This window comes from Geotrypetes seraphini, chromosome 4 (assembly GCF_902459505.1).
Source record: "Geotrypetes seraphini chromosome 4, aGeoSer1.1, whole genome shotgun sequence".
Taxonomy (NCBI): Eukaryota; Metazoa; Chordata; class Amphibia; order Gymnophiona; family Dermophiidae; genus Geotrypetes; species Geotrypetes seraphini.
In genome coordinates, this window is record NC_047087.1 from 175963526 (window position 1) to 176251883 (window position 288358).

At 44.9% G+C, this 288358-nt stretch overlaps 2 protein-coding genes and 1 long non-coding RNA gene across 19 annotated transcripts in view; 2 read left to right on the forward strand and 1 right to left on the reverse strand.

Annotated features, from left to right (window-relative positions):
- The first annotated feature begins 12050 nt into the window (after positions 1 to 12050).
- Positions 12051 to 166298, forward strand: SLC38A7 (solute carrier family 38 member 7). Of its 5 annotated transcripts, none has more exons than XM_033943313.1 (12): positions 12056 to 12374; positions 13180 to 13226; positions 45881 to 46409; positions 70426 to 70624; positions 80399 to 80543; positions 93233 to 93331; positions 96593 to 96650; positions 96815 to 96929; positions 99972 to 100119; positions 100272 to 100471; positions 137215 to 137269; positions 165240 to 166298. In XM_033943313.1, exons 3-12 carry the CDS (start codon positions 46155 to 46157, stop codon positions 165340 to 165342), a joined length of 1377 nt encoding a protein of 458 aa, XP_033799204.1. In that variant the 5' UTR covers positions 12056 to 12374; positions 13180 to 13226; positions 45881 to 46154; the 3' UTR covers positions 165343 to 166298. The 5 variants fall into 5 exon arrangements, with proteins under 5 accessions (XP_033799206.1, XP_033799204.1, XP_033799202.1 ...); XM_033943314.1 differs by lacking the exon at positions 12056 to 12374 and adding an exon at positions 12472 to 12925; XM_033943311.1 differs by lacking the exon at positions 13180 to 13226.
- A 23004-nt stretch (positions 166299 to 189302) lies between these two features.
- LOC117358839 lies at positions 189303 to 227082 on the reverse strand. The gene is made up of 3 exons (XR_004539104.1): positions 226650 to 227082; positions 193546 to 193799; positions 189303 to 189359 (listed from the first exon to the last, which is right to left on the reverse strand). It is a non-coding gene; the product is annotated as an uncharacterized LOC117358839 (long non-coding RNA).
- A 57-nt stretch (positions 227083 to 227139) lies between these two features.
- Positions 227140 to 288358, forward strand: part of CNOT1 (CCR4-NOT transcription complex subunit 1) — a 1050915-nt gene continuing 989696 nt past the window's right edge. For 11 of the 13 annotated variants that reach the window (XM_033940586.1, XM_033940591.1, XM_033940590.1 and 8 more), the window contains exons 1-2: positions 227141 to 227295; positions 267940 to 268000. The gene's annotated coding sequence lies outside the window, so the exon portion shown is untranslated. Of the gene's footprint in view, positions 227296 to 227820; positions 227841 to 267939; positions 268001 to 288358 lie in introns of those variants that run through there. The other 2 variants (XM_033940598.1, XM_033940587.1) reach the window with 2 other exon arrangements.

Genomic DNA, 288358 nt, shown 5'->3' on the forward strand with positions numbered 1-288358 from the left:
GAATTCCAGGGCTGATATACAGAATTAGAGATGGGCAAGCAAGACAGTTGTTGCCTGACTGGCCTATAAATGTATTAGATTAAATAAAATTGCCCTGGGCCTTCAACCAGAGGAGGTCCCATGGCTCACCAAAATCCATATGCTGTGAGTGGCAGCAGTCTTCATGCCATAGACACTTCAGTGCAGGCCCATAAACCAGCACACACATGTAGGCCACCTTCCATGGTGGATCACCTCTGGGCCTGTGAGCACATGTTAGCTCATAGGCCTGTGCTGATTCTTTCTGATAGGTCAGTATCTGAAGATAGCCACCGCTGCAGCTAGCCAAAAGCGAGCCTGATATCATTACAGGTTTAGGGTGGTGGGTAGGAGGGAAAATTTGGGCCAAAACAGGAGGGAGAACAAGCAGAAAAAAAATTGAGGATGTGGGGAAAGAGGGCAGGAGGGAAACCATACAGGAAGCAGATATCAAGGAAAAACAGATTATTCATGCAGGTAACTTAGGATCACCTTTGGGGGTAGACTATGATAGGAGGGAGAGTACCTGTGCTCTGGGGATCTTTCGCTTATCCCAGGACAAGCAGGCAGCATATTCTCACGTATGGGCGACGTCCCCGACGGAGCCCCGGTATGGACCACTTTAAAAGTGCATTGCTGCTTTAAGACTTTAGAAAGTTCACGATAGCCTGAACCGCACATGCGCAAGTGCCTTCCCGCTCGACGTAGGGTGCATGGTCCCTCAGTTTTCTAGTTTCTGCGGAGCTAGTAAGACGTGCTTCAGCTTCTGTTGAAGTTTATTTTTCTTTGTTTGCCTTGCCGCTCTCACGGTTTGTGATTTTTTTGTCATAATTTGTTTCTTTCGGTTTTCATGTTTTGTTTTTTGATTTTTTAAATAGAAAGGTATTTTATTTTTATTTTCCCGTCGCGGGCTCTGGCCCTCTTGGGCCTTATGGTCTCTTTTCGCCATAAAGTTCGATTTGTCAACGGCTGTCTTCCCATCTATATCCCGCCCATCAACAAGTTTCAAAAAGTGCAGTCGCTGTGCTCGGGTCATTTTGTTAACCGACCCTCACCATTGGTGCTTGCAGTGTCTGGGACCCGAACACCGTGCTGAGACTTGCTCCCGCTTCTCATCCCTCAGAAGCGCACCCTCAAAAACAGGTTACTTCAGCAATGCTCCTTGTCTGGGGGATAAACTTTTTGGAGCTTCCACTGATACCACTACTACTGTTTGGCGCTGCAGTGGACACAGAGCCCAGTTCATCTCCGACACTGTCTGCGCTGCCCAAGATGACACCGTGAGTGGATCCCCCAATGTTGACTCCGGTGTTGCAACTCAGTGGGTAAGCCGGCTAAGAAGCCTTCCCCCACCTCTGGGCCTCAGGTCAAAACAGCATTGATCCAAGTCCTGCCAACCTTGAGGAAACCCAAAAAATGCTCTGCTCAGATTTCGGTGAGTGCCTCGACATCGGCCTCCTCATCGCCGGAGCGTAGAGCCGCACCAAAGGTACTGGCCAGGAATACCGGTGCATGCTTTGAAGCAACAGATTCAGGAGTTGCTTAGGGAAGAGTTACGGGACCAGCTACAAATGCTGCTACCGACTCAAGTTTTTCCCATGTTGACATCGATTCCACTGGTACCAGTCTGGTTTGAGCTTTCGACACCGGTTGAGCTGGCCGTGGAGTCTCCATTAGTGCCTCCACTTCTGGTACAAGAACTGACACCAGTCACCGACACCGGTCTTTTTCAATTCAGACATCACCTGACTCGACGCCGCTGAGATCTGGAAAGGTATTGCAGAAGTTGAAACACCTTGAACCCTCGGTACCAGTTACTCGACACCAAGTCCGGACACAGATGTTTTGGAAGATTCAGATCGGGAACCTGTTCTATCTGACCACGACGGTTCCTCTGAGAAGGATTCTCTCCACCAACCTTCTCAAGAACTCCCTGTTTTAACTGAGAAATAAATTTTTGAGAGAAATGTCCAAGACCATGTCTATCCCTCTTCAGGCTCACTCAAAATGGTCTAAGGAGTTTCTGGATGCTTTAGATTATGATCAGCCACCTAAAGAACTCATTAAGCTCCCTATTCATGACATTCTATGGGAGACTTTACAAAAATTTGGAAACGCCAGTGGCTCCACATAAGTTGGACTGTTTGTATAGGGTAGTCCCTATTCCAGGTTTTGATAAAGTTCAACTTCCTCATGAGTCTCTCCTAGTTGAATCTACCCTAAAGAAATCCTCGGGGACTAGTGTGTATGCATCTGTCCCTCTTTTCTAAAATGTTATGTTAGCCAACCGGTCTGGTAACTACTCATTTCATTTCTCTCTATATATGAAACATCTGGTCAAGCAAGTTGCTACGTTCCAAAAATATCTCCAAGAACGTAAGCTTCCTGCTTGTCAACTTTTCATGGCTGACCTGCTGAGGCTCCGTAAGTATATGGTTCGTTCCATTTATGACACTTTTGAACTCACTTCCCGGGCAGCAGCAATGTCTGTTGCCATGAGATGTCTAGCCTAGCTTCGAGTCTCTGAATTGGACATTTAATCATCAGGACAGGTTCGCCAATGCTCCTTGTCTGGGGGATGAACTTTTTGGAGCTTCCACTGATACCACTACCCTGAAATTGTCCATGCATGAAACCCAGTGGGACATGCTGGTGAAACCTAAAAAGAAAACTCCTCCTTCTCGTCCTTTCAGACCACAATCTTCTATCAGCGAAGGTTTGCTGCTAAATCCACAGCTCCAGTTCCACCTCAACCAAGGAGACAGAGACAGCAACAACCCCATCAACAGCAACAAAAACAACAGGCAGCTCCTCAGAAGACTCTGCTGACGTGTTCCTTCAGAACATAGCCAATGTCACCATTCTTCAGACTTTGCCTCAGGCCATTGGAGGCCATCTTCAATTTTATGTAGCTCACTGGGAGCTCATAACATCGGATCACTGGGTCCTCAAAATTATTTGTCAGGGTTACACTCTCAATTTTCACACCCTGCCACCAGACCACCTTCTAAGAGAGTCTGCTTTGGACCCTGCACAGTCCTCCCTTCTTCTTCAGGAGGTTCAATCCCTTCTCCGGCTGAATGCCACCGAGGAAGGTCCCCTCTGACAGCAGAACCAGGGATTCTACTCCCGTTACTTCTTGGTTCCCAAGAAGACCGGAGGACTGAGACCCATCCTGGATCTCAGAGCTCTCAACAAATTTCTAGTCAAGGAGAAATTCAGAATGTTATCTCTTGCCCTGCTTTATCCTCTCCTCAATCAGAACGACTGGCTATGTTCTCTGGATCTCAAGGAAACCTACACACATATTCCAATTTATCCGGCTTCCAGAAAGTACCTACAATTTCAAATCAATCAATGTCATTATCAGTACAAGGTCCTTCCCTTCGGCCTGGCATCTTCTCCCAGAGACTTCACAAAGTGCCTGATTGTAGTGGCTGCATCTCTCCGTTCACATGGCATTCAAGTCTTTCCTTATCTGGAAGACTGCTTGATCAAGGCTGTATCGTCTCAAGAAGTGATCTAAACAACATCTCAGACCATTTATTTTCTTTAGGTTCTAGGATTTGAAGTCAACTTCCCCAAATCACATCTCATTCCGACTCAGCGTCTGCAATTTATTGGGGCCATCTTGGACACCACCCTCATGACAGCCTTTCTTCCTCCAGGTTGCCTTCAAGCCCTTATACGTCTGTGTCAGCAACTGCTTCCTCTCCAATCCATCTCTGTCAGACACACGATGGTTCTTCTAGGTCACATGGCCTCCAATATCCATGTGACACCACTGGCGAGAATACATCTTCGCACTCCTCAGTGGACCCTTGCTTCTCAATGGTCTCAAATGACAGATCGTCTCTCACAACATATATCTGTGACACAGATGCATCCCCTTATGCCTGGGAGGGCTCATATGGACGATCTTCAGACTCAGGGTCTTTGGACAGCCAGGGAACGGAAATTTCACATTAATCTCCTGGAGCTCAGAGCGATGTTTTATGCCCTCAAGGCCTTTCATCATCATTGTGTCAGGAGGCCCAGAAAATCTGGACTTGGGCAAACAGCTCGAAATCTGATCCTGAAGGCTGTCTACATTCAAGGGGAGAATAATTCCCTAGCAGACAACCTCAGCAGAAATCTTCAGCCTCACGAATGGACCCTCAACCCTGTAACTTTCCAGTCCATCTTTGCTCAATGGGGTATACCTCAAGTGGACTTGTTTGTGGCTCCTCACAACCACCAGTTGCCCCAGTTTTGCTCCAGGCTTTACTCTCCTCTCTGTCTGGAAGCAGATGCCTTCTGGATTGGACGGGCCTGTTTCTATATGCATTCCTTCCAATTCCTCTCATGTTGAGAACTCTGTTCAAACTCAAGAGAGAAGCAGCCACCATGGTTCTCATTGCCCAGCAAACAATTCCTGACATTCCTGAGCCACAGAATTTAGCCTGGACATAGTCTTAGCCACCTTTAAGGGACCTTCAGGCGCATACTAATGCTCTTTCACTAGGACCTTAATGTCAGGATGCCAGGGGAAGTAGGTAGGCTGGGATTTTACACCACTCATAATAGAACACTGTTCAATAGATGGATGGGATTCTAGGTGGATGGGATAGAGGTGGATGGGATTCTAGGTTTAGTTCCCTCAAGGATTTTGGAATAATTTCCAGCAACACTGTGGATTTGAACAGACGGGTCCTCTCCCTAATCAAATGCAATCACTGCCTCCTTACTGTCCCTAGCTGGATCACCAAGTCTCCCATCAAGGAACCATTACTGTGTTAGTAAAGGCCCAGACCCAGACTCCCCATCCTCATCTCTTTCAGACTAGTCCTCTGCATCTTGAACAGTGTCCTGTTCCAGAGAGAGTATGCTCAGTGAGAGAAAATCCCTATGGAGCAGCCTCTGGGGAGTTGCCAGACAGCGCAGGAGAATCTTAGCAGCTTAGATAAGCTTTTCATATAAGACTCAAAAATTGTGCAAAAAACCCCCTGATGACTCAGCCCTTAGACCCACTTAGGGGACTTTACCTTCCTCCTCTTGGGCTCCAAGGTGACTACACCCCTGTGCTTCACACCAAGTTGCTGACCTGGGGCTCTGAGAGGGATTTCTTCCCCGTATCCATGTCCTTGACAGGGGGGAGGGGGGGGGGCGGCTAAGCCTAATGCTTCTGTCCTTACATGTTCAGCGATACGTGGCAGACAGACACTCCACCACTCATCCAGTGCAAATCTGGCATGATATGGGGGTAAAAAAGTCTGAGTCAATACTATCTATTTTAAACTGAATCAATGGATTTCCTGTTTTTTATTTCAGTCTTCCATCTGTCTCAAAATCCAACATGGCTGCCATGGAAGCATTTTGGTGCCAAAAAATGGCTTAAAACGGTCAAACCAAAACCCAAATTTCACTGAAAAGGGGTTTTTTTTTTGCAGGAGGGGGACCCTCTATTGGCAGCCTTAGAAATTCTTAAAAATTGAGCTTCAGCAACCCTCCCCTCCCAATTTTCCCATAGACTGAAACAGTAAGGGCTAGATTCACTAAGCAAACCAATCGGTTTGCGACCCCCCCCCTTATTACCCAATTTCCCTTCGACCCGATTCACTAACCTGTGTACCAATCTGATTCCGATCTGTGCATGCAAATGAGGAGAAATGGTATGCAAAGTAGGAAGGGATGCGATTCACTAAACTTTTTTCTTGAACACCGACTGGGCTAGCTGATCAACAAGAAGCGACTTCTGGGGACCAGTTGCTCACGTCCTTTACGACTGTCCTGCAAGCCCTGCAGCTCTGAAATAAACCTGCTCTTTACCTCCCTGACTCTCTCTCTGGCTCCCCAGTTCTCCTGCTCTCCGCTGCGACCTGCTCTCTGCCTCCCCAACTCTCTCTGGCTCTCCTGCTCTCTGCCTTCCCTGCAGTGCGAGCCTGTGGTTTTATACCGCTTTAAACCCACGGGTTAAAACCATGGGCAGGGAATGGTGGCAGAGAGCAGGTGAGTCGGGGCCAGTAAAACAAAGTTTAAAAAAAAAACAAAAGACAACAAACACATGCACAGACCATTTAATTTGCCTGTAGATGGTCTGCGCATGCATCTGGATCGCTACCTAGCAATCTGTGTCGGTGGATGGGGGCGTGCATCCGATCGCCCCTATTAGACTATTCTGGCTTCCAGAATCGATCGGCCCTGCCCCGATCAGACACAGATCAGTCACGATCGGGCAGGTTAGTGAATCGGGCCTTAAGTACTTACTATGCCATGCTGTGCTGTTAAAGGTACTGCAGCCTGCTTCAACTCAGAAGGGGAGCTGGTTCTTGTTAATGCTGCTTCAACAGAATGTCCAGTTTCAAAAAATAAATTATAATTCTAAAACATTTGGGTTGCCAGCTGAAGTGATACCAGGCTAGAGCTCTACCACCACTGAAACCCACACACAGAGAGGGGAAGCAACATGCTGCCAGGCACACAGAAAGCCCCCCAAAAGGAACACTGCATGTGCCAAATCCAGCCTGCACTCAAGCCCCCTGAAAATGAGAGGGCAAGCTAGCTCTGAGGGGAATTGTCCCCGAGCTCCTTAAATATTAAGCAGGCTAGCTAGACCGCTACCACTGAGGAATTGACCTGCCAATCTCAGACCCCAAATCTGACACTTCCCCAACAGAGTTGTCCCTGGGGTACTGAAAATCTCCAAATTTTGATTTTAAAAACCTGGAAAATAACAATTTTAAACTGAGCAGATTAGACATACATTTTACTGCAAGCATGTAGAAGGAAAAAAACTGAAGGGGGCAGCACATGCCACTGGGGAAGGAGGAGGAATTGAGCACTGCGATTAATACTTTCTGCACAGTGCCTGGGTTTGGATTCACTACCTACTTGGCTAGAATGACACACCTATTGCACTAGAACCTGTATTATAGGAAGCAAAACTCACAGTACCCTGTGAAATGCTCACTCTGCCTCTAACAAACTGCCCTACATTCATGATCTCTTTATCTCCCAGTCTCTCCATCTGTTTGCTCTGAGACATGGATTTGCCCTGAGGACTCCACTGTAGCTCCCTCTCCTATGGTGTCTACCAGTTCTCCCACACACCATACCCTACTGGTCAAGGCAGAGGTTTTTGGCTTCTCTCTCCTTCTTGCAGATTTTATCCTCCCACTTCAATCACACAGCCTTTCTTCATTCAGAGCCTATTCACTCTTCTACCTCTCTAGATAGTAGTCATTTATCATCATCTCCCCCCCCCCCACAAGTCCCCTTCCTCACCAAATTTGACTCCTGGCTTTCCAGCTTCCTTGATTCATCTTCTCCTTCCCTCCCTCCTTCTTAGGATTTTAACATTCATGCTAACGATCCCTCTGACATTATGCCTCGAAGGAGCAGATTCTCAAAACTAAAATTTGGCTTTAATGTGCTCGCTAAATTGGTTCCAGCTGATTTAGCATGCATATATTTTAGGGGTGGATTATCGAAATGGTTTCTTGAATTCTTTTCTGAGTTTTCTAGCAGTCTCAGATACTCCCCATGAAAATGTAGTACAACCGTCGTTAATATTAAAATGATCGCTCTGAGCGATTCTCTAAAATTGCTGCATGAAAACGAAACTGGCTACATTTGCAGCCAAAATTTAATGATAGGTCTGAGCTATCATTACCTTATTTTCTGATCAGTGCATGAGTGGTGGTTGGCATCATTCACTGACAGGAAAGTAAGGTTTGACAGCTCTGATCCTCTACCCCCCCCCCCCCTGGAAATTAAAATAATAATAAACAAACAAATTGAAGACTGGCAGAAGAGATGCCCACTCTCTTGCCATCTCACACACTCATCCGGCACTACTATGACCCCACATGAAAAAAAAAAATTAAAACAACCAAAACTGAAATTTGGCAGGAGATGCCCACTCTCTCCTGCCACATTGCCAACACTAATAACCCCCCCTCCAAACACACAGGGAGAGATGCCAACTTCCTCCTGCCACAAAACACATACCCCAACACCCCCTTGGCAGTGGGAGCTGCCCGCTCTCTCCCGCTGCCAAGCAACACAGACACACACACACACACCAGCACTGGGATGCTCACTCTCTCCCACTACCAAGCAAAGCACCCCTGAGCAGAGTTTTGGTTCTACCCTGCTTATGGATGCACTGAAATAATAATTGTACAAATATTTCTGATAAAATATTGTTTATTAAAATTTTACAGATGTCTTGTTTCAAAAGGCGTTTATTTGTACAATGGAGGAACATTACAAGTCAGATAGTGTAAATGCAACTTCTCTGACTTAACGCCCTCAAAATTCCATTCTGCTGGGTTCACTTATATATACCTAATATATGACAACATTTTACTGCCTGCATACAATTGGTCAAGAATACTTGATACCATATAAGGTGCTTGCATGCATGTTGGGGGAGTGTCTTTCCCCCTCACACAAGAATTCCTAAAAGTTACATTTTAATACTAGCTTATCTAATAAAGAGGTACAGAAGGAACCAAGAAAAAGTATTACAATATGTACAGAGGAAAAATTATCCATACACACAGCTCTAAATCATTTCTCCTTAAAAGTCAAACTGCTGCTCCCATGTTACTGTCACTTAAGAGCATGCACTGAAAATCCTGTGTCTCAGTGAGAGAGAAGGGGAGTGGCCAATCCACTCCCACAAACCCTTCATTTTCCTATATGAATCCTCTAGTACCTTTTTTAGGTAATTATATTTCAATCTAATACCTTTTAATATAAAAGTTCCTACATTAATAGTTAACTAAAATTTAATTCATCATATATGCATTTTATATATCCAAGTTGTGGTTCTTTACTCTGAAAAAAACAGGAGTGGGAACCCCCCTCCCCTGGAATGTAATCTCTGTAGCAAGAAGAAAAGTCCATCTCTATAGCAACCAGGTCAAAAAACAAACCTTATCTGGCACAGATCTCTGGAGACCAGACTGGGCACACATTGAAACAATGGAATTAAGCTAGAAACATAGAAGATGACGGCAGAAAAGGGCTACAGCCCATCAAGTCTGCCCACTCTGCTTACCCACCACCTGTCTATGCCCTAATGACCCAATTTCCTTATCTTGACCCTTGTAGGGATCCCACATTGGTATCCCATTTATTCTTAAAGTCTGTCTGCCTCGATCACCTGCACTGGAAGCTTGTTCCAATGATCAACCACTCTCTTTGTGAAGAAATACTTTCTAGTGTCGCCATGAAATTTTCCGCCCCTGAGTTTGAGCGGGTGCCCTCTTGTGGCCGAGGGTCCCTTGAGAAAGAAAATATCATCTTCCACTTCGACACGTCCCGTGAGGTACTTAAATGTTTCGATCATGTCTCCCCTCTCCCTACGTTCCTCGAGAGTGTAGAGCTGCAATTTGTTCAGTCTCTCTTTGTACGAGAGACCCTTGAGCCCCAAGATCATCCTGGTGGCCGTCCGCTGAACCGATTCAATTCTTCGCACATCTTTACTGTAATGTGGCCTCCAGAATTGCACACAGTACTCCAGATGAGGTCTCGCCAAGGCCCTGTACAACGGCATTATGACTTCAGGCTTTCGGCTGACGAAACTTCTATTGATACAACTCAATATCTGCCTTGCCTTAGATGAAGCCTTCTCCACTTGATTGGCAGTTTTCAAGTCTGCACTGATGATTACTCCTAAATCTTGTTCTGCTGAAGTCCTAGTTAAAGTTTCTCCGTTCAAGAAGTACGTCCTGCATGGATTTCCGCTTCTGAGGTGCATGACCTTACATTTCTTAGCATTGAAGCCTAGCTGCCAGGTTGAGGACCAACTTTCCAATGTAAGCAGGTCCTGCGCCATATAATTCTGTAAAATGCATTCACTTACTATATTACATAGTTTGGCGTCATCGGCGAATAGTGTTATTTTACCTTGAAGCCCTTGAGTCAGATCCCTTATCTTCTCTGTCCTTCAACAAAGCTATCAATTAATTCTAGTGACCTGAGACAAGGCCTACTTCTGTTTCCAGTGACCTCAGCACAAAACACATATTTAGATCAATATATTATCTCATATTTGTCTTATCTGGTTTATGTTCTGGCTTATCCAATTGTAATTTTATATAGCCACTCATAAAGCCTTCTCTTGGTTTAAGTCCCTGTCTTTATCAATATATATTCCCTCACTAGTAAAATCCAAAGTGATGAGAAGACAGTGTAGTGGCTATTTTATATTTCATGCTTGCCTATTCCACCACCTGTCCATTTTTAATAGGCTGCCATGCCCAGGTTCATTTGAGCCAAAGGGCCACATCACCTCCTGCCAGCAGGAGAGATGCCAACTCTCTCCTACCAGCATGCAACCCCCCTCCCTATGCCTCCGATGATCCCCACCCTCTCCCCCTTACCTTACTTAGATGCCTCTTCAAAAGGAACTTCTCCTGAGTGCATTCTGGGATGTACCAGGGAGGGGCCTGAGGCTCTAAGACACCTAAGGCCCCTCCCATAGGAAGGGGATCTGGGCCAATCAGAGCATTAGGCCCCACCTAACTTAAGTTGAAAACACTGTTTAAAAAAATAAAAGCTCATTTTAAAAGGCAAGATGTAGGTACCTTAAACAATGGCACCTACATCACATGTACGGAGGTGCTTTATAATGCTTAACACCCCTGTAGCTGTGGATAACACCAGAAATAGAGTTAGGTGTTGTAAAGCACCTCCATCAGCACAATTCATGTAAAAGGTAGATTTTGTAAAAGTTACCATTGTGTGATTGACACCTGATCGATGGCTGTTTTGTAAGGTGGACGCTGACGATGGCACTGTTTATAGAATCCTGGCCTCTGTGCCAATCTTGATATGATTATAGGGATCACTCTACTAAATGAACTTGCAGTCATCAGGTACCATGTGATACCGGTTAGCATGAATGACCACATTGTTAATCCCTGGATGAATAGAACTGATTAACTGGACAGTGGACATTTTTCATGCATGTAACCTGCTTTTCTGTGTCAGTTTCATGCATTAATGGACTTCTTACTATATTATTAAATGTCAAAATTTGTACTAGGTTTTACTCCACCACATATGTGAAAGAGAGGTTGCCAAGCGTTATACACACACACACATATATATATATATATATATATTTATTTATTTTTTTTTTTTTTTGGGGGGGGTGGCTCTACAATGTGGGCTGCCTGAAACATGCTTAAAATGCTATGCACGTTCTGCACCAATCTTGATATGATTACAGGGATCATTCAACCAGATAACTTTGTACTTGTCATCAGGTGTTAAGTGATCCCAGTCAGCACGGATGATCACATTGCAAATCCTTGGATGGACAGAACTGATTAACTGGACAAGTAATATTCAGTACAGTGACGACATTTTTCATGCATGTAACCTACTTTTCTGTGGCGGTTCTTGTATTAATGGACTTCTCATTATACCCCCTTTTACAAAACCGTGCAAGGTTTTTAGTGTATGCCAGTGCGCTAAATGCTCTGTGCTGTTCCGACGCTCATAGAAATTCTGACAATCAGAGCAGTGCAGAGCATTAAGTGCACCAGCTGGTGCTAAAAACCTCTTGCAAATCTACAGATGGACAAAGCATTTTCATAACTAACAATAACATAGGCAACCAAAAATATAAATCCCCCCCACCCCATTATACTTTAGAGTAGACCAAACTAAAAGTTGACTTCACCAAAGCTTAGATATTTATGAGTCTTAAAAAATGAGTCTGTTATATAAATAACATTTCCATCCCTAAGAATGAGGAATACAGTAAAATTCTACAATGAACAATCTGCATTTAACCTCATTCGACACCTTCTTCCTGACTGCTTATGGAAGGGGTCAAAAGAACAGATAATTGAGATAGGGGGGTAGAAAGCAGAGCCGCTAGCAACGGATGAGTCAGTTTGCTCTTTATACCTTGTTCCCTTGCTTCTGGGCGGCTGCTTACAGGCTTCACATTGTTAAAAGGAACAATCAGAAAGAAGGCGGCTACACTAAAGTGAGCCTGGAATGCCCTGACAAACGCTATGGGAGCCTTAGAATGAGGCCTAGAATGCAACGAGAGAAGCTATTGGAGCCTCAGAATGAGGCTTGAAATACATAGACAGTCGTAATAGCACTCGTTGAGTAGTGAATCCTCAAATCCTCCTCACCCAAAAAAACTGCTGACATTGCACTAATGTAAAATCCAGGATGGAGCATGCGTACTAGCTGTGCCGGAAAACCAGCAGCAGCTGCGGTTGCTTCACCTCACGCAGGCTGTGATTTTTTTTTCCACCCCGTTTTGAAGTGTATGCGCCTACATTCTTGTATGTGGAAGCAAGAAAGGAGCGTCGAGTCATCTTCGCGGCAACAAATCAAAGGTGAAAATAGCTCACTGCCGTAAAGCTGTTGTGTTCTCACGGTCTAATAATTTCAGCGCAAGAGTGCATGTATTTGTGAAGAGTCTAATCTGCTCATTAGTTTTTTAGGGCACTGGAGAGCAGCAGAAAAGTTGGGCCAGTGTTTGGATGGTTCACCCCTTTCTGACGCCTATGCTTAAACCATGGAAACGTTGAACGAAGCTTTAGAGTAGCTGATCCTAAACACTGCTCCAGCACTCAGGGAGTTGGTACCTATGCTACTCATTGTAATGACAGGATTGTAGGCTTCTGGCTTGCCGGTCGCAGCTTTCAGGTTAAAAAGTCACCTGACGCGTCATGTGTTCAACAATTTACTAAAACGCTACATACACTTTACTTTTGAATGAACACACACACACACACACGATTTATGGAAGTTGTTGCTTAATGCGGGTTTTTTTAAACTTTCGTTCTTTTTTTATTACTCGCTTCCATAGAAAACAGCAAAAATGATTTTTGCGTGACCTTTTTGGTTTTAGGTTTAGAATAAGTTCTAGCTTCTGAGTTAACAGGTAAGAACCGTAGACTTTTCTTTCAAAATACCAACGCTGATTTAGTGACTAAAAGCTGTTATTTAACCCTCCCTCTTCAACTTCGAGGGCTACCAAGGAGTGTTTTCTGATGGTTGCAAGTTGGCTCTTTCTTTTCCCCCTAGACTCATGAGATCTAAAGTGGTTCCTGAGATCATTTGAATGGACCTGCCTTCTCTGTACTGTCTGGTATTGAATCTGTCCCTTTCTATTTATTGTATCTCTTTGTTTTCCAGTGCAATAAGGATGGTATCTTGAACCATAGGGTCATTTATGCATGCTGGTGAGTAGAAAATTTCAATCATCGTTTTTCACTCCTCCTTCCTGGGCTGTGCTGAAGCATTCACTTATTACTTCTATAAGTGAGCATGAAAGTCTTTCTGATCTGCTCAGTTTGCTTAATTTTATTTTTTGTTTTTTTCATGGACTTTTGCGGTGCTAGAGTTCTTTCTGAGAAGGGTCTTCTTGCTTGGAGAGGAGCAGACACTTCTGTTGTAGTCTTTTGTATGATCTAGGTCAGGGGTGGGCAACAATAGTTCTCGAGGGCCGGAATCCAGTTGAATTTTCAGGATTTCCCCAGTGAATGTGCATGAGATCTATTTGCATGCACTGCTTTCAATGCATATTCATTGGGGAAATCCTGAAAACCTGACTGGATTCCGGCCCTCGAGGACCGGAGTTGCCCACCTCTGATCTAGGTCCTAGGTTCTGGCCTCAAAAACAGAGGGAAGTAAAATAATAGAGTGCATGAGAGCTGTTAGCATACAATGAAAGCAATGCATGCAAATAGAGCTCATGCATATTCATTGGGGAAATCCTGAAAACCCGACTGGATTGCGACCCTCGAGGAGGGTCTTTGACACCCCTGATATACAGCAAAGATGGTCTGCGCATACATCGGGATCACTTAGTAATGACCCGTGCGGTCGGTGGGGGGCGTTCCTCCGATCGCCCCCATTTGAATATTGTCCCGTCGTGAATTGGTCGGCCTGTCTTGGATCGAACACGGTTAGTGAATCGGGCACATGGTGTCTAGGACCTAGATTCTCAAAAGGTTGTGTTAAAAACTGACAGGCCACTGTCACAGCCATTATAGTAGCGATTAAAAAAAAAAAATAGCGAGTTGTACTCCAAAAAATGCTCATGCAAATGAGGTTGGCAGAGAGTAGTGAAGATTTGCTAAATTTGCATGTACCCATCACTGGTGATAGCAATGGGCACATGCGCAGAATAAATGCAAAACAAACCCCAAAAAACACCCAACAACAAATCGAGCTGCCGAAGCTGAGCAACCCTCCACCCAACAGCAGGAGAGATGCCCACTCTCTCTCACCGCTAAGCAACACCTCTCCCAACATCCCTTCGGCAGCGGAAGAGATGCCTGCTCTCTCCCGCTGCCAAGCAACATACCCCCAAACCCCTTTGGCAATGAGAGAGATGCCCACTCTCATGCCATCACGTAACCACCCCATTGCCTCCAATGACTCCCGCCCTTTTCCCTTTACCTTACTTAGATGGCTTGCCAGAGGTTATGCCTACTCTTTCCAGCCAGCAGGCCAACCTCTTCAAAATGGTGGGCCTTCCCCTACCTGATGCATCCTGGAATGCATCGACGAGGAGCCTAAGACTCTGACTGGCCCGGATGCCTAAGACCCCATCCATAGGAGGGGCCTTAAGCAACCTGGGCCAATCAGAGCCTTAGACTCCTTCCTGGTGCATTCGGGGAGGGACTTGAGGCTCTGATTGACCCCAGGTTGTTTAAGAGCCCTCCTATGGAATGTACCGGGAAGGGGCCTAAGGCTCCTTCTATGGGAGGGACCTTAACCTGGGCCAATCCCCTGTGCATCCCCTTTTCAAGTTTTATTATAAATTTGATTTATCGCTTATTCAAAATTCTAAGCGATGTACACATCAATAAAATTGCAAAATTTTAGGGAGTAACAAAACAAATGAAAAACTAAACCTTGCAGAACATATTAAAGACTAACCTTACAAACATATTAAAACAAAAGGAAAGAATGGGAAAAGAAATACAAATTGTTGATAGTAGATAATAGGCATCCCTCCAGCCAGCCATTTAAGTAAAGTAAGGGGGAGAAGGCAGGGGGCATCAGTTGCATGGAGGGGGCATCTCTCCTGCTGCTGAGGGAGTGTTGGGGGGGTGTGTGTGTTGCTTGGTGGCGGGAGAGAATGGACATCTCTCCAGCTGCCAAGGGAGTGTTAGGAGGTGTGTTGCTTGGCAGCAGAGAATAGATATCTCTCCCACTGCCGGGGGGAGGGGGAGGGCTATAATACACGTGCTTAAGAAGCGTGCTTTTACCACTCCCACCAAAAAAAACCCAACCCTATAATTTATGAGAATAATGGAACTTTTTTTTATTTTTTTACGCTAGCCAGGGCCGCCATCAGGGCAGTACTACCAGTCCTGCATTCAGGGGCCTGGAGCTGACAGGGGGCCCGGGCTCCCCCAGGGTCCTAGGCAGTGTTCTAAGGAAGGGGCGCCAGTAGCTCGCCAAGGCAAAGCGAGTCGATCACCCAGGACTCACTTTGCCTTGGTGATCTAATCTATCGGGCCGATCAGTCTTCCTCTCCCCGACGTCAATTCTGTAGTCAGAGAGGAAGTTCGGGCCAGCCAATCGCTGACGGCAGAATTGACATCGGGGAGAGGAAGACTGATCGGCCCGAAGCAGAGAGAGCATGCGTCGGCTTTGGGGCCTGTTATCCATTGGTGGGTCCTGTTCCCCGATGGCAGCGGCAGTGGCAGTGGCTTGGGGAACGGCAGGGAGAAAGAAAGAAAGGAGGCAGGCAGGGAAACAGAAGAAGAGAAACAGAAAAAAAGAAAGGGGGCATGAAGAGAGGAAGAAAAAGTTGGGGGAGGGAATGAGGAGAGGAAGCATACAGGCTGAAAGAAGGGAAGAAAGATTGGATGCACAGTCAGAAGAAGAAAGTGCAACCAGAGACTCATGAAATCACCAAAGATAGGAAAAATGATTTTATTTTAAATTTAGCAAAGTGGAGGCAGTATTACCACAGTTTTCAAAGGAATTTGCCCAAATAACTTAATAGTTAACTGGGTAAATTCCCAGAGATGAAAACTTCCCTTCACTTACTATGCACAGTTCTGAATTCATATCTGCTGTCTATATTTTACAATATGGTCCCCTTTTACTAAACCGCAATAGTGGTTTTTAGCGCAGGGAGCCTATGAGCGTCAAGAGCAGCGCTGGGCATTCAGCGCAGCTCCCTGCGCTAAAAACTGCTATTGTGGTTTAATAAAAAGGATGGGGGGTATATTTGTCTATTTTTGTATGGTTGTTACTGAGGTGACAATGCATAGAGTCATCTGCCTTGACCTCTGAAAAAAACCCAGAATAGGAATGATAATTAACATTTTCTCAGCGTATAGTGTGCTTTGTGTTTTTTAATTTTATTGTTGGTAGATCATTTTGACTTGGTCATTTTAAAGTAGCTCACAAGCTCAAAACGTTTGGGCACCTCTGAGCTAGAGCGTTGAAACTGTGTATTTCTATTTTATCCTCCCTTTTACAAAACTGTGGAGTGTTTTTTAGCGCCAGCCGTGGTGGTAGCAGCTCTGATGCTCAGAATTCTATGAGCGTCAGGGCTGTTACCACTGTGGCTAAAATCCACACTACAGTTTTGTAAAAGAGTGAGGGGTTAGTTTGTGATGACATATTCCATACTAGTCGAAGGTGTTTTCTGTGTTCTGCGTGTTCGAAAGACATGGTTTTCTGTTAGGATTGACGGTGTAGGATTGATCTGTGCTGGTCTGGCTTGTTTAGTTTTACAATGGGTGTATTGATGTACTGCTCACTGCAATATGTAAGATGCTGCCTTTTCCTAGGTACTCATGTGTGACTGTGGTTTGTTACTAAAAATCATGTTTTTCTTACAGATGGGGGGGGTGCCAAAAAATGATGGGCCCCGGGTGTTACATATGCTACGTACGCCACTATATGTAAAGATACCAGAAAGCTGGCATAGCAAAAACTTTAAGTAAATTGTTATTCTTCTAAGTTTTGAGTATTTAACCCTCCCACAATCTCACGGGCACTCGTTTCAAGTTTATTGAGATTTTGATTTAAACGCAATCTAATATAATAAAATGCTAGGCCGCGCATGCGCACTCAAAAGTCGTGTGCCCTGATCCGTCACGGAAAAACGAGTGCGCGTGCGCGCCCCTGGCTCTCACTGTGCACTATGCTCAAGCTGCCGCCACGGCTCCTCTCTCGAACTGCAGCAGGATCGAGAGAGGAGCTGCGGCGGGGGCTTTCAGGACAGAATATGATTACCATGTTTCTTTAGGCAGCCCCGGTTGTTTACTTGGATTCAATGTCAGCATTAGGGTTCGCCGGCCGCAAGCCGTGAGAGCCGGGTGAGGAAGGCCGCCGCAGCCTCGCGGCTAGGTAGGGGGACAACAATCGCGCTTATGCTCAAGCCGCCGCCACGACTCCTTTCTCGAACCGCACCAGGATCGAGAGAGGAGCTGCGACGGGGGCTTGAGCATAAGCCCATTGTTGTCCCCCTACCTAGCCGCGAGGCTGCGGCGGCCTTCCTCACCCGGCTCACATTGAATCCAAGTAAACAACCGGGGCTGCCTAAAGAAACAAAGTTTCACGGTGCTTCGCCCGCCAAACAATTCCTGCCGTTGCCGAAATTTGCTCCACCGTTCCTTCCCTTCCTCCATCAGGTACAGTTCAGTTCCGCCTATGTTAAAAGGAGCTGCTTTGAAATTGGAGCCCTGCCGCCACTGTAACACGTTCCCTCTGCCGCGGTCCCATATGTCAGAGAAGGGGCAGGACCAAGGCAGAGGGGAAAGTGCTACGACAGTGGCAGGCCTCCGATTTCGATGCAGCTCCTTTTAACATTGGTGGAGCTGCACTGCACCTGATGGAGGGAGGGAAGGAAAGGTGGTTGTGCGCTGTTGAGCCCCTCTTTGCCCTCAGACCCTCTCCTAACTGCTCCCTCTTGTCTCAGACTACTGGGGGGGGGGGGTGCCTGTCTTCAGCTGCAGGGATGGAGGGAGGGAAGAAGAAAGAAGGGGCCCTGGCAAGCGAGTTATCAAAAGCCAACCATAGCCTGGGACTCCTACATGGTATGAATAATGACCAGACAACAAAAGGTAAGAAAAATCATTTTATTTTCTCTTTTGTGATTACGATTTGAAATGTGTCTTGAGGGAGGCTGCCGCCGCGGCTTTGGATAGAGGGGTACCATTTTCGTGGGAGCTGGCCTTCGGAGAGGCTTGGGACGCGGGGACGGATGCGGGAGGGGCTGCCGCTGCGAAGGGCTTTGGTGGGGGAGCCAGCCAGACCGCGAGTGTGGGGACGTTGTAAGCGCGGATTGGTCAAGGAGCCGCCGCTGCCGAGGCTTTAAAATTGCTCTCCCACCGTCACTCCCTCCCGCCCCGGCTCTGCCTCTGCCCCTGCCCAGGTTCAAAAGCAGGAGAGGCGGTCATCTAGCACCCGTTAATCTAACGGGCTTAAACACTAGTATCAAATATTTTCAATGCGTATAACAAAAATAAATTTGGGGAAATAAATAAACATAAACCATTTGAACAATAAACATACAAACATATCCATAGATGATTAAAATTACATAAGGAGTACAAGGATAAACTACATTTGTTTAAAAATGTGTTCTCCGCGCCTGCTCATAAATTTGTTGACTGGAAGGATCCAGCAATGTGGCCAGATGCCATTCAGGACAAAGACAGAGAAAGAATTGTGCAATTTGGATTAATGATGGAAGATGATTTAAAGCAAATGGCACAGTCTATGAGTAAAGATCTTGACGGACGTTCTTTTTATGAATATCTCTATGCCAAATCACCCAATGGACGTGAGAAGATTTTACGGGACTGGCTTAGGTGGAGCATTAGCAGAAAAGTATGTGTGTATTTGGCCCATGGAAGGGCCCATGGGGGGGGGTGGAAGGGGTGCGTGGGGGGCCCAATAGGATTGCTCAGTAAGGGGCCCAGAAATTTCTGATGGCGGCCCTGACGCTAGCCAAATCAAAACACATGCCACAAGATGCACTTTTAACAGTGCTGGCACTATTCCGGCACCCCCAGACTGATTTTTGTCGCCAAAAGCCAACGCCACTCTTTCAGAATGACTCGGCGATGTTTAAGAATCCACCGGAGTGCTTGTTTTAATATTAAGGAGCCCATTTATATGGCAGTATCAAAGACTGCTAGAAAACTGGTTAAAGACCATGATAAGCTGTTTTGATAATCCACCACTAAAATTAATGCAGGCTAAACTGTCTGGCACCAGTTTAGCGACAGTGTTAAAAATAACTTAAGTTTGCAGAATTTGGCCCTAGGTGCCTTTTGTTTGTGACTGGCAGCCTGAAGATTTAGCGCAAACAGACTTCAGATCCATAATGCATTCCAGGCCATAGTAGGTAAATGGGGTCATCCCACTTTCGACCTTATGGTTACAGCAAAGAACAAAAAAGCGAGTCAATTCTTCAGCTGAAGAAACAAACCCAGAAGTGCAGGGCTAGAACCCTAGTTCAACGCTGACTGGAGAACGGGCATCTTTATGTGTTCCAGTCATGGCTTATATTTGGAAGAGTGATTTGCAGGATTGCAAACCATCAAATAGTAGTGATTCTAGTGGCACCAGATTGACCAAGATGCCCTTGGTACTTGGATCTGGTCTGCCTTCAGGAGGAGCGGTCTCTCTGACTTCTGGTACACCCAGACTTGCTTTCCCAGGGGCTAATTGCCTTTGAACATTTGGGTCACTTTGGTCTTAAGGCTTGCTGCACTAGCCCAAAAACGATATTCAGAAGTGGTCATTGCTATCCTCCTTAAAACCAAAAAGCAAGTAACAACTTCAGCATATGCCAAGGCATGGGAGATTTTCAGCACTGGTGCAGTAGAGAAAAGGTGGAGCCTGGCGAGGCACCAGTCTCGTCCATCCTGAGATTCCTGAAAGAAGGCTTTGATGAGCCTGGCAGTGGCATCCCTTAAGGTCAGGTAGCAGGATTCTCCTGCTTCCGAGGTTCCTTAGCAGCCCACCCAGACATCAGTTCCTGAAGGGAGTCCTGAGACTGAGGCTGCCAGTTCAGTGTCCCTTTCCATCTTGGAATCTTAATATAGTGTTGGAAGGGCTTAGTAGGGCTCCATTTGAGCCTTTGCAGGAAGCCTATTGGTAATATTTAGAAATAAAACAAAAACAAAGGAAATAAACTAATACCTTTTTTATTGGACTAACTCAATGCATTTTTTGATTAACTTTTTAAAAAATGTATTTATTGAAGTTTTCCAAAGGAACACAATGTAATATAACACACAAAGAGATAACTTCCGTTCCGATCGGCTGTGTGCTGCAATCGGCAGTGGTGTACCAAGGGGGGGGGGCGGGGAGGGCGGTCCGCCCTGGGTGCAGCCATAGCGGGGGGTGCACAGCCGGCCAGGTCCCCTTACCTTTGTGGCGCTTCCCCCTACCGACCGACAACAGGCCCGGTCCGACAAACCTCCCTGCCCTATAGCCACGAATCTAAATTACCTTCTTACAGTAGCTGTAAGAAGGTAATTTAGATTCGTGGCTACAGGACAGGGAGTTTTGTCGGACCGGGCCTGTTCTGTTGTCGGGCGGGCGGGGAAGCGCCACGAAGGTAAGGGAGAGAGAAAGGGAGGAAAGGTGGAGTGGAGAGGAAAAGACGCTTAAGGGAAATGGGTAAAACTGAGGGGGGAGAAGGACGCTGAAAGCACTGGGGAAGACAAAGGAGTGGAGAAGGACGCAGAAAGGACATGGGGAAGACAGAGGAGGGAGAAGGACACTGAAAGCACATGGGGAAGACAAAGAGGTGGAGAAGGACGCTGAAAGGACATGGGGAAGACAAAGGGGTGGAGAAGGACGCTGAAAGGACATGGGGAAGACGGGGGGGAGAAGGACGCTGAAAGCACATGGGGAAGACAAAGGGGTGGAGAAGGCCGCTGAAAGCACATGGGGGAGAAGGACGCTGAAAGGACATGGGGAAGACAGGGGGAGAAGGATGCTGAAAGGACATGGGGAAGACAGAAGGGGGGAAGGACGCTGAAAGGAAATGGGGAAGAGAGAGTGGGGGAAGATGCTGGCAGGGAAGAAGACAGAGATGCCAGACTATGGGGGGAGCGGAAGGAAGAAGATGGGTGCCAGACCAATTTGGAAGGGGGGAGAAAGGGAGAGGCACAGTAACAGAGCAAATGGAAGACGCAGAGAGAAGAGAGACAGTGGATGGAAGGAATTGAATGAGGACATGAGGAAAGCAGAAACCAGGCAACAAAGGTAGGAAAAGAATTCTATTTCTTTTTGCTTCAGGATAAAGTAGTATATTAGTTGTGTTGATAAAAATTTATAAACATTAGAGGCTCTAGTAGAAACCCGTTTACAAAGTATGTATTCTTCCCAATTAATATTTCCAAATTAATAAAGTCTTTTTGCTTATTTGTAAATGGGTTTCTACCAGAGCCTTTAATTCAGTAGCATAATTAAATGAAATAACTATTTCTGAAGTTTATAGGGACAGGCGGGGACGGAGGGGATTCCTCACGGGGAAGGGTGGGGACGGAGGAGATTCCTCGTGGGGATGGAGGGATTCCTCACGGGGACGGGTGGGACTTTGGCGGGGATGAGTGGGATTTCTGTCCCCGCACAACTCTCTAAACCACACTGCAGCCCTAGACCGGGGCTCAGCAGCGCCCTCTGTGGTTACCAGTGAAAGCACAATAGCGTGTGACCCAGGATAGAGTCACCCTGCAGGTTTTCCACAAATCCTAATTATTGATTCAGACACGGTGGGTTGAATGGCAAAAAGTGAAAACTTTTACTTGTTCAAAATAAGAAAGTCAAGAATGGCATACAGTTCAAAATAAACCATCAATGTCCAAACCGGAAACAAAATAAAGTCAGAGGAAAACTCTGATGGTCTTCAGGATTTGTATTTCCCTAAACAAACAATTCACTCTGTGTACTGCCTTCTCACAGAGCAGCTTTATTTCTCCAATTTCTTTTCCCAAAAATCTGCTCCTCAGCAGCACTCAGATAAGTTCATAATTTCAAAGGTTCCCAGAGATATTCTTATTCATTCAAGCTCTCTCTGGTCAAACACACACAAAAATCAAGCCTCCAGCCCAAAATCTGTAACAGGGCTGGGTGAAGAGGAGTCCATTAAACTTGCCATCAAAAGCTTTCAAACCTCTCTCCCAGGTCTTGGCAAGCTTCTCCCCGCTCACTCTTAGCTTCAAACAATAATTGTACAATCCTGAAAAGTCTTTACCAGTGACTAGGAGCAGAAAAGAACCTAGCCACAAAAATAAGGAAAAACACAAAACTCACAGTGACTCAGCACAGACCCAGGGGCAGGAGCTGCCAATCCTCATGGCTTCCCTTGCAGCAGAAGGTGGTGTGGTCCTCAGCTTCTTCCACACCGGGGTCTAAGGCATTGCCCCACCTTGCCAGAAATGCCTAACTTGGGAAACCTCTTATCTCCCTCTCGCCTCCTTTCCCAAGAACAAACTACTTGTTTTTTAGGAGAAGGAGCCACACCCTGCTCTACCTGAGCTTGCTCACAACTGTGCTACTCTCCCTGGCTCCCCCCGGTGGACACCAAGGAAATAACATGGACCAGAACAGGCACGGAGCCTGGCTGGTCACAAAGGTCATAGAATACCTTTTATATTGGCCACTTTCTGGTTCTGCTTTGATATCTGCTGGAGTTAAGTCACCAATAACTGCAATTTGGTCTGCAATTGCATTATGGGCTTCAGAGAGTTTGCATTTAGCATAACTTAAGGCATTTTGCTTGCTAATCCGTTGAATTTTTAGAGGAGAGATTCCTAGTGGCGAAAAGCTGGCATTGAGGTTTTCAGATGCATTGGTAGAGTCATCACTGTCAGAATCAGACTTAGGGCTACTTAGATCTTGCAGTTTGACACGCAAGTCTTGTCTGCATCTTGGGCAAAGCTTTTGGCCTGGTTTAAACTCGTGCTTTGTGATAGATTTTAAATGATCAGCTGCAGGAAGATCAATTGGGCGTAGACCTTTGATATTGCTGTGATTCTGTTTTCCGAACAGAATATAAAAGTTTTTGTGTAGAAATTAGAAATTCGTCAGAATCAAGGCTTCATGATGAGTACAGATATTAGATTCCACGGACAAAGTAGAAAGTCCAGAGCGTCTTTTAATTAATTCTTGGTCAGGCAAAGAGAAATCAGAAATAAGCTTCAAGCAACTTTCTCCAGAATAGAAGGTAGATGGTTTCTGGCATTCAGAAGTATCATAGATTCCACTACTACAGGGCTCTAGCTTATTAGTCTCCATAAGATAAGAGTCACCTAAAAATACAGAATAAAAGTAAGGTGAAAAATATCAGCGTGAGAAGACAATGAAAATAGAGCAAAGCAAGTTGTACATGTCAGCAAGTGCAGAGTAAGTTTCCAAAATCCACACAGGCATATCCTAGTTAACTAGGGAAAGAACCAGATGCTGCTGAGAAAGAATAGATGAAAGCAACATGCCAAAGGCAAGTTTTGTCAAATAATGAAGTCATATGGTGTTATAAGGTTATGATGAACCTTAAAGCCAGACTTGTTCATACAGCCACTGTGCTGTGATAGTTGAAAGTCAGAACATGTTCAGAAAAGCTGCATGTATCGGACATACTACTACAGCTATGTATACATTCTTGTGAATCACATGATTATGTATTTGGGCTTGCACGCAGTAAGTAGTTTGTGCAAGCCAATGCATGTTTTGTCTGTCATCTTGCAAAAGTGCACAGTAAGTTAGTCACATGCTGAGCATATTATGAGACGAGTACTTGTGGCTGGCAAAGTTTGGTTATGAGTTTTCAGATCAATATAGTTCCACTGCACATTCACAATGAAGTGCCAATGACCCTTCAACATAACATGTTTACGCAAGCAAACTTATCTTGAAACCAATTCTCATCAAAGAAAGATCGGGTCCAAGATGCTACAGGATAGCTTCTGTAGCAAGAAACATGTTCTTTCAAATGATATACACCCACACATACACACACACACACAAAAAAAAAAACACTACACATTAGAGATATTTGAATCTGAAGAACAGTGAAAATTTGCATAAATGCATAAAGCCATATTTTTTGGATGGTCATATCTTCAGCTTCACTTGACTGTAAAAACTCATATTGCAAATCTTGGAAGTACCTCATGGTACATGTCTGCTGGTAAAGTTGTACTCTCAGCTGACTTACCTACCAGCACCAGTATGAAGCCAAACTGTGCCAAAAATTTTCATTCATGAATTTGTTTGCCTACTTTTCTGACCTGTAGAAATGGAAGCACGTTCGCAAAAGATTTCAAACTTGGCACAGAAACTTTCCCCAAGGTGTTGTACCAAACTGCAAAATTTCAGACTCCTAGGTAGTTTCCTTCTGCCGCAGTGTTTAAGCAAAGTTGGCGATTTAGGTCATACGATTGCTTTTGTTCAACCACCCCTAGCTCCTGACCAAAATTTTGTAGAGTATCATTTGAGACCCTAAACACCCCCCCTGTAAAATTTGGTTGTATTTCAAGGTGGTCGAGCATGGGCGATTTTCAGTATTGGTCCACTTGACATGAAATGACCCTTTCTCCTTCCTAACATAGGCTTGCAGAGCAATGACCTTCCCCCGAAGCACTCCTTTCAATGCCTCCCACAGTAATATAGGATGAATTTCGTTAATATCATTTAGTTCCAGATAGTCTTTAATCGCATTTGTTAATTGCTCCAGAGAAGATGGTTCTGCCAACAGACTATCATTAAATCTCCATTGAGTAGCTTTACAGGGCCTCTCACCCCCCAGCAGAAGCAAACTCAAAGCAGCATGATCTGCTAAAATAGTAGTATGAATCTCACAGTGTTGTATGGACTGACAAAAAGCCATATCTCCCAGCCAATAGTCAATACGTGAAACAATATTATACACATCAGGATGATAAGTATACTCTCGCTCCCCAAGATGCTGAACCTGCCAAATATCCTGTAACCCCCAGTGGGATAATAACATCTGCAAGCCCTTACAGTTAGCTGGCGCAACTGAAGATCTACGAGAGGAGCTATCCAAGTAGGGATCTTTTTTTTTTTTTTTAAATTCTTTATTTATAATTTTAACAATTGACAATCTATAAAAGTCAAAAAAGCAAAAACAGCCTGTATATCTAAAGTGTATCAATACAAAATATTTCATATTACGGGAAATAATGAAAAAATACAGGTTGTAATTAGTCCACCATATATATGGAGAAGGAGCTGAAATTAAGCTGAAACTAATATAAACAAATAAATTTTAAAGGAAAACTAAAGATGAGGTGATAAAGGTCCTAAACTTTTCTTTTTTTACAAGCTAACTTACTGGAACATAACTCGGGAAGCTTCTATATGTTGTACTTTAGTGGAAATAAATTTGGATAATTGCTTCAGCTCATAAAATACATATCTATTTCCATTAAAGACCATAACACACTTGCAGGGATATCTCAAAACAAAGGTTGCTCCCAGCTGAGTGACCTTTGTCCTCAAGATCAAAAATTGTTTCCTTCGCTTTTGGGTAGGATGAGACACATCTGGATACATTCTTAAAACATTAGACAAAAAGGGAACGTCCTTATATTTGAAAAACAACATATGCATCCATTCCCTATCTGAATCTATGGCAAATTGTATCAATAATGTAGCTGAAGTCTGGACCTCCATATCCGACTTCTTCAGGAAATTAGATAAGTCCAAACTATCAGCAGATAAATTCTGCTGGTTAGGACTTTGAGCTTTAATTCGTCTAGGTAAGTAATATATTTTGGAGATTGGAGGATATGAGGTCTCTGGTACCTTAAGAACTTCATTCATCTTTTAAACATAACTAAAGCAGTTGTCGGAAATATTTTGGGGAAATTAATAATCCGGAGATTACATCTCCTAATGGAATTTTCCACCATTTCTTATGTATTTTCCAAACTTAATACTTTAGTCTATTTTTTTATCTATTATCTCCGGTGGCTCGTAGCCGCCTTTTGAACTGCTAGGGTATTCTTTTATTTACCTCATTTTGTTCAGCATCAGTGAGAGGGGGGGGATGGGTAGGGTGGGTTTGATGATTTTTGTATTAAATTTTGAGTTACTTTGTTGTTCTTTGTTCTTGATTTTGATTGTATTTGCTCAATAAAATATATTTAATGATAATCAAAAGACTTAAAACTAATAATCCGTACAAAATTGTGTCAATGGGTCCCAAACATCCTTAAATTTTTTATAATGTGTTAATTGTGTTGCCCTCATACGTTCAAATTTATAAGTTTGGCACAAAGATTCCACCAGAAACTATAATTTAGCCTATCCCAATTTTTCCAAGTTTTTAAAATAAGCTGTATGGCAACTCCTATCATGATGAGAAGCAGTTTATTATTATGTGAAATTATTGGACTCTTGACCAACAATAACGTACCAAACAGCATTATATCATACGTCAATGCCACTGGAACTTCCAATATTCTATTTATTTGATCCCAAATGGATCGCCAAAATTTAAGTATCAAGGGACAAAAGAAGAGCAGATGATCCAGCGTCCCTATATCGAGATGACAGTGCCAGCATCTATTTGACTTAGAACTATCTAATTTTTGTAATCGAACAGGGGTCCAAAAACTTCTATGCAATAAAAAAAACCAAGTTTGTCTCATAGATGCTGACGCTGTACATCTCATCCTCCAAGACCAAATTCGTGGCCATTGAGGAGCAGAAATTTGCTGCTTTGTCTCAATGCTCCAAATGTCTCTAAGACTAGTTTTTGGTTTCTTATTCAAAAATTCAGATATTAATTTATACCACTTGGCTGCCTGATGTCCCAGCAAATCTGTCTGGAAGCACAAACCCGGCAAGCTAAACTGCGTTTCTAAGTTTCACCAATCGGGGAACCCCTCCTGAATGGCCTGCTTCAACTGCAACCATTTATATACTTGATTTTGCAATACCAAATGTTTGTTGCAATCTTGGAGTTCAACTATAAGGACTGAACTGTGGATAAATGAATTGGAATAGGTGTTAAGTTATTAAATTTCAATTTCTGCCATGTATCTAATAAAATTCTATACTTTAGTCTTAAGTTCCAAATTTTCTGAGAACGCCATGGTACACCTTGAGGAAAGTTGCTCAATTTGATTTCCCAAGGAAATTTGTAAGCTAGATATCGCCTCCCATAATGATTCCATAATAAAGACCTTGGGTCTAATCAAAGGGGCAATCTCAGTTCTGGGCTCTGCAGTGGAAAGCAAAGTACCTTTTGCCCCTGTAGAAATCATTGACGTTTTCTGGGCTTGTTCCAGTCTCCCCGCTGGCTGTAGTGCTGTTAAAGAGAACTCTTCATGCCTTCGTTCCTGGACAGAAATTCTGTCCTGTTGGGCCAGCAGAAGAACGTCCTGGGTCAGTCCAGCCGACAACATGCCTCAGGACGAGTCGGTGGGCTCCGATCATCCGGGAATAGAGTTGCTCCCTCGAAAGAGAACTTGCGCGCCTCAGCTTGCGCGCCCCCTCCATCTGAGGATTGATCCTCTAGATGTGTTGTTCGGGAGCTTCACTCAACAAAGAGATCCATTGGCTCAGTCTGAGCAACAGCTGATTCATCCGGGAAAACCTGAACCTTTGATTTTCTCTTCACCATTAGGCAAAAGAGAGAACATTTTTCAAAAGAACCGCGTCGGCGTCTCCCTGCTGAGCTCACTCTGCCATATTAGGTAAGCTCCTCCTCCAAAGTGGGGATCTAACACTAAATTACAATCAACCCCCAGTTAAGAGCATACAGGGACTCAGGGTTTCATCAAGCTGCATAAAAAAATCCCCTTGTCCCATATTGGGAGTATACAAATTGCAAAGGGTATACATCTGACCAGCAATAGAGACACAAAGCAAAAAATAACGCCCATCTGTGTCTCGTATCTCTTTGGTCAGCTGGACCCGCAAACTGTTGTGAAAAAGTATGGCAGCCCCCTTCGTTTTCTTAGCATGTTGATTAGAAGCAAAATAAATGACAGAAAAACCCGGGGGGCATACACACGCTTATGTCTAGGCAGCAAGTGGGTCTCTTGCAAGAACACAATTTGAGCCTTTTGACGTGCCAGCTCCTTATAAAGAAGATGTTTCATTGGGACAATGAGCCCCCTAATATTAAGAGAGAAAAATTTCAAATCGCCCATAAGGTTAGAAACAAAACCAAAAAACAAGCAGACACTCTAAAAAACCCCTCCTCCATAGCATTCCATCCCCCCCAATCCCAACTCCTTCCCCCTCCTACCCAGCCAAACACCAAATGCTCCCCCTACCCACCCCACTTAATCTCCAACCTGTGCAGTAAGCTCTTCCATCCCATCGCTTAACACAACACCAAAAGAAGGAAGGAGTCCTCTTCGCATGCCCTTCTCCTGAATTTAAACTCAAAATGCCCCGTATTCAATGGTCTCCAACAAGGAGAGCCAAACAGTACAACTCAAGCACACTATTAAACATTCAAATAATGTAACACACAAACAGAAAACTTGTCCCATGTCCATTCAGTCCCGCCAAATAGCAGCCAGTACCAACACAAAGCATACCACCACTAAGGTGGTGAACAAACAAATAGCCAGTGAAAGAAAGTTAAAATAATCAGGTGCCATGGCGTCCAATAGGCTTCTGATCAGCAAACTGCCTTTTCAGACAGCCGCTCTCTCTCCAAACTCGCTGCCAATAGGGTTGCGGTGGAAGATTCAGGTGCGTGCGGCTCGCTGACTTTTGGAACGAGGATTCAGAAGTAGATGTTCCAAATTGTATTCCAGAAAAGAACTCCGTTGTTTCCTCCAAAGACTTTACGATTCGTGGAGTATCTTCTAAATAAAACAGTAAGGCAAAGGGATGGCGCCAGCGATAGCAAATTTTTTTCTCATTAAGATACCTCAACAAAGGTTTCAGTTCCGCTCTACGTTGCAACATGACTGTAGAGATTTTGTTAAATCTCTATATCAAAAGTGTCCCACTTAAGCTCTGCCATATCCCTCGCTCTTTGTTAAATCATTTCCTTCACTTTAAAGTCCTTGAAGCACACTATGATGTTTCTTGGTTTATTGCCCCTAGGGGCTGCCAGGGCTCTGTGTGCCCACTCTAAAGCAATAAGCTCAGGAGCTGTCGAATCCGTCTGCTTTTCCAAGAGCATACCTGCTATTTGTTGTACCACCAGCTCACAGTCTTTATATTCCTGCACCTCAGGGAGCTCCTGGATTCTCAAGTTAGCCCGGTGGCTCTGGTTTTCCTTGTCTTCAAACTTATCTAAAACACTAGTTTGCTGCATTTGTAAGTCTTTACAGCGCAAATCAAGTTGGCCCATAGCCTCCTACTGCTCATCAACATGTGTTTCCAGATCACCGACCCGGGCGCCTAACGCTGTGATTTCTCTCCGCAATTCCGCTGCTAGTGTGGTGAACTCTCCTCTCATTTCCTTTATCTCACGGCGAATGTCCAAAAACATTGCTCATATCTTCGTCAGTGGATCTGGAGCTCCTGGTTGAATGCACTCTGCTGGTACTGCGGCCGTAGTAGTCATAGGTGTGGGCGTAGTCTCAAACAGTGCAGAGGTACTGTCAGCGATGCAGGCCTCATGGGTCCGAGTGCGAAATCGCGCAGTGTTTTACATGTTTGGTGAGTCATCAGGCGAAAATTCATAGAAAGCTCCCTGTCCCCAAACAATATTTGCTGATGTGAACTCGCATACACGATCGGATCAAGGAGCTATTACGATCTTTGCTCGGAGGGCATGCGGAGCTGAATTTTCAAACGTCCATCTTGAACGGTGATATCACTTCCTATCTCTTTATGATTAACTTTTGACGGTAATCCCTTTCTATAGAGCAGAAATAAGCAAATGTTAACAAATATTAGTATATATAAGGGAAACATGAAAGCATTTGTGATATCATGTTCCCTGAAAATAAGCCCTAGCATGATTTTTGGAGTAGGTCTTAATAAAAGCCCTACCCCCAAAATAAGCCCTAGTTAGATCAACCTTCGCAGCCTCTCCCGAATGTTTCTGACACTCCACAACTCTATCCTTGGATTTGCTGGCAACAGCGCTTCTGCCCCCCTGCGCAGCCGATCCCTGCCAACTCTCCCATCGTGAGACCAACATACCTCCCTCCAAATAGCGGTGTCGGCACCACTCTAAATAGGCTGCTTCATGGTCTCCCACTAGGGCCTTACCTCTGCTGCATCGCGGTGGGAGGGTCAGTGGTTTGGCGGGGTTCTGCGCGGAGGTGGGAGGGAGGGATAGAAAGATGCTGCTCAAGGGTTCTGCTGCATGGGGAGATGGATGGATAGAATGATGCTGTGCAAGGGTTCTGCTGCACAGAGAGATGGGAGGGAGGGATGATGGATAGAAAGATGCTGTGCAAGGATTCTGCACAGGGGGATGGGAGGGATAGAAAGATGCTGTATAAGGGTTCTGCTGCATAGGGGGATGGGAGGAATGGATAGACGGCACAAGGGGATGGGTGAGAGGAGAGGAAAGATGCTGCACATGTGAAGTGAGAAAGGAAAGAGGAAGAATTGGGGTGGAGGGGAGAGGAAGGGAGAGATGTTCATTGTACATGAAAAAAATACCTCTCCCAAAAATAAACCCTAGTGTGTTTTTTGTATCCAAAATGAATATAAGACAGTGTCTTATTTTTAGAGAAACATGGTAGTTTCACAGGAAGAGGGAAGGATGAGTGAGTAAGTAGGAGACAGAAAGTGACAAAGCAGTTTTCTTATTGTCTTTTGAAAGTGTATTGTGCTATAATATTAATCTTCTATGTATATTATATTTTGTGTACAATTGTAGTTTAAAAAATGAATAAAGAAGTAAAAACAAAATTCTTTGTAGTGTGAAATGAAGCTATGGTCTTTAAGTTCTGTCTAGTAGGTATCAAAATATTTCATTATTTTAATTTCAAAGGTCTTGTGTTCTTGGATTGTCTTAAAATTTCCTTTTAGTATTCTCACAATAAAATCACTGGTGCAGTAGTCAGTTTTTCCAAAGTGTTGTCCGACGGAGGAGACATCCTGGTTGGTATTGCAATTTTTTATATATCTGTGTAAGTTTATCCTAGTCTTTAGCATCTGGCCTGTTTCACCAATTATGTAATACCCTTCTTTGCACTTTTTGCATTGAATGATATACATGACATTAGAAGATGAACATGTGAAGGATCCCCTAATGTTATATTGAATGTTTTTCCCATAAGAGTGACCTTGGGATCCTTTGAGATGTGCTCACCCAGTTTGCGGCTTGCCACACCACAAGGATGTGTGCCATGCTCTTCTTTATGAGTTTGTGTAGGGAGTTTGCTTTTGCAGTTTCTGTTTCAGATTAGGTGGCTAACGGAAGGCCAGCACAGGTGATGCTGGGAATATTTCTTTTAGTAATTCATCTTCCTGGCGTAGTGTTTGTAGATCTTTTATAATTTTTCTTAGTTTTTCCATCTCTTGATTGTATATCACTACCAAGGGGGTCCTTTCTATGATTTTCTTGTCCTTGTAGTGCAATAAATTCTCTGGGTGTTTTAAGGGATGAGGCAATATTCTTGGAGACTATTTTAGGGTTGTATCTGAAGAAGGGGTTACCATTGAAAGCTAATCATAAAATGTATCGAGTTAGTCCAATAAAAAAGTATTACCTTATTTATTTCTAAATATTACCAGTAGATCTACAGAGTGGATGTATCAGCAAGGGAGGATGTCACTTTTGGCTCCTTGGTACTGCACACAGGCTCATCAAGCTCACCCTACTTTGGGGGACTGCTTAAGTATGTCCATGTGGTTCAGCATACCATCCCTATTGCACTAGAAAAAGAGATTAGGTTTTTACCTGTAATATCTTTTCCAGTAGATAGGGATGGTATATTGAACCCCTTATGCTGTCGGTTTTTGATGCAAATTAAATATTTATTTTAAAAAATTTAAATACTGCCTAGAAATAAGCATTATCCCAGGACAAGCAGGCAGCCTATTCTCACATGTGGGTGATGTCATCGATGGAGCCTGGATGCGGACGCCTCACAAGCAGACTTGCTTGAAGAAACCAGAAGTTTCGAGTTGACCGCACCGTGCATGCGCGAGTGCCTTCCCGCCCAGCGTAGGGCGTTTCTCCTCAGTTATCAGTTTTCTGCGGAGCCGAGAAATCCATCTTTGACTCTTTGCGTTTAACTAACTAACTTCGTGCCTTCTCTCACTGCGATTTTGTGTTATTTTCTTCATGAATCGCTGTGTTTCTTTTATTTCTTGTTTAAAAAAATAAATAAATAAATTTTCTTTCTTCTGTCCAGTTGCTGGGGCAGGCCGCTCGGCTGCAGCCCACGGGCTTTGATCTTACAGTGGCTGTTTTTTCCTTCTATGTCCCGGCCAGCTACCGGCTTCATGAAGTGTAGCCAGTGTCAGACCCACATACCAGGTGACTTAAGTGCCTTGGGCCTCACCATCAACCGAAGTCGTGCAACCGCTGTGCTGCTCTTCAACCTCGTGCTTACACGTCGTCTACTTTCAGTGGAGAGGCTCTTCCAGATGAAATCCACTTCTTCCTCCACTCCGAAGTTGACCCTGGCCTCGACTTCAACCGAGGGTTCACCGGCCTCCCCTGCTTCGACCTCGAGCCTTCCTCGTTTGCAACGGCTCTTTCCTCGATGACAACTGCTGTATCTTCCCCTGTATCCTCAGTGAGCTAGCGCTGCAGACAATTACACCGGTGGTGTTTCAGGTGCCTAAGACTTCCAAGTCGAAGCACATTTCCACTGCCTCGGTGGAACCTCTAGCCAAGGCAGATGGTCCGGTTTCAGATGTGGATCCATCCTTGCTGGCCTCTTTCCAGACCATGTTTGGGCAGCCATTTGTTCAGTTATTGAGCAAATATAGTCCTGCCTCGACAATGCCTCTTCTACTTCAGCTGGGAAATCAGCAGTATCCCGCGAGGTCGAGTCTTTGCTTCTGTCCCGAGCTCCAGATTCGCACTTGATGCAAAGAGCAATCTTTGCGAGTGTCTGGTCTGGCATATGCACACTCGATGCAAGGAGCAGAGTCTTTGCGAGGGTCTGGTCTGACATAGTCACACTCGCGGCAAGGAGCACAGTCTTTGCAAGGGTCTGGTCTGACATAGTCACACTCGCGGCAAGGAGCACAGTCTTTTGGAGTGCATCGAGATTCCTCCATCCAGCCTCTGGAGCTTCGATCCACAGCTTCAAGCCCCATCCATTCCCTGGTGGCATCGCCTGCTTCCATCGCCGGGGCGAAGGCTCCTCGACCTTTGAGATCTGCTTCTCAGCACAGTTCTCATCGACGTTCGAGGCTTGCTTCCAGGCATTGCTCTTCTTCTAAGGAGCGCCTGTCTTCCACTAAGCCACCTGCATCTCCTAGACCGTCGATCCCTCGATCGAGGTATCCACTTCCACACCTCGACGACTCAGTAGTCTCGATTACCTCGTCCATGTCTCCATATTCTTTTGATGCCTTTTTTTTTTTCCAGCCGAAGTTTCATCTTCGATCCAGGCTGCCTCGACGTCCTCGAGTCCTTCTCTAGGCAGGGCATTACCGGATCTCCTCATACCATTCCAGCTGTTCCAGGCACATTGCACTCCTGGAAGGGATGGGAAGACTATGGACGAATTTCGACGTCACATCTATCAAAATGCTATGATGTCCTCTAAAGTCCTTAATAATAATTTTGCCTAAATTTTTGAGTTATTTGCATAATCAAAAGCACTTTGAATTTCAAGAAGTCCTTGCTTCTTTATCTCAACTTCGATTGCATCTCCTCCAGTCATCCTATGATGCTTTCGAGTTGTCTGCCCGGGCAGCTGGTTGCTCGGTAGCTATGTGTCGCTTGCCTGGCTTCGTACCATTAATATGGACCCTAATCTTCAGGACCGCTTAGCTAATATTCCTTGTGAGGGCAATGACCTCTTTGATGAATCTATCGAGGCAGCCACAAGAAATTGTCTGACCATGAAAAATCCTTTGCTTCTATTGTCAGACCTAAGCTAAAGCCAGCTCCTGCCAAACCTACACGCCCTGCTCCTATCTGTCAGTGGCGTTTTGCTCCGAGGATGGCTCCTTATAATCGCCCTCCTCTCAAGAAACAGCAGCCTCCAAAGCAACAAAAACCTCAACCTACTGCTGCACCTAAGGCTACTCAGCCTTTTTGACTGTTTAAAAAAGAGCATAACCTCCACCGTTCTGACTCTGTCTCTTTTTCCCCCTATAGGAGGTCGACTCCATCATTTTTATCACCGATGGATGACTATTACATCTGACCTCTGGGTGCTGACCATCATCAGGTTCCACCAGAGCTTCTTCCAATCCTTCCCAGACCGCCCTTCTTCTTCAGGAAGCTCAAGCTCTGCTTTGCCTCCGTGCCATCGAACCAGTTCCCTTGGAACAGCAGAACAGGGGATTTTATTCCCGTTACTTCCTTGTTCCGAAGAAGTTTCCAAGTTTCCAAGTTTATTGATTTTTAATATCCCGACCATCAAACAATTGTCTGGCCGGTTAACAATCAGCTTAAAAAAAAAAGAATAGATAGAAATAGGTTGTGAATGGAAATATCTTAAATTAAACATAAATGACAAAGACTTGACATACTTGAATGTGAGGAAATTGTGGTGGAAGGGAAAAAAGTTACATTGTATAGAAGAAATGGAGAGAGTGGGGAGGGGATGAACATGAGGAGGGGGGAACGTTAATGTAATGAATAATGGATACTTGTCTAATGAATGAAAAAGAGCATTTTTTTTTTTTTTTTTTTTTTTTTTTAGGTTTGGTTAAACGCATCCTGAAATAAGAATGTCTTTAAATTTATTTTAAATTTAGCAAGTTGTTGTTCATCACGGAGATGTTGTGGCAGTGAGTTCCACAATGTAGGAGCGGTAACAGCGAAATTGGTTTTACGAGTATAATAAGAGTCTTTTAGGGACGGTATAAAAAGGAGCTTTTGGTCTGAAGATCTCAATGTGCGCGGGGAACTTTGGGGTATAAGAAGCTTATCAAGAAAAGTTGGTTGATGTAGAAGTTTGATTTTGAAAGTGAGAAGAATGATTTTGTAAGTAATACGGTAAGAGATGGGAAGCCAATGAGCTTCCTTTAAAAGAGGGGTGACGTGGTCATATTTGCTTTTTTTATAGATAAGTTTTATAGCGGTATTTTGTATTAGCTGGAGGCGTCGTAGTTCTTTTTGTGAGAGGCCGTTAAGAAGGGAATTGCAGTAATCTAGGTGAGAGATTACCAGAGAGTGGGTCAAGATAGTGATAGAGTCAGTGTTCAGAATGGATGTTAAAGATCTGATAATGCGGAGTTTAAAAAAACATACTTTTACTACAGAGCTGATATGCTCATGGAAGGTGAGATTGCTATCAATGATGACGCCGAGTAATTTAATTTTTGTTTCCATTTGTAATGGGGTGGATTTAATAGAAATAGTTCCGAGTAATGATTCTGATTTTTTGATGGGAAGTAGAAGTACACGAGATTTATTTATGTTGAGTGCGAGTTTGTTTGTATATAGCCAATCATGTATGGTATCCAGTTTATTATTTATGTCTTTTGTATCTGTAATATTAGTAGTATTGATAGGGTGGAGGAGTTGAATATCGTCGGCGTAGGCGAAAATGGTGAATCCGATGGATTGGGCTAGTGTAAGGAGGGGAGAGAGAAATACATTGAATAATAAAGGCGATAGTATAGAACCTTGTGGTACTCCGAAAGTTTGTGATTTGGCTGAGGAAGTTTCATTTTTTACGCTGACTATAGAGCTGCGTTCATGAAAATAAGATATGAACCAAGAGAGAGCAGAGTCAGTTATGCGGCAGTCTTTTAAGAAGACGGGCGATCTGCGGCCCATTCTGGATCTCAGGGCTCTCAACAAATTCCTAGTCAAAGAAAAGTTTTGGATGTTGTCCCTGGCATCCCTTTATCCCCTTCTCGAGCAGAACGACTAGTTATGCTCTCTGGATCTCAAGGAGGCCTACACTCATATCCCCATTCATCCGGCCTCCCATCAATATCTCAGATTTCGGTTGGGGAATCTGCATTATCAATACAGAGTACTATCCTTTGGCTTGGCCTCGTCTCCTAGAGTGTTCATCAAGTGCCTGGTAGTGGTAGTCTCAAGGGGTTATTGTAGTGACCCAACGGACTACAAAGTTTGGGATTCGAAATCAACTTTCCCAAATCTCAACTTCAGCCCTCACAGAATCTACAATTTATTGGAGCTGTTCTGGACACTGTCCAACTCAGAGCATTCCTCCCACAACAACGACTGGAAGCTCTTCTTCAACTCTGTCATACAGACCCGCTCTACCATCTCAGCGAGACACATGATGGTACTGCTCGGTCAAATGGCTTCCACAGTACACGTGACTCCTTTTGCCAGACTTCACCTCAGAATTCCTCAGTGGACCCTGGCATCTCACTGGACGCAGGTTTGCAATCCACTTTCTCAACACATAACAGTCACTCCTTTATTGAAACAGACTCTCCGTTGGTGGATGCTCTCTTCCAATCTTTCCAGAGGCTTGCTTTTTCAAACGCCCCCCCCATCAGAAGGTCCTCATGACAGACTCTTCGACATACGCTTGGGGCGCTCATCTCGATGGTCTCCGTACTAAAGGCCTCTGGACCAGTACGGATTGTCAGTGTCATATCAATCTGTTGGAACTCAGAGTGATTCTCAAAGCTCTCAACGCTTTTCAACTTCTTCTTCACGACCAAGTAGTCCTCATTCGGATGGACAACCAAGTTGCCATGTGTTATGTCAACAAAAAGGGAGGGACGGGATCTGCCAATGCAGAAGACATAGACATAATTGCAGTCTCTGAAACGTCTGAACAGGCTGCGCTTATATTCTCTAGAAGAGCGCAGAGAAAGGGGGGACATGATAGAAACATTCAAATACGTCACGGGCCGCATTGAGGTGGAGGAAGAAATCTTTTATCCTATGGGTCCCACGGCGACAAGAGGGCACCCACTAAAGCTCAGGGGGGGAAGATTTCATGGGGACACCAGGAAATACTTCTTCACCGAAAGGGTAATTGATCGATGGAATGGTCTTCCACGTCAGATAATTGAGGCCAGTACCAAGCTCGACTTCAAGGGACGATGGGACCGTCTGGTGGGGTCGCTCCAGAGGAATGTTTAAAAAATGGATTCTCAAGGAGGGAGGGTTCTTGAGTGGGCAGACTTGTTGGGCCGCCGGTCCTTTTCTGCCGTCACACTCTTTGTTTCTATGTGGTGAAATGAAGAAAACAAATGGGATACAGCACTGCCGGGGTACAAGCTCTATCGCCAGGACAGGTCAGGACAGAAAGGAGGTGGACTAGCCTTATACATAAAAGAAAGCATACAATCGACAAAAATGGACACAGCAGAGATGACCAACAAGCTGGAATCGCTATGGGTTAAAATACCGGGAAGGAAAGGGCCTGAAATAAAGATGGGCCTATACTATCATCCACCCGGGCAAACCGGAGATATCGATGAAGAAATGGAAGCTGAGATGAAGCGAGAATGCAAAAGCGGTAACACAGTTATTATGGGAGACTTCAACTACCCCGGGATAGACTGGAGTCTTGGAAGCTAGGGAGACAGAATTCCTGGAGGCTATACAAGATTGTTTCATGGAGCAGCTTGTTAGAGAACCAACGAGAGGAAATGCCACTCTGGATCTAATCCTAAATGGGTTAAGGGGACCTGCAAAGGAAGAAGAGGTAGTGGGACTGTTGGGAAACAGCGATCATAACATGATCAAGTTCAAGGTTGAGGTAGGAATACCGAAAGGAAAGAGAACCATAGCGACAACTTTCAATTTCAGGAAAGGAAACTACGAAGCAATGAGGGAATGATAAGGAAGAAACTTAGGAACACTTCCAAAAAAATGGCAAACGGTAGAACATGCCTGGTCTTTTCTCAAGAACACGGTGAGCGAGGGGTGCAAAAAGAGTCGAACAAAAGACCCGGCGTGGATAACTAAAATAGTGAAGGAAGCGATAGGCAATAAGAAAAACTCCATTCAGGAAATGGAAAAAGGACAAAACTGAGGGGAACTGGAAAGAGCACAGGAAGTATCAAGAGAATGTCACCGAGTGGTTTGAAAAGCCAAAAGAGAGTATGAAGAGAGGCTAGCCAGAGAAGCACAAAATTTCAAACTGCTCTTTAGATATGTTAAAGGGAAGCAACTGGCTAGGGAAGAGGTGGGACCGCTGGACGACGGAGACAGAAAGGGAGTGGTGAAGGAGGAGAAAGAAGTGGCAGAAAGACTTAACATGTTCTTTTCATCTGTATTTACAAACAAAGAAACATCCAACATACCGGAAACTGAGCAATTCTTCAATGAAAATCAAGCAGAAAAATTAACATCAATGGAAGTAAGCCTTGAAGATGTACGCAGGCAGAGAGAAAATCTAAAAACTGACAAATCCCCAGGTCCGGACGGAATCCATCCAAGGGTTCTGAAGGAATTAAAGGAGGAGATATCGGAACTACTGCAGCAAATTTGCAATCTATCCCTGAAAACAGGCATGATCCCGGAGGACTGGAAGATAGCCAACGTTACGCCCATCTTTTAAAAGGGATCAAGAGGTGACCCAGGAAACTACAGACCGGTGAGTCTGACCTCGGTTCCGGGGAAAATGGCAGAAGCACTGATAAAAGAAAACATCAATGAACATTTTGAAAGAAACGAACTTCTAATAACCAGCCAACATGGTTTCTGCAAGGGGAGATCGTGCCTAACGAACTTATTCGAAGGAATTAACAAAAGGATGGACAAAGGAGACCCCATAGACATCATATCTAGATTTCCAAAAAGCCTTTGACAAGGTGCCCCATGAACGCCTACTCTGGAAACTGAAGAACCATGGGGTGGAAGGAGACGTACATAGATGGATCAGAAACTGGTTGGCGGGTAGGAAACAGAGGGTAGGAGTGAAGGGCCACTACTCGGACTGGAGGAGGGTCACGAGTGGGGTCCCGCAGGGCTCGGTGCTCAGGCCGCTGCTATTTAATATATTCATAAATGATCTAGAAACAGGGACGAACTGTGAGATAATAAAATTTGCCGACAACACCAAACTATTTAGTGGAGCTCGGACTAAAGAGGACTGTGAAGAATTGCAAAGGGACTTGAACAAACTAGGGGAATGGGCGACGAGATGGCAGATGAAGTTCAACGTTGAGAGATGTAAAGTACTGTATTACATGTGGGAAACAGAAACCCGAGATACAACTATACGATGGGAGGGATGTTATTAAATGAGAATACCCAAGAAAGGGACTTGTGGGTAATGGTGGACATGACAATGAAGCCGACGGCACAGTGCGCAGCGGCTGCTAAGAAGGCAAACAGAATGCTAGGCATAATCAAGAAGGGTTTTACAACCAGAACGAAAGAAGTTATCCTGCCATTGTATCGAGCGATGGTGCGTCCACATCTGGAGTACTGGTAGTATTGGTCACTGTACCTTAAGAAGGACATGGCGTTATTCGAGAGGATTCAGAGGAGAGCGACGCGTCTGATAAAGGGGATGGAAAACCTTTCATACGCTGAGAAATTGGAGAAACTGGGTCTCTCTTCCCTGGAGAAGAGGAGACTTAGAGGGGATATGATAGAGACTTACAAGATCATGAAGGGCATAGAGAGAGTAGAGAGGGACAGATTCTTCAAACTTTCGAATAATAAAAGAACAAGAGGGTATTCGTAAAAGTTGAAAGGGAACAGATTGAAAACGAATGCTAGGAAGTTCTTCTTTACCTAACGTGTGGTGGACACCTGGAATGCACTTCCAGAGAGCATAATAGGGCAGAGTACGGTACTGGGGTTCAAGAAAGAATTGGATAATTTCCTGCTGGAAAAGGGGATAGAGAGGTATAGATAGAGGATTACTGCACAGGTCCTGGACCTGTTGGGCCGCCGCGTGAGCGGACTGCTGGACACGATGGACCTCAGGTCTGACCCAGCAGAGGCATTGCTTATGTTCTTATGTCAAGAAGCTCTGAAGGTTTGGGACTGGGCAATCCACCACAACACCTTCCTCAAAGCTGTCTATATTCAAGGGGCGAACAATTGCTTGGCGGACAACTTGAGTCGTCTTCTGCTACCTCACGAATGGACACTCCATTCCTCGCCTCTTCATCACATTTTCTCACAGTGGGGAACACCTCAGATAGACCTCTTTGCAGCTCCCCACAATTACAAACTGCCTCAGTTCTGCTCCAGGATATACTCTCCTCATCGCCTTGAGGCAGATGCTTTTCTTCTGGAATGGATGAATCTCTTCCTATATGCATTCCCTCCATTTCCTCTCATTCTCAAGACTCTGGTCAAGTTGAAGAACGATCATGCCACCATGATTCTGATTGCTCCTTGTGGCCGAGACAACCTTAGTACTCCCTTCTACTTCAACTCAGAAGCAGGGAGCCATACCTTCTACCAGTTTTTCCTTCTCTGCTTACACAGAGTCAGGGATCTCTGCTTCATCCCAACCTGCAGTCTCTACATCTGACAGCTTGGTGTACCTCTCAACATAACCTCTCTTCAGTTTTCTCAGTCTATAAGAGACGTTTTAGAAGCTTCTAGGAAGCCTACCAGTATAAAATGCTATCACCAAAAATGGACTAGATTTTATACGTGGTGTTTTTCTCATCATAAGGAGCCTCAGCATTCCTCCTTATCTTCTGTTTTGGACTATCTTTTGTACTTATCTAATTCTGGCCTCAAGTCTACATCTATCCGAGTCCATCTCAGTGCAATTGCGGCTTTCCATCAGCCTATTGAAGGGAAACCCCTCTCTGCTCATCCAGTAGTTTCCAGATTCATGAAAGGACTTTTCAATGTCAAACCTCCTCTCCTGTGGTTTGGGACCTCAATGTTGTCCTTGCTCAACTGATGAGCCTCCATTTGAACCAATTGATAAGTCTCATCTGAAATATCTCACTTGGAAAGTGGTGTTTCTCATAGCCTTCACTTCTGCTCGACGAGTCAGTGAGCTGCAAGCTTAAGTTGCTGATCCACCTTTCACGGTGTTCCATCATGACAAGGTGGTTCTTCGTACTCATCCTAAATTCCTCCTTAAAGTGGTCTCGGAATTTCATCTCAACCAATCCATTGTTCTTCCAGTGTTTTTTTCCAAAGCCTCATTCTCATCCTAGAGAAGTAGCTCTTCATACTCTGGACTGTAAACATGCTTTGACCTTCTATTTGAAACGCACCAACCCACACAGAACTGCTCTTCAACTTTTTGTCTCCTTCAATCCAAATAAGTTGGGACATCCTATTTTTAAGCATACCATCTCCAACTGGATGCCTGCTTGTATCTCATTCTGCTATGCCCAGACTGGATTACCCCTACACAGTAGAGTCACAGCCCATAAAGTCAGAGCAATGGCAGCTTCACTGGCTTTCCTCAGATCTACACCTATTGAGGAAATTTGTAAGGCTGCTACTTGATCTTTGGGTCATACATTCACTTCTCACTATTGTCTGGATATTTTCTCCAGACGGGATGGACAGTTTGGCCAAACAGTATTACAAACTTTATTCTCCTAAATTGCCAATACTCCCACCATCCCATTCTGGTTAGCTTGGAGGTCACCCACTTGTGAGAATAGGCTGCCTGCTTGTCCTGGGATAAAGCACAGTTACTTACCGTAACAGGTATTATCCAAGGACAGCAGGCAGCTATTCTCACAACCCACCCACCTCCCCTGGTTGGCTTCTCTGCTAGCTATCTGAACTGAGGAGACGCGCCTGTGCTGGGCGGGAAGGCACTCGCGCATGCCCGGTGCGGTCGACTCGAAACTTCTGGTTTCTTCAAGCAAGTCTGCTTGTGAGGCATCCGCATCCGGGCTCCGTCGATGACGTCGCCCACATGCGAGTATAGCTGCCTGCTGTCCCTGGATAACACCTGTTACAGTAACTAACTGTGCTGTTTCCAATAAAACATACATGTCATTAAAACAAATGTCATTACATAAAGGCAAGGGCATCTTCTTTATTTGTATCTTCATAAGACTACACATGTGGACTATTATATCTGTATGTATTTGTGTGTTTTTTGGAAGAAGAAATAAATAAATCATCTTTTTAGAACATCATCCACAGTCTTGTGTTTGGATTGTTTTCACTGTGGAACATTGGATCTTCCATTTTTTGTTTCGCGCTGCTTACAACATATTACATAAATATACTAACAAATAGCTGTGTTTTCAATAACTTATTAAAATTCACATAGTCAACACAAAGTCACAAATGCCCTGATAATGTGTTCCATATTTTTGTACCAGCTATTGAAAACATTGTATTCCTCGTAACTGCATAGTGCACTCCCAATTCCCTGGTCACTGTCAATCTCATCCCACCCTTGAACCTCAACACTCTTCCTGGTCGATATATTTCCAATAACATTTGAAAATACACTGGGGCCATCTCATACAAAACCTGATGAACTATAAATAACACCTTGTATTGCACTCTCTATTGTACCGGAAACCAATATAACTGTTTCAAAATAGGTGTGATATGGGTCATCCTAGAAACCCCAGTAATCAGCCTAGCGGCTAAGTTCATCAGTAATTGTAAAGCCTTACACTTTATCTTATCTTGACAGTATTAGCCCTTGCGCTACTGATTTAAAATCCTAGGTTACTAATCTTGACAGTATTACCGTATTTTCACGCATATAACGCGCGCGTTATACGCGTTTTTACCTACCGCGCATACCCCTCGCGCGTTATATGCGTGAGCGCGGTATACCAAAGTTTTAAAACATAGTTCCCACCCCGCCCGACGCCCGATTCACCCCCCCAGCAGGACCGCTCGCACCCCCACCCCGAACGACCGCTCGCACGCGCTCCCATCCGCACCCGCATCCACGATCGGAGCAAGAGGGAGCCCAAGCCCTCTTGCCCGGCCGACTCCCCGACGTCCGATACATCCCCCCCCCCGGCAGGACCACTCGCACCCCCACCCCGAACGACCGCTCGCACGCGCTCCCACCCACACCCGCATCCACGATCGGAGCAAGAGGGAGCCCAAGCCCTCTTGCCCGGCCGACTCCCCGACGTCCGATACATCCCCCCCCCCCGGCAGGACCACTCGCACCCCCACCCCGAACGACCGCCGACTTCCCGACAATATCGGGCCAGAAGGGAGCCCAATCCTTCCAGGACACGGCGACCCCCGAGATCTACACCGCACTACATTACGGGCAGGAGGGATCCCAGGCCCTCCTGCCCTCGACGCAAACCCCCCTCCCCCCCAAGAACCTCCGACCGCCTCCCAGCCGACCCGCGATCCCCCTGGCGACCCCCACGACCCCCCCACCCCCCTTCCCCGTACCTTTGGTAGTTGGGCCAGAAGGGAGCCCAAACCCTCCTGGCCACGGCGACCCCCTAACCCCACCCCGCACTACATTACGGGCAGGAGGGATCCCAGGCCCTCCTGCCCTCGACGCAAACCCCCCTCCCCCCCAAGAACCTCCGACCGCCCCCCAGCCGACCCGCGATCCCCCTGGCGACCCCCACGACCCCCCCACCCCCCTTCCCCGTACCTTTAGTAGTTGGCCGGACAGACGGGAGCCAAACCCGCCTGTCCGGCAGGCAGCCAACGAAGGAATGAGGCCGGATTGGCCCATCCATCCTAAAGCTCCGCCTACTGGTGGGGCCTAAGGCGCGTGGGCCAATCAGAATAGGCCCTGGAGCCTTAGGTCCCACCTGGGGGCGCGGCCTGAGGCACATGGGCCCAACCCGACCATGTGCCTCAGGCCGCGCCCCCAGGTGGGACCTAAGGCTCCAGGGCCTATTCTGATTGGCCCACGCGCCTTAGGCCCCACCAGTAGGCGGAGCTTTAGGATGGATGGGCCAATCCGGCCTCATTCCTTCGTTGGCTGCCTGCCGGACAGGCGGGTTTGGCTCCCGTCTGTCCGGCCAACTACTAAAGGTACGGGGAAGGGGGGTGGGGGGGTCGTGGGGGTCGCCAGGGGGATCGCGGGTCGGCTGGGGGGCGGTCGGAGGTTCTTGGGGGGGAGGGGGGTTTGCGTCGAGGGCAGGAGGGCCTGGGATCCCTCCTGCCCGTAATGTAGTGCGGGGTGGGGTTAGGGGGTCGCCGTGGCCAGGAGGGTTTGGGCTCCCTTCTGGCCCAACTACCAAAGGTACGGGGAAGGGGGGTGGGGGGGGTCGTGGGGGTCGCCAGGGGGATCGCGGGTCGGCTGGGAGGCGGTCGGAGGTTCTTGGGGGGGAGGGGGGTTTGCGTCGAGGGCAGGAGGGCCTGGGATCCCTCCTGCCCGTAATGTAGTGCGGTGTGGGGTTAGGGGGTCGCCGTGGCCAGGAGGGTTTGGGCTCCCTTCTGGCCCGATATTGTCGGGAAGTCGGCGGTGTTGTCGGGAAGTCGGGAAGTCGGCGGTGTAAGGGGGGTGGGGGGGTCGTGGGGGTCGCCAGGGGGATCGCGGGTCGGCTGGGGGGCGGTCGGAGGTTCTTGGGGGGGAGGGGGGTTTGCGTCGAGGGCAGGAGGGCCTGGGATCCCTCCTGCCCGTAATGTAGTTCGGGGTGGGGTTAGGGGGTCGCCGTGGCCAGGAGGATTTGGGCTCCCTCCTGGTCCGATATTGTTGGGGAGTCGGCGGTCCTTCGGGGGGGGGGGAGGGATGTATCGGACGTCGGGGGGGGGGCATCAGGCTTTCAGGATGGGGACAGACCTTCAAGGGGGGACAGTGCACGGAAGTCAGGGGGGGTGAACGGAGAGTCGGGACAGCGCACGGAAAGTCAGGGCGGGCGAAAGGAGCGTCGGGCAGCATGCGCGGTATACCCGTGAGCGCGGTATATCAAAGTTTTTGTGCAAATCATCGTGATTTCTGCGCGCTATATTCGTGTGCGCGTTTTATACGGGTGCGTGTTATTTGCGTGAAAATACGGTAGTCCTTGCGCTATTGATTTAAAATCCTAGGGTATTAACATAGATTTCAATCTGTGCAAAATATGCAGTTGAGCATATCTTCCTTGAATGGTCTTCAAAATTTGTTTTCCCATTGATAGGTAGAGTCTAGACATGCTTCCAGCTCAAGGCTCAGCTCCCTAGCTGAGTTTTTCTGTCAGACGTTAGGTCTGGGAAGAGTCTGTATACAGTATATAGTTTTGAGGGGGAATGTTTGAGCTCCATAAATGTTCAAGCTGATAATGTTTCTTTATTGAAATTTGTTGAACTTTCTTGAAAAGTTGTTGCACTTTGTTCAGTGGCATAGCAAGGGTGAGAGGTGCCTCTTCTTTCCCCCATACCTCTTTAATTTCGCTGGCCAAGTGGCATCACCAACTTGCTGCCTGCGTTGGATCAGCTCTCCCAGGGACGTCACTTCCTAGGCGTAGGACCCGGAAGTGATGTTGGCAGGAGAGGTGGTGTGAGCAGCAGGTTGGAGTTACTGCTTGCTTCGGCAATAAGTTAGAGGACAGAGAAGGGAAGTGAAGGTGCTTGTGTGGTGGGGGGGAGGAGTAGGAAGGAGTGGGAGGCAGAGAGGGGAAGGGGTGCCGGCACCCCCACCAAGACAGTGCCCGATATGGACCACACCTTCACTTTACTATGCTACTAACTTTGTTGTTCCTCTTTAAACTTTTGTTGTTTACGTTTGAGCAGATCAGAAAAATGTTTGAGAAGTTTCCCCATGTCCCTCCTTCTGCTTTTTCATTTAGAGCTCTTGCCAGCTTTGGTATGAACTTATGGGAGCAGCACAGCCCAGGGACGAGGAGTAAAAGGTTATGATCAACATCTGCACAGTGCTCGCAAGCATGCACAGATGACCCTTTGGTTCAGCATACTATCCTTATCTACTGGAAAAGATATCAAGAACTTAATCTCTCTTTCACTTCTTTCTTTTCTCAGGATTAGAGAAATTAAGCCAGATGTCAAACCAAGAAACCCTAACAAGACTGTTTTCTGTGAAATGGAACCAGACTGGTCATGACTGAACATTAAGCCCAGAAAGCCTTTGTGTTTAACTGAACTTAGCTTCCTTGGCTGTGGTTATGATGATGATGATATTCATCCTTTGAAGGAGGTGATCTTTCGTATGAGTTAGTCTCATCTATGAAATAAGATTATGAAGATCTGTTCATGAGATAAAAGTGGTGTCTTTGCCCTAGAGCAGTGCCTGAAAATGACCCAAAACAACATAGCCATCAATACTGACTATGGAGACTGGGATTGCTGCCCAGATGCCGGGGAGCGGGCCAGGCTATTGCAGAGCCCTAATGTGGACACGGAGCTGAAGGGCAGCTTGCCACAGGCTGCCACTTCCACAATCGGTGCCATCTTTATTGTGGTGAATGCAGCCCTTGGCGCTGGACTGCTCAACTTCCCAGCAGCATTCAGCATTGCAGGAGGGGTAGTGGCTGGCGTGGCTCTACAAATGGTGAGAACTTATGCCTGTCACTAGAGTTTTCACAAGCAAATTTTTTCTACTCTTGAATTAATTGATGCAATCTTTAGTTGTGGATTAGTCAGTCTGAATGTTCTCCCTTTCCTTAGAGTAGTTTTCTTTGGGGCATTTCTCCAAAAGGACTAGTTCAGTGGTTCTTAAACCTGTCCTGGGGGATCCCCAGCCAGTCAGGTTTTCAAGGTATCCCTAATGAATATGCATGAGCCAGATTTGCATGTCTCCTACCTTCATTATATGCAAATCTGGCTCATGCATATTCATTAGGGATATATTGAAAACCCAACTGGCTGGAAGTGCCCAGGACAGGTTTGAGAACCAATGGACTAGTTAGTGCTTATGATAGTGGAAAAAAAACACCTCACTGCTAAGTTAAAGTATGTGGAGTATGATCTCAAATTTACTGTTGCTAATTGCTCTAGTACAGTGATTCTTAACCTTTTTGAGTCACAGACCCCCTTAAGAATCTGATGAAAGCTATGGACCCAAATATTCACATAAGGACCCAAATATTCACATAAACACAACTTTGCATGCAATGAATACTGTAAAATGTTCTTTATCGAGATTTGGTTGTTTACTTTAAAGTTTAATAAAATTAATTTCCATAGTCAGTTATTGAGAAAGCTATTGGTCTGCTTGCCCTGGATCAGTAACATGGAATGTTGCTGCTACTCTTTGGTTTTTTGCCAGGTACTAATGATCTGGATTGGCCACCGTGAGATCAGGCTACTGGGCTTGATGGAACATTGGTCTGACCCAGTAGGCTGTTCTTATGAGACAATCTAAAAAAAACACTTCTTTTTTTATGCAAAAAGTAATGGTTATGCATTATAAATATGAAGTACAATCCTCTTGTGCAAATTAAAACAGATCTTCTACATTTTCTTCTACCATAATTTCCTTCTGGAGTTCTAAGATTTAATACCTATAGGCAACCTATCAAGTTATACTTGGTAATGTGTTTTTTTAATCAAGTCTTTGCCACCCAACATGATGGGAAATATGTCTGTTTCTTTATGCCCCGTTGTCCTTGTTTCTGACTGCATTTCTTGATACATTAGGTCACTCAGACCCTACATTTCCACATGATGTGCAGAATGATCTCATGGCGCTGACTTAATCATAAATGCCATTCTTGTATTTTTGTTGTTTACCACTATATCCAGCAAACTTTCTTATCTTATGGAATGGGAATGAATGTGCCTGGTAATCACAACATCTTCATTCTTTACAATTTTCTTAGGTCATGATACCAGTGCTTTTCTGTTGTGGCAATGTTGTAATTTTTTTTTTTTTTTGCCAAGTTTCAAATTCATTAAAAATTTGATAAAATGCTAATCAAATTCTAAGCGTTTTAGAATAAAAAAATTTAAAAGGGGTCCAGTTAAACTATTAATGACATAACATTACTTACATGAAACAATAGGATAATGAGAAGAAATACAATTTGAAAGAAAGAGAGAACGATTAAGGATAATAACATAAGGAAAAGGAAAAAATAAATTTTTTGTATAGAAAATGAATTTCCAGTAAGATGTATAGAATTTTTCTCCCATCACAACTTCACAACTTTCATCAGTTTTTACCTTGTAGAATCTATTTTTATCATTTTTTTCTGTGCTTGCTATGAACTTGTCTGATAATTGCAGCCCAGTACAGTGGATTACATTTCTCATTCTTAGGTTTCAGTTCATCACACCTTTAACACATGCTTTTACATCTTTCCTTTTGATTTAGGAACCAGCCCAGAAATTATGAAGCCAGCAGCTGAGCTCCCCTACCCCCAGCCCTGTTATTTCCATTGAAGTTGATGGGGGAGGGAGATCTCTTCTGAGATAACATAAGAACATAAGAAACGCCTTCACCGGATCAGACCGAGGTCCATCTAGTCCGGTGCTCCGCACACGCGGCGGCCCATTTAGGTACTCCTTTTTGGAGACCCGACTTTACCGTATCCCTCAATATGATATGCAAGAAGGTGTGCATCCAACTTGCGCTTGAATCCCAGTACAGTAGTCTCCGCCACAACCTCCTCCGGGAGTGCATTCCAAGCACCCACCACTCGCTGTGTGAAACAGAACTTCCTTTTTTTTTTTTTTTTTAATTTGAATTTAATACATTTACAATATCATAAAGATATCAAGAAAAAAAGGTTTTCCATACAAATTTTTCAAAAACAAATCATACAGCAAACAATCCTTTACAAGCCCACTAAAAGGGGAAAACATGTTGCTCATTTATCAACTAAATTTAAAGGAAAAACAAAGAAATGGGTTGAATTCCAAAGAACCCAAATCATTCCCTACTATATTTAGGACATGGACATACCTACCCTATTTTCTCAATAAAGAATGAATGAAAAGGAAAAAGAAATCTCACTTCTGTTCACGAGCTAACAAAAATTGTTGCAATTGAATGGGATCCCAAAAAACAAATTCAGTATCTCGTATCTTAACAAAACATTTACAAGGAAACTTTAAATAAAATGATGCTTCAAGTGCTAATACTCTATTTCTCAATTTCAGAAATTCTTTCCTTCTAAGCTGAGTAGCTCTTGAGACATCTGGAAATATACTAACTAAATCCCCACAGAACTTGGTCAGTCTATTTTTAAATTAAAGTTTCATTAACAACATTTTATCTGTCTCACTCATACATGTTAAAAATCATTGTGGATCGAGTCTGAATAACATCTTGAGAGTCTTCTAAAAACTCTGTCAAGTTAACATCATCTGTTACCAGATGGTCCACATCCTGTACAGTTTCCTTTTTCTTCTGGGGAATATAATAACAATTATTTATTGGAAAGCTATCTGCATTGGGTAATCCCAGTATTTCCTTGAAGTACTTTCTTAACAATATTTCTGGTAATAACAAATGTGTTACTGGGAAATTAACCAAGCGGAGATTCTTCCCCCGATGCATATTTTCTAACATTTCAATTTTTAAATGCATTGACATGGAATCTTTTACAGCAGATAGTGAAACAGCATGCACCTAATCTAGTTTCCAAACTATTTAAATTTGCGTCCACATTCTCAAACTTTTGTGCCACAGATTGTGAGAAATCAGATGTTTGTTTCATTGATTCTCTGAGAAACCCCTCAACTCTAGAAATACCTAACCAAAGATCCTTTAAAGTAATATCCTGTTTTTCCACAGCTAGTGGTTGTTCATCCACTACACTAGTAAATTCAAGTGGTTTAGGTATATCAGTAAACATCAATTTACTTGTTGAAGTGGATGATGCCACAAGACCTGTGGAACTAGTGGGGGTTATATTCCCACTAATACCGGATATTGGATGAAGGGGGGGTGTCCTCTGTAGAGGACTCATCGATGCTCCGGATATGGGAGAGTTCAAATCAGATACATTTAGCGTTGGAGTGTCTATGGAAAAAGTCAAATGTCTGTCCATAGGACCTGTGACAACAGGAGTCGAACTCTTAGATTTAACTTTCCTTTTCCCCATAGTCAATTAGCTTATACGACCTGGTATCCTGCTCCACAGCTCCACGATACTCCTTCGGCCACTCCCTGCGGTTGCGCGGCTGAGGCCCGCAATTTAAAGGAAAAATCCAAGGCACAAAGACGGACCCGATGACGTCAGGGGTCCGTTCTTAGAGATGCCTGTCCGATTTTACAAACAACTGCAGCTGCAGAGGGCTGGTCGGGGCAGCAAAAACGATCCTCCGGCATCCCAGACAGTAACAGCAAACTGGCTCCCGGTCTCTCTGCGGCTACAGACCGCAATTTAAAGGAAAAATCCAAGGCACAAAGACGGACCCGATGATTTTTTTGAATGAAACCCTGCCTGAGCTAAGTTCTTCTATCTTTTCATCTGAACATTCATTGTTATATATCACCAGACAGGAGGGGGAGGGAGGCCGATGAGGTAGTTTCCCTTCCTAGTGTGGCTGATAAGCAGACTGCTGGCAGCACACGGGGATCTGAGGCCCCTCCTCTTAGCATAAGAACTGTATCACATTTAAGTTGGGATTGGGCTAGTGTGTAGAACATTGAACACTGGTCTATAGTTTAAGTTATAAAGTGTGCATAGAGAGGTATTAGGTTTAGTTACAAGATTATTTCTCTCTAGATCCTACATATCTATTAAGGATCCAATACATACCCTGGCGCATAATATAGGATTGATGGTACGTACCTATATAAGTTGGGGAAATTTACCCCTCCCTCTGCAATCAGTTTTTGAAGAGATACTAAAGCAATTCTAGCCTTTTTGCCAAGCCAAATAAATTTTGTAAGAATACAGTTTAACTTTTTATAAAAGGACCCCTGAAAAAAAAACAGGTAGCATACCCAATTGATAACAAACCACAGGCAATACCATCATTTTAATAGTTTGAACTCTCCCCCACCAAGAAAGATGTAAAGGATTCCATTGCTCACACAGTTCTGTTACCTTCTGTAATAAAAATTTTTCATTCACTTTCATTGTTTCTTCCAATGTGTTTTTTATCCAAATACATAAATATTTTATTCCGTCTTCTTTACATAAAAAGGGGAATGTTTCAAATAAACCTTTTGTACAATGGACATTAAGTGGAAGAATTTCTGATTTACTCCAATTTATCTTGTACTCTGAAAATTTCCCAAATTTTTCTATCAGTTCTAATAAGCTTGGAATGGTTGTTTCGGGATTTCTCAAATGAAGCAATATATCATCTGCATAAGCAGAAACTTTATATTCCCGATCGGAATAAGGAATACTCTGTATCTGCTTAGCTTGTTGAATAGCTAATAACAAGGGTTCTAATACAATATCAAAAAGCAAAGGAGACAAAGGACAGCCTTGTCTAACCCCCCTCTGCAAACTAAAACTCTCTGAGAAATTATTATTAATATATAATCTAGCAGCAGGGGAGCTATACAATGTTTGGATCATTTGTATAAATCCTGAACCTATACCAAACCATTCCATTGCTTGATACACGAAGGCCCATTCTACCCGATCAAAGGCCTTCTCTGCGTCCAAGGATACAGAAAAGGCTGGATCATTCATGTCTTTTGTTAAATTTAACATATAAAAAGCCAATCTGGTGTTATTAGAGGAATGTCTCTGAGCAACAAATCCTGTTTAGTGCATACCAATAATAAAAGGGAGAGCCTTGGCCAAATGTAAAGCCAATGTTTTAGCTAGAAGTTTGCCATCTACATTGATTAAAGAAATAGGCCTGTAATTTGAAACCAATGCAGGATCTTTGATTGGCTTCGGCAAAACTATAGTAACAGATTCTGCCATAGTACCTATGATGCAACCATTTGTTATATAAATTTAACAAATAAGATAATAGTGTATCTTGAAATGATTTATAAAACTCTACTGTGAAACCATCACCACCTGGACCAGATCCAACTCTAAGGGACTTCAACGCTGTTTGCAACTCTTTTAATGATATTGGCTTTTCAAAGTTTTCTTTTATATGCTCAGGAATTTTTGGTCCCTTAATTAATTTTAAAAATTCTAAACCATCCTTTTCTTTATCCAAATAAGGCTCAGAAGAATAAAGGCCTTTATAAAAATTTAAAAATTGTTTCAAAATTGGTCCAATTTGAGAATAGGTATTACCTTTCTCATCCTTTAGTACTATTATTTTTGTTTTCCTTTTTTTTTTTTTTGCTTTTAAATAATTTGCCAATAATCTTCCTGCCTTGTTTGAATTTCCATAATACAGAGCTTGTTGAGAAAATAAGTCTTTCCTTATCAATTTATAAGAAATCTCATTGTATCTCCCTTTAGCTTTTAAAAGAGCTGTAACGTAGAGTATTCCCATTTATCAATCAATTTTGACTCTAAAAGCTTAATTTCTTGTTCCAAAATTGAAATTTTTTTTTACTTGTTTCCTAATATATGCCGAAAATGAAATAATTTGACCTCTCATGGTAGCCTTAAAAGCATCCCATATAGTCTCAATGGAGATATCATCTGTATTATTGATTTGAAAATTATCATTTATTTTTGACTGAACTTCCTTAATAAAAGTTGGCTCTGCAAGCAGTGTATTATCAAATCTCCTTACAGATCTACTGTTATCTTGATCAATTATTTTAATTTTAATCCACACCCCACCATGATCAGACAAAATAATTGGATCTATGGAGGCTTGTGTTACTTGTTGACCTAATGAATTTGAAACAAATATATAATCTATTCTTGAAAAAGATTTATGAACATGGGAGCAAAATGAGAGCAAAAATAAAATTCCCGGTCATTAAAATGAAATATATGCCATATATCTTTCAAATCTCAATTTTGTACCAAATTCTCTAATCCTAATGACTTCATAACTCTACTAGGTTTTTTATCCATTAAAGGATCTATAACAGCATTAAAATCCCCTGCCACAGCTAAATTAGAAGCAGCCAGTGGTAGTAATAATGGTTGTAGAGATTTAAAAAATTCCATTTGGTTTGAATTAGGTGCATATACATTGAAAAGCGCCAGCGTTGTATTTCCCAGGCTCATGTCAACATGTACCCACCTCCATGAAGGATCAGTAGCAATCATCTTAAACATAGCATTACATTTTTTATTTACCGATATTGCTACACCTGCCTTTTTCCTTACAGCTGGAGCAAAAAAAAATGTTCTACCCAGTCTCCTTCTAGTTTATGGGATTCTAAATCCGATAGATGAGTCTCCTGGATAAAATATATATCTACATTTTGCTGTTTTAGAAACAATAGTGTTTTCTTTCTTTTTATAGGATGGTTAAGGCCATTAACATTCAATGAAAATAATTTAAGCTCCATCAAGATATTTACTAACAACACGTGAACACTATCAAATAATTCATCTTATTGTAATTATTCTGTACATAACTCATTTCCCTTAATTTACTATGTGGAACATATCCCCCCCTTCCCTTGATTTTTTAAATATTATATTTCTAAGATCCCAAAAACCCTTCCCTATTCCCTCTCATATCCCTCTCCTTCTAATATTGCGATAACTTGAAGACATAAGATCAGACTGGCAGCCCTACCTCTCCTCCAGGCATCTTACTTTACTATTTATTCTATACTATACAAATTGATCAATCAATATAATTAAAAGATTTTTTAAACCCTTTAAAATACCCTTTAATGTGATAATTGGCAATGAAACATATATTCAAAACTTGTTACATAAATATCTGTATAAATTCATTTCAAAAAACAAATGTATAGTTAAATGTTACATTATATTCACTATATCAATTTAAGTTTTTTCACACAGACTTAAGTGCTTTAATTTCATGTATCTTGCATAGATAGTTTATATCAGGGCTGCCCAAGTCCAGTCCTCGAGATCTACTGGCAGGCCAGGTTTTCAGGATATCCACAATGAACATGCATGAGAGAGATTTGTGTGCCAAGAAGGCAGTGCAGGCAAATCTTTCTCATGCATATTCATTGTGGATATCCTGACTTGGCAGGACTTGGGCAGCCCTGGTTTATATTAAGAACATAAGAAACGCCCTCACCGGATCAGACCGAGGTCCATCCTGTCCGGTGATCCGTACACGCGGTGGCCCATTTAGGTACTCCTTTTTGGAGACCCGGATTTACCGTATCCCTCAATATGATATGCAAGAAGGTGTGTATCCAACTTTCTCTTGAATCCCAGTACAGTAGTCTCCTCCACAACCTCCTCCAGGAGCGCATTCCAAGCACCCACCACACGCTGTGTGAAACAGAATTTCCTGACGTTTGTCCTAAACCTGCTATCACTCAGTTTCAGGCTATGATCTCTTGTCCATGTCACCTCTGAATATTTCAGCAATGGTGCCTCCTGGTCTATTTTATCAAATCCTTTTAATATTTTAAAGGTCTATCAAATCCCCTCTCAGTCTTCTCTTCTCAAGGGTAAACAGTCCCAGCCTCCTGAGTCTATCTTTGTAGGTCAAATGTTCCATTTCTTTGATAAGTTTTGTGGCTCGCCTCTGCACTCTCTCCAGCAGAGTTATATCCTTTATAAGGTATGGAGACCAGTATTGGACACAGTACTCCAAGTGCGGTCTGACCATTGTTCTATAAAGTGGCATTATGACATTTTCCGATCTACTCGTAATCCCCTTTTTAATTATGCCCAACATCCTGCTCACTTTCCTCGCCGCCGCCGCACATTGTGCCGAAGGTTTTAGGGTACTGTCAATCAGTACGACCAAGTCCCTTTCCTGTTCGCATTTTGCTAACTTCACCCCCAACATCCTGTACTCATGTTCCTTGTTTTTCTTTCCTAAATGCATCACCTTGCATTTGTTTATGTTAAAGTTCATTTGCCACTTTATCGCCCACGTTTCCAGCTGGTTCAGATCTTTCTGGAGGTCCTCGCAGTCCCCTAGAGAGCCAACCGCCCGACATAGTTTTGTATCATCTGCAAACTTTATTATATTGCATGTTATTTCCTCTTCCAGGTCGTTTATAAAAATATTGAACAAGATAGGCCCAAGAACCGAGCCCTGGGGCACGCCGCTAGTCACTTTCTCCCAGTCCGAGAAATTCCCATTTATGCTAACCCTTTGCCTTCTGTTTTCAAGCCATTTGTCAATCCATCTGTGTACTTCCCCTCCTATTCCATGGCTTAGTAATTTCTTCATAAGTCTTGCATGAGGGACTTTGTCAAACGCTTTCTGAAAGTCCAAGTAAATTATATCCACTGGTTCTCCATTATCTATCTGTTTGTTTACTTTCTCAAAGAATTGTAGTAAATTTGTCAAACATGATTTCCCTTTCCTGAAGCCGTTTTGACTAGCCCTTATTAGATTGTGGTCCTCCAAGTGTTGTACAATGTTCTCTTTAATTATTGTTTCAATTATCTTCCCTGGAACCGATGTGAGGCTCACAGGTCGGTAGTTTCTTGGATCCCTTCTTGAGCCTTTTTTGAAAATTGGAATGACATTTGCTATCCTCCAGTCTTCTGGTATATGCCCAGTTCTAATTGACATGTTAGCTACGGTTTGTAATAGTTCGCCAATTTCCTCCTTAAGTTCCTTTAATACTCTCGGGTGAATTCCATCCGGTCCAGGGGACTTGTCGCTTTTTAGTTTGTCAATCTGAAAGTAAATCATGTTCACTGTTGTTAGGCTTTCCTCTGCGCCCCCGTTGAAAACCTTCCCTGTGTCTGGCATTATTGAAGTGTCCTCATTTGTGAAAACTGAGGCAAAGAGCGAATTTAACCTATCAGCAACCTGTTTGTCCTCTTTAATTGACCCTTTCTTTCCATGTTCGTCGAGAGGGCCCACTGCCTCTCTTGCTGGTTTCTTTCCTTTTATATATCTAAAAAAGGGCTTAAAGTTTTTGTCTTCCTGCGCTATCTTCTCCTCATAAACTTTTTTGGCTTCTCTTACCACTTTAAGACACTTTTTTTGGTCCATTTTGTGACAGTTCCAGGCTTCCTTTGTTTTTTCTCGTTTCCATTTTTTAAACGAGTTCCTCTTCTCCCTCACTGCGTCTATTACCTCTTTGGATAACCAAGCTGGTTTACCATTGTTCTTTTTACGCCTTCCTTTGGATATCCTCGGAATATGTAGATTCTGTGTTTCTGTGATGGTGTTTTTCAGTAGAGACCATGCTTGTTCAACTGTTTGGATGTCTGCTGTGCCTTTCTTAAGCCGTTTTCTAACCATAGTTCTCATTCTGTCATAATTTCCTTTTTTGTAGTTAAAGGTCATGGTTTTAGTCTTGATTGGTTTCCCCTTACCTGTGTCAATGGTAAAATTGATCATATTGTGATCGCTTGTTCCTAGAGGGACCGTAACTTCTACATCTGCCGCCCTTCCAGCAATGCCATTTATGACCAAGTCCAGGATTGCATTTCCTCTTGTTGAATCTCCTACCATTTGTTCAAGGAAGCAATCGCCTAACATTTCAAGGAATTTTAACTCCCTGCTGCAGTTTGACGTTGCCAATTTCCAGTTGATCCCCGGAAAGTTGAAGTCCCCCATGATCGTTGTATTTCCCGATTTACTTCTATGAATAATTTCCTCCATCATTTCATTGTCTGTTTCCTCAGTCTGTCCCGGGGGTCGATAATAAAGTCCAATTTGTATATCTGCTTCTTTTCGTCCAGGAATCTTTATCCAGAGAGACTCTAGTTTACCATCTGCTTCTGTATCTCCTTCTCTAACAGACTCTATTTCTTCTTGGACATACAGGGCAATACCTCCCCCTTTTTGCCCGACCCTATCTCTTCTATATAGTTTATATCCTTTCAATGCCGTGTCCCATTCATTCTCTTCTTTCCACCATGTTTCTGTTATTCCTATGATATCGAGATGTTCTCTACTTGCTACTTCTTCCAGCTCGCCCATTTTGTTTCCTAAGCTTCTGGCATTCGTGTACATACATCTAAATCGCGCTAATTTCCTGGATTTACTAGTTCCCACATCCTCTTTTGAATCCTCTTTTGTATCTATTTGATCCTTTATATCAGCTTTTGTTGTATCATCCTGATCTTGCCCTATATCAGTGCAGTTGCTTGAAGTTACCTCCACAGGATATCCTGGTGTCCGGGCCATCGACCGGTTGTCGACTGTCGGCTCTCCCCTGATCTTTAGTTTAAAGCCTTCTCAATGGATTTCTTTATGTTCTCAGCCAGGACCCTCATTTCCTGCTTGGCGAGATGTAGTCCGTCCTTTCTATAGAATCTGCTTCTTCCCCAGAATGTTGTCCAGTTTCGCACGAAGTCGAAACCCTCCTCTTCGCACCAACGCCTCATCCAGGTATTCACAGCTCTCAGTTCATCCTGTCTCCTTGCATCCGCTCTCGGTACCGGAAGAATTTCCGAGAAAGCCACTTTCACCTCCCTGACCTTCAACTGCCTTCCAAGTGAGCGAAGCTGGTCCTTCATTTCTTCCCTGTCATACTTCCGTCCGCATATATCGTTGGTTCCCACGTGGATAATCACCGAAGTATCCTTTCCTCCTGCTCCATCTAAAATCCTAATGATCCTGCTGGCCACATCCTTCACTCTTGCTCCAGGCAGGCAGGTGACCATTCTATCCTCTCTTCATCCCGCAATGTGGCTGTCCACATTTCTTATTATAGAATCTCCGACTATAATCCCGATCTTCTTTAGTTGGAGGTTCCTCGGGGGTCTTAAGTCCGTATCCTCGTTGTAAGTCATATCTTCTGTCATCTGCGTCATATCCTCAGATGGTCTATCGTCTGTGCTGATTGGATTGGTGACCCTTTCTTCCTCAAATATTCTTCCCTCCTGGGTTGTTTGGATGCTGCTCTCAAGCCCTGGGGTCTCCACAATCTGTTGGTGGGCATCCTCAATGTATCTTTCCAATTCTTCAATCGCCTCACTAGTGGTAGACTCCACCATCAACCTCTCCTGTGTGCGATTCGCCTCTTTATTGATGAGAAGTTATTCCAGTTCCTTCATCGTTCCCTCCAGCAGCCAGACTTGCTGCTTCAGGCTTTCCAGCTCCCTGCACCAGCTGCAAATGTATGCCATAGTCCCCGAAGGGAGGTACTCATACATACTGCAACTAATCTCGGCCACAGAGGAGAGGAATTTTAGATTCTTTTCTGTTATTAATTTGGAATGCAGTTTCAAGTTTATTCAATTATTTGATTAAACGCTTATTCTGAGATACTAAGCATTGTACAATAATAATTAAAACATTATCAGTCGTATGGGAAGACAAACAATTTTTTAACGTACTTGACTTTTTTTTATTTTTTAAACTATAAAGACACAATAGGGAGGGAGGGAAGAACTACAATATTTATTAAGAAAAGATACAAAAAAAGGAAAGTACATTAGGACGGGGAAAGGTTAAGAGTTGCTGGACTTAAATCGGATAGTCAGTTGAAGGCATCTTTAAAAAAGAAATATTTTAAACTATTTTAAAATTTCTGTAAGTTGTGTTTAACCCAGAACTGCGTACTGAATTGACTAATCCATAAGTGAGATCTTTGAGAGAGAATGTAAATGATTAAAATTTTATGTTTAAACAGTTTTATTGATGAAAGCAGCAAAACAGCAACAATTGGTTAATACCAACAGCAAAGTGCAGACACAAAGAAGGAAGTGAAGAACCTGCCAGTGATTTCATCCATCATTTTGCTGAATAACAAAGTAGAATCCCCCCTTCCCTCAATACTCCCAACCCTCCTCCCCCCCTTCTCCACCACAAGAAATGATCCAGAGGATTACGGGTGGACACAGGGAAACGGTCTCAATAAAAATTAAAAAAAGCTGGAGGGGCCTGTACTCTTATGGCCCCTCCACAATGAACAAACAACCTACCCATACATATCCCGGTTGAAACTTTTATACATTCATTTGAGAGCGGCATACTGTCCCACGCAACAGCTATCAGCATTCAGTAGTAATCTATGTCCCCTCGGAGGCAAGGACTGCAGGTAAACATTCCAAATATGCAGGAATTTTCTTTGACACCCTGGATGCCCTTCCACCAACATTGTACCCAGGCTACCAAGATATGCACTTGATTCTGCCATTTCTAGAAGGATGGTGGATCTGGGAAATTTCAGGATTGCAAGATAGATTTACATGCAAGGAGACACACCTTACGACACAAGAGGCAGGCCCCTTTAGGCAAACCCGCAAAGGCTCTGGGCAAGTGTAAGCTCATCTGCACCACTGTACCCGAAATTGATTTCTCCAATAGAGAATGACACGGTGACAAAATTCATCACCGTTCCCGTCCCCGCGGATAACCGCGGGATATAATCCCATGTCATTTTCTAGTGTCTATTTCAACCTCAGTCCTTCTACACCTGCATTCATCAAAGCAAAGCTTGTGAGTCAGTGGTTGTGGCCATTCATACTCTGATTCTTCCCTCTCTCTTTAAAGAATGACATGAAGATGGTTATCCGCGGGGACAGGGACGGTGATGAATTTTGTCACCGTGTCATTCTCTATTCTCCAACAAAGATTGCAAATGACGTTGAATTGCTGTCCGAAAACACTGGAAAAGTCAACACCCCCAAAAGGAGTGAGAGAAGGTATTAGGTACCCTATGACATTTGATATAGAGGGGGGACTTGATATCACCTATTATCCCAGGGCAAGCAGGCAGCATATTCTCACATGTGGGTGACCTCCAAGCTAACCAGAATGGAATGGTGAGAGTGTTGGCAATTCAGGAAAATAAACTTTGTAATACCACCTGGCCAAAGATGCCATCCCGTCTGGACCAAGAATCAAGACAATAATGAGAGGTGAATGTATGAACCGAGGGCCAAGTGGCCGTCTTGCAGATTTCCTCAATAGGGGTAGATCTAAGGAAAGCTACAGAAGCCACCATGGCTAACTTTGTGGCTGTGACTCGACCCTCTAGATACAGTGCAGCCTGAGCATAGCAGAACGAGATGCAAGCAGCCAACCAATTGGAGATTTTTCTCTTGGAAACTGGATGTCTCATCTTGTTTGGATCAAATGAGAAAAAGTTGAAGAGAAGATCTATGTGGCTTAGTCCTTTGTAAGTAAAAAACCAAAGCACACTTGCAGTCCAGAGTATGAAGAGCTGTTTCTCCAGGATGAGAATGAGGCTTGGGAAAAAACATTGGAAGTACAATGGATTGATAGAGATGAAATTCTGTAACAACTTTTGGTAAGAATTTTGGATGAGGGTGGAGTACTACCTTGTTGTGATGGAAAACTGTGAAAGGTGGATCCGATACTAAAGCTTGTAGCTTGCTGACTCTGCGAGCAGACGTGAGAGAGATAAGGAAGACTACCTTCCAAGTGAGATACTTCAGATGAGCCATAGACATTGATTCAAATGGAGGCGTCATCAAGTTAGCAAGAACCACATTGAGATCCCACACCACTGGAGGTGGTTTGAGCAGTGGTTTGACATTGAAAAAACCTTTCATAAATCTGGAAACCACAGGATGAGCCAAAAGAGGTTCCCTTCTAGAGGCTGATGAAAAGCAGCAATTGCACTGAGATGGACTTTAATGGAAGTTGATTTGAGGCCAGAGTGACATAAATGAAGCAGATAATCCAGAACTGAAGACAAGGAGGTAGACTGAGGTTCCTTGTGATGAAGAGCACACCAAGCGGAAAACCTAGTCCATTTCTGGTTGTAACATTGCCTTGTGGTAGGTTTTCTGAAAGCAGCTAAAATGTCTTTGACAGATTGAGAAAATTGTAGGTTGGAAGTTACTTTGCGAGATACCAGGCTGTCAGATGTAGAGACTGCAGGTTGGGATTAAGCAGAGAACCCAGGTTCTGTTAAGCAGAGATGGAAAAACTGGAAAAAGTAGTGGATCCCAGAAGTAGAATTGGAAGGACACTCTCTTGGAGGGTGATCTGGTGGAATCTGAAGAAATTGAAGAGAGTAACCTTCCCTGATAAACATAAACATAACATAAAAACTCACTTGTATACGCAAATACCATTAAGATCTATGTGGTTCACAGAGATTAGCAATACAAATGAGTAAACATCCAATGTCTAACTTTCAAATTCGTATCAACAATTTTGACATGCTTTAAAGACTCATCTTTTTATAGAATCTTTTGGAAGTGTAAATATGTGAGTCAGATCCTTAATCCATGAGGCTGCCTGGAAGGACAGCAGTCGTTCCTGGAATTTCTTATATTTACATCCCTTTGCAGAAGGAAATGAGAATAGTGAATGAGATTTTCTAGAATTATATAAGCCAAAATTAGGGATGCCTAGCCCACCCTGCAACCAAGTACCCTCTAGAAGAGAAAATCAAAGATATGGTTTACGTCTCCCCCCCCAAACAAAATTGGGCGATCAATCGATCCAACGCCCTGAGGTCTTTCCGCAGAAGCCATAGGGGCAACAATTGTAACATATATAACCATTGTAGAAATATCACCATGCGGATAAACGCTATTCTCCCTAACAAAGATAGGGGGAGATCCTTCCAGCAATCAAGCTGTTAGTTCTGTGTTGTAGCGCTTGAGAAACATTAACTGAATAAAGCCTCATAGTCAAATTAGGTAGCTGAATTCCCAGATATCGAAAGGACCCCTCCGCTCAACGCAAAGGGAAGGAAGGTCCCCATGAGTTTTCAAGTCCAGGGATGACGGCAAGGTCTCTGATTTAGCTAAGTTTAGGCTAAAACCAGCAAAATCTCCATACTCTCTAATTTTCTCCAAGAGGGCCGGCAATGACTTCCAGGGGTTTGTTATATGAACTAAGATGTCAAAAGCAAATACTGCTAATTTAAAACTGCCTTCCCCAATTTGTATCCCCGCAATATCCGGATTGACATGAATATCCCTAAGCAAAGAGTCTAAAGGTACAAACAACAAAGGAGATAAAGGGAAATCCTGCCTAGTTCCCCAAAAGATCTCAAAAGAATAGGACCTGCAGTCATTAACAGAAAGGATCGCCTGAGGAGAAGCATTGGACGCCTTAATAGCGGAGACAAACCACCCTTGGAATTCATTTGTCCTGTGTAGCATATAGGAAGTCCCATCTTACCCTATCAAATGCCTTTCGCATCAAAACTAATCAATAGGGACGGCAATCTCTTCCAGGCACGATATTCCAGGGATGTTAAAATACGGCGCAGATTCTTCGCCACGGAACAGTTTTTAATGAACCCAACTTGGGAGTCATGTGTAATAAAGGGAAGTACATGAGCTATTCTATTAGCCAGAATTTTTCCAACAGCTTAACCTCAAATTTGAGTAAGGAAATGGAACGGTAAGATTCTGACCTAGTAGGGTCTTTCCCTGATTTAGGAAGAACTATGATTTGGGCTACATTCACCATTATATTGAACATATCTGTAAGAGGACGTACTTTATCTGATTTCATCAATTTGTAAAACTCGATCCGGAATCCATCTAAACCAGGCACCTTCAAGGTAGAACTCTGCCCAATAACTAACTCCACCTCCCTTTCTTGAATAGGCGCTTTCAGGAGTTCCCGCTGCTGATTCATCCGAGAAGGCAAATTCAAACCATCCAGATAGAAATCCCCTAGAACAGGGGTGTCCAACCTTTTGGCTTCCCTGGGCTGCATTGGCCAAAAAAATGTTTCTGGGGCCGCACAAACACCCAAACGTTGCAGCAAGACAGAGGAGGGAGCCGGCAAGGTGGTAAACACCTGGGGGCAGCAGAGGAAAACACTGCATCGCCCTCGACCGGGGCCACACAAAATACTTCATGGGGCCGCATGAGGCCCTTGGGCTGCAGGTTGGACACCCCTGCCCTAGAACATAAGAGATGCCGCTGTTGGGTCAGACCAGTGGTCCATCATGCCATCAGTCCGCTCACGCGGCGGCCCTTTTGGTCAAAGACCAGTGCCCTAACTGAGACTAGCCCTACCAGCGTATGTCTTGTTCAGTAGGAACTTGTCTAACTTTGTCTTGAATCCCTGGAGGGTGTTTCCCCCTAAGACAGCCTCCGAGAGAGCGTTCCAGTTTTCCACTACTCACTGGGTGAAGAATTTCCTTACGTTTGTACGGAATCTATCTCCTTTCAACTTTAAAGAGTGCCCTCTCGTTCTCCCTACCTTGGAGAGGATGAACAACCTGTCCTTATCTACTAAGTCTATCCCTTTCAGTATCTTGAATGTTTCGATCATGTCCCCTCTCAATCTCCTCTGTTCGAGGGAGAAGAGGCCCAGTTTCTCTAATCTTTCACTGTACGGCATCTCCTTCAACCCCTTAACCATCTTAGTCGCTCTTCTCTGGACCCTTTCGAGTAGTACCGTGCCCTTCTTCATGTATGACGACCAGTGCTGTACGCAGTACTCCAATTGAGGGTGCACCATGGCCCGGTACAGCGGCATGATAACCTTCTCCGATCTGTTTGTGATCCCCTTCTTTATCATTCCTAGCATTCTGTTTGCCCTTTTCGCTGCCGCCATACATTGCATAGACGGCTTCATCGACTTGTCAATCAGAACTCCCAAGTCCCTTTCCTGGGAGGTCTCTCCAAGTACTGCCCCGGATATCCTGTACTCTTGTTTGAGATTTTTGTTACCGACATGTATCACTTTACACTTATCCACGTTGAATCTCATCTGCCATTCCCCGAGCCTGATTATGTCGCATTGTAGATCTTCGCAATCCCCCTGCGTCTTCATTACTCTGAATAACTTCATGTCGTCCGCAAATTTAATCTCCTCGCTAGTCGTACCTGTGTCCAGATTGTTCATAAAGATGTTGAAGAGTACGGATCCAAGCACCGAGCCTTGCGGCACCCCACTGGTGACGCTCTCCCCTGAAAGTCCCACATCCTTTGGAGCCAAGTACAGTCAAGCAGAGAAGTCCCAAAAGATGGTACAAATCACTGTGTCCTTAGTCACCAGGCGGGCTCTGTCACCTTGCAACGCTAATATTTTTTTCCTTCCTTCCGCTGGGCAATTTAAGCGGGCCAATAGCTTACCACTCCAGTTACCATATGCATAACAACGATACTTATCATTTATTGCAAGGATTTATGGGTCCTTTGATGTAATCTCTCATTCAAGGCTACCTGAGTGGTCAAGAAGATTGTCGATTGACAGCTGTAGGAGAACTCCCATAACAGCGACATTCTATCACCAACTGTCGAGAGAGCCTCAAGATTTCTCGATCTCATGTCCTTCAGGTATGGTTAGCTTAACTAATGATTGCCCCCGCCCCTCAAGAACAGCCTTTGCCGCCTCCCAATATAATACCGGGTCTCTCTCATGACAGCGGTGATGATACTGGTAGTTTTTCCAACAAAGGGCCTGAAAATTGGGGTCCTTATGAAGGCACAATGGATATCGCCAACATGGAGCATCCGAGCACTCGTCTCTCCCCCCTCCACTCCATCCACACCCAGGCATGATCGGAAATTGCATAATGTCCGATCTCCGCCTTCTCTACCACTAAGAAAATGTCACGAGATACCAATAGATAATATGTTAAACAAATACTTCTGTTCTAGTGTTCACAGAAGAAAATCCTGGAGAGGGACTGAGATTGTCTGGCAAAGTTACATGAGAAAATGGAGTAGATTCTACGCCGTTCACAGAGGAGAGTGTTTATGAGCAACTTGAAAAACTGAAAGTGGACAAAGCAATGGGACCAGACGGGATCCATCCCAGGATACTATGGGAGCTCAGAGAGGTTCTGGCAAGTCCTATTAAAGACTTGTTCAACAAATCTCTGGAGACGGGAATGGTTCCTGGAGATTGGAGGAGAGCGGATGTGGTCCCTATTCACAAAAGTGGTCACAGGGATGAAGCAGGAAACTACAGGCCGGTGAACCTCACTTCAGTTGTTGGAAAAATAATGGAAGTGTTGCTGAAAAAAAGGATAGTGTACTTCCTTGAATCTAATGGGTTACAGGATCCGAGGCAACATGGCTTTACAAAAGGTAGATCGTGCCAAATGAACCTGATTGAATTTTTTGATTAGGTGACCAGAGAGCTGGATCGAGGACATATGCTAGATGTAATTTACTTAGATTTCAGCAAAGCCTTTGATACAGTTCCTCTTAGGAGGCTGTTGAACAAACTTGAAGGGCTGAAGTTAGGACCCAAAGCGGTGAACTGGGTTAGAAACTGGCTATCGGACAGACGCCAGAGGGTGGTGGTTAATGGAAGTTGCTCGGATGAAGGAAAGGTGAGTAGTGGAGTCCCTCAGGGTTCGGTGCTGGGGCTGATCCTGTTCAATATGTTTGTGAGTGACATTGCTGAAGGGTTAGAAGGAAAAGTGTGCCTTTTTGCAGATGATACCAAGATTTGTAACAGAGTAGACACCGAAGAGGGAGTGGAAAATATGAAAAAGGATCTGCAAAAGTTAGAGGAATGGTCTAGTGCCTGGCAATTAAAATTCAGTGCAAAGAAATGCAGAGTAATGCATTTGGGGATTAATAATCGGAAGGAACCGTTTATGCTGGGAGGTGAGAAGCTGATATGCACGGACGTGGAGAGGGACCTTGGGGTGATAGTGTCCGAAGATCTAAAGGCGAAAAAACAGTGTGACAAGGCAGTGGCTGCTGCCAGAAGGATGCTGGGCTGTATAAATAGAGGCATAGCCAGTAAAAGAAAGAAGGTGTTGGCCATTGGTAAGGCCCCACTTGGAGTATTGTGTTCAGTTTTGGAGACCGTATCTGTCAAAGGACGTAAGAAAACTTGAAGCGGTCCAGAGGAGGGTGATGAAAATGATAGGAGGCTTGCGCCAGAAGACGTATGAGGAGAGACTGGAAGCCCTGAATATGTATACCCTAGAGGAAAGGGTGAGATCTGACAGGGACAGGGGAGATATGATTCAGACATTCAAATACTTGAAGGGTATTAATGTAGAACAAAATCTTTTCCAGAGAAAGGAAAATGGTAAAACCAGAGGACATAATTTGAAGTTGAGGGGTGGTAGATTCAAAGGCAATGTTAGGAAATTCTACTTTATGGAGAAAGTGGTGGATGCCTGGAATACGCTCCCGAGAGAGGTGGTGGAGAGTAAAACTGTGACTGAGTTCAAAGAAGCGTGGGATGAACACAGAGGATCTAGAATTAGAAAATAATATTAAATATTGAACAAAGGCCAGTACTGGGCAGACTTGCACGGTCTGTGTCTGACCATTTGGTGGGGGATGGGCTGGGGAGGGCTTCAGTGGCTGGGAGGGTGTAGATGGGCTGGAGTAGGTTTTAATGGAGATTTCGGCAGTTGGAACCCAAGCACAGTACCGGGTAGAGCTTTGGATTCTTGACCAGAAAAAGCTAAGAGAAAAAATTTTTTAATTTTAATTGAATCAGGTTGGGCAGACTGGATGGATCATTTGGGTCTTTATCTGCTGTCATCTACTATGTTACTATGTAATCCAAGACATATGAGTAAAATCTTTTTCCATAGGATGAAGTGTCCTCCATACATCTGTTAGATCCAACAACAGACAAAAAAAAAGATAAGTCCTTAGGTTTCCCCCAAGAACCAGATTGAACCAGATTGAGACGTCGATGGTTGATCCAACTCAGGGTCCCAGGCTATATTAAAATCTCTCCCCAGCATGAGTGGTAAAGTCTCCTGAGCTAGTAGGCGAGTCTGCAAGGACATGTAAAGAAGTGGTCAGTATTGGGAGCATATATGCTTCCCAGCAAAATGTGTCTCCCAGCCAACTGTGCTTTACAAAGAATATATCACCCACCACTGTCGGAGACCACCACCTGGATATTCACCACTATCTCTTTGCGGAAGAGAATAGCAGCCCCACATTGCTTTCCCTGTGCAGGTACCGCCATACAAGTAGCTACCCATTCCCTCTGCAGTTTTAGCATGCTCAATGTCTGTAAGGTGTGTCTCCTGCAACATCACTATATCAGCCTTCATACGTTGTAGGATCTTCCCATGTTTGGGCAAATTTATGCCTCCCACGTTCCATGTCACAATTTTAACCATTTAAAAATAAAGCAAAAGCCTTATCTACAAACAAGGAAGAAATGGAAAATCTTTCCAACAGGTGCCATCCCAGCCATGGTCTCTGTGGGTCAAACCAACAGGATTGTAAACCACAGAGAAGGAGCTGTGCACGCCACATCTTATACAACAACAGCAATGTCAATATATATTTGTTACCTCTCAGTGGATGTGATATTATTAATATCACCAGGATACCCACCCCAATCCATCCCCCTCCTCCCACAGTCCACCCCTCCCCTACCCCCCATGTCCCAAACACCCAGAACAAGACCATTTGGACATGGGAGGGGCCAGTCCTGTAATGGACTGGCCACCCAGACATGGCAACAGAACAGTTGGATACCTTAGAGGGCACTGCTGTGTATGTCACATAAAGGATGCCTGATAAACATCTCACCAGAACTCTTATAGGTTATGGTGAGCTCCCCTAAACCCACTATAGCTAACTGTCTACAACCGCAATAGTCCTTAAGGCTGCAGGTGGCACCTATATGGTAGTAGGATAGAGTTTTGGGGGATTTTGGTGGGCTCACATTTTCCACATGAATATAGTGCTAGAGTGGTTTATGGGACTTGCTACTCCTATCTATGATTCACTAGCCCACCCACCAGGCTACTTAAGACACCTAGGCTTTACTAGACCAGGTTTTGATGTTCTGGAGACGGGTATGCACGTTTGTATTCAGATCTCTGTGGATGTGAGAGGGTCCGTGAGCACTAGGGGAGTGTTGGAGTGTCTTACCTTGATGCATGCAATAGTCATCTGGTCAGTTTGTGCACCTTTTGTGGCACTTAGATCTTTCTAAAACAGGTCTAGTTTCAAACGTGTAAGTTCTGGCCTGGATGTCTTGCAAAATGTTTGATTATCTCAGCAAGATATCCATGTCTAACCTGCCTTTGATACTGCCCAAAGCCCATCTATAACATGCCTCCACTATACCCACCCATCTTGTACTCTGAATGTACAGAAGCTGGAACACCTCGCTAGATGTACAGAAAGACGGTTTTAATTATGGGCATTTGGACATCTCTTTTCAGCAATACTTTTTAATACTTTTTCTTATTTTATGTTCTCCCCTCCTCTTCGTTCAAACCTTAAATGTCTCTCTTTACTATAAACATTGTAGTTCTTCCCCCTTTCCTTATGTTTTTTGGGTTTTTTTTGTAAGTCTGTTTACATCTATGTAAGGCTGTTGTATATATTTTATTTCAAACAGTTTTTATTGCTGACAACAAAACCACATATTCGCAATACATCAAAGTTCAGCCAATAACCAGATACAACAATAATACAACAGAGATCCAGTCATCAACAGTTTTATAACTCTAGAACACCCACTCTGCCCGCCCCTACCCCCCCCAGCCCTCTCGCTCACCCCCCACCCCCAATACACCAATACCAGTCACTGAGCACAACTCCATATACCACAGGAATATATCAGTTTGTTAAGCAAAATACTACATCCTCTGGGATGCAACTGCCCCAAATAAAAACCCCAGGTTTTCAAATAGCACGGTCTCTCCTTCCACTTCCCTCTAACATCCTTCATTTCCCAAAAGGCCAGCTGGTGAAGCAAATTTCTCCAATGTGTTATATATATTTTAATTGTATCTGACATTTTTTATCGTTGTACAGTGCTTAAAAATTCTGATAAGTGTTAAAATCAAATTTTAAATGAAACTTGATTAGGATGTCCAAGTGCTGATTTAGGATGCTTTTTGGACATCTGTGTCTTTTGATTATGGGCCTCAATGCCTCCTTTAATTGACATAGCAAGTTACAGTAGTATTCTGCATTAATTGTTTGTCCCCTTGGAAGGTAAGTCGCTCGTTACAGCACCTTCCTGATCCCAAAACATTGTGGCCATAACCTTTCCTGCTGACTTTTGGGTCTTAAATTTCCTTGGCCTTGGAGAACCTGAGTGTCGCTATTGCATGGGACTGTTGTTTTGTCTCGGGATCATAGGAGTAACCATGTTTCATTAACAGTAACTAGTCATTCCAAAATGTTGGCACCAGCTCGCTGAAAATGCTGCAAAATCAACTTGGAAGTATCCACTGAACATCATTTCTAGTCAGCATTCAAACATTTAGGCACTCACTTGGTTGACAGCTTCTGCATACACAGCTGTTCATGGATTATACACCTACATGTTCCTGGATATCTGCAGTTTCTCAGCAATTGCTGTAGCTGATATTTATTTGTCAATCTACCAAAATCAGGTAATGGAAGATGGTCAGCAATTTCAGGAGTTGACATCGTTTGAGGCTTCCCAGACCTTGCTGTATATTCGGTCTTGAAAGTTTGCACATCACTTGATGATGGGCATCATACATTCATGGATTTCCTTTGGAGTCATCTTCTGCAGGAATAGGAACTTGGAGTTTCAAACTTGAAAATTTCATACTTTTCGTTTGCATGATTTCAATGATCTGAAGCAATGTCAAAACATAGTATTACAATTCTGCAAATTGGCACTTAGCACGAAAATAATAATTCTTTTCAGCTACAGTGGCAGAATAATGCTCAGAATTTAGGAAATCAGGTTGATAACTTTTCAGCACCCCCTCATATTTGTATGCTTATTGTCTTGGCGTCATGCATATAGGGAGAAAGAACTCGATGTTCAGCTACCAAATGGGGGGATTAGTATTAGAGAGAAGTAACCTTGAAAGAGATTTGGGTGTACTGGTGGATACAACAATGAAGTCAACGGCACAATGTGCAGCAGCCGCGAAGAAGGCAAACAGAATGTTGGGTATTATTAAGAAGGGTATTACGACCAGAACAAAAGAAGTCATCCTGCCGTTATATCAGGCAATGGTGCGCCCGCACCTGGAGTACTGTGTTCAGTATTGGTCACCGTACCTTAAGAAGGATATGGCAACACTTGAGAGGGTCCAGAGGAGAGCGACACGAATGATTAAGGGCATGGAAAACCTCTCATACACTGAAAGATTGGAGAGACTGGGGCTCTTCTCCCTGGAAAAGCGGAGACTCAGAGGAGATATGATAGAGACCTACAAGATCATGAAGGGCATAGAGAAAGTAGAGAGGGACAGATTCTTCAAACTTTCAAAACATATAAGAACAAGAGGGCATTTGGAAAAATTGGAAGGGGACAGATTCAAAACAAATGCTAGGAAGTTTTTCTTTACCCAGCGTGTGGTGGACACCTGGAATGCACTTCCAGAGGATGTAATAGGACAGAGTACGGTACTGGATTTCAAGAAAGGATTGGATGATTTCCTGCTGGAAAAAGTGATAGAGGGGTATAGATAGGGAGCTACTGCGCAGGTCCTGGACCTGTTGGGCCGCCGCGTGAGCGGACTGCTGGGCACGATGGACCTCGGGTCTGACCCAGTGGAGGCATTGCTTATGTTCTTATGTTCACAGCTCATGGAAATCCCTAAAAGCAATCAAGTACAAGGGAATAGAAGTACAGTGTGATTTTTTTTCAGATTTATGCATTTCTTTACCTTCTCATCAAAATGTTTTTCCATTAGGGAATTTTCATCTTCAGATTTCATGTAGTCATGCTGATCTCAGTCATCTCCTTGTTACATCACAGGGTTTCCATAGTGGCAGATTGAAAGTAACTTGGCTCTCTCCTTACTTTAGTGTATGCTGGTCTTTATCATCTCCGGTCTGGTCATCCTTGCCTACTGTTCTCAAGCCAGCAATGAACGGACGTATCAGGAGGTAGTGTGGACCGTGTGTGGCAAGACTGCTGGTATAGTCTGTGAGGTTGCCATCTCTGTTTACACCTTTGGCACTTGCATCGCCTTCCTCATTATTATTGGCGATCAACAGGAGAAATGTAAGTACTGTACAAGTTTTTCCACCTGCTCCTGGTTACTCATTTCTCTCTTGTGTTTTTATCTTCTTGGTGGTGATCCGAAGGTTTAAAGGTACTGTATTTGGATCATAGGACCTTTAATACTACAAAGTTGAACAGGTTTAAAGGTACTGTATTTGGATCATAGGACCTTTAATACTACAAAGTTGAACAGGGTCTGGTCACTTCACTGAGCAGTGCTAAGTGATACTTGTTTAATTTGTTCCTCTAAAATAAGTATCCATTCATTCATGCCATGCTTTAGGTATGGGATGATCCCTGGGAGGTAAGCTGGAGAATTGTTAGGGAATCTTGAACTGCAGTGTCTCCTGCAGGGACACTTTTGTTTTTTAGGGAAACAATATACAGTAATATGTTAGGCTGCCTATTGCTTAAATTACACCAGTAATCCAAGGGAAAATACACACATACCTTTCTCTTGGAATATTACTCCATGGAAAGTACACTTACATGCATTTACACTTGTTATTTAGTATACATAACTTTTCTGGTTTGTTTTACATGCATGAGAATGTATTTTAGAAGATTATTTCCAGTGCAAAAGGAACAGGAATCCTGACTAGTGGGTTATTCTCCTTTTACTCACAAGTTTGTAGAAGGAATCATTCACGGCATTTCAGCTCCACCTCCTTGTGTCAGTGGGCAGTGCCCCATCTCCTTAGTTTTTTCTTCTATAAGCAAGTTGAGATGGTGTCCTTTATTTTTTTTTTCCTGCTCTGCAAGTGATTTTATTATCTTCAGGTTTTTAATCCGATGTTTGAGGCTTTCTGGTGCTCCAAAAATGTGGTGTTTTCAAAGCCAGGTTGAAATGCTTCATTATGGCGATTTGGCAGGTATGGGAGTACATTACCTGTCCACTGAGTGAAATTTGCATATTCACTGCCAAACATTTTGCAATGGTGCAAACAAAGAATAGTCTTTTGTCACTGAGATGCTGTTAACTGATCTAGCATGCAAATAGAACAGGTAATATCAATCTATACAACACACATCAGCAGGTAGTGGTAAGGACCTAACACGGTCCATGTTTCGGCAATGAATACCACATTCAGGGGTCCAAATGCTTATTTTTCACAAATCTTAATTATGCATAAAGCATACAATGGTATGTGAAGACTTCTTTATGAAGGCTGGATATGGGCCGATAGGAATTGGGCTGCTCTGGAGGTTTTCACAGCTTCAATAATAGTTAGCAAACCTCAGGAACTTCCCCCTCCTCCATCGCTGCATTAAAATACCCCATCAAAGAGCTCTCCACCCATCCATCCCGCATTTTATAAAATTTTCTGGAATGCCCATCCATTCCTAGAGCTGAGTTAAGATGCAAATTTTTAAATAGCAGTCTGCAATACTTCTAGCTGCAGGAGACAATTAAGCTCCCTCAAAATCTCATCCGACAATGTTGGAAGACTAGACTGCTTTAAGTAATCTTTAAAGAGATTGAAACTGGATGACAAAAGTTGTATTGTTTTCTGTTTATTGTTGTATCATTGTGCAGTCATCAATAAAAATTGTTTTAAAGTAAAAAAATTGAAAGAGAATTCTGAATCCATCCAATAAACCTCAATAAAATAATTTAAAAATTTATAGATTTTAATCTTATTCTAAAAATAGTATCTATTGTTAGATACTGATCTTAACATATTTTCTAGTATCTCTCTTTGCCATAATTTAGTACCTGTTTGAGGCAATGGCCCTTAATTGATAAGAAAGGTGTGATTCTGGTAGATGTAATCAGTCTGCCTGGCTTCTTTTGTTCTATTCAAGTACTGGTAGTTAACCCTTTCAGGACCATAAGGATCGTAGGCCAATTTTTGTGGTTTTGACGACATTTTTATGGTAAAAAGGGCTTGCAGATGCCAAAAAATTGATTTTTTTTGTGAAATATCATTATTTTTATTTAAAAAAATCACACTTCTGGCTTATGGACAGTGTGGCAAGTGAATCTTCTCGTCAATCTAGCAACGACGCTAATGAATGAATGTCGGAACCAGTTTGTTTACATAAAGGCAGTATCATATGGAATCCGTACATATCAAATTTAGAACTGTAGACTATCCCAATCAAAATTTATAGGATTTTAAAGTTATGGGACAAATATGTCCCTTGGTCCTGAAAGGGCTAACATATCTTCTTGAAATCCAGGCTGACCGGATACTCAAAGTATGTGGGTTATGGACAGGGGATTATGCAGTCTTAACATTACCAGAGTCAGATTGTTTAATATAATATCCTAGAGTCCTTTGCTGACACTCTGGTTAGGCCATCACAAATGCTGACTCCCCAGGCCTTTTCTTCCCCTGTATTAAGCCAGCTTTGTGTTAGATGGCCATGTGCCAAGTGCTGAGGGGCACCTGAGGGGGGATGCAGGAGCACTGGATTTAGTCCCCTCTGCTCCCTTCAGGATCCTGGAGTCACAGGAAGCTCAAAAATTAGCAATATCATTTAACTTGCTGGTCTATTCCCTTTTCTTCCTTGTACATATGGTTGATCCTATCAGGTACTGCAGCTTCTCTCTTTTTCTCTTTCTGCTAACCAGTGGAAGGGTAGCTTTCAAAATAACATATAGAGATTTCAGCAGAATAGACCTGGCTGTTTTCTTTAGTGAAATAAAAAATAAAGAGAAGATAATACCAATAAAGTTGTCATGCTCCATTTTATGCAGCTAAACGTACACTGGTTCACGAACTACCCTCATGTTTGAAATTATCTAACTTAAAATTCCCGATCTTTCCACAAAATGCACCCTACCTAAATATACCCAAATTTGTTTTCCCTGCACCCCAGATCTAATAGACCTGTTAAAATCGGCATCCATTGACCCCAATAAAAAAAAACCAAAAGTTCATATCAAAGCTAGAATCAACAAATATTGACTCATGGCACATTTGTGGCACACAAATTTATTAAATACAACTTATAAAACTACCGATGTAAACCAAAATGACACTGAAGGTGATTTTTATTTATTTATTTTTTTTTTCTCTTTATTTCTCTCTTATCATATAAACGGGAATAAGCCTCAGATTCTAGAGTTTCACCCATTCAGGGTTCTCTCAAAGAGAAAAAGAATTATTTTCTCTTACTCCTGCTGACATCACCGGCTTGAACCTATCCTACCTACCTACCTTAATCCTAACATTAAGCTTATTCTTTATTTCTTCATTACTTTAATTATTTAATTTATACTGGAACACACCCAAATTGATTACTACTAATTTATGTTAGATTCACTTATTTTAAATACTTAATTCTTAAAAACCTCATACTTCATTAATGCTTAAAAATTTTTTTAGAGACCTCACAGTTCATTTCAGAAACTCAGAACTGACAAAGTGCTATAAGTGCATTTATGCTGTAAACTCTTAGAACTTAAAGTACTTAGCTGTGCTCTTATGCTCTTTTAAGAACCAGGACTGTTGCTTATTACTTTTAGTCCAACGTGGCCTTCGTTTCGCGGGATCAAGTTACATCCCCGCTGCGTCAGGGAGAAGTCTCTCTAGTAACCCTGGAAGATCAAATACCACATAGTTACTATCTCTTTAAAGAAGCCAACTAAATACTTGTACCTTCTTATAAGGCATACACTTTTACCTTGTCTGGGCTATTGACCTACTCCAGCTGGTTCAGAGCGACAAGTGAACAGAGCAGTGCATTTTACTTAAAAGACAACATGACGTCAAGCACGTATTGAAGCCTCATTAATAATTCTTAAGGTGGCACAAAAGGACTGCAAAGACCATTTCCAGTATTCATACTTGCAATTACCTTAGAAAATAAAAAAAAAGCAACTGAGAAAGACTCAAACATTGTTTTCAGAAGTCAATAAAAATGCTGCCATTCTAGAGCTTTTTTAAGACCATTAGGTTCAATTGTATTCAGTGTAAAAATCCAGCATTGTTCTTTCTGGGCCAGAGTTGGGGTTTTTTTTTTTTTTTAAATCCCCCCTCTCCTCCCCCTTTGGTATCAGATCTAAAACTAATGCTTTTAAGGAAGTGAAATCATGTTTTTTGTTCTTTATAATGTTTTGCAAGAGGTGCTGATAAAACCTCCCTTGTGATGTTACTTTTATGTTCATCTAACCGAATATTAAATGCTCTTGATGTTTGCCCTACATAAATTAAATTACAGGGACATTTGAGAGTAAATATCACTCCCGAAGTTTTGCAGTTAGAAGCATGATTTAACTTATATTGTTTTTTATCACTAGGATTCATAAAAAACCTAGTGCAATCCATGATTTGGCACATCTGACACGTGCCACAGGATACATGCCCCTTCTCCACAATAATTTCATTGATTTCACTAGGTGGAAGTAAAGCTGGACATAGTATTTCTTTCAAATTTTTGGATTTGCCATAAGCTATCCGTAAATCAAAGTTCTTAAATCTTCTTGTAAAATTGAGCATTTTCCAATGCTTTCTTAAAATTTTTACTACAGTAAGTCTGTTTTTAGCATATGTAAGAACACTCGTGACCATTTCCGCCTGTTCTGCACCCCCACATCTCGTATCATTTTGTCTTTAGGTGCTAAAAGTAAATCCCTGTTATATAAAGCTCTTTTAAATGCTGTCTTTACAACTTTATTGGAGTAACCTCTTCTGATAAATCTTTCTTTCATTGCTTTAGATCAGCGGTCTCAAACACGCGGCCCGCGGGCCACATGTGGCTCTCCAAGTTTTATTTGTGGCCCGCGGTCTGGACTGGATAATTCCTTCTTTTTGGAGCAGCAGCGGGTCTGGCCGGTTCATTCCGTTCAAAGCCGCGGGTTGGCGGCTCCTTTCGCTATTCGCTCCTGCATCGGAAGCCTCTCTGACATCACAACATCAGAGAGGCTTCAGACGCAGGCGCGGATCTCGCAAGGAGCCGCCACCCGCGGCTTTGAATGGAATGAGCCGGCCAGACACGCTGCTGCTCCAGTGGCATACCAAGGGGGGGGGGGGCGGTCCGCACAGCTGGTCACCCTCCACTGTTCTTCCTAGTGCGGCTTGCGGCTCGTTTAGAGCAGGGGTGCCCAACTGCTTCCCTTCCCTTCTCACTGCCGGCACTATGCTCTTTGATCTCCCTGCTCTCTCGCCGCCCGACCTCAATTCTGACGTCGAGAGGACGTTCTGGCTAGCCATTCGCTGCCTGGCTGCCCGGAACGTCCTTTCCGACGTTAGAATTGACGTCGGGCAGCGAGAGTTGGTTGGCCCTGTGGAGATCTCGGCCTGTTCCCGATGGCGGTAGCAGCAGCAGCCTATTCCTCGGCGGCGATGGCATGGGGGAGGGCAGGAAGGAAGAAAGAAAGAAGGGGGGGGGCAGGGAGCCAGAAGGAAGAAAGAAAGAAGGGGGGGCAGGGAGCCAGAAGGAAAAAAGAAAGCAGGGGGGGGACAGGGAGCCAGAAGGAAAAAAGAAAGAAGGGGGGAGGGACAAGGAGCCAGAAACAAAGCAAAAAATGGGACAAGGAATCAGAGAAAGACAGACATAGAAAAAGAAAGAAAAAGTTGGGGGAGGGAATGAGGTCTGGAGGAGAGGAAGCATACAGGAGGCTGAAAGAAGAGAAGAAATATTGGATGCACAGTCAGAAGAATAAAGTGCAACCAGAGACTGATGAAATTACCAAACAAAGGTAGGAAAATGATTTTATTTTCAATTTAGTAATAAAAATGTGCCAGTTTTGAGAAAGAAAAGATATTAAACTTTAAATGTGAGTGCTGCAGAAAAAATAGAGTACTTGGAGGGCAGTTTTATAAACTATAAAGAGTTTAACCTCATGCAAAATTGTCATTTCTTTAATAAGACATTAACTATTTTTTTCTGCGGCCCTCCAAGTACCTACAAATCCAAAATGTGGCCCCGCAAAGGGTTTGAGTTTGAGACCACTGCTTTAGATTGATTTTTAAAGTCCCACTGAGGAACAAATCCTCCTTAAACGGAGAAATTGAGAATAAGGGAGGCTTTTTTTCAGGCTAACTGGATGGAAACTGGAGAAGTGGAGCGCTGAATTTTTATCTGTTTCTTTTCAAAAGACTTTAGGGATGATGGGTTCAAGCTGGTGATGTCAGCAGGAGTAAGAGAAAAGATTTGTCTTTCTCTTTGAGAGAACCCTGAATGGGTGAAACTCCATAATCTGAGACTTGTTCCTGTTTATATGATACGAGAGAGAAAAAAAAAATCACCTTCAATGTCATTTTGGTTTACATCGGTAGTTTTATAAGTTGTATTTAATTGATAGGTAACCATTGCATTACATCAGTGATTTTTATTCCGCCATTACCTTGTGGTTCAAGGCGGATTACAGAAGAGGATTTCTGGATATGTCCAGAGGTGTTAGAGTAGAGCGGGTTGCTTCAGAGGATTGAAATGTTTCATATGGTGTTGGTTAGTCTTCATGGATTTCTTGACTAGCAGGGTTTTTATTTCTTTTCTGAAAGTTACCATCAGGTTTTCTTTATTCTATTGTGATATAACACAAATGTATTACACTGATTTATAACCCACCACTTTTAGTTAAAAACCATACAGTGTAGAAGAGTAGTCTAGAGGTTCAAACACTATATGACAACCAGGGAAGCCCAGTTTGAATCTTGCTATTGTTCCTTTTAGTCTTCTTTAAGTCACCTAACCCTTCTTTGCCTCAGAATTCAGTTTTAAGAACCCCTTTTACAAAGCCACAGTAACAAGTCCCGGCACAGCAAATGAAACACAGCCCATGGGAATTGAAAGAGCTGCATCAAATTTACCATATGAGAATTACTACCATGGCTTTGTAAAAGGGGCCCTTAGGTTGTTGTATCTCTGGGGACAGGGAAAATACTGGTGTACCTAAATGTAATTCACTTTGAGCTACCACTGAAAAAGGTGTGAGTTAAATTCAAATGGGAAAAAAATCCTTCCCAACATTCCAACCCTTCTCTCCAGTCCAATCCACGCCCTTCCCTCAAAAACATAACCCAAAATACCACACAGAATTCAACTTTAAAAATGTACTAAACAGGTGTCTCCTAAAACTTAGATAATCCTGAGAAATCTTGTGTTCGTCGAGTTTATTCCAATACCCTGAGACTGCCCCCTAAAAAAACATGATTCTCTTATCCTAAGCAGCCTAAACTTTGTAACCAATAGTAAAGCAGAGTTATTCACTATAGCAGGTGTTCTCCAAGAACAAAGGTGCATATGCTCGCATGTGGGTGACATCATCCATGGATCCTAGTACAGACAGTCAAAAAGTGTATTTTCACTTTAAATCTTTTAGGACTGCCTGTGCCATGTGCGTGCAGGTGCCTTCTTGCCCATGTCAGCTTGCGAGACCTGCAGTTCAGTGAGAAAGTTAAGAAGCCAACTAGAGGTGGGCAGGTTGTGATGATATACCTGCTGTCCTCAGAGAACATCTGCTACAGGTGAGTAATTTTGCTTTCTCTGAGGACAAGCAGGTATGATATTCTCACATGTTGGACTCCCAAGTTGCTAGGATCATGCCTCTAGGAAGAGGGTAATAATTAACAAATGTGAGCATGGTGAAACCCAGAAGGTTAGAGGGAAAGATGGAGTTTAGGAGGAGAATTAATATTGCAGAACTGTTTGCTCAATAAGACTATCCCGCCTGGAATAAGTCTCCAAATAGCAGTGGGAAGTGAATGTATGGATTGAGAACCAAGTGGCTTCTTTACAAATGTCCTCAATAGGAGTAAAGCGTAAATGAACTGAAATTGCCATAACTCAGATATTATGAGCAGTGACATGGCCCTTTAGAATCAGTCTAGCCCGAGCATATGAAAAATCTGCTAACCAAGTAGAGATGGTTCTCTTGGTAACAGGAACTCCAAGTCTGTTAGGGTGGAATGACACAAAGAGTTGAGTGTTAGTTCTGTGAGGCTTCATTTGATCCAAGTAGTAAGCTAGTATATATTTTCAGTCTAAGGTATGAAAAGCTGCCTCTCTAGGGTAAGAATGCGGTCTTGGGAAGAAGACAGAACTATGGACTGACTGAGATGAAATTTGGAGACGACCTTCGGGAGGAACTTGGGATATCTTTGGAGAACAACCCTGTCATGATAGAATCGTGTATGGGATGGATCCAAGTGCCTGAAGTTCACTGACCTGGTGTTAAGAAGTCAGAGCTATGAGGAAAACCACTTTCCAAGTCAGATGTTTGAGGGAAGAAGTTGAGAGAGGTTCAAAAGGAAACTTAGAGCAGAGAGAATGTCATTGAGGTCCCAGGCAATGGCAGGAAGCTTGGTATGGTAAAGGCCCTTCATGAATCTAGAGATCAAGGGATGTACAGACAATGGGTTCTTGACCAACAGTGAGTGATAGGCACTAATAGCACTGAGATGAACATGTTGTAGGCTTGAGCCCAGAACTGGAAAGGTGAAGAAGATAAATCAAGAACTGACAACGGCAAAAGACACACGAATGAATCTAGTGATTGGAGATTACACCAGACAGTGAATCAAATCCAGGGCTGGCTCAACCTATGGACAAGGTAAGACCCTAGCCCAGGATACTGGTGATAAAGGGTGCCAAAATCCCAGTTTGCTTTACTTCAAACTTCTAAAGGGATAGATGCTGGACTGGGAGTTTGGACCCTCACCTGGTCCAGCAGGAGAGGGAGGCATACTGGATCACAAGAGTGTGTATGTGTGGTGGTGGGGGGGTGATAATGCAAAAGCTGACTCAAGATGTTACAGCCTTTAATGTTTATTTCCCTTTACAGCAGGTAGTGGGTGGGGCAAGAAAGAGGGGGATGTCGTAGTTTAGTGTGAAGAGGAAGCACAGAGCCAGAGCCATGTAAGTAAATGAAGGGAGGTGCTAGATAAGGAACTCTGGATAAGCAGCCCACTGGAAGAAGGGAGGAATGGTAGAGAAAAGGGGTGACCTGGGGGAAGATATGCCCAAAGAAAAGTTAAGATGCTGAAAGAGGAGATGGGAGGTAGGCGATACTGGGGAGTGAAGGAAGATTAAAATCTTTCTCTAGCCATTGGGGATTTCCACTCTAAAATCTTAGCTTCTTCTTGCTAGACCTCACTTTCTTAGGCAAAGTGTATTTAATTTTACTTTTGGCTTCTGTGTCCTAAAATAAATCTCGAGATTTACTTGGAAAATTAGTAATTTTTTTCTTACTGTATTTTTTTCACCCATTTTTATCTTGTTGAATAAACACTGCTACATTCCTGAGAAAAGCATTAGAATAAAATCTGAAAACATAGGTCCATAGATGTGAGATTTTGTTGGCTTAGGAAATATTGGAGGAAAGAATTAACAGGATAGGAAATGCAGGTAAGCCATACATCCCATTCTTCCTGAATATCCTTGCTGTTTTGAATCATAAAAAATAGAGGGGTGCTGGAAAGGTATTTGTACAATGGCACTGTTGATTTAGGGCCTGTTTTACAAAGTTGCGCTAGCGTCTGCAGCGTGCTAACGGCCCCGAAGCCCATAGAGATTTAAAGGGTTTTCGGGGCTGTTGCCGCACAGCTTTGTAAAACAGGCCCTTAGTGTAAATTCTGGATCAAGTCATATTTTCTCTTTATACCACTTACTTCCATACAATAATTTCCAGTGTCCTGAGAGGGTGACTGTGGCTCCTTGATGTGCAGTGCACTAATAATTTGTTGACTATAGGGCACTGTATATTTCTGTGCTCTGATTGTGCTATTATGGTGTCTCTTAGCCTCTTTGGTTTTTCACTTTTGAATTTTGTTCTGCTTGCTCTTTGAATTTTTTTTTTTTTTCCCCATGATATCAATCCAGTAATCGCTGCATTTATGAAAGATGGAGTAGGTTTTGGAAGCAGCCACTGGTACACAGATAGAAAATTCACCATCAGTGCTACTGCCTTCCTGCTGATTCTTCCACTGTCCATCCCTAAGGAGATCAGTTTCCAGAAATATGCTAGGTATGTGGGATACTCAGAGGGGTGGAGATGATGATGATGTTGATGATTTCCTGGATCATTAGCATAAGTGTTCAAGTTGGTGATGCTCTTAGTGACAGTCAAGAGTCACAGTCATTCTTTCAAGTTTCAAGTTTAATTTTCATTTGATGAATCGCTTATAACAATATCTAAGCGATGTACAATTTAAAAAACCATCAGAATGTGGTAATACATTTAGTTTAAATAGGGTAGACAATAGACAAAACAAATTGGACAAACGGGAGATAGTGGGAAGGAAGGGGAAAGTTACAATTTCGTTATTTGTTAAAATATTACATCAAAAGGAAAACACATTAGGTAATAATGGGGCGAGAAGAAGAAAAAAAAAAAATATTGAGAGAATCTAGGATGTTATGTTTCATGAATCAAATGCATCTTGAAATAAATATGTTTTAGCCATAGTACCTTTAATATCACCTTTTATAATCAATCTCTATGGATAAACTCCAAGATCAAAATTGGCGGAGCTCAAATCCTTTGGAAGGACTGGATTATTGCAGGCATTAGATCTCTGAATGATGTTATTTCGGAAGGTAAACTGCTGGAATTTTCACAATTGCAACATAGATTTGGTCTTAGTAAAAAACAAAGTTTTAAATGGTTGCAATTGAAGCAGGCCATTCAGGTTGGGTTCCCTGAATGGAAAACATTGAAAAATCAATATAGTTTAGAGTTCTTATGCTTCCAAGCAGACTTCCTAGGGCATCAAGCCGCATTGTGGTATAAATTAATATCTGGATATTTGAATAAAAAACCAAAAAATGGTCTAAGAGACATTTGGAGCATTGAGATTAAGCATCAAATTACTGCATCTCAATGGCCACTAATTTGGTCTTGGAGAATGAGATGTACAGTGTCAGCATCTATGAGACAAACTTGGTTCTTTTTATTACATAGAGCTTTTTGGACCCCTACACGTTTGCAAAAATTAGATAATTCCAAGTCCAATAGATGCTGGCACTGTAATCTGGAACCTGGGACGTTGGATCATTTATTGTATCATTGTCCCTACATTAAAAGTTTTTGGAATGCAATTTGGCCACAAATTAATAAATTGATGGAAAATTACGTAGCAATATCATATGATACAGTATTATTTGGAACGATGATGAGAAAAAAAGTCAAATTTCACCAGAAAATAACAAGCTTTTATTAGTCATGACAGGGGTTGCCATTCAGCATATAACCAACAATTGGAAGAATTATAGTAACCTAAATTATACATTTTGGTGGAATACAATATGTCACATATTCAAAATGGAAAGAGCTATAGCAATACAAAGAGGGACATATACTAAATTTATAAAAATATGGGGGCCATTGACAAAATATTGTAATGAATAATTAATAGGATTTCTCTTCTTCTTTTCTTTTCAATATCTTCTTTGTGACACACATGAAGGGGAGGGTAATGAAAACAACTTTTACACAATATGATATAATATGATATACAATATGTAATATATGATTGGAAAATACTAGAAGGGAGGGGGAGGGAGAGGGGATAAAAATACATTTAGAATAATATATATTAGATATAAAAGTGATATTGTGTATTCATTAATTGTATTTCAATATTTTGTACACTTTATGTAAAATTTGAAAATGAATAAAATTATAAATCTAAAAAAATAAAAAGAAATAAATATGTTTTTAAAATTTTCTTAAAAGAGACAAGGTCTTTTTCACTTTTAATAAAATTTGGAAGAGAGTTCCACAGTGTGGGGGCCTTCACGGAGAACATATCATTACGTCTTGTGCCTATAATTCTCAATGAGGGGACTGAAAGCAGTTGTGATGAAGAAGATCTTAGAGAGCGAGAAGAATTATATGGGACAATCATTTTTGATATAAATTGGGGTTCATTAAAGATTAATGTTTTGTATACTAGAAATATAATTTTGAAAGTGATTCGGTGAGATATAGGGAGCCAGTGCGATTTAATAAGTAAAGGGGTAACGTGGTCAAATTTTTTTGCTTTGTGAATTAGTTTAACTGATGTGTTTTGGATAATTTGGAGTCGTCTCTTTTCTTTCTGGGTTAAATTGATTAAAAGGGAATTGCAGTAATCTAATTTTGAAATAATTAGGGAATGAACTAAGATATTGATTGATTTGGAATCTAAAAAGGTAGAAATTGAACGAATGAGCCGTAATCTGTAAAAGCATGATTTAACTATTTCGCTAATGTGACTGTGAAATGAAAGATCAACATCGATTATTACACCAAGGATTTTCAGTTGAGAAACCGATTCTATAGGAGTATAATCAAGTACGAATGGTATTTTTGGAGTTATGTCTTCTTTCCAAGTGAAAAGCATTGTTTTTGTTTTTTGAGTATTTAGAGCTAGTTTATTATTGTTTAGCCAGTTTTTTATTATTTCTAATTTCTCATTGATAATTTTTATTTCTTCTGCTTTTTCTGGGTTGAGAGGGTGCATGAATTGAATGTCATCAGCGTATGAAAAGACTGTAAAACCTAATGATTGTGAGATGGTAATAAGCGGGGATAGAAAAATGTTAAATAGAAGAGGAGATAGTATTGATCCTTGTGGCACACCATATGACGAAGAGAAGTTAGCAGAATAGGCGTCATTAAATTTAACTCTCGAAATACGGTTTGATAAAAAAGATGTTAACCATTTTAGGATTTGGCCTTCTATGCCTAATGATTGCAGATGATTGAGTAGGAGTTCATGATCAATTGTATCAAAAGCTGAAGATAGGTCTAGGGAAAAGAGAGCTACAGATTTGTGGTGATCAAGAAAGTAGTGTATGTTTGTAACGAGGCCGATCATTGAGTATTCCGTGCTGTGATGTTTTCGAAAACCAGTTTGGTTGGGATGTAGTGCGTTCGAGGATTCGATGAATTCTGAGAGCTGTTCAAAGACTAGTTTTTCAGAAAGTTTCATTAAGAATGGTAGATTGGAAATAGGGCGGTAATTGGATGCATCGTCGTAACTGGATTTGAAATTTTTTATTATTGGTGTGACAATAGAGGTTTTCCAAGAGGTGGGGACAGTAGCAGAGGAGAAACTGTTTTGAATAAGGGAAAGAATAAAAGCACCGAAATAAGGAAAAAATTTATTTAAATAGAACGGTGGCAAAGGTTCTAAAGGTGAGCCTTTTAGGTTGATTGATTTAAGATGTCTTTCTATGTCGTTTATGGATGGTATTCTGAAATTTGTACATTTGGCTGTTGGAATAGAGTTATTTGTAATTGAGTTATCCAATGTAGGTGAAATTGTTGTATTATTTGAGAAGTTTTGTCTTATTTTAGCTATCTTTTGGCAGAAGTAGTCGGCTAGTTCTTGTGCTTTTAATGTTGATTTTTGATTAGGTATATGTTTTTTTTAATCTGGATTAATTGACTTTAGAATATTAAAGAGGACGGCAGTATTTTTAGCTTTTTGGATTTTATTATTGTAATAAGATTTTTTTGCCTGGGTAATTTCATTTTTGTAATAAAGAGAAGTATCTTTAAATTTTTGAAGGTTAAAAGGGGTTTTGGAAGAACGCCACTTCCTTTCTGAAGCACAAAGTTGTGTTTTTATTTGAGATAGTTTTTGGAATACCAAAGGTTTTTAAATTTTCGGTTGACTACTGTTTTAGTGATGAGTGGTATTTTAGTGTTTACTATGGATTCTAAGTTTTAGTTCCAATATTGAAGTTGTTCATCGATGGTTTTAAATACTGGAATGATAATGGAAGGGCTGAATTTAGGGGAAATATCAGAAATTTCTAATTGAGAAAAGTCTCTGTATGAAAATGTTTTTGTTTTAGAAAAGTGATTAGGGGTCAACGATTGGGTAAAATAGAGGCTTAAAGAGATCAGATTATGATCAGACCAAGGAACTGAGAAGATGTTCGGGGCTGAATGGGAGATCGATTTCCAGGTGTGATGTTAAAACGAAAGTTTAATTTGTCAGACACCATAGTCATTGTTGAAAGAGTGAAAATCCTAACCGATACATGGGCTAAATTTGTCTCTTCTGTGGGGTTGTTTTTCCTGCTCCCATTCCCTGACTGTGGAATAAGTATTGGGACAAAATTAAGAGCTGCTAGTATATGGACCAGCAGTTGCACCATCCTTTTAAAGTGACTTTTCTTTAAAAAATCCCTGTTACCACAGGAGCCAAGTTTTGAAAATGACTGGGGGTGCTCAACTCATAACTCACAACAAATTTTCTCTCACCCAGCAAAGAAAAAAAAGAGAAAACAACATTCATCAGGGGCAGGGAATGTCCAGCCACTCTTTCCTTCCATTCCCAGTGTGTCAGCATCATACTCTCTCTCCCTCCAACCCATTTATAGCACTTTTTCCAACTAGCTTGATGCTAACAGATTAGCTCTCAATGTTAATAAATCAAATGTTATGCTCTTTCCTTGGAAAGAAGGTCCTAAACTCAATTTCCCAATCACTATCAAAGGTACCACTCTACAGTCGATCAGTAGCATTAAGATCCTAGGGGTTATTTTTGATCATAAACTAACTTATCATAACCTTATTAGTAGTATTGTCAAATCAACTTTCTTCAGACTACGTCAAATTCGTTCAGTTTCAAAATTCTTATGTCCCAAGTCACTTAACACATTAATTCACTCACTGGTAATCTCAAAAATCGATTATTGTAATGCTCTATTCTTGTACAATCCCTCTGGAGCCTGAATTATTGGGTAATGCATCCATTCCAGCCTTGGCTGCAGAACTTAAAAATAACACCAACCCCCTCTGCGAGGTCGCCTGTGCGGCCACTCCCCTTGAAATTCAGTTTTGATTCTGCAGCCTTGCTGAGAACTTCTAGTTTTCTTCTGCTCGTGATTTTATTTCTCAATTCCTAGTCTCTTATTTTATTCGGTACCACGGGTTTGCCCTCATGCTGTGGATCAACTTTGTGCGAGTGATCCTTCGACAGAAGATCATAGACATTTTAAAGTTTGTCTGCTTCTGGAGGGTGCTCTGTAAGCCTGAAACTGCAGTAAGCCCTCTGGACAGCCTGCAGATTGAAACAGGTCTCCAGGTTCGTCCACAAAGGAGTAGAGCGCAGGTTGCTGCGGTTCCAAGGAGGTACGCTGGGATCGGAACTGCGCCACGTGTCTTCCTTGATTTCCCTGAGGGGGTCCTGGTGGTCGTGATCTGAGGTGACAGGGAAGTTGAGGCGGCCAGAAGATCTGAAATATCCAGTTTAATCAGCTCCTGAGGTAATGATCTCCCTATGCCTGTACTGTGTATTGCTGGCTGCCATTGAAATGCATTGCAGCACATGTCTATGGTGTCTGTGAGTCACAGACTTTGCCGATTTTGAGGGGTTCTCAAATCGTGATTTTGGGGGGTTTCCCTGCATTCCCTGGTCCCCCCCATCCGTACAGTCCTAAAATCGCCATTTTTAGACGTTTACAGATTATCCAAAACGCTTCAATTAAACTCATAATGAAAGCTAAGAAATTCGACCATGTGACACCCCTCCTTAAGAAAGTGCATTGGCTTCCAGTTGCTCACTGCATAACATATAAAATAAGTCTGCTAACTCTCTGTTCCGTCAAGTGGGATGATCAGAGATACTCAGGAAAACAGACAATATAAAGCATAAACAATAACACTTTAATATATATATATATATATATATAAGAATAAATTAGCATCACCGTATCTCACGTAAACCCTCCCTTCACCATTCGGAATCCCTCAATGGATAGGCGAGTAGGACACAGGAGTCTGCCCCTTTAGACCTGACGTCTTGGATAGCCGGCTAGGATTCTGGATTCTAGGAGCAGAATTCCGTCCTTATAAGCTGCTGAGTTAAACAGCTGGTCCTGCAGTAACAGCGTCCTTTGATTCAGGCACACCCCAGGTCGGTCCCTTTGAAGTTGTTTGGGCAACATTCAGGTCAAAGAGGTCAAAATGTCAGATAAACAGACTTGTGGATTCATGTCGGTAGCATGCTGAATTTCAGTTACCCCCCTGGCCAGTTCCTTTGTTTGGATAACATTCAGGTCCCATCTGGCGTTAATGAGGTGTTGCAGGGACTGGTAAATGGCTGGTCTTGCTCTTTTGTTCTCTGTTTTGGTAACACCTAGGTCTGTCCTTACTGATGTTATTTGAGTGGTACGCAGGCAACTGAATTTAGGGAAAAGCTGTTGGGTTCTTAGTAAAGCATTTGATGTTGTCAAGGTAACACTAAGGTTCAGGAGTTCAGGTAAGCAGACTTGAGGAGACATATAATATTCTGAACAAAATTATCAGTAATATGCTGGGGTATAACATTCTCAAATCTCTTCTTTATAAAACTCCCGCCTTCATTCATAGATTATTGATTCCCCACACGCCAACAAGATTACTTAGGTCAAACGACCAACATTTATTAATTGTTCCTGCTCTCAAAAACATTAACACAATGCGGCAATTTATCTTTTCTGTCACAGCCCCCCAAATAATGGAATTCCCTCCCTATTTATTTAAGGGAAGAACGCAACCTAGTTAGATTCAAGAGCAAGTTAAAATGCTTTCTTTTTAAAGTTGCATTTGACTTCTAGAAAGCTAGATTAGGAGCCTCAATTGAATCCTATTTCCCAACTTATTTTAAAGCCCACCGCTCTCACCCTTCCTATTGTTTTTTCCCCTACTTGTCTTATTTACTATCAACAACTTGTATTTCTTTCCCCATTTCTTCCTTTTGTTTAATATGTCTTGTCAGGTTAGTCTTATTCGTTTGTTTTGTTTCCCTCAGAAATTTTGTAATTTTACTTTTATGTACATTGCTTAGAATTTTGAATAAGCGATTAATCAAATTTTTAATAAACTTGAAAATTACTCGCAGTCCATAGGCACCATACTCTTTTCCCCCAATTATTTTCATTTTCCCCTTCATCCTTCCTCTGTACTTTAATTTTTATATTTGGAGGAAGGGAATTTAATTGCTCTTGCCTGCTCTACTCTTAAATCTTTTTAAACTGGTTCTGCTTCTAATTTTCCTGTTTCCCCTGCTTTCTACTTCCCTCCATTACCCAGCAAGGTCCAATACACTTTTCCCTAGCTAGTTGCTATTCCATACAGGTTTGGCTCACCCATCTCTTTACTGATTCCTATTTCTCACTCCCCTCTACAGGTGATAACTTCCTTTTGTTTGTAGATTTAACTCAGGGATCTCAAAGTCCCTCCTTGAGGGCCGCAATCCAGTCAGATTTTCAGGATTTCCCCAATGAATATGCATTGAAAGCAGTGCATGCACATAGATCTCATGCATATTCATTGGGGAAATCAAGAAAACCCGATTGGATTGCGGCCCTCGAGGAGGGACTTTGAGATCCCTGATTTAACTCATCTTGTTTGTGACCTCCCGTTGACCACAGGCTTGGATCATTTCCTTGCTCTGCTGTTCCTGGCTCCAGGCAAATTCTTGTTTCAGTGACTGGTTTTTCATCCCCTTATGCATTGCAGTACTTCCCTGACATTCAAAAGAATCCAGTCCAATGTGTAGAGAGTTGTGCAGGGACAGAAATCCCGCCAGTCCCCGTGAGGAATCTCCTCTGGCCCCGTCCGACCCCGCGATGCATCTCCTCTGTCCCTGTCCCTCCCCCCATAAATGTTACCTGTCCCCATAAAAAGCAGCAATTACTTCTGACAGTTTTGATTTTTTTTTTAAGTCTTAGTTTATTTAAACCAACAATAAAATACAATATAAACAAATAACAGTAAACAGAAATAAGAGATGCATACATCACGGGAATGAATTTGAATAGACATTAGGTCATGTGACTGTTGGATCAACCATTTCTTGTTAAAAGAAATACGAGAGTTAGATTTTTTTTGGCAATATAAAGCTCATATCTGTAGAGCAACCAAATCTGGTTCTACCATCTGGCATAGGTAACTTGTGAGAGGTCCTTCCAAAATCCACAATGCAGCAATGAGTGGACACTTGGAATGCGCTACCGGAGGAAGTGATCAGGCAGAGTACGGTACAGGGATTGGACGGATTCCTGAGGGATAAAGGGATCGTGGGATACTGAGAGAGGTATCCAGGTAAAAAGTATAGAAACCCAACCAGGTCGTGCATGTGCAAGACCGGACGGTTAGGACTTCGATGGGAAGATAGGACTTAAATGGGAAACCAAGGTGGCAAGGGGCCCCTTCTGGTGATTCAGACAGGTGACCTGTTTGGGCCGCCGCAGGAGAGGACTGCTGGGCAAGATGGACCTATGGTCTGACCCGGCGGAGGCACTGCTTATGTTCTTATAATCAAACAATACAGCATCAAAATCATTTAAAGCAGAATTGAGAGAGGCACTTTTTAGGACAATGGTTGCATAAGAAAAATGTGCCAAAACTGAACTGGAAACCCCAAAACAAACTCAGCAAGTACTTTATTTTGTACTAAACACAATTGGTGGCATAACCATGAGAAGGGGGCTGGGCCTCCCACTTTGAGCTTAGCCCCCCTCAAAATTAACATCTCTCTTGCTCTAGCTGGTGGAACATTTTGTTTCTCCATCATCTTGGTCCCAGTTTCTCTATCTTCTACTTATTCTCTTTCCAGGCCTCAGGAACCCCGGTTCCATCCCTGTGGGAGTCCCGTGAGCCTGGGGGGGATCCACATGGGAGTCCCATGAGCCTGGGGGGATCCTCATGAGAATTCTGTAGACATAGGGGGGACCTCTGTGGGAGTCGCATAGATCTGGGGGATCCCTGCTGGGTTTCCACGGGACCCATAGGATTCCCGCAATCTCTGTTCCCATGCAGACCTCTAGTCCAATGGCCATCTTTCTGTCTGCAGAGTCCACATCAGATTCTTTGCCATATGCTTTGGAAGCCCAGCAAAGATTGTAGTTTGAAACCTCAAAGATTGGATGTTGAGTGGGAGAACATGTTCTAGCAACCCAGGCCTTCACAGACAGACCAGTCAACTCTCTTTATGCTGATCCAAATAATATGAATTTAATAATCAAGTAGTAATAGCTTACAGGAACAAATCACACAGCATACAGAGTGATAGAGTGTACACCAGGCTGGCCAGGCTGATGGAGAACCTCCGATGAGTTCTGAAACTATGGTCCAGGGAGCTTTCTTTTATATGATTCTGGCAGCTCTGGCCCACGTTGGTGCATGTTACATTTCACACTTTCATTGGTTAATCATATTCATTATTTTATATATTAAGCTATGGATTGGTTAATAATTGAGTGATTCTGTGTCACGCCTCTTTCCATCTAATTCTACCCTCCTTTCCCCTTAAGTGTTCTCTTAATATATCAAGAACCTCCTTCGAGCACCTGGGCCTAACAGTTTTCCAGCTCTGTGGTTAGCCTTCTTGTATACTTCTGTCCGTGGTTCGTCTTTCCTCTGGTGAAAGTTATCATGTTGCTTATATTTTTCATCAGAATTGTTTTTCTCTATAACTATGCTCACTGTTTCTAGGAAAAAGCAGAAGTGTTTTTCACAGTTCACAGCTTCTCTCAGAGTTGACAATTTCTAGTCAGAGAGCCCATTTGCTTTTTCAGCAACCATTTTAGGTCTTAGCTGTACTGGCCTTGCTTTGGCTTGCTACTGCTGTTACAGGGAAATTCTCGGGGATCTTCACCTGAGCTTACAGGACTTTCCTTCCCCTCCTCAGGTTCCATCCCTGTGGGAGTCCCATGAGCCTGGGGGGGATCCCTGTGGGAGTCCCGTTAGCCTGGGGGGGATCCCTGTGGGAGTCCCGTGAGCCTGGGGAGATCCCCATGGGAGTCCCATGAGCCTGGGGGAATCCTCATGAGAATTCTGTAGACATAGGGGGAAGCATGAGCGTGCATGCGGGAAAATGAGGCGCATGCATCTGCTTCTAGCCAACCAATTAAAAAGCACCTTGTTGCCGCTGTTCTGCTCCCAGAGGTCCACACGGCTTTCCCTCTGCTACTGGAGTCCTTGCTTCTGGTGTAACTTCCGGTTTCGCAAAACCGGAAGTTACATTAGATGGAAGGATTCCGGTGGCAGAGGGAAAGCTCAAACGGGTCTCTAGCAAGGGGGGGCAGACGAATTGGTGAGTTCGATTTTTTACAAAATCAAATCGATTTGAATCGATTCACCCAAAGTGAATTGGTGAATTGATTCAAATTGCGAATCGGTCAGCACTACTGACCAGTAGGCTGCAAGGAGAAGTGGAAGCAGTAGCTGAGGAGAGACAGCCTTCCTGTTTTCCCCTACAGCTCTACAGTGGGAAGATCTCAGCTCTAATGTCTCAGCAATGCTGCAAAAATATTGGGGGTGCTCTAGCATCACAGAGCTGCTGCCTATACCCGTTATAAATGCAGAATATTATGTTAAGAAAAGCACTCTGATTTAGGATTATCAAATGTCCGGATTTCCCCAGACAGCTTTTCAAAACCTGCACTTTGGGTTTTGAAAAGCTTCCCGTCAAAATTGCGTTGGGAATGGGCATCTGCGCATGCCTGGATGCGACATGTTGATGTTATTGCCTCTTGTCCGTGCATGCATGGTTGCCGTCTGGGGGCGGGGCTGGGGAGCGAAACAGGTCGTGTAACACAGGTGGAACTGGGTGGGCCTGGGGGCATGGCCATGGATCTGTATTTTCCTTCGAGAAAATCTAGTAACCCTACTATGATTCTTCCCTCCCTTGCTCTTTAAAATCTTCCATTCCTTCTGCCCTATCACTACCACTGCCACTCTCTTTCTACTTAATACCACCGTTTATCTAAATATCTTGGAAGCTGTTAAGCATCATTTTGCCCTGAAAGCTGTCATATCCCTTTTTTACTGTCTTCATTGAGCCATCTGATTCTACTCTGCTCTTCAAAAGAGCCCTTTCACATCTTCATTTTTAAGAACCTCCTGACTTTTCTCTGTTCACTTTATAGAGCCCCCTGCTCTTCTTTATTTGAATGCTCTACTCAGTATTAGTGCTTCCAGATTCAGGGAAAAGGGATTCGATTTGACTCACTAAATTGATTTTTCGATTCTATTTACTTTTCCCACCCAATTAGGTGTTTGTTTTCATATGGCCTGGTAGATTTATTTTGTAGCCTCTTCACCCACCCCTCCTCCCTTTGCCTTCTCCAACCCCACACCTGTGCTGTGGTGTAAACAAAAAAGACGTTTTCTTCTCTCTGTTAGGTCCTAGCTCATGCCCACTGTCAAACACCAGCTCTGGCAGGATACACATTTCAGATCTGACTTATTGTAATCACAGAATAGAAAATAAAATTATTTTTTCTACCTTTTGTTGTCTGGTGATTTTATTATTCAAATCATGTTGGTCCCAGGCTCTGGTTTCTGTTTGTCTTCTTTTAACTTGCTCACCAAGATCTCCTGCCCATTTGACGTTTTCTTCTTTCTCCGTGCTCACCATCCATCTTCCATCTTTGTACCTTTCCTTATTTTGCCATATCCAGTATTTGTTTTTTTTTCCCCACTTGTACCTTCTTTCTTTCGCTCCCTGCCTTGTGCCCTGGGTGAAACCTCTCTATTCTCCTCCATGCAGCATCTCTCTCTTCCTCCCCTCCATTATCATGTGCAATATTTCTTTCTCTCCCCATGCACCATCTCTTCCTTCCCTCCACCCTATGTGCAACATTTCTTCCTCTGTATTCATCTCCCTCTCCTCCACCATATGCAGGATTTTGCCCTCTCCCCCCCCCATGTGCAGCAGCTTTCAATCCATCCATCCCCCTGTGCAACAGCTTTCCTCCCTCCCCCTGTGAGATGCCTCCTGTCCGCCCTCCCCCCTGTGAAATCTGACATAGGCTTCCCAAAGCAGCAGCCGATGGCCAATGGGAAGAGGCAGCACTTGGAACAAGCTGCTTATGGCCTGCCCTGCCAGGGCTTCCCTCTGCCATGTCATCAGTGACACGGCAGAGAAAAGGCCCCAGTGGGGTCAGCCAAGAGTAGTCTGTTCCGAGCTGCTGCCTCTTCCCGCTCACCATCACTGCTGTTGCTTTGGGAGACCTATGTCAGATCTCATGGAGGAGGTGGGTGGGCAGTTGGGATGTGCTTCATGGGGATAGGAGGGAGGGAAAGCTTCAACTTTTGTGCCCCATGCTTGTACTGCGCATGTCGCGCACAGGCCCACTCAGGCATTCCCCCCTACTGCGCACAGGCCCACTCAGTCGTTCACCCTGCCAAAGCCCCTCTTTCTGATGCAACCCCGTGCTTCACGAAACAGAAAGTTTCAAGTTACACTACAAAGGAAGGGCTCTGGCAGAGAGACAAGTCCGAATGGGCCTGCTCAGATGAAACATTGAGTTCGTTTTTTCCTGAAAATGAATCGATTTGACATCTATTTGAATCGGGCAGCTCTACTCAGTATATCCATTAGAATAGTTAAGCAATATACACATGTAGTAGCAATGTTATCAATTTAAAAATATTACTCTTGAGTCCAAATATTCTTCAGAACCCATGTAATAAATGATCTCAGATTTGATGCATCCAATTGGTTGATGTCACAAATGGCCCACCATGAACCACTCAGATCAGATCTCATTCTGAGACACTGTTTCAAACATAGCTGCTGCTAGATTCCTGAGCATTGCTAAAGGTTCATATAAATGTATAAAGAAGTCCTGTGCTTGGAGATAGTGGGCATATCTATGCTAATTTTCTTGTGTCACTGAATAGCTCAGCAAGTGCAACTCTGACTCTCCTTTGCTTTCCTTCAGCTCCCTGAGTGTAATTGGAACCTGGTATGTCACACTCGTTATCATCATTAAGTACATCTGGCCAGATGAGGAGATGGCTCCAAGAGAGATTCCTAGCAGGTATGTGTGTAAATGTATACCCAAAGCCCATAATATATATATATGATGCCCTGGAATTTGCCTCTGGCCACAGAACATAGGCCGATAGCCTAATGTGCTACTCACCTTCTAGGCTATCTTTTGATGTTTTGTCTGTTCGAGAAGCCCATTATCCTTGCAAATGCTGTTTTCTCACCTGCTTCCTATAGTTACTGCACCACTCTCCTGGTCCTCCTTTCCTACAGGGACTGACACTTTCACTACTAGGCACATTGCCAGCACCTCTGTCTTCTTGAATCCTTCCACCAGCAGAGATGCTGCCAATCAGTGTTCCCTCTAAGCGGGCGGGTGTTGTGAGCAAACTTTTTTCACCGTGAGCCAAAAATATCGGGCGCCAGCAAGTTATGAGCCAACTCGCCCGATTCTCCTCTCGCCGCCCTGCCATCTGCCGTACGCCTCTTCCGATTGTGCGCTGTGACGAGAAACGTGTGCGCTGCGATGTAATATTTTGTGCGCCAGCGCAGCTTAGCGGGAACACTGGTTCAAATGGTTTTATTTATTTCCCCAAATTTATTTTTGTTATACGCATTGAAAATATTTGATATTGCGTTTAAATCAAAATCTCAATAAACTTGAAACGAGTGCCCGTGAGATTGTGGGAGGGTTAAATACTCAAAACTTAGAAGTTTTTGCTACGCCAGCTTTCTGGTATCTTTACATACAGTGGCGTACCTAGCATATGTAACATCCGGGGCCCATCATTTTTTGGCACCCCCCCCCCATCTGTAAGAAAAACATGATTTTTAGTAACAAACCACACGTCACACATGAGTACCTAGGAAAAGGCAGCATCTTACATATTGCAGTGAGCAGTACATCAATACACCCATTGTAAAACTAAACAAGCCAGACCAGCACAGATCAATCCTACACCGTCAATCCTAACAGAAAACACACAGAACACAGAAAACACCTTCGCCTAGTAAGGAATATGTAATCACAAACTAACCCCTCCCTCTTTTACAAAACTGTAGTGTGGATTTTAGCTACGGAGGTAACAGCTCTGATGCTCATAAAATTCTGAGCATCAGAGCTGCTACCACCAAGGCTGGTGCTAAAAACGCTTCACAGTTTTGTAAAAGGGGGGATAAAATAAAAATACATAGACAAAGGTTAAATTGAACCAGCAAGAAGCTGGACTCTGCATACAATGCTTCACAGAAACAGTGACACATGTCTCCTAAAGCAATAAATAAATAGAAATTTTTTTCTACCTTTGCCTTCTGTGGTTTCTCCTTTCCTCATCTTCTTGTAACTCTCTTCCTTCCATCCACTGTCTGCTGTCTCTCTTCCCCTATATGGCATCTTCTCTCCTTCTATGCCCCTTCCAGAAACTGTATGCCTCCCCCTTCCATCTCTCCTTTCACCCCATTGGTCTGGCATCTCTCTCCTCGCCTTCCCTCTCCCACACCTCTCCTCATAGTCTGGTATCTCCCCTTCCCTGATTCTCTGGCATCTCTCTCCTTTCCTTTTCTTCCATCTTTCGCTCCCCCTCCATGCTCTCACATCTCCCCCTTCCTTTTCCCTTAGACTGGCATACCTTCCTCCTACGCTCCAAGCCCTGGCATCTCCTTTAATTTCCTCCCTCATCTTCCTTCTCCCTCCAGCTGGGTACCGCAACACTCTTCCCTGCAGCTCTGCACTTCCCCACAATTGCCATGCTTCGGTTCCTCTTCTTCCTTCCTTCCTCCCCCCCCCCCCCGCGGGACCCTGCGGCACCATCAACTCTTACTCCCTCTAATGTCGGCCCTGCAGCTCCAGACTTCCTCGCACCTTCTCCCCTCCCCCTTTGGATCGCTATTATTTTAAATGTTATAGCCGCGGAGCTGTATCCATCAGTGGAGATGTCTAACCTCGGCCTGCCCCGGAACTCTTACTGCAACAGTGACTTCCTGTTCCTGCCTAGACGGGCGGCTGCTGCAGTAAGAGTTCCGGGGCAGGCCGAGGTTAGACATCTCCACTGATGGATACAGCTCCGCGGCTATAACATTTAAAATAATAGCGATCCAAAGGGGGAGGGGAGAAGGTGCGAGGAAGTCTGGAGCTGCAGGGCCGACATTAGAGGGAATAAGAGTTGATGGTGCCGCAGGGTCCCGCGGGGGGGGGGGGGGAGGAAGGAAGGAAGAAGAGGAACCGAAGCATGGCAATTGTGGGGAAGTGCAGAGCTGCAGGAGCTGTTATAGCCGCGGAGCTGTATCCATCAGTGGAGATGTCTAACCTCGGCCTGCCCCGGAACTCTTACTGCAGCAGCCGCCCGTCTAGGCAGGAACAGGAAGTCACTGTTGCAGTAAGAGTTCCGGGGCAGGCCGAGGTTAGACATCTCCACTGATGGATACAGCTCCGCGGCTATAACATTTAAAATAATAGCGATCCAAAGGGGGAGGGGAGAAGGTGCGAGGAAGTCTGGAGCTGCAGGGCCGACATTAGAGGGAGTAAGAGTTGATGGTGCCGCAGGGTCCCGCGGGGGGGGGAGGAAGAAAGGAAGAAGAGGAACCGAAGCATGGCAATTGTGGGGAAGTGCAATCCCCCCAATGCGTCCCCTTACCTTACCTCCCCTTACCTTTGCGACGCGTGTGTGCGCTGTGAAGAGAAACTTGTGCGCTGCGATGTAATATTTTGTGCGCGAGCGCAGGCCAGCGCAGCTTAGCGGGAACACTGCTGCCAATACTGCTTTTTTTTCTCTCTCCCATCCACACCTCCTGAAAAGAGATCATTCTGGTTTCTCCTTGCCTTCATCTTTCTCCCCCAGCATAACCATCACTACCAAGCTTTCTTTTTGGCTTTTTCTCACCACCCTGCACAGAGGTTGGTACTGCTCTTCTGGGCTTTCCCATGCAGACATGACTGCCAGTTTCACCTCTACTCTGCAGATGCTAATGATGTCCTTCTGCACACTCATATTGTTCCTACCTTAATCCAAGAGCAAACTTTGTCCCACCCACCCACCTCCTTCAGGTTTCTCCTTCACTGTGTCTGAGCACATGTGAGCATGACATTGCTAATTCCTTGGAGCCAAATCCATTGGGCATATATAAAGGAACATTTCTAAGGTGCTCTGCACATCAGCTGGTTATTATAGGGGCAGTGCTGTCCATTTGTGAGAACTGAGCATAGAGTTTGGGAGGACTGACCCTTCTGCATAGAGAAATAAGAAGGTGAAAAGGAAATTTGTCTCTTTCTTGTTCTGCAGCATATATAATCAGAGGTTGTTTCTCTCCCCAGTCCTTCCTCATGGATTGCTGTTTTCAATGCTATGCCCACAATCTGCTTTGGATTTCAGGTATTTACAGAATGCCTGTGTGGGTTCTGATGTCTGCTGATGTGTGTCATTCTCGCTGTTCTTGTATATATTGTGTCAGTACCTACCTGTAGTTTTGGGGATATTGCTGAAGTGCAGAATATCTAAACTGCTTCCTGACTTCTGGGTTCCTGTTTTGCTGATAGTGCCATGTTAGCAGTGTGCCTGTTTTTAACTGCATGAAGACACCTGATGTGAAGACGTGGGGAGGTGTGGTGACGGCTGCCATGATCATTGCTCTCTTTGTTTATACAGGAACAGGTGAGGAGGCCTCACTTCTGTCATAGAGGCATCATTGAGTAAGTCAGCCCCTCCCTAGTTTTCCCCAGTCTATAAACCCTTAAGAATTATTCACAAGGCATATCCCCTCCAAGACCTAGATGCACTAAGAGGATCGGTAAGGCCAATTCAGAAAGAGTTATTGATGCACTAAAAAGTTTGCATGCAAATATTTCCCTTGGATGTTTGTCGTAATCCCTGACTCTGCCATCTGAGGATTGCTGTGAGAGTGACTCTCACACATGCGCAGAGCCAGCAGAGGGAGCCCGAACAGCTGAGAGGCAGTGGAAGAGCCAAACGCAGCCTCCTGCCACTCAACTGTTCGGGGCAGGAAAATATTTTTTTTTTCCCCATTTTTATTGGGCACAGATGTTGTGCGTGTTGCACATGCACAATATCTGTCCCATTAAAAAAAGAAAAAAAAACACACTCTTCTCCCTGTCTATGATGGCTCCCCCCCCCCCCCGACGAACCGGCACCACGAATGTCCCCCCCCCCAGTGAAAACAGCAAGTGGAATTCCCACTTCCTCCTGCTACCAGAGGCCCCCGAACCCTCCCATATCTTTTTAGAGAAGTTGGAGCAGGACAGAAGCTCAGTCTGTCCCACTCGTAAGCCCGCCAATTCAAAATGGCAGGCCTTTCCTTCCCTAATGCATCATGTGTTGCTCGGGGAGGGGCCTAAAGCCTTGATTGGGTCAGACACAAGGGAGGGGAGGGGCCTTTGGCGTCAGAGCCAATCAGAGCCTTAGGCTCCTTCTGTATCCCAGGATACAAGGGGAGGAGTCTAAGGCCCTGATTGACTTGACTGAGGCTCAATCAGGGCCTTTGACTCCTTCCTCTGTATCCCAGGATACAGAGGGAGGAACCTAAGACCCTGATTGTCTCAGATGCCTAGGCTCCCTGCCCATGCATCACATGGTGCACAGGGGAGGGAAAGGCTTATCATTTTGAATTGGCAGGCCTATGAGTGGGACGGACTGAGCTTCCTACTGCTCCAATTTCTTTAAAAAGTTACCGGAGGGGGGAGCCTCCGGTGGCAAGAGGGAATGGGCATCCCGTCTGCCTTTTTTTTTTTTCAGGAAAGGGGGAGGGTAGGAGATATTTGGGGGGGCATCTACAATGGCAAAACACCCCATTTCCGAGTGCCCAGTAAAGAGAGAGGTGTAGAGGGTCACCAACACTTTTAGTGATTCTGCACATTCAAAGATAAGTGAAAATACTTTCTGTTGTGATTCTTTATTTTGAATCAGTTTATTTAACTATGAAACAACAGTAAGTGTTAAACAAGACATCAATGAGGAGGTGACAATAAGGGTCTAAGATGAATATCATTACCCACTAAACGTTTGAACTACACAATTAATGTGGAATTAAGTGGGTGTTGGTGACCCTCTAGATCTCTCTCGTTACAGGATACTCAGAAGTAGGGTGTTTTGCCATTGTGGATGTTTCCAGTTTACCTCATTTCACCATCTTCTGCATTTTGCTAGATATTTGGGAGGGGGGGCGCCTGGCACGGGAGTGGGCCTTCGGTGGAAGGAGGGAGTGGGCATCCCTCCTGCCAATTTTGATTTGGGGGGGCGGGGTTAGCATGGCAGGAGGAATGCTCCTCCTGACATTTTTTACTGGTGCAGGGGAGGTGTTTTTTTTGTTGTTTTTCTTCTTTTCTTTTTTAATGGTGCAGATATTGTGCATGTGTAATATGCACAGCATCCGTACCTATTTTAAAAAAAAGTTTAGACAGGTAAGCGACTGGTCTTAACCAGTCACTTTTTTTGGATCACTGAAAGCCATCACTTTTTTAGTGCATCAGGAAGCCATGTTAGAGCATCAATCGCTCTACTAATCAGCTTATTTGCATGGTTGGATCGGGGTATGAACGATCGTGCAGAAAACCAGGCGGTGAGCCATTTCTGCATTGGGTCAGCAAATGTGATCGTTGCCAAAGCTGTTTAAAACAGGTTTAGCGATGATCGTTGACTAGTGTATCTGGGCCCAAGTTCACAACTCTGGTTCCTCAGACTCCTAGAAAGGAAATATGATGATAGCTAATGACCTTGGGAGCTTCTTCCCCTTTCTTGCAGTATTATAGACACTACATGATCTGCTGCATTTTATCTTCTTTTCCCTATTGCAGACGATCCTTTTGTATTAGGAAGTTGCTACTTTGAGTTCCTTTAATTAAACAGCTCCACCACTGGTAAATTTTTCCATGCATTCATTTTTTCTTTCAAAAAAGAAAAAAAAAAGCTTCTTGACTCCCCTTACAACAGTGGTCTCAAACATGTGGCCCAGGGGCCACATGAGGCCCTCCAGGTACTATTTTGAGGCCCTCGGTATGTTTATCATAATCACAAAAGTAAAATAAAACAGTTTCTTGATCATATGTCTCTTTAGCTATAAATTACAATATTATTATTAAGACTTAGCTAAAAGGAAAGATTTATAAACTATAAAGAGTTTTACCTCATGCAAAATTGTCATTTCTTTAATAAGACATTACCTATTTTTTATGAGGCCTTCCAAGTACCTCCAAATTCAAAATGTGGCCCTGAAAGGGTTTGAGTTTGAGACCACTGCCTTACAACCATCTCTCTCTATATACCATTCTTTATTGTACCTCCTACTGGTAGAAACTTAAAGCCATAGAAAAAGTAGTCATCAATGTTCCTGCACCATTGCTTAGGCTACTTCTTACAGGAAAAGGCTTACCATATATACTTGAATATAAACCAAGATTTTTGGATTAAAAAAAGCCTCAGTTTATATTTGGGATGGTTTGTATTCAAGTATATACGGTAGTCTGCGGAACTGTACCCCTCTCAACACACATAGAGCTCATACTATGCAACATTCCTTACAGGGATTCTTGGTAACAGTAGGATGAAACTGAAGAATCTGTGACCCCAGAACCCTTCTAATGACTCGGTTTAAGCTGCCCAACTTCTCTTTCATGTTTTCTGTTTGTGCTATTTTATGAATTCTTCATAATGCTGATTAGTTTTACTCCTTCACTGCCTCAGGTGTTTGTGGATTTCTAACTTTTGGAGCAGCTGTGAATCAAGATGTGTTGATGTCATACCCATCCAGTGACATTGCAGTGGCCTTTGCTCGTACCTTCATCATAGTCTCCGTGCTGACTTCGTACCCCATCTTGCTGTTCTGTGGCAGGTGCATAGCGCAATTTGGACAAGTCCAGGATCTGATTTCACAGAGCCTTAGCTTGAATATATCTCTATGTCTCTCTCTCCTCTGCAGAAAGGTTCTAAAAAGCTTGATCACACAGAGCCATAGCAACATAGTGCCTTTCCTCTTCTTTGCAGGGCAGTACTGGAGGGTCTTTGGCTGCGCTACAAAGGAGAGACAGTTGAAGAGGATGTGGTATGTGAGAGGCGTCGGCGTCTCCTTCAGACACTCACTTGGTTTGTCCTCACCCTAGTTTTAGCACTTTTCATTCCTGATATTGGAAAAGTGATCTCCATCATCGGGGGCCTGGCTGCTTGTTTCATCTTTGTCTTCCCAGGTACCATCAGTACAGCGTGTAACGTGCCCTAGCATAGGGTATTCAGTATAGAGAATATTTGTGCCTTTTGGTGATAAATTGATAACATGCCGTGAAGACATTTTGGCACATATTTTGTACCTATCTTTGTAAAAACATGTGGCCCTAAGTACTTTCATGAAAGTACCCCAGAGAAAATAGGTGCATACATTTACACCTGTTCCAAATGACATGTAATTTTATGTATGTATGTGGTACTGTATTTGGAATAAGTGCATATGTGTATATTTTGTAAAATATGTTTGCGAGTGTCAGTCCTGCCCCTAGTAACACCTACATTTATGTAAACTGTTTCTTTTGGTTTGGGAGGGGGGATTCATTTTTTATTTTCTCACTCAAATAACTGTGTGCCTTTGTATGCTCCTGGGAATGAACACCTACTTAAACACATAAAACATTTGTCTACGTGCTCAAGCCCTTTTTATAAAGTTCCTTCATGTGGCTGCTCCTTTAACTCCTGTCTGTTTACTAGTTTTCACATGCAAACATTTACAGTTGCAAACTCAGGATGCATTGTACTGAATGTTACCTGACAAGTTATTCTCCTTGGATTTATGTACAATCAGTGGTATTCTGTGTCAAATTGTTGATGCAGGTACATCCTTGTCCCATGAAAGCAAGCAGTAGGGAAGACAGGGAAACACGGAGGCATTAACTGTTGAAAGTATATAGGCTTGAAATTTATAAACAGAAAAATGAAGGCAAATAAAGACCATGTGACCTATTTAATCTGTCCATTCATATTATCTATAATAATAAAATGGTAAGCGCGCATGCGCACTCTAAAGCCGTATTCCCTGATCCGTCGCGATGTGGCCACAAGAGTGCGCATGCGCGCTTATACGTCACCACACAACAGTCTCCTCTTTTTCCGGCCCGGCCCGCTGAGAGGGAGAGCGGCGCTGGCACCAGGGAGGGGGGGACGCCAGTTCAGCTCAGCCACTCCGTCTCAGCAGCCCCCGAAGCTCCTCAGCAGCCTGTCCCGCCCCCTCGAGAAGGGCTTCCGATGGCGGCGCTGCTGCTTGTGGTGCTGCTCCCGCTGCTGTGTGCGAGCGACGCGCCGGAGTTGGACCCCGCCTGTCGGCAGCGGATCGACCACATGGCGAACGGCAGTGGCTGACAGGAAGAGACAGAGGTGAGATGATGGATTGATGGGAGATAGAGAGAAGGGAGATGCTGGACTGTTGGGGGGATAGACAGAGGGAAGATTCTGATCTGGTGGGGGGTGGGGAAAGGAAGGGAGGCCTACTGCTGGACAGGGAGAGCAGGAAGAGGTGCTGATGGACAGGGGGGAAAAAAGGAAGGGAGGCCTACTGCTGGACAGGGGGGAAAAAAGGAAGGGAGGCCTACTGCTGGACAGGGGGAGCAGGAAGAGGTGTTGATGCACAGGGGGGGAAAGGAAGGGAGGCCTACTGCTGGACAGGGGGAGCAGGAAGAAGTGCTGATGGACGGGGGGGAACGAAGGGAGGCTTTCTGCTGGACAGGGGGAGCAGGAAGAGGTGCTGATGGATAGGGGGGAAAGGAAGGGAGGCCTACTGCTGGACAGGGGGAGCAGGAAGAGGTGCTGATGGATGGGGGAAAATGGAAGGGAGGCCTACTGCTGGACAGGGGGAGCAGGAAGAGGTGCTGATGGACAGGATGGAGGTAAAACAAAGGGAGAAGGGCTGCTGCTGGATAAGGTGAGCAGTGAAGGGGTGGTGGTGGACACAGGGGAAGTAAAAGGAAGGGAGAATGGACAAGGAGCACGCAAGGGGTGGTGGTGGACAGCCAAAACAAAGAAAGACAGAAATACAGAGAACGGCTAAGGAGACAGAGAGAAAAAAATAAAGACAGACACACACACATATATTCTAGCACCCTTTAATGTAATGGGCTGTAAAGCTAGTACTGTATACTATCCCTTCCTTTCCCTTAGAAGTCCTATGTACTTGACCCCAACTTTCTTGAATTAAAAGCTTGAATTGGGAAGGGGACAGAAGGGTAAGGGCAGGGATTGTGTTGGAATTGAACCAAGGAGCTCTTGTACCCGAAGTGCTAATCGTACCACTAGACCAACGAGTTACTAAGAAATAATTTTTACTTATCCCGGTAATAGTAATTCAGTTACATCTACTCTGGATTCCGTATATGTGGTGATTTATCCTTTCTCGCAAAGAGGAAATACTTGTAACTTTTGAGCACCTTCCCTGTAGAGGCGGAGCTCCAGTTTACAGCTCAGTTTTTTTTCTCTGCAAGGGAACTGTGCAGAGAGGATCTAATCTGCTTTGGGTTTTGATTTTTTTTTTTTTTTTTGCTTGCATGTGCTTGAAGTGCATAGGCCTTTTTTTTTTTTTTTTTTTTCCCTGAGGCTTCGATGCACTGAGACCCTATTCTTGAGGATTCTCTGCCTGAGAAAGGACACAGACCTGCTGTGCCGGTCTGCAGGGCAAGCCTTTAGGTAGACTAGAGAGATGCGCGGGGACAGAAATCCCACCCGTCCCCACCAAAGTCCCACCCGTCCGTCCCCGTGAGAAATCCCACCCGACCCCATGAGGAATCCCTCCGTCCCCACCCGTCCCCGCGTGGAATCACCTCTGTCTCCACCCGTCCCCGCGAGGAATCCCCTCCGTCCCCACCTGTCCCTATAAACTACAGAAATAGTTATTTCATTTAATTATGCTACTGAATTAAAGGCTCTGGTAGAAACCCATTTACAAATAAGCAAAGACTTTATTAATTTGGAAATATTAATTGGGAAGAATACATACTTTGTAAACGGGTTTCTACCAGAGCCTCTAATGTTTATAAATTTTTATCAACACAACTAATATACTACTTTATCCTAAAGCAAAAAAAAAAAAAGAAATATAATTTTTTTCCTACCTTTGTTGCCTGGTACCTGCTTTCCTCATGTTCTCATTCAATTCCTTCCATCCACTATCTCTCTTCTCTCTGCGTCTTCCATTTACTCTGTTACTGTGCCTCTCCCTTTCTCCCACCTTCCAAATTGGTCTGGCATCCATCTTCTTCCCTCCGTTCCCCCCATAATCTGACATCTCTGTCTTCTTCCCTGCCAGCGTCTTCTCCCCACTCTCTCTTCCCCATTTCCTTTCAGCATCCTTCTCACCCCATCTTCCCCATGTCCTGTCAGCGTCCTTCTCCCCCCTCTGTCTTCCCCATGTGCTTTCAGTGTCCTTCTCCCCCTCTCCGTCTTCCCCATGTCCTTTCAGTGTCCTTCTCCCCCCCTCCGTCTTCCCCATGTCCTTTCAGTGTCCTTCTCCCCTCTGTCTTCCCCATGTCCTTCCAGCGTCCTTCTCCCCCCCGTCTTCCCCATGTCCTTTCAGCATCCTTCTCCCCTTCCGTCTTCTCCATGTCCTTTCAGCATCGTCCTCCCCCCCATCTTCCCCATGTCCTTTCAGCGTCCTTCTCCACCCCTTTCCCCTTTGTCTTCCCCAGTGCTTTCAGCGTCCTTCTCCCCCCTCAGTTTTACCTTAAGTGTCTTTTCCTCTCCACTCCACCTTTCCTCCCTTTCTCCCTCCCTGCCCCTTACCTTTGTGGCGCTTCCCCGCCCGACTGACAACAGAACAGGCCCGGTCTGACAAACCTCCCTGCCCTGTAGCTGCGAATCTAAATTACCTTCTTATAGCAGCTGGAGTATTGAAGCTGCTGTAAGAAAGTAATTTAGATTCGCGGCTACAGGGCAGGAAGATTTGTCAGACCGGGCCTGTTGTCGGTTGGTCGGAGGAAGCGCCACAAAGGTAAGGGGACCTGGCCGGCTGTGCACCCCCCTATGGCTTAACCCAGGGCGGTCCGCCCTCCCCGCCCCCCTTGGTACACCACTGCCGATCGCAACACACAGCCGATCGGAACGGAAGTCTTCCCGATGTCAGCGCTGACATCGGAGGGAGGGAGGGCTTTGCTTAAGCCCTCCCTCCAATGTCAGCGCTGACATCGTGGAAGACTTCCGTTCCGATCGGCTTTATGCTGCGGCAGGGCAGGTAGGGAGAAGACGAGCCTTGCATCCAACCCCGCGACCTTCGGGGGCGTCCCCACGGGATGCCCACGACCCGAAAGGGAAACCTGTGGGATCAACGCGTGTCCCACAGGATTCCCGTTGTCCCCGTTCCCATGCAGCTCTCTAAGGTAGACCTGGAGAGCCAGCCTGCTGTGTCATCTTCTGGGCTTGGGATCCATTCTCCTGGGATCCAGCTCATCACATGAGTTTCTAAGTGGTTTGAACGCAGACTGTGGGTGCCCTGAGTAAGAACCCTTAGTGTATAAGGGTGCTGGCTGCGTTTACCCACTCCTGTCGCACTCCGAGATCCCTGGGGGGGGGGTGGAGGTTGGTTTGTCCAGCTTGCTGACTAAAGATTCTATGGTCTGGAAGAGTTGCAGGTAGTAATCCGAGTCAAGTCGTTTCCTCCATTCAGCTGCTGAAAAAGCTGCAGGCAGGCATCAACTGAAAACTGAGAGTAAAACCCCATTCATTCCTATGGAAAAATCAGGGTGGGTCAGAAAATCCCAATTTTGAGGGTTTCTGGGGTTAGGGTTCAGGTCCCCATCTCCAAAATCCCTATTTCTGTGTTTTTGCACTTTGGTTTCCATGAGCCATTTTTGGCGTGATTTTCCTGACAGCGGCCATCTTGTCTTTCTTTTTTTTTTGCTATATGTTTATTAAAGTTTTATTATGTTTTACAGAAAGCAACCCAAAAATAAAATACAACAGATTCACAAAACAGCAAACAAGAGAGCTAATCACCAAAGAACTTCACATAAGTATACATTGTGAATCTCCCTCACCCAACCTCCCCAACCAAGCAAAACCCACTCATCCAAAGTCCCCTCCCCCAGCAATAAGCAGCAAACAGACACAGGTTCTCAGGCCTAGTTAATCTAGAACCAAAACGCGTGCTTATATAGGAAAGAACGTAATTGAGTATACTAAAAAGAATTAACTGCCAATAACCCAAACTCATCTTGTAAATACTCAAAGGAATACACCTGGTCCTCCAACCATACCTGTCCCAACATACGCAAACCTGCATGAGACTACTGCTGACAAAAAGGTTCCTCACCTGAAAAAACCCTGGAGTCAAACAAATCGGTGTCTGACTAAAATATATCCACTCAGGAAACATTTGATGTCGTATCTGGTACCAGACCCGCAATGTACACTGCAAATAAGGATTAGAGGCATGGGCGTAATGTCGCACAATGTAGATAGGTGCCCAGGGCAACTTCCACAAAGAGATCGTAGGCATGCATTTCTGCGATATCTGTATCCAGGACCTGTCCAAATATGAACACCAAGCAGTAATTTCCTGCAATTGGGCGGCCTGATATTAACCCAAGAAATTGGGCACTCCCATCCCGCCCAATAATTTAGGCCGATACAGGATATCCCGACATACCCGTGTTTTTTTAAAAATTCCAAATAAAAGCAAACACCTTTCTGTTGAGACGACGAAAAAAGGAATCTGGCAATAAAATAGGAAGAGCCATGAATAGATAAAGCAAGCGCAGGAGAAGCATCATTTTCACTGCCGCTATTTGACCAGTCCAGCTCAGATTAAGTCCCTCCCATCCTTTGAGGTCTTTTTACAGATTACCTAAAAGCTCCGGGAAATTAACTGCATAAAGCTGGGAAGAAGTTGCCGTAAGCCGGACCCCCAGATATTTAAGGGAAGAGGAAACCCAATGGTAAGGGAAATCCCGCTGAAGTATCCTTGCGTTTTCCGGGGGAACATTGATGTTCAAAATCTCAGATTTAACTAGATTCACCATGAAGCCCGACATTCAACCAAACGTTTGCAGACAAACTGAGACCTCCCGCAGGGAGGATTCAGGACGCTGCAAAAACAAAAGACCATTGTCCGCATAAAGCAATACTTTGGATTCGCGAGAGCCCATAGTAACCTCATGAATACCGCCGTGGGCACGGGTCGCACAAGCCAATGGTTCTATGGAAAATTCAAATAACAGAGGGGAGAGAGCGCACCCCTGCCGAGTACCTCGATGCAATTCCAAAGGTGCCAAATAATTCCCATTCACTTTCATCCGCGCCATGGGAGAAGATACAAAGCTTTAACCCAGTGGAGAAACTTTCCCGTAAAGCCCATATGTGCCATGACCTGGAATAAGAAAGCCCAATTAACCCTATCGAACGCTTTGTCTGCATCGAGGGTCAAAAGCACCGTTGGGGATCCCTCACGCTGGGCATACCACAACACATGCAGAGCCGCCTTAATATTATCAAACGTTTGTCTATTATGAATAAACCCAGCCTGATCAACATGGACCAACTTAGGGATGACTAATTGCAATCTAGTGGCAAGCACCTTTGTAAATATTTTATAATCTGTAATAAGTAGAGATATGGGGCGGTACGAACCACAACTGATAGGTGTCTTGCCAGGCTTTGGAATTACCATAACCGCCACTGTTTGCCAGGTACTGAGCAAGGGTGCCCCTGAGTCCAGGGTCTCAAGGACCTGCTCCAACAAGGGCGCAAGCAAATATCGATAAGCTTTATAAAACTTATTGGTATACCTATCTAACCCAGGAGCGGTATGTAAGGGTAAGGCCTGAATAACTTATAGAATCTCCTGCTGGGCAATGGGACCAGAAAGCATGCCCTGTTCTCCCTCCGACAGAGTGGGTAAAGATAGCAAGGAGAGGTAAGTCTCTACCTCTGAGGGATCTTCCACCACTTGCGACTGATATAAATCAGTATAGTACGCTTGAAAGGCCATCCCAATGTCATCAGTGGAGCGACACTCCTGCCCCTCCGGAGTGACAATATGGGAGATAAAATTCTGGGTTCTCTACTTTTTCAATTTGTTAGCCAATAAACAGCTAGCCTTATTATTAAATTCAAAATGCTCTTGATGCACCTTCTGAAGGTCAAGGCTAAGGGCCGCTAGCTTGGGATCTTAAGGACAGTGCAGAATTCACGTATGCGGGTCTGAGTGGAATCCGAGCCTGGGGATACCCAGTGAGTGACTGCTCTTGCTGCTGATAGAATTTATGAATATGAGCCTGTAAGGCAATGATTTTACCAAGCAAAACCACCTTCAGACCCTCCCAAAGTAAACAAGGCTCAATATTGTCAATATCATTAAATTCCAGATATTCCTTTATCGCAGCTGCAATCACCTCGCCTTGTGCTGGGTCGGAAAGCAGAGAATCCAGAAAACGCCAAGGACACACAGAGGGGGAGGCACCAGGCTTTGAAGGGAAACCCGTACCAGCATATGATCGGAAAGCGTGCTAGAAAGTATTGAGCAAGAGTACAGCTGGGGCAGCCACTGACAGTCCCCTAACCACAAATCAATCCGGGAGTCCGCGTCCCGGAACGGAAAACGAAATATGAAATCACACTCCTGCGGGTGTATATGTCGCCACAAGCCTACCAGCCCCCAACGAGCGATCAAAGAGAGAAGGTGCTCCCGGTCCCTATGGACCGAGGGACCTTGTGTGGTGGAGTTGTCCAAAGTCGCATGTGGAGTCAAATTAAAATCCCCACCCAGCAATATGAGGCCTTCAGCAGTATGGCCCAGGATCTCACTCAGCTTGTCCAAAAAGGCCCTCTGACCCACATTAGGGGCATATACATTGACTAAGGTGTAGGTCTGGTGACCCACTGTCACTCACAGCAGCAAATAACGCCCACATACCACATTGTAAACTTCCCCTGGAAAAGATGAGGCTAACAGAATACCCACTCCCTGAGTTTTTTTATTTTCCTGAACATTAGAAGCAAAATACATGAGAGGGAATTTAGGGTTATGCAGTAGATATTCATGTCTAGATAACAAATAGGTTTCTTGAAGTAAGACTACATTAGCCCATAGGCTCCTCAGTTCCCTATACAGTAGATGACGCTTAGTGGGCACATTCAAGCCATTAACTTTGAAGGTCACACAGCGGAACTGAAACCCCTCAGTCTCAACCGGGAATACCATGTCCCAATAACCAAAAGAACAAGCTGACCATCCACCCACCCATCACCGCCCCCCAATCCACAGAAACCCCCCCTAAAAAAAACGAGAAAATAGAAAAAGCCTGAGAACCCTTATAGAAACAAACCAAAACCTCTCCCACTTCCCATTCCTCCCCCCACCCTGTACTCACCCCTTGGCTAATACCATACAGGAAATATTACACCCCTAGGCTGATAATCCCAGAAAAAGGGAAGTGCAAAGAACCCGCGCTCCTCACCAAATCTAGAAAGAATTTAAGGTCCCCTTGTAGGAGGCCCAAAACTACACTTCTATGTCCCTCCCACATTCCCATAGGGAAAGCAACAAATCCCCAGATCACAGCCCTGTTGCCTGGCCCACAATCGTGCTACAATCCGGGAAGGAACATACCAGACTATCACAGGAAGCCCCATCCCAGGCAATCAAATATAAAAGCAGGCAAAATCTCCTAGGTAACACCAAGAGCTGCACAGCAATCAAAAACAGTAAAAGAAAATTAGACAGTCACCTGTCGGGGCACTGTCAGAAAGGGGCAGAGGTGGAGCTGGGTGCACAAGCCTACCACGGTCCCTTGTAACTTGCTGCCATCATGGCTGAGCTCTCCTCATGCCCACCAAATGAGAAACTGAGGCAGTACTGCCAGCCGAGGCAGTCGGGGTCCTAAAATCCACCCCAGGAAAAATCTGGGCGGCATCTTCTAGGGTGCGCACAGTTTGTAGAGTCATGTCAAGATGAAAAAGGAGGGCAAAAGGATGGCGCCAGCGATAGTGAATCGCCTTGGCGCGAAGATGTTGCAGGACAGGTCTCAAATCCGCTCTCCTTCGTAGGGTGACTGCTGCCAGGTCATGGTGAAGTGAAAGATGTAGTCGGGCCTTCTGCATGACTGCGTCATTAATAGTATAATCCTGGAAACAGGCAATGATGTCACGGGACCTGTTATCCCACGGTTTCTTCAAGGCCCGATGCGCTCGATCCAAGCGGATATCCTTTGGAACCACCACAAAGGAACCCTCGGACAGTATGGAGCTTGCAATCCGGCGGACCACCGCTGCACAGTCCATAAACTCCAACGACTCTGGGAGGCCCTGGATACAGAAGTTGAACTGCCTGATGCAGTTCTCAAGATCCTCAATTTTATCGAATAAGTATAGCTGTGTTTGCGAGTGATCCTTGTGTGAGGTCTCCAGGCGAAGGAAATCCGCGTGATGTTCCTTGAGGCGGCCCTTCTCCACAGCTCTGTGATTTCCCCATGGAGGTCCACCGCTAAAGTTGGTAAATCAGCGTGAATCACGCACAGATCAGCCTGTATTTCTTGGAAATACCCCGGAGTTCGGCCATGGTGTCCTCAGCAGGTGAAATTGCCAGCCCGCTAGCCGTCGTGGAAGGAGAGTCCGGGGCTGCGCCTGCATGTGGCGGGGCCACGGCCAATTTCGGGCGATCTCCCACACGCATTTGATACATGTAGTCTTTGATGGTACGTTTCCATGATTGGGCCATCCTGGGTATAAAAAGAGGTAACACACCAGTGCCGAAAAGGGGGAGCCACTTAAGACTGCCAACTATAAGGTAGGACGCTGATTATTAAGACATAGTAACATAGTAACATAGTAGATGACGGCAGATAAAGACCCGAATGGTCCATCCAGTCTGCCCAACCTGATTCAATTTAAATTTTTTTTTTTTTTCTTCTTAGCTATTTCTGGGCAAGAATCCAAAGCTTTACCCGGTACTGTGCTTGGGTTCCAACTGCCGAAATCTCTGTTAAGACTTACTCCAGCCCATCTACACCCTCCCAGCCATTGAAGCCCTCCCCTGCCCATCCTCCTCCAAACGGCCATGCACAGACACAGACCGTACAAGTCTGCCCAGTAACTGGCCTAGTTCAATCTTTAATATTATTTTCTGATTCTAAATCTTCTGTGTTCATCCCACGCTTCTTTGAACTCAGTCACAGTTTTACTCTCCACCACCTCTCTCGGGAGCGCATTCCAGGCATCCACCACCCTCTCTGTAAAGTAGAATTTCCTAACATTGCCCCTGAATCTACCACCCCTCAACCTCAAATTATGTCCTCTGGTTTTACCATTTTCCTTTCTCTGGAAAAGATTTTGTTCTACGTTAATACCCTTTAAGTATTTGAACGTCTGAATCATATCTCCCCTGTCTCTCCTTTCCTCTAGGGTATACATATTCAGGGCTTCCAGTCTCTCCTCATACGTCTTCTGGCGCAAGCATCCTATCATTTTCGTCGCCCTCCTCTGGACCGCCTCAAGTCTTCTTACGTCTTTCGCCAGATACGGTCTCCAAAACTGAACACAATACTCCAAGTGGGGCCTCACCAATGACCTGTACAGGGGCATCAACACCTTCTTCCTTCTACTGACTACGCCTCTCTTTATACAGCCCAGAATCCTTCTGGCAGCAGCCACTGCCTTGTCACACTGTTTTTTCGCCTTTAGATCTTCGGACACTATCACCCCAAGGTCCCTCTCCCCGTCCGTGCATATCAGCTTCTCTCCTCCCAGCATATACGGTTCCTTCCTATTATTAATCCCCAAATGCATTACTCTGCATTTCTTTGCAGGTGAGGAGCTAGGAGCTCGATGTTCAGGCAGCTATCTTGGTTGATGATGTCAGCGTGTTCCCCATCTTGGATTTCAAACAATCTTTTTTTTTTTCAAAAGCCTCTATCTGCCTAAATCCCCCCCCTGATTTTTCTCCCAATCAACTGGGATGGACTACTCAGGGGGTGAGGACATTAATTCTTGTCAAGTTACCAGCGGAAGAGCATCCGTCGGGCAGCTCCACTACCAACGGGAGCTGCCTGATGTCTCAGCACACCTCTTCACTGCAGGGATCTGAATCGGGACGGTGTGGGAGACAAACTCTGCCTCCCAACATCCCTAGCAGGGCTCTAACTTGAATATCTTGCTTCAGAACAGCTTCATTACCAATGGGAGCTGCCCGACACCTCAGCACACCTCCTCACTGCAGGGATCTGAATCGGGACGGTGTGGGAGACGAACTCTGCCTCCCGACATCCCTAGCAGGGCTCTAACTTGAATCTCCTGCTTCAGAACAGCTCCACTACCAATGGGAGCTGCCCGACGCCTTAGCAAACCTCCTCATTGCAGGGATCTGAATCGGGACGGTGTGGGAGACGAACTAGAGAGTTGCGCGGGGACAGAAATCCCACCCGTCCCCGCCAAAGTCCCACCCGTCCCCACCCGTCCCCGTGAGGAATCCCTCCGTCCCCACCCGTCCCCGTGAAGAATCCCTCCGTCCCCACCCGTCCCCGCGAGGAATCCCCTCCGTCCCCACCCGTCCCTGCGAGGAATCCCCTCCGTCCCCGCCCGTCCATATAAACTTCAGAAATAGTTATTTCATTTAATTATGCTACTGAATTAAAGGCTCTGGTAGAAACCCATTTACAAATAAGCAAAAAGACTTTATTAATTTGAAAATATTAATTGGGAAGAATACATACTTTGCAAATGGGTTTCTACCAGAGCCTCTAATGTTTATAAATTTTTATCAACACAACTAATATACTACTTTATCCTGAAGCAAAATAAAAAAAAAGAAATATAATTCTTTTCCTACCTTTGTTGCCTGGTTTCTGCTTTCCTCATGTTCTCATTCAATTCCTTCCATCCACTGTCTCTCTTCCTTCTGCATCTTCCATTTGCTCTGTTACTGTGCCTCTCCCTTTCTTCCCCCTTCCAAATTGGTCTGGCACCCATCTTCTTCTCTCCGCTCCCCCATAGTCTGGCATCTGTCTTCTTCCCTGCCAGTGTCTTCTCCCTACTCTCTCTTCCCCATTTCCTTTCAGCGTCCTTCTCCCCCCCATCTTCCCCATGTCCTGTCAGCGTCCTTCTCCCCCCTCTGTCTTCCACATGTGCTTTCAGTGTCCTTCTCCCCCCTCTGCTTCCCCATGTCCTTTCAGCGTCCTTCTCCCTCTCTGTCTTCCCCATGGCCTTTCAGCGTCCTTCTCCACCCACCCCCCGTCTTCCCCATGTCCTTTCAGCGTCCTTCTCCACCCCTTTGTCTTCCCCATGTGCTTTCAGCATCCTTCTCCCCCCTCTGTCTTCCACTAGTGCTTTCAGAGTCCTTCCCCCCCCCCGCCCTTCCCATGGCCTTTCAGCGTCCTTCTCCACCCCTTTGTCTTCCCCATGTCCTTTCAGCGTCCTTCTCCACCCCTTTGTCTTCCCCATGTGCTTTCAGCATCCTTCTCCCCCCTCTGTCTTCCACAAGTGCTTTCAGATTCCTTCACCCCCCCCCCGCCCTTCCCATGGCCTTTCAGCGTCCTTCTCCACCCCTTTGTATTCCCCATGTGCTTTCAGCGTCCTTCTCCCTCCTCTGTCTTCAAGTGCTTTCAGAGTCCTTCCCCCCCTCCTCCCGTCTTCCCCATGGCCTTTCAGCGTCCTTCTCCCCACTCCTTCTCTACCGCCCCGGGTGCAGTACAGCCGGCCAGGTCCCCTTACTTTTGTGGCACTTCCCCGACCGACTGACAACAGCCCCGGTCCGACAAACCTCCCTGCCCTTAACTGCGAATCTAAATTACCTTATTACAGCTGCTGTAAGAAGATAATTTAGATTCGCGGCTACAGCAGGGAGGATTGTCGGACCGGGGCTGTTGTCGGTCGGTCGGTCGGGGAAGTGCCACAAAAGTAAGGGGACCTGGCCGGCTGTGCTGCAACCGGGGCGGGGTGTGGCGGGGCGGACCGCCCCCCTCCCTTGGTAGCCACTCGAACAGCGAGGCTACTCTCCTCCTTACCTGCACTGCCTGCAGCACAGAGCCGAACGGAAGTCTTCCCGACGTCAGCGCTGACGTCGGAGGGAGGGAGGGCTTTGTTTAAGCCCTCCCTCCCCTCCGACGTCAGCGCTGACATCGGGAAGACTTCCGTTCGGCTCTGTGCTGCAAGCAGAGAAGGTAGGGAGAAGAGCCGCGCGACTGAGTACATCCAGCTTTGTTTAAGCCCTCCCTCCCCTCCGACGTCAGCGCTGACGTCGGGAAGACTTCCGTTCGGCTCTGTGCTGCAAGCAGAGAAGGTAGGGAGAAGAGCCGCGCGACTGAGTACATCCAGCCCCGCAGGAACCCCGCGACCCTCGGAGGCGTCCCCACGGGATCCCCGCGACCCTAGGGGGCGTCCCCACGGGATCCCCGCGACCCTAGGGGCGTCCCCACGGGATCCCCGTGACCCAAAGGGGGAACCCGCGGGATGCCCGCGGGTCCCGCGGGATTCCCGTCGTCCCCGTTCCCGTGCAGCTCTCTAAGACGAACTCTGCCTCCCGACATCCCAGTAGCGCTTGGAACAACAACAAAAAAAAAGACTGATCTCTGATGCTATACGATCCCTTACTAGAAACTATTGTCTACCTCTAACCAAGCTTCACATGAAACTAACACCTATTAAACTGTTAAGCTGTTAAACTGCAAGTAATTGTCTAACCCCTCTTTGCTCTTATCTCACTAGCAGCAGTTGGTGCTCAGTCTTCATCCAACCCAGCTTGCTTGTTTTCTGGGGGTTTTTTTTCTCTTTCTCTCTCCTCCAGTTGTCTCACTAGTAACAATTTGGCACCAAGCTCCCATCTTAGCTCTGTCATACTTGACTCTCCAGAATGGATTACTGCAACTCCCTATTTAATGGAATAACCAAAAAAGATCTCAAGCGCCTCCAACGGGTCTAAAATGCAGCTATCCGTCTCCTACACAGCATCAACTACCATGATCCCATCTCCCCAGCACTCCGCGCTGAACACTGGCTCCCAATTAGCCAACGCTGTGCATTCAAGGCCCTGGCAATAGCATACAAAAGAATTTATGCCACCACCCCCTCCTACATAAAATCCAAGCTACCCATCTACATCCCCACCCGCACCCTCCGCTCAGAAACGTAGATACGCCTATGCATTCCCCCCGGAAGGTCCCTCCTCTCAGAAACTGCCTGCAAACGCTCCTACAGCCACTTCATTCCCCAACTCTGGAACCAACTACCCCCTCAACTCAGACTACAGAACTCACTAATGACATTCCGGAAAATGGTAAAGACCCTCCTCTTCAACTAAAGTTCACCCTCAGTCTACACCCAACCCCTTAAATCCCACCTCTACCCTTCTTTCTTCATTCTAATCTTCTGCCAAAAATTTCTGTGTAGTCCACTCTCAGCCTGTACTCAAATAACTTATCTAAACTAAACTACTTATATTTAAACTACTGTTCTTAATTTGCTGTATAGTCCCTATATTTACATTGCTGCACAGTCTCGTATGTCCAAGTATTTAAATCTACTGTATAATCTTGTATGTCCAATTCACTCCATTGTGAATGTTTACTTGAAAAACCGTTCTGAGCTACTGGGAGGACGGGATAAAAATATAAATAAATAAATGTGCCATAATGCAAACAAGTGAGGGGCAGGAGCCTTGGGTTTAGCCTCATCCTCGTTCTCCAGGAGATGGGTAAAAAATATTGCATTTTTCTCATGTTGATGCGAAGCGGCAGCGCATGGCATCTGGAGACTCCTATTGTCCAGCCGGAGGCCTTGCAGGCTTCATTGATTTCCCCTGCACCAGGCTTCTCTCCGGAATTTGTAAATCTTAATGTGGAAAGCCTTTCTTACCCATCTATTTCAGGGTATACAGCCTACAAGTGTGCATCCTTCGGCCTAGGGTGCATCTTCTCCGGTGTCTGCTTCTTATGTAAGCAAGCCGGCCCATGGCTCCAGTAACCTTTTGGATCACGACAGGTCAGATGGGTGTGTAGGATTTCATGCCGCTTTTGTCCCAGGATTCTGTCGTGGATAACTCCCAGCTCCCTGTGGGCCTCCCTGGCTCCTAACCAGAGAGATGATCCTCATGTTTGCTGCCTTTTCAGGTTGGTCTCTGTTCACCACTTTATTTTTGATGCAGTGTTGGGAGTTGAAGCTGAAACAGTGGCCCTCCACTTCCAAATGCATGGTCATGCGTGGAATTAATGGCAGGCCTTCTTTCTTCTGACTCATCCAGATATTACTGCCTTGGTCATGGAACAGTAGGAGAACATCGGAGGGTTCCTTACGGGTTGCTAAGGCCATGGTCAAACTTTATCCCATGATGCCTGAGTTCCAGCAACTCTTTGCCCTGTCTAAGGTGGCTTTGGCCGTTGCTCAGGTCACCAAGCGTACTGCTCCTGAGTTAAGGTGGTGTCATGCTGAAGGATATGTAGGACTTGGTGCTTAAGAAACAGTTTGAAGCCCTGGCTTTGGAGATCAGGGCTGCTGCTGCTTCTTTTGCTGCGAGGGCCTGCCACACCAGGCTGTGCTAGACTCCTTCGGTGGAGGAGGCCTGCCCTTATCTCGTACAGAAAGGTGTAAATTATGTGGTAGATGTTCTCTATGACCTTGTGAGAGTCATGAGCAATGTGTCTGCTTATGCAGTGACAGCTCGCAGGATGCTCTTGATACAGCAGTGGGCGGGCAACTCAGTGTCCAAGGCTACCTTGAGCAGATTGCCCTTTAAGGGTCAGATGCTTTTTGGTAAGGGCCTTGATAATCTTATGGCCAGCGTGGCGGATCACCGCCCTAAGTCCCTGTTGGAAAACAGGCTTTGCCAGCCTCCCGTTGCTCTCAACAATATTACCAGGGTTCCTCAGCTCAGAGGCCTGTCAAAGGTTACAGGCAACATTTTAAGCAACTACAGACACCAGCAGATTGCTGATTCCCACCTCAACCCATCTTCTGAAAAGATCCAGTGACACCAGCCAGCCCCATTCCCACATATTTGGGGGAGGGGGGGAGTGTTGTTGGCATTTCTGGGAGAAAATCTCCTCGGACCACTGGGTGCTGGATATCATCCAAGAGAGTCACAAGATCAAGTTTTATCACCCTCCAATGGATTTGTTCGACTCTCCTATCTAATGGCTGGAGAAAATCAGGGTCTGAGCCACTCTCCAGAAACTTTTAGACATTCAGGGTGGGTTGGGGGTGCCGGGGGCATCCAGTGGCAGAAGGGGAGTGGGCATCCTTCCTGGAAAATTATTATAATTTTTTGTTAGGAAGGGGAGTGGGGGGGAGGGGAGGAGTCAGTTCGGGAAAGCTTGAGGGGGTTGCGGTGGCAGGAGGGAGTTTTTTCATTTTTCTTCTATGGGCACGACATCTGTGCCTATAGAAGAAAAATGGAAAAACAGGCAGACCTTTCAGTAACACAGTTACTGACAGACCGGTGAGGTTTTATGGGTTGGTCCTATTGATCCGATTCTGGCATGTAAGGTTAGGGTATCGATCAGATACCTGGTTTTAATATTGCATGCATTTCTTATCTTACAAAATCTTTAATAAAAATTTAAATATATAAAAAAAAAAGATTTACACTAAATTACATAAGGCATTGACAATTTTACCATTCTAGTGCAATAGATGTGTCCTTCTGGATAGTAGGGTATTTTCCCCATGCTCACGAGCAGTGCAGAAGGAATCAATTCCAGGTCTTTCTGCTCTGTATATTTCTTAATTATTATTATTATTTTTTTTGGGGGGGAGGGGGGTTGTGGGTGGCTTTTGCAGCTATTGGTGCACCAGAGATCCCTAGTGCGAGGAAAATCTCTGTCTGCTTGGAGAAGATGCAGATTTGGGACTGCAACCGGCAGGTTAATCCCTTGGGGATCTGTTTGGCCAGCCTGCAGAACACTTTATAAAGCTCAGGGTCTGTATCCCAAGTAGCTTAGCTCAACTACTGAATCCCAGGAGATTCAGCATAGGTAGTTAGGCATCCGCAGGTGGCTCAGCAGTGCTCTTAAAGGTGCTGGCTGTGTTTTTGCCTCTCCACCCCCCTCTTTTACAAGAACAGTTCCACAGGGCTCAAGGATCAGTTCAACTTTGGTCAGACTGGCAGCCCGAACAGCTCTGTGTTTAGAGAACTGAGTTAACATAACATAACAATCAGCTTGTATGATACCAGGGGACTTTGAAGTTCTATGTGGTTAACAAAAAGTTATAGTAATGTATACAATTGAATAGATTGGAAATTATATAAATTAGATAAAAATAGAATGGTCACGTGATGCCATGAGCGTGTAAGGACGTCTCCTTGCTCGCTCCGGGGCTGCCCTGCCGAGTTTTAGCCAGCCACGAGCAATTAAATCGCGTTTTTGGCGAAATTACAATAGCTTGTGCTTCCTTACGTGCATGGACAGATATCTCACTCGCTCCAGAGAACTCATGCAGGCGCGCTCGACGCGAAAGGAACGGGAGCGGGTTCGGCCAGGTGAATCTAACATGGCGGCGAGCCCCGCGGCGGCGGTCTCGCATCTTGCTGACACGGCGCTGAGCGACATCAAGGACGCTCTGGCTCAGGTTTTGGGGCCGAAGTTAGAAGCACTCACAGCGCAAATATCTAATATCGAGACGCTGCTGGCGGCGGCGGCGACCCGAACGACTGAGCTCGAGCAGCGGGTATCCACCCTGGAAGATGCAGGCACAACTCAGAGTGCCGATTTTAAAGCGCTACAGGCGCGGGTTCGAGCTCAGGCGGACAGGTTGGATGACCTGGAGAATCGCTCCCGCCGCTCGAACCTGCGCCTGATGGGTGTCCCGGAAACACTCCCAGATCGCTCACTGCCAGAATTGCTGGAGAGATAGCTGGGTGAGGAGCTGCAGCTTCCCGCTGCTGCGGGGCCTTTGCATATAGAGAGGGCGCATCGTTTGGGCCCTCGTCCTGGCCTGGAAACCAGACCAAGGGTGGTTATTTTAAAGCTCTTAAACTTCAGACACAAAGTAGAAATACTACATCAATATCGACTCAAGAAGGATGCTTTGAAATATGATGGCTCACCTATTCGCATCAGTCAGGACTTTTCTATGGCCTTGCAGGAGAGGAGGAAGCCTTTCTACCCTCTATGTGCTCAACTATCGGAGTTTAAACAGAGATTCCAATTCATCTATCCAGCCACACTGCGGATTCAGCGAAATGGGACTTGGAAATCTTTTCAATCCTCGGAGGAGGCGGCTGCTTTTATCAAGCTCCTTGGACCACCTAATGCGGGAGTGGACTGACTTGGTGGACGCTGAGTATGATATGTGATTTGCTGTGCAATTCTGTCTATGCTAGTTTGTTTGCAGGGGCATGTTGCTTTCAGGGCCCTTAGGGGCATACATTTTTTGTGGGCTGGGGCGGCCCTGGACGGGGCGTCTTAAGTGACCTGTTGGCTCCCACATGTGGGAGACATTTGAGGATGTTGGGGGGAATTGGGGGGTAGGGGGTTCCTGGGTGGCAGCGGTGATTTTCTTGATGAAGTATGTGTTTCTTTCCCAGGGTTGTTGGGGGATTTTTCTGTTAAGGCTGGTGAGGATGTTTGAATGGAGCGTATGCGTGAGTCTTGGGGTGAGGCTGGGCACCCTGGGATGTTATTTCTTGGGGACATTAGTATCTATGATGAGTTGGGTGGAGGACCCTGGTGGGTGATCGCACACTGCGTATACTCTCCTGGAATGTGTCTGGGATTACTTCCCCCTCTAAACGCACCAAAATATTGTCTCAATTAAAACATCATAAGGCAGATATAGCTTGCTTGCAAGAGACTAGACTAACGGATCAAGAACATCAGAAACTACATCGAGGTTGGGTTGGGGACCTATATTTTGCCTCTTCTGCAGGTAAACGGGCGGGGGTAGCCATTTTGATAAGGAAGGGCTTGCAGTGTTCTGTCCAGGTTCTGAGGCGTGACTCCCAGGGCCGCTATCTTCTTGTGAGGGTGGTTGGTCCGGGGGGGCCTTTTAGGCTCTTGGTGGGATACGGCCCTAATGGATATCAGCATTCTTTTTTTCAAAATTTGGTCAATATTTGCCTACGGGACACTGATAGCCCTCTGATTGTAGTGGGCGATTTGAACCAGGTAGCAGACCCGGGCTTGGATCGTTCTGGGGGAGTGGGGATGACGTCGGTGAAACGCACTAAAGGTATTCCTTATCTTTGTCAAACCCTGGGATTGGTGGATGCTTGGAGATTACTCCATCCTACAGAGAGAGACTATACACACCAATCTAGAGCTCATGGTTCCTATTCCCGAATAGATTACACGTTAATATCTGAGAAGTTGTTTGCTCGGGTCTCGGAGGCAACTATAGGCCCTCTTGAGATATCAGATCATCATATGATTTGGCTTGATGTAGCGATGGGAGGTCCTGTTGGCGCGGGGTCAGGGTGGAGATTTCCCGCATATTTACATGAGGACATTCAATTTCGGGAATTTTTATTGACTAAATGGGATGCTTACTGCACTAATAATGCACAACATATCGAACAACCTGTCCTTTTTTGGGACGCTGCAAAGGCAGTGCTACGTGGGGACATTATCGCATATGTTGCCTCCGGGACCAGACGCATAGCACATCGCATAGTATACTTGGAGAGTCAGTCTCGTCAGCTAAAACGTGATTTGCTGAGTTCTCCGTCGGTGACAGCTAACGAAATGTATAAAACGGTTCTGGCTGAGTTAAACTCCCTTATACACGAACGTACGAAAAAATTGTTGTTTTTTAGGAAGTTTCAGTTTTATAAACATGGTAATAAAGCAGGGAAGTTGTTAGCATCCGTCACCAAAAGCTGGAGGGGATCTAGATACATTCCTATGATCCGAGAGAACTCGGGGAGGCTGTTGACCTCGGCGGTGGAGATTGCAGATTGCTTTAAAAACTATTTTGAGGCCTTTTATGCCTCCCCGGGTCCTTACATGGGCCCTGATGTGTGTGATTACTTAGAGGACGCGGGGATGCCCAGATTATCATCGGCCCAGGCAGCTCGTTTGGATAGACCTTTGCAAGTACAAGAAGTGTTACGGGCGATAAAAAATTTGAAGTCTTGCACGGCCCCGGGACCGGATGGCTACTCTCCAGAGTTTTATAAGATCTTGTCGTCCGTCCTGGGGGGGCCATTACTAAATTACTATAAGAAAGTTCAAACTCGTGGTGCATTTCCTACCTATGCGAACGATGCCCTCATAACCTTGATTCCGAAGCCGTCTAAATCGTCAACTGATATTGAATCCTACCGGCCGATATCTTTATTGAATGTTGATATTAAAATCTTGGCTCGTGTGCTGGCGGATAGGCTGGCGCCTCTGTTGCCTACTATTATAGTGCCCGAGCAGGTAGGTTTTGTTCGGGAACGGCACTCGGTACTGAATGTTCGTAGAGTGTTGATGGCGTTCTCTCGGGCGCAGCAGCTGCAATGCCCTGGCCTACTGGTTGGGTTGGATGCAGCAAAGGCCTTTGACAAGGTTCATTGGCATTATTTATTTCAGGTATTACAGCATATTGGGCTTCCGGATAACTATTTGGCCTTGATTCGCGTACTCTATTCGGATCCCACTGCCTCGGTGCTGGTTAATGGGGTGCGATCTCTTGGTTTTCCAGTGGGTAGGGGTACTAGACAGGGATGTCCACTGTCTCCCCTACTCTTCTTGTTGTACTTGGATCCCCTGTTACGTACTCTTCAGGGAGATGACGAGATTGTGGGCCTACCTGAGGGCTCCACTCAGTTGAGGGTCCTAGCATTTGCGGATGACCTTTTGCTGACTTTGGGGGACCCACAAAGATCACTCGCGCGAGCGTTGGACCTCTTAGATGAATTCCATCTCTACTCTGGTTTAGTTCTTAACAAACAGAAATCCATGGTTCTGCCTACTTCGGACGCAGTGCGTCAGGATTGGCAGGGGGATTTTCCTTTACAATGGGCACCTTCGCGCTTACGTTATTTGGGGGTGGTTATTCCTCAGAGCCTGGACAGATTATACGCTGTAAATGTATTGCCTTTACTTCAACATACGGAGTCTACTCTGTCTAATTGGAAGAGATTTCCCTTGTCTCTATCTGGACGCATAGCCCTCTATAACATGATGATACTACCGCAATGGCTTTATATATTACAGATGCTTCCGGTCATGTTATCTCCCACTCATTTAGCTCAACATAACTCACACCTTTCTAAATATTTATGGCAGGGGAAGCGGGCTAGGATCTCCCTATCCAAGCTGATGTTACCTCGAATGAAAGGAGGACTGGGTCTTTTGAGTGTTTCTAGATACAATCTTGCATGTCAATTACGACATATTCATGATTGGTTTTGTGATACCACTTATTTTTCTTTTCCTGAGATTGAATGCTTTTCCTTTAAACCATATCATTTTAGTTATTTATTGCATGCTCTCCACTTGCCTGACTCACTCCTGATCCGCTTACATCCACTATTACCTGCAATGCGCAAGGCTTGGAATTCTTTGTGTAGATTGCTGAAGATCTCCTCTAGAGCGACGTCTTGTCTACCGATTGCTGGCAACGGAGCATTTCTCCCGGGCATGAACACTGGGATCTTTCACCGTTGGACCTCCGTGGGGCTTCACTATATTTCGCAGGCTGTGCTCCCCACGGGGCTTCCTATTTCATTTGTGGACCTGCAAACCCAGTTTCATCTTCCAGCAGCTGATTGGTTTGCTTACGGACAATTACAGCATTATTTGCGAACATTGACTCCGGCAGTGTTACGTGAGGAGGTTAACATCAAATTGCAAGAAGTTCTGGGTCTGACAGCACAAGAGCCCATACCACTGAAAATATACCATGGGTTGTTACTGGACCTTTTGGGCGAGACAGACTTTTCGGCATTGGCCAGGAAATGGTCGGCAGATTTGCAGGTGCCCATAGCTGCGGATATGATACGTAGAGGACTTTGCTTGGGAAAAGCTTTGCGCTTCTCATCAGTGGAGCAAGAGCGCAATTATAAGTTTCTTTTGAGAGCATTCTACACTCCCAAGAGAGCGCATATAATGGGACTTACCACGGATCATGGATGTGGCAAGTGTAAACAACCTCAGGCATCTTTTGGCCATATGTTCTGGACTTGCCCATTGGTGTCTTCTTTTTGGATAAAATTGATAACTACAGTGGCTCAGATTTGGGGCTGCACCTGGAGACTTCATCCGAGCTTCCTCATTACATTACAGATTCGATTTCATCCTCCCAGACCGGGCTGTGCGGCTTTTCTTAAGAGAACTATACATCTGGGGAGGAAATGTGTACTGTTACAGTGGCTTTCGCCGCAGCCCCCAACTATTCAACAGTGGAGAGCGCTAATGTTACAGCAAATGTTGCTAGAACGTAGAGATATAGTGGACATGTCTGCTAAGTCCGGCAGACTCTTTCGTCAATGTTGGTATTCTTTTAGTTTGACTTTTACGTCTTTTGTTCAACGACAGCTCTGGGATGTTTAAGAACCTATTTGTTCTCTATTATTTATGTCTCTCTTTCGGACCCTGTTTTCGCCGCTGCTGCCCGGGTGGGGTGGGTGGGGGGGATGGGGGGGTTTGGGATTAGAGTCTGTATAAAAACAACAGTTTAGATTCTTTTGTACGTTTTCTGTATCTTACTGGTTAATAAAAATGATTTCACATAAATTAGATAAAAATAAATATACCAAAATGAATTACTAACATATGATATCCATAACCATGAAAGTTAATTACCCAGATATTTGAGAAACAAGTATGTCTTTAGGTTTCTTCTAAATTTCACATAAGACAAAATCAAAATATCCAGATCCTTGCCCCGTAATGCTGCTTGATATGACAACAGGTGCTGATGTTTTTTAAGTTTGCAACCTTTGACAGGCAGAAAGACAAAGTTCAAATGTGAACTTCTTCTGCATTTCTTATTTGCAAAAATAAAAAGATGGGGCATGGGAGTTCTGAACTTTACTTTATACTATAGGGCAGCCCAATTATGAGTATTGGTTGAATGGCTCAGTGGCTTTTCAAAGAAATGGATGCGTATAGAACAAAACTAGGTAAGGGATCTATTCCTGTGGAGAATTCTGTGGCTATTGAGAAGGGAGCTGCTAGCAATGAGCCACCCTCTCTCTGCTTGGTATGAATTGATAAATAAATTATTTAAGATTGCTGCAGTTGTCGTGTCTTGCTGCATCTGAATAAGTGGAGCTTATGTTTGACATAATTTTTTCAGGGTATGCCGTGAGGTCTGCAGCTTGTCTATAATGGGTCCTCAAACCTGAATGGCTGGGTTTGAGCTGATTTCAGCAGGATATTGAGGTGAAAAAGTCTGTTGGTCACAAATTTGAATTTTGATGGGAAAGTCCATTGGTCATATAACACATAACCCAGCTTTACCTTGAAGAAAGACCCACAGCATGATGGCTGAAATATCAGCTCCACTTATTCAGACATGGCAAGTCCCAGACAACTGTAGCAATCACGAGGCCTAGGAGAACAAGACTACTTGCAAACAGCCCTACTATATACACCTAACTTCCCCTCAGTAGGCGAATAAGGGTTTATGCACTCTGGGATAGATGTAAGAAGAGTGTGAATTTTCACCTTTTTTTTGGAATTAAGAAGTATACGGCTTTCAAAAAGAGGGACGATTTCCAATATAGACCAATCGGGGATTATATTCACCATAGAGCCAGTGGGGAATTGAGATTGGAGGAAACACTATTGGAATAGGCAATGCAGTGGGGGTGGGGAAGTGGAAAGGAGTGTGTAACTCAAATTTTGGCATTATTAATGCAGACAACGCCAATATAGAAATACCTATCTAAGTGGGATGCAAACTTAGGAAACACACATGAGATGAATCTTTGGGAGATTGTTTAAATATCTGTTAAGTTTCTATTGCAACAACTTATTTAGTGGAAAATGAAAATAAATTTTGTATCAGTGGGATTATACACACTATGAGGCTGGTAAAAAAGGCTTGAGTAAATTCTGGAGAGACTGTAGAGGCCCAAGTGATTTCTGCCATATATGGTGGACATGCCCAAAGGATCAACCTTATTGGACAGCTATATTGACTACTGTACAATAAATTATAAAGATATGGTTTGGGTTAAGGAGAATTAAGGTGTTTTCTTCCACTGAGTCCTAAGGAGAAACATAATTTGAAAGCTACTTTATGTACTGTTACCAGGGCTGTGGAGTAGGTAAACAAAACCTTCAACTCAGAGTCCTTCATTTATTGTACTTCCGACTCTGATTCCTCTATGTGTACATAGCCTAATTCAAGATTTCCTGTACTGATTGAAAGCACACAAAATATAAGGCATTATCCCAGGACAAGCAGGCAACATATTCTTGCATGTGGGTGATGTCACCGATGGAGCCCCGGTACGGACACTTCAAAAGTGCATTGCCACTTTAAGACTTGAGAAAGATGGCGATATCCCACACCATGCATGTGCGAGTGCCTTTCTGCCCGGTGTAGATGCACGGTCCCTCAATTTCTTAGCTTTCGTGGAGCTAAGAAGTTGCGTTTCAACCATCGTTGAAATTTATTCTGCCTTCCCGTTCTCGCGGTTTTCTGACTTTTTAGTCATACTCCTCTTTTTCTTCTTTTTATTTTTCCTTATATAAAAACTTTTAAAAAAAAGTTTCTAGTTAACCGTCTTCAGGTTTTGGCTGAGCAGGGCATGTTTGTCTACCTCAGCCATCGAGTTCAATATAGCTGAGGCGATCTTTCCATCCATGTCACGCTCACTGATGAGATTTAAAAAGTATGGTCACTGTGCTGAGGTTATTTCAGTAACGGACCCTCACAGCTGGTGTCTCTGGGGCACTGTCCCGAGAATTGCAAAGGCTGCTCTTCTTTACAAAAAAGAACTCTTAAGAATCGCCTTTTAAAGCAGCAAAGACTCTTCGGTGTCGCCATTGAGGGAGAGTTGACCTCGTCTCAGACACAGACTGCACCAGCTAAACCAACACCGAAGCCTTTGACATCGAAGGATCCACTGACGCTGACTCCGGTGTCTCAATATGCCATCACATTGACTAAGAAGCCTTCCCCTTCACCCTCCGGGACGCAGGTCAAAACTGCATTGAGTCAAGTCATGCCGACCTCGCAAAAGTCCCATAAGCGCATGGTTCCCATATCGGTGAGTGCCTCTTCATCGGCCTCCTCATCGCCGGACCGTGTCACTGCACCTTTGGTACCTGCGAAGAAGTTACCACCTTCCGGACCGGTGCTAACCCTTAAGCAAAAAATTGATGCCCTGCTTAGGGATGAGCTCGGGGAGCATTTTTAAATGTTGGTTCTGACACAACTTCTTCTGGTGTTGACATCGACTCTTCTGGTGCAGGTCCAATTTGAGGATATCACGACACCGACCACCGGCACTGTCGATGTTCAACCCATGCACCGTCAATCTAGCTCACGCTGCTCCAGGTCTTTCACACAGACATCGAAGCATTGATCCTCTCTGCATCAGACACAGTCTACTCAGTCATCGAGAGCTCAAACACCTATCAAGTCTGGTAAGGTGTCTCACAAATGCAAACATGTTGACATCCCGACACCGGACCGGCACCGATCCTAACATCGGTCCCTATCAATGCTACATGATTCTGATTTATTGGGGGACTTGGACACTACCATTCCATCTACCACCGAGGCTGAGGGATCATCTGCATCCAAATCTCCACAGCGTTCTCCCACCAGAGCTTTTTCACCAACTGAAAAAATCTCCTTCTCAAAGTTTATCCGTTGGATGGGAAATAATTTGTCTATTCCTTTGAAGGCCGATTCCAAGTACAATAAAGAGTTTCTGGAAACCCTTGATTATGATCAGCCTCCTCGGAAGATGCTTAAATTGCCCTTACATGGCATTTTAAGAGACTTTTTATAAGAATTTTGAGACTCCTCTCTATCCCAAATTGCACCAAAGAAACTCGAGTGTCTATATAAAGTGGTTCATCTCCCGGATTTGATAAACCACAGCTACCCCATCAATCCCTGGTAGTAGAGTCCACTTTAAAGAAATCATCATCAGCTAGTGTCTATGCCTCTGCCCCTCCTGGTAGAGAGGGGCGAACAATGGATAAATTTGGATACCGGCTCTATCAGAACTCCATGCTGGCGAATTGGTCAGAAAACTATAATTTTTATTTTTCCTGCTACCTTAAACATCTTCTTAAGCAGTTTTCTGCTTACCAGAAATATATACCTTCTCTTCAGTGTTCTCACCAGAAATTTTTTCCAGCCGGGTGGCATGAAAACGTAGCCAGGTGGGGCGAGACGTGGAAATTTGGTGGTGGGGAAAATTAAGGGCTCCTTTTACTAAGCTGCAATAGTGTTTTTAGCATGTGCAGAATTGTTGCGCTACACGGCTAGAACTAACGCCAGCTCAATGCTGGCGTTAGCGTCTAGCATGTGCGGCAATTCTGCGCGAGCTTAAGCACGTGGTAAAACTGCTATCACAGCTTAGTAAAAGGAGCCCTAAATGTGTACTATTTGTATTAGTTAATTATTATTAGTTATTTTCAAATGCTCAATATGACTGCCTTTCTTAAAGTTTGACATTTGTTCCATAATTTTTTATTAAATTTAAGAAGTATCCAATTCTAGAAGTGAATACAGTGGTGCCTCGCATAACGAACGCCTCGCACAGCGAACGCTGCGCACAACGAACTTCATGTCTTGCTTCCTACAACGAACTTCGTTTCACACAACGAAGTCGCCCGAGCTGCATCCTTCTGCGCAGGCACTACGCTTAACTGCCCTCTCTCCGCCTGGCTCCCTGTGCAGTGGCGGACCGTCGGCTCGCAGGGGCCCGGCGCCTACTGCTGATGCGTTGGGGGGGGGCGGAGCTACTCTCGCCGCTTCCCCGATGCTAGAAAAAAAAAAAAAATGAACAGTTAAGTCCCAGTTTTTGCCGCTGAGACTCTGCCCTCTCTCACTGTAAAATTTGACTCTACTTAGTCTGTCTTTAAATTTAAAAAATGTGTGTTGTTTTAAAAAACAATTATGTTTTTAGATGTATCTAAATAAAAATAATAACAAAAAATTTATCTTTTTTTATGTCATCTTAGCATATTTTATGCTACAGAACGAATTATTTTTTTTAACATGTATTGTTATGGGAAAACGCGTTTCACATAACGAACTTTTCCCATAACAAACTTGCTCCTGGAACCAATTAAGTTCGTTGTGTGAGGCACCACTGTAATTAGATATTTGCCCTCTTTCAAATGGTATAGAGCAGCGTCTCTCAAACTTTTTTAACTCCGGCACACTAAATGGAGCAAATGTTTTTTGTGGCACACTAAATGCAGCAAATGTTTTCATGGCTGGAAAAAATTTCTGGGGAGAATACTGTTGCCGTTAGTTTTCAAGGTCCAATCACATCAAAGAATGCTTATCTGAGCAGTTGTATAATAAAAAGAATGGATAAGATAACATGAGAAGTGAAATTGTCATGAATCAGAGGGATAAATACCCTGTAGATCCTAAAAGCAGGCTTGTGGATTAGATATAAACTATGAAGGCAGTGGTGTACCTAGCATATGTGACACCCGAGGCCCATCATTTTTTAACACCCCCCCCATCTGTATGAAAAACATGATTTTTAGTAACAATCCACACATCACACAAGAGTGTACCTAGGAAAAGGCAGTATCTTACATACTGCAGTGAGCAGTACATCAGTACACCCATTGTAAAACTAAACAAGCCAGACTAGTACAGATCAATCCTACACAGTCAATCCTAACTGAAAACCATGTCTTTTCGAACACACAGAACACAGAAAACACCTTTGTCTAGTATGGAATATGTAATCACAAACTAACCCCTCTCCCTTTTACAAAACTGTAATGTGGTTTTTACCCATGGTGGTAACAGCTCAGACTCTCATAGAATTCTGAGCAATTACCACCATGGCTGGTGCTAAAAAAACGCTCTACAGTTTTGTAAAAGGGGGGATAAAATAGAAAAACGTAGACAAAGGTTAAATTGAACCACCAAGAAGCTGGACTCTGCATACAATGCAACACCACAGAAACAGCAATGCATCTCCCCTAAAGCAAAAAAATAAATAAATAGCATTTTTTTCTACATTGTCTTCTCTGGTTTCTGCTTTCCTCATAGTCTTGTCACTCTTCCTTTCATCCACTGTCTACCCTCTCTCTGCCCCTTCTATATGGCATCTTCTCTCCTTGTATTCCACTTCCATCTCTCCCTTCACCCCTATTATTCTGGCATCCATCTTCTTCCCTTCCCTCCTCCAATGGTCTGGCATCTCTCTCCTCTTCTTCCCTTCCCTCTTCCACACCCCCATGGTCTGGCATTTCACTCTCTTCTCCCTTCCCCCCACTTCCATCAGCATCTGCCCCCTTTATTTCCCTCCAACCCAATTCCATCCAGTATTCTTCCTCCTTATGTCTCTCTCCTTTCCCTGCACACCAATTCCATCAGCATCTGCCCCCTTTTTCTTCCTCCACCATCCTTCTATGCTCCTCTCTCCCTCCAAACCTGCAAGGTCCCATGATGACTGCTTCTGTTGCCTCTGCCTCTGGAAGATGTAAGCGACATTGGAGGGGGTGGTCCGGCATACGCAGGGAGTTGCTGCTGGTCCACCACTTCCGACGTCACGTCTTCCGGAGGCAGAGGCGGCAAATGCAGTCATCGCGGGACCTTCCTGCACTTCAGTGCGGTTGCCGACTCTGCTTCGGAATAAGTACTGAGGTGCAGGTGCCATTTAGAGCAGCTCGGAAGGTTCTGGATCCAGCCGGCTGTGTACCCCCCTAGGGCTGACACCCGGGGCGGTCTGCCACTGTATGAGGGGACAAAAAATAATAAGAATGGATAACTTGACCGATTTAGACATGTCATACAATTATAACCACAAAAATGTCATAAAATGTAATTCTAAACTCAAAAGACTCCAGACGAAAAGCAGACTATAGAAAGGAAACCAGAAAAGACCAAACCCATAGTACTAAGATCCAAATGCTAAAATCGGACATGTCCATTATGAAGAGACGTGTGGATCACCGCTAATTATAACGAGTGAGTCTTTAAAATATGAGACGGTAACAGATAGCCAGACCTTGTGGACGGAAGTGACAAATACTGGAGCCAAAACCAGAGCACTGTGATGAAACTTGAATGGAAATATGGATACCTATTTATACTTTTGAGTAAAATTGCGATGCAAACATGTCATAGAAAAGAATAAATAATGTGTAAACTAAAAACCAAGAACAATACATTGTAACACCGAACTCAGTATTAATGAAATAACATGCTGAAAGAACTTAACCCCCCCCCCAAAAAAATAGGGTATATACATACTTAAAATGATGTTTCGTTACAAACAGTATGCCTAGACTATATAGACCTAAATAGGGCAAAAGTAAACGTATGGAAAATGAACAGCTGATAATACAGTGTATCTTGAAAACATAAGCCGATAGTAGCTCAAAGACAAGCCGACTGGGTAGATGAAAAGTGAAACCTGGGAAAAATCTAAATTATTGTTCAAATGAGCTTCTATTAAAACCAAAGAATAAAACTACAGCACTCGGGGAAAGTAAAAAAGGGAGAGTAAAATGGACTTATCGAAAAGGTCTCTGCACTGATGAGATAAACTCGTACGCAGAATAAATGTGAACATGTGACAGTGGGGCTATGATATTTGATCCGTTGAAAGAGGCGCCAAAAAAGTGTCGGCAGTGGATTGAATGCACACTGATAGGGGAGGGGCATTGGGCTGTTAAAAAAGGCTGCTTTAATAAATAAATGAAAATACTGGTGAAAAACTAAATAAAAAACCAAAACCATGATAAAATGCCAAACCTCACTGCAAGTGGTAGTGAAAGTAGCATAAGGCATCCGTAGTACTGTTAGTGCCAGAGCTGCTTAGAATAAAGAACCGTGCTGTACATGAGGAGATAAGATGTAAAATGCTGGCCCCTCACTGCACCACTTGATAAAATTAAGGAGCGATGTTCTAGAGCAGGGGTGCCCACACTTTTAGGGCTTGCGAGCTACTTTTAAAATGACCAAGTCAAAATGATCTACCAACAATAAAATTTTTTTAAAAACACAAAGCGCACTGTACGCATAGAAAATGTTAATTATCATTCCTATTCCGGGGTTTTTTCAAAGAGGTCAAAGCAGATGACTCTATGCACTGTCACCTCAGTAACAACCATATAAAAATAGACAAATATACCCCCTCCCTTTTTACTAAATCACGATAGTAGTTTTTAGCGCAGGGAGCTGCGCTGAAGGCCCAGCACTGCTCTCAACGCTCATAGGCTCCCTGTGTTAAAAACCTCTATTGCGGTTTAGTAAAAGGGGACCATAGTGTAAAATATAGACTGCAGATATAAATTCAGACACATTTTGATCACTAAATTTAAAATAAAATCATTTTTCCTACCTTCTTGTCTGGTGATTTCATGAGTCTCTGGTTGCACTTTCTTCTTCTGACTGTCCGTCCAATCTTTCTTCCCTTCTTTCAGCCTGTATGCTTCCTCTCCTCCAGACCTCATTCCCTCCCCCAACTTTTTCTTCCTCTCTCCCTACCCTTTCTTTCTCCCTGCCTCCCTTTCTTTCTCTCTTCATGCCCCTTTTCTTTTTTACTGTTTCTCTTCTTTCTTTCTGTCTCCCTGCCTGCCCTCTTTCTTTCTTTCTCCCTGCTCTCCCCCAAGCCACTGCCGCTGCCATCGGATAACAGGCCCAAAAGCCGCCGCCGCCCCAAGCTCTCCCTGCTTCGAGCCGACCAGCATTCCTCTCCCCGACGCCAATTCTGCCGTCGGGGAGAGGAAGGCTGATCGGCCCAAGATCGTGATCGACCTAATGGGGAAATACTGCCGGGTCCTGCCTTCGTGGAAACAGAAAGTAGGCAGGACCCGGCAGCAAGAAGAGCAAATGGTAAGCTTCACTGACCTGTCTCCCGCCTTAGTCCATAGCGAACGCATGCTTCGGGGCTCTAACATGTGCGTGCCGGCTTCCCTTCTCTTTTCTCTCCCCCTCCCCTCCGGACTTAACTTCCGGTTTCGGAGGGAAGAGAAGGGAAGCCAGCATGCACATGTTAGAGCCCCGGAGCATAAGTTCACTATGGGCTAAGGTGTGAAATCTCCAAGCCGTTTTTTTTTTTTTTTTGGTGTTGAGCAGCACCGGTGGCAGCAACAGCAGAATTCACAGTGGATGATAGCCGGGCGGTCATCTAAATTACCCGGGTGGACCGCCCAGCTAAAAGATCCTAGGGAGAACACTGGGTTTCCAGCAGCTTCTCTCCCCTGCCTTCCAGCTGGGTAAATATATGGTTCGCTCTGCATATGATACTTTTGAGCTCACCTCTAGAGCAGCGGCCATGTCAGTGGCCATACTTGCCTGGTTACAAGTCTCTGACCTAGATGTTAATCACTAGGACCGTCTCGCCAATGCTCCATGTCTAGGTGACGAGCTCTTTGGACCCCCCCCATGGATACCGCCACACAAAAGCTATCTGTCCAAGAAACACTCTGGGATACTTTAGTCAAGCCAAAAAATAAACCACCTGCCTCTGGGCCCTTCAAGCCTGCTACCTCATATCAACGCAGGTTTTCTGTCAAGGTTGCTGCTCCTGCCCGTCCTCCACCAAAAAAACAGAGACAGCAACCATGTCAACCTAAAAATCTACCGGCAACTCAACCAAAATTTTTGACGTGTTCCTACAGAGCACAGCCATGGTTCCACTGCTTCATCAGCTTCCACTACAGATACTGGATGATTGGAAGATAGCGAACGTCACGCCAATTTTCAAAAAAGGATCAAGAGGAGAACCGGGCAACTACAGACATGTGAGTCTTACATCTGTCCCTGGAAAGATGGTTGAAGCACTGATTAAAGATAGCATAGTCCGGCACACAACCTGATGAGAGCCAGTCAACATGGCTTCAGGAAAGGGAAATCATGTTTAACGAATTTACTTCAATTTTTTGAGACCGTGAATAAACAAATTGATAGTGGAGAACCGGTGGACATAATATACTTGGACTTCCAGAAAGCGTTCGACAAGGTTCCACATGAAAGACTTCTCAGGAAACTACAAAGCCATGGAATAGAGGGAGATATGCTAAGATGGATAGGCAAATGGCTGGAGAACAGAAAGCAGACTGGGAGAAAGTGACTAGCGGTGTGCCCCAGGGCTCGGTACTTGGGCCCATCTTATTTAATATTTTCATCAATGACCTAGAAGAAGGAACATCCAGTGAGATCATCAAGTTTGCAGACGACACAAAGCTATGCCGGGCAATCAGATCGCAGAAGGATAGTGAGGAACTCCAGAGTGACTTGTGTCAGTTAGAGAAATGGGCGGAGAAATGGCAGATGAAGTTTAATGTAGAAAAGTGCAAAGTAATGCATTTAGGCAGAAAGAACAAGGAACACGAGTATAGAATGCCAGGTGCAACTCTGGATAAGAGCGAACAAGAAGAGGACCTGGGTGTACTGATAGATAGGACCCTGAAACTGTCGGCACAATGCGTGGCAGCGGCAAAGAAAACAAATAGAATGTTAGGCATGATAAAGAAAGGAATCACGAGTAGATCGGAGAAAGTTATAATGCCGCTTTATAGGGCAATGGTCAGACCACACTTGGAATATTGTGTCCAACATTGGTCTCCCAACCTAAAGAAGGATATAAAACTGCTGGAGAGGGTGCAGAGACGAGCAACAAAGCTAATAAAAGGTATGGAGAACTTGGAATACGAGGAACGACTTAAGAGACTTGGATTGTTCTCCCTTGAGAAAATGAGACTGCGAGGGGATATGATTGAGACTTTCAAAATACTGAAAGGAATCAACAAAATAGAGCAGGCAAAAAAAATAATTTACAATGTCCAATGTGACACGGACCAGAGGACATGGACTGAAGCTAAGGGGGACAAGTCCAGGACAAATATCAGGAAGTTCTGATTTACGCAACGAGTGGTGGACACCTGGAATGCTCTCCCAAAGGAGGTTATTGCGGAATCCACTCTTCTAGGATTTAAAAGCAAACTAGATGCACATCTCCTTACGAGAGGCATAGAGGGATATGGGTGACTAAAATTACGCCAGGTGTATACCTGGCTGGGCCTCTGCATGTGCGGATCATCGGACTTGATGGACCGAAGGTCTGATCCGGAGATGGCAGTTCTTATGTTCTTATGTCCACTACCGATTTGGAGGGCATCTTCAAGCCTTTTCCATCGTTGGGAGCTCATCACCTCCGATCTCTGGGTTTTGAACATCATTTGGAAGGGTTACTCTCTACACTTCATGACCTTCCCTCCAGATCATCCTTCAAGAGAGTCTGCTTCCAACCATCCAAAGTCCTCTCATCTTCTTCAGGAGATTCAATCCTTGCTTCTCAACGCCATTGAGGAAGTTCCTGTGAATCAGCATCAGGGGTTTTATTCCCGTTACTTCTTAGTATCGAAGAAGATGGGAGGAATGTGTCCTATTCTAGATCTCAGAGCTCTCAACAAATTTTTAGCAAGGAAAATTTCTTATGCTATCCCTAGCCATTCTCTATCCTCTCTTGTCTCACATCGACTGGCTATGCTCTCTCGATCTCAAGGAAGCCTACACCCATGTACCAATTCATCGGGCTTCCAGAAAATATCTTCAATTTCAAGTCAATCATTGTCATTACCAATACAAGGTTCTTCCTTTTGGCCTGGCATCTTCCCCAAGAGTCTTCACAAAGTCCCTGGTTGTGGTGGCGGCTGCCCTGAGGTCTCATGGTCTCCAAGTCTTCCCCTATCTAGATAACTGGCTAATCAAACATCATTCATTTCTGGCGGTTGCTCAAGGGACAAATCTTACAATTTTTTTTCTTCAAACTCTAGGTTTCGAGATCAATTTCCCCAAATCAAACCTTTATCCATCTCAAAGTCTACAGTTCATTAGGGCCATTCTCGACACTACTCGTATGAGAGCCTTTCTACCGCCGGACCATCTCCAAATTCTCCTGCAACTGTGTCAGCACGTGCTTCTCTTAAAGACAATCTCTGCATGTCACATACTGGTTCTCCTAAGCCACATGGCCTCCACAGTCCATGTCACACCTCTGGTCAGGCTTCATCTTCTCACTCCTCAATGGGTCCTTGCTTCTCAGTGGTCTCAAGTGACAGATCGACTCTCACAGCATATTTCTGTGACCTCATCTCTTCGACAGTCACTTCAATGGTGGATGGTTTCCTCCAGTTTGTCCAGAGGTCTCCTTTTTCACTTACCCCCTCATTGCCAGGTGCTAACAACAGACGCCTCGACTTATGCTTTGGGGGGGGGCGCGCGCATCTGGACTCAAGGTCATTGATCCTCCAGGGAGCAAAAATTCCATATCAATCTTCTGGAACTCAGGGCAATTTATTATGCTCTCAAAGCTTTCCAGCATCTTCTCAACAATCAGGTACTCCTGCTTCGTACAGACAATCAAGTAGCAACGTACTACATAAAGAAGCAGGGAAGCACAGGCTCTCGCCTTCTTTGTCAAGAGTCTCAGAAGATATGGCTTTGGGCGACTGCTCACAACATCTTTCTGAGAGCAGTCTACATTCAGGGGGAACAGAATTCCTTGGCAGACAATCTCAGCAGAATTCTTCAGCCTCACAAATGGACATTCAGCTCTCTAACCCATCTTTGTACAATGGGGCACTCCTCAAGTGGACTTGTTCACATCTCCCCTCAATCACAAGTTGCCCCTAATTCTGCTTCAGACTTTATACACCTCACTGTCTGGAAGCCGATTCATTTCTCCTAGATTGGATGCAAATGTGTTTCTCCCATGCCTCTCATTTTGAAGACTTTTCAAACTCAAGCAGGAATTGGCCACCATGATTCTCATTGCTCCTCAGTGGCCCAGACAACATTGGTTCTCCCTTCTACTTCAACTCAGCACCAGGAAGCCAATACCTCTACCAATTTTTCCTACTCTGCTCACACAGAATCAAGGATCTCTCCTACATCCCAACCTGCCATCCTTGCACCTGACATCTTGGTTTCTTTTGGGCTGAATGCATCTGATCTCCATCTCTCTCAGCAGTCCGAGATATTGTAAATGCTTCCAGAAAACCGACCACTCAACAATGTTACCTACAAAAGTGGACTTGTTTTTCTTCCTGGTATCTTCATTATCATGATTCAGTTTCCTTATCAGTTGATCTGGTACTTGATTATCTTCTTCATCTCTGATTCGGGACTCAAATATACATCTATCAGAGTCCATCTCAGTGCTATTACTGCATTTCATAGACTAGTCGAAGGCAAACCTCTCATTGCTCATCTTTTGGTCTCCAGATTTGGGAAAGGACTGTTTAACGTGAAACCACCTTGCAAGGTCGTCTGGGACTTTAATGTGGTTCTTTTCAGGTTAATGAAGTCTCCATTTGAACCAATGGCTACAGCACATCTCAAATTTCTTACCTGGAAAACTGTGTTTCTCATCTCACTCACTTCAGCAAGGAGAGTCAGTGAGCTTCAGGCGTTAGGAGCAGATCCACCTTTCACAGTTTTTCATCATGACAAGGTGGTTCTTCGCACGCATCCTAAGTTTCTCCCAAAAGTTGTTAACTGATTTTCATCTCAGTCAGTCAATTCTGTTTCCAATTTTTTTCCCTGAGCCTCATTCTCATGCAGGAGAAACAGCGCTTCACACTTTGGACTTGAAACTTGAAACTAAGCGTACTTTGGCCTATTACATCAACAAACAAAGCCACATAGAACTTCTCCACAACTTTTTGTCTCTTTTGATCCTAATAAGTTGGGGCAACCTATTTCCAAGAGAATGATTTCCAACTGGTTGGCTGCCTGCATATCGTTCTGTTATGCTCAGGCTGGACTGCAACTGGAGAGTCGTTTCACAGCCCATAAGGTCCATAAGGTTTGTAGCTTTCCTCAGATCTACTCTTATTGAAGAGATTTGCAAGGTTGACATCCGGTCCTTGGTTCATACATTCACCTCTCATTATTGTCTTGAGTCTTTCTCCAGACAGGATGGGCACTTCAGCCAGTCAGTATTACAAAATTTATTTTCTTGAAGGCCAACAGTCCCACCCAAATGTGCCTGCTTGTCCTGGGATAAAGCACAGTTACTTACCGTAACGGGTGTTATCCAGGGATAGCAGGCAAATATTCTCACAAGCCATCCACCTCCCCTGGTTGGCTTCTTAGCTGGTTTATCTAAACTGAGGGATCGCATGCCTATGTCGGGCAGGAATGTACTCGCACATGCATGGTGCGGGCTATCGCAAACTTTCTCAGGTCTTAAAGTGGCGATGCACTTTTGAAGTGTCCGTATCGGGGGCTCTGTTGGTGACGTCACCCACATGTGAGAATATCTGCCTGCTGTCCCTGGATAACACCTGTTATGGTAAGTAACTGTGCTTTTCATCACTGCCAACATGAATCATCAAGCTACTTTGTAGCATCTTATCCCATTAAAGTTTGGGTTTAAAGGCTATAGCTATGCCATTGTGGATTTTTTATATTACCTAAATTGCTTCCTGAAAAGAAAAACTAAGTTAATAGAATTAATATCTATGAAATTTGAATTAGCACATTACCATTTACGTTTAGTTGGAGTCAGTATATTTTTCCTATTCTTGTAACCTTATAATTGCATCTGATTTCATGACTCCAACTCCACAGCCCTGCTGTTAACAGCTTCTGAGTTCTGCTTAATAATGATGTATATGTAGGACTTCTGAATGCTCCTAATTTAATTCAGTACCCCTTATTTATGCTTCACATACACCACTCACCACTAGTGTTACTACTATCACCATCGCCTACCTTGTCATACCCATATTGTGGGGAAGGAGAAATTTAAAGAATCAGCCATTCTGTCTCCAAAGTATTTTTTTATATCATATGCAATCACTATAAGACAGGAAGTTATGCTGAATATTTTCATTGTTGATGTATTCATTGTTAATTTTACTGCTGCCAGGGCTGTGTTTGATTGAAGCTAAGCTTTCTGAAATCCAGGAGACCAAATCGAGAAGGTAATGAAATACTTACTTGTGCTGCTTTGCTCTAATTTTTTTTTCTTCTTTTTCTGTCATGAATTGTCTCTATATTTCACTAAGGTGGGAACTATTAAGAATTTTGTTGGGATGATCTAAGTAACTTGGACCTAAGAGGATCGGTAAGATTGGAGGGGGGTTTGCTCGGATCCAATTTTTTGGCCGATTCAAAAAGAGCTATTGATGCACTAAAAGGTTTGCATGCAAATGATTCATGCAGAGGTCCATTGTAATCCCCAACTCTCCCGTCCGATTGACAGCTGTAAGAGCGAATCTCACCCATGCCCAGAGCCGGCAGGGGAAAGCCTCCTGCCACTCAGCTGTTTGGGGCATGATACTTTCTTTGTTGTTTTTAATGGGCACAGATGCTGTGTGTGTTAAATACACACAATATCCTACCTATTAAAGAAAAAAAGCACCCCTCCTCCCACCCTGCCGCAAAAAAAATTGGCAGAAGGGATGCCCACTCCCTACAGCCATGACGTCTCCCCCCCAATTTGAAAGAAAATTGGCAAGAGGCAAACCCAATCCCTCCCTCCCTCCTCCTCCCCATGCTTCACATAGAACATAGAAACATGATGGCAGATAATGGCCCATCCAATCTGCCCAACCACAGTAACCATTATCTCTTCCTCTCTCTAAGAAATCCCATGTGCCTATCCCAGGCTTTCTTGAATTCAGACACAGTGTCTCCTCTTCTGGGAGACTGTTTCATGCATCTACCACCCTTTCTGTAAAAAAAAGTATTTCCTTAGATTACTCCTAAGTCTATCACCTCTTAACTTCATCCTATGCCCTCTCATTCCAGAGCTTCCTTTCAAATGAAAGAGACTTGACTCTTGTGCATTTATGCCACGTAGGTATTTAAATGTCTATCAAATCTCCCCTCTTCCGCCTTTCCTCCAAAGTATACAGATTGAGATCTTTAAGTCTGTTCCCATACACCTTATGACGAAGACCACACACCATTTTAGTAGCCTTCCTCTGGACCGACTGCATCCTTTTTATATCTTTTTGAAGGCGCAGCCTCCAGAATTGTACACAATATTCTAAATGAGGTCTCGCCAAAGTCTTATACAGAAACATCTATGCACCCTAGCATTCTTCTAGATTTCACCGTCACCTTTTCAACCTGTTTGGCCACTTTAAGATCATCACATACAATTAGAGAATAACACGGTGGCGGTTTACCCGCGGCTACTGCGTTTAGCCGCGGGTAACCCACCAAAAACAGGGAATGAAAATTAGCAGCCTCTGCGGGGACGGGGACAAGGCCATCACCGCCCCGTGGAGTGGTGAATGGTCTTGTCACCGCAGTGAGGCATAAAGGATCGTGCGGTCCCCGCACCCCCATCCGCCCACCCGCACGCCGGCTCGATCGTTTAACCAGCTTCCTCTCTCCACCTCACCTTAGTTTGCCGGCTTTCTTTTTCGGCGACCGGAACGCTTTCAAAAGAGCCGCGCACGCGCGGCTGCTCAGTATTCAATCTTCTGCTCTGACCCAACCGGAAACAGGAAGTTGCAGCAGAGCAGAAGATTGAACTTTGAGCTGCCGCGCGTGCGCGGCTCTTTGAAAGCGTGCCGGTCGCCGAAAAAGAAAACCGGCAAACTAAGGAGAGCTGGAGAGCAGTAGCGTACCAAGGGGGGGGGGGCGGGAGGGGCGAAAAAAGTAATGGCGCCAGGCCTTGGAGCACCGAGGCAGACCGCTTCTCCCCCCTCCCAGCCGAACCCCCGCTGACCCTCCTATCTCCCCCCCCAAGTGAACCTTTCCGACCCTCCCAGCGAAAGCAGCAAACCTCCCTCCAGTAGCGTCATCAGTGACGCGGCAGAGGGAGGAGAAAGCTGCGAAGGAAGTTTGCTGCTCTCGCTGGGAGGGTCGGAAAGGTTCACGGGGGGGGGGAGATAGGAGGGTCAGCGGGGATTCGGCTGGGAGGGGGGAGAAGCGGTCTGCCTCGGTGCTCCATTACCTTCTTCGGGCAGCAGCAGCGTTTACAATTCGCTGCTGTTGCCGGCTTCAGGCCTTGTTCTCTGCCGGGTCCTGCCTACTTCCTGTTTTCATGAAGATAGGACCCGACAGAGAGGAAGGCCTGAAGCGGGCAACATCAGTGAATTGTGAATGCTGCTGCTGCCCGATGAAGTTCAGGACATCGAGGAAGGAGCAGGGTGAAATCGGCTGCTTGCTTGGGGGTGAGGGTAGGGAAAGAATCGTGGAAGTGGAGAAATTGTCACGATGGCTTTGTGGGGGCTAGGGGGAGAGAGAAAGAAAGGAAAAAATAAAGAGGGGGGCAGGGGGAGAGAGAAAGAAAGGCAGAAATAAAGAGGGGTCAGGGGGAGAGAGAAAGAAAGGCAGAAAGAAAGAGGGGGACCAAGGGGAGAGAGAAAGAAAGGCAGAAATAAAGGGGTCAAGAGGGAGAGAAAGAAAGGCAGAAAGAAAGAGGGGAGCCAGGGGGAGAGAGAAAGAAAGAGGGGGGGGGGGCAGGAGAAGAAAGAAGAAGGATCAGAAGAAGGACCAGAGACTCATGAAATCACCAGACAAAAAGGTAGGAAAAATGATTTTATTTTCAACTTAGTGATCAAAATGGTCCGTTTTGAGAATTTATATCTGCTGTCTATATTTTGCACTATGGCCCCCTTTTACTAAAACGCAATAGCGGTTTTTAGCGCAGGGAGCCTATGAGCGTCGAGAGCAGCGTGGGGCATTCAGCGCAGCTCCCTGCGCTAAAAACCGCTATCGCAGTTTAGTAAAAAGGGAGGGGGAATATTTGTCTATTTTTGTATAGTTGTTACTGAGGTGACATTGCATAAAGTCATCTGCCTTGACCTCTTTGAAAACCCGCGGAATATAAATGATAATTAACATTTTCTCTGCGTACAGCGTGCTTTGCATTTTAAAATTTTATTGTTGGTAGATCATTTTGACTTGGCCACAAAGGTAAGGGGGAGGGAGGGAGGGGAGCTGCTGAAAGACATCTAGTAATCCTTGCAGGCTTGACTGTGTAGGGAATTATTTTTGTAAAATCATGTTTTGTTATGTGACTGGCATTATCTAGACTTTAATTTCTATGAATGAATAGAATGAAAATGATATAAAATTACTTGCTTGCGGGGACCGCGTGTTCCGGCTCACACAAGGAAGGAGGGGGTGAAAGGGAAAAAGTTTCTCTTCCTTGGAAATAGATTCTGAAGTGACCTCATCAAAGAAGACCAGCACTAAATGTACAAGAAATCCCTTAAACAATGTCAAAAGAGCCCAAAATAGAAAACTGCTACTGCCTTGAGACTCCATTATTGAAGGAATCAACTTGAAATCACAGAAGAGACAGGAAAAGGTTAAATGCCTCATGGAATCCTCAGGTACAAAACACAAACCAAATTGTGAATGAAATCAGAGCAGACAGTAAGAATTATAAAATTGATGTCATTATCCATCTGGAAAAAAAGGCGTACTAGAAATAATGCCTCAGCAATACAATTTTCAGAAGTTCTATTTGCTCATGGTAAGGGAGAAGAGAGACTGCTAGTGATGGTGGGGGGACTGATAGAAGATATGAAAGAAGGGTGGTAGAAAGGAACAGATGGTAAAGGAGGGAGGGAAGGATGGTGGTGGAAAGGAATAGAACAGACATTGAAAGAGGGTAGAGAGGAACAGACCCTGAAAGGAAATGTGGAAGGCAGAGTGGGGAGAAGACGCTGGTAGGGAAGAAGACAGATGCCAGACTATGGGGGAGCGGAGGGAAGAAAATGGGTGCTAGACGGGGACGGTGACGGGGCGGTGAATGGGATGGCAGTGGCGGTGACGGGGCGGTGAAAGGGGTGGCGGTGACGGGGCGGTTAAAGGGGTGACGGTGATGGGGCAGTGAACGGAACGGCGGTGACGGGGCGGTGCAGAGGATGGTGGGCCGGGGACGGTGCAGTGACGGGGACAGATTTTTTCCCCGTGTCATTCTCTACATACAATCACAGCCAAGTCCCACTCTTCTGTTGTGCACATAAGTTCTTCACCCCCTAAACTGGGTTTTTGCAGCCCAAATGCATGAACTTGCATTTTTTAGCATTAAATTTTAGCTGCCAAATTTCAGACCATTCTTCAAGCTTCGCCAGGTCTTTCTTCATGTTCACACCATCCAGCATGTCTACTCTATTGCAGATTTTGGTATCATCCGCAGAGAGACAAATCTTACTTGACAGCCCTGCAGCAATATCGTTTATAAAAATGTAAAAAAAGAACCGGCCCAAAAACAGAACCTTGAGGCACACCACTGGTAAAATCCCTTTCCTCAGAGTGATCTCCATTGATCACTACCTTCTGTCGCCTTCCACTCAACCAGTTCTTGATCCAGCCTGTCACTTTGCGACCCATCCTGATGACACTCAGTTTATTTATTAGACATCTGTGTGGAACACTGTCAAAGGCTTTGCTAAAATCTAAATATACCACATCTAGCACACTCCCTCTATTCAGTTCTCTGGTCGCTCACTCAAAGAAATTGATCATATTTGACTGACAAGACCTACCTCTAATGAATCCATTTTGCCTCCGGTCTTGTAATCCAAAGGATTCCAGAAACTTCATCATTCTCTATTTTAAAAACATTTCCATTAATTTGCTTATCACAGAAGTCAGACTTACCGGCCTGTAATTCTCTACTATTATTTCCTTGCTTCCATTTTTATGGAGAGAGACCACATCCGCCCTTCTCCAGTCCTCCGGTACCACTCCTGACTCTAGAGACTCATTGAAAAGGTCAGTCAGCAGAGTCATCAGAACTTCCCAAAGTTCCTTCAGCACTCTTGGATGTACACCATCTGGCCCCATTGCTTTGTCTACTTTTATTTTATCTAGCTCTTCATGAACATCTTCTGAAAATCGATTAGGGTCTACCACTCCTCCATCCCTATTCATGTTAGTTTTCTGTGGTCCTGCTCCTGGTGCTTCAGCCATGAACACAAAACATAAATATTTGTTAAGCAACTCAGCCTTTTCTTTATCAGCTTCTACATATTTCTCCCTTTCACCTTTAAGTCTCACAATGCCACTTTTGTACTTCTTCCTATCACTAATCTAATCTAATCTTCTATTTGTGAGTCACACAAACCTATACAAGCTCTAGGTGACTGAAGAGTAAACAGGGAGGGAAGTAGGAGAAGAAGAGGGAAGGCAGATATTAATTGTTAAAGAGGTATGTTTCAGGGTTTTTTTGAAAGGAGTAGTTGGCCTCCTTTCTTTTTTTTTTTAAACATATATTTATTAGCAGTGAGAGATACACCACCCAACAGGGCGCAACATCAAATTACAGCGAGACGATAAGTGTCCATATCAGGCAAGGGAACAATAACAGGTGCAGAACCTCCCAAACATATCCCCCTGTACAAAAACAAAGTGCAGCAACTACAAATGGCGTCCGGGTCATTGGAGACATAAGTGTTAAAGGACAACAGAAGAAAACAATGTCGCCCCATGGGGGCGGCGATCCCACACCCATTTCTCTTTTTTCCAATCACACACTGCACCATCCATACCTCTCACGCAAAACACTCAGACCCTCGCTTCCCTCCCCCCCACCCGCCCACCCCTCCCTGAGATAACAAGCAGAAAAAGTGAGTAGAAGCAGTGGGGCGAAAGTATGGGCATTACAGGAAGAGCGTGAAGTGACAAAACTAGATAGGCACCCGCCCCCCTCCATGATCATGCGATGGCACCAGGTCCCTCAGCCTCTCCCACAGACCGACATAATGTTGTTTGAGCACATTTGGAGACCGAGCATGTAGTCGAATTTCGAATTGTATTACTTCCCGAAGTCTGCTCCTCCAATGTGGGAGCGGAGGTGGCTCCTCCGACATCCAATAGGTCAAAATCAGTTTTTTCACTACAAGTATTACATTGTAAAAAAATCTACATTGGGGGATGGTGAAACCCTGATCCTGGAGGGAGGTCTGCAGACCCAGGAGGAGGAACCCATAGTCCCAGTCAATACTGCTTTGCACAGCGCGCTCTAGCAAGGCGAGTGCCTCCCGCCATATATCCAATTTGGGGCATTCCAGAAGAGAGTGAAGATATGTGCCTACGCTGATTTTGCATTTAACACAAGCGTCACTATCCCAGAACCCAAGGCGTGCCCCTCTGTGAGCAGTGAAGTGGGCCCGGTGAAGGATCTTATACTGGAGTTCCTGGAGGTCAGCGGATTTAGTATATGAATATAGAGTGCTAAAACATGCTAAAAAATATGGTTCAGGGATTTCCTGTCCTATGTCCCGTTCCCAGGCGACCCGCATAGGATGAAGCACCGACAAGGAAAGAGATGTTTTGAGGACTCTGTACCAGTGAGCGAGTGAATTAGCTATGGGCGGAGTAGCTGAAAAAAGAGTGTCCAGGGGGCCCTTAACCCAACGGTTAACACCTCTTCTGCATTCCACTTCCCAATAATGACGCACTTGAAAATAAGAAAATAAGTAACAAGAGGGAAGACCCCACGCATCCCGCACTTGCTGGAAGGATGGAAATCCATCCGGGGATAAGTCAAGGAGGTGTTCCATCGCCACACAACCTTGGGCCTCCCAGTGCTGAAATACAGATTTACCCCAGCCCGGCAGGAACTTGGAATTCCCTGTCAGACGTATGTAGGGAGACACCTCCGTCGGCAGCTGTTGTCTGCGTCGCCACCAGCACCAGGCCAGTCGAAACGGCCGTAAAAAACGAAAGCATACGTGATAGCGCCTCCCAGGGTCGTCCTGTCGATGCAATGTGTTCAAGAAGTGAAAAGGGGAGCTCCAGCCGGCCAACCAGCCCCGTGGGGAGTACCGACTACACCCAGTGTAACCCTCATGTATCCAGCGAAGAAGAGACGCTACGTTGTAAAGCCAAATATCCGGGACATTTAATCCCCCCAGTTGTTTATCTAGAATAAGTTTGGACATCGCGATTCGAGGCACACGAGACCTCCAAATGAAACGAGAAATGGTGGATTTGAAAGCGTATTCGTCCCGCCTAGTAAGCCAAAGGGGCATAGTCTGCAGAGGGTACAAAAGCTTCGGGACCAGCACCATCTTTACCAGTGCTACCCGTCCCAAGATACCCAATGGTAGCTCCTGCCAGGCCTGGCACAATTTCCCAATAGCTTCAAGTTGCTTTCGGACATTGGCATTGTAAAAGGTGGGCAGGTCAGTACTAAGATATATTCCCAAGTAGTGCATCGGTTTAGTCGTGGGAGCAATGGGCAACTCCGCGTGCCAAGGCATCACCGGACCCCCAAACAACAGTAGAAGTTCCGACTTGCTGCAGTTAACTTGTAAACCCGACAGGGCTCCGAAAGCATGGATCACCGCCAGTGCTCTAGGCAGATGCACTGAAACCTGATCCATATAAAGTAAGATGTCATCAGCAAATAAGCCAAGTTTGCATTCCTGTCCCCTGACCACTATACCCTTGATGGTCTCGTCTTGGCGGATCTTAGCCGCTAGGGGCTCGATGGCCAAAAGAAAAAGAAGGGGTGATAGAGGGCATCCCTGCCTCGTGCCCCTCCGCAGACCAAAATCCCCGGTCAGGCCCCCGTTGATCAGCAAACGCGCCCTGGGGTTGTGATACAAAGCCGACACCCAGGCCAAAAACTCACCCCGAAAGCCACTCCTGCGTAGGACATAAAAGAGATAGTCCCAAGAGATGCTATCGAACGCCTTCTCCATATCCAATCCCGCCACCGCCTCCTAACCACCCCGTCCCACCCTGTCATGAATCGCACCCAAGGCCTTCATCAGGTTCATAGAGGTGTAGCGGCCCGGTACAAACCCAACCTGGTCAGGGTGGACAAGATCAGGGAGAAAGTGGTTCAAACGCCTCGCCAGTGTCACGGCCAAAAGTTTAATATCCTGGTCAAGAAGAGATATGGGACGAAACGACCCAACTAAATCCGGGTCCTTACCTGGCTTTGGGAGCAGAACAATGTGGGCCATGTTATCCGGAAAAAAAACCCCTGTGTCCGCTACTGCGTTGTACATCGCGCTCAATGGTTGCGCCACCAGGTCCTCGAGAATCCGGTAGTATTCGGGACTGAACCCGTCCGGACCCAGCGCCTTCGCTAGTTTGAGAGACCGTATGGAGACGCGGACCTCAGCCTCGGATATAGGGAGGCACAGGTTTGTAGCCTGCTCCTCCTCCAAGTGTGGTAGAGAAAGGCCCCGGAAAAATTCCGCGAGAGCAATCTCATCCAGCGGGCGTTTACCATACAGGGTCTCATAATACCGGACGAACTGTTCTGCAATTTGGCGTTCCCCCTCATGCCTGAGTCCCGTGGTATCGCGAATCGCAGTAATGAGTTGACGTTTTTTATATGAGCGCACTAGATTGGCCAATAGTTTCCCCGTTTTACCCCCCCATCTGTGCATATTATACCATTGGAACGCAAGTGTTTGTTCCACTCTCTGGTGAAGTAATGCCTCAATGCGGTCTCGAATTGTCTTGTATTCCGATGTGTCGGAGTCTGACAAGGAGGAGATGTGGGCCCTGCGGAATTGATGCAGCTGTTGCGTGAGTGATAAGAGTTCCGCTCCCCTAGCCCGACGTTTGGCAGCCGTGTATGCAATCACATGCCCCCCGTAAGACAGCCTTGGAGGCATACCAATAGGATACCGGCCCTATTTCGGGGGTGTCATTTGTGGCCTGGTAATCTACCCAGCGCGCCTGTAGATAAGTCCGAAATTCCTGATCGTGGTACAGAAACGGCGCCATTTTCCAGGATGAAGCCTTGCCACCTGCTGCAAGGGACAGAGTGAGATCCACGGAGGCATGGTCAGAAACCGTAGATTCCACTATGTCCGACACAGCAGTTCTGGAGAACAACCTTTGGTCAAGTAATATATAATCTAAACGGGCATAAACTTTGTGGACATGAGAGTAAAAGGTAAAGTCCGAATCATACGGGTGTAGTGCCCGCCAAACGTCCACCAGGCCTAAGTGCTGTGCCAGAAATCCCACCCCTTTGTTATCGTGATCCCTTAGACTACCCCTGGGAGGCTTGCAATCTACCCCCGGGTCTGCAGTAATGTTCATGTCTCCCCCCAGGATCACCTGATAGTCCGGGTACGCCGATACCATGGAGAGGACTGTGGAGAAAAATTTATGACAGTAAGAATTTGGTGCATATAAATTACAGAACAATAGCTTTAGACCTCAAACCTCCCCCATGGCAATAACATATCTCCCCTCCCGATCCGTCAATTGTTTATGCAGAATAAAGGGTAAGCGCTTTTGAAATAAAATTGCCACCCCTCTCTGTCGACCTCCAGAAGTAGAGGAGCAGACCTCCCCGAACCAATTCCTTCTCAACTTGGAATGCTCAATCTGGGTTAGGTGGGTCTCCTGTAAGAAAGCCACATCCGCTTTCAGGTTACGCAAGTGAGTGAGTATACGAGATCGTTTAACTGGGGACCTGATGCCATCTACATTGAAGGTGGCAATTTTTAGATCAGCCATAGCAATGAGAGGGACAGGTTGCATACCACAGCGTCCCCTGGGGTAACAGTCTCCCAGAAGCCCAGAGAGTTATCCATTGTCCACGCTCCATTCAAGAACTGAGCCTTTGCTAGCATAATACTTGAATGTGGACGAGGCCTCCCAGCCGAGCCCCGCCGTACTCTGGATCCATATGCCCCATGCCCCATCAACCTTAGCCCCCAAGTAACCCCCCCTGCACACAACCACCATTCATACACACACCCCCACACATGCTCTTCCCCACGTCCCCCCTGTAACCCGCCTCCCCTCTTCCCAACCCTCCATGCTGTGCCCTCCCAACCAGCATACATACCCAAATATATCCCCCAGCCTGTCCGGAGACCTCCCCCCCTCAGGACTCTCCCCCACCACATCCCAAAAGGTTCCACCACCCCTCCAGAAAGAAACATAAACATAGCTCTAAAGGCAGTAAAATATCTCTGTCATGTCCATGTCCGGATCTGCGAAGGAGCCTCGCTGTGCCGCATCCGATGCCAGGCTGGTCACGGCGTCTCCTGCCAGATAGAACCCAAAGGATTCCAGAAGATGGGGCAAGATCGAAGAGGAAGTAGAAGCCCAGGTCCTTGTCAGCGCAGCGAGACGGCAGAATATGCGGTCCACCAGAGCAGATCCCCCACAGCAGTCATAATGGCAGAGTCTTAGCTGGATAGTAGGACTTTCCACGTGGTGCCAGGATCTTACATCCGCTGAACTTGCAGTAAAACACTGAAGCACATGCTATCTCCACATTCATAGCCAAATGGGCTCCAGCTCATTGTAATGATGAAATAAAAGGTAAATAAACACCGAACCCCTTTAGCTGCAGCGTGCAAAGAAAAGTCATCAAGCAGGCAGCTTTGCCAGAAACGTCTTGGCTTCTTTACTAGAATGGAAAGTCAGGGTTTGTCCATTGTGCCAGACCCGAAGTTTCGCCGGGTAGACCAATGCAAACTTAATTCCTTTGTTGTGGAGATCCGTGCAGGAGGGCGCCATGGTCTTACGCTGGGCCGCCACCCGCACGGAGTAGTCATTGAACAAATAAACCCGGGAGCCCTTGTATTCCAAGGTCCCAGCCCTGCGGTAAGCTCGGAGGATCATTTCCTTTTCCCTCCAATTGACATAGCGGGCTATCGCAGACCTCGCTCTCCCCCCTTCCGCAGGTCTTGCTCCAATGCGATGCGCCCGTTCACACGTGAAGCTCTCAGCGCCCCCGGCCAGGCCTAGTTGCTCAGGAAGCCACGCGCTGAAGGCAGCATAGAGATCTTGTTCGCTTACCGACTCCGGGAGCCCGACCAACCTCAGGTTGTTTCGACGATTCCTGTTCTCCTGCTCGTCCAGGGCTGCCAGTAACTCCCGATTGGATTTTTGCAGCTCCTCTTCCTGTGTGGTTAGGCCTGAGCACGTGTCCTCCTGATCAGACACTCGCTGCTCTACCTCCGCTAGCCGTCGGCTGTGGGAATCAAATTTCTCATTCATCTCATCCACAGCCGACTGTATTTTATTGAGCCTGTCCGCTAGTGCCGCTGACACCGAGCGTGTAATATCAGTGATCCATTCTCCCGCCGGTATTGTAAAGGTGGCCGGCTCCGCCGCCATTTTAGAGGGGGTGAGAGAGGGCTTGTCCCGCGTTCCTTTTGCCGGTTTGACGGGCATGCCCTGCTCCAACGGATTCTCTCCCTCGGGCTACTGAGCAGAAATTGTTGATATCCTGTCCCGGGACCCCGCGATTCCTAAGAGGGTGCGAAAAAATCGAGTTTTGTGCCGATATTATGTCCGTGGGGCGGGAGCTCTCCGATTGTGCGTCCGCTCAAACAGGCTGCATCACGTGACCCCCCCGGCCTCCTTTCTGATAGTTTCTGGGAGATCGTTCCAGGTTTTTACTCCCAGATAGTTTAGCATGGAGTTGAAAATTTGCTTGTATTGAAGGTTCCTTATGAGCGGTAGGTTCATTTGAATTCTGTTAGGGATTCTTCTGGATGTGGACCAGGTTGCTGAGATGATCTGTATAAGGAGAGCAGCTGAGTTTCCATGCAATATGTTGTGTATCAATAATATATCTAAAAATTCTTTGTCCCCCTGTTTTACCGTTTCAGCTATTTTTTTCTTCCATTTGCATCTTTGTTATCCTGAATACACGACCATCCTCTCTTAACTTTTCCAGATATTTATACCTGTCTTCCTCTTTCTGTGATCTTTTGTAGTTTATGAAAGCTAACCTCTTATTCTTGATGGACCAGCCAGCATGGCATCAGCAAAGGAAGATCTTGCTTGACGAACTTACCACACTTCTTTGAGGGATTAAACAGGCAGATAGACAAGGGCAACCCAGTCGACATTGTATATCTGTATTATCCCAGGACAAGCAGGCAGCATATTCTTAACGTATGGGTGACGTCACCGACGGAGCCCCGGTACGGACCTTTTTAACTAGAAAGTTCTAGTTGGCCGCACCGCGCATGCGCGAGTGCCTTCCCGCCCGACGGAGGAGTGCGTGGTCTCCAGTTTCTTCGTTTCCGCGGAGCGAAGAAGACGCATGTGCTTTTCAACGGCCGTTGAAAACTCTATTTTTGCCTTCCCGCTCGCGATTTTTTGACCCCTTTTTGTTCTATTTTTTGTCTTTCGACTTAATTTTCTTACAAAAAAAAACAAAAAAAAACTCGTGTCATTTTTTCTTTGTTTTTTGCAACCGGCCCCGGCGGGGCCTGTTGTAATCATCCAAGCCTCCGGGTTTGATTTCGCGGAGGCCATGTTTCCCTTCATGCCCCCTCAACCGGGCTTCAAGAAGTGCCAGCGGTGTGCACGCCCGATCTCTCTAACTGACCCACACAACTGGTGCCTTCAGTGTTTGGGTCCAGAGCATCGGGCTGACACCTGCACCCGCTGTGCTACTCTTAAGAAACGCACTCTTAAGAACCGGCAAATACAGCAAAATATTCTTTTCAGCACCGGTTCTACCATGGATCAGGCCCCGACGTCGACGGCACCGCCTAAATCGGCACCGACCACTTTGACACCGCCTGATCCTCCTTCGGGGTCAATAGCGCCAGGTAAGCCGGCTAAGAAGCCTTCCACTTCCCTTGAGCGCCCTCCAGTTACAGCGGTGACCCCGGTCCTTCCGGCGTCCCGCCGATCCCGTAAACGCTCCGCTCCAATCTCGGTGAGTGCCTCGTCATCGGCCTCCTCATCGCCGGAGCGTCAAGCAGCACCTATGGTACCGAAGAAATCTAAAACGGTACCGGTGCCCCCATTGGAGGACCGCATCTCGGCCATCCTCCAGGACAAACTCCAGGAGCAGCTACAACAGCAACTCCAACAGCTCCTTCCGACCCTACTGGCACCGCTCCTTCTGGTACCGGTCCAGCCCGAGCCTCGCACCACTCCACCGGTGTCCACCCCCTCAGTACCGATGGACACTTCCATGCCGGTCTTATCTGCCCAGCCTGCACTTCAGACTTGCTCCGCAGAGGACCCCTCCCGGGCCCAAGATCGACACCGGTCGTCTCGGGACCGGGATCGGCACCATTCCTCCCGGAACAGGGATCGACGCCGGTCTTCATCTCCCGGCACCGTATCCATGCGATCTGGCAAGTCCCTTTCTAAAACCCGCCATACTGAGCCGGCTATCAGGGACCCAGACTTATGGGAGCAATCCCCACTCGGTACCGAGGAGGATGCCTCTTCTACAGATGAGGAACCCTCCATGGCTGAATCCACCTCCAAGCCCGAGCAATCCTCATTCACGAAATTCCTTCGGGAGATGTCTGCGGCTCTCTCCATACCTCTTGAGTCCGACTCGAAGAAGTCCCAGGCCTTTTTAGAAGCCTTGGACTTCGACCAACCCCCCAAGGAATTTCTCAAACTGCCCGTACATGATATCCTACGGGAAACATTTTATAAAAATTTGGAAAATCCCCTTACTGTTCCAGGTGCCCCTAGAAAACTGGACAGTTTATACCAGGTCATCCCTATTCCGGGATTTGATAAACCCCAATTACCCCATGAGAGCCTCCTCGTAGAGTCCACTCTCAAAAAATCTCAGGGTTCCAGTGTTTATGCCTCCACCCCTCCTGGCAGAGAGGGGAAAACAATGGACAAATTTGGAAAGCGCCTGTACCAGAATGCCATGCTGGCTAACAGGGCCAACAACTACACCTTTCATTTTTCATTTTATATGAAACACCTGGTCCAACAACTTTCTGCTCTGCAAAAATATATACCTGAGCGTAAGGTCCCGCTCTTCCAGCAACAGATTTCCACCCTCCTTCAGCTCAGAAAATTCATGGTGCGCTCGATTTATGATTCCTTCGAGCTCACTTCCCGAGCTTCTGCACTGGCGGTAGCCATGCGACGCCTTGCCTGGCTGAGGGTGTCTGATCTTGATGTGAACCACCAAGACCGTCTCGCCAACGCACCTTGCCTTGGTGATGAACTTTTTGGGGAGTCTCTAGATACCACAACACAGAAACTTTCGGCTCATGAGACCAGATGGGACACCCTCATTAAGCCTAAAAAGAAGACTCCACCTGCGCGACCATACAGACCTCAGTCCTCTTACCAACGTCGCTTCTCTGCTAGGCCGCTTAATCCTCCTCAACATCAATCCCGTCGGCCTCGCCAACAACAGCACACTCAGGCTCGCTCTCAGTCTCACCAGGCGACCAAGCCTCTCCCTCAGACTAAACCTCCTCAGCCCTTTTGACTCCTTTCTCTAGGGCATAGCCAGTCTCCAACCGTCGATGCCTCTTCCTCAACCTATCGGAGGCCGCCTCACCATCTTTCTCCAACGCTGGGAGGCCATCACATCAGACCTGTGGGTTCTCAACATCATCCGTCACGGATACTCACTAAGGTTCCAGACTCTCCCTGTAGACCATCCTCCCGTAGAGTCTGCTTCTCACTCCTCCCAAACTCCACTCCTTCTCAGGGAGGTCCAATCCCTCCTCCTCCTCAATGCCATCGAAGAAGTTCCTCCAGACCAAAGAGGTCAGGGATTTTACTCCCGCTACTTCCTGGTACCCAAGAAAACGGGAGATCTTCGTCCCATCCTAGACCTCAGGAACCTCAACAAGTGTTTGGTCAAGGAAAAATTCAGAATGCTCTCCCTTGCCACACTTTATCCTCTTCTATCTCAACACGACTGGCTATGTTCCCTGGACCTCAAGGAGGCCTACACTCACATTCCAATCCATCAGGCTTCACGTCGCTACCTCCGATTCCAAATACAGAATCACCACTATCAGTACAAAGTGCTGCCCTTTGGTCTCGCATCATCACCCAGGGTGTTCACCAAATGCCTGATTGTGGTAGCAGCCTGTCTCAGGTCCCACAACCTACAAGTGTTCCCCTACTTGGACGATTGGTTGGTGAAAGCAACTACATCTCCACTTGTGCTGCAAGCCACTCATCACACCATCTCTTTCCTCCATCTCTTGGGGTTCGAGATCAATTATCCCAAGTCGCATCTGCTTCCCACGCAGCGCCTTCAGTTCATCGGAGCAGTTCTCGATACCAATCAGATGAGGGCGTTCCTTCCTGCCGACCGACACCGGACCCTACTTCACCTCTGTCGGCAGGTGCTCCTTCATCCATCCATCCCTGCTCGCCAGATGATGGTCCTTCTGGGCCACATGGCTTCGACAGTCCATGTGATTCCTCTGGCGCGACTCCACCTCAGGATACCTCAATGGACCCTTGCCAACCAATGGTCACAGACCACGGATCTTCTTTCTCATCCCATCTCTGTGACATCGTCTCTTCAGCAATCTCTTCAATGGTGGTTGAACTCCTCAAATCTTTCCAGGGGCCTCCTCTTTCATCCACCCCCTCATTCCATGATCATCACCACAGATGCCTCCCCCTATGCATGGGGGGCTCACATAGGAGATCTCCGCACCCAGGGACTCTGGACCCCTCAGGAGCGTCAACATCACATCAATTTCCTGGAGCTCAGAGCCATGTTTCAAGGCCTTCCAGCACCTTCTCTACCCTCAGGTTCTTCTCCTGTGCACGGACAACCAAGTCGCCATGTACTACATAAACAAACAAGGCGGCACCGGATCTCGTCTCCTGTGTCAGGAGGCCCTCCGTATCTGGACCTGGGCCACGGCCCACAATCTTTACCTCAAGGCTGTCTATATCCAGGGCGAACAGAACTCCCTGGCCGACCATCTCAGCCGCATCCTTCAACCTCACGAGTGGACCCTGGACCCTCCCACACTCCACTCCATCTTTGCTCGCTGGGGCACCCCGCAGGTGGACCTCTTTGCAGCTCCTCACAACCACCAGCTGCCCCAGTTCTGTTCCAGACTCTTCTCTCCGCATCGCCTGGCCCCGGATGCATTCCTGCTCGACTGGACGGATCGGTTCCTCTATGCCTTTCCTCCACTACCTCTGATGTTGCGGACTTTGTTCAAGCTCCGCAAGGACAGGGCCACCATGATTCTCATCGCCCCCCGGTGGCCCCGACAGCACTGGTTCTCCCTCCTGCTTCAACTCAGCTCCAGGGAGCCCATTCCTCTTCCTGTGTTTCCTATTCTACTTACGCAGCGGCATCAGTCTCTACTGCATCCCAATCTGTCTTCCCTCCACCTGACAGTTTGGTTTCTCTCGGGCTGACCTCTCCAGAGAATCTGTCCCAGCCTGTCCGTCGCATTTTGGATGCCTCCAGGAAACCCACCACGCTCCAATGTTACCATCAGAAGTGGACCCGGTTTTCCTCTTGGTGCCTCTTGCATCATCACAATCCCACCTCATTGGCGGTGGAGACCGTACTGGACTATTTGCTCTCTCTGTCCAATGCTGGCCTCAAGTCTACCTCAGTCAGAGTCCACCTCAGTGCCATCACTGCTTTTCATGAGCCTATCCTCGGAAAACCTCTCACGGCTCATCCTCTGGTTTCCTGGTTCATGAGAGGCCTCTTCAACATCAAACCACCTCTACAGCCTCCTCCTGTCGTCTGGGACCTCAATGTGGTTTTATCAGCCCTCATGAAACCTCCTTTTGAGCCTCTTGCTACTACTTCACTCAAACTGCTCACATGGAAGGTGCTTTTCCTCATTGCCATCACCTCTGCCAGGAGGGTCAGTGAGCTGCATGCACTGGTCGCCGATCCACCGTTCACTGTTTTTCACCATGACAAGGTGGTTCTGCGTACCCATCCTAAATTCCTCCCCAAGGTGGTTTCAGCCTTTCACCTCAACCAGTCCATTGTGCTGCCTGTCTTCTTCCCAAAGCCCCATTCTCATCCTGGGGAACAGGCGTTACACACGCTGGATTGTAAGCGTGCCCTTGCATACTACCTTGACCGTACCAGGGCTCACCGCTCCTCTCCTCAGCTTTTTCTGACCTTCGATCCCAACCGTCTGGGTCGTCCTGTCTCTAAACGAACGCTTTCCAATTGGCTTGCTGCCTGTATTGCGTTCTGTTATGCTCGGGCCGGCCTTTCACTGGAAGGAGCTGTCACGGCCCACAGGGTCAGAGCTATGGCTGCTTCTGTGGCTTTCCTCCGTTCCACGCCTATTGAGGAAATCTGCAAGGCGGCCACTTGGTCTTCAGTTCACACATTCACTACTCACTACTGTCTGGATACCTTCTCCAGACGGTATGGACACTTCGGCCAATCTGTGTTACAAAATTTATTTTCCTAAATGGCCAACCATCCCCCCTCCCTCTCTGTTAGCTTGGAAGTCACCCATACGTTAAGAATATGCTGCCTGCTTGTCCTGGGATAAAGCACAGTTACTTATCGTAACAGGTGTTATCCAGGGACAGCAGGCAGATATTCTTACGACCCACCCACCTCCCCGGGTTGGCTTCTTAGCTGGCTTATCTTAACTGGAGACCACGCACTCCTCCGTCGGGCGGGAAGGCACTCGCGCATGCGCGGTGCGGCCAACTAGAACTTTCTAGTTAAAAAGGTCCGTACCGGGGCTCCGTCGGTGACGTCACCCATACGTTAAGAATATCTGCCTGCTGTCCCTGGATAACACCTGTTACGGTAAGTAACTGTGCTTTTTCAGAAGGTGTTCGACAAGGTCCCGCATGAATGACTACTTCGGAAAAATTGAGAGCCATGGAATCGAGGGTGAAATATTCACATGGATTAAAAACTGGATGGCGGACAGGAAACAGAGAGTGGGGTAAATGGACAATACTTGGACTGGAAAAGCATCACGAGTGGAATGTCGCAGTGCTTGGACCTGTTCTCTTCAACATATTTATAAAAGACCTGGAAATTGGTACAATGAGCGAGGTGATTAAATTTGTAGATGATACAAAGTTATTCAGAGTAGTGAAGACACAGAAGGATTGCGAGGAGCTGCAACATGACATAAACACACTCGAGACATGGGCCGCGACATGGCAAATGAGGTTAAACGTGAATAAATGTAAGGTAATGCATGTCGGTAACAAAGATCTTGTACACGAATGCAGGATGTCTGGTGCAATTCTCGAAGAGACCCTCCAGGAAAGAGACTTGGGAGTATTGGTAGATAAGTCAATGAAGCTGTCTGCGCAATGTGCGGCAGCGGCAAAAAGGGCAAACAGAATGCTAGGAATGATTAAGAAGGGGATCACAAACAGATCGGAGAAGGATATCATGCTGCTGTACTGAGCCGTGGTACGCCCCCACCTGGAATACTGCATCCAGCACTGGTCATCGTACATGAAGAAGGACATAGTACTACTCAAAAGGGTCCAGAGAAGAGCAACTAAAATGGCCTAGAAGTCACAAAATTATGGCGGTATAGAAGAATAAAGTTGTTGTTATTATTATTAAGGTGCTGGAGGAGTTGTCGTACAGTAAGAGAATAGAGAAACTGGGCCTCTTCTGAGACTGAGAGGGGACATGATCGAAACATTCAAGATAATGAAGGGAATAGACTTAGTAGATAAGGACAGGTTGTTCGCCCTCTCCAAGGTAGAAAGAACGAGAGGGTGCACTCTAAAGTTAAAAGGGAATAGATTCCGTACCAAACGTAAGGAAGTTCTTCTTCACTGAGAAAGTGGTAGAAATCTGGAATGCTCTTCCGGAGGCTGTTATAGGGGAAAACACCCTCCAGGGATTCAAGGCAAAGTTAGACAAGTTCCTGCTGAACCAGAACGTACGCAGGTAAGGCTAGACTCAGTTAGGGCACTAGTCTTTGTCCTAAGGGCTGCCACGGGAGCGGACTGCTGGGCACGATGGACCACTGGTCTGACCCAGCAGCGGCAATTCTTATGTTCTTATTCTTATGTTTACCTTCTCGGCTACTACTTTTGAGAACCAAAGTGGCCTTCTTTTCCTCTTACGTTTATTTACTTGCCTCACAAAAAGTTTTGTCACTCTTACAATTTCAGTTTTGCTTACTGCATTTCCACTCCCTCCAGATGTTCCCATCCAGACAATTCCTTGATGTAATTCCCCATCCGAACAAAGTTAGTTTTTTTAAAAGTCTAGAGCTTTGCTTTTGAATGAGCCCTCTCTATACCCATTTTAAGATTAAACTGTACCATGCAGTGATCACCGGATTAACCACTGTAATATCAGAACACTTTCACTGTTTGTAAAAACTAAATCCAGTATGCCCCCTTCCAGCGTGATTTACATTACCAACTGCTGGAACAGTTTTTCTTGTAGAGCATCCAGGATCTCCCTACTTCTAGAACAGTGTTTCTCAAGTCTGTCCTGGAGTACCCCTTTGCCAGTCAAGTTTTCAGGATATCCACAATGAATATGCATAAACTTGATTTGCATACACTGCCTCAATTATATGCAAATTTCTTTCATGTATATTCATTGTGGATATCTTGAAAACCTGACTGGCGGTACTAAGATCGCTAACACCGCGATCTTGTTTGCAGGCTGTTCCGGCTGGAAGGTAAACAGTGTGGGGAGGCTGGGGGGGGGGGGGCGGAAGGCCGAGGGGATGGGATCCGCAAGCCGGATGCCGGGGGGGGGGGTGGAAGCCGACAGCAGCACTTCCCGACTAACCCTCCCTCCTTGCCTTCTAAAGCAGATGCGGCAGCTGCCACTCTTGCTTTAGGGGGCAAGGGGGGGAGGGTCAGGCGAATCGGGAAGCCGCTTTTTTTTGTTTTTTTGTTTTGAACCGATTCGAATCGATTCACCCAAAGTGAATTGGTGAACCAATTTGAATCGTGAATCGGGCAGCACTAGTGCTAACATGGATGAACAGCATCGGATAATAGTCATCAGGCTTGATGAGTCTCGGCTCTCCGTAACATCTTGGATGTTGGCACTACGCAGACAACATACCTCTCGTGACATCATGTCTGGTCTGCAGATGGATGCTTCTGTAACCCTCAAAAAGGAATTGCCAATTACCACTACCTTACACCTCCTAGTGGTCACAGACCCAGTATTTTGGGGGATTTCAAGCTTTGGTTCTTCCTTTCCTTGGGATGCTTTCATCTCCACTTCCAAGTTTATTAAAAATTTGTTATACTGCCTAATCAGGCTTCTAGGCGGTGTACATTAAAATATAATACATATAGTTAAAATTAACAGATACATACGGCACTGGGGGCTTGTATGACAGAACCAGACATTTTGGACATACATAAAAGGAAGAAGGGGTAGAACTACAGTCTTAAAAGAAAAGAACATAAAAGAGAGAACAAAACAGGAGGAAGGGGGGAAAAAAGAAACAGATCCTCCAATTGTCCTTAGAAGGACGTTCCAAATGCATCGTTAAACAAGAAAAATTTTTAATTTGGACTTAAAATGAATTAAAGTAGTTTCTTTTCTTAAATAACTTGGTGTGGAATTCCAAGGGCGGGTGTTGTCACAATACCAATCTTGCAGTGTTCCGTAATCTGAGTCCAGCTGTCTTCCCTCAGCACAGCCTCTTTCACACTGCTGGAAATCTTTGACACCTCATGAACCATTTAATGATCTATCTCAGGATGCTTCTCAGTTTTGCCACCTCCTCTCCTTGTTCCTTTACTTCCTTCATGAGAGATTCAAGCTGAAGACATCTTGCACATGGAACCACTCTGTCTGCACAGAGACAGAAGTTGTAATCTGAGCAGCAGCTTTGGTGATACAATGTTTCCAAGCCATACTGTGGTGCAGAAGTACTTACACCTGGAAGAATAAAATGCCCTGTTCCTGTTTGGCTGAAGAGCCTATAAATCAATGTATCTCAAACTATGTGTCATGGCACACTGGTGTGCCACGACACACTGGGGAGGAGGAAAGGCGCCAGCGAGAGGCATATCCATAGACAATCAGCTTGCGCTGGTGCCTCTCCTCTCCATGCCTCTTCCCTGCTGGCACCCCCCACTGGCAACTTGGAGCCCATCTGGAGGGCTTTCACGCATGTGCAGATGCCGACATGATGACATCATATATGCATGTGATGTCATCACAGTGACATCCGTGTACTTACAGAAGTCTTGAGCCGCAGCCACTATGTTTAGTGTGTTGCAGCTCAACAAAAGTTGCGGGACACTGCTATAAATCAAAAAGTTCTGCCTTGGGGTGGGCGAGAGGGAAATAAAATAACACCAGAGCCTTTGCTCAACAGCTATTTGTGCCCTAATCTGATATTATGCCCTGAAATGCAACCTAAAACACTAATCTAGGCTAAAACACTTTTGTATTGAACCCTAACAGAGACTCTAAAAGTTACACTATTACCCAACTGGTTTTGCTGAGCTAAAAAAGAGAACTACAATGATAAAATCTACTGAAACCCAAATTTACCTTTCCCATACAGTAGTTCACAAGTTGCTGTGAAAAAGTATCTTCAAAACTGAGCCTCTACAACCTCTCTCGTAGAGCCAGGCTTACTGAAGGTTAGGCACTAGGCTAGCATTCCTCCCCTCAAGGGTCACCTGTGGAGTCTAATCTCTTAAGAAAGTCCCCAGAGTTCAGTTGTTACTCTGTATTTAAAAAGAAACTAGAGATAGTGGGTTCTCTGGCTTCAAAATGAATATAACAAAGTCAGAACACCTGAATTTAACCCTTGAATAATCCGTAGTCCAGTGGCTGAAAAGTGAATTTTTCTTTAGATAAGCATAAGAATATATACAGTATATGGAAGGTAAGATAATGTTCAGACTATCACAAACTCAATTATGGCACAAACTTCCAGGGGGTAGATGACTTTAGATTGAGTCTTACATGGCTAGGGAGAATGGCAGACTGTAAAATGATGGTATTGACAAAGTTTCTATATCTGGACCAAATATTCCTGTTTCCTGAAGTACCCCTTTGACAGTCAGGTTTTCAGGATATCCACAGTGAATATGCATGAAAGTGATTTGCATACAATGGAGATTCTCTCAGGGAGGTATGGAAGTGCCAGATTTCAGTAGGTATTATTGGAAAACTCAGTTATGATCTGTTCTATGGTGGTGTGAGGACAAGGCTAAAGCCTTGGTGCAGATAGAACAAGAGTTGTTAAGAGGAATATCATGACAGCACTTATTCTGGAGACATGAGCAGATAATTAGCAAGAGGAAATTAGATAATCCCCTCTTAAAACATACTGTCAGTTTTATGATAAAAAAAAACAAAACAAAAAAAAAACTTGCAACATGTTACTGGAAAATAAAAGCATGTCCCATTTTGCTTCAATAAGCATCCTTCAATTTTACTATCAATTGGGATCCTAGGAATCTAGGTGGGAACAGTGTAAAATGGGTACGCCAGCTGTACAATGATATTGTATTTAGATCCTTTCAAAATCAGAAAGAAATTCTCTTGGAATCCCAAATTCAGAGTTCTATTTTAATCTCCAATTACTTTATTTATGGGTATCTTGAGAGAATGGCTTCTTGAGAAGGTCTTGAATGGCAGGGGAGGGGGGAGGAACTTTGCAACAAAACTTGATTTCAAAGTTATATGATCTTTTGGACAGGAAGAGAAATGAGAAACCTAAATTTGCCTCTTGTCAGATCACAAATCTTGCTCCCATCTCCTAATCAAGAATAGCAGATAGTGTATCAAAATATCTTTAGGATCTCTGTATCTGCTCATTTTATAGAGAATAGAGTGAAAACAATGTATATGTGGCATATTACTCCCACTCACCTTTTATATTTCTCATCACAAGCCATTGCTGGAGGAGGAAGTATGGGAGGGAGTACCCTGATATTCAAAATGTATGGAAAGTGTGTTAAGATTTTTCCAAATATTTTGAATATTTGTATTCTATTGGACCCTCACTTATTTTTCTTGCAGAACTAGGTGAATAAATTAGTTGGGGGAGGTTCCCCTTGAGTGGCAATAGTTCATAGGTGACTAGTAGCTAAATGTCCTGCAAAATACCTAAATTTTTCAGATCTGAAATAAAAGGCCTAGTCATGCATACTATTTAAGCAAATTGACAGTGATTGAACACAAACATTTAATGAAGTTTGAAAAGCATGGGCCACCTTTTTGGCCTGGTATAATAAATATGTAAGAGTATTTAATAGAAGTTTAAGTTGGCAAAAGCTGTGCATCTAGATTGGGGATTTGATTGTGTGTTTATCTTCTCATTCACTATAAACTGGGTAGTTGTTAGGGAGGGTTGAGATATTGGAAAGTATTGTTATAGGAGCTGTTTTGATATCTATTATGTATGTATTGTTTTTAGAAAATTAATTAAAGCTTACATTTCAGTTAATTTTTAAAAGTTATCAGATATATATTTCCCAAAGCTGATATATTCCAATTAATAAATCAGAATAAAATACTGTTTTTTCTGCCTTTGTTGTCAGAACATTTTGTTTTTCCATTTGTTCTGATCTCAGGGTTATCTGTCCTGCTTTTCTTTTTTTTTTCCATGATTCTTTCCTTGGTCTCCTATCCAGTTCACATTTCTTCTCTCTCTGCCTATTATCCATATCTCTGTGTGCCTATCCTCCCCATGTTCAGCATCTCCCTTATCTACTGTATATTTCACTTTGCGTCCCTGTCCTATGCTCCATTTATGCCCAGCATCTTTGTCTATGTCCTTTTTCTCCCCATCCCCTTGGATCTAGTCTCTCCTAGTCCTTGAAAATTATTATAGGTTGCTGACAGCTGCAGTGATAAAAGCACATTGTTTCTGGCTGGCACCAAGGACCTTCCCTCTGCTGTGTTCTACCTATAGGAAGTTGCATCATTGGAGGTGAGATATGGCAGAGGGAAGGTCCCTGGGGCCAGCCAGAAACAATGTGCTTTTATCACTGCAGCTGTCAGCAACCTATGGTAACTGTCAAGGGCTGCAGGGTTGTGAGAGAGGTTGGACCCATGGAGGTGGGGGCAAAGGAAAAAGATATGTCAGGGCAGAGAGCTGGAAACCAGCATTACATTAATAATAATAAAAACTTTATTCTTTTATACTGTCACTAATGTTTTAGCCTGTTACATTAACGGGTGCTAGAGTAGATGTCTATTTTTTTTTCTTTGTCTCTTTCTCCTTGGATTCTGTCTGTCATTCTTTCTGTCTCTGTCTCCCTGGCCCCCTGTATTTCTCTGTTGCGCCATGCCTGCCTGTCTCTCAGTGGCCCCCTTCCTATGTCCATAGTGTCCCATCCTATGTCCTTAGTGCCCTCAGCGACTCCTTCCTATGTCCTTAGTGCCCTTTCCTATGTCCTTAGTACCCCAGTGCCTCCTTCTCATGTCCTAAGTGCCCCCAGTGCCTCCGTCCTGTGAACATAGTACCCCCAATGCCTCCTTCCCATGTCCTTAGTGGCCCCAGTTCCTCTGTTCTGTGTCCTTAGTGCCCTCAGTGCCCCTTCCTATGTCCTTAGTGCCCCCCCAGTGCCTCCTTCCTATGTCCCCCTCACTGCCTTCCAGACTTTGACCCAACCCCACCCCCCGAAGCCAGCCTGCTTCCCTCCCATCCCCCTGTGTAGTAGACCAAATGAGCAGCATCTTTAAATTTCTACCCCCCCATTCCCACTGTACAGTAGAACCCGTCATTTTTATTTCCCTCCCTCCCATCCCCCCTGTGCAGTAGAAACGGTGATCAGCCTGTTTCCATCTTCCCCCACCACCATGCAGCTGACCCCATTGACCCTCCCATCCACCCCTCCCACTGCGAGACAACCTACAAACCTTCCGGAACCAGCAGCGTCCCCATCACTTTAAAGACGCTGCTTCACGACTTTCTAATGCCGATTTCCTCTGTCACGTCTGTCTCTGATGAAGTCTTTAAAGTGCTGAGGACGCTGCTGGTTCCGGAAGGTTTTTTGTTCTTTCAGGGTGGATGGGAGGCTCAACAGGGGTTCGAGTGGGGAGGGGGGGGGGGGCCGAAGACGACGAACTGCTTTCTTATAGGGAGTGGAGGAAGGGAGTAGAAGCGCATGCGCACTCTAGCCGGCGGGGACCTACAGGTTCATGGAAAACGGAACACGCAGGTAAGAGTGCACATGTGCGCTTAGGGTTTTATTATATTAGATAACCAAAAGTTCTAGGCAGTTTACACTAAAAAGAGCTGGACAATCAGTGAAATACAATAATACAGTAAAAAATACAAATATTTGTAAAATAGAATTTCAATAATAACACTCACTAAGTAATAAACTTATCGAACAAAGTAGTCTTAATTAATTTCCGAAAACTGCAATAGGATAACATAGCTTGCTGAATACATTTACCTAACCAAGATTGTTGCCTGCCAGCTTGAAATGCTGGGTCCTATCTAAGAAGGTCTTATATCTACACCCATTAATTTTTGGATAAGCAAATAAGTAGAGGTTTCTAGTTTCTCTATGCAACACAAAATGAGGAAAAAGGTAAGCTGGAGACAATCCCGATATCAGTTTAAAGCAGATATAGGAAAATTTGAATAATACTCTTGCCTCCAAAGGCAGCCAATGAAGTAAACGATTATATGGACTAATATGGTCGTTCTTTTTTAAACCAAAATATCAATTGAACAGCTGTGTTTTGAATTATCCTTAATTTCCTTGAATTTTTTTGGGTGCTCTTAAATAGATGATGTTACAATAATCTAAAATAGATAAAACTAATGCCTGCACCAATAGACTGAACGATAAAGGATCAAAATATTATTTTATTGTTCTTAATTTCCACAATGTAAAAAAACATTTTTGTACCACTAAGTTTGTGTGTTCTGCTAATGTTAAAAGTCGGTCTAGTGTGACTCCCAGAATTTTGATAGATTTAATAATCGGGTAGTCATGATCATTAAGATGAAGCAATGAGTTAATTTTGTCGTTGGGACTAGCCAAGAAAAGTTTGGTCTTTTCCGTATTGAGTTTCAGTTTGAAATTAATCGCCCACTGTTCTATCTGAATCATAATAGAAGATATCTGGTTTAAAATTTCAGTAGTAAAATTATTTAAAGGGATTAAAATAGAACTGTCATCTGCGTATATATAGTGATTTCTATTTACATTAGTGATTTCTGGAAAGCATCTGGGCATTTCAATCTGGTGTCCCCTACTCCAGTGTTTTTCAACCTTTTTACACCCGTGGACCGGCAGAAATAAAAGAATTATTTTGTGGACCGGCAAACTACTAGGACTAAAATTTGAAAACCCCGTTTCCGCTCCATCTCCGCGAGCTCGGTCACCTCAGTAACTATAGAAAAATAGACAAATATAGTGCAAAATATAAACAGCAGATATAAATTCTTAAAACTGACACATTTTGATCACTAAATTGAAAATAAAATCATTTTTCCTACCTTTGCTGTCTGGTGATTTCATGAGTCTCTGATTGCGTTTCCTTCTGTCTGTGTATCCTTTCTTTCATTTCTTTCTGCACTCAGGCCCAAGAATTGTCCCTTTCTATTCACTCCCTCTTTCCTTTCTATGTCCTTAGTGCCCCCATGCCTCCTTCCCATTTCCTTAGTGCCCCTTCCTGTCTTTAGTGCCCCCAGTGCCTCCTTCCCATGTCTTTAGTGCCTCCTTCCCATGTCTTTAGTGCCTCCTTCCCATGTCCTTAGTTCCCCTTCCTGTCTTTAGTGCCTCCAGTGCCTCCTTCCCATGTCCTTAGTGCCCCCAGTGCATCCTTCCCATGTCCCTCTCACTGCCTTCCACAGTTTATCCCACCCCCACCCCCAAAGCCAGCCTGTCTACCTGTCTCCCTCCCTCCATGGCCAAAGCCAGCCTGCTTACCTGCCTACCACCTTCCCTCCCTGCCCCGCAAAAAAAAAAAAGCCTCCCTCCTTCCTTTCCCCTGCTCTTACCACCCTGCCGCTGCTGCTACAGCTGACAAGAAGTCTTCTTTCCGACGTCAATTCTGACGTCGGAAAGAAGACTTCCTGTTGGCTTTAGCAGTAGCGGCAGGGCGGTAAGAGAAGGGGACCCGGGGAAAGGAAGGAGGGAGGGACAGGAAATGATCGCCTGTCCCGTTGTCGCCGAGCACAGCTTCGGGATGCTGTCCCGAAGCTGTGTGTGGGGACAACAGGACAGGAGGTCTGAAAATGGACCTATGGTCATTTTAATCTTGCTGGCCCTGTGCGGACCGGCAGAAATTTTCTGCGAACCGGCGGTTGAAGAACAGTGCCCTACCACTGGGCAGCCCTGGGGGTTTTTAATGGGTTCAGTCAATAGGAGCTAAGATCCTGGAAGCAACATTCTACTGTGGTTTAAAGAATAGGAAAAAAATTAGGGCTAAGTAATTTTCCCAATGGAAAAAAAGGTAAATTGTGGAGAGCTTTAGCATCCCTTAATTTGGAAAAGAGAGTAGCAATTGAAGTGAGCAGATATATAGTTGACAGAAAAATATCCAAAGTGGAAGTTAAGACATAGAGACTACTGAAATACAGAACATTGCCCTAGTAAGGAATTGGGTATTTAATTTTTAATACGGATGCACATAAGGTAGATAGTTCTGGATTCCAAATTAAGGCATTACCCAAGAAAATAAGAACATAAGTCTTGCTATACTTGGACAGTCCAAAGGTCCATCAAGCCCTATATCCTGTTTCCAACAGTGGCCACAAGTATCTGGCACGATCCCAAAAGAATAAAAAAGATTCTATGCTGCTTATCCTAAAAATAAGCAGTGGAATTTCCTAAGTCTAATAGTGGCTTATAGACTTTTAGGAAATTATCCAAATCTTTTTTAAACCCTGCTAAGCTAATTGTTTTACCACATTCTCTGTCAAAGAATTCCAGAGTTTAATTACATATTTGAGTGAAGAAATATTTTCTCTGGTCTGTTTTAAATCTACCATTTAGTAGCTTCATTACATGCTCCCTAGTCCTAGTGTTTTTGAAAAGAGTAAATAAATGATTCAGGTCTACCCATTCCATTCCACTCAATAGTATGATACTTTTGGCATTTGTTTACAAATCCAAGGCTGCTTCCTTTCTTCCTTTCCTTATTAAATGTTTTTTTTGTTGTTGGGTTTGGGCTTTTTTTTTTCTTTTTACTTTACACATTTTTAGAACTTGAAAAGCTGTGCATAATTAATATATAACTAAATATGCCCCATCCCCCTGCCCATTAGCGTTCTCTCTTATGTGGTTCTCTAACACTGTGTTTTTGTCTTTGCTCTGGATCCTCAGTTGGTGGACTCTGGTCATTTATGGCGTATTCATGGTTACCCTTGGAACATTTATTTTTGGACAGACTACAGCCAATGCTATTTTTGTGGATCTGATGGACTGAACTACTCTTCAAGTCTCCAGTATGTTGGCAAAGGCTCCCTTCTACTCTCCAGTGTAATAAGATATCCTTCTGATAAAGGAAAAGGAGCCAAACCCAATTATCTTGGAACTATGCATGTTCATATCATCCTCAGAGGAAAAAAAAATTATATCAGCCCTCTGCTATTTGGGTTGTATCACTTCAGGTATAGTGTTATCCATCTCTTTGCCATGGATTATTATTCTATCTGGCCTTGTCATCCTGGAGCATAACCCTTCCTACTTTCTTGCATCCTAGTTTCTTCTGTAAACCTCGTATCAATGAACAATACTGGTATGAGAATCTCTTCAGGTTCTTAGGTTCAAAACTGATTGAATCACAAAACTGATGTTAAATGCTTTACAACAAAAGGAGTTAAAGGGAACACAGTAGCTGCACTCGAGATTATCCTCATGAAAGGAAAACAAGCATGTTTGTTGCTCTAGGGAGAAGAAATAGAGAGTAAACTATCACTATATTCTTCCTGATTGATGGCAAAAAGCATTTACAGTCCATAATGAATATTTTGTAGTGTACTAAGCCCACTGATAAAATCATATTTTCTAAGCTCGAAGGGGGATGAGGGAAGAATCTCCATACAGCCTCCTGATTTTCCTGCTGTTCTATAATTTTTTCTATTCAAGATAGAATTATTTATACTTCAAAGAAATAATAGCACCATCTAAATAAAAGTTTTAATTTTATTTTGATGTTGCTTGCAACAGGCATGGAGGGGTGTTGGCAGGACATTTCATTTTCAGGTAAGGCCATTGAAATAGTTTTCCTGTTTTTCTGGAACATTTTGTTTCCCTTGAACTGTAATCATATCTCAGATCTGCAAGACAGTGTAAAAAAAAAAAAAGGGAAATATAAGAGTGATTCTTGTGTCATCTTGGCTATGTATAAAATTAAAGGTGAATATAAAAATCTATAAATTGTAGGAATATCTCTACCTCAAATTCACAGTTGCCCTGCAATCAAATATTGAGCAAGCTGACAGCATTGGGAAATTAAAAATAAGAATTCCGTTTTGCAGCTGCATCAGGGTAGGAGCTCTGTAAATGGACAAGTTTATTGAAAAATTATAATAAAACACATCTTTTAAACAAATATGGGAAAAAGTAATATTCAATATTGGTATTATTGAAAGTAGATAAAGCAAAGGAACTGGAGGGATATATCCCTCTCTGTAGTGCTCAAGGAAGTACTAACTTCTATTGCAGTTCTGTTCAGCTGTTCATTTGACACAGAAGGGCTTCCAATAGACTGGAGAAGAGTAAATGTAATATCACTTTGCCAGGATGGAAACCTGGAGGAAGTGGAAAACTATAAACCTGTTTTATACACAGTGATGGGCAAAGGAATTGAAAGCATTACTGAAGTATAGAATAGTGCACTACAGTAAAGCAAGAGCATTATCCTAGGTACCACTTCAACATGGAGGCCTGGATTCCATTAAGGACTGTTCAACTTTAGACAGGTGAATGAGTAAGCTAGCTTGCTAGTGTGAGAATTTAAATTAGAATCATTAAGTGAATGAGAAGTTGGTTAAGCAATAGGATGCAGAGTGGTCAATAGGGTCTACTCAGTGAAAGGGAAAGTGACCTGTGAGATGACACAGCCATTTTTGCTAGGCTTGATTCTCTTCACTGTCCTTATTACATTACATTATCATTTCTATACCGCATTACTTTCCAGTTCTATGCAGTTTAAAAAGAAACTGAGACATTCTCAGGAATTACAATGCACAATTATTCGATACAGATCATTGTTTATAAGAATTTGTCGAATAAGTATGTTTTCAAGAGCTTTCTGAAATGTGTATAACTGCATTATTAGCTGGTGCAATTCTTTGTCTTTTACTGCTGTCTAAAATAAAAGTAATCTATTAAAGTACCTTGGTATTATGCAAGGGATAGAAGAGAAAGCATCTGGAGATATGAAACATTGCAACAATGTAGACATGTGCAAGAGCTAGAGAGAGTGAAAAATTATTTAAAAATCTGAAAAAATAATCAAAAATTTATTGATTAATACAGTGAAAAGGTGTGGTGGCCATGTTAGTCCACTCTTCAAGGTAATATGTAGAAATAAAACCATAAAGAAAATAAATATACCACCTTTTTATTGGACTAACTTAATGTAGTTTATGATTAGCTTTTGACCCCTTATTCTTCAGATCAGAAATGAGGAAATGTTGGCAAAATCAGTATATATAAAGGAAACATTTCCTCATTTCTGATCTGAGGAAGAAGGGGTTACCTTCAAAAGCTAACCATAAACTACATTAAGTTAGTCCAATAAAAAGGTGGTATATTCATTTTCCTTTGTTTTAGGGCTCCTTTTACCAAGATGCGCTAGGGTTTTAACGCACGGAATAGCGCACGTTACATTGCCATGAACTCCAAATCAAGAGGGATGGTTTGACTCAGAGTTACTACTGTTAAAAAAGGACCTTAGAAAATTAGAAAGAATTTGGATTAAATCTGGAACCCAGGAGCACAGAGTATCATGGAGACTCAAACTAAAAAACTACAAAAACCTCATCACGGAAAAACGAAAAAATTTATACGCCCACAAAATCGGAAATGTAACAATCAACAGCAGCAACCTCTTTAAACTGGTCAACGACCTCTACAACCTAGAGACACTCACCGATAACCATGATGACGAATCTTCATTAACCGCTAACACCCTAGCAGACTTCTTCAACTCTAAGACACAGAAAATAAGATCATCGTTAACTTCCCCCCCCCAACCCCCACAGGGATTTCCCAATCCTACCAGACACAGACAGGACTACACGAGACCCAGGGTCCAGAACGGACCTAAGTTGGAACCAATTCACTACCTTCGACTGGCATACCTTCAACAAATACTTTAACAAATACACCAACTCCTTCTGCAGACTGGATACCTGCCCCCCACACATCCTGAAAACTGCTCCGATCCACTTCAAAGCCAATATGCTGGCTTGGACAAACCGCCTTCTATCCACAGGGAGCTTTCCAGTAGAACAGGGCCACATTTCGATAACCCCAATCATAAAAAACACAAAAGAACCACCCAATTCACCGTCTAATTACAGACCAATTGCAAGTATCCCACTATTCACCAAAATAACTGAAGGGGTGGTAAACACCGAACTAACCACATATCTGGAAAAATTAAACATCCTAAATGAAAATCAATCAGGTTTCCGCTCTGATCACAGTACCGAAACCATCATAGCCTCTTTACTAGACAACTTACACACACTCTTTAGCCAGGGCTCCAGTGCATTGATGGTGCAACTCGACCTGAGCAGTGCTTTCGACTTAGTCGACCACAACATTCTATTAGACTGCCTTGCATTCATTGGCATCTCCGGCCAGGTCCCCAACTGGTTCCAGGGATTCCTAAGAAACAGATCATACCGAGTATTTAAGAATGACACCTATTCATACAGCTGGGACAACTCCTGTGGTGTTCCGCAGGGCTCCCCCCTATCCTCCACCCTGTTTAATGTCTACCTTGCCTCCCTGGGTAATCTTCTGCATAGCCACAAACTCAAATTCTTCATCTACGCTGATGACATCACAATAGTCATCCCGCTATCCAGCTTCACACCAGAATTCCTCACCTCCGTCTCAAATACACTCAACCAGATAGAACTTTGGATGCAATCCTACAGACTGAAACTAAACCCCGACAAAACAAAATTTTTCCTGGCTAGCCCCAAAGACAAAATCATAGACACCACAATTCAAGTAAAAGGATCGACCTTTCCCCTCGAACAAACCCTAAAAATACTAGGAGTCACACTGGACAAACACCTAACCCTGGAGAAACACACCGACACTACAGTTAGGAAAAGCATCTCGGTGCTCTGGAAATTACGCACCATAAAAAAATATTTCGACGACACGTTATTCCGCCTCCTAGTGCAATCCTCCGTTCTCAGCATACTGGACTATTGTAATATCATTTACCTGAGCTCCATGAAGAAAACTACCAGAAGACTCAGAATGATCCAAAACACCGCTGTCCGCCTTATATTTGGCTTGAAAAAATGGGACCATGTCACCCCTTTCTACCACAAACTTCATTGGCTACCATTGGAATCCAGAGTCCTATTTAAATTCGCTTGTTTTTGCTACAAAACAGTATTCGGCCTAGCCCCAAACTACATCAACCCACACTTCATCCTGAATCACAGAAACAAGAACTCCTGCAGAATCCAGTTATTTGCTTTCCCCTCCCTAAAACTCTGTCACTCCAATAAATTATTCGACAAAACCCTCGCCTTCCAGGCCGCCAAGCTAAATCCATGGATAACCCAATTAATCCTCAAGGCTCCAACCTACCTCAGCTTTAGAAAACTACTCAAAACACACCTCTTCCAACGCCACAACACTTAAAGGCCCCCTACCCCCCTTTTTCTTTCATCTCGCCCCACCCCCACCCCCCGACCCACCTTATCCTACTCCCCAATTTCATCTTCTCCGCTGCCTGCATCCCTGCTCATTTTAACACCTAAGTATGCAATTCTGTTCAATTATTACTTAACTGCATATAACTATGTTTAATTAATGTGAACCGCATGTAACGATGCATGTAATTATATTTAATTAATGTAAATCTGTTCAACTAATTCTTAACCGCATGTAATTCATGTTTAACTAATGTGAACCGCCTAGAACTCACTGGGTATGACGGTATACAAGAATAAAGTTATTATTATTATTATTATTAACATCAGCATTGAGCTGGCATTAGTTCTAGAAGCGTAGCGTGTGGTAATTCCCTGCATGTGCTAAAAAATACTAGTGCACCTTAGTAAAAGGAGCCCTTAGTTTTATTTCTACATATTACCTTGATTAATACAAAAATGCAAAATCATGCAATTCAGATGCAGAAATTTGAGGGCCAATTACTTATTTAGAACTACACTTCTCCCTCCGTATTCGCTGTGATAGGGGATTAACAGAACCGCTAATACAGAAAAATCGTGAATAACTTTTTCATATTTTATTCGCTGTTTTCTATTAAAAACCATCATGAATATAAAGTGAAACCGCAAACAATATGGTGGGAGGACCTGGTCTGTTCCTGAAGGAGAGGCAAAACATGGTGAAGAAAGTGCTGGAAATCAGCGATTTCTCTATGCAAGCTGATGTAATTTGGGAGGAGGAGCCAGCAAGCTAAAAACTGTGAATAATCGAAACTGCGAATGCTGAACTGCAAATACGGAGGGAGAAGTATAAAGGACAGCAGTCACCAAACATGAGTTCTGAAGCTTTACTGGGCACTTAAGTGATTTATGATGCTGACTCATAGGTGTCCCTCTCCCAGATAAATTTAGCTAATTAAGCTCAAAAATCCTCCCTTCCTCGTTTTCCTCTCAACAGCCTCTTGGTTATAGATGACAGAAAATATATTATGCCTTTCTTTCATAGGTTTTTGAGTTGTGCAGTTTGCTGGCAGAGCTCCCTTAAAGCTTGATACATAAGGATTCCTGTCCCTCCCAGTGCCTTAGCAGTCTGCTGCAGAGACTTAAGGAGCAGAAGGGACAGCCAGTCCCTGATAAATTGGCCACAAGAAATTGGGATAAGAGCTAGGAAGCGCTTGGCCATGGGCCTGTAAAAACTGCAAAGGTGCATGCAGCATCAGAGCTTTCAATATTATCTCTTGGAAGGGTGGGGCGATGCTGCTAGTTACTGTGAGCAGAATGCACAAAGCTCCAACAACACAGTAATAAATACTATGTTGGGAATGGTTTTAATTTACTGGGTGATGCTCAGCACAATAGCATTAACGGGTGCTAGAATATATGTATGTCTCTCTCCCTCCCGCTGTCTTTCTTTCTGTGTGTCTCACTCTCTGTCCCCCTTTGTCTATCAGTCTTACTGTCTCTCTCCCTGTCAAGTTTCAAGTTTTATTAGGATTTTATATACCGCCTATCAAGGTTATCTAAGCGGTTTTTACAATCAGGTACTCAAGCATTTTCCCTATCTGTCCCGGTGGGCTCACAATCTATCTAACGTACCTGGGGCTATGGAGGATTAAGTGACTTGCCCAGGGTCACAGGGAGCAGCGCGGGGTTTGAACCCACAACCCCAGGGTGCTGAGGCTGTAGATCCAACCACTGTGCCACACACTCCACTGTCCCTGTGTCTTTCTTCCTTTCTTTCTGTCTCCCTCCCTAATTCCCTGTGCAGCAACCGCAGCATTCCCTCTCCCTCCATTTCCCTGTGCAGCAGCATTTTTTTCCTCCTCCCCACTTCCCTGTGCAAAAGCTGAAGCAGCATTCCCTCCCCCTCCATTTCCTTGTGCAGCAGCATTTTTTCCCTCCCCCTCCACTTCCCTGTGCAAAAGCTGAAGCAGCATACCCTCTCCCTCTATTTCCCTGTGCAGTAGCAGGATTTCTCCATCCCCCCTACTCTTCCCGCAGTCTGGCCGGCTCCCTTGCCGGAGTTATTTTTAAGTTTAAAGGTGCCGCGGCGGCTCCTCTAACGATCCCCACCTGTATTGGAAGTCTTCTCTGACGCAGGTGCGGCTCGTGAGAGGAGTCGCGACGGCACCTGTAAACTGAAAAATAACTCCGGCAAGGGAGCTGGCCAACTGGCAGTTCAATGAGAGCCACAGCTTCAAAACGGAGCCCTCTGTTGGACAATCTCTTGCCGCTACTAACAGGGGACAAACTGCGGGTACCGCTGTTGTGAAACCTCCATTCTCCTGCCGGTCCTCTAGGCGCAACGCTGCTGTTAAAAAACCGCCACTCCTCTGACGGTCCTCTAGGCGCAACTAATAAGGGACCGCCAAATACAGCTACACGCGCCTGAAGCCGACCGCCATTGAAAGAGCTGCACGCTCACGCGCCTCCAGCCACCACATTTACCGTCAGGTGTCAAGTAGAATACTGCCACAGAAGCAGACCTCACGGTGCCAGGAATCATGATGTTTCAACAGCGCATGTGCGCTTAGGGTTTTATATATAGAGATATATATGCTATTTTTATAGTGTAGCCTGGGTAAAAGGAACTGTGCATGGCACGTGCTCAGAAGAGCAATGCAGTAGGCACAGCTCTTTCCCCCTCCTGTCAAGCCTGTTGCAACAAAAAAAACCAAAATACACCTCTTCTCCCCTGTCCATGATTAGCTGAGCAGGCAAAAGAGACCTATGAACAGCTGAGCTGCCATAGAGCAGAGCCTGTGACAGTTAATATCCTTTTAATACCAGTAGTAAGCACACAGTTCATTTGTGAGGAGGAGCGAGATGTTCCATGAAAGACTGTACTGATCTACTCTCAAACTATTCCTAAAGTTACATTCCTTAAGTTTTGTTAGCACGAGACATTTTTGGAATCTACTACAAAAATCAAAGGCTGTTGGGTATATTCTGCATAAAAGAACATTAATTATGCACCAGAGAGCAAAATTAGCCAACAAATTCCCATGATTACCAATGTGCATAGAAAATACTTGCACTTTGAACTAGGTTCTTTCATACTGCTATGTTAATATTTCTAGCTGAATAAAAGTCTCCAACCTCTGTCTCTGGCTACATTTTCTAATTTAATGTCTCCCCCTCCTCATTTTTTAGACTTCTTGCTGTTAAATAATTTGCTTCCCCTTTTGTCTTCTATTGTCCTTTTTTTCCTTCTTTGTCTTTTTCCTTCAACAGTGGCTATTATAATATTTTCCATAATATGAACAAACTCTAGGACAAGGGTTACTTATATATGAAACTGAATAGTAGAGACCTGATGCTAATGAGACTGTCCAACAATACTTTTTTATGCCTTGACACATTTGCTGTTAATTTTTTTTCTTTTATTTGAAATGTGTAAGCAAATTGTACCCACTAATGTTACCTATTTGACTTCAGCTTTTGATGATTTGCTGCTACTGTTCACAGATTTAAACCTTTTGCTATTTCAACCCATTTTAGTGTCTTATCATGTGAGTAATAATAAATAAAGGAAATTTTGATTAGTCATCAGATATGACATTGCATGTTGTCTTATCATGTGAGTAATAATAAATAAAGGGAATTTTGATTAGTCATCAGATATGACATTGCATGTCATATGTTGTCAGATTGAGATCCTATTACTGAGGATGCTATGAATATTACTGTTGGATTGTGAATTCCTTTAATTTTGAGAAAACGGGCTACAATACTTAATGTTCAGTTGCTGAAACTAAATTCTTGTTTAAGGTAAGGCACAGCCAAGTCTGTTGCCACTAATCACCTCTACACACAATCTGAAAGTTATACAGGCACTTGCACTGTGAACTAATTTACAACTTACATGTTACTGCTGTTCTTAATAGTACAGTACCTATTTTGTGCAACATTAACAGAGACAGTGGTAGAAGTACATATGGGGCTCCACCTGTCTCTAAGCCCAAAATGAAAACCTGGAACTTTATTACAGGGAAGACCATCATAACATAACAAAAAGTTTTATTTAAATATGGCATAAGACTTTCGGTTCCATGCCGTTTATAAAAGAGTTAAAACCAAAGTTAGTGAGCTACACCATAACTTGGCAAAGGAGGTTAACAGAGGATTCACAAAGGAGGTTGGCAGTTTGGGTTTAGAGTTGACCAATGCCATGGAACTGCCACATAATTTGGCTTAGCGGTTGATAAGATTTCTAAAGGTAGCAATGAGATTAACAAAGGAGGTAGCGCTGACCAGTGTCGGTGAGCTCTTTAGTAAAAGTCATAGCGAATAGTTATCCCAGGACAAGCAGGCAGCATATTCTTGACTGATGGGTGATGGCACCGACGGAGCCCCGGTACTGACAATTTTAGAGTGATTGCACTCTAAGAACTTGGAAAGTTCTAGCAGGCCGCACCGCGCACACACGAGTGCCTTCCTGCCCGACAGAGGCGCGCGGTCCCCAGTTTCTTAGTTTCTGCAGAGCTAAGAAGACGCGTTCTTTTCAACGGCCGTTGAAAAGCCCTTTTTTCGCCTTCCCGCTCGCGCGATTTTTGTCTCGGAAGAGTTTCTTCCTCCTTTTCTTTTTGTTTCTAGTATTTAAAAAAAACAAAAAAAACTTTATTTTCAATTTTCGGGTTTGCCCCGGCGGGGCCTGTTGCCATCATCGAAGCCTTGGTTTTCGATTTGGCAGAGGCCGTCTTTACTTTCATGCCCCCTCAGCCAGGGTTCAAAAAGTGCCAACGGTGTGCAAGGCCCATTTCTTTGACCGACCCGCACAACTGGTGTTTACAGTGCATGGTTCCGGATCATAGGGCTTCCACCTGCACCCGTTGTGCCACATTGAAAAAGAGAACGTTGAAAAACCGTCAAATTCAACAGAAATTACTTTTCGGTGCCGACATGGCTGACTCTGCGGCATCGACACCGGCATCAGCACCCACTTCTTCGACGCCGCACCAGCGTCGCACCAGTCAGGTAAGCCGGCTAAGAAGCCTTCCCCGCTCGAGCGCCCTCCGGTCGCTGTGGCAGCGAGTCCAGTCCTGCCGACCACGAGGCGCCCGCGCAAACACTCCGCCCCCATAGAGGTGAGTGCATCATCATCGGCCTCATCCTCTGGGCGTCGAGAGGCACCACAGGTACCGCAGAAAAAGAAAGCGGTACTGGTGCCTTCACTGGACGAGCGAATTGCAGCCGTCCTCCAGGTGCAGCTTAAGGAGCAGTTGCAGCAGCTCCTCCCTGCTCTCTTGGCACCGAACCTTCCAGTTCCGGTCCAGTCTGAGCCTCCGGTACTGACAGTGGGGCAGCCCCTATTGTCCGCTTCCACTTTATTGGTACCGGTCCATTCGGCTTCCTCGCCAATACTGGCACCGGAACCGAGAGCTCTTCATCAGGCTGTCCAAACTTCGGCACCGTTACAACCTCTCACTTCTCCCGGTACCGCTTCTTTGAGGTCAGGTAAGTCGGTACGTAAATCCCGACACCTTGAACCCTCAACGCCGGATTCCCGGGATCGAAGTTTTCAAATCAGGGACCCTGATCTGTGGGGTGACTCCGAAGAGCCACTTCTCTCTGAGGGTGAATGTTCATCTGGTGAGGAGGATCCTTCTGTTCAAGATCCATCCTCTAAACCTGACAATGCCTCCTTCACGACTTTTCTGAAGGAGATGTTTGAGTCTCTTTCCATTCCCTTGGAGGCTGAGTCCAAGAAATCCAAGGCGTTCCTTGATGCATTGGACTTCGACCAGCCTCCAAGGGAATTTCTGAAGTTGCCCCTCCATGATATTTTAAGGGAGACTTTCTATAAAAATCTAGAAACTCCCTTGACTATTCCAGGGGCTCCTCGTAAATTGGACTCTTTATACAAAGTCATCCCCATACCTGGATTTGATAAACCCCAGCTCCCGCATGAGTCTTTATTAGTGGAATCTACTCTCAAAAAGTCTGCGGGAGCTAGTGTGTATGCCTCGGTCCCTCCTGGCAGAGAAGGTAAGGCCATGGACAAATTTGGTAAAAGATTATACCAAAATGCTATGTTGGCTAACCGATCTGGTAATTATGCCTTTCATTTCTCTTTTTATTTGAAGCACCTCATACAGAATCTAGCTTCTTTTGAGAAATACCTACCTGACCGCAAGAAATCTGCTTTTCGTCATTGTTCTTCCTCCCTTCTCCAGCTTCGGAAGTTCATGTACGTTCTATATATGACACATTTGAACTTACCTCCATAGCCACAGCCATGTCTGTTGCCATGCGTCGTCTGGCTTGGCTGAGAGTGTCAGAACTTGATGTCAACCATCAAGATCGCCTGGCTAATGCCCCATGCCTAGGGGATGAACTTTTTGGTGACTCTATGGACTCCACCACACAAAAATTATCAGCACATGAGACTCGCTGGGACACTCTTCTTAAAACCAAGAAGAAAATTCCATCTGTCCGGCCTTTTCGGCAACAATCAGCCTATCAACGCCGTTATGTGGCTAGACCTTTACTACAGGCTCCTCAGCAGCCTAGACGTCAACGTCAGCAACAGCGTCAACCCCCTCGGACGCAACAGCAGCAACAGGTGAAACCTCCTCCAAAGCAGAAGTCCACGCAACCCTTTTGACTTAATTCTCCAGGGCATAGCCAGTGTTCTACCATCCGCCCATCTGCCTCAACCCATAGGAGGACGTCTTTCTCTGTACATCAGCCGTTGGGAGATCATCACCTCGGACCAGTGGGTCCTCAACATCATCCGCCACTGCTATTTTCTCAACTTTCAGACTCTTCCTGCCCAAAGTCTGCCAAGAGAGTCTGCTTTGAACACTCCTCAGTCCTCCCTTCTTCTACAAGAAGTTCAATCCCTCCTTCTTCTGAACGCCATAGAGGAAGTTCCTCTAGATTAGAAGGGGCAGGGATTCTACTCCCGTTACTTTCTGGTCCCAAAAAAAACAGGAGATCTCAGACCCATTTTAGATCTTCGCGATCTCAACAAATGCTTGGTCAAAGAAAAATTCAGAATGCTTTCTCTGGCCACTCTTTACCCTCTTCTCAATCAAGGCGACTGGCTATGCTCCCTCAATCTCAAAGAGGCATACACTCACATACCGATCAATCTGGCCTCCAGACAGTACCTCCGCTTCATGATCAATCACTGTCATTACCAGTACAAGGTGTTACCCTTCGGTCTTGCCTCCTCCCCAAGAGTGTTCACCAAATGTCTGATTGTGGTCGCTGCTTTTCTACGCTCTCACCACCTTCAGGTCTTTCTTTACCTGGACAACTGGTTAATCAAAGCCACTTCCTCTCAGACAGTGCTCCTTGCCACCAACCAGACCATCATGTTTTTACAACTTCTGGGGTTCGAGATCAATCTACCCAAATCTCATATCATCCCCACTCAGAGACTTCAATTCATTGGAGCGGTCCTGGACACAGTCCTCATGAGAGCGTTCCTGCCGTCCAACCGTCTTCAGACTCTTCAATCTCTATGTCAGCAGGTGCTTCCACAACGCTCCATCTCTGCCAAGCAAATGATGATACTCTTGGGTCACATGGCCTCGACAGTTCATGTTACACCCTTCGCCTGTCTTCATCTGCGCATTCCTCAATGGACCCTAGCTACCCAGTGGTCCCAAGCGACGGATCCTTGCTCACGACACATATTTGTGACATCATCTCTTCGTCAATCTCTACAATGGTGGTTGATATCTTACAATCTCTCCAGAGGTCTTCTGTTCCATCTACCTCCTCATCAACTAGTCATCACCACCGACGCCTCCCCTTATGCCTGGGGGGCTCACTTGAACAAGTTTCAAACTCAGGGCCTTTGGACGGCTCAGGAAAAGAAGCATCACATCAATTTCCTGGAACTCCGGGCGATGTTTTATGCCCTCAAGGCTTTTCAACATCTTCTCTTTCCTCAGGTTCTGCTACTTTGCACAGACAATCAAGTTGCAATGTACTACATCAACAAACAGGGTGGGACAGGCTCTCTCCTCTTGTGTCAGGAGGCCCAAAAGATTTGGTCTTGGGCGACAGATCACCAATTATTCCTGAAGGCTATCTACATTCAGGGAGAGCAGAATTCCTTAGCGGACAATCTCAGCAGAATTCTCCAGCCCCACGAATGGACTCTCGATCCTTTGACTCTCCAGTCCATTTTCGTTCAATGGGGCACTCCTCAGATAGACCTCTTTGCAGCTCCTCAAAATCATCAGCTGCCCCTCTTCTGCTCCAGACTCTACTCTCCTCACCGTCTGGCAGCGGATGCATTTCTCCTAGATTGGTCCAATCTATGCTTTCCCTCCTCTGCCTCTCATGTTACAAACCTTGTTCAAGCTCAAGAGGGAACAAGCCACCATGATTCTCATCGCTCCACGGTGGCCCAGACAACATTGGTTCTCCCTTCTACTTCAACTCAGTTCCAGGGAGCCCATTCTTCTTCCACTGTTTCCTTCTCTGCTTACCCAGCATCAGCAGACCCTTCTGCATCCCAACCGCCAGTCTCTGCACCTGACAGCTTGGTATCTCTCGGGCTGACCTCAGCTTATTCTCTTCTGTCTCAGCCCGTTCGTTCTATTCTGGATGCTTCCAGGAAACCGGCCACTCTTCAATGCTACCAACAGAAGTGGACACGGTTTTCTTCCTGGTGTCTTCTTCATCATCATGATCCCACTTCGCTTGCAGTGGAGACCTTGTTAGATTATCTTCTTTCTATGTCTGACTCTGGTCTCAAGTCTACTTCCATCAGAGTCCATCTTAGTGCTATTGCTGCTTTTCATGAGCCAGTTCATGGAAAACTTCTCTCAGCTCATCCTTTGGTTTCCAGATTCATGCGGGGTCTTTTCAATGTGAAACCACCTCTTAAGCCCCCTCCTGTAGTCTGGGATCTCAATGTGGTTCTTTCCGCCTTAATGAAGCCTCCGTTTGAACCTTTAGCTACAGCTCCTCTCAAGTTTCTTACTTGGAAAGTGGTCTTCCTTATTGCTCTCACCTCTGCCAGGAGGGTCAGTGAGTTGCATGCACTAGTTGCTGATCCACCTTTTACAGTCTTTCATCATGACAAGGTGGTTCTGCGTACACATCCAAAGTTTCTCCCTAAGGTTGTCTCGGAATTTCATCTCAACCAATCGATTGTCCTGCCTGTATACTTCCCGAAACCTCATTCTCATCCTGGAGAACAGGCTTTACATACTTTGGACTGTAAGCGAGCTTTAGCTTACTATTTAGAGCATACTAAGCCCCACAGATCAACTCCCCAACTCTTTCTATCCTTTGATCCGAATAAATTGGGACACCCCGTTTCTAAACATACGTTGTCAAATTGGCTTGCAGCCTGCATTTCATTCTGTTATGCTCAGTCCGGACTGACACTGGAAGGTTCTGTCACGGCCCATAGGGTTCGAGCTATGGCAGCATCTGTAGCTTTCCTCCGTTCCACTCCTATTGAGGAAATCTGCAAGGCTGCTACTTGGTCCTCAGTTCATACTTTCACATCTCATTATTGTCTGGATGCTTTCTCCAGACGGGATGGACACTTTGGCCAGTCTGTTCTGCAACATTTATTTTCCTAATGGCCAACCTTCCCTCCATCCCTCTTTTTGTTAGCTTGGAGGTCACCCATAAGTCAAGAATATGCTGCCTGCTTGTCCTGGGATAAAGCAGTTACTTACCGTAACAGGTGTTATCCAGGGACAGCAGGCAGATATTCTTGCGTCCCACCCACCTCCCCAGGTTGGCTTCTTAGCTGGCTTATCCTAACTGGGGACCGCGCGCCTCCATCGGGCGGGAAGGCACTCACGCGTGCACGGTGCGGACTGCTAGAACTTTCCAAGTTCTTAGAGTGCAATCACTCTAAAATTGTCCGTACCGGGGCTCCGTCGGTGCTGTCGCCCATCAGTCAAGAATATCTGCCTGCTGTCCCTGGATAACACCTGTTACGGTAAGTAACTGTGCTATATGAGAATCCTGCAGATATCAGGTGTTAAAAAATAGACTGAAAACTCACCTTTTCGAGAGTGCCTTCAACATATAACCCTCTCAGCTTACCACCCTAGACAGCAGTTTAACCATCCCTGCTAATTGTAACTCCTACCCTGGCATCCTGTTTCTGTCTTGATTGATTAGAGTGTGAGCTAATTGAGTAGGGGCTTTCTCCTGCGTGACTATGGCATTACATACATCTGGTAGTGCTCTAGACATAATGTAGTAGTGGTTCACTTTGACTCCAGTCATGGTACATGGGCTTGTTGTGCCACTGGGGCTTGAACCAAGCTGAAAGCTATGCCATCGGTAGTTTTGTTACCTGCAGGGCCTCCCAAGGCAACTAGGTTTCAGCAGAGATGTCAGACTAACAATGTACCACCCATCTGGGCAACAGCAGATGGGCAGTGTTGGAAGCAGAAGATCACGTTTGATATGACAACAGTGACATTGAATTTATTCAGCGCAGAAGAAAGTTTTGCATATCATGGTTAAATTTGAATGTTTAGTCTGATATTCAGTTAACATAATTTAAGCTCCTAACTGAACATAATTTTGTCTGAAAAATATAATTCTATGTAATTTCATGCAATTTCTGGTACTTCTTGATAACATAGAAACATAGAGTATGACGGCAGAAGAGGGCCAGCAGCCCAACAAGTCTGCCCACCCAAGAACCCTCCCTCCCTGGTGTACCCCTCTTTCATGCATAACTTTGTAACACTCCCACCTGTTTGTCCCATCGACTTTTGAAGTCAGGTACACTGCTGGCCTCGACCACCTGGTGTGGAAGTTTATTCCATTGATCAATCACCCGTTCGGTGAAGAAGTATTTCCTGGTGTCTCTATGAAATCTTCCCCCCTTAAGTTTTAGCGGATGCCCTTGTCGCCATGGGACCTATAAGAAAAAAGATTTCTTCCTCTACCTCAATTTGACCCATGATGTATTTGAATGTTTCTATCCTTTTTCTTTCCCTGCGCTCCTCGAGAGAATATAAGCGTAGTCTGGTCAGACGTTCTTCATATGGGATGTCCTTAAGTCCTGAGACCATCCTAGTGGCCATTCTCTGGATTGACTCCATTCTCTTCACATCCTTTTGATAATGTGGCCTCCAAAACTGGACACAGTACTCCAGGTGAGGTCTCACTATGGATCTGTAAAACGGCAGTATGACTTCAGGCTTTCGACTGATAAAGCTCCTTCTGATGCAACCCAGTATTTGTCTTGCCTTTGCTGAAGCTTTCTCCACCTGATTGGCAGCTTTCATATCTTCCCGGATGAGAACTTCCAAGTCCCTTTCTGCAGTGGTTCTTGCTAAGTTTTCGCCGTTCAAGGTGTATGTTCTGCATGGATTTCTGCTTCCAAGATGCACCACTTTACATTTTTTGGCATTAAATTTTAGTTGCCAAGTACTGGACCATTGTTCCAACAAAAGCAGGTTCTGCTCGCGCCATCAGGTTCTGTTGTTTTGCCCACAATGTTGCATAGTTTAGAATCATCAGCAAACAATGTAATTCTGCCCTGAAGTCCCTGAGTTAGATCCATAACAAAGATATTAAATAGCATTGGGCCCAAGACCGAACCCTGTGGCACTCCGCTGGTCACTTTTGACGTTTTTGAGGGAATACCGTTCACTATAACTTTTTGAAGTCTGCCGCTAAGCCAGTCTTGTACCCATGCTGTCAGTGTTTTTCCTATTCCTAATGAGTTCATCTTGTTTAATAACCTATGGTGTGGAACACTATCAAAAGCCTTACTAAAGTCTAAATACACGACATCCAGGGACTCACCCTCGTCCAGCTTTTTTGTTACCCAGTCAAAGAAGCTTATCAGGTTGGATTGACAAGACCTTCCCTTTGTAAAGCCATGTTGGTGGGGATCCCTTAATCTTTCATCATCCAGAAATGTGTCCAATCTGTTCTTGATCAATTTCTCCATGAGTTTATTCACTATCGATGTGAGACTCACTGGTCTATAATTTTCAGCCTCTGACCTGATTTTGATAACAGAAATGAGTTTGTGTGAAAACTGAATCAAAATTCACCCATTTGCAGTAAATTAAAAGTGATATTTTTGCAGCAAATCAACATTAAGCTTCACTACATAGTGCGGGGTGTCAAACTCAAATCACATAAGGGGCCAAAATCTAAAACACAGGCTAAGTTGTGGGCTAGATTTTTTTTAAATTAAGATACCCCCTCCTTTGGTGACGCACAGCGTGGGCCCCAGCGCTGGTGGTGGCTCTGATGCTCACAAGACTTCTGTGAGCATAGGATCAATCGCTGCTGCTGCAAAAACCCACACTGCTTGCTAGCAAAGGAGGGGGTTAGTCTTAGTCGAATTATAGGGATACAACCTCTCCAACCCCATGCCGGCTACAAAATAAATAAAAAAGACTTTTCCTCTCTTTTAGGTCATAGGTCACGCTTGCTGTCTTAACACCAGCTCTGGCAGGAAACACATTTCTATACTGACATATTGTAATCACAAAATAGAAAATAAAATTCTTTTTTTTACCTTTTGTTGTCTCGTCATTTTGCTTTTGGTCCCAGTTTCTCTTTCTGATTTTGTCTGTCTTCTAATTCTCTGCTGTCCATTTTTTTTCTCCTTTTCTCTCTTGCTCCAGTCCCTGTCTCCAACATATTGATTTTTCCCTTTCAACTTTTCTCCTTTTTTATTTTCTACATCTGTCCACTCAAATCTTGCTCTCTTTCTCATCCTTTTTAAATTTTCAGCTATCAATTTTCCATCTTCTCTTATTCTGTAGCTCTCCCATTTCCCATCTCATTCCTTTCCCAGCCTCCTATTTCCTTCTGTCTCTCCCCCTCTCTCGTCTTGGTCAACATTTTTCTCCTTCTAATGTTGGTCTTCCATCCCCCATTGATGCTGAACAATGCGAGGGAAGGGGGAAAAAAAAAAGAGATGCTGCATCTCTCTCTCCCTTCTACCCCCAGGCCTAACATTCTCCCTTTCTCTTCCCGATGGTTCTCCCTTTCAAGTATCTTTTTCCTTCTTCCTCCACACTACCCCTGGTCCAACCTCTCTCCTTTCTTCTCATTCCTCACAGCCCAGCTTGCCTTTCCCTTAAGCGCTGGTCCGATGCCAAGCTCCTCCTCCTGCTTTTCACCTGCCTTGGTCTGTCTCCAATGATGCATAACTTTCTGTTTCCACCCAGGTGGACAGCAGCGGACAGAAGGCAGGAGGGGGAGCCACGAACAACACTGCCGATGCTGGCAGACTTTCCAGCATGACAGCAATTGCGGACCGGCGTGGGAAAACACTCTGGGCTCTGAGAAGGGGAAGTTCGGGAGCAATGCCTCGGACCACATAAAAAGTCCAGGTGGGCCGGATTCGGCCCACGGGCCTTGTGTTTGACACGTGACATAGTGGGAAGTATAAATTTCTGAGATTCCTGCAACTGGTATTCAAACTGAGTGACCAGCAACATAATAGCAATGAAGTCCAACTTTCAGTTCTTGTTGAGGAAAACCAGGTTCAAATACTGGTTCTTGGTGAAGAGGGGTATTTTAGCAGGCAGATTCCACAGAGGGTGGTATGCAATCATAGTACAGTGATCAGGGTGCTTCAAAAGAAGGAGACAGGAGGAACATAGGATAGACTATTCAGGTCGACCAAAAAAGGCAAGTTACAGACAAGATCGAGTGTTGAGACACACATCTCTTGGCAATAGGAAGCAGATGCCCCCGCTGTTGCTGAGAGAGGGGCAGGACACATGCTCAGCCATGGTTGGTACAAGCATAGTGAGGCATAGGTATCTGGAATTTCGTTTGCCAAAAAATCTCAACGGTTTCCAAGATACATAAATACATAAAAATATACACAAATTATTACACAATGATCCAAATTGTCATACATATAGCTAATGACATAGTGCAGTTTAAAAGTACTTTCATCAATTGCTCTTCAACTATTGTAAAGGGAACAGTACAATTTCAGAGGAATAATTCACATACCATATTATAAATAAACATCGATTAATAGCTTAGTTTTAAGCAGTTTATTAAAGGTACATAATCTTATTTGACCTGGTAAGTTATTCTACAAAAACATTCCAGCAGTTGTAAACATGGAAATGTTAGAGAAGGTGTTATTTAGTGATGGGAGCACTTTCTGCACCTTGGGTGATTGCTGCAGAACGTATATACATAGATATCTAGGATAATTCAAGCCTGAGTGCCTTAACCTGTCAGTTAAGCATCCTACAAAGGTCATGGTGTGGGGATGTATGGCAACAAGTGGTATTGGTTGGCTTTATTTTGTAAAGGGCATGGTGAATCCTGCAGAAACGCATTTTACCTTCAGCAGAGAACTGTTTCCTGGTGATTCCTTCTTTCAAGATGATAATGCACTATGTCATTGAGCAAAAACTGTACTCGAATGGATGAGAAGGGAGTAAAGACAATTGATTGGCCTACTTCGTCAACAGATCTCAATCCAATTAAGAATCTGTGGCACAAGCTGTCACTGCAAACAACAAAAAGAGGCATTGGAGATGTCAAATCCAACTTGTGGTCACAATGTCTTTTATTAATGGTTTGAACCATAAAACAATGATGAAATCCTAAAGACTTTGCTTGTCTCAGCATTGTTTTATGGTTTAAACCATTAATAAAAGACATTGTGACCACAAGTTGGATTTGACATCTCCAGTGCCTATTTTTGTTGTTTGCTCTAGTGTTGTTTGAAGCTTGGTACCTTCTTACCTTTTCCCTTAATACAAGCTATCACTGGAAATATAAAAAAACAGTCAACAATGAAGCAAGAGCTGATTATGTCATTGATTGATGCTTGGAATAGGATTATCACGCATGAGCATCTGGTGAACCTGGTCCACTCTATGCTCAAAAGGTGTTGGCTTGTCAACAAGAGCAAAGGCTGGCCAAATATTGAAAGAAATAGATGGGACAAAACAACCCTGTTCAGGGCTAACTATAGAAATAAAGTAAAATTAATAGTAATATAACAGAATGTTACTACAATTTAATATCATACAGCCATATGAGCACAATACATTATTGCCAATATTCAACAACATTTCTCTGGACTGAATCTATTTAAAGGCACATCTTTATCAAATATACATGTATAGTAACAACATATGATGATAGAACTGAAAATTAAATAAGATAAATGGTTACATAGCATAAAATGCATCAAACAAGTGATGCAGGAGTTTTGCACACCACTGTACTTCTGTATTCTGCCATGAAAACTTGGATGATCATCAAGTTGCTAGGACTTGAACATGAGTTGATGATGGCTTGAAGCAATACAAGCAAGATGAAGTTGAAAGGAGTAGACTCAAAAGGTTGGATGCATGTAGTGAAGCTACCAAGTAGTAAGTAGATTTAAAACAGAAGAAAATATTTCTTCACTCAGTGTGTGGTTGTAGTTCATTGCCAAATAGTATAGTGGGGGCGGTTGCCTTGGCAGGGTTTGGATGACTTCCTGGAGAAATCCATAGGCCATTGTTGAGATGGATGTGGGGGATCCACTGCTTGTTCCTGGGATAGGCAGCAAAGGGATATGTTTGACTCTTTGAGATCTTGCCAGGTGTATAGGACCTGGGTTAGCTGTTGTTGGAGGTAGGATGCAGGGTTTGATGGACCTGCAATCTGTCTTATGTGTGGAATGACCTGGTGGAGGTAGTGAAGACAAGGACTGTATCTGAATTTAAGAAAGCATAGGACAGGCTTGTAGGATCTCTTAGGAGGAGAAAGAATAGATGATATGGATGGGCAGACTGGATAATCCATATGGCCTTTAAATGTCATCATTTTCTATGTTTCTAGTATTTGGCTTCTCTATTTGAATTTTAGCTTATAAAAATTACATTCAGGTATAGTATGTTTATTCAAATTATATGGCGATTTACAATATAATATATCAAAAGGAAAAGAACTCCATTTAATGAAGAATAGACCTGTCTAACATAAAATATAATTTTATGTTGCTGTTTTTTGCAGGATTAATTTTTAAATCCCACTCAGAACAGATCAATACAAATGATCATTAAATATGATCATTCTGAGGAATATCCTGCCCAAATTCCAAATTGAGTAAATATGTTTTCAAAAGTGTTTTAAAAACTTTAAAATTAATTTCCATCCGAATCTGACAAGGAAGCTGGTTCCAGAGACTTGGGGCCAGATAAAAGAAAACCTTTGAATGGGTAAATTCTCATTTAGTCCTTTTGACTAAAAGTTTATTATCTAAGTTTGTGCCTGAGACAATGAAAGTTAGGTGACTTGTCAGAGATTATGGCGAGCAGCAGTGGAATTTGAACCTGGCTTCTTTGATTCTCTGCGTGTTGCTCTAACCATGAGACTGCTCTCAATATATCTAGCTTCATTCAGCCTGCATGGCTCATAGCTCCTAAGTCAAAGATCCAAAATTATTTTTTCAGATTAAGAATTACATTTGTATTGCCACCCTTGCCAAGGATTTATCACGTGTTAAGTAACCAACAACTGTAGATCATAGAACCTTTGATTTTAATTTGAAACAATTTTTATTGATGACTAAACATTGCAAACAATCAAAACAGAGAAACAAATCAGTACAGATCATGAAACACAGGAGAAAATGAGCAACCTAGAAGTCATCAAGGTTTCACCCAGTCCACCCCCAACCCTCCCAAACAGGAACACATCCCCAGAAACCAAGAGAAGCCATAAGGCACTTACACTCTTAGAACCTCATGGCAAACCCAAGCCCATACACCACCCCTCCACAGAATCCCCCCCCTTCCCTGAACTTGTGATTTTAAAGTCAAACATGGTATAAAAATGCTGGCTGTTATACTCAACTAATCCAAGAAGTCCTTACCATGTATATTTGTTTACATGGAGAAAATTATAATATAGACTAGTGTTTAAGCCCGTTACATTAACGGGTGGTAGAATATATGTCTGGCTGGCTGTCTTTATTTCTGTCTCTTTCCCTAGCCCCCTTTGTCTCTGTCTTTCTTCCTTCCTTTCTGTCTCCCTCCATTTCCCTCCCCACCCCACTTCCCTGTGTAGCAACAGCAGTATTTCCCTCCCCCGCCACTTCTCTGTACAGCAGCATTCCCTCCCCCTCCATTTCCCTGTACAGCAGCATTCCCTCCACCTCCACTTCTCTGTGCAGTAGCAGTGGTATTTCCCTCCCCCTCCTTGTGCAGCAGCAGCAGCAGCATTTCCCCCTACCCCCCCTTCCCACGGTCTGGCCTGCTCCCTTTGTCCCTTGCCGGAGTTTATTTTTAAGGTTAAAGGTGCTGCGGCAGCTCCTCTCGCAATCCCTGCCTGCATCGGAAGCCTTCTCCGACGCAGGTGTGGCTTGTGAGAGGAGCCACAGCAGCGGCTTTTAACTTAAAAATAAACTCCAGCCGGTAAGGACATATTTCCTGGATGGAGGACTTCTGCTTCAATGGCTTGAGGTGGAGAGCAGGGAGGCCAATGCTTTTCAATTTCTCTGTTGGTCACTGGCACAGCTAAGCGCGCATGCACACTCCTGCCGGCCATAGACCTATGGATGACGCAGGTAGAGTGCGCATGCGCGCTTAGCATTTTATTATAGTAGATGACAAACATGGCAGTAAGAATGAGATGGACTGCTAGAGCCATGGTCCTAGTAATATTTTGCCCAATACAGCATCAGATATTAGCCTGAAAATATTGAGAAGCCTTCAATGCATAACCCCCTTCCTCTGTTCATCACCCTAGCCAGCAATTTAACCATCTCCTGCTAACTGTAACCCCTACCATGGTATCCTGTTTGTCTTGGTTGTTTAGACTGTGAGCTCATTGCAGCAGGGTCTGTCTCCGTGACTAGGTATAGTGCTGAATACGTCTGGTAGTGCTCTAGAAATAATAGTAGCAGTAGATTTGGTTGTTTGGCTTCTCAACCAAAAATATGTTTATTTTTATATACCACTTATTACCTAAGCGGTTTACATTCAGGTACTTGAGCATCTTCCCTATCTGTCCCAGTAGGCTGGCAGTCTATCTAATGTACCTTGAACAATGGAGGATGTAAGTGACTACATTACTACAGCATATATCCAAGCCATCTTTGAATAAATATGCATGTACAGTTAAATATACAAATGGCTTTATCAAAAACAATGAATGATCCGGCTTTCTCTGTCTCTTTGGATGCAGAGAAGGCCTTTGATTGTGTGGAATGGACTTTCATGTATCAGGCAATGGATTGGTTTGGTATAGGATCTGGATTTATTCAAATGATTCAAACCTGGTATAGTTCCCCCTCAGCCAGACTATATATTAATAATACATTTTTGGAATGTTTCTGTCTGAAGAGGGGTGTTAGACAAGGGGTATCCCTTACCTCCTTATGCAGGTGGTCGGGAATATGCAGATGATATCTTGCTTCATTTGAAGAATCCCGAATCCACCATTCCACATTTACTGGAATTGATTGATAGGTTTGGTAAATTTTCTGGATACAAAATAAATTGGAGCAAATCAGAGGTTCTTCTGTTAAACGTGCATTTTGCAAAAGGATTATTTGATTCAATCCCTTTCCTTTGGAAGGAAGAGGGTATAAAATATTTTGGTATTATGATTCAGAAACATTGGAAGACACAATGACAGTAAATGAAAAGCCTTTATTGCTGAAAGTCAAAGAAATGTGTGAGCATTGGAATCCTTTACATCAGGGGTTTTCAAAGTCCCTCTTTGAGGGCCGCAATCCAGTCGGGTTTTCAGGCTTTCCCCAATGAATATGCATGAGATCTATGTGCATGCACTGCTTTCAATGCATATTCATTAGGGAAAACCCGACTGGATTGCGGCCCTCAAGGAGGGACTTTGAAGACCCCTGTTTTACATCTTTCTTGGTGGGGGAGAGTATGATTTTGCATGTAGTTTGCTACCAAATGAGTATGTTGCCAGTTTATTTTCAAGGGTCCTTCTATAAAAAATTAAATGGTATTCTTACTAAATTTATTTGGCTGGGTAAAACTGCTAGAATAGCTTTAGTATCTTTGCAAAAACCAATTGCGGTGGGTGGGGTAAATTTTCCAAATTTTTATAGATTTTATAAATTTTCCAAATTTTCAAGCATTTATTCTGCGTCAGGGTATGTATTGGATCCTTCCTGAAGTCTTGGAGCATCTTCCAGATTGGCTTTATTTAGAATGGCAACTCCTGTCCCCATTACGATTATGTCACATGTTGAGTATCAAATTACCCAGAATTTATAAGGACAATAGCATTCTTTTTACCACCTGGAAAACCTTAAAATTTATTGATAATTTAACATTCGTACCAGTGCAACAATCATTCGGTATCTCAAAGTTTCAAGCACCTAAATGGTTGCAGTTGAAGTAGGCCATTCAGAAGGGGTTCCCTGAGTGGCGTAATTAAAAAAATCAGTATAGCTTGCCGGGCCTATAATTCCAGACAGATTTCCTAGGGCATCAGGCCGCCAAGTGGTATAAATTAATAGCGGAATATTTGAACAAAAAAACAAAAACTAGTCTGAGAGACATTTGGAGCATTGAGATTAAGCAGCAGATTTCTGCTTCTCAATGGCCACGGATTTGGACTTGGAGGATGAGATGTACAGCGTCAGCATCTACGAGACAAACATGGTTTTTTTTTGTTACATAGCAGTTTCTGGACTCCTGTTCATTTGCAGAAATTAGATAGTTCTAAATCTAATAGATGCTGGCATTGTCATGTACAACTAGCAATTTATTAAGGTCAAAACGTCCAAATAATTGCTAACTAATTGAGTTAAGTTTGGGATTCTGGCCTGCATTGCTATATACTGACGCTTATACATAAAAAAGATTTTGAAAAAAAGTGACCAAAACATGATTTTGTATGTATGAAAACGAATGAAATAGTGACTCATATACATGTTCACGGAGTTTTTTTATAAACCCGTGATGATGAGTGGAGGGCTGGGTACTTGTGTAGTCCCAACCTCCCTCAATTGAGGTTTATTTTTTGGTTTACGTGCTGTCAGTTTCGTTTATGGTATACATGGCCTGTATGTTTCCCTGCTAATAACTGGCATTGTCATGTAGACATAGGGACACTGGATCATTTGTTCTATTGTCCTTTGATACTTAACTTTTGGAGGTCAATATGGGGACAGATTAATACCATACTGGAGTCATCAATTCCATTGACATCTGATGTAGTCATATGTAAGATGATATTGCATCTTAAACCCCCATTGGACAGATATAAATGTCAGCTTTTCCTTATTATAACCGGGATAGTCATGCAAATGGGTACTCGCAATTGAAAAAATTGGAATCACCTTAGTTTTATTTTTTGGTGGGCGAATTTATGCTCATGCTATAAGTATGAGAAGATGAATGCTGATATGCTGGGACATAATAAGTTATTCATATTAGTTTAGGGTCCATTAACATCTTTTGTGGCTTCGTTATAGTTGTCTTTTATCTTTAGTTTCTGTTGTTTTAGTGCACACACATTCGGAGGGGGGGGTGGGGGTGGTGGTATCTCTTTTGTTTGGTTTTATTCCCTGATTGAAAACACTGGAAGGGAGAGGGGTTTTTATCCTTTCTGTATTGTTACTGATTGATTATAAGTGCGTATTATGATTATTAATGTATACATGTATTTTGTTTTGTACTTGTTAGCTTTGAAAACGTAATAAAGATTAAAAAAAAAAAAAAACCCAACAAATGGCTGTATCAAATGTTCATATTTGATTTGATTCAGCCGCAAGTACATTTTTTGTATGTTGAATAGTGATTTTATTTATTTATTAGGATTTATTATTTACTGCTTTTATTGAAGGAGTTCACTCAGTTAAGGCAGTATACAGCAGGATTTAAGTTTGAATACAAATAATCCAGGGCTCTACTGTGCTAAATTCTAGTGAAATAAACACTTGTCTCCAGGTATTGTAGCTGGTCAACTTACTATTTGGAGAAATTTTCTTTACTTCAGCCATTTCAACTTGGATTTCGCTCTTATTTTAGTACTGAAACCTTATTGATTTCTCTTCTTTCAAAAATTAAACAAATTCATCTTCAAAAGTAAATGTTCTATTCTACTCCAGTTCAATTTATCTGCAGCGTTTGATGTAGTATATCATATTTTACTTCAGCTACTTTCAGATATAGGTCTCCATCAGGTTGTTTTGGATTGGTTTTCTAAATGTCTTCTGTACCGTTCCTATTCAGTAAATATTGAAGGTGATATCTCCAACTCCTGGCAGCCTGCCTGTAGGGTTCCTTAAGGCTCCCCACTCTCCAATGTTATTCAATCTCTCTATATGACCACACTGAACACCTTTAAATGTCAGCTTGGGAAATATTATTCACTTATGTGGATGATATCTTTATATTGATTGAGATTGATCCGGATATTACCAATCTAGTTTCCAAAGTAAATCTTTGCATTTCCAAACTTCAAGCATGGGCTTTATCTGTCCGAATGACGCTTAATACAACTAAAACTAAGCTTTTATGGTTAGGTCCAAGATTGGACTGTCTTCCTCCTACTGTAGTTCTGGTATCTGGGTCTTCCTTACCAATTGAGTTCTCTGCTAAGATATTGGGGTGGGAGTCCTTTTTGATTACTATCTTTCCTTTAAGGATCAAATAAATTCCTTGATCATGAAAAGATTCTTTAGTTTGTGAATGCTGAGGAAGGTTAGACATCTTTTTCATCTATCTTAGTTCAATCAATTATATTATCTCATCTTGATTACTGTAACGCTATCTACCTCGGCATTAGATAAATTTGTCTTCATAGATTACAATTAATTCAGAATACTGCTGCGAAGCTGATCTTTGGAAAATGTAAATTTGACCATGTGACCCCTTTGCTTCAATCTTCATTGGCTCCCAGTTTATTATAGAATTCAATTTAAATGCGCTTGTATTTCTTTTAAAATTCTACATGGTATCTTTAATCCTCTTATTCCTTTATTTTGGAATGTTTATCGATTCTCCTTTGCAAGAGGTATCCAACAATTTAAACGCTCCCTTCCTTCTAAAAAGGGAATTAAAGGAGTCAAGATTTTCAGTCAATCTTTAGTCTTAACTCTCTCAACTCTGGAATGATCGCCCCTTTTTTTTAAGGAGTTCCAGTTCATTTCAATTTTTCTGTAAATCTTTAAAATCTATTCTATTTGCCAAACCTTGTGAAAATTAATTATTTTGAAATTTTGCTATTCTTCTATTTATCATTTGTAAATCATTCCCTAGTAAATTTAATTGCTGTAAACCGAGTTGAGTCTTGTCAGAATGATGGCTCGGTATACAAAGTTAAGCTTTAGTTTAGTATTCAGCTGGACTTAGCTGGCTGGAAATGGCTCCTGGCCAGGTAAGTCCAGTTTAGCCACCTATCTGCCACTGAATAACTGAGAAACTCCCTAATCTCCTACTTGTATTGTCTATCTGATTAGATTGTAAACTTTACTGAGCAGGGACTATGGGCTAGATTCACTAAGCCCACTGATTGTGTTGCGATTGTGTATCAACCTGATTTTCCTCCGACCCGATTCACTAACCTCCGATTTGATCCAATTCGTGCATGCAAATGTAGTCGGCAGTGATTCATTAAACATTTTAAGGCACACCAACTGGGCTGACCGATCCAAAAACAAGCGACTGCTGAGATCCAGTCGCTTATGCAAAAATCCTGCTCTCTGCCCCGACTCTCCAGCTCTTGCCAACCCGACTCCGTGGTTTTAACCCACAGGTTAAAGCTGGGCTGCACTACAGCATGTTCTGTTAAATTCCAGAACACGCCACAGTGCAGCCCCGCTTTAAACCTGCCTGTTAAAACCACAGCGAGTAAAAAAATAAAATTGCACAAAACAAGCTAAAAGGCAGAAAAAAAAAGCACAGAAAACGCATACGCAGATCATCTACAGGCAAAGAAGATAGTCTGAGCATACATCAGGATCGCTCTTCAGCGATCTGTGTGGTCAGTTTGAGGCATGCCTCCGATTGCAATAATTTACATGAGGACACTTCGTGAATCAGCACTCTGGCCACGGATTGGATGGCTTAGTGAATCTAGCCTTATCTCTTGAATGTTTTAATGTACAGTGCTAAACTAAACCTTAAGTTTGTATACCGCATCCTCTCCATAATCGTAGAGCTCAGCACGGTTTACAGGAATTGGTATAGAAAAGGAACTCCAATGAAGGGTTATAGGACTTAGTATAGAGAATGTTTAGAAGGACTTAGTATATCAAAGAGGGAGGAAGTATTACATTTTTGAGCGCTGTGTTTGTCTTGCAGTGCTATAGAAATAAGTAGTAGTAGGTATCCCTGCCAGTTCTGCAGTAATCCCATGGGAATTGCTCGAGTCTGTTGGATTTCCATGGGGTTGAAAGTAGTTTGTGTTGGTCCTGTAGAAGTGTAACCAATATGAGCCACTTATCAGCATCTTGTTGCTCTTCAGTACTACTGCAGCTGTGCAGGGCAACTGGCAACTAACAAACAGACAGCTGTTTAGCCACTAAATAAGGTGGGCACCCTGGGCCCACCTGTAGCTACTTTGTAATGCCAGAGTTGTGATTTGTCCAGTCAGAGAAGCAGAATATAGCTTTTGCATGCTGCAAATTAGCTTCAATTCTCAGCGTGTAGAGCCACATTCTGATGTTCTGCTTGGGATGATCACAATAGTGTAGCTATGGAGGGGGGGAGAGAGGCAGGGTCACCCAATTTGGTGGCCAATCAGTAAGTTGCCTGTCTAGTAGTAGTACCAAAGAGCTCAGGAGATAGCATCTCTTTTAAATTCCATATAACCATTTTGCCTACCTTGGTTGAAGTTTGCTGTTGCTCCTGCACTGTTATATTCTGCCCTGCAGCTGCCTGCTGTTGTTGCTTGAAGTCTCTTCTGTCTCACTGTCATGCCTGCCCCATGGCTTGTTTGCTTTGGCTTCAACCTCCAAACTACAGGGTCATGGGAGCCCCAGGACCAGGCATAGCATGCTACACACCTGGGGAATTGGAAATTCTAAACCTACTCCCCTGCAGCCTCTTTGCACTTTTAGGATTCAGATGGGGGTCTCCTATAGCACCCAGAAGAAATGCAAATAATTTCAGTCATACACTTCTAGGAAAACTACAATTTTCAATAAGGACAGAGAATGAATATAGTTGAATGCTCACATCATATAGCTGAGGGAGAAAAAGACATCATAACCAGCAAGACAGATGTCTTCATATAGTTTTTGCCTCTAAAGTGGATCAAGTTTCTTTCATTGGTCTTTAAACTCCCAACTATTTTGCATGAATTGATGCCAAATGTGACTTATTTTAAAATATTTAAATTGTCTTTGTGATTTACGCAAATTAATTTCAAATTTATACGAATCTCCAAATTAGCTATCAGTTAAGCATTTCTTATGTCAAACCCAATGAAGGACACTTTTTCATCATGCATTCTGGCTTCCTTCAGGGGTTTTGTCAAATGTGCTTCAAACATTCAGGCAGGCCTCCTATAGCACCTTATGTGCACTGCATACTAACCAGGGCCAGCAGCACTCTAAGCAGGTTGCTTTGCGGCCTTCTTGTCAGGGCCTTCCGTGTGCCGCGTTACTGATGACATCAGTGATGCGGCAGAGGGAATTCCCCGACAAGAGAAGATGGCGAAACAGCCGGTTTAGTGCTGGCAGCCTGATGCTGCTCTGGAGGGAGGAATATAGGGCTTGTGGTCGGTGGGCTGGATATGGCTTGCGGGCTGTAATTTGCCCATGTCTGTTCTAGACTTTATTTAAAAAACAACAACCACCAAACTTTGTTCAGATGGGGAATTATGTCAAGGAATTGGATGGGAACATCTGGAAGAAGTAGGAAAATGTATTGTAAGATCAACAACTCATTTTGTAAGGAAAGTAAGTAAAAGTAAGAGGAAAAGAAGACCACTTTAGTTCTCAAAAGTAGTCGCTGAGGGCTACACTAGGGCAGTCCAAACCTCTATTTCATGTAAGATAGAAATGATTGAGAACTACAATCGTCGGCTGAACCTGAGAGTATTGAACTGTCCAAAAATCCCAACTATGCTGTCAATTGAAGTCTTTAAAAAATTCCTGGTGGAGAACTTGTCTTTTCCACCAGAACAAATACCAGCTATAAATAAAGCCTATTATCTTCCAACACTGTAATTTAGATCGCTCCTTTTGTTTAAAATTGAGGTCTAAGAGAGTTATTTCCATTAAGATTTTATTTTTCTTTAATATTATGACATTTTGTATGTTGGATTATGACTCTGTATTACTTTAACAAGTTGTATTACTTGTGAATAATATGATAATAAAAATTGAATAAAAAAAATAGTAGCTGAGAAGGTAAGGAAAAAGAGATTAGCTTTCAAAAACTACAAAAGACTGCAGAAAGAAGAAGAAAGGCAAAAATCAGGAAAAGTTAAGAGAGCCTTATCGAGTAGTCAGGAAAGCAAAGATTCAAATAGAAGAATAAATAGCATACACGGTAAAAAAAAGGAGGGGTGTGACATTTTTTAGATATATTAGTGATAGGAGGAAGTGCAAAAGTGGCACTGTGAAATTCAAAGATGAAGGGGAGGAATGCATAGAAGCTGATAAAGATAAGGCTGAGTTTCTGCCAGGGAATGCAGAGGGGCTTTCAGCCTCACAACCTCCTTTTGTTTTTTAAGTGTTTCATGGTTTGTTTGTTTGTTTTTTACAAAATAATGAATTGAAAACATTTTCATATCTATATATTATACAAATGTTTCAGAAATCATGTCACCTGATGACTGTTAGCTGAGATTTTTGAGAGTAAACTGGAAAAAAAAAAGTGTGTGTTGAACTCCCCTCCCCCACCTATCAAACTCTCTATACCTAACTATTTGGGAAATATTTTAAGAACCATCATATATGAAGTGCAGTGTTCTCCCCAGGGCCTTTCAGCCGGGCGCTCCGCCCAGCTAATTTAGATGACCGTCCGGCTGTAATCTCGATCGCAATCTTGCTGCTGCTGCCGCCTTCTGCTCAACATTAAAAAAAAAAACAAAACCTCAACGGCTTGGAGATTTACCGGGCTGACTCGGCACAGCCTGAATCGCAGGAGCCTGACTTTAAGCCAGCAAGCGACTTGAACCCATGCTCCGGGGCTTTAACATGTGCATGACGCTTCCCTTCTCTTCCCTCCAAAACCGGAAGTCACGTCCCGAGGGGGGAAGAGAAGGGAAGTCGGCATGCACACGCCCTGGAGCATGGGTTCGCTATAGGAGACAGGTCAGCTTACAACTTGCTCGCTTCGGACTTTCCTCGCTGCCGGGTCCTGCCTACTTTCTGTTTCCGTGAAGGCAGGACCCAGCAACGAGGAAGGCCAGAAGCAAGCAAGAGCAGCGAGTTGTAAGCTTCCCTCCGTTGCTGACTTATGGAAAATAGGTCAGCGATGGAAGGAAGCTTACAACTTGCCTTAGTTCAGCCCTGCACAACATGCGGCCCAAAACGGATCTCACTGCGGCCCGCGCCCGATATGGCTCTCACTCTGCTCTCCTTTGAAGATCAGCTCAGGAGGCAAGATTTAGCCCGAGATCAGATGAACATTAAAGGGCATTTGAAGGCATCTGAGCAGATTGAGGAGAACATGTCCTGTTTTTCCATGCCTAAAAATACCACCTTGTCTAATGTAATCTCTGATCAGATCCTTAAGAGTGATGCAACTATGTATGCTGGACAATCTCCTCCAGTAAACAGAGCTTTAAAGCCTGCAGCCATACAGAACCATATGGTCAAAGGGCTCCAAAGTGTAGTATTGCCAAGGGATCTGTCTCACAAGTTTCTGCTGCTGGCAGATGTAAACACAGCACAAGAAATAGAGACTTGTGGCATTCTGTGTGGAAAGCTGATGCATAATGAATTTACTATTACCCATGTAATAGTGCCAAAGCAGTCTGCTGGACCAGACTACAGAACAGTGATATGGAGAATGTGGAAGAATTATTCAGTGTTCAAGATCAACATGATCTCACAGAAGAAAGACGGAGAGAAAGAGAGAGACCTGGACCAAAGGGGAAAGACAGGAGGCAGATACTGGAGAGGGGGGAGAGAAGGGAAGGAGATAGAGATGTCAGACCATGGGGTGGAGTGGGAAGGAAGGAAGGAAGGAAAGGAGAAGAGAGATGCCAGAGCATAGGGGAGGGGTGGAAACAAAAAAATGGAGAGGGGGTGAAGCTGAAATAAATCATATACAAAGGAGAGAAGATACCATATGGAACAGAGAGAGGGCAGACACTGGATAGAAAAGGCAGAAAGGGTGGACAGTGGATGCAAGGGGCAGAGATAGATAGGGTGGACAGTAGATGGAAGGGGTAGAGAGAGGGCAGAGGCTGGGTGGAAGGGGCAAAGAGAGAGGACAGATGTTGCATGGAAGGGAGCGAGGACAAATGCTGAATAGAAAGAGAGTGAAGAGAAGATGACTAAAGCAGAAACGACAAAAGGTAGAAAAAAAAAAATTTTTGTTGCTTTACGTAGAATCAAGTAGTATTGTAACTGTATTGATTAAAATTTATCAATAGGAAATGGAAATAAGGCAATTTTGGGGGGGGACTAAACCCATTTCCTCAGGTCAGGACAGGATACCATAACAGCTGTATACTATACTGTCTTGAAGAAAGATTTGGCCTCTGAAAGCTAATTGAAAAATGGATTAGTCCAATAAAATGGTATTTTCATATTTCTCATTATTTTATTTCTATTTGTTAATTTGTAAAGTGGTGACTTATGTAGAAGTTTTTTTTAAATTTACATCTATTGTCTTTATATTTTGCACAGTATTAGGGGACATGTGTCACTGTTTCTGTGGTGTTGCATTGTATGCAGAGTCTGGTTTCTTGGTTCAGTTTAACTTTAGTCTACATATTTCTATTTTTAGTTTGTGATTATTCCATATTGGGCAAGGGTGTATCTGTGTTCTGTGTGTATGAAAAGGACATTGCTTTCTGGTAGCATCGACTACAGGATCAACTGACTGTGTAGGATCTGGTTTGTTTAGTTTTATAATGCGTGTGTTGGTGTTCTAGTGCTCACTGCAGTGTTTAAAATGCTGCCTTTTCCTAGATGCACCCTTATTGTGTGACTCATGGATTATTACTAAAAATATATTTTTTTATATAGAGGAAGGGGTTGTTAAAAAAATGATTAGCACTGGCTGTCATATATACTAGGTACACCACTGGATTTAATGACCCTATTCTAACTTTACTGTTGACGTAGGTGTTGTCCCCGCCAACACACAGACACACACATTATAAAGAACTAGCTGATGCCCCGGCGTTGCACGGGTATTTAATTATAGCAATAGCACTGTAAATGGATTCAAATAAAGATACTTTATAGTGGTGAATGAAATTATTTTTTTACAGCTTAATAAAAAGTACAATATTCAAATTATAATGTGAAATATTTGACAAAATGAATACAATATAACTAACGCAAAACGTGATTATAAACAACAATTTTAGTTTCACCTCCTGGAGCAAGAACATATAAATTCTTGGGTGAACCCACCCTTGAACAAGCAACATAGAGTTGTGGGCTGCGAGACCCCCAGAACATATCACCCCAGGTAGTGAGGGATCTGCATACCAAGTTTCGTTCAAATCGGTCAAGCCGTTTTTGAATTACTGTGAGAATGGCAGCTTGTTACATTTTTTCCATTGACATGAATGGGTGAAATCTGATTTTCTGTTTGTAACTCTGCCCACGTGTGCAGGTGGGCCGCGAGACCCCCAGAACATATCACCCGAGGTAGTGAGGGATCTGCATACCAAGTTTCGTTCAAATCGGTCAAGCCGTTTTTGAATTACAGTGAGAATGGCAGCTTGTTACATTTTTTCCATTGACATGAATGGGTGAAATCTGATTTTCTGTTTGTAGCTCCGCCCACGTGTGCAGGTGGGCCGCGAGACCCCCAGAACATATCATCCCAGGTAGTGAGGGATCTGCATACCAAGTTTTGTTCAAATCGGTCAAGCCGTTTTTGCGTGATCGCAGCACATACACACCTCCGATTTTATATACAGTATATAGATTAAATTAAAGTTGTATTATCATCAAGCAGCTTTCCAAATGACATTATAAGCAAATAAAAATAAAATATTTTTAATACATTGCTAATTATTACCTGCATCTTTACCTATACTGTTTTGATCTAGCTCTTACTTTGCACTATAGCAAAATAAAAAAGAAGCATATAAAGATCAATCACACAGGTGCCCTTCAAGGCTCAGTAACACCTCTCCATAAATTATGTGGAAGAGGTCTGGAAGTGGGGATAGCATCTATTTCATATCCTCAGTGAGACCTCAGGAAGGAACCTAGTGATCAAAACATTATTAGAGGTGTTGTACAGTCATTTCTTGTGACTGGATGAGCTATATTTATCTTTTTTGTTGTTGTTGTTTAAATTCATGCAGAAATAAATAGTTAGATTGAACCTAATGACTTCATTAACGCATTTCCCTTTTTTAAACCTCTTTACAATTTGAAAGAGGGTGAATATCTAATTATTCACTTCAAGAATTGGATACTTCTTAAATTTAGTAAAAATATTCTGGCACAAGTGTCAAACCTTAAAAAAGGAAGTCATATCGAGCATTGGGAGTGTTGGCAATTTAGGAGAATAAATTTTGTAATACTGTTTGGCCAAACTGTCCATCCCGTCTGGAGGAAGTATCCAGACAATAGTGAGAAGTGAAGGTATGAACCGAGGACCAAGTAGCAGCCTTGCAAATTTCCTCAATAGGTGTAGATCTGAGGAAAGCTACTGAAGCTGCCATTGCTCTGACTTTATGGGCTGTGACTTTACTATGAAAGGGTAATCCAGCCGGGGCATAGCAGAAAGAGATACAAGCTGCCATCCAGTTGGAGATGGTATGCTTAGAAATAGAATGTCCCAACTTATTTGGATCGAAGGAAACAAAAACTTGAGGAGCAGTTCTGTGTGGTTTGGTGCGTTCCAAGTAGAAGGCCAAAGCACGTTTACAGTCCAGAGTATGAAGAGCTGATTCTCCAGGGTGAGAATGAGGCTTTGGAAAAAACACTGGAAGTACGATGGATTGGTTGAGATGAAATTCTGAGACCACCTTAGGTAGGAATTTCAGATGAGTACGAAGACCTACTTTGTCATGATGGAACACCGTGAAAGGTGGGTCAGTAACTAAAGCTTGCAGCTCACTGACTCTTCGAGGAGAAATGAAGGCAATGAGAAACACCATTTTCCAAGTGAGATACTTCAGATGAGCCTTATCAATTTGTTCAAATGGAGGCTTCATGCCCCGGAGCATGGGTTCGCTATAGGAGACAGGTCAGCTTACAACTTGCTCTTGCTTGCTTCGGGCTTTCCTCGCTGCCGGGTCCTGCCTACTTTCTGTTTCCATAAAGGCAGGACCCGGCAAAGAGGAAGGCCCGAAGCAAGCAAGAGCAGCGAGTTGTAAGCTTCCCTCCATTGCTGACTTATGGAAGATAGATCAGCGATGGAAGGAAGCTTACAACTTGCCTTAGTCCAGCCCTGCACAACATGCGGCCCAAAACGGATGTCACTGCCGATATGGCTCTCACTCCGCTCTCCTTTGAAGATTAGCTCAGGAGGCAAGATTTAGCCCGAGATCAGACGAACATTAAAGGGCATCTGAGCAGATTGAGGAGAACATGTCCTGTTTTTCCATGCCTAAAAATACCACCTTGTCTAATGTAATCTCTGATTAGATCCTTAAGAGTGATGCAACTATGTATGCTGGACAGTCTCCTCCAGTAAACAGAGTTTTAAAGCCTGCAGCCATACAGAACCAGATAGTCAAAGGGCTCCGAAGTGTAGTATTGCCAAGGGATCTGTCTCACAAGTTTCTGCTGCTGGCAGATGTAAACACAGCACAAGAAATAGAGACTTGTGGCATTCTGTGTGGAAAGCTGATGCATGTAATAGTACCAAAGCAGTCTGCTGGACCAGACTACAGTTCAGTGATATGGGGAATATGGAAGAATTATTCAGTGTTCAAGATCAACATGATCTCCTCACAGAAGAAAGACGGAGAGAAAGAGAGAGGCAGATACAGGAGAGGGGGGGAGAGAAGGGAAGGAGATAGAGATGTCAGACCATGGGGTGGAGTGGCAAGGAAGGAAAGGAGAAGAGAGAGATGCCAGAGCATAGGGGAAGGGTGGAGACAAAAAATGGAGAGGGGTTGAAGCTGAAATAAATCATGTACAAAGGAGAGAAAGGGCACAGGATATAGAGTTTACTGAAGAGACATAGAAAGAGGGAAGATACCATATGGAACAGAGAGAGAGCAGACACTGGATGGAAAAGGCAGAAAGGGTGGACAGTTGATGCAAGGGGCAGAGACAGGGTGGACAGTAGATGGAAGGGGTAGAGAGAGGGTAGAGGCTGGATGGAAGGGGCAAAGAGAGAGGACAGATGTTGCCTGGAAGGGAGCGAGGACAAATGCTGAATAGAAAGAAGAGAGTGAAGAGAAGATGACTAAAGCAGAAACGACAAAAAGTAGAAAAAAAATATATTTTTTTTGCTTTACGTAGAATCAAGTAGTATTGTAACTGTATTGATTAAAATTTATCAATAGGAAATGGAAATAAGGCAATTTTGGGGGGGAACTAAACCCCTTTCCTCAGATCAGGACAGGATACCATAACAGCTGTTTACTGTACTGTCTTGAAGAAAGATTTGGCCTCTGAAAGCTAATTGAAAAATGGATTAGTCCAATAAAATGGTATTTTCATATTTCTCATTATTTGTTTTATTTCTATTTGTTAATTTGTAAAGTGGTGACTGTTATGTAGAAGTTTTTTTTCAAATTTACATCTACTGTCTTTATATTTTGCACAGTATTAGGGGACATGTGTCACTGTTTCTGTGGTGTTGCATTGTATGCAGAGTCTGGTTTCTTGGTTCAGTTTAACTTTTGACTACATATTTCTATTTTTAGTTTGTGATTATTCCATATTGGGCGAGGGTGTATCTGTGTTCTGTGTGTATGAAAAGGACATGGCTTTCTGTTAGCATCGACTACAGGATCAATTGACTGTAGGATCTGGTTTGTTTAGTTTTCCAATGCGTGTGTTGGTGTTCTAGTGCTCACTGCAGTGTTTAAGATGCTGCCTTTTCCTATGTGCACCCTTATTGTGTGACTCATGGATTATTACTAAAAATATCTTTTTTTATATAGAGGAGGGGGTTGTTAAAAAAATAATTAGCACTGGCTGTCATATATACTAGGTACACCACTGGATTTAATGACCCTGTTCTAACTTTACTGTTGACGTAGGTGTTGTCCCCCCCAACACACAGACACACACATTATAAAGAATTAAATTAAAGTTGTATTATCATCAAGCAGCTTTCAAATGACACTATAAGCAAATAAAAATAAAATATTTTTAATACATTGCTAATTATTACCTGCAACTTTACCTATACTGTTTTGCCCTAGCTCTTACTTTGCACTATAGCAAAATAAAAAAGAAGCAGATAAAGATCAATCACACAGGTGCCCTTCAAGGCTCAGTAACACCTCTCCCTAAATTATGTGGAAGAGTTCTGGAAGTGGGGATAGCATCTATTTTATATCCTCAGTGAGACCTCAGGAAGGAACCTAGTGATCAAAACATTATTAGAGGTGTTGTACAGCCATTTCTTGTATGACTGGATGAGCTATATTTATCTTTTTTTTTTTTTTTTAGTTGTTTAAATTCATGCAGAAATAAATGGTTAGATTGAACCTAATGACTTCATTAACGCATTTCCCTTTTTTAAAGCTCTATACCATTTGAAAGAGGGTGAATATCTAATTATTCACTTCTAGAATTGGATACTTCTTAGATTTAGTAAAAATATTCTGTCACAAGTGTCAAACCTTAAAAAAGGAAGTCATATCGAGCATTGGAAAATAATAATAATTAAGTAATAAAAATAGTATACATTTAATTTTCTCCACTACCAAATTTCCCCGCCCGGCTACTTTTTCATGCCACCCGGCTGGAAAAAATTTCTGGGGAGAACACTGCTTATCAATTTGTTCAAATTGAGGCTTCATGAGTTGAGTAAGGACAACATTGAGGTCCCAAACCACAGGAGGCGGTTTGACATTGAAAAATCCTTTCATGAATCTGGAAACCAATGGATGAGCAGAGAGGGGTTTCCCTTCAATAGGCTGATGAAAAGCCGCAATTGCACCGAGATGGACTCGTATAGAAGTAGACTTGAGGCCAGAATTGGATAAGTGCAAAAGATTGTCCAAAACAGAAGATAAGGAGGAATGCTGAGGCTCCTTATGATGGGAAAAACACCATGTAGAAAATCTAGTCCATTTTTGGTGATAGCATTGTCTAGCGGTAAGTTTCCTAGAAGCTTCTAAAACGTCTTACAGATTGAGAAAACTGAAGAGGGGTTATGTTGAGAGGTACCAGGCTGTCAGGTGTAGAGACTGCAGGTTGGGATGAAGTAGAGATCCTTGACTCTGTGTAAGCAGAGAAGGAAAAACTGGTAGAAGGTATGGCTCCCTGGTGCTGAGTTGAAGTAGAAAGGAGTACCAGGGTTGTCTCGGCCACCGAGGAATGATTAGAATCATGGTGGCATGATCGTTCTTCAACTTGACCAGAGTCTTGAGAATGAGAGGGAATGGAGGAAATGCGTAGAGGAAAAAATTTGTCCAGTCCAGAAAAAAAAGCATCTGCCTCGAGGTGGTGAGGAGAGTATATCCTGGAGCAGAACTGAGGCAGTTTGTAGTTGTGGGGAGCTACAAAGAGGTCTATCTGTGGTGTTCCCCACTGGGAAAAAATGTGATGAAGAGGTGACCTCTGGGTGCTTACCATCATCAATAAAGGATACTCTCTTCATTTCACTCAGATTCCACCAAAGCTTCCGCCAGGAGAGTATCCTTCCAATCCATCCCAGACCGTCCTTACTCAACTCATGAAGCCTCCATTTGAACAAATTGATAAGGCTCATCTGAAGTATCTCACTTGGAAAGTGGTGTTTCTCATTGCCCTCACTTCTGCTCGACGAGTCAGTGAGCTGCAAGCTTTGGTTACTGACCCACCATTCACTGTGTTCCATCATGACAAAGTGGTTCGTACTCATCCTAAATTCCTACCTAAAGTGGTCTCAGAATTTCATCTCAACCAATCCATCGTACTTCCAGTGTTTTTTCCAAAGCCTCATTCTCACCCTGGAGAATTAGCTCTTCATATTCTGGACTGTAAATGTGCTTTGGCCTTCTACTTGGAACGCACAAAACCACACAGAACTGCTCCTCAACTTTTTGTCTCCTTCGATCAAAATAAGTTGGGACATCCTATTTCTAAGCGTACCATCTCCAACTGGATGGTGGCTTGTATCTCTTTCTGCTATGCCCAGGATGGATTACCCCTTCACAGTAAAGTCACAGCCCATAAATTCAGAGCAAAGCCAGCTTCAGTAGCTTTCCTCAGATCTACACCTATTGAGGAAATTTGCTAGGCTGCTACTTGGACCTCGGTTCATACCTTCACTTCTCACTATTGTCTGGATACTTTCTCCAGACGGAATGGACAGTTTGGCCAAACAGTATTACAAAATTTATTCTCCAAAATTGCCAACACTTCCACCATCCCATTCTGGTTAGCTTGGAGGTCACCCATATGTGAGAATACCTGCCTGCTTGTCCCGGTATAAAGCACAGTTACTTACCGTAACAGGTGTTATCCAGGGACAGCAGGCAGCTATTCTCACAACCCACCCACCTCCCCTGGTTGGCTTCTCTGCTAGCTATCTGAACTGAGGCGATGCACCCTGTGCTGGGCGGGAAGGCACTCGCGCATGGGCGGTGCGGGCGATTCAAAACTTCGAGTTTCTTCAAGCAAGTCTGCTTGTGAGGCGTCCGCATCCGGGCTTCGTGGATGATGCCACCCATATGTGAGAATAGCTGCCTGCTGTCCCTGGATAATACCTGTTACGGTAAGTAATTGTGCTTTTTGGGGCTTGCCCGAGAATCTGACTTACACTGACTGTGAACACATTTCAACAAATTGCAAGCTCTCCGTTACAGGTGGAGGCACAGACTATCCAGCTTAACAGGGCTTGCCGCATCCTGGGTATGCCGAGAAACAATCACCCCAAAGATTTTGCGGCTAGCTATAAAGTCAAAGACTGCATTCTTCACACCATTTGGAAAATGGAAAACTTTGCCTGGGACTCTTACCCATTTGAAATATACCAGGATCTCTCCAGCACGATGATCTGTTGTTGCACAGATCTAAAGCATTTCACACTGCTTTTTCATGAGATGAACATCAAATACAAATGGTGTCACCCTTTCGCCTTGATATTCTACAAAGATGGGAAACATCAGGTTCGATCTGTGCAGAAGGCCCAGGATATCTTTCCTCAACAAGGCTCTTCTTCAACATCCCTGCCATCGAGGCCTTCCATCTTGAATGTACAACCCAAAAGGCAATGAGTCATCAAGGGCAACAATCGGCTGTGTCACCAACAATCTAACACCTCTATGAACCCTCCAAAGACTGAGACCTGACTCTTGTGGACCTCTGGTGTGTTGGGAGATAGACTGAAGTAATTGGACTACTGACATTGTTCTGTTGTTCTTTTAGGTGTTTATGCTGCCTAGAGCCTATGTGGCAACGATGACCAGCTTCTTCATGCACTCATACTCCTGGTTAGGTCTCGGAAGATTCAAGAGAAAACCAGAAGAATGTTTTCCTATAAAACTTTAGATTTTGGAGGGTGGGTATAGGTGGGTTGGGGTTTTCTTTGGCTCCCCCTGATATCTAGTGACTGTCCTTTTATATTACTTCCATCTCTGGGTCATTTTATTAGGTCTTCTTTAGTGGTGCTGAATGATCTCCTTTTATGTTATTGCTTTCATGACAATATTAAAATACTTGTCTGAACTCCCCACTTAAAGTGTTATCTTCTGCTTAGGGATCTACTTAGATCATAAACTCATGTAGTTTTTATACAGGAAACATATTTGTTATCGGTCCATGAGAAATATTGTTGTAATAATAAATTTCCTCTCCGTATACTTTGCATCTAACCAACAGAGAAAAAAGTCCTGGGGTGTGTTAATCGCATTGTCAGCGGATCTCCCTTGGCAGGTGTAACGGGTAATGAGGAACAGCGAGGGAAGATATCTCTTGCTTAAGGCAACTGTAGGTTCTCAAACAAATAAATATAAACTCCAGTGGAAACTGAGTGTAGTGCCTTAATGTTTCCCTTAAAGCGGAAATAGGCCTCAGAAGCTGCGGGAGATAACACTGTCCCGGAGCTGTGAAGGGGAGAGCTGTCAAAGATACTAGCTCCCCTGCACCCTTCTATCATTGGCCAAATGTGTATTGCGATTTCACTAGCTATTGAAAAAATAGAAAAGTGCTTATCTATATAGCTTCTCGTTCAGTCTGCCTTCTAATTGCTTTTACAACACGCTGTGCTTATTTCAGTCTACTCAATGCAGCGAACAGTGGTCATCGTTTCACTGACTAATGATCGTTTCTTCATGCCACTGCAGAGAAAGCACAGTTACTTACCGTAACAGGTGTTATCCAGGGACAGCAGGCAGATATTCTTGACTGATGGGTGACGGCACCGACGGAGCCCCGTTACGGACAATTTTAGAGTGATTGCACTCTAAGAACTTGGAAAGTTCTGGTAGGCCGCACCGCGCACGCGCGAGTGCCTTCCCGCCCGACAGAGGTGCGCGGTCCCCAGTTAGGATAAGCCAGCTAAGAAGCCAACCCGGGGAGGTGGGAGGGACGCAAGAATATCTGCCTGCTGTCCCTGGATAACACCTGTTACGGTAAGTAACTGTGCTTTATCCCAGGACAAGCAGGCAGCATATTCTTGACTGATGGGTGACCTCCAAGCTAACAAAAGAGAGGGATGGAGGGAAGGTTGGCCATTAGGAAAACAAATTTTGCAAAACAGATTGGCCGAAGTGTCCATCCCGTCTGGAGAATGTATCCAGACAATAATGAGATGTAAAAGTATGAACTGAGGACCAAGTAGCAGCCTTGCAGATTTCCTCAATAGGAGTGGAACGGAGGAAAGCTACAGATGCTGCCATCGCTCGGACTCTATGGGCCGTGACAGAACCTTCCAGTGTCAGTCCGGTCTGAGCATAACAAAAAGAAATGCACGCTGCCAGCCAATTAGACAACGTACGTTTAGAAACAGGACGTCCCAATTTATTCGGATCAAAGGATAGAAAGAATTGGGGAACTGATCTGTGGGGTTTCGTACGCTCTAGATAGTAAGCTAGAGCCCTCTTACAATCCAAAGTATGTAGAGCCTGCTCCCCAGAATGAGAATGAGGTTTCGGAAAGAAGACAGGCAGAACAATGGATTGGTTGAGATGGAATTCAGAAACAACCTTAGGGAGAAACTTTGGATGTGTACGCAGAACCACCTTGTCATGATGAAAGACTGTGAAAGGTGGATCTGCAACTAGTGCATGTAGCTCACTGACTCTCCTGGCAGAGGTAAGGGCAATAAGGAAAAGTACCTTCCAAGTGAGAAACTTGAAAGGAGTGGTAGCCAAAGGTTCAAAAGGAGGCTTCATTAAGGCGGAAAGAACCACATTGAGATCCCAGATAACAGGCGGGGCTTTAAGAGGTGGTTTCACATTGAAAAGACCCCGCATGAACCTGGACACCAGGGGATGAGCTGAGAGAAGTTATCCATGAACCGGCTCATGAAAGGCAGCAATGGCACTGAGATGGACTTTGATGGAAGAAGACTTAAGGCCAGAGTCAGACAAAGAAAGCAAATAATCCAACAATGTCTCCACTGCCAGGGAAGTGGGATCAAGATGGTGAAGAAGACACCAGGAAGAAAATCTTGTCCATTTCTGATGGTAACATTGCAGAGTGGCTGGTTTCCTGGAGGCATCTAGAATGGAACGAACGGGCTGAGACAAAAGAGTATCATGAGACGTCAGCCCGAGAGATACCAAGCTGTCAGGTGCAGAGGTTGGGATGTAGAAGTGTCTCCTGATGCTGTGTAAGCAGAGAAGGAAACAGTGGAAGAAGAAAAGGTTCCCTGGAACTGAGTTGAAGTAGAAGGGAGAACCAATGTTGCCTGGGCCACCTCGGAGCAATCAGAATCATGGTGGCTCGTTCCCTCTTGAGCTTGAACAAGGTTCTCAACATGAGAGGCAGAGGAGGGAAAGTGTACAGGACAGATTGGACCAGTCGAGGAGAAATGCATCCGCTGCCAGACGGTGAGGAGAGTAGAGTCTGGAGCAGAATAGGGGCAGCTGGTGATTGTGAGGAGCTGCAAAGAGGTCTATCTGAGGAGTGCCCCACTGAGCGAAGATGGACTGTAGAGTGAAAGGATCGAGTGTCCACTCGTGAGGCTGGAGAATTCTGCTGAGCTTGTCCGCTAAGGAATTCTTTTCTCCCTGAATGTAGATAGCTTTCAGGAACAGATGGTGATTTATGGCCCAAGTCCAGATCTTCTGGGCTTCCTGGCACAAGAGGCAAAAGCCCGTCCCACCCTGCTTGTTGATGTAGTACATCGCAACTTGATTGTCTGTGCACAGCAGGAGAACTTGAGGAAAGAAAAGATGTTGGAAAGCCTTGAGGGCATAAAACATCGCTCTGAGTTCCAGGAAATTGATGTGATGCATCTTTTCCTGGGCTGTCCAAAGGCCTTGAGTTTGGAACTCGTTCAAATGAGCTCCCCAGGCATAAGGGGAGGCATCGGTGGTGATGACTAGTTGATGAGGAGGTAGATGGAGCAGAAGACCTCTGGAGAGATTTGAGGATATCAACCACCATTGTAGAGACTGACGAAGAGATGATGTCACAGATATGTGTCGTGAGCAAGGATCCGTCGCTTGGGACCACTGGGTAGCCAGGGTCCATTGAGGAGTGCGCAGGTGAAGACGTGCGAGGGGTGTGACATGGACTGTGGATGCCATGTGACCCAAGAGTATCATCATTTGCTTGGCAGAGATGGAACGTTGTGGAAGCACCTGTTGACATAGAGATTGAAGAGTTTGAAGACGGTTGGATGGCAGAAATGCTCTCATGAGGATTGTGTCTAGTACCGCTCCAATGAATTGAAGTCTCTGAGTGGGGATGAGATGAGATTTGGGTAGATTGATCTCGAACCCCAGAAGCTGTAGAAACAGGATGGTTTGGTTGGTGGCCAGGAGCACTGTTTGAGATGAATTGGCCTTGATTAACCAATCGTCTAGATAAGGAAAGACTTGAAGGTGGTGAGAGCGTAGAAAGGCAGCCACCACAATGAGACATTTGGTAAACACCCTTGGAGAGGAGGCAAGACCGAAGGGCAGCACCTTGTATTGGTAATGACGATGATTGATCATGAAGCGGAGATACTGTCTGAAGGCCGGGTTGACCGGTATGTGAGTGTATGCTTCTTTGAGATCGAGGGAACATAGCCAGTCGCCTTGATTGAGAAGAGGGTAAAGAGTGGCCAAAGAGAGCATTCTGAATTTTTCTTTGACCAAGCATTTGTTGAGATCGCGAAGATCTAGGATGGGTCTGAGATCTCCTGTTTTTTTGGGAACTAGGAAATAACGGGAGTAGAATCCCTGCCCCTTTTGATCTAGAGGAACTTCCTCTATGGCGTTCAGAAGGAGGAGGGATTGAACCTCCTGAAGAAGGAGTGAAACCTGAGGAGTGTTCAAAGCAGACTCTCTTGGCAGACTTTGGGCAGGAAGTGTCTGAAAGTTGAGAGAGTAGCCGTGTCGGATGATGTTGAGGACCCACTGATCCGACGTGATGAATTCCCAACGGCTGATGAAGTAAGTAAGGCGTCCCCCTATAGGCTGTGGAAGTTGGGTAGAAGGAACAAGACTGGCTATGTTCTGGAGAACCAAGTCAAAAGGGTTGAGTAGGTTTTTGTGAAGGAGGAGGTTTCACCTGCTGCTGTTGCTGAGCCTGTCTAGCAGCTGGTCTTTGTTGTCTCTGACGTCTAGGCTGTTGTGTATTCTGTGGCAGAGGACGGGCCACGAATCTTCGTTGGTAGGCCGAGTGTTGACGAAAAGGCCTGGTAGGTGGAGTTGCCTTCTTAGTTTTAAGAAGAGTGTCCCACCGAGTTTCATGAGCCGATAGCTTTTGAGTAGTGGAATCCATGGAATCTCCAAACAGCTCATCCCCCAAACAAGGTGCGTTGGCTAGCCTGTCCTGATGATTGATATCGAGTTCGGAAACTCGAAGCCAGGCTAGCCGTCGCATGGCTACTGACATAGCTGTGGCTCTGGAGGTCAGTTCAAAAGTGTCATAAATTAATCTGACCATGAACTTACGAAGCTGCAAAAGGGAGGAACAAATTTGGTGAAAAGCAGATTTCTTCCGGTCGGGGAGATATTTTTCGAAAACAGTCAGATTTTGTATAAGCTGTTTCAAATAAAATGAGAAATGAAATGCGTAATTTCCTGACCGGTTGGCCAACATCGCATTCTGGTACAGCCGTTTTCCAAATTTGTCCATGGATTTACCCTCTCTGCCAGGAGGGACTGAAGCATACACACTAGCCCCCTTAGACCTTTTGAGTGTGGACTCAACTAAAAGGGACTCATGAGGTAATTGGGGTTTATCAAACCCAGGAATGGGAATGACCTTATACAAAGAGTCCAACTTACGGGGAGCTCCAGGTACAGTTAAAGGAGATTCTAAATTTTTATAAAAGGTCTCTCTCAAGATGTCATGGAGAGGTAACTTAAGGTATTCCTTTGGAGGCTGGTCAAAATCCAGTGCATCTAGAAAAGCTTTGGATTTCTTTGACTCAGCCTCCAAGGGGATGGAGAGAGAATCACACATCTCCTTCAAAAAAGAAGAAAAAGAGGACACATCTGGTCTAGAGGAAGGTCCCAAAGCAGAAGGGTCCTCATCACCAGAAGAGCATTCCCCTTCAGAAAGAAGAGGATCCTCTGAATCACCCCACAAATCAGGATCTCGAACTTGAAAACTCCGGTCCCGAGATTCTGGTGTGGAGGGTTCTAGGTGACGAGATTTGCGAAGCGATTTCCCTGACCTGATCGACTTGGTACCGGGAGATGTTACTGGATGCACCGGAGCCGAAGTCTGTACAGCCTGATGGTGAGCTCTCGGCTCCGGTGCAAGAACCGGCATGGAGACCGAGGAAGCAGATTGAACCGGTACCGACAAAGTGGAAGCCGATAAAATAGGGCGTTCCACTGTCGGTACCAGTGGCTCAGACCGGACCGGGACCGGAAGGCTCGGTGCCAAGAGTGAAGGAAGAAGGTGTTGCAACTGTTCCTTAAGCTGTACTTGCAGAACAGCAGCTATACGTTCTTCGAGTGAAGGCACCGGTACCGCCTTTTTCTTCTGCAGTACCTGCGGTGCTGCTCTACGCCCCGAGGATGAGGAACCCGATGTCGAGGGGCTCACCTCTATTGGGGCGGAGCGCTTCCGTGGGCGCCTCGAAGTCGGCAGGATTGGGCTCGCTGCCACCGAGACCGGAGGACGCTCCAACGGGGAAGGCTTCTTAGCCGGCTTACCTGAAGCAGTCGACGCCGACGCGGTATCGCGTGGCGTCGATGAGGTGGGTGCCGACTGTGCGGGAGCCGATGTCGTAGAGTCAGACATCTCGGCACCAAAAAGCAATCTCTGTTGGATTTCACAATTTTTCAGAGTTCGCTTTTTTAGAGTCGCACAGCGGGTGCAGGTAGAAGCTCGATGGTCGGGACGAAGACACTGTAGACACCAATTATGTGGGTAAGTGAGTGAAATTGGTCGTGCACACCGCTGGCACTTCTTAAACCCGGGTTGAGGGGGCATGAATGTAAAAACGGCTTCAGCCAAATCGAAGGCCGAGGCTTCGATGGTGGCTAAAGGCCTCACCGGGGCGAATCCGAAAAAAGAAGAAAAGAAAAACAAATGTTTTTTTTTTTTTTTAAAGAAAGAAAATAAAGAAAAAAGGAAGGAAATAATATTTCCTTTAAAAGTTTACGCGAGCGGGAAGTCAAAAAGATTTTCTCACAATGGCCGTTGAGAGAAACGCGTCTTCTTAGCTCCACGGAAACTAAGAAACTGGGGACCGCACGCCTCTGTCAGGCGGGAAGGCACTCGCGCGGTGCGGCCTACCAGAACTTTCCAAGTTCTTAGAGTGCAATCACTCTAAAATTGTCCGTACCGGGGCTCCGTCGGTGCCGTCACCCATCAGTCAAGAATATGCTGCCTGCTTGTCCTGGGATAAATAAAGGATTACTTTTTACCAAAACTCAAAGGGACATTACAGCAATTCCACTCATTCTGTATTACCTGTTAAAGACAGTAACCGATGTGAAGCTGTGTATTGGAAACCAAAAATGGCGCCTCAGTGTGCTTTAAGTTAATAGCTATGTCCAATCACTAATGCTAGTTTCCGATTGTACAAGGTAAAGTGTTGGCTCTTGTGCTTTTCACGAGATATCCTGTGGATATTAAAGCATACCAAACTTTGGTAGCTGCCATAAAAAAAAGGAAACGTCCAGTTCAAAGCCGTGGCTGAAAATCCCCCCCCAAAAATCCCACTTCCTATTCAATAAAACACAAGCATACAGGACCAGTAAAAATGTGCAACCTGAATTGCACCCAGCTCATTTTGCATATCTCCCCCCAACCCCCCAGCAATCCCCAACCAACCCTCCTGTAATCAAGGCTTCCCTCACACATTATCTAAAAATGTTTCCATTGATTTAGATAATGTATAGCACTCTCTCCTGGAGTTTTCCAATTTCCTGTATCCCCACTCTCCCATCTGTGCCATAACTGCCAATCACTGTTGAACTGAAGGCAAAGTGTCTCCCACCCAATGCTGCAGCACAACTTTTTTAGCAAGTCTGAGAGCCACCAAAAGAAACTGCCTGCAAAGGTATGGCAGTCCTTGCTCTAACAGCAAAGTCTTACAACACCATTCCAGTGAGGACCTTATAGTCCCAGCTAGTTGGACAACATGTCTGGCCAAAATTTGTGCAAGGATGGGCATTCCAAGAAGTGATGTATCAGTGTTCCCTTGAGAACCCTTCAGCAGGGACAAAATTAATCCTCTCACAGCCCCATCTACTTCCCCCTGAAACTAGTAATGTAGGCTTATGCAAGAACAGATGGATCTCTTGCAACCCAAACATTGGGTGTGATCTTAGTGGTCATAAGAAAGCTATGGGAGAGCTTGCCCTCTGATACAATTCTCCCCAATCATCAGCTAAATGAGTAAGAAAAGCTACAGGCTTAAATTCCTTCCCCATTCTGTATCAAGTGGCAAGCTTATTTTGGGAGGGTAGTATAGCCAGGAATACTTCATCCAATTTAGCAAAAGAGGAATGTCTTCCCTAGGAAACCCCCCCCCCCAAGGATTGGTAATAACTCCACAATTGTGGGGACACCTCTCTGGAGGTGAAGCTGTTTGACAATCCTGGACACTTCAGTCAAAACCCCGACTGAAAGAGGGGGCACCTCTCTGGAGGTGAAGCTGGTTGACAATCCTGGAGGGAGACCCTCAATGCAGTCTCTCGAATCTGTATTGCCAAACAGGATGCCGAAGCCGCTCTGTAGAGCCAGAGATGAAGAGCATCTGACAGGCGGCCAAATTCACCCTGTACATCCAGAGATAGAGCAGTGTGAAACAGGCAAAGTTTCTCTGTACAGCAGCCAAAGCCGCTATGTACATCCAGAGATGGAGCAGTGCCATAGTGGCAGCTGAAGCAGCTGTGTACATCAGAGATGGAGCAGTGCCTCTCTCTCCCTCCACCCCACTTCCCTCTCCCTCCATCTCACTTCCCTCTCCCTCCATCACCCTTCCATGCCAGTATCCTGCTCCCTTCTCTTTCCCTCCACCTCAGGGCCATCCAGTATCCTAACCCCCTCATCTCCCCACGGCTGCTCTATGCTTCTCAAACCAGTAGCAGCTGTAAACTTAAACATAGCCATTGTGGGACCTTTCTGAACCTCCCCATGGCTGTCGGCTCTGCTCTGGAACAAGGAAGCGACATTGGAGGGGATGGAATGTCAGCTGCAGGGAGTTGCAGGAAGGTCCCGCGATGGCTGAATTTAAAGTTTATTGCCACTGCTGCTGATTCGGGAAAGAAGCAGCAGCAGAGTAGGACAGGCAGTCCCGGACCTGGTATGCCAGCTGTGGACTCCCTTAGAGTGTGCACCTGGGGTGGATCGCACCCTTCTTTGTATGCCACTAGCAATAGAAGTAGTACGATGAGAGGAAGTAAGTGGACAGTTGGGAGACAAGAGTAAGGGGAAGTCCAATGGATTAGACAAGGAGAGGAAGAAAGCACAGTTACTTACCGTAACAGGTGTTATCCAGGGACAGCAGGCATATATTCTCACACATGGGTGACGTCATCTACGGAGCCCCGGCGCGGACAGCTTTTCAAGCAAACTTGATAGAAGTTTCAAGTTTGCACACTGCACCACGCATGTGCTAGCCTTCTTGCCCACTAGAGGGCGCATCTCCACCTCGTGGTCCTCAGTTCCATATCAAGCAAAGAAAGCCATCCCCGGGGAGGTGGGCGGGTTGTGAGAATATATGCCTGCTGTCCCTGGATAACACCTGTTACGGTAAGTAACTGTGCTTTATCCCAGGACAAGCAGGCATGATATTCTCACACATGGGTGACCTCCAAGCCAACCAGAAAAAAGGGCAGGTGGGAGGATGGCAATTTAGGAAAATAGGTTACGTAACACCGACTGGCCAAACCGGCCGTCGCTTCTGGACAAGGTGTCCAGGCAGTAGTGGGAGGTGAACGTATGAACCGAAGACCAGGTGGCAGCTTTACATATGTCCTCCATAGGAGTGGATCGGAGGAAAGCAACCGAAGCTGCCATCGCTCGGACCTTATGCCCCGTGACTCGACCCGAGAGCAGGAGACCAGCCTGAGCGTAGCAAAAAGAGATACAAGCAGCTAACCAGTTGGACAAGGTACGCTTGGAAACCGGATGTCCTACCCGATTAGGATCAAAGGACAAAAACAATTGAGGAACCTTCCGATGAGACTTAGTACGTTGGAGATAAAAAGCCAACGCCCTCTTACAGTCAAGCGAGTGAAGCGCCGCCTCACCAGGATGAGAGTGGGGCTTCGGGAAAAACACCGGAAGAACAATAGACTGATTGAGGTGGAAATCAGAGACAACCTTAGGTAGAAATTTGGGATGGGTGCGAAGAACCACCTTGTCATGATGAAACACCGTGAAAGGAGGGTCCGCAACCAAAGCTTGCAACTCACTAATCCTACGGGTGGACGTGAGTGCAATCAAGAAGACCACTTTCCAAGTGAGAAACTTAAGAGAAGATTTGTCGATCGGCTCAAAAGGGGGTTTCATCAGGTGAGCCAAGACCACATTAAGATCCCACACCACAGGAGGAGGTTTCAGAGGAGGATGAACGTTCACAAGGCCCCTCATGAAACGAGATACCAGAGGATGCAAAGAGAGGGAACGCCCCTCGAGATGCCTATGAAACGCTGCAATGGCACTGAGATGCACTCTAACGGAAGTCGTCTTCAGACCAGAATTCGACAGATGCAACAGATAGTCCAGCACCGAAGACACGGGGACCGAAATCGGGTCCAGATGATTCGAGAAGCACCAGGATGAAAATCTGGTCCACTTCTGGGAATAACACAGCCTAGTCAAGACCTTCCGCGAGGCCTCCAAAATCTCCCGCACTGGCTGAGAGACCGGGACCGAAGTCAGGGAGAAAGGAACCAAGCCGTCAGATGTAAGGACTGAAGATTGGGATGTAACAGCGAACCCCGACTCTGAGAAAGCAGAGAGGGAAAGACCGGCAGAAGCAGAGGTTCCCTGGTGCTGAGTTGAAGCAGCAGGGAAAACCAATGTTGCCTGGGCCACCGAGGAGCAATGAGAATCATAGTGGCTCCCGTCGATTTGAGATGCACCAACGTTCTCAAGATCAGAGGAAAAGGAGGGAACGCATAAAGGAATCTCCCTTCCCAGTCGAGAAGAAAGGCATCGGCCTCGAGACGATCCCGGGAGTACATCCGAGAGCAGTAAAGGGGCAGTTTGTGAGTCTCGGGCGAGGCAAACAGATCCACCTGAGGCAGGCCCCAACGGTCGAAGACCTCGCGCAACACCCGGGAATTCAGTGACCACTCGTGCGGTTGCAGCAGACGACTGAGTTTGTCTGCCAGACAATTCATCTCTCCTTGAATGTAAACCGCACGGAAGAATATGTTCTGAGAGACAGCCCATTTCCAAAGGCGCAGGGCTTCCTGGCACAGAGGCCACGAGCCCGTCCCCCCCTGCTTGTTGACGTAATACATGGCCACTTGGTTGTCTGTCCGGACGAGCACCACTTGATCTCGCAGGAGATGACAGAAGGCCCGAGCAGCCAGAAAAATGGCACGAAGCTCCAGCACGTTGATGTGACATCGTCGATCCGCAGCCGACCATAGGCCCTGCGTTCGAAGACCGTCGAGATGAGCCCCCCACGCATACTCCGAAGAGTCCGTCGTCAGGACCTTGCGATGCGGAGGAACGCGAAAGAGCAAGCCCCCGGGCAGATTGGTAGAGTTGGTCCACCAACGGAGCGAGCGTCTGAAAGACGGAGTCACAGTCAAGCGTCGAGATACTGGGTCGCGGTCCTGACGCCATTGCGAGGCCAAAGTCCACTGAGGTATCCTCAGATGCAACCAGGCAAATGGGGTCACTTGGACCGTAGATGCCATGTGCCCCAAAAGCACCATCATGCGTTGAGCCGACACTACCTGCAGTTGCGAAACCTGCCGGCCCAAGTGAAGCAGTGCCTCCAGCCGTGGAGAAGGAAGGAAGGCACGGAGGAGTGTCCAGCACGGCTCCTATAAACTGGAGGGACTGAGTCGGGCGCAAGTGAGACTTGGGAAAGTTCACCTCGAACCCTAGACCCTGAAGAAGCGTGATAGTCTGTTGGGTCGCTGAAATAACTCCTTCCCTGGTCGGGGCCTTGATCAGCCAATCGTCCAGATAGGGAAAGACCTGTAACCCCCGGGAGCGTAGAGCAGCCGCGACCACCACCATACACTTCGTGAACACCCGAGGGGACGAAGCCAGACCGAAGGGTAGTACTCGGTACTGCAGGTGCAACTCCCCGACTTGAAATCTTAAAAACTTCCGAAAGTCGGGATGTACCGGAACATGGGTGTACGCTTCCTTTAAATCTAGGGAGCACATCCAGTCCCCCTCGTCCAATAGGGGATACAGGATCGGAAGCGATAACATACGGAACTTCTCCCTGACCAGGAACTTGTTGAGCTTCCGGAGGTCCAAAATGGGGCGCAAGTCCCCGGTCTTCTTTGGGACCAAAAAGTAACGGGAGTAAAACCCCCTGCCCTTCTGATCGCGGGGAACCAATTAGACTGCCCGGAGGCTCAACAAGGCCCTGGCTTCGTCTCGGAGAAGGGCCAGCTGGCTCCGATTGGGCGGGCACGCCCCGGGAGGCATGTCTGGAGGCTGCCTGGAGAAGTTGAGTGAATAGCCCTCTGAGACGGTCCGGAGCACCCATGCGTCTGACGTAATCCCTGACCAAGCCCTGGCAAAAGCCGTGAGCCGACCCCCGATGGGGAGGGGGTTGGACGACATCGCGGCGGGGGCCAGCCCCCAGCCGCCCATCCCGTCAAAAGGACGGCGCTGGCTTGGATGCCCCCTGCGCAGCGGGCTTGGAGGGACCCCCCCTACCCTGTTGGGGTGGACGTCGGGGTGGAGGTCTCGAAAAGGCCGGTGTCGATTTTTGAGGATACCGCCTAGGTGGTTGTCTAAATGGTCTCTGAGGCGACGGCTTAGGCTTCGGGCGCACCAGAGACGCTAGAGAACGCTCTTGGTCAGAAAGCCGTTGGTAGCCGCCTCCAAGGAGTCGTCTAATAACTCCGACCCGACGCAGGGAAGATTGGCCAATCGCTCCTGCAGGTTGGGGTCCATCTCGAGGGTACGCAGCCACGCCAACCGGCGCATGGCTACCGCACATGCCGATACCCTCGAGGCAAGCTCAAATGCGTCATATACCGCATGAAACAGATAGAGACGCAGTTGGGACAGGTTTGACACAAAAGTGGCAAACCTATCCCTGTGCGAATCCGGGATCACCCCCTGAAAGTCTGGCAGATCCTTCACCATTGATCTGAGGTAAGAAGAATAGGCGAAAGCATAGTTGAGGACCCTCGTGGCCATCTGGGAATTAGCATATAGACGACGGCTGAATTTATCGAGGGTCCGACCCTCTCTCCCAGGGGGGACCGCAGCAGAGACCCTAGAAGGCTGCGAACGCTTGAGAGCCGACTCCACCAGGAGCGACTGATGGGAGAGCTGCCCCTTGTCAAAACCTTTAGGGGGAAGTGTCCGGTATTTTGATTCCATCTTGGTGGGCACAACCGCAACTGTAAGAGGGGTCTCAAGGTTCCGCAGCAAGATCTGAAGGAGGACCTTGTTCAGCGGCAAGCGGGGGGACTCCCGCGGAGGGGCAGGAAGATCCTGCTCCTCCAAAAATTCTTTTGTATAGTGTGACCCCGCTAACAGGTCCACCCCCAGAGCCTTCGCCATGTCATGGACAAATTTTGAAAAAGAAGATGTCCGTGCGGGCGGAGAGGGTGTCCGAGACTTCCCAACGGAGCCGAAAGGAGAGGCTTGGCGAGAATACCTCATCTCCACACCGGATCCCGATCCCCACGAGGCACGGTCCCGTGACCTCGAAGGGGTTGGGGACACATCCCGCCTGAAAGACCCCTTGGGGGAACCCCCCGGGGTACGGGGTATGGAGGCCCGTCCCTTCGGCCCCGGCGAGGAGGCACGGGAAGTCTCCCGGAACGGGGACCGCAAGAGATCGGGGTTGTCGAGGCGGAGTTCCTCGACCCGCAAAGCCCCGCCCTCGGGCGTCGAGGCGAGGCCCGAGACCGTTTGGCCTTCTTCAGGCGGTGCTTCGCCCGAGGCTTGCTCGAGGGCGAGGAACCCCGGGAAGACCTCGCGGACGAGGACGAGGAAATCCGGCGTACCCGGCGCTGCTTGTCTCGGGGCCGCACACTAACCTCAGGCTGTCTCATCGAGGTCGGGTCCGAGGGGAGCGTCGAGGTCGAGGCCGAGGGAGCTTCGGCCGCTGAAAGGCCGGTGCCCGAGGCCGAGGTCGCCACCTGCGGGGCCGCGGAGACCGAGGGCGTCGAGGCCGAAGCCTGCTGCAGAGTCTCAATGGCCCCGGACAGCTCCGAGGAAATTAACGCTCGGAGCAAGTCCTGGAATGCCGGGATCGTCAGACCCGGCGGCAACACCTGGGGATGCTCCTCAGAGGGCGACCTCGGTCTCGAGTATTCCCTCGGGGCTATCCCCTTAGACACCTTGGGTTGGGCAGAGGTCGGCGGTCCCGCCGACGAAGAGCCCGAGGATGGCTTCCTGATCGATCCTGAAACTGAGGAAGGAAGCGGAGACTTACCCGAGGCTTGTTTCTGCGAGGTAACCGGCTTCGAGGTAGCCGAGGGACCCGATGCCGGGGTCGAGGCCGAGGTCGGGGCCGGAGCCGAGCTCGAGGCCTTCCCCGTCGGGGTCTCGACGGCAAACAGATCCGCCATACGGGCCTTGCGACGTGTAAGGGCCCGTTTCTGGAAGGTGGCACACTTAGGGCATGATGCTGTCGGGTGTTGGGGCCCCAAGCACCTAAGGCAGCACCTGTGAGGGTCAGTGATCGACAAAAGCCGGTCACACCTACCACACTTTTTAAATCCCGTTACGGGCCGGGACATGGGCCCAAAACAAGGCCGGGAACAACCGAGGTTCCTCGGCCACGGCTACCGGGAGCCCCCGGAGCGAACGGAGGAAAATAATTTTTTTTTTTTTTTGAGAAAAGAAGAAAACAAAGAAAGAAAACACAGAAAACGCAGCGACCGCGTCGAAATTCCGTACACAGCCGCGGCGACAGAAGGCAAAATACGAGCACAATTATCCACAGGGCTTCTGGCTCCGCGGATGAAATTGAACTGAGGACCACGAGGTGGAGATGCGCCCTCTAGTGGGCAAGAAGGCTAGCACATGCGTGGTGCAGTGTGCAAACTTGAAACTTCTATCAAGTTTGCTTGAAAAGCTGTCTGCGCCGGGGCTCCGTAGATGACGTCACCCATGTGTGAGAATATTATGCCTGCTTGTCCTGGGATAAACTTAGATATAGTTTATAGGGGAAAGATTAGGAAGGTGTTTTGTTGGGGTTATTGAGTCTCACTGTCTCTGCTGGCACTGGAAATTGTTAGGTTGGGCCCAGCAAGTGTGTTTGCATATTTTAGCCACAAAGATTTAGAAATTAATTGTGGGCTTTCCCTTGGGATGATTCTTAGTCTCACTGCATCGGGAATTCCTCTACATAGAATCTGCATGCGGAATTTTCAAATGTTTACATAAGAACATAAGAAGTTGCTTCCGTTGGGTCAGACCAGAAGTCCATCCCGCCCAGCGGTCCGCTCCCGTGGCGGCCCATCAGGCCTTTTACCTGTTGCAGTGGTCCCTGACTATTTTTATATCTATAACCTATCTCTACTCCTATCTGTACCCCTCAATTCCCTTATCTTCTAGGAACCTATCCAAACCTTCTTTGAAGCCCTGTAACGTGCTCTGGCCTATCACAGCCTCCGGAAGCGCGTTCCATGTGTCCACCACCCTCTGGGTAAAAAAGAACTTCCTAGCGTTTGTTCTAAACCTGCCCCCTTTTAATTTCTCCGAGTGCCCCCTTGTACTCATGGTTCCCCACAGTGTGAAGAATCTGTCCCTGTCTACCTTTTCTATGCCCTTCAGGATTTTGAAGATTTCTATCATGTCTCCTCTAAGTCTCCGCTTTTCCAGGGAGAAAACCTGTCAGCATAAGAGAAGTTTTTCATACCCTTTATCAGTTTAGTCGCTCTTCTCTGGACTCCCTCAAGTACTGCCATGTCCTTCTTGAGGTGCGGCGACCAGTACTGGACACAGTACTCCAGATGCGGGCGCACCATTGCACGATACAGTGGCATGATGACTTCCTTCGTCCTGGCCGAGATACCCTTCTTAATGATACCCAACATTTTGTTTGCTTTCCTTGTGGCCGTCGCGCACTGTGCCGACGCTTTCAATGTTGTGTCTACCATCACCCCCAGGTCTCTTTCAAGGTTACTTACCCCTAGCAGTGATCCCCCCATTTTGTAGCTGAACATCGGGTTCTTTTTCCCTGCATGCATGACCTTGCATTTGTCTATGTTAAAGCTCATTTGCCACTTTTTTGCCCACTCCTCCAGTATCGTTAGGTCCCTTTGCAGGTCTTTGCAGTCATCCGCGGTTCCAACGCTGCTGCAGAGTTTGGTGTCATTCGCAAATTTTATAACCTCACATTTTGTTCCTGCCTCCAGGTCGTTAATAAATATATTGAACAGGAGCGGTCCCAGCACCGACCCCTGTGGAACTCTGCTCGTGACCCCTAGCCAGTCTGAGTAATGACCCTTTACTCCAACCCTCTGTTTCCTGCCTGCCAGCCAGTTTTTGATCCATCGGTGGACATCCCCTTGCACCCCGTGGTTCCACAGCTTCTTAAGCAGCCGTTCGTGTAGTACCTTGTCGAAGGCTTTCTGGAAGTCAAGGTAAATAATGTTTTGTACATGGTTACCACAGGAGTACCTCCAAAACCACAAGATGGGAATATCTAGGCCCATTCTCCATTACATCACCTTAAGCACTTAAAAGAGATCAATAACAGCCTTGAGACTGTCTCCAAAATAGAATGTAGGAAGACAAAATGATGTTCCACAATAACTCATCCAACTATGTAGATTTAAATGTTATTAAAATGTCAAGATTTAATTTTTACTGTGGTAATACATAAAGTACTTATTCAGTGCTTTGAATCCTGAAAGGCAGTCATCTACCAACAAAACATCTCCCATCTCATCCCCCAACCTCACACTATGAACACTGTAGCTAAAGTATAGAGCCTTCCTTTACAGTTTACAGGCCTAGGGTAGTGTTTCTCATGCAAGGATAGTGGGTGCCCTAAGCAAACCTTCAGCCTTATACTCTCCCCCCTCATCATTTAAAATTCATAACCCTAGCCTGCAGCCCCTAAGTTTTAAATAATTAAGCTGAACAATCATGATCATCACACAAAAACCCCTACAAAATGCTTATGGCTATCGGAACCTATTTTCCTTTGACAGCAGCTGCTCTATGTTGCCCCCAGAAGATGCTGCCTTAAGCCACTGCCAAGTTTTCCCTAATAACTGGGTAAGCTCTGTTATTAAGCCAGTCTGGTTTTAAGTTTTTTGGTGAAATTTCTACACTGAAAATTCAAGAAAATGTCTCCTCCTGTTTATATGACATTGCTGCCTAGATGTTCTGCCGCCACCTGAAACTAAAAATGTCTGAGCTACTCCTCTTTCCTCCTGAACCCCTCTCCTCACTCCCTCTATTCTCTGTTTCTGTCAATAATAGTGTTGGCTTGTAACCTTGGAGTTATTTTCAACTCTGACTTCTCATTTTCAATGCACATCCAACAAACTGCAAAAGCCTGTCGCTTCTACCCTACAACATCTCCAACATTCACCCCTTCCTCTTGAAGCACACTACCCAGACCCTTGTCAACTCACAATTAGACTACTGCAATTTATTTCTAATGAGTCTCCCGCTGAACCACTTCTCCTCCCTGCAATATGTGCAAAACTCTGCTGCACAACTTATCTACTGCCAACCTTGCTAACACTCTCTTGAAATCACTTCACTGGTTCTCTATCCACCTTCACATACAGTCCAAGCTCCTATTACTAACCTACTAATGTGTTCATTCTGCAGCTCCTCAGTACCTCTCTTCCTTTGTCTCTCCTTGCATGCCTCAATGAAAACTCCATGCCTCAGATAAGATGCTTTTATCTGTACCCTCCTCCTCCACTGCCAATTCCAGACTTTGTTTCTTTCATCTTGCTGTTCCATTTCGCTTGAACAAACCACCTGAGTCTCGTGTGCCATGCCCTTTCCTAGAAGGATGCTAGGTTGCATAAGGAAAGATAAGGCCAGCAGGAAAAAGGAGGTATTGATGCCCCTGTATAAGACTTTGGCGAGACCTCATTTAGAATATTGTGTACAATTCTGGAGGCCGCATCTTCAAAAAGATGAAAGGCTACTAAAATGGTATATGGTTTTCATCATACGGCATATGGGGATAGACTTAAAGATCTCAATCTGTATACTTTGGAGGAAAGGCGGGAGATTTGATAAGAGATGTTTAAATACCTATGTAAAATAAATGTGCATGAGTCGAGTCTTTCATTTGAGAGGAAATTCTGCAATGAGAGGGCACAGGATGAAGTTATGAGGTGATAGGCTCCAGAGTAATCTAAGGAAATACTTTTTTACAGAAAGGGTAGTAGATGCATGGAACAGTTTCCCAGAAGAGGTGGTGGAGACAGAGACTGTGTCTGAATTCAAAAGGGCCTGGGATAGGCATGTGGCATCTCTTGGAGAAAGAGATAATGGTTACTGCGGATGGGCAGACTAGATGGGCCATTTGGCTTTTATCTGCCATCATGTTTCTATGAAAACCCTAACCAGTAGTTTACCATCCTTACTACCTTTATCCTAGAGAATGACAAAGGGACAGAATTTTTCCCCGTCCCCAACTGCGGGAAACCATCCTGTGTCATCCTTTAGTGTCTATCTCAACCTCAGTCCTTCTACACTAGCATTCTTCTATGCAAGGCTTGATGGTCAGTGGCTGTGTCTATTCATACTCCAATTCTTCTCTCTATCCTTAAAAAATGACATGGGGATTATTTCCCAAGGTTAACCACAAGGACAGGGACAAATTCTGTCCCCATGTCATGCTCCATCCCCTACCCTGTCAAATGAACACAAATGGGGGCAATAAACTTGAAACTTCCAAGAGTTGAATGATTAGAAAAAGTATCCTGAATCTAAAAGGATAATCACTCTTAATAGTACAGTATTCAAAATATGCCGTTTCAAAAATACATCAACTTTATTTATAAAAAGATTTAAAACCATCTTATTACTACTCTAAGTTCATCATAGTACTATGATGAGTTTAGAGTAGTAATAAGATGGTTTTAAATCTTTTTATAAATAAAATATTCATTTAACTAGTGTTTTAGCCCGTTACATTTGTTACAGTAATGGGTGCTAGAATAGCCCCACCTATACCCTGACCCTGCCTCTGACCCCACCCATGCCCCGCCTCTATCATGCTCGGACCCTGCCTCCCACTGATCACAGTCACACCACCTCACCTTTCACCATTTCCTTTGTACCCTTTTGGCCCTCCTGTCAGGGTCTTTATTTACCCGAGGCAGCAGCAGTAAAGGTAACTCTCTTTACAATGGACTCCCTCAAAAAGAACTACGACGACTTCAACTCATACAAAATACAGCCATAAAACTTATTTACAAATCAGGAAAATATGACCATGTTACACCTCTCCTAAAAGAAGCTCATTGGCTACCTATAACCCATCGTATCACATATAAAACAATTATGCAAGTCTTCAAAATCAGATTCTCCCGCCAACCTTCTTTTCTAGATAAACTTCTAATCCCCTACTGCTCATCACGGACCCTTAGATCAGCTGATCCAAACCTGCTATCTGTCCCCACAATCAAAGATTTCTACTATACGAGAAAGAGTAACTTTTCCGTAGTCGCTCCTACCCTATGGAACTCATTGCCATCCCACATTCGTCATGAGACATCAATTGACAAATTTAAGGCTAAATTAAAAACTTTCTTATTCCAAGACGCGTTTTCCTGCTCCCTAATATAATTTATTCTTCAATACCTCAACCGCTTTCAGGAAGCGATCCCATTCCTTATGTTTCATCCTCCCCAATACAATTTTTTTTTTTTTTTAGCCGAACTATGTATTTTTTCCCTTCCATTTCTTTTCCCTACCATCACTTTCCTGTATGTCCAGTTAAAGTCTAAATGTTCACAATCCCCTTTCTTTTTTTTTTTCTTCTTAATTATTTTATATATTGTATTAACTTTATTTTTTATCTTATTTTAACTTGTAAACCGGCTAGATACTTGTTGATAGTCGGTATAGTAAAATTTAATAAACTTGAAACTTGAGCAGCAGTCCTGACGTACCAACCTTTCCTCCCTCAGTGCCCAAAGCAGCAGTGGTCCTACCATTTCTATCTCTCCCTTTTCCCCTTTCACACCCTCTACCATCTCTCTCTGACCCTGTTTCACTTCTTTCCTGTCTCCCTCTGTCCTTCCCCAAGACCATCTCTCTCTCCTGCCCCCTCCATACTCCCTGAAGTCTATCTCTCCCTATCCCCTACCATCTCTCCTGGTGCCCCTCCCCTCTGTCCTTCTCATCCATCTGTCTCTGTCTCTCTCTCTCCTCACCTCTTGCCTCTGCGGAGCTCTGGCAGCTCCTCCCTGGCCTACAATGTCAACAAACAGATATTAATAATAAACCCAACCTCTCCTTTGAAAATATTGCACTTTTATGAGATGGCGATGTATATGAAGTATATTGAGTACTTTCTGGCTCTGATTCCTTCATAAGTTTCACAGCAAATATTTCTCTATCTGCTTGCTCAAGCCATTAATTAAGTCTTTCAACTGAAGAACTGTTCAATGGCTAATTCACTTTTAATAGACTAACTTTCCAGTTGCTATCGGCCAAAGTCTGTTTGACATATTTCTCCGTGGGGCCATAAACCATGGAGCATCCTCCTCCTACAGCCAGGCTTCAGCCATCTTCTGCCGTGGCCTTCAGCCGCCGACAGCCGCAGCAGCCTTCAGCCGCCGACAGCCACAGGCCGCCGACAGCTGAGGCGGCGGCCTGTGGCCGCCAACAGCCACAGCGGCCAACCTTCGCCTTGGGGGATTCTCGCGCATGAGCATTCCTACCTGCGATGCCCTATAGCCGCATGGAAAACAGGAGCACGCAGGTGGGAGTGCGCATGTGCGCTTAGGGCTTTATTATATTAGATTCTATTTTTCAAAGTCTATAACGCCCATAATTAGAAAACTCTTGCAAAACATCGTTGGTTCCCTGAAGCAGGAACGAAACGTGGCAAGCTATAAGATAAGTTTGCTGTTCAGATTTAAATCATAAACGCATAAAGCAAACAGTTTAGCCCGAGTGGCATATGATGTTAAAAATTCATACAACCGTACTTTTTACAAAAGTTTCTTAAATATGCGATGATTTGTTGGTGAGGCAGTAGTGTTGGGGTTCTCTCCTGTTATTGCCTCCATGACTCTGAGCATAAAATTTACTAATAGTTGATGTATTTTTGAAACAGCATATTTGAATACTATCCCCATCCTGTTTTTTTCTGTCTTGATTGTGAGCTCATTCAAGTAGGGACTCTCCTTCACAACTCTGTACAGTGCTACATATGTCTGGTAGCACTCTGGAGATAATCAATAGTAGTAATAACAATGCAGTGGTCATGGTGAATTGAGTTCAGTTCCCACCACAGCACCTTGTGACCTTGGGCAAATCACTTACCCTCCACAGCCCAGGGTACAAAACCTAGATTGTGAGCCCACCAGGGACAGAGGAATGTGTACAGTGCTACATATGTCTAGTAGCACTACAGAAATAGTACCATAATAGAAGTAATTTGAATGAGATTTGCATGAATTGCTTCCAATGCAGGAAACCTATCTTGTGCTTATTCCGTTATCTTCAAATTAGACTGGCCCAGCCTAAGAAACAAACACTGGCCTGGGGCAGTATCTTTTAAGATATTAACCACCCAGGCAAAAGAGCCTATACTGCTTTATTTTCACCTCCACAATAAGTATACATTAGATAGATTGGATACCCTGAAAAACAGACTATGGTAGTATAGGCATATCTTGAGGCCTGGGTTGATAACTCCTAATTTAGAAATATACACTTTAATGGAGCCCTCACACGTACCCCTCTATTATCATAGATACTTACCGCAATCCACCGGAACAGCTAAACCGTCGCCAGCTTAATTTCCAGCGACCCGCTTTATCCTATGTAAACGTCGGCTAGGCTGTACCATTTATCTCGCGATCCGGGAGAAATACCTTGCTTTCGCCTTCACCTTTCTCTTAACAGCCGCGAAATACACAGAGAAGAGGTGATGAACGAGGAGCGAGGACTTTCCTGAAAGCCTATAATTTACTAGGTTTATGCTTTCACCGGAAAACGAACCATTTACTGTCGTGCTGTTTTTCCAGAAATAAGCCCAGACTCACTTTGAATAGAGTCAACTGAACTAGGCTACAACGTTTGACTGACTCCACCCCTTCCTCACTCGTGGTTCATTGGGCTCGGCTTCTGTTCCCTTACTGTTACTGAGCAGACTCTCCTCGCGCTCAGCTCGTCCGGAGGTTGCGCGCTCGGCTCGGGTCGGGGCTAGGGGGGAGGAGCAAGGCCGCAGGTGAAATAGGAGCGGGGAGGGGAAAGGCCGCGACGTGAGCGCGTGACCTCTGGCGCCATTTTGTGGAGAAACAGGCAGCTAAACTGAAACAAGAATGGAATAGACTGCCCACGACAAGAACGGGAAGTGAAGAACGTGTACGAGATTAGCAGAGCCCGCCGTGACGGAGCGTACGAGGTGGGACTTGGGCTGGTTGATGGCATGGGAAGGGTCTGAAGTATGTAGTGGGGCTGGGCCTGTAGAGTGCTCAGGCTAGCTTGCTTCTTTTTGCGGATAAGTGCTATTTGTAGTATTGATAGTTTTTTGACTGATTTCCGTTAAAGAGACAGGCTTAATTATCTAGCGTGTTATTAGCCCACATGGTGTTTAGATTACTTCTTCTTACTCAAAGAGTTTATGCCTTTTCCTCAAAGAAAGTTGATTTAAAAAAATGTGAATCTTTTTCTGTCCGGGGCAAGCAGTAGCTGAGGAGGTGAGTTGGGAGGAGCTTCTTGTCCTCCTTTCCTGGCCTACCTATTGAGTTACCGCTGCGTTTCCTCTTCTTTGCATCCGGGGCACATGGTAATGCGTTAGAGTGCGTAGTGGAGGATCCTTCTGTGTTGGGAGTGAGGTGGTATGGTTGTTTCTTGTAAGAGTTTTTATCCATTATGGCCTGGTGACTTCAGCTTTGTCATCGGTGCTGAGAGATTTCAGGCCTTGCCTGGATGCAGCTCTTCACACTGGTGTGTACTACTACTATTTAAGACCTTGTGTGTGTATCCTCTGCCAGCGCTCCACTTGAGGAAATTCACGCAAATAATTTCTAGTAGTAAGCATCTTGCCTGTTTGGACGTACACTCCGAAAGGTACTTTCCTAGGAAACAGTGCCTTATGTACTTTTATAGACGTTCAATAAGTTAAGTACATACCCAAGGCCTTAAAACTTATTGGGCAACTGTCTAATATGTCTGACTTCAACTCTATCAGAGCGCGTGTATAAGACATGAGGTGGCACATATAATGGTGCTACCTTATCTTAGAGGGCTCGCCTGTTTCTCTATTTTTTGTCCTGCTGCTCTCCCTGTATGTCTGATCTTCCTTTTCAATCCCGAAAACAAAATCTCTGAACACGAAACTAAGAAATAGTGAGTAGCTGGGCAAGCCTTAGTGTCTTAAGAGGCCGAGGAGAGAACTGCTTGCTGGGTAAGGGTGCCGTAGAGTTTATTGAGGTTTGGAGATTGGTGAGTAATAGCCAAGATCTGCAGCTGAAGAGGGCTGGTGTTGTCTTCTCTGAAGAAAATGGGGAAGAAATGATTTGGGCTTAAAAGTAGTCTTAAACCTCACCTGATATAATTAAGCAGAGAAGTATGTCAAATGTGTTGCAGGGGTTGTTCTGCCCTGGGTATGCAGAATCTTCACACATAATTGAAGTCTTTTTTTTTTTTTGCTATTTAACTACGTTTTGGTTCATGAAATAATAGGGGGGAGATGGAAGAGTGTTTGACTTCACTACAGGATGATAAAGCTATAACAATGGATGGCTAGCTAGTGAATGCTTGCACAAATGTTTCCTTTTAGGAAGGAAGTCTCAACAATCTTCTGTTTTAAGTACAGTACTTCAAGTTTCTGTTAACAGACTACATAAATAGGAAAAATAAATTTTTCACCTCTACCTTGCATTTCATTTTGCTCTTTATTACTATCTGACATCTGTAATGCTCACTTGACCACTTTGCTGATGGGCCCAGTTTCAACTTCTTTAGGAACTTGCAATACTCTTTTTGCCCTAACCTAAATCCAAATTATTCTTAAAATTGTGGTGGTTCCCCTCCCTGTGGAAGCCTTCTTTCTTCCTAGCACCTCTGTCGGTCATCCATCTGTCAAGGTGTTTTTGGTTAGACAAAAATGGTTACTGTAATTGGACTTAAAAACATTTTCAGATGTTGCATCCATCCAGTTTATACTTTAGAATGCTATGGACTTTTGTGGTCTAAAACTTTCCTGCGCTTCTGTAAATATCTTCATGTATTCACTTTTTGTTGGTCTACTATCCTTATCCTTCTGAGCTACTTTTTGTTTCTAATGTTTTTCCTAGCTTACACTTTCTGGCTTTCAAGTCACCTCTTAGTTAATCTTGGAAAGGAGGATGGGAGGGTTAGGGCAGTAATGAACCCCTCTCTTCTTTAAGCCAAGGTATATGGAATATGATCAACATTTTGAGAAATTAAGCCACTATAGTACTTGTATCTTACTAAAGAGCTGCTTTCTGGAGTTCATAAAATGTAATATGCATATGCAACCTATACAAGTAAGCTTGAATTCTTGTATTCAAGCCTGTCACCCAATACAATGGCAAATATGTCTCTTGCTGTATTTCTTGATATTTAAGGATAGCCTGGGGTCTCGCCAGCTTAATGCTACAGTGCTTAGATAATCAACTAGCTTAGTGTTGGGTGACTAAGTAGAAGTCAGCAAGACCACAGAACTGTCTTGACTTGTCACTCTGAAAGGTTGTCGGCTTTTTTTTTTTTAAATTAAGCTTTATGGTAAGAATGGGGGGTGGGGGCGACAATCATGTTGGATGTTATTTCTGTTACTTGAGTAGATAGGCATACATATGATACATTGATTTTGGATAAAGAATAATACTGACAGTCTAACTATGGCTGGCAACTTGAATATACAGGCTGCATATTGACCAAAATAACTGGTGACAATTTTCCTAGTGTTATCTACCCTTATTGTGAGTGTTAATGTTTATTTGTAGAGCCTTTTAGATGCTTCCTGAACAGACTGAAGGTGCCTGATATGATAAATAGTAAGTTCTTGTAACTCTTACCAATTGTGCTCCTAGTTTGAAAAAGATGGTTAAGCTTAAATGGAAAGAAAGCAAGATGCCGCCTCTTTTTTTTTTAGTTATTTGGAGAGAGCTTGTTCAAAGATTGGGTCTTGGAGGTGAGAGCTAGGAATGTTAAGTCATGCAGTGAGCATCAATATATTCATAATTGGGAAATACCTGAATTTTTAACCATCTAACAAAAAACAGTAATGAGTGGAGCATGGCTTGATAAATCCTGGGTATTGGGTTTCCATTGCGCCTAGATATAAGACCCTGGAGCCCAAGGTTTTGCGTCCTCAACACTGCATGTCTTCACAGCCAAGATTTGCTTTCTTAACTGCACTTTGGCACTACCCCAAGGTCATAGTAAACTTAACTGAGACAATGAAGTCTATCTATACTGCACTGCATGACTCATAAGAATTGCCGCTGCTGGGTCAGACAAGTGGTCCATCGTGCCCTGCAGTCCGCTCACATGGCGGCCCCCAGGTCAAAGACCAGTGTCCTTATTAAGACTAGCCCTACCTGCGTACGTTCCGGTTTAGCAGGAACTTGTGTAACTTTGTCTTGTATCCCTGGAGGGTGTTTTCTCCTATAACAGTCTCAGGAAGAGTGTTTCAGCTTTCCACCACTTCTGAGCTCAGCAATGCCCAAATGCAGCTGGTAAGAAAGCCCATTATCTTCTGTTAGTGTTATGGGTGTGCTTCTGCTTCACACTATTAGGAATTGAGGGCATGCTCTCCATGCGGCATTTAGAGGGGGACCTATCCCCAGTGTAGTAGGACAGCAGGGTGACACCTGGACCAGATAAGTTAAGCTGCAGCCTGATCACTCACTAGAGGCAGGGAGGGAGATGTGGGCAGATATATGTGGCAGTTTCTATAGTTATACTATGCAGAGGGCAGGAAGGCCTTTTGGAAAGTTAATAGTGCAGCCTGTGCCCTATAGTTTGTCTGAGCCTTTGATCACCCTCAATAGGATCTTGTACCACTTCCCATAATTTTCTTTAGCATTCATCCTCACTTTTGATTTCAGCAGAAACACTGATCTACCTGTTAGCATTATGTAAGTGTTCAGTGTAGTACTACAAGGTATGCATAGTATATATACCTGGAAATGTTTTTTTTTTAATGGAGTTTACAAGCCAAGAGAAGGACCCTGAAGTATGGGCACCTTTTTAATAGATCAGGGATATTTGTGGTCTAAGGAAAGAGACCTCGGGGTATATGGAGATTCATGGAAGAGGTACAATTGTTGAACTGTTTGCCTTTTGCTTGTTGAAGTAGATTACATGTAAACATGGTTATTGTAGCACAATTAAACATATTTTGGATATGTTGTGCACCAATTTCTGATGGGCACCAAAATGATACAAATTTTGCCCCAAAGAATGAGAGGGGGAAGACTGGCTAAGGGCAGGTGGGGAAGAGATAAGTGAAAAGGGTAGACTAGCTGAGACGAGGATGCTTGTCTTTCTCTCCAGTCAGAATGAGTCCTTGGCAATAGTTATAGGTGTAGTCAAAGGCAGATGCTACAGGTGTCGGGTGGGTTTCAGTAGGTTATTTCATTGTCTTTCTCTTTTACTTTATTAGTACAGTACTCTTCTTTTCCAGCAGTCAGTTTAGGCAGTAGTGTAGCCTTTATAATCTGTTCCTGTTTTTATATTAAGGGCTCCTTTTACTAAGGTGCGCTAGCGTTTTAGCGCACGCACGAATTACCACGCGCTAAACCGCACAGTATGCTTCTAGAATGTCAGCTCAATTCTGGCGTTAAGGTCAGGCACTTGGGGCAATTTAGCACACGCTATTCCGCGCATTAAGGCCCTAACGCACCTTAGTAAAAGGAGCCCTAAGTGTTTTGGCTAAATTAGTACTTCTAGCATTTCAGAGCATAATATAAGATCAGATTAGGGTACGGTAGCAGTTGAGGAAAGTTTTGGTGTTTTTAATTCCCTCGTTACCACCCATCCACCCCTGGCCTTATCACTGATTTATAGGCCCTTGGACCAATTAGTCATTACTTTTTTAGCCTTCCTGCCCTCTGCATAGTATAACTGCAGAAACCGCCACATAAACCACCCCTTCAAGTGCTGTCTGCCCACATCTCCCTCCCTGCCTCTAGTGAGTGGTCATGCTGCAGCTTAACTTATCTGGTCCAGGTGTCACCCTGCTGTCCTACTACACTGGGGATAGTTCCCCCTCTAAATGCCACATGGAGAGCATGCCCTCAATTCCCAATAGTGTGAAGCAGAAGCACACCCATAACACTAACAGAAGAGAATGGGCTTTCTTACCAGCTGCATTTGGGCATTGCTGAGCTCAGAGAGTGATGGAAAGCTGGAATACTCTTCCTGAGGCTGTTGTAGGAGAAAACACCCTCCAGGGATTCAAGATAAAGTTAGACAAGTTCCTGCTAAACCGGGACGTACGCAGGTAGGGCTTGTCTTAATAAGGACACTGGTCTTGGACATAGGGGCCGCCGCGTGAGCGGACTGCAGGGCATGATGGACCACTGGTCTGACCCAGCAGCGGCAATTCTTATATTCTTATGATAACATGATTCTCAGTTTATTCCTGCAGCCTTGCTGCTGGGTTCTTGTCTCTTCTGCTCGTGATTTATTTTTCAATTTTTAGTCTTAATTTGTTCTCTACCGCTGGTATTGCCCTAGCGTTGCAGATTCACTCTGTGGGAGTGATCCTTCGACTGGAGATAGCAGACGTTTACTTAAATATTGTCTGCTTCTGGAGGGTGCTTTGTTAGCTGAAACTGCAGTAAGCACTCTAGACAGCCTGCAGATCGTATCGGGAGCCATCTCACCCTGGGTTCGTCCGCTAAGGGGTAGAGCGCAGGCTGCTCGGTTCCGTGGAAGTATGCTGGGATCGGAACCAGACTGCGTATCTTCCCTAATTTCCCTGAGGGGTCTTGGTGGTCGTTATCTGAGGTGACAGGGAAGGTTATGGGGTTCAGAAGGCCTGAAATCCAGTTTTCTCAGCTCCTGAGGTACTGATCTCCTCTGCTTGCACTGTGTATTGCTGGCTTGCAGCACATGTGTCTAATAATAATAATAATAACTTTATTTTTCTATACCGCCATAGTCAGGCGACTTCTAGGCGGTTTACATTGTAAGAAGGCTGGACATTCAGCGAATAACAAAGGTCTTAGTACAGTACAATGCTAATACAATACAATAAGTCCACATATAATACAATACAGTGAGTCTAAATACAATACTATACAATAAGTTTAAATACAGTACCGAACAAAGAGTCTAGATGCCGTACAATAGTCTAAATGGTAAACTTACATATTAATTGGAGATCTAAGGGTAATGAGTGTCTGAAAGATTTAGAACATCCATGAGGGGGGTCTTAGTGGGGGAGGGGACCGTTTTAGTCAATGAATTTAGCGAATAGGGTGGTTTTGATCGATTTGCGGAATGCATTATAAGTCATATTTGGTTCGTTTATGTGGTTTTTCAGCCAGGTTTGCTGTCTGTTCGCTTGGAACTTAAAGGTTCTGTCCAAGAAGGATTTGTATCTGCAGCCCACGAGTTTGGTGATTTGGGGGGGGGGTTGCTAAAATTGGGGTTTTGGGTGGTTTCCCTGCATGCCCTGTTCCTCCCCCTCCTCCCACCTGTAAAATCGCTGATTTTCCTGGGCCGTTTTAGGTCAAAATTGGCACCCGTGACAGCCATCTTGGATTTTCATTAAAGTTTTTTTAAAAGTGTATTTTTTGGACTTAGAATAGAGAGCTGAATGGGAACGACGGGAATCCCGCGGGACCTGCGGGTTCCCCCTTCGGGTCGCGGGGATCCCGTGGGGACGCTCCCTATGGTTGCGGGGATCCCGTGGGGATGCCTCCAAGGGTCGCGGGGTTCCTGCGGGGCTGGATGTACTCAGTCACGTGTGCTCTCCTTCTCCTTACCTGCCCTGCCTGCAGCACAGAGCCGAATGGAAGTCTTCCCGACGTCAGCGCTGATGTCGGGAAGACTTCCATTCGGCTCTGTGCTGCAGGCAGGTAAGGAGAAGGAGAGTAGCCTCGTGGCTCAAGTGGCTACCAAGGGAGGGGGGCGGTCCGCCCCGGGTGCAGCACAGCCGGCCAGGTCCCCTTACTTTTGTGGCGCTTCCCTGACCGACCACAGCCCCGTTCCGACAAACCTCCCTGCCCTGTAGCCGCAAATCTAAATTACCTTCTTACAGCAGCTGTAAGAAGGTAATTTAGATTCACGGTTAAGGGCAGGGAGGTTTGTCGGAACGGGGCTGTGGTCGGTCGGTCGGGGAAGCGCCACAAAAGTAAGGGGACCTGGCCGGCTGTACTGCACCCGGGGCGGGAGAGAAGGAGGGGGGGAGAAGGACGCTAAAAACACTGGGGAAGACAAAGGGGTGGAGAAGGACGCTGAAAGGCCATGGGGAAGACGGGGGGGGGAGAAAACGCTGAAAGGACATGGGGAAGGCAGAGGGGGGAGAAGGACGCTAAAAGCACATGGGGAAGACAAAGGGGTGGAGAAGGACGCTGAAAGGACATGGGGAAAACGGGGTGGGTGGGGTGGAGAAGGACGCTGAAAGGCCATGGGGAAGACAGAGAGGGAGAAGGACGCTGAAAGGACATGGGGAAGACAGAGGGGGGAGAAGGACACTGAAAGCACATGTGGAAGACAGAGGGGGGAGAAAGACGCTGACAGGACATGGGGAAGATGGGGGGGGGGGAGAAGGACGCTGAAAGGAAATGGGGAAGAGAGAGTGGGGAGAAGACGCTGGCAGGGAAGAAGACAGAGATGCCAGACTATGGGGGGAGCGGAGGGAAGAAGATAGGTGCCAGACCAATTTGGAAGGGGGGAGAAAGGGAGAGGCACAGTAACAGAGCAAATGGAAGACGCAGAAGGAAGAGAGACAGTGGATGGAAGGAATTGAATGAAAACATGAGGAAAGCAGAAACCAGGCAACAAAGGTAGGAAAATAATTCTATTTTTTTTTTTTTCTTCAGGATAAAGTAGTATATTAGTTGTGTTGATAAAAATTTATAAACATTAGAGGCTCTGGTAGAAACCCGTTTACAAAGTATGTATTCTTCCCAATTAATATTTCCAAATTAATATCTTTTTGCTTATTTGTAAATGGGTTTCTACCAGAGCCTTTAATTCAGTAGCATAATTAAATGAAATAACTATTTCTAAAGTTTATGGGGACGGGTGGGATTCCTCACGGGGACGGGTGGGATTTCTGTCCCCGCGCAACTCTCTAACTTAGAAGCTTTGTGTTTGCTCCAAACTTCACATATGACCTCAGAACAGGATGGCATGGTTTCATGCCAATAAATGCAGCAGCGGCAGATGACTGATGGATTCGTAGCCGTGCATCACGTGCGCCACGGTCCGCGAGGGTTGTGAACTGTCCGTGGATTCCGCATTATTCTCCTCTGGAGAGGCCCTACATGCCTCCAGTTCCACCGGAGATGTGATTGCAGCATCCAGGATGCCTAAATTGGGCATGAGGGTGCTTCCGCGAAACGTAAGCACAGTTCCGGGGAAAAGTCTCAAGTCTTCTAAGCATTCCAAATCTGAGTCCCACAGAGTGGCTCTTGCCACCAGTGATTATTTTCCACCAGAATTTGAAGATAATGATGTATCGGGCCTTTATGAGAAAAAGGGCTATTCCTGTCTCTCCCACTCAGATTCCAGTGCTGCAGTCTGGTCCACCTTTGGATTCCAGCATGTCGATTTTGTTCCTTTGCTGGAGCACCAGAAAGCTAGCGGCCGGTCCCCGCCATTGATTCCGTTTCTGCTTCAGTTTCTTTTTTTTCCTTCCTATACCTTTCCTGATGTTGTTCCTCCCTAAATGTTTTTTTTTTTTTTTAAACAAATGTAATTTTATCCCTGTACTCCTAATCTATTTTTTATTGTCTATAGATATGTTTTATGTCTAGTGTCTAAATGATTCATTTATTTCCCCAATTTTATTTTTGTTATACGCATTGAAAATATTTGATATTGCATGTAAATCAAAATTTCAATAAACTTGAAACTTTTGCTTGTCGCATGTTTTTTCAGCTGAGTCCGGATGTGGCTAACTTAGCGGCTCTTGGGGATACCCAGAACATTGGGTTCTGAGACCTTGGGGATGATCATGCGATGCACAGGCTCTTCCAAGTCTAGCCACCTGCCTGCCCTTATTTCGGAGTCACTGTGGACATTGAAATTTGATTCAGACCACGTGGTTTAGTCAGAATGTTCAGTTATCTCTAAGCCCCCGCTATCCGCCGCATTTCCGGAAATACAGATTTGGCAGCAGTGCTCTTAAAAGTTTGGGAGTAAATGAGAGCCATGGCAATGGCGTTCACCAAGCACCTGGTCCCGCCCAAGGTGGATTTGTTGTGTACCTCTTTACCCTCGGATGGAGGAGTTGTCCTGAAGAATGTTCAGGACAGAAGAGTGGATTTTGTTCTTGAGCGTTTTTTTTTTTTTTTTTTTATTCTGCTGTGGCAGAAGTGCGAGCTGCTGTTGGCACTTCCTTTTTGGCCCGGGCATGTCATCAAGCACTACCAGGATCCCGAAGAGGTTGTCTTTCGTGATCTCAACTTCCTGGTATCCAGGGTGAATTATTGGCAGGTGCACTCTGACATCTTGAAAGTTTTAGCTAAGCTGGGAGCTTATTCAGTTTACGCTTGGCGAATGCTATGGATTCGCCAGTGGTTGGGTGATTATTCATCTAAGTTTACGCTGAGCAGGTTACCTTTTTTAAAGGTTCGCTCTTTTTTGGCCAGGGTTTGGATGACTTTATGGCCAGTGTTCAGGACCGTAAGGCTAAGGTGCTCCCTGGCTCTAAACCTCGTCCGACCAGGGATGAGAGACGGCCTAATTTTTGTCCTTACCGGCGCACTTCACAGTTCGCCGGGTCCCCGTTGACGGTACAACATTTAGGAGTTCCCTCCAGACCTCGCTTTGGAGGTGCAGCACACCAACAATCTTCCAACTCCCGTCCTTCTGCCCCTCCCAAGAGAAAATTATGATGCCAGGTCTCTGGTGGCCCCCCTCGGATCGGGGGGTAACTTTCGGCCTACCTTCCGGAATGGCAGAAGATAACATTGGACCAGTGGGTCTTTGAAGTGCTCAGTGAGGGCCTTTGACTTAAGTTTTTTTTTTTTTTTAACCTCTGCCGGACTTCTTCCTGTCTTCTATGGGAAATCCGGACAGAGCCAGCAAGGTGTGAGCCATGGTGCGCAGGTTGCTGGATCTGGCAGCCATAGAGCCTGTTCCAAAGGGAGACTTGGGCTCCGGGATATATTCGATATACTTCATCATACCAAAGAAAGACTCCGAAGATTGCAAACCTATTCTGGACTAGAGGTCTGCACGGGAACGTGGATTGCGGGAATCCCTCCTAACCCACAGGACTCTCACGGGGACCCCCCTCTAGCCAATGGGACTCCCACAGGGATGGAAGGCTTTGGAAGCAGGGTTTGTCCATATAATATAATGGACACATCAGCCTTAGTAAAAGAGGGGGTTTATAAGTTAATTACCTGAACAGAAAACAAAAAAAGAGTTCCACCAAAGAAATTCCACAAGGAAAACAGCAGCTCAAACACAAAAGAAACTGGAATTGATGATCCTGTCAGAAGTAATTGCTGCTTTTTATGGGGACGGGCGGGGATGGAGATAATTCCTTGTGGGGATGGAGAGGATCCTGGCGGAGACGGGCGGGTATGGATGGGATTTCTGTCCCCACGCAACTCTCTATTCTGGACCTGAAGTCAGTGAATGCCTTCCTGCGGATTCCGTGTTTCTGGATGGAAACGATGTGTTCCGTTGGGTTCATAGTCTAAAGCGCGCGAGGACAAAGGCGCGCTGACAACCAAGCGCGTACAACTGAGCGCAGGACATCTTCGCGCTGAAGAAAAACCGTATTTTAAAGGGCTCCGATGGGGGGTGTTGGTGGGGAACCCACCCATTTTACTTAATAAAGATCGCGCTGGCGTTTTGGGAGGTTGTAACCCCCCTCATTATACTGGAAACTTAACTTTTCTCTGTTTTTTAGGGAAAAAGTTAAGTTTTCAATATAATGTGGAAGGGTTTCCCCCCACACCCACTGTCAGAGCCCTTTAAAATACAGGTTTTCTTCGGCGCGATTAAGCCTTGCGCTCAGTTGTTGGCGCACCTTTGTCCTCGCGCGCTTTTGACCCGTCACCATTCTAAGTTGTGGCAGCAGTAGCACCCAGTGAGTTTTTTTTACTTCCTTGGATCTCGCTGTGATTTTAACTTCCCCACACAGCTGGCACTAGCATTAGTTTAGAACAAACTCGCAGCCTGCCAGGAACTATTTTGAGGCCCTCTGTATATTACCATTGTTCTGGAATGTTGCTCGCCTCACTGCTGTAACCTCACGCAAGCACTTTCCTGCGTCTGCACGCGATTGTGAGGTGGAGTGGAGAGGACAATCGCGTACAGATGCAGGAAAGTGCTTGCGTGAGGTTACAGCAGTGCTTGCGTGAGGTTACAGCAGTGAGGTGGGGAATGTTCCAGAATGTAAGGTAACCATTGGAGGCAGTGCAGCTTTTGCATATATAAGTAATCTTATGAACTCTCACAAAATTCAGCACCCCTCCTGAAAGTGACTTCTTGATGTAATATGGTGGTTGTGTCTGGTGCTGGAGGAGGTAAGAGCTGAAGGTGGTTGCGGACGTGACCACCAAACACTTAAGGCACAAGTTTTCCAGGCACAAGTCTATTGATTCTCCTCTCTACAATAAAAGCCTAGAGGACTACACCAAAATCTTATCTCTTGCAGTTGATACTTTAGAATCTAAATCACAGTTTTGCATCAGGTAAAACTCTTTATCTAATATAATAAAACTCTAAGCCGCGCATGTGCACTTCCACCTGCATGCGCCCGTTTTCTGTGAGCTGTAGGGCACCGCAGGTAGGAGTGCGCATGCGCACGAAGCTCTCTCTCTCCCTCCCGAGGCGGATGTCGGCCGCGGCAGCTGTTGGCGGCTGCAGGCTGCGGCGGCCGAACCCGGACGGCATTTTAAGGATGGCTTTTCAAACCCCCCATCACTGCCGCCGCAGTACCTTTAAAAACCCTCCCCCCCAGCTTTGTGGTTAAGGCCTGGCTTTTTTGGGCAGCATCAGCGTTTAAAATTTGCTGCTGTTGCCGGCTTCAGGCCTTCCTCTTTGGCGGGTCCTGCCTACTTCATGTTTTCATGAAGACAGGACCCACCAGAGAGGAAGACCTGAAGCCGGCAACAGCAATTAATTAAAATGCTGCTGCTGCTGCCCGATGAAGTTGAAGGAGGAAAGGAAGCAGAAGGGGAGGGAATGGTAGGGCATGGAGTTAAGGAGGAAGGTATGGGGGGGGGGAGGAAAATACTGCACAGGGAAGTGGAGTGGGAAGGAAATGCTGCAGCACGTGTAAATGAAGGGGCAGAAAAAGGAAGGGAGGCGTACTGCTGGACAGGGGGAGCAGGAAAAAGGGGTTGATGGACAGGGGAAGAGGTGCTGATGGACAGGGGGGGGGGCAGAAAAATGAAGGCAGGCCTACTGCTGGACTTTTCACGACTGCAACAAAATTTTGGTATTGCAAAGTCTCAAGTATATAAGTGGTTGCAGTTGAAGCAGGCCATTCAGAAAAGGTTCCCTGATTGGCGTACATTAAAAACTCAGTATAGCTTACCAGGTCTGTACTTCCAGACAGATTTCCTGGGGCATCAGGCAGCCAAGTGGTATAAATTAATATTTGAATTTTTGAATAAGAAACCAAAAACTAGTCTTGGAGACATTTGGAGCATTGAGACAAAGCAGCAAATTTCTGCTACTCAGTGGCCACGGATTTGGACTTGGAGGATGAGATGTACAGCATGAGCATCTATGAGGCAAACTTGTTTTTTTTCTGTTGTATAGAATTTTCTGGACCCCTCTTCAGTTGTAAAAGTTAGATAGTTCTTAGTCAAATAGATGCTGGCTGGCACTGTCATCTCGATACAGGGACGCTGGATCATCTATTGTTCTATTGCCTCTTGATAAATTTTGGAGATCTATATGGGGTCAAATTACTATGATCCTGGAAGATCCATTATCATTGATGTATGATATTGTGTTTGGAACATTATTAATACCCAAAAGTCCATTTAATGCAAATCAAAATAGATTACTTCTCATTATGACAAGAATTGCTATGCAACTGATCATGAAAAACTGGAAAAATTGGGACAGGTTAAATTACAAGTTTTGGTGGGAATCCCTATGTCAAAGTTATGAATTTGATACAATTGGGACAATATAATAAATTCAAGGTGGTTTGGGATCCATCAACAAAATTTTGTAAGAATTGATCATACGTATTTCCCCTTGATTTCTGTTATACAAGTCCAGGAAGGGTGGGTGAGAGGGTATGGGAGGGGGGTGATATATATTTATTATATATTTGATTGTATTGAGTGCTGATTATTGTATTTGTTTGCTTATCTGTTGCACTTACTGTTAGCTTTTGAAAATGAATAAAGATTAAAAAAAAAAAAAAAGATACACAGAAGGGTGACCAAAAACAATAAAAGATATGCGACCACTTCCTGTGAGGAAAGGCTAAAGAGGCTAGGGCTCTTCGGATTGGAGAAAAGATGGCTCGTGGATAGTGATAGGTCTATATAAGTTAACTCCTGGTGGAATTCTGCAATGCAGGTACTTTTTCCAGGTACTTGTGACTTACGGCCTCTCTTACAAAGCCGCACTAGCGGCCCCGAAGCCATAGAGATTTAAAGGGCTTCGGAGCTGTTGCTTTGCGGCAGCCGCTAGTGCAGCTTTGTAAAAGAGGCCGTTAGATTGGCCTCCATAGGGCTATTCTTGTATTCTTAGAATTCCCTTTTCTTGCCCAGAATCTCGTTGTATTGGCAGCAGTTCCCACATGCTGCCTTCGCTAATCCGGAAGTCTTTTCAGGGCAGATGGGAGTCTTCTGGGTTAGCGGCAGGCAGTATGTGGAAGTCTCTGCCTATACTGCCTGAAGAACCAAGCCTAAGAGTATAGGTGAGGAGAGAAAGGAAAGTTGGAAGCACTGGGGAGGAGAGGGAGGAAGGAAAGTCGGTGGCACGGGGAGGAGAGGGAGACATGCAAGGTGAGGGGTGAGGATGAATTTGCACATAATGGAGGGGAGGCAGGGAGAGATGGTGCATGGAGAAGGATAGAGATTTAACACAGGGCACAAGGAAGGGAGAGAGGTTTTGACATGGTGGGGGAGGAAGGAGATGTTGGATCCAGGAGCCGAATGGAGTGATAGAGAGTTGCCTGGAAATGGGAGAAATGCTATAACATGTGGGGGAGAGTGCAGCAGGGAAGAGAGAGGGAGATGCCGGGTTATGAGGGTGGTGAGGGACAGTAGAACAGATGCTTGGCTATAAGGGTGGAGGAAGGAAGATGCTAAGAATGATAGAACCTTGAGGGGTAGGAGAGGGTGGCAAAGAAACAGATGGGAGGATTAGATAGAGTAGAAATATGGTAATGCAGGTACATTGAAGATGAAAGAGAATGGAGGCTTGATTTGAGGAAGGAATGAGAAGGGGAATGGGAGAGAAGATGGAAATTTGATAGGTAGCTGAAAAGTGAGAGAAAGGTAAGAGGTAGAAAAGAACTAAAAAGGAATGATAAATATGCCTAAGGCAGGTGTAGTGAGGAAATAGGAGGTAGTAGAAAAGACAAATGGATAGCAGCCACTTGAAGGAGAATAGCAGATGACAGGAAAGCAGAAAAAAAGAAAATGGAACCAATATGATGGAAAATAAACCATCCAGACAACAAAGGTAGAAGGGGAATTATTTTTATTTTAAGTGCTTTAAATGGAATATGGATAATTAGCAAAAATATTATTTAAATTTTAACAAACTTGCTTTGTGGATGATGTCCATCTCTGAGAATATCTGCCTGCTCTCCCTAGATAACACCTGTTATCCCAGGACAAGCAGGCAGGTATTCTCACGTATGGGTGATGTCATCCGATGGAGCCCTGATGCGGATGCCTCACAAGTAGACTTGCTTGAAAAAACTAGAAGTTTCAAGTCACCCGCACCGCGCATGCGCGAGTGCCTTTCTGCCCAGCATAGGGCACATCTCCTCAGTTCTTAGTTTTCTGCGGAGCCGAGAAGTCTGTCTTTGACTCTCTCCATTCAACTTTGTTCTCTTTTGCCTTCTCTCAACCGCGGTTGGAGTCTTTTTTTTTTTTTCCACGTATCGCTGTTTTATTTTCTTTTATTTAATTTTATCTAGTTAAAAAAAAAAATTTTTTTTTGTGTTCTGTCCGTTCTCCGAGACGGGCCGCTCAACCGCAGCCCACGAGCTTTGACCTTGCAGCGGCAGTTTTTTTGCCTATGTCCCGGCATGATATAGGCTTTAAGAAGTGTAGCAAGTGTAGGCGCGCGATCTCGCTCACAGACCCTCAAAGACGCTGCCTCAAGTGCCTTGGGCCTATTCATCATCCCACGTCGTGCCTGCCTTGCCAAACACTTCAGCCTCGTGCTTTTAAGCTTCGTTGCATTCAAGTGGACAAGCTCTTCGAGATGGCGTCTTCGGCTTCGACTTCCATCGAGCCTCCTTCAGTGCCTCCAGCTACTACCTCGAGCATCATCAAGCCTTCATCGTTTGCAGCGGCTCTTGCTTCGACGTCATCTGCTGTTTCTTCCCCTGTTTCCTTAGGTCAGATAGCTCAGCAGTTGGTTCCGCCGGTGGTGATTAAAGTATCTAAGACTTCTACTAAGTCAAAGCACACTCACACTGCCTTGAAGGAACCAAGGCAGGTGGTCCGGTTTCAGACGTGGATCCCACCTTGCCGGCTTCTTTGCAGACCATTTTAGAGAAGCAGTTTCTTCAGTTCCTTACTATTATAATAATAATAATAATAATAACAGCTTATTTATCCCAGGACAAGCAGGCAGCATATTCTTGACTGATGGGTGACGGCACCGACGGAGCCCCGGTATGGACAATTTTAGAGTGATTGCACTCTAAGAACTTGGAAAGTTCTGGTAGGCCGCACCGCGCATGCGCGAGTGCCTTCCCACCCGACAGAGGCGCGCGGTCCCCAGTTTCTTAGTTTCCGCGGAGCTAAGAAGACGCGTTTCTTTCAACGGCTGTTGAAAATTATTTTTTCTACTTTATATCGCCTTCCCGCTCGCGTAAACCCTTTTGGAAATTTTATTTCCGTTATTTCTTTTCTTTTCTAAAAAAAAAAAAACCCAACAATTTTTTTCTTCAGTTTTCGTTTAGCCCCGGCGGGGCCTATTGCCATCATCGAGGCCGAGGCCTTCGATTTGGCAGAAGCCGTATTTACTTTCATGCCCCCTCAACCCGGGTTTAAAAAGTGCCAGCGGTGCGCTCGACCAATTTCACTGACAGACCCACACAACTGGTGTCTGCAGTGTCTTGGTCCTGACCATCGAGCGTCTACCTGCTCCCGCTGTGCGACTTTAAAGAAGAGAACACTTAAAAACCGCCAGATACAGCAGCAGTTATTGTTCGGCACCGAGATGTCTGATTCCGCACCGACGTCGGCTCCATCTCAGTCGGCACCGACTTCGTCGACACCGCGCGATACCACGCAGGCGTCGCACCCCGCAGGTAAGCCGGCTAAGAAGCCTTCCCCGTTGGAGCGTCCTCCGGTCTCAGTAGCAGCGAGTCCAATCCTGCCGACCATGAGGCGTCCACGGAAGCTCTCCGCCCCGATTGAGGTGAGCCCCTCGACATCGGGTTCCTCTTCGGAGTGTAGAGCGGCACCCAAGGTACCGCAGAAGAAAAAAGCGGTACCGGTGCCTTCATTGGACGAGCGCAGTCCTGCAGGTCCAGCTAAAGGAACAACTCCAACAGCTACTCCCTGCTCTTTTGACTCCGAGCCTTCCAGTCCCGGTCCGGTCTGAGCCGCCGGTACCGACAGTGCAGCAGCCCCCTCTATCGGCATCCACTTTGTCGGTACCGGGGCACATCACTTCTTCGGTATCAATGCCAATCTTGGCACCGGAACCGAGACACCAGGCTATTCAAACGTCGGCACCGGCACAACCCTTAACGTCTCCTGGTACCGGTTCACAGAGGTCTGGTAAGTCGACTCATAAAACTCGACACCTAGAACCCTCAACACCGGAGTCACGGGACCGCAGTTTTCAGGTGAGGGACCCTGATCTGTGGGGTGATTCAGAAGAGCCTTTCCTCTCTGAGGGAGAGTGTTCATCAAGGGATGAGGATCCTTCTGGTTTTGATCCATCTTCCAAACCTGATGCAACTTCTTTCACCTCTTTTCTTAAAGAGATGTGTGACTCTTTATCTATTCCCTTGGAGGCTGAATCCAAAAAATCCAAAGCATTTTTAGATGCTCTTGACTTTGACCAGCCTCCAAGGGAATTTCTCAAGCTGCCTCTCCATGACATTTTAAGAGAGACATTTTACAAAAATCTAGAGACACCATTGACCATTCCAGGAGCTCCCCGTAAACTGGACTCCTTATATAAGGTCATACCAATGCCAGGCTTTGACAAGCCTCAACTCCCCCATGAGTCTTTATTAGTAGAGTCTACTTTAAAGAAATCCACAGGGGCTAGTGTGTATGCCTCTGTCCCTCCTGGCAGGGAAGGTAAGGCCATGGATAAGTTTGGCAAAAGGCTGTATCAAAATGCAATGCTAGCGAACAGGTCAGGAAACTATGCTTTCCATTTTTCCTTTTATCTTAAGCATCTTATTCAAAGTTTGTCATCTTTTGAGAAATATCTCCCTGACCGTAAGAAACCAGCTTTTCGCCAAGCTTCTTCATCGCTCTTGCAACTGCGCAAGTTCATGGTCAGATCAATTTATGACACTTTTGAGCTGACCTCTAGAGCCACGGCTATGTCAGTGGCTATGTGACGACTGGCCTGGCTCAGAGTGTCCGAACTCGATGTCAATCACCAAGATCGACTGGCCAATGCACCTTGCTTAGGAGATGAGCTGTTCGGAGAATCCATGGACTCTACTACTCAGAAACTCTCAGCTCATGAAACTCGATGGGATACTCTCCTTAAGACAAAGAAGAAGACCCCACCTTCTAGGCCTTTTCGTCAACAATCGGCCTACCAACGAAGGTTTGTGGCTCGTCCCTTACCTCAAACACAGCAACAACCCAGGCGTCAGAGGCAGCAACAGAGGCAACCTGCTCGACCTGCCCAGCAGCAACAGCAAGTGAAACCTCCTCCTTCTCAAAAGTCAACTCAGCCCTTTTGACTTGGTTCTCCTGGACATAGCCAATCTTCCTCCTTCTACTCATCTTCCACAGCCCATAGGAGGACGCCTTATACGTTTCATAAGCCGTTGGGAAATCATCACCTCGGACCTGTGGGTCCTCAACATCATCCGCCACGGCTACTCTCTCAACTTTCAGACACCTCCTGCCCAAAGTCTACCAAGAGAGTCTGCTTTCAACACTCCTCGGTCTTCCCTCCTTCTTCAAGAAGTTCAATCCCTCCTCCTTCTGAACGCTATAGAGGAAGTTCCTCTAGATCAGAGAGGGCAGGGATTCTACTCCCGTTATTTTCTAGTCCCCAAAAAGACAGGAGATCTAAGACCCATTCTAGATCTTCGCGATCTAAACAAATGCTTGGTCAAAGAGAAATTCAAAATGCTTTCTCTGGCCACTCTTTACCCTCTTCTCAATCAAGGCGACTGGCTATGTTCCCTCGATCTCAAAGAAGCATACACTCATATACCGGTCAATCTGGCTTCCAGACAGTACCTACGCTTCATGATCAATCGTTGTCATTACCAATACAAGGTGCTGCCCTTCGGTCTTGCCTCCTCTCCAAGAGTGTTCACCAAATGTCTGATTGTGGTGGCTGCCTTTCTACGATCTCACCACCTTCAGGTCTTTCCTTACCTGGACGACTGGTTAATCAAGGCCAATTCATCTCAGACTGTTCTCCTGGCCACCAACCAAACCATCATGTTTCTTCAACTTCTGGGGTTCGAGATCAATCTACCCAAATCTCATCTCATCCCCTCTCAGAGACTTCAATTCATCGGAGCTGTCTTGGACACAGTCCTCATGAGAGCGTTCCTGCCATCCAACCGTCTTCAAACGCTTCAATCTCTGTGTCAGCAGGTGCTTCTACAACTTTCCATCTCTGCCAAGCAAATGATGATACTCTTGGGTCACATGGCTTCCACAGTTCATGTCACACCCTTCGCACGTCTTCACCTGCGCACTCCTCAATGGACCCTAGCTACTCAGTGGTCACAAGCGATGGATCCTTGCTCACGTCACATATCTGTCACATCATCTCTTCGTCAGTCTCTACAATGGTGGTTGATATCCTCAAATCTATCCAGAGGTCTTCTGCTCCATCTACCTCCTCATCAACTAGTCATCACCACCGACGCCTCCCCTTATGCCTGGGGAGCCCATTTGAACGAGTTCCAAACTCAAGGACTTTGGACAGCCCAGGAAAAGAAGCATCACATCAATTTCCTGGAACTCAGAGCGATGTTTTATGCCCTCAAGGCTTTCCAACATCTTCTCTTCCCTCAAGTTCTCCTGCTTTGCACAGACAATCAAGTTGCGATGTACTACATCAACAAGCAGGGTGGAACGGGCTCTCGCCTCTTGTGCCAGGAAGCCCAGAAGATCTGGACTTGGGCCATAAATCACCATCTATTCCTGAAAGCTATCTACATTCAGGGAGAAAAGAATTTCTTAGCGGACAAGCTCAGCAGAATTCTCCAGCCTCACGAGTGGACACTCGATCCTTTCACTCTACAGTCCATCTTCGCTCAATGGGGCACTCCTCAGATAGACCTCTTTGCAGCTCCTCACAATCACCAGCTGCCCCTATTCTGCTCCAGACTCTACTCTCCTCACCGTCTGGCAGCGGATGCATTTCTCCTCGACTGGTCCAATCTGTTCCTGTATGCTTTCCCTCCTCTGCCTCTCATGTTGAGAACCTTGTTCAAGCTCAAGAGGGAACGAGCCACCATGATTCTGATTGCTCCGAAGTGGCCCAGGCAACATTGGTTCTCCCTTCAACTTCAACTCAGTTCCAGGGAACCTTTTCTTCTTCCACTGTTTCCTTCTCTGCTTACACAGCATCAGGAGACCCTTCTACATCCCAACCTCCAGTCTCTGCACCTGACAGCTTGGTATCTCTCGGGCTGACTTCTCATGATACGCTTTTGTCTCAACCTGTTCGTTCAATTCTGGATGCCTCCAGGAAACCGGCCACTCTGCAATGTTACCATCAGAAGTGGACACGTTTTTCTTCCTGGTCTTCTTCATCATCATGATCCCACTTCCCTTGCAGTGGAGACCTTGTTGGATTATCTTCTTTCTTTGTCTGACTCTGGCCTCAAGTCCACTTCAATCAGAGTCCACCTCAGTGCTATTGCGGCTTTTCATGAGCCAGTCCATGGAAAACTCCTCTCAGTTCATCCCTTGGTGTCCAGGTTCATGTGGGGTCTTTTTAATGTGAAACCACCTCTTAAAGCCCCTCCTGTTATCTGGGATCTCAATGTAGTTCTTTCCGCTTTAATGAAGCCTCCATTTGAACCTTTGGCTACCGCTTCTTTCAAATTCCTTACTTGGAAGGTACTTTTCCTTATTGCTCTTACCTCTGCCAGGAGGGTCAGTAAGCTACATGCACTAGTTGCGTATCCACCTTTTACAATCTTCCATCATGACAAGGTGGTTCTGCGTACACATCCAAAGTTTCTCCCTAAGGTTGTCTCGGAATTCCATCTCAACCAATCCATTGTTCTGCCTGTCTTCTTTCCGAAACCTCACTCGCATTCTGGAGAACAGGCTCTGCATACTTTGGACTGTAAGCGGGCTCTGGCTTACTATTTAGACCGTACTAAGCCCCACAGATCATTCCCTCAACTCTTTCTGTCCTTTGATCCGAATAAATTGGGACGTTCTGTTTCTAAATGTACGTTGTCTAATTGGCTAGCAGCGTGCATCTCATTCTGTTATGCTCAGACCGGACTGATACTGGAAGGTTCTGTCACGGCCCATAGAGTCCGAGCTATGGCAGCATCGGTAGCTTTCCTCCGTTCCACTCCTATTGAGGAAATCTGCAAGGCTGCTACTTGGTCCTCAGTTCATACTTTTACATCTCATTATTGTCTGGATGCATTCTCCAGACGGGATGGACACTTCGGCCAATCTGTTTTGCAAAATTTGTTTTCCTAATGGCCAACCTTCCCTCCATCCCTCTTTTTGTTAGCTTGGAGGTCACCCATCAGTCAAGAATATGCTGCCTGCTTGTCCTGGGATAAAGCACAGTTACTTACCGTAACAGGTGTTATCCAGGGACAGCAGGCAGATATTCTTGCATCCCTCCCACCTCCCCGGGTTGGCTTCTTAGCTGGCTTATCCTAACTGGGGACCGCGCGCCTCTGTCGGGCAGGAAGGCACTCGCGCGTGCGGCCTACCAGAACTTTCCAAGTTCTTAGAGTGCAATCACTCTAAAATTGTCCGTACTGGGGCTCCGTTGGTGCCGTCACCCATCAGTCAAGAATATCTGCCTGCTGTCCCTGGATAACACCTGTTACGGTAAGTAACTGTGCTATACCGCAATACCGTGAAGTTCTATGCGGTTTACAAAAGATTAAGCAAAGGTACAAATTGACTGACTTCAAGAGGGGAAGAGGAAAGAGAAGTAATTAGACAGGAAATTCATTGTTGAGGAGAAAAGTGATCAAAAGGACAGTAGGTCGCTATTGAGAGGAAAGAAATAAGTGGATCAGTTGTCAAGATGTTTTAGGAACAGGTGTGTTTATAGACGTTTCCTAAATTCCTCATAAGTAGAGGGCGAAAGTAATTGTTTTAGGTCTTTACCCCATGATGCTGCTTGGTGTGAGAGAAGGAATTCATGGTGTTTTTTCAGTTTGCAACCTCTCACTGGGGGGGGGGAAACGAAGTTGGAATGTGAACTTCTCTTGTGTCTGTTGGTTGAGAAGGAGGAAAGGTCAGTAATGTATTTGGGGGCAAGTCCGTGTAATGCTTTAAAGCAGAAACAGGCAAATTTGAACTTTACGCGTGCCTTCATCGGCAGCCAATGTAGCTGCCGGTAGTAGGGTGTCACGTGGTCAAATTTTTTTAGTCCAAAGATTAGTCTGATTGCCGCATTCTGCAACAGTTGTAGGTGTCGCATATTTTTTTGGGAAATTGCCAAATAGGCGATGTTACAGTAGTCAAGCAGGCTTAGTACGAGGGATTGGACTAGGATTCTAAAAATCGATGTAACAAAATAAACTTTAAGGGATCTGAGTTTCCAGAGAGTGAAAAATCCCTTTCTGATTAAGGAATCTACTTGGTCTTTCATGGTTAGGCATTGATCCAGAGTTACACCTAGTATCTTTATGGAGGGCTGGATAGGGTAACTAAGGTTATTGATACAGAGGGGTGATTTAATGTCAAGTGGATGTGGTGAAGCAATGAAAAAAGTCGTTTTATCTGAATTAAGTTTGAGCCTAAAGTTTGTCATCCATTGTTCCATCATGTTTATAGCTTCTGAAGCTTTGGGAATAGTTTCGGAGACAGAATTGGTGAATGGGATGATAATCGTAAAATCATCTGCATAACTAAATAGTTTTATCCCCAGCTGGGTTAGCTTCGTGCCCAGTGAGGACATGTAGACATTGAAGAGCAATGGGGATAGTGGAGATACTTGGGGCACACCGGATGGATTGCTCCAGGTGTCGGAAAGCTCATAATTAAAACGAACCTTATAGGTGCGGGATATAAGGAAGCCACGGAACCAGTTCAGCACCTTATCCCAGATACCAATGGCATCTAGGCATTGCAGCAGTTTCATGTGGTCCACTAGATCAAAGGCAGAACTCATATCGAATTGCATTATCAGGGCATTAAGGCCTTTACTAAACAGTAGGTGCAAATTGTCTAAGATAGCTGTCTCCGTACTGAATAATGGCCTAAAACCAGATTGAGTTTCATGGAGGAGAGAGAATTGATCAAGATAACCCATCAGTTGGGTGTGAACTAATCCCTCCATAATTTTTATAATAAACGGAATGGAAGCTACCGGTCTATAGTTGGATATTAGGGCTGAGGATACTTTACGATTTTTTAGAATTGGGGTTATAATAATGTGACCATTATTAGAGAGGAACTTCCCATTGTTTAGGTTGTAAGCCAAGTATTGCATCAGTGATAATTTAAATTCTAAAGGTGCTGCTTTCATAATTTCTGGGGGGCATGAGTCCAGAACGCAATAGGATCTAGAGTATTTGTTATATAATCTGATATAATCATTCCACTCTAAATCCTGAAAGGAGCTCCAGATCATGTCTGCCGGTATATCATTTCCTTGGGTGTTCGCTATTTGATGATCACAAGAGTCGTTTGTTGAACAATGGATTCTAAGGTTCTTAATTTTAGAATCGAAGTACAGAGCTAAGTCATTTGCAGAGAGTAGTTTAACCCTTTCAGGACCATAAGGATCGTAGGCCAATTTTTGTGGTTTTGACAACATTTTTATGGTAAAAAGGGCTTGCAGATGCCAAAAAATTGATTTTTTTTGTGAAGTATCATTATTTTTATTAAAAAAAATCACTTCTGGCTTATGGACAGTGTGGCAAGTGATTCTTCTCGTCAATCTAGCAACGACGCTAATGAATGAATGTCGGAACCAGTTTGTTTACATAAAGGCAGTATCATATGGAATCCGTACATATCAAATTTAGAACTGTAGACTATCCCAATCAAAATTTATAGGATTTTAAAGTTATGGGACAAATATGTCCCTTGGTCCTGAAAGGGTTAATGTTGTGTGTGGGTGAGGTGTAGTGAGTGGTGTCAAATAAATTTGTGATCAGGTTGAATAGCTCTTTTGTATTGATTCCTTGTGAACCATTACAAGATGAGTTGATTTTAGTGGAGTAGAATGCTTTACGTTTGTCTTAACATTTGTTTGTAGAATTTTATGTTAGCTCTCCAGTTGTTACGGTCGGCTAGTTCTCCTGTTTTTTTCCAAGTTCTTTCCAGTCGTCTAGCTAGTTGTTTCATTTTTAGAAGTTCGATGTCAAACCATTTGTTATATTTATTTGAATTGCTTTTGCTATTACGTATAGGGGCGATTTTATTTAAAATGGATGTGCTGGTTGTCGTCCAGTGATCCCAAAAATCGATTCCTTCATCTATCCCTGTTTGCAATTCGTATTGTGACCAGAATTCTTTTGGATTAATATAGCCTCTTGTGTGATGTTCACTTTTTATAATTGGGCGTGTTTTAGATTTATGATAAGACCAGAATAGCTGGAAATAATAAGTAAAATGGTCAGACCAGATATCATGAATCCAGGTGCCTTTAAGTAGCGAAATGGCAGGGTCTGGAATATCCTTTGTGGACATGGCTACCACATCCAATTGATGGCCTTTTTCATGTGTTTGTGTGGGTAGAGGAAGATTGTAATTGAGTAGGGATAGAAAGTTTTTGAACTCTATCGCATTTGTGTTGTCCACTTCATCTAGGTGTAGGTTTATGTCGCCTGCGATTATATTATAAGAAGGACCGATTGAATTGTTTAGGACAAATGCAAAGAAGTCGTCTTTGGCTTTTGGCCAGCTTTTTGGTGGGACATAGAATAATATGCAGGATAGGGATTCTTCTAGTTGACAGTTGCTAATTTTACAGGCTAAAATTTCTAAAAGGTCTGTCATTTTGGAATCCAGAAGTTCAAAGTTAAATCCTTCTTTAAGAATAATTGCTAATCCTCCTCCTTTTTTTTCCACGCGGTTTAGCGGAAGGATTTTGAAATTGCTGGGTAGGAGATCAATTATTATTGCATCATCTTCAGATAGTAGCCATGTTTCAGTTAGTAAAAGGCAGGCTATTTGCTTGTTGATGATCCAATCATTAATTAGGAAAGCTTTATTCCTGACAGATCTAGTATTAAGGTATGCACAGGAGACAGATGTGGGTGTGATAGTTTTGGTAGCGGTAGTGGTTTTGACGGGTTTTACTTGCCTTATTCTTTTTTTAAGTGTTCGTTGATGTCTTCTTTTATTTGAGATAACGGTAATATGATTTATTGTGTTTTCTTGTGAATTAGTGATGTGTAAAATTGATAGATCTGGGTAGTTGATGATTGTAATTGTGGGTGGAGTGAGTTAACATCTTTGATGTTGCCAATTAACAGACAGATAATGGGTCCTAAACTGCTTCCTGGGCATTTAGCAGACTCCCGTGAGGTCGAGCCGCTTCCTATGTCCCAGTTGGAGTCACACTCTTTCCAGGGAGCAGAGTCTCTGCGAGTGTCTGGTCTGCCACCTAAGCACGAAAGGCAAGGAGCAGATTCTTTGCGAGTGCATCGACGGGATTCATCACACTCTCAGCAGGGAGCAGAGTCTTTGCGAGTGCATCAAGGTTCCTCCTCCAAGCCTCTGGAGCTTCGATCTACAGCCTCTAGTCCTATTCATACATTGGCATTGGCTGCTTTGTCTCAGAGGCAAAATCTCCTTGATCCTCGAGATTTGGTTCTAGCAGTTCTCACCATCGTTCGAAGCCTTCATCGAGGCATTCTTCCCGGCATCATTCCTCGCAGGATATTCCATCTTCCTCGAAGCCTCGTTCTACTCCAACCTCGACCAGACCACCGACTCCTCGTTCGAGGTCTCTGATGCCGGACCTCAAGGATATCTTGGTCTCGATTGCCTTGACCAAGTAACCAGGTTCCTATGAGACTTTCTTCTTTCTCTCCTACCAAAGTTTTTGACTTATATGGATAATCACATGCATTTTGAGTTTCCAAGTCATTGCTTCTTTTTCTCAGTTGCGTCTCCATCTCCTGCAATCATCTTACGATGCCTTTAAGTTATCTGCCTGAGCGGTTGCTTGCTCTGTGGCTATGCGTTGTCTTGCATCGCTTTGTACCATTGACATGGACCCTAATCTTCAAGACCACCTGGCTAACATCCCTTGTCAAGGCAACGACTTTTTTGCCGAATCCACTAAAATATTATCTGACCATGAAAAATAATTTGCTTCAATTGTCGGACCTAAACCGAAGCCAACACCTGGCATGCCTGCACGTCCTTCTGTTATCTATCAAAGGCGTTTTGCTCCAAAGCCAGCTCCTTATACTCGCCCTCCTCTGAAAAAACAGCCACTTCGGAAGCAACAGAAATCCCAACCTTCTGCTGCACCTAAAGCTACTCAGCCTTTTTGACTGTTTAAAACAGAGCATAACCTCCATTGTTCTGACTCTGTCTCCTTTTTCCCCCTACAGGAGGTCGACTCACCATTTTTACAACAGATGACCATAATTACATCAGACCTCTGGGTACTTACCATCATCAGAGAAGGATACTCTCTTCATTTCACTCAGTTTCCACCGGAGTTTCCTACAAGAGTAGCCTTCCAATCCATCCCAGACCGCCCTTTTTCTTCAGGAAGCGCAAGCTCTGCTTTGTCTCCATGCCATCGAACCAGTTCCCTCAGAGTAGCAGAACAGGGGGTTTTACTCCCGTTACTTCTTTGTTCCGAAGAAGATGGGCGATCTGCGACCCATTCTTGATCTCAGGGCTCTCAACAAATTTCTAGTCAAAGAAAAATTTCAGATGTTGTCCCTGGCATCCCTTTATCCCCTTCTCGAACAGAACGACTGGTTATGATCTCAGGATCTCAAGGAGGCCTACACTCATTCTCATCCATCCGGCCTCCCGTCAATATCTCAGATTTCGGGTGGGGAATCTGCATTACCAATACAGTGTTCTACCCTTCGGCCTGGCCTCGTCTCCCATAGTGTTCACCAAGTGCCTGGTAGTGGTAGCCGCAGCTCTACGGAATCATGGTCTTCAGGTATTTCCCTACCTCGACGACTGGCTCATCAAAGATTCCACATCTCAAGGGGTTATTGTAGCGATCCAACGGACTACCTGGTTCCTACAAAATTTGGGATTCGAAATCAACTTTCCCAAATCTCAACTTCAGCCCTCTCAGAATTCATTGGAGCTGTTCTGGACACTGTCCAACTCAGAGCATTCCTTCCGCAACAATGTCTGGAAGCTCTTCTTCAACTTTGTCACACTGTGTCTTCCCGTTCTTCCATCTCAGCAAGACACATGATGGTGCTTCTGGGTCACATGACTTCCACAGTATACGTGACTCCTTTTGCCATACTTCACCTCAGAATTTCTCAATGGAGCCTAGCATCTCAGTGGACACAGGCTTGCGATCCTCTTTCTTGACACATCAGTCACTCCTTCTTTGAAGAAGTCTCTCCGTTGGTGGATACTCTCTTCCAATCTTTCCAGAGGCTTGCTTTTTCAAACGCCCCCTCATCAGAAGGTCCTCATGACACTAATCGACCTACGCTTGGGTCGCCCATCTCAATGGTCTCCGTACTCGAGGCCTCTGGACCAGTACAGATCGTCAGTGTCATATCAATCAGTTTGAACTCAGAGCGATCCTCAAAGCTCTCCATGCTTTTCAACATCTCTTTCAAGACACAGTAGTCCTCGTCCGCACGGACAATCAAGTCGCCATGTATTTTGTCAACAAACAGGGAGGGACAGGATCTGCCTCCCTTTGTCAAGAACAGGGCTGTGGAGTCTGAGGAAATTTCGGGTACCTGGAGTCGGAGTCAGAAGTACAAAAAACTGAGGAGTTGGAGTCGGAACATTTATCTACCGACTCCATTTTTGAACTAGGCATACCAATCACGAGCGATTCTTTCAGCTATAGCACCCACTATATACACAGCACAAATGTTGCGAGCAGCTTCTGCGGCCTTAGAACCTTGATTAAAAGCAAAAAGAAGGTGGTGTCGAAAATGCTCATTTCTCTCAACTTGACATTCCATTTTAACGATCTGAAAATTAACCAGTGCTGTGGAGTCGGAGTTGGAGGAAATTTCGGGTACCTGGAGTCGGAGTCTGAAGTACAAAAAACTGAGAAGTCGGAGTCGGAACATTTATCTACTGATTCCACAGCCCTGGTCAAGAAGCTCTTCGATCTTGCGGCGGAACTTTTTTGGCCTATGTCCCGGCCTATTACCGGTTTTAAAAAGTGTATCATGTGCCAGCACGCGATTTCGTTGACGGACCCGCATTGACGCTGTTTACAGTGTCTTGGGCCTCAACATCTTCCGAAATCGTGCCGGCCTTGTTCCACTCTAACAGCACGTGCTTTCAAGCGTCGCTGTTTCCTGTGGGAGTCGATGTTCGCGATGGAAGCTTCCAAGGAACCTTCGACTTCGACCAGCGCTTCGCCTTCGCCTTCGCCTGCGAAGTCGTCATCTACTCCTGCTGCATCGGGTCTTTTGAAGCCGGCTTCCTTCGTTCCGGCTTCGACCCCGCCTCCTGCTCCGGTGCCCATACCGCCCTTCTTCTTCAGGAAGCCCAGACTTTGCTCCGGCTTCGGGTCGTCGAGCCGGTCCCTGTGGACCAACACAACCGGGGATTCTACTCCCGGTACTTTCTTGTACCGAAGAAGATGGGCGACCTGCGTCCTATTCTGGACCTCAGGGTCCTCAACAAGTTCCTGGTCAGGGAGAGATTTCGCATGCTGACCCTAGCTTCTCTCTACCCCCTTCTCGAGCAGAACGACTGGTTATGCTCTCTGGATCTAAAAGAGGCCTACACTCACATTCCCATTCATCCGGCCTCTCGCAAATTCCTCAGATTTCGGGTGGGACATCTGCATCTGCAGTATCGAGTGCTTCCTTTCGGCCTGTCCTCGTCTCCCAGAGTTTTCACCAAGTGTCTGGTGGTGGTGGCCGCTGCACTCCAGAACCATGGTCTTCAGGTGTTTCCCTACCTCGACGACTGGCTCATCAAAGCTGCCTCGGCTCCAGGGGTCATCTCGGCAACCCAAAAGACTATTTGGTTCCTGCAGAGTCTGGGGTTCAAGATCAACTTCCCAAAATCTCATTTGCAACCGACCCTTCATCGGGGTGGTTCTGGATACTATACAACTCAGAGCATTCCTTCCTCCTCAGCGCCTGGATGCTCTGCTTCATCTCTGCCAGTCAGTGTCTTCTCGCCAGTCCATCTCAGTGAGACACATGATGGTTCTCTTGGGCCACATGGCCTCTACGGTTCATGTGACTCCTTTTGCCAGACTTCACCTCAGAATTCCTCAGTGGACCCTGGCTTCTCAATGGACACAGGTGTCAGATCCTTTGACTCATCACATCCTGGTCACTCCTGCTCTTCAGCAGTCTCTACGTTGGTGGATGATCTCTTCCAATCTATCCAGAGGTTTGCTGTTTCACACTCCTCCCCACCAGAAGGTTCTCACGACGTATGCATGGGGGGCTCATCTGGACGGTCTTCGCACTCAACATAAGAACATAAGAAGTTGCCTCCACTGGGTCAGACCGAGGTCCATCTCGCCCAGCGGTCCGCTCCCGCGGCGGCCCATCAGGTCTGCGACCTGTGAAGTGGTTTCTGACCACTTCTATAACCTACCTCAAGTTCTATCTGTACCCCTCTATCCCTTTATCCTCCAGGCTTCTGGAGCAGTGTGGACCGGCTGTGCCATATCAATCTTCTGGAACTCAGGGCGATTTTCAATGCTCTTCAAGCTTTTCAACATCTGCTTCGCGACCTGGTGGTCCTCATTCGCACGGACAACCAGGTGGCCATGTATTATGTCAACAAGCAGGGGGGCACGGGATCGGCCTCCCTCTGCCAGGAAGCTCTCAGAGTTTGGGATTGGGCGATTCGCCACAACACCTTCCTCAAAGCTGTCTACATTCAGGGGGCGGACAATGCCTTGGCGGACAACTTAAGTCGTCTCCTCCAGCCTCACGAATGGACCCTCCATTCCAAGCCCCTTCATCAGATCTTCTCTCGGTGGGGGATGCCTCAGATAGACCTCTCTGCGGCTCCCCACAACTTCAAACTGCCTCAATTCTGCTCCAGGATCTACACTCCTCATTGCCTCGAGGCAGATGCCTTTCTTCTGGACTGGAGGAATCTCTTTCTATATGCGTTTCCTCCGTTTCCTCTCATTCAAAAGACTCTGGTCAAGCTGAAGTCCGACCATGCCAACATGATTCTGATAGCTCCTCGGTGGCCCAGACAGCCTTGGTACTCCCTTCTACTTCAACTCAGCAGCAGGGAGCCATTCCTTCTTCCAGTGTTTCCTTCACTGCTTACTCGGCATCAAGGATCTCTGCTCCATCCCAACCTGCAGTTTCTCCACCTGACAGCTTGGTTCCTCTCAACGTATCTCTCCTCTAGTTTTCCAAAGCGGTGAGGGATGTGTTGGAGGCTTCCAGGAAGCCTGCTACTAGACAATGCTACTCCCAAAAATGGACTAGATTTTCTACCTGGTGTGTTTCTAATCGTAAGGAGCCTCAGCGAGCCTCCCTATCTTCTGTGTTGGACTATCTTCTGCACCTATCTCATTCTGGCCTCAAGTCTACATCGATACGAATCCATCTGAGTGCAATTGCGGCTTTCCATCAGCCTCTGCAAGGGAAACCTCTCTCTGCTCATCCTGTGGTTTCCAGATTTATGAAAGGACTTTTCCATGTCAATCCTCCTCTCAAACCTCCTCCAGTGATTTGGGACCTCAATGTTGTCCTTTCTCACCTTATGAAGCCTCCTTTTGAGCCTCTCAACAAGGCTCCGCTGAAGTTTCTCACTTGGAAAGTGTTTTTTCTTGTTGCCCTCACTTCTGCTCGCCGAGTCGGTGAGCTTCAGGCCTTAGTGGCGGATCCGCCTTTCACAGTATTCCATTATGACAAGGTGGTCCTCCGCACTCATCCGAAATTCCTGCCTAAAGTGCTCTCTGAATTTCATCTCAACCAATCCATAGTTCTTCCTGTGTTTTTTCTAAAGCCTCATTCTCATCCTCATCCTGGAGAATCAGCTCGTCACACTCTGGACTGTAAACGTGCTTTGGCTTTCTACCTGGATCGCACCAAACCATACAGAACTGCTCCTCAACTTTTTGTCTCCTTTGATCCGAACAAGTTGGGACGCCCTGTCTCTAAGCATACCATCTCCAACTTGATGGCGGCTTGCATCTCTTTCTGCTATGCCCAGGCTGGATTACCCCTTCCCTGTAAAGTCACAGCCCATAAGGTCAGAGCAATGGCGGCCTCTGTAGCCTTCCTCAGATTGACACCGATTGAGGAGATTTGTAAGGCTGCCACTTGGTCCTCGGTTCATACCTTCACTTCTCATTATTGTCTGGATACTTTCTCCAGACGGGATGGACAGTTTGGCCAAACAGTATTGCAAAATTTATTCTCCTAACTTGCCAACTCTCCCACCATCCCATTGGGGTTAGCTTGGAGGTCACCCACTAGTGAGCTAGTGAGAATACCTGCCTGCATGTCCTGGGATAAAGCAATGTTACTTACCGTAACAGTTGTTATCCAGGGACAGCAGACAGCTATTCTCACGTCCCACCCACCTCCCCTGGGTTGGCTTCTCTGCTAGCTATCTGAACTGAGGAGACACGCCCGGTGCATCGGACGGGAAGGCACTCGCGCATGTGCGATGCGGCCATCTCGAAACTTCTGAAGTTTCTTCAAGCAAGTATGCTTGTGAGACGTCTGCATCGGGGCTCTGTCGGATGACATCAGCCACTAGTGGGAATAGCTGCCTGCTGTCCCTGGATAACAACTGTTATGGTAAGTAACATTGCTTTCTTCAGGAACTAAGGGACGTTGTTCCACTTATTGCATGGTGCCCAAGACGGGGGCATTGGGCAGGCTGGATCCCATTCTGCTGAATTAATTTCTCAGGGTTACACATTTTTGCAGAAAAACTGGGAGAATATTTACATTTTTACTATGGACTCCGAATCTGCACTAGGTTTGCTTGCCTCTCTTGGAGCAGCACTTTCGGTTTTGCCACATGCCATTTCGCCTACCCAAGGCTTCATGAACATTTTAGAAAATGTGGGCAGTGGTACCGTTTTGGGCTACCAGGCGATTCACCCTATAAAAATGACTTGACTGACTGCTTGATTCAGACGTCTTCCAGTCGGGCCATTTGACTGACACGAAAAGGGTGGTTTCTTTTCCTCAGTTCTTTGGACGTGAATCTTCGAATTGGCACAGCGCTCTTTTCTCCTGTACTATTTATAAGTATATCGGGGAGATGTGTTTCTTCCCAGAGACTAGAGCGATGGGTCACAGTCTCAGGTTTGCACACTTCTTTGGTTATCATGACCAAGAGTATGGGATTTTGTACAGGTTCTAGGATCCATGGTGCTGGCTCCACTGAGAACTTCGGCTTGCTTTCCCATTATATCACTATAGCAGTTGCTTTTGTTCCGGTGGTTCTCAGTATCTCAGGCTCCAATTATTTGATAGGCTCCTCAAGCATCGCTTTGTATGATTTGGTGGCTCAGTGAGATTTCTCGTTTCAAAGGCATGCCTCGGTCTTTGCTGGACTAGCTCATGGCCACCAATAATTCCGGGCTCTCGGGTTGGGGGGCTCGGTGCCTTCCATCCTTAGCTCCAGGACTCTGGTCTTAAGAGGCGACTCGGTACTTACATAAGAACATAAGAACATAAGCAGTGCCTCCGCCGGGTCAGACCATAGGTCCATCCCGCCCAGCAGTCCGCTCCCGCGGCGGCCCGAACAGGTCACGGCCTGTCTGAGTCACCAGAAAGGGCCCCCTTGCCACCTTGGTTTCCCATTGAGTCCTATCTTCCCATCGAAGTCCTAACCCTCCGGTCTTGCACATCCACGACCTGGTTGGATTTCTATACTTATTTCCTGGTTAGCTGTTACTTGTTCATTCTTCTACTCTGGAGCATGGTCAGGCTACAGTTTCTGGAGCTTCAGACCATTCTTCCGGAATGACACTGAAGGTCTTTTCAGTCAGTATTATGATGGGGGTATTTCTCTACAGCCTGGGCAGTAGGTGATGTGCTCAGTTGGCAGGTAAAGTTGTGGTTCTACTTCAATGGGTGGACCCTCATCTTCCTCTTCTGTTGGCAGATCATTTTATGGGCTAGGAAAAGAGTTTGGATATACTTTCTCTCCACGAAATCTGTGCATGGCCCATTTATTGTATGTTACAGTGTACAGCACTGTGTACACTCTAGAAAGTGTAAATGTTATTACTAGTGCAATCTTCTACATACTGGATAGTGAGAATTTTGGCTCAGGCGTTCCAGCTCTTTTTATGGAAGTAAGATCTCCTGGAACTAGACCACATGGCCTTGTCTCAAAATTCTAAGCTTCCTAGCTTCTTCGGCGGGCACAGGGAGTGGGAGTCAGAGGGGGTAGCAGCGTGGCTTCTTTCTCGCCTCTGGTTTCTCTTTTTTCAGTTTTTTCCCCTGGCTGATGATGGCTTGGATTTGCCATCCCAAGCTCGCTTTCAGGGCACAATTTTTGTAGAATCTCTGGATTGGCTGCACCATCCTTGCTATACGGATCTGATGAGTCTTTCGACAGCCAGACTGTTGAGTTTCTTGGTATCTCTGGATTTGCTCACCTAGGGTCCGATCAACATGAATATTTGTACTACTTTGGTATTGCAACCTAGCTTTTGAAAAGTCATGGCTGACGTGTAAGGGTTATGCAAAGCAGGTTGTTTCTTCTCTTATCCAGGCGATACAGACATCTTCACTTGTGGCTTCTGCTTCCTTTTGGAGGTTTTTCCTTTCTTGAGTACTTCTCAACATTTGCACCCTTCCAGAGTTCTTTTTTGGCACAAGTGTATTGCCAAGGGCTTAGCGTTCAATTCCCTTCATCTTCAAGTACCATTCTTAGCTTGTTACAAGGTATATTGCTCTTCAATTACTTCTCAGCTTCATGTAGTTCAGTTCCTAAACGGAGTACGGTATATTCGTACACCTCTTAGAAAGCCCTGTCCGGAGTACAGTCTTAAGGTACTTCTTCGCAGTTTACCGAAGACTTCATTTCATCCTTGTCTTTTGAGACTCTAAAGCAGTGATTCCCAACCCTGTCCTGGAGGAACACCAGGCCAATCGGGTTTTCAGGCTAGCCCTAATGAATATGCATGAGAGAGATTTGCATATGATGGAAGTGATAGGCATGCAAATTTGCTTCATGCATATTCATTAGGGCTAGCCTGAAAACCCAATTGGCCTGGTGTTCCTCCAGGACAGGGTTGGGAACCACTGCTCTAAAGGGCTGTGCCGTTGAACACCGGGTTTCTTGTGGTCATGGCTTCAGCTCGGTGGTTTTCTGAGTTGCAGGCCTTGTTTGGCGGGGATTCCTATTTCTGATTTACAAAATCTGGGGTGTCAGTTCAGACGGTACCACAATTTCGGTGTCATCCTTTCTTTTATGACACACTCACTTTTCCTTCCTTCTTCCTGGGAGGAGAAATGGGGAGACGTGCTTTTATTCACTTCATTTTTTTGAAAGTGCGTAGCGTTCTCCGCGAGCTAGGTTTCTAACAACTTTTAGTTGTTTAGATCACCTTTTTGTATTCTTCACGGGATGCCTCAAACGTATGGTGGTGTCCAAAGTCTCCATCGCTCAATGGGTCCAGGAGGACATTAATTATGCTTGCTTGATGGCAGGGAAGTGGTTGGCGAAGGAACTTCATGACCATTCCGCCAGAACGATGGCTACTTCTTGGACTCGGTCCAGAGGTTTTTTCCTTGGAGGAATTTTGTCTCGTGGCTACTTGGTCTTCCGAGAGTGCTTTCTCTCAGCATTACTGGTTGGATGTGGGGGTGCATGCGGTAGATGTGTTTAGTGCTTCGGTTGTTGCGGAGGCGGCGTTTGCTACCCACCCAGATTGAGGATTGCTTTGCTACATCCCATTGGTCTCTGGATTCATCTGCCGCTGTTGCTAAGGAAGGAAAAATTATGTTCTTACCTGTTAATTTTCTTTCCTTTAGACGCAGCAGATGAATCCAGAGCCCCACCCTTTCTGGATATTGTCTGTCGTTTTTTTCTTTTCCAACTTTCGAAGTTTGTTGTTGTTGATGGTTGTATTCTGTATTATTGCCTTTTGAGATTTGTTATGGGAAAGAAGTTTGTTTACATGCTATGCCTATTGATGGTTACGGATGCTTGGGCAAGGAGCTATACTGAAGATACAGGAGGAGTGCCAGCTAATAGGACCACCTGTTAATCAGTTTCTCTATCTCCGCCTGCTGGTAGATGTGTGCTATCCTATTGGTCTCTGGATTCATCTGCTGCGTCTAAAGGAAAGAAAATTAACAGGTAAAAACATAATTTTTCCATTTTTTTAATTTAGTGATTGATTTACATCTGCTGTCTGTTCAGGAAGAAATGCATTTGTTTCTTTTCCGCTGGGGTTGTACTGTTTGAAGAGTCTTGCATCTTAGGGTTTGTTTGTAAATATTAGTACTTTTAGTTTTTGGTCCTGCATTTGCATGGGGTTATCTGTTTTCTGGTAGGAATTAATGTTGAAAGCATACAGTGTGGGGTCTGGGGCGGAGATTGGGTGGAGATGGGCATGACTTAGCCTAGTGTTCTTCAACTTCCGGTCCATGGACCGGTTCTGGTCCACAAAATAAATTACTTTATTTCCACAGTGCTGATCTACTGATAGGTTAATTTCTTATTGAGGGTTATGCCAAGTTAAAATCAGTAAATTTATGGCGGTATAGAAAAATAAAGTTGTTGTTGTTATTAAATTTGATTGGTATTGATTTAAGGCAGATTGGGAAAATTAAATGTTCATTATCATTCCATTAAAATATCTTTTTTTTTTTTGGGAAACATTTTCAAAGGGGTTAGTTATTCCAGGGAAAGTGGATGAAGTGTGTGGAGCTATTGGGGAACTATATTGAAAAACAATATTTTTGAAAACTTTTTCCCCCCCTTTCCTACTGAGGTATATAAATTATTGAACGCCTCTTGTAGTTTGGAACTGGCTTATTCAAAATCCTGACTTTAACCTAATTGATGATGTGGTAGGACTCAAAACAAGTGGCTCCTGCACCAAAAAACTACAAATTCTATATATGTCTGCATAGAGGGGGTAATATTCAACTGCAATTTGAGACTACAGAAACCAAATGCTGGATATGATTTAATCTCTCCACTGTAGTTCCTCTCTCATCCTTCTTCCTGTAAACCGTGCCGAGCTCCGCATTCGTGGAGATGGTGCGGTATATAAACCCAAGGTTTAGTTTAGTTTAGTTTAGTAATTATTGCTACTAAAGGTGGTGCAACTGGCAATTACTTCTAGGGCAGATAGTTTTTCTCATAAGTTATATGGGTGTTTAATTTATTTCATTTAGGGCCTGTTTTACATGCCATAGTGATGCTACAGCAGTAAATGCACCAAAACCCATTCAGTTCCTATTGGCTTTGGTGTATTTACATTAGTATTGTTACCACGGTTTTGAAAAAGGTGCCCTTAAACTTGTCTGCTTGGGTTATCTTTGTCAATTACATTTTCATTAAAGATCAGAAATGATTGTGTGACATATACAATAATAGGGTAAATTAAAACAGGTATAGTGATGTGACAGTAAAGGTGGTTTTTGGTAACATGAGAGAAGGAGCAATAGAAGATTTACTGCCTCTTAACTCTTAAGAAATCTTGAAAACCTAGCCAATGCAGCACAGGTTAAAACATGTTGAAAGTTGTTGTGTGTGTTGTTTTTTTATTTTTTTGAGGGGGGTTAAATCTGCTGGTGTACTTGCTGCTTTTGGGAATCAGATATGACATGATTGCTCTCTGAAATTTGTTCATTTTATCATGTTCCATACTGTTGTCTTGGTGCTTGATTTTTATAATTTTATGATGGGCTTTGCACACACTGTTTGGATAGTCTTAATCATTATTTGAATTCAATAAACTTTTAGCATAGATTTTTTTTTTCCCCCCCCTGTATTGTGGAAAGGTCCAAAATGACTGGGAAAAATTTTGCATTGTTAAATATACTGTATATACTCGTATATAAATCGAGGTGTTCAGTTTTTCCCAAAAAAGGATGGAAAAAAGGTTCACTTTAATATAAACCAAGATTAAAAATTTGGGTATGGGAATGTCGTAAGCAATGTCATAAGTAATCGCAAAATTTTCAGTTGGGGCTGTTTTTCGAGTCCAAAAAAGCTGAAGGAGAGCCAACAAATCTTCCTACTTGGGGCCACGACAACAATCAAAGTTTCTGAACTTCTATCCCCACCAGAACACCGGGCCTCTGTCACACATGCAGAAAACAGAAAAAACCCTTTTCAAATACAAACCACAAACTAAAAGTACTATTGTACACAAATAAAACCCTAATATGCCAGACTCTGCACACAGTAAACCATAAAAGAAATACTGTATTAAAAAAATGCATTTCTTCCTGAACAGTTCAAATTATAAAACAGATAAAAATTTTCAAAATTGACTAGTTCAATCACTAAATTGAAAAGAAAAATATTTTCCTACCTTTATCTGGCGATTATTATTATTTTTTTTTCTTCTTCTGATCCCTCTTTGCTCTTAACTGTTTCCAAGGCCTCCTTATGCATTTGCTGTTTCTTTCCTCTCCTTCAGCTCTTGCACTACTACATTCATCTTTGACACTGATTTTCATATTAAGTCTTCTTTCATTTTTCTGCCTCCAGCTCTTCCCCTCTCCTTCGTCCTTGTGTGCCATCTCTTCTCTCCCACTTCCCTCTGTCCATATGCCACCTTCTCTCCCACTTCCCTCTGTCCATATGCCACCTTCTCTCCCACTTCCCTCTGTCCATATGCCACCTTCTCTCCCACTTCCCTCCGTCCATATGCCACCTTCTCTCCCACTTCCTCCGTCCATGTGCCACCATCTTCTTCCCCTACCCACTCCTCGTTCTCCCCACCCAGTGCCGAAGCACCCCTGTACTCCCCTGGGAGAATGGTATAGAAAATTTAATAAATTATCTTGTGCTGCCTGCAGCCTCCTCTTCACCGTTCCTTTGCAGTGATTCCACCAAGGGAAAACAGGAAGTGGCTTCAAAGGGGAATGAAGTGTGGCAAAAAAAAAACCCCACGCCAAAAACAGTACAGAGGAGGCCACAGCAGCACTGGAGAATTGAACGGTGCATTTTAGTCACTTTTGTCCTTCACTACCCGCTCCCCCCGCCCCAGTCCGACATTGCACTTACAGTTCCGAGACTTGGGAAGCTGATGCCAATGCTCTATGCTGGTGAAGGGCCTTGAGCATGCTCAAGGCTTGCTGGCCCCTTTGAGAATCCCAGAGAGAGCGGGAGCAAGCAGGCCTTGAGCACTCGCAGACGCTCAAGGCCCTTCACCAGCAGAGAACGTTTGTTATCCCAGGACAAGCAGGCAGGTATTCTCACAAGTGGGTGACATCATCCGACGGAGCCTCGATGCAGACGCCTCACAAGCAGACTTGCTTGAAGGAACTCGAAGTTTTGAGTCGCCCGCACCACGCATGCGTGAGTGCCTTCCCGCCCAGCGCAGGGTGTGCCTCCTCAGTTCTTACTTTTCCGCGGAGCCCAGAAGTCTGTCTTCGACTCTCTGCGTGAAGTGGTTTCACTTGTGCCTTCTTTTGTCCGGGGTTTTGTGTTCTTTTTACTCAGAATTGCTGTTTTATTCTTTGCTCCTCGGTGGCCCAGACAACCCTGGTACTCCCTTCTCCTTCAACTCAGCAGCAGGGAGCCATACCTTCTACCAGTTTTTCCCTCTCTGCTTACGCAGCATCAGGGATCTCTGCTTCATCCCAACCTGCAGTCTCTACACCTGATAGCTTGGTTCCTCTCAACGTAGCTCCTCTCCAGTTTTCTCAATCTGTGAGGGATGTTTTAGAAGCTTCATGGAAGCCTGCTACTAGACAATGCTATCACCAAAAATGGACTAGATTTTCTACTTGGTGCTTTTCTCATCATGAGGAGCCTCAACATTCCTCCTATTCTTAAGTTTTGGACTATCTGTTGCACCTTTCTCATTCTGGTCTCAAGTCTACATCGATCTGAGTCCATCTTAGTGTAATTACTGCTTTTCATCAGCCTATTGAAGGGGAAACCTCTCTCTGCTCATCCTGTGGTTTCCAGCTTCATGAAAGGACTTTTCATTGTCAAACCTCCTCTCAAACCACCTCCTGTGGTTTGGGACCTCAATATTGTTCTTACTCAGCTGATGAAACCTCCATTTGAGCCAATGGAAAAGCTCTTCTGAAGTATCTCACTTGGAAAGTGGTATTTCTCATTGGCCTCACTTCCGCTAGACGAGTCAGTAAGCTCCAAGCATTAGTTGCGGATCCACCTTTTACATTGTTCCATCATGACAAGGTGGTTCTTCGCACTCATCCGAAATTCCAACATTGGTCTCGGAATTTCATCTCAACCAATCCATTGTTCTTCCAGTATTTTTTCCAAAGCCTCATTCTCATCCTGGAAAATCAGCTCTTCATACTCTGGACTGTAAACGTGCTTTGGCTTTCTATTTGGAACACACCAAACCACACAGAACTGCGTCTCAACTTTTTGTCTCATTTGATCCAAACAAGTTGGGACATCCTATTTCTAAGCGTACCATCTCCAATTGAATGGTGGCTTGTATCTCTTTCTGTTATGCCCAGGCTGGTTTACTCCTTCACAGTAAAGTCACAGCCTATAAGGTCAGAGCAATGGCAACTTCTGTAGCTTTCCTCAGATCTACACCTATTGAGGAAATTTGTAGAGCTGCTACTTGGTCCTCGGTTCATACCTTCACTTCTCACTATTGTCCAGAGCTGTGGAGTCGGAGTCTGAGTCGGAGGAAATTTCGGGTACCTGGAGTCGGAGTCGGAGTTGCCAAACAATGCACCGACTCCGACTAAATTTAGATTGGAATTTAAAAAAAGCAAGTTTAAATGTCCCAATTCACAAAAAGTTATAATTAATGACTTCTCTACTGTAAGAATAAAGATCAATGCATGCAGTGCCTCACGTAACCGCAAAACGTGCTTCACTAAATGGCACGCAACGCACAATTCGGAGCACCAATACTTATAAATGTATTCTCCCTTGTTGTTGTTTACAACTAACTTCCAACGTTCAACAAGATTTTCAATACCTCGTTGGTAGAAATCACCTGGTGTAGACTCGAAAAATTCATCCAACCAAGCTCTCCCACCATACGCACAACATCTTTTTAAGCGGATGAAGATCTTGTTTCACGCGGAGTCGGAGTCAGAAGTCCAAAAAACTGAGGAGTCGGGAGTCGGAACATTTATCTACCGACTCCACAGCCCTGCTATTGTCTGGATACTTTCTCCAGACGGGATGGACAGTTTGGCCAAACAGTATTGTAAAATTTATTCTCATAAGTTGCCAACTCTCCCACCATCCCACTTTGGTTAGCTTGGAGGTCACCCACTTGTGAGAATACCTGCCTGCTTGTCCTGGGATAAAGCACAGTTACTTACCGTAACAGTTGTTATCCAGGGACAGCAGGCAGCTATTCTCACATCCCACTCACCTCCCCGGGTTGGCTTCTCTGCTAGCTATCTGAACTGAGGAGACACGCCCTGTGCTGGGCGGGAAGGTACTGATGCATGCGCGGTGCGGGTGGCTCGGAACTTCGAGTTTCTTCAAGCAAGTCTGCTTGTGAGGCGTCTGCATCGAGGCTCCGTCGGATGACGTCACCCCCTTGTGAGAATAACTGCCTGCTGTCCCTGGATAACAACTGTTACGGTAAGTAACTGTGCTTTTCCTGAGTCCCGGAACTGTAAGTGTGATCTGTTCTGGGGTGGGGAGTGCAGATAATGGAGGACAGGAATGCTGGTCTTCAGGATGGGGGAGGAAGATATCAATGCCAGTCATCAAAGGGGATAGTAGTGCTGGTCATCAGAGGGGAGACAGCAGTGTTGGTCATCAGAGAGCAGGGTAGAGAATAGCGGTGCCAGACGTTGGTGGTGGGGTGGGGTGAAAAATAGCGTTTTGGTCATCGGGTGGGGAGGAGAGGAAAAAAGCACCATCATAAAAAAGGAGGCCCCATTTTTGGGCCATTTTTTTGGCCCAAAAATCTGTTTATATTTGAGTATATACAGTAAATGGTGGTAATGTGACTATTGATGGTAGTATATGGATAGTGTTAGCCAAACCTTTTTGTATTCATACTGACTTTATGTTATGTATTTCAGAAGTGACTGCTGTACACTAGTCACAGTGAGATCACGGGCATGAAAACAATCAAGAATTTAGGTATGTATCATTTTACAGTTTAAAGGTTTTTTCATACTATTTATCAATAATAATAAAACGCTAGAGCGCGCATGCGCTCTCAAATTCGTGAGGTGTGGCACCGTGAGGTGTGCTTCTGTGGCAACATTCTAACCTCACGGCGCATGCGGGGGCTGAAGGCGCGCGACTGTGCTCTCTCCCTGTCCTCGGCGCGTCACCGCCCGCCCTCACTCGCTGCTGCCTCTCACTCGCTGCCTGCCCGCGTCCTCGCCGTGTCACCTCACTCGCCGCCGCTGATCCTCCTCTTCAGAGCAGCCTGCGATCGTGGCCGGCTTTAAAGAACCTCTTAAGCTGCTCTCCAACCTCAGTAGCACGCTCCCTCTGACGCACGGGATCGCATCAGAGGGAATGTGCTACCGAGTTGGAGAGCGGCCTGCTAGGTTCGCTAAAGCCGGCCACCAAGATCGCAGGCTGCTTTGAAGAGGAGCAGGCCAGATGACGCCGGGATGGAGGGGAGGGTAAGAAGGGGATCAATACCGGGAGCCAGGGGGAGAGGGAAAGGGAAAGGGGGCTGCTTTGGGGGGGAGGGGTGTGCTGGGGGGAGACAGAAGGGGCCATGGAGAGATAGGGAGAGGGAAAGGGGGCTACTTTGGGGGGGGGAGGTGTGCTGGGGCCAGCTTTGCTCTGAGAGGAGACAGAAGGGGCCATGGAGAGATAGGGAGAGGGAAAGGGGGCTACTTTGGGGGGGAGGTGTGCTGGGGACAGACAGCTTTGCTCTGGGGGGGAAGACAGAAGGGGCCATGGAGAGACAGGGAGAGGGAAAGTGGGCTGCTTTGGGGGGGGAGGGGTGTGCTGGGGAAGACAGAAGGGGCCATGGAGAGATAGGGGGAGGTGTGCTGGGGACAGACAGCTTTGCTCGGGGGCGGGGGGAAGACAGAAGAGGGCCATGGAGAGACAGTTAGGGAGAGGGAAAGGGGGCTGCTTTGTGGGGGAGGTGTGTCCTGGGGGCAGACAGCTGTGCTCGGTGGGGGGGGAGAGACAGAAGGATACAGACAGCGGCCAAGGAGAGAGAGATAAAGAAACACAGACAGACAGACACATCTATTCTAGCACCCATTAATGTAACTGGCTTAAAGACTAGTATTATATAATCCTATTGTATTCTATTCTGTACAGTTATCATTTGATATTTAGTAACTAATGTATGTTGCAATCTAAGAAAAGATAGCAAGTCTTAGTGCTTGCTTGAGAAACAAGGCAACAATGTCGGTTGGGTTCTATTTATAACTAAAAATCGAAACGCTATATCTCTGGCAAATGAAATGATGGAAAGATGTGGTTGGTTGCATTTGAATCGGCATCTTCCCTAGCAACAGCAGCAGATGAATCCAGAGACCAGTGGGATAGCTCACTTCTACCAGCAGGCGGAGATAGAGAAACTGATTAACAGGTGGTCCTATTGGCTGGCACTCCTCCTGTCTCATCAATATTCTCTATCTCCCAGCAGGAAAAGGTCGCTATTCAACTAGCTCCTGAATTCTGGCTGTGGCTGGAACTTTATTTTCTCCTGTTGAGGTTTCTCTTCAGTGAGACTGCCATTCTGTTTCTCCTGTTGAGGTTTCTCTTCAGTGAGCTGGCAGTGCTATTTCTCCTGTTGAGATTTTTCTCTTCAGTGAGACAGGGGTGTCCGGCTGAACGGTGCCGGCTTTAGAGGTTACACTTGGGCCCCCCCTTGTCCCTGCCTCACCCTCCCTCCATTGCTAGAGGGTCTGACTGGGTCTCAAATTTTTTCTTCTTTCCCTTCTCTGTAAAAAAAAAAAAAAAAAAAAAGAGACCACAGTTGTTACATTCTGCCATGCTTTTGCTGCAAACTGGCTTCAACCGGCCCTAACAACAAGCTGTGAGTATGTCTGGCTTTTACAGTTGTTTGAACTTCAGGTTCTGTTTGGGAGTCTTAGTACTGTGGGTTCGGTCATCATACATTTAAGGTATGGATATTTTATTGAGGCTAAGTTTTATGACTAGAAATCCATGGAGGGAGCCGGGACTTCCCGCCCTTTGCTTGCACGCGCTTTGTTTCCTTTTTGGTTACAGCGCAGCAGTAGCGATGCGATTTCATGCTCGTACTTGTTCTCATTGTTGGGTTTCAGTGCAGCAGTAGTCCTGTTTATTCTGAGGCTCTCTTTCATCAGTGTTTGTCACGGCCATGTGCAGCTGATTGTGCAGGTGCCGGTTTATAGCAGCGCGCATGACATGGGATATGTTTTTTCCGGTGCTGTGGGCCGTTCTTCTGGTTATTCCTCGAGTCTGATTTCTTTCTATGCAAGCCGCGGCAGGGTAAATTTTGCGGGGCTCGAATCCGACTATGTTTCTAGGAGCGTTGATGCAGCGGCCACGTGTCAGCGAGAATCAGGCGTGCACATGGGTCTCCGGCGATGGCGGGAGAGCTGCAGCGTTCCGGTAGTTTGTTTCCAGCTGACTTTGGTCAGAGTATGCCGGGGCTTCTCTCCTTTACGGTTCAGACAAGTTGTATGTGTTTCACCAGCTTTGGGACAAGCTTGGGCAGCTTTATATGTCTATGTCTGTGTTCCTGCTGTACTCCCTTGAAGGAAGCTGCTTGTTTAATCGGACTCTGAGGTTAGCACTCAAGGGGTTTACCAGAGAGACTCTGACCTGTGCTAGGTCACCCAGTCTCGGTTTGTCTCCAGACTGGGGCGACATACGGCAACTCACGGCACAGTGAGATCAGCAGTAAGATAGTGCCCTGTATTTCACACAGGTATCTCATTATCTCTCTTTGGGGTCCCTGCAGATTGAGCCTTTGTCTATTGGTAACTGTCCTTGTTTGGGCCTCTGTGCTGAGCTGCATGTGTCTAGTAGTGGCACAGGATATTTATGCCTAAAGGTAGTACAAGCAGTTTCCAAGTTCGGGCTGTCTCTATGGGTATAATGACACTGCGCATATTCCTGTGGCCAGGACTCTCTTTCTCTATTTCTGAGGGGGCCTGGACTTCAGATTTCCATGCTTATCACGCTGGTTTCTCCTGTCACCATTTTCTCATGGCACATGCTAGATGGGCCCCCCAACCAGACAGAAAGGGCTGTACAGCTCCTTTTAACCAGGAGCCAGTTACCTATTCTATCAAACCCATGGAGGATCATGCACTATGTGGCTGTTAGCCTCATCCCTGAAGTTCTCATTAACGTTGTGAGCTTTGTCTGATACCTGTAAGGATGCTGTTGTTTTCCACGGGGCGGTAGATGCAGCATCTTGATTGAGTCTAGTACGTATTCACTTTAAAGGACATACGTATTTCGCTCATGTTGCATGGGGTTAGTACTGTTTTCATGGTTCCAGTATATTCCTCTTTACATTGTGAACCTTGATTTTTCCTAGGAGAATCTTCTTGCAGATCCTACAGTCTTATTCTGCCATTCCCTGACCTTCTGCACTTCATTCTGAGGGGATCTTGACTTCTTCCAATGACTCTTCAGGCTTTCTCATGAGGGAGAAGAAACTATAATGTCAGGTCAGAGGGCTGTGAACATTTTTCAGGATGCTTGCATCTTTGCATTCTCCTCAGGTTTTCCAGTTCGTTCTTGGAGTCTCTATGTTTTGTGTTTCCCTTTTCAGTGTTACTGGTCCTCAGGATGGTTCTTGTTGTTCTTCGGGAACTAAGGGACGTTGTTCCACTTACCGCATGGTGCCCGAGATAGGGGGCATTGGGCAGGCTGGATCCCATTCTGTTGAATTAGTTTCTCGGGGTTACACATTTCTGCAGACAACCTAGGAGTATATTTACATTTTCTCTATGGACTCCGAATCGGCACTTGGTTTGCCTGCCTCTCTTGGAGCGGTGCTTTCGGTTTTGGCACATGCCATTTTGCCTACCCAAGGCTTCACGAACGTTTTAGGTGATGTGGGCGGTGGTACCGTTTTGGTGCTACCAGGCGATTCATCTAATTTCTTCTTGACTGCCTGCTTGATTCGGACGACTTCCAGTCGGGCCATTTGACTGACACAAAAAGGGTGATATCTTTTCCTCAGTTCTTTACATGTGCATCTTTGAATTTGCACAGCACTCTTTTCTCCTGTACTATTTATAGGTATATCGGGGTGATGTTTTTATTCATATAGGAGAGACATGTGTTTCTTTCTGGAGACTTGGGCGTGGGGTCTCGGTCTCAGATTGGTATTCTTCTTCGCTTACCATGACCAAGAGTATGGGATTCTGTACAGTTTCTGGGATCCATATTGCTGACTCCACTGGGGACTTCGGCTTGCTTTCTCCTTCTTATGCTACAGCAGTCGCTTTTGATCCGGTGGTTCCCGGTATCTCAGGGCACCAATTATTTGGTATGATCCTCCTGCATCACTCTGTATGATTTGGTGGCTCCGCGCGATTTCTCTTTTCAAGGCATGCCTCGGTTTTTGCTGGACTATCTCATGACCACCGACCATCCCGGGCTGTCGGGTTGGGGGGCTCCGTGGCTTCCATCCTCAGCTCCTGGAGTCTGGTCTTCAGAGGCGACTCAGTACTTGTTCATTCTTCTGCTCTTGAGCAGGGTCAGGCTACCTTTCTGGAGCTTCAGATCATTCTTCCGGATTACCGCTGAGGGTCCTTTTGGTCAGTATTAGGATGGGGGTATTTCTCTACTGCTTGGGCAGTAAGTGTTGTACTCATTGGCAGGTGAAGTTGTTCTGCTTCAATGGGTGGACTCTCATCTTCGTCTTCTGTTGGCAGATCCTTTTATGGATCAGGATAAGAGTTTGGATAGACTTTCTCTCCGCGGAATCTGAGCATGGCCCATTTCTTGTATGTTACAGTGTACAGCGCTGTGTACGCTCTGGAAAGTGTGCATGTTAGTAATAGTGTAATCTTCTGCATCCTGGATATTGAGATTTGTGGCTCAAGCGTTCTAGCTCTTTTTATGGAAGTGAGATCTGCTTGACCTAGACCTCATGGCCTCGTCTCTCAATTCTAAGCTTCCTAGCTTCTTCGGCGGGCCCAGGGAGTGGGAGTTAGAGGGGGTAGCTGCATGGCTCCTTTCTCGCTTCTGCCTTCTCTTTTTCAGTGTTTTCCGCTGGCTGATGATGGCTTGGATTTGCCACCTCGAGCTCGCTTTCCGGGCACAGTATTTGTAGAATCTCTGGATTGGCGGCGCCATCCTTACTTTGCGGATTTGATGAGTCTTTCAACAGCCGGACTAAGAAGTTTCCTGGTATCTCCGGCTTTGCTCGCCTAGGGTCCGTTCAACATGGATATTTGTACTACTTTAGTATTACGACCTAGTTTTTTGAAAAATCTTGGCTGACGTGTAAGGATTATGCGAAGCAGGTTGTTTCTTCTCTTATCCAGGTGCTACGGACGTCTTCTCCTGTGGCTTCTGCTTCCTTTTGGAGGTTTTTCCTTTCTTGGGTGCTTCTTAACGTTTGAACCACTCCAGAGTTCCTTTTTGGCACAGGTGTATTGCCGAGGGCTTAGCGTTCAATTCCCTTCAGCTTCTAGTGCCATTCTTAGCTTGTTACAAGGGCTAGATATATTGCTCTTCGCTTACTTCTCAGCTTCATGTAGTTCAGGTCCTAAACAGAGTCCGGTATATTCATGCGCCTCTTAGAAAGCCCGGTTTGGAGTACAATCTTCACGTACTTCTTCTCAATATACCGAAGGCTTCATTTCATCCTTGTCTTTTGGGACTCTAAAGGGCTGTGCCGTTGAACATGGGGTTTCTTGTGGCCATGGCTTCAGCTCTGCAGTTTTCTATGTTGCAGGCCTTGTTCAACGGGGATTCCTATTTCTGATTTCCGAAATATGGGGTATCAGTTCGGATGGTACCATTATTTCTTTCTAGGGGGGTGTCATCCTTTCTTTTATGTCATGCTCGCTTTTCCTTCCTTCTTCCTGGGAGAGGAAATTGGGAGCAGTGCTTTTATTCACTGCATTTTTTGATATGTACGTAGCGTTCTCTGTGAGCTCGGTTTCTTACGACTTTTAGTTGTTTATATCTCCTTTTTGCATTCTTCAAGGGACGCCTCAAACGTTTGGTGGCGTCCGAAGCCTCCATCGCTCAATGGGTCCGGGAGGACATTCTTTATGCTTGCTTGCTGGCAGGGAAGCGGTTGGCGAAAGAACTTCATGACCATTCCGCTGGAGCGATGGCTACTTCTTGGGCTCGGTCCAGAGGTTTTTTCCTTGGAGGAGATTTGTCTCGTGGCTAATTGGTCTTCCGAGCGTGCTTTCTCTCCCCATTTCTGCTTGGATGTGGGGGCGCATGCGGTAGGGGCGTTTTGTGCTTCGGTTGTTGCGGAGGCGGCGTTTGCTTCCCACCCAGATTGAGGATTGCTTTGCTACATCCCATTGGTCTCTGGATTCATCTGCTGCTGTTGCTAGGGAAGGAAAAATTATGTTCTTACCTGTTAATTTTCTTTCCCTTAGACGCAGCAGATGAATCCAGAGCCCCACCCTTTCTGGATGTATTATTGCATTTTGAGATTTGTTATGGGAAAGAAGTTTTTTACATGCTATGCCTATTGCTGGTTACGTGTGCTTGGGCAAGGAGCTATACTGATGAGACAGGAGGAGTGCCAGCCAATAGGACCACCTGTTAATCAGTTTCTCTATCTCCGCCTGTTGGTAGATGTGAGCTATCCCATTGGTCTCTGGATTCATCTGCTGCGTCTAAGGGAAAGAAAATTAATAGGTAAGAACATAATTTTTCCTTTTTGATTACTGCACGCTCTGTATCACCAGTATTCTCCATCTCCCAGCAGGTAATGGTCGCTTTTTCACTAGCTCCTGGATTCTGGCTGGCTTGTACTTTCCTCTTCTGTTGAGAATTTTTTCTCTTCAGGAAGATAGGGGTGTTTGGCTGAACTGTGCTAACTTTGGGAGGTACACCTGGGCCCCCCCAGGTCCCTGCTCCACCCTCCTCTCCGGTGAATTGAGGCTTTTTTCCTGGTCCTGTATTTTTCTTCTTTCCCCAACAACAACAACAAAAAAAAGGGACCAAAGTGCTGTTGCTGGACGGTTCTGTCCTGGCAGTTCCTCTCTGCAACTAGCAGCTTTAGCAACGGTTGACTCGGGTAAGGGCTTATTTTCTTACTTTTGAGCATTGGTGGTTAGGTCTGCCGGTTTGATTTTGGAGTTTTCTCTGACACGCGATGTGGTGAGTTGTCTGCCGGTTTTGGGTTGCTCGGCGGTGTGCAGTAGGAAATGACGGCAGAGGCAGTTAAACGGTGTTCCCGTTGTGGCAAGTGGAGAACACCATCGGGCCTCTGTTCAGCGGGTTGTGCCGACACCGTGGGTGAAGAAATGCAGAGCGCGCCAGAAGTTTCCCACGCGATTGATCTCAGGCTGGCTTCTCCTGCACTCGCGGCTGCCGCCATTCCGCTTCAGTGCACGGTTAGCAGTGTTTCTTCTTCTCCTGCCTTTGCGGGGCCGGTTACTGGGCAGGGGAATCATGTGTTTCGTCGCCGGCACTATTGATGGGGTTTTCCCCGGATTTCATTATGCTGATGCATAAGGCATTTTTATTACAGACCTCTCAGCCTGCCAACAATGTGAGGGTAATTTGGACCAGTCTCCCATGCCTCATGTCAGTAGGCCTCCCTTGGAGTCTCTTTGCGGCTAAAAGGCGAAGAGTGGCGCCTGTGGGTGGGGATGACCCTCCATCGGGCTCCGTCTTGTCTCTGGATATTCTGGACTCTCTGGAGGACGGCGAAGTGGTGGATTTAGAGTTTGAAGATGCGCTGTCTAGAGAGGTGGATGATCCTATGGCGCTCCGTCTTTTTCATAGAGAAGAATTACCATCTTTTATTTCCAAAGCACTGCAAGACCTTCATATCTCTCAGACGGATCTGCAAGCGACGGGATCTGCTAATTCTTTTATGGAAGGCACGAAAAAGCCTGCTAAGGCATTTCCGGTCCACGATGCGATGCATGAGCTTATTTCTGCTTAATGGGACACTCTGGAGACTGGTCTCCGTGTGGCAAAGGCTATGCGCCAGTTGAATCCTGTATCTCAGGACGACCTGGATAAATTTAAGAACCCCAAGGTGGATGCTTTAGTGGCTGCTTTAGTGGCTGCAGTTACTAAAAGGACTATTTTGCCGGTTGAGGGTGGTATAGCGTTCAGACATTCAGGATCGGAAGATTGAATCTTCGCTTAAGCTGTCCTTTGTCGCGGCAGTTACTTTGCAAGCTGCGGTGTGCAGTTCCTATGCAGCACGGGGTTGTCTGCAATGGTCGCAATGTATGTTCCTTCCTACCTTCCTGATTTGAAACGGGTCTTGCGTATGTGGCGGATGCCCTCTATGATATTATTCGAGCTTCGGCGAAGCAGATGTTGCTTTCTGTTGTTTCTCGCAGATCCTTGTGGCTCCGTCACTGGGCGGCAGATGCAGCTTCCAAGCTTAGGCTCGTGAGGCTTCCTTTTAAGGGTTACTTGTTATTTGGGGATGATTTGGTTAAATTAGTGAAGGATTTTGGTGATACCAAGACTCAGTGGTTACCAGAAGATAAGCCTGAAGCTCCTTTAAAGTCTTTTTCTGCCAGAAATTGTTTCAGGGATGTTAAAAGATATAGACCTGGTAAACCGTCTTTTCCACTGTCTTATGGGTCTTCCTAGAATACTAGGCCTAGGTTTCCACAAAAGTCTTCCTTTCGTCCTACAAAAACCCAGGCTGCCCAACCCGCCCAGACCCCGGCCTTGCGTCCTTCCAATGACGGGGAGGAGGGGGGGGGTCGGCTTTCTTCCTTGCTGGCGGAATGGGCCAAGCTCATGTCCGATCAGTGGGTCTTGGACGTTATTCAAGAAGATTACAAATTAGAATTTTCCTCTCCAGTCGCAGATTCTTTCATGGTCTTCCCTTGTTTAGGGGCTGCCAAGAGAGAGTCAGTACGGAGCACTCTTCAGGTTCTTTTGGAGTTTGGGGCCGTAATTCCAGTGCCTCCGGCGGAGAGGGGGCAGGGACGGTACTCCATTTACTTCATTGTGCCCGAAAAGGGGGGTTCGGTCAGGCTAGTCTTGGATCTCAAGAGGGTCAATCACTTTCTTCGAGTCAGGCATTTTCGGATGGAAACAATGAGGTCAGTCATAGCATCTGTTCAGCCGGTGGAATTCCTTAAGGCTGTCGACCTCAAGGAAGCTTATCTGCACATTCCCATCTGGCCGCTGATTCAGAAATTTCTTCATTTTGCCATCCTGGGACAGCACTATCAGTTTTGTGCCATGCAGTTTGGCCTTGCCACAGCTCGGACATTCTCAAAGGTCATGGTTGTGGTGGTGGCGTTCCTTCGCCAGGAAGGAATTCAGGTACATCCTTATTTGGTTGATCAGGGCGTCTTCGATGCAGGACAGTTTGTCGATGACCCGAAGGGTGATCGCTCTTCTTCAATCCTTATGGTGGGTCATTAATTTTCCAAAGAGTTCTCTTATCCCGTCCCAGTCGTTGGAACATCTGGGGTTGCTGTTTGACACGAAGGTGGGGAAAGTGTTTCTTCCCAAAGACCGGGGGGTGAAGTTGCAGTCTCGGGTTCGCCTGCTTCTCCAGTTGCCCAGACCGAGAGTGTGGGATTATGTGCAGGTTCTGAGTTCCATGGTGGCAACGCTGGAAGTGGTGCCTTGGGCGCGCTTTCACATGAGACTACTGCAGCAATCGCTTCTCTCTCGTTGGTCCCCAGTGTCTCAGGATTGCACTCGTTGTCTGCAATGAATGCCTCCAGCATCACGCAGCATGGCTTGGTGGCTCAGCGATTGCAATCTGTTCAAAGGCATGCCTCTGGCGACTCCGGCATAGACAATAGTTACCACGGATGCCAGTCTGTGGGGTTGGGGGGCTCACTGCCTTCAATCCTCAGTGCAGGGTGTCTGATCTCTGGAGGTGAGAGAGGATAGAGCATAGAAGCTCTGATCCCGATAAAGTCCTGGCATTAGCCAGGTGAAGTGAGATACATCCCAAGATAAGTCCTGGCATTGGACAGGTGAAGGGGGATGGGAAAAGGACAAAGATCACTTTGCTCTTTACAGAAAATCTGCTCTCACCCCCTGCAACTGACATCTACCTTATCTATCTCTGCAGATGATAGAAACAGTAGATTAACTATGGAAAGATATTTCACCATTAACTGAAGAACATGCAAAGATGGAGAAATACGCTGTTTTATGAGTTCAATTAGCTACAGTAGGAATAAAACTAGAGAAAAAGCAACAGGTCCTGAGGCTGTGGGCTAGCTGTGGTTTTACACCAAGGCCCACCCAGCCAGATACCATAAAGAGATAAACAGACTGTGGTCAGAAGACAGAATTCTCAGAAGAAAGAATTCATAAGAAATATCATCTAATGGAAAGTATCGGAGATGTTTAGAGTTGGGAGGGGGGCTTGTGCTCGGAAATACTAATATGGTGGGGAAACAGGCATTTCGGGGAAAAGGTAGGCTTTACGGAAAACAGAGTAGACATGTAACATGACGTAGGTAAGAATAGCCAATAAATGAATGTAGTTAGGAAGTAAATAGCCAATAAGGATGTATCATGTGATGTAAACCAACGTGGTGTTGGCCACTAAGAAATGTATAAAAACCAGGCCTTTAGGAAGGAAAGGTCAGAACAGACATCAGAGGACCTCTAGGCCTAGAGGTCACCTTCTGTATCACCTTCTGTTACACTATATACTATATGATCTATTCTTGTAAGCTGTTATTGATTGACGAAATAAATATATACTTATTGAAGCCAGTATATAGTGTTCGAGGTATCATTACAGAGGTAGGCCTGGACAGCGGCCTATCTACCTCAGTGGTGAACCCCGACGTTGAAACAAAGGGAACATGCCCCTTTAGAGACCTCACTGGATTGAAGGCCTATACTCTGCTTGTCAGATTGCCTCTCCATTACTTTTGGCCAAAAGTGTGTTTCTGGGTTGCCTGCTTGTACTTATGCAGTGTCTCTACCTAAACTTCCTTATTTTCTTGCAGATTTGCTGTGTTATTTTACTTCCCCTTTTATGCGGTTTTTTCTTTCTTTTTCTAGTTTAAAGCCAGCAATGGAATGTGGTCTGCCTTACACACTGCTTTCTCTTTCCTTACTAATCCTGTTTGTTTGTCGTTACACAGGCCCTGTGGCGTCAACTTTGGAGGATCCCGGACCCTGGAGCAGGAATTCACGTCAATTCGCCCAGGACCGGGCTACTATCCTTAGCTGTCCTACGGGTCCTGTATAGACTAGCGCGTTGGGTAGTTAGTAGGACTGACCGGTGGTAGGCAGTCCATAGTTCATAAGATGATATATTTGCTTGCGGATGGGTCGAGTAGTCCGCCGATAGCTTAGGTAGCCGATAGCTTAGGTAGTCAATTGTTTAAGAATTGACTGGTGGGTGGTAGCCAGTCCATAGTTTAGGAATTGTTTAATAATTAGGATATATGTATATATGTTTATGACTGGTGGGTGGTAGCCAGTCCGTAGTTTAGGAATGGTTTAGGAATTAGGATATGTGTATATATGGTTTTGACTGGTGGGTGGTAGCCGGTCCATAGTTTAGCAATTGTTTAAGAATTGACTGGTGGGTGGTAGCCAGTCCATAGTTTAGGTATTGTTTAAGAATTGACTGGTGGGTGGTAGCCGGTCCATAGTTTAGGAATTGTTTAAGAATTAGGATATGTGTATATATGTTTATGACTGGTGGGTGGTAGCCAGTCCATAGTTTAGGAATTGTTTAAGAATTAGGATATGTGTATATATGTTTATGACTGGTGGGTGGTAGCCAGTCCATAGTTTAGGAATGGTTTAGGAATTAGGATATGTGTATATATGGTTTTGACTGGTGGGTGGTAGCCGGTCCATAGTTTAGGAATTGTTTAAGAATTAGGATATGTGTATATATGTTTATGACTGGTGGGTGGTAGCCAGTCCATAGCTTAGGAATGGTTTAGGAATTAGGATATATGTATATATGTTTATGACTGGCGGGTGGTAGTCAGTCCATAGCTTAGGAATAGTTTAGGAACTAGGATATATATATATATATTTATGACTGGCGGGTGGTAGTCAGTCCATAGGTTAGGATAGGAGTCAGAATAGGATAAGAGTCAGAATGGTTGGCGGGTTATGTAGTCAGTTCAGGGTGTAGTTAATGTATACATACGTAGGTAATTAATAGTTGATCAATTACTGGCGGGTCAGGTAGCCGGTGTTTAGGTATAGTCTCAGCGCAGCTGTGTTGTCACCCACTAACACTTCCGTTATATGCCTTCTTTTTACTCTCCTTAATTAATTTTTTTTTTGGTACATACACTGATTCGTTTGCTGGTTAAATTCTTTTCTTTCTTTCTTGTGGTCTTGAGCCAAGCCTGACGTTTCCTCTGCTAGATTAAACTATCACTGTTATGGTGTGACTGTTGAACCAGCTTTGACTGGTGGTTATGCTGTTTCTGTGGTCTCTGGCCACACCTGGGTTATTGCTACGAAGGTACCTGCTCTTCTGTGATCACATTGCATCATTTTGTAAGTATTCTTATTAGTTTTATTTTTAGACTCATTAGTTTGTACACTTTGTAGTTGGACATATTGTTTATTTCTCCCATGTTGTCGCTTTTTATGCTAGCGTCTCAGTCGTCCTGTTTGTATTGCTCTCTGCCACTGTTCACTGCCCCTTTGCTCTCCGCAGCATATACTCTTAACCCTAGTCCTATCTTTCCACCTTCCGTTGCACACCAAGTGCAATGACAGGCAGATCGCACTCTTACAACACATACTGGTCGTTACTCCCCTGTCCCGTGGGCCACTATCTCTCAGGCATTAGATGATATCTGTGAAACTATTCAACAGCAATGCACCCCGTTCCCCACCTTCCCCCACTTTCCAGGAAACTGTGCTTAAGTAGTGTTTTTGTCTCGGAGCCCGCTATGTCTGATTTCGCCCCCTGCTCTTGCTGACCTTAGGAATCCCCTTGTCTTATACTTCTCTGGCTGCCAGTGCTAGCCAGAGTTATTTGTCTTGTGCCCCTGGCCCTGGCTTCTCTTTCTCTTGTCTGTTCCCATTGGATCTTCTGTTAAGCGGTTGCTTAGACAATCCTGTTCCTCCTTTTGCCCCCATATTTCCTACCATTGTTGAGCCAAAAGTATACACCTCTTCTCTGCATTGTGCTTTGTGTTACCTAGCCCCTTATGATATAGTATTATCATGTGTGGCCACTATTTTGTATGGGTTTTGGCTTATTAGTTCTGTTTTTATGGGTTTATTTCTTTGCTACTAACAAGAGGGGTCTTCTAGCCTTCTAGCTCTGAGTCTGTGTTTTACTGTAATATTTTCAGCTTGTCATGCTGTCTACAGGCTTCCTTTATTCTTCCGTTTATGCTAGCTGTCGCTTGTGTACTGACCTGTGTAACATATGGCGCTTTGTGAGACAGCGAAAGCATTGCTCTCGTGGGTTTTTTGTTTCCTGTTCTTTTGTGGTCACGACCGAAAAAAAAAAAAAATTGGGGGAGTGAGGGGGATGAGAGTGAATGAGACTGAAAGAGGAAGTATATATTTTTAACTGCGTTTCAATGTTACCATAAGCTTTCATTAAACAATTATTTATTTCATATAAGTTTGCTGGATTATAAAGGATTGTTTTTGAGAAAGAGAAGAACGAAATTACAGAAATGATTTGGATCACTATCGTTTTCAATAGAAAGTGTTATGTTGGATTGGAAATGAAGGGAATATATAAGGATAGTGTACGTAAATAGGAAGGATTCGTGACAAGTGTTTATGTCTAACCAAATAACTGACAGGCATTAAGTATAACTGACAATATAAAAATAAACGCACCCTTTGTCTTTCTAGGTCTGGGATTTTTATTATGGGCGTTTCCCATCACCTCACTTTTTCCCATTACTAACGATCATTTGTTTTCTAGAGTTAGGAAAAACTACAGTGCACTCGAAGAGAACACCTAATGCTAATACTCTAAATAGAACAAAAATGAAATAAATTATACAAGAGGGGGGACTCCTTTAATACTTCCTAGCAATTAATGTCTGTCTATTTTTCAGCGTTACAGTCTTTTATGTTACTATGAGTCATTATCTGTTGTATTGTGCCCTGTGTTAATTTCAGTGTTTATGGAAATGCGAGTGGATTTCCATTTATGAGCGCTCACTATAATTACCAATATAATGAAAGAAGATTTATTTTTTTTACTACTCACCACAACCATTTCAAACCTTATTCTTTGTCTGTGATCAAAGTTTAAGAAAGGAGTTATGTTTCTTCTTTTTTTTCCGTTACACAAACATACCGAGCTACTTCCTGGTTGATGTGTCTATGTTTAGGGACACTGGGAAATGTAGTGCTTTATTTCTTTAACTTGAAATTATCAGTTGCTATTTTCGTTTTGTTTTTTTCATTATTCATGTCTCTACAATAACTGGAACATATTGCATAGGGTTCTTATGATCCGCTTCTATCCCAAATGGTAATATTAATTAATGTCGTGCTAACACACCGAAGCGAAAGTAACTTCTGCTTTCTTCATGTACTGTACTGTTAACCCATTGCACGGTTAACAGCAATATAAAAGGGAAACTATTGTTCCTTTACTTATCATAACAGTTTCGGGGGAAAAAAAAACCAAACTTCTAGCAGTCTTTCTCTCTCTGCCTTTTCTTGGAACTTGTAAAAGAAATGTTATTTCTTCTTTTTCTTACATATTCTCTGATACACGCAGAAATACTTTTTGGTTTAACACAATGCAATTAGCGTTTGGCTTTAAAAAAAAAAAAAAAAAATGGTTCTAACTGTTGTTTAAAAACTTTTCTAATAAGTTGGTGAAGGAAATATCCAGTCCTATTGATTGGAATTCAAAATACTGTAGTTTAGGTCTTTTTGCTGATTGACATTCAGAATATTAGTGAAAGAAACAAAATTGAACCCATGATTTGATAGAATCCCATGGGAAGGACATTTCTCCCATAAATCCTATTTTATTTTAATTTTTAGGGTTTATCCTCTTTAATTTAGTATGTTTCAATATAACCTATGTGTTAATATGTTTAGCCATCCTTTTGCTTGGGTTTGACTCTTTGCTAATTCATATTTATGTTTAGCATATTACTCCTGTCCTTTGAACATCATATGCCATTGTAACTATAACTCCCTTAGGCTGACAAATATAATTCAGCCAATACATATATTAGACCTTAGCCTATCTGAATTAAAGCAGATAAGTTTTTGTTTTCTTTTGTATGTCATCTTTTAACGCTGTACTTATCCTGTTAGTAATATTGCTCAGGTATTGTTGGAAACAAGTTAAATGATATATACAGTACAGATATTTTTGCCTTATTAATTATGGATCACTTCACAAAGACAATTGCCTATCAGAGGAAGCTGTATGCTACATGAGAATCCGTGTTTACATCCTTTTAATGTCTATTAAGGACTTATTTGCATAATTATGGACTAATGCTATTTGAAATATCATCGCTGGAAGAAAGATGTTCGGCCGTAGGAAACCCCGATGACGGATGAGCCCCAACGGAAGGATCTTGCTACCGGAGAAGAAACTGGATAAATGCCTAGACTTACCAGCAAAGACTTCCTGACTGTTGCTACCAAAGACGGGATGACCTTTATGACCTTGAACTTTTACAGCTTTAATTATGGACTTATTAATTTGCACTTTAACTCTTTTATGGACTCATGCAGTATTAGTACATATATATATTTTCATGTGTTCATAATTATTTCTAACAGCCCTATTGCAAGATTCATGTGCTTTTCTTGATTGTGACTTTATGCATTTTCATCCTGTTTTGACTCCCACAATAGCTCCCTAGTTATTTTCCCCTCCAGTTGGATTCTTTCCATTCTCTTTCTTGCTGCTAAGCTGAGGAGAACTGCAGTGAAGAAGAAGCGATGAGCCCAGCTGAAGGATGATGACGTAAGATTTGATGTGGTTACCTGGACTTTCACCCCTGGCGTCTGGACCCAGCCGAGTCTGCACCGGTCCCAGCTGTTTTGGAAGGGCTTGGAAATAATCTAACTTGTTAATTTATCCCACCATCCCTTTTGGATGTAGTATGCTCATAACAGGATGAAGCCATAAAGAGAGAATATATTAAAATGTATCAGGTTAAATTATGAACCCCTGCAGATACCTGGTTGCCCGAACTATCCCAAATGTTGAAATAGAGACCCCTACACAGACCCATACACAACATTTTTGATAATCTTGACTTGGCTAATTTTTAATGTACCTCCCTATGAAACACCAGCAGCTGATTTCCCCTCCCACGAGTCACCACCTATCCCCACTACATCAGTAAGTTATGCTGATGTTTCTATCACAGCCCGGCAGGTATAAATTTTAATGCAGCATTCAAATGCTTTCATGATTTCTGCTTTACACAAAAATCTGAATCATTGACTGCTTAGCCTAGTATTATAAGCAATAAGTACACTACGACATGTTATACTGCTCTGTCCTCGATAGCATAGCAAGGGTGGGTACTTGTCTCTTTCCTTTTCCGTGAGTGATTCCTAGCACATAGCCCTGGGCCCATAATGAACAGTTTCTGATACAAACTAACTCCTCAACGAATGAACAGGGGTCAAAGCCACCTGGCGGGGCTTTGAAGAGGGGATGAGAGAGGATAGAGCATAGAAGCTCTGATCCCGATAAAGTCCTGGCATTAGCCAGGTGAAGTGAGATACATCCCAAGATAAGTCCTGGCATTGGACAGGTGAAGGGGGATGGGAAAAGGACAAAGATCACTTTGCTCTTTACAGAAAATCTGCTCTCACCCCCTGCAACTGACATCTACCTTATCTATCTCTGCAGATGATAGAAACAGTAGATTAACTATGGAAAGATATTTCACCATTAACTGAAGAACATGCAAAGATGGAGAAATACGCTGTTTTATGAGTTCAATTAGCTACAGTAGGAATAAAACTAGAGAAAAAGCAACAGGTCCTGAGGCTGTGGGCTAGCTGTGGTTTTACACCAAGGCCCACCCAGCCAGATACCATAAAGAGATAAACAGACTGTGGTCAGAAGACAGAATTCTCAGAAGAAAGAATTCATAAGAAATATCATCTAATGGAAAGTATCGGAGATGTTTAGAGTTGGGAGGGGGGCTTGTGCTCGGAAATACTAATATGGTGGGGAAACAGGCATTTCGGGGAAAAGGTAGGCTTTACGGAAAACAGAGTAGACATGTAACATGACGTAGGTAAGAATAGCCAATAAATGAATGTAGTTAGGAAGTAAATAGCCAATAAGGATGTATCATGTGATGTAAACCAACGTGGTGTTGGCCACTAAGAAATGTATAAAAACCAGGCCTTTAGGAAGGAAAGGTCAGAACAGACATCAGAGGACCTCTAGGCCTAGAGGTCACCTTCTGTATCACCTTCTGTTACACTATATACTATATGATCTATTCTTGTAAGCTGTTATTGATTGACGAAATAAATATATACTTATTGAAGCCAGTATATAGTGTTCGAGGTATCATTACAGAGGTAGGCCTGGACAGCGGCCTATCTACCTCAGAGGAAGCTCAGTGGCCCATCAATCTGCTGGAATTGAGAGTGGCTCGGCTCACGCTCCAAGCATTCCTGCCCATGATTCAGGGCCAACCAACGGGTTTTTTTTGGACAGTGTCACAGCGGTGGCATACATCAACAGGCAGGGTACCTGAAGTCCTCAGCTGGCAAACGAAGCCATGGTTCTCCGTCAATGGGCAGAACTTTATCTCTGCTGTCAGCGGCACACATTACGGGTCAGGACAATGTTCAGGCGGACATCCTCAGCAGACATCTTCTAGATCCTCGAGAATGGGAACTCTCCTCATGGCCTCGTCGAACAATGCAAAGCTTCTTTGATTCTTCAGTAGTCGCAGTCGCAGGGAGCAGACGTCGGAAGGGGTAGACGCGTTGGCTCTTGCTTGGCTTCCAAGTTGTCTCCTTTATGTGTTTCCTCTGTGGCCGATGATAGGTTGCATCACATAGCTCAGTTTTCCGGCACGGTGATCCTGGTGGCTCCGGATTGGCCACGTCGTCCATGGTATGCAGACCTGTTCATCTGTCAGCAGGCGATCGGTTGACGTTTCCAGTGACTAAGGACTTGCTTACTCAGGGTCTGATCAGCATGGAAAATCTGTCCCACTTTGATCTTACGGCCTGGCTCTTGAAAGGTCGTGGCTGAGACGTAGGGGATATTCCGAACAGGTTTCCACTCTTCTTCAGGTGAAAAAGCGATCTATCTTTGCCTCGTATGCTCAAGTTTGGCGGGTTTTCGATTCTTGGTGTGTTGCTCGGGGGCTTTTGCCCTTCCAAGCTTCTCTTTCTACCATTCTTTCTTTTCTTTAAGGAGTCACCAAAGGTATGGCTTATAATTTTCTGAAAGTTCAAGTGGCTGCTATTGCTTGCTATAGGGGCTGGATGACTCGTTCTTCCCTAGCGTTGCAACCTGATATCGTTCGATTTCTCAAAGGGGTTAAACATATTCGGCCTCCCGTTAAAAAGATCTGTCCGAAGTGGAGTCTTAAGGTTGTCCTTGGGTGGTTGCAAAAGCCGCCATTTGAGCTGTTGACAAATGCTTCTCTGAAGGATGTGACGTTAAAAGCGGCTTTTCTGGTTGCTACGGCTTCAGCCAGGCAGGTGTCTGAGTTACAGGCGTTGTCTTGTAGAGATCCCTTTTTGAGGATTTCGAATTCTGGGGTGTCGGTCAGAACTATGCCTTCGTTTCTGCCTAAGGTGATATCCTCCTTTCCTGTGAACCAATCTCTCTTCCTTCCGACTTTCCGGCATTTCTCTTCTCTGCATTTGCTGGATGTTCGTAGGATTCTCTTGCATTATCTCTAGGTTATTAATGATTTTCGCCGTTCCGATCACCTCTTTGTGTTGTTCGCGGGCCACCACAAGGGTACGGCAGTGTCCAAGGCTTCCATTGCTCGATGGGTCAAGGAAACCATTGCTTCTGCTTACTTGATGTCGGGTAAGCGTTTGCTGGACAAACTTCATGCTCATTCATCTAGAGCGATGGCTACTTCTTGGGCGGAGTCCAGAGGTTTTTCTTTGGAGGAGATTTGTCGTGCGGCTATTTGGTCTTCTCGGAATACGTTTTCGAAGCATTACCGGTTGGATGTGGCGGTGCGTGCAGAGTCGGCTTTTGGGGCTTCGGTTATTGCGGAGGTGGCGTTCGCTTCCCACCCGGATTGAGGATTGCTTGCTACATCCCACTAGTCTCTGGATTCATCTGCTGCTGTTGATAAGGAAGGAAAAATTATGTTCTTACCTGTTAATTTTCTTTCCTTTAGACGCAGCAGATGAATCCAGAGCCCCACCCTTCTGCCTATTTGCTCGCCGTGTGTGTAATTTGCGTGTTTCAGCAGTTTGTTTGAGTTGGTAGTTGTGTTCTCTATTGTTCTATTTGCACTTTGTGTTGGGAAAGAAGTTTTTTATTGCTAGACACTGTTCCTGGTTCCGGATGCTTAGGCAAGGAGCAATACTTGGGATACAGAGAGCGTGCCAACCAATGGGACCACATGTTACAGTTCTCTATCTCCACCTGCTGGTAGATGTGTATTATCCCACTAGTCTCTGTATTTATCTGCTGCGTCTAAAGGAAAGAAAATTAACAGGTAAGAACATAATTTTTCCTTTAAAACTTGGCCCGTTTCTTGGATTATAACACATATCTATATCTACTATTATGACATTGGTAACACTTTAATAATTTTATATATACTGCTGTGTATTGTGAAAGGCAAATAAGTTGTCTTTAGTCTTGTTAGATGTGTTTGTTTCCTTGTTATGAGCAGATGAATCCAGAGCAGTTTCTTGTTCCTCAATTCACACATTTACATCTCGCTACTGTCTAGCATTCTATTCCAGATGAGTCATTTTGGCTAAGCAGTTTTACAGAATTAATTTTCTTTATAATGGTCAACTCTCCCACCATCCCATTCAATAAGCTAGGGAGTCCCACATGTGAGAATATGCTGCCTGCTTGTCCTAGGATAAAACACAGTTACTTACCGTAACAGGTGTTATTTGGAGACAGCAAGCAGATATTCTCACATTCCTCTCGCCTCCCCTGGTTGGCTTCTTTGCTCGCAGTTCCTCAGTTTTCATAAGAAAGCTGATGTTGGGTGGGAAGGCATTTGTATGTGTGTGGTGCGGGCAGTCTCAAAGCTGCTTGAGAAACTTAGTGAGTGCACTTTTTGCACTATCCGTACCGGGCTCCGTGAATGTCACATTTATGTGAGAAAATCTGTGTGCTGTCCACAGATACCGTATTTTCACGCAAATAACACGCACCCGTATAAAACGCGCACACGTGTATAGCGCGCAGAAATCACGATGATAAGCACAAAAACTTTGGTA

Coding starts and splice junctions, on each gene's coding strand:
- SLC38A7 (XM_033943313.1), top strand. CDS start 46,155: ATGACCCAAAACAACATAGCCATCAATACTGACTATGGAGACTGGGAT. Junction 46,410..70,425: donor CTGGCGTGGCTCTACAAATG/GTGAGAACTTAT, acceptor TCCTTACTTTAG/TGTATGCTGGTCTTTATCAT. Junction 100,472..137,214: donor TTTCATCTTTGTCTTCCCAG/GTACCATCAGTA, acceptor TACTGCTGCCAG/GGCTGTGTTTGATTGAAGCT.